Here is a 228646-nt window from a genome sequence, read left to right on the forward strand (position 1 = left end):
TCATCTTTGTTGTTTCTGATTGATGAGATTAGAGAGTTTACTCTTTTTTTCCTGATTAGGTTGGCCAAAGGTTTATCTATTTTATTGACCTTTTCGAAAAACCAACTTTTTGATTTATTGATCTGTTGTATTATTCTTTTGTTTTCAATTTCATTTAATTCTGCTCTAATTTTGGTTATTTCTTTTCTTCTACTGGGTTTGGGGTTGGAATGTTCTTCCTTTTCCAGTTGCTTGAGATGTCCCATTAAGTTGTTAACTTCCTCTCTTTCTGTTCTCTTCAGGAAGGCTTGTAGTGCTATAAATTTCCCTCTTAGAACTGCCTTTGCGGTGTCCCGGAAGTTCTGATTGTTCGTGTCTTCATTGTTGTTTTGTTCCAAAAAATTGGCGATTTCTTTCTTAATCTCATCTCTGACCCAGCTATCATTCAGCATAAGGTTATTTAACTTCCATGTTTTTGTATGAGTATGAGGATTCCTGTTGTTACTCAGCTCAAGTTTTATTCCATGGTGGTCCGAGAAGATGCATGGAATAATTTCTATTCCTTTAAATTTACTAAGGTTAGACTTGTGACCTAGGATATGATCAATTTTGGAGTAAGTTCCATGGGCTGATGAGAAGTATGTGTATTCAGTTTTGTTGGGATGAAATGTTCTGTAGATGTCCGCTAAATCCAAATGTTGGATGGTTAGGTTTAAATCTAAGATTTCTTTGCTTAGCTACTTGTTGGAGGATCTATCCAACACTGCCAAAGGAGTGTTGAAATCTCCGACTATTATGGAGCTGGAGGAAATCAAGTTGCTCATGTCTGTTAGAGTTTCTCTTATAAATTGAGGTGCATTCTGGTTGGGTGCATAGATATTAATAATTGAGATCTCATCATATTGAGTAGTACCCTTAACAAATATGAAGTGACCATTCTTGTCCTTCCTTACTTTTGTTGGTTTAAAGCCTATTGTATCTGCAAATAAAATTGCAACACCTCCTTTTTTCTGATTACCATTTGCCTGAAATATGGATGACCATCCTTTCACCCTGAGTCTGTATTTGTCTTTTAAGTTAAGATGTGACTCTTTTATGCAACAAATATCTGGCCTGAGTTTTTGTATCCAATCAGCTAACCTATGCCTCTTTAGAGGACAGTTTAAGCCGTTCACATTAATGGAGAATATCGATAAGTCTGGTGAAGTTTTGGGTATTGAGTTTTTCAAAAGTCCAGTGGGCATTTTTAATCCTTTCGTCAGTGTGGAAATTGGAGCTTGATCTGAAGTTTCTGAGTGAGTTTACTTTTGTGGTATAGGATTGGGTTGGTCATTATGGAGGATAGGTCTGAGAATATCCTGAAGATCTGATTTTGTTATGGCAAATTTCTTCAACATATGAATGCCATTAAAGTATTTAATTTCTCCATCATAAATGAAACTCAGTTTAGCTGGATACAAGATCCGGGGTTGAAAGTTATTTTGCTTTAGGAGATTAAAAGTCGATGACCACCCTCTTCTGGCTTGAAAAGTTTCAGCAGAGAGATCTGCAGTCATTCTAATATTCTTCCTTTTGAAGGTAATGGTTTTCTTTCTCCTGGCAGCTTTGAGGATTTTCTCCTTCATATTAACTTTAGTGAAGTTAATTATGATATGCCTTGGGGATGTCTTATTGGGGTTGAGTCGTGCTGGGGTTCTGAAGCTGTCCGCTATCTGCATTTCAGAATCTCTAGGCATGTCTGGAAAATTCTCTTTCATAATTTCATGCAGAAGGGCCTCTGTGCCCAGCGAGGCCACTTCATCTGTTTCTGGAACCCCTATGATTCGGACATTTGCCTTCTTCGAATTATCCCAGAGCTCTCATAGAGAATGATCCGTTTTTGCTCTCTGTTTCTCTTCCTCTTTGAGAGTTTGGGAGTGTTCAAAGGCTTTATCTTCGATGTCAGAAATCCTTTCTTCTGCTTGCTCCATTCTGTTGCTGAGGGATTCTAGTGTATTTTTCATATCTTTGAGGGTTGCAAATTCTTGCTTCAGTGTGTCTAAGTCTTTGGTGGTTTTGTCTTTAAATTCGTTAAATTCTTGAGACAACTTTTGAATTTCTCCTCGAATTCCTAATTCCACTTTGTTAATCTTGTCTGCAATCCAAATTCTGAATTTGATTCCTGACATCTCAGCCAGTCGTTTATGAATGGGATCTTCAATTGCATCTGCCATATCTTTCCTTGGGGGGGTTGATCTATTCTGGTTATTCATGTTACCACAGTTTTTCTGCTGATTCCACCCCATGGTTGTTTTACTCCCTCTCATTTTTTCCCCTGGGGCTTTGTCGAGGGCCTTTACAGTGTTTTGGCCTGAGAAACTGGGGCCCTGTCTGGTGTGGTGGGGCTAAGTGGTTCTGTCTTGTTTTCAGCTGGTTTCTGTTCCACCCTAGTGAAACAGATACTTTGGATTGAAGTCTCAGCTGTGGAGAAATATCAATAATTAAGTCACCCCGCCCCCCACCGGCAAACAATTGGAGAAGAAAAATCAAACCTTCCTACCACCGTGCACCCAGGGCACCACCTGATTTGTCCTCAGGCGATTGGTTCAGTTCAAAAAGGTCCAAATCAATTGTCTCAGTCTGCACCTGTCTCGGGTGAGAGAGTTTAAGAGGTCTCTGGGAACTGGATCACAGGTGTCTGGTGACTACTCTGGTGTGGCTTGCTCCAGTGCTGCGTGGAGTCAGGAGAAGCCACCCAGCCAATAAATCAGTCTGGGAAGGTTGCTGCCTCCTTCCCCACCTTGCACCACTTCACTTCCAGTCACTGATAGCCCTGCAGTTGGCTGACCCAGTTGCCTGTAGTGAATCGGTACTCCAAGAGTTTGTACCTGCCTGATTCACAAGGAAGTCTGCCAGGCCGCTATGCTCTGCCTCTCTCCAGCAGGAGGAGGTGAGGCCTGACAACCTCGGGTGCTTGAAGAAGGTTGAGGGGTTTTCACTCAGGTCCAGTCTCACCCCTGATTAATGTTACTGACAGAACAGAACAGAACAACTCTGCAGTTCCCCTGCAGAAGAGAAGCTGAATTGAGCTCCAAATCAGCTGGTCTTTGCTCCTGTATTGTCTATAGGCTGACGATCCCCTGAGGGCCAGGTGCATCTTAGGTTTAGTAAAGCAGACCTCTGGGTCAGCCCCACCCTGGGAGTTTCCCTGTTTGCAAGTTGGAGTTGCCTCAGGCAAACTCAGAGTCTCTGGTTGCCCAGGGAGACAGGGGGTGTGGCTTCAGAATATTCGGTAGTGAGCCATATTGCTAGCAAAAGAGGGCCGCTGCTTTATGGCTCAGGCAACGGCCGCTCTGGTGTAGCTCCCCTCTGGCCAACCGTCCTCTCTCCACTTCCATACCTCAGAGTCTGCACCAACAGGCTGCAGCCCAGCACTGTCTACACCCCTTGAGCAATCGCCCAAGAGTCTGGACCCCTGGGGGACAGGCCTCCAGACCTTGGAGTGACAGCAGAGGGGAGCGCGAGGAGCACTGGGAGCCTGGGGCTGTGGGCAGAGAACACACAGAGCTCTACACAGTTTTATGCCTGGCCATATTGTCACCAAAAGGCAGTTGTCGCTCTGTGCCTCAGGGAACTGCCACTCCGGTGCAGTCCCCTCTCTGCTGACCAAGCGGGACTGGCCTCCAGACCCCAATGTGAGCAAAGGGGAGCGCTGGGAGCTCAGAATTCCAGGTAGAGACTATATACAGTTTATACAGTTTTATGCCTGGCAGGAAGACGCCGTGGCACCCTAGTAGGGGAGGTATGTCCAGTTTTTAGGGGGTCTCTCCCGTGGAGTGTAGTGGGAGGACCTTTGAACTCTGCCCGGTTGTTTGTGGGGCACTCTGAGCCATTCTCATGGGGGAGGGGACTCCCATCCGCTTGGTGATGGATTTTGTACCTTTTGTTTGTATCCTTGTGGTCGTAGCTCGCCTCAGCGGGGTTAACGTGCGTTCTACAACCTTCTCTCCTAGTGCAGCTCAAATCCACCAGGTTACTTGCTGAATTTTTGTCCTTTAACTCTCCTTCTGGACGGGAGCCTCTGTGGAAAGCTGGCTTCAGTCAGCCATCTTGTCTCCTCCAGGAAACTGAACTTTTATAATGAGCAGTAAGCAACCTGCCTCACCTCTCCTCTGGAGGGAATTACAATCTCTGTCTTGCAAAGCTCTTTGCTATACAAATATCCTTGAAAATATGACATAGAACAAAAGAACAGTAGCATTTCTGCTTGCAGGATGTGCAGAAACATAAAAGATCTGTGGAAGAGAATCTCCTAACGTGTTCAAAGAATGTTAAAGACATGTCCGGCTTTGCATTTTTATATTTACCTGGGTGGATTTAGAGAACATTCTCCTAAGTTAAGTATCACAAGAATAGAAAAACAAGCATTCCATGTACTCAGTGCTAATCTGAAACTAGTAGATGAACACCAAAAGGCCCACATGAAAGAAAAACACAATGAAGTTCAAGAAGAGGAGAAGGGTTGAGGGAGCTTGATAAGTTTCCACCTGTGGGGTTATAATGTAGGTGTACAATCCTTCCTGGGTGAAGGATTCAACTACAACTCAGACTCTGGACCTTACATTACAAACACAAATAATGTAACCTACTCATATGTACCCTGGTATTAACATGAAATAAAAAAATAATTACACCTAAATACAACTATATGACCTTGAATACCAAGCTCTTAATTTCTTTCTTTCTTTCTTTTTTTTTTTTTTTTGGTAGAGACAGAGTCTCACTTTATCACCCTCGATAGAGTGCCATGGCGTCACACAGCTCACAGCAACTTCCAACTCCTAGACTTAGGCAATTCTCTTGCCTCAGCCTCCAGAGTAGCTGGGACTACAGATGCCTGCCACAACGCCCAGCTATTTTTTTGTTACAATTTGGCTGGGGTCAGGTTTGAACCCACCACCCTCAGTATATGAGGCTGGCGTCCTACCCACTGAGCCACAAGCGCCGCCCCAAGCTCTTAATTTCTTAACCTCTAAAAATGGGAATAAAATTTCTTTGCTCCTGGGATTATTATACTCATTAAATGATTTAATTAATAGTGTTTACCACATCATAGGTGCTTAACAAATATTACCTGATTGTTATTTCAATTAAAATATATAGACATTTCCTTCACCTCTATATTTTATAGAGATATAAATATTGAGATATTAGGTAGATAATTGTAAAGTAAATTGAGTTGTTCTATTTTTCCCTCAAATAATATAAAATTAATATGCATTTATTAAAATATTTTACTAGAAAAAATATCAGAATATATCAAACTGTTTCACAAGTTGCCTACCTGGTTTTGTCTAGGTCCAAGGCTTTCTTACTGTAAAAGTAATATATGGTTATTATAAGAAATAAAGAAAATATAGATAATAATAAAGGAGATAATGATCACTAAATCTTCTCTCTCTCCCTTCCTTCCTCTCTCTCTTGCTTTCTCTTTCTACACACACAGACATACATCCCAGAATGTTAAATTGGAAATTGCAACTAAGATCCAAGATACTAAAGATATTAGATATATAACTGAGTTTTCAAATAGACACCAAGATGCAAATTTCACGGGAACAATTCAAGAATTACATATTCAACACTCAGTCCTCTTCCTGGAGAAAAGTATAGTGTGAGAGAAATTTGGGAGGAAGATTTCTTTGCTGAGAGCTTCTTGGCCAAGAGGTCAGAGTGAGTCCCCCGTGAAGGTCCAGGTCCTGCATCACTCACTCAAGGCGCACAAGTAATTAGGATGCACAATTAAATCCCTAATGCCAAATCCCTGGATTTAGTGCCTTGTTTAATTGAATAGCATATCTGGGCCAGACTTAAAAAGGGGCACAGCCCACAGTGACAGCTACACAGACACCCATTTCATCAGTTCAGCCTCTGTGACCTTTAATCCCCATGGAAGTGTATCACAAATTGTCTGTCATGGGATTTGGTTTTTGCTCATTTTGTTTTACTTGTTTTTGTTTTTGTCATGGTGGTGGGGAAGAGAAGGAACTGTTACCTGTCCAGGTCCCTTCCCGATGGCCACCTGTCAGGGTGCGGGACTGGCCAGGTCCCGAACAGCTATGTTCCAGACAGGACTGCTATGCTGTTATCTTGCGCAGGAACAACTGCTCTAGGTGCCTGAGGGCTATTTGCTTCAGCAGAAGGGAGAGAGAGACATAGTCTTTGAGGGAGTAAAGCAGTCTTAGAAGAATAGATCTTTAGCAGAGCTTGGTGATCTTCAGCAGAGAGGTGCCATGCTGGCGTCCTGCAGGCAGGAGAAGCGACAGAGTCAGAGTAAGTGCGTCTGTGATAGAAAGTGCATGCCCCCGACTGCCTTCTCCCACAGCCTAACACAGAGCTGATCGCCTGACTCTTAACACCACAGGTGTGAGACTGCCAATTCACTAATGCTCTCCTCTCCCCAGCTCTCACGCTTGTTAAGAGAGCTAAATCCTCCCCATACCCTTTTCACCAAGGTGTTTCATTACTGAGCTATACAGGTGTTTCTTATAACTCTCACTCCTCCCAGGCACAGGCTATACGACCTGCTACAGTTACCCCCAAATTTTCCTTCCTTGCTTTAGCAGGGCTTACAGATCACTGGCAAAAGTCAGAATTCCACATCAGGGCAGTTGGAATCAGCAGGTAAATGTGAGTGATAGTTTGTGCTGCAAAAAATGCAGCTGTCACTCTGACCACCCAGGTCTGCTCCTGCACTATTTTTTTCCATTTGGTAATAACGAAATTGACATAGTCTCCTGTAAGAAGCAAGGAAAGAGGGCAGAGTCTTTATTCAAATTGTCTCCCAGAAGGTTCAGCTTCTAATTCACTCCCGGGTATAAATTCCTGGCATACATTTGCAGTACTTTTAACAGCCTAAAACCAGGCTCATTACGTGCCTTGCTTTTCTTTGACTATTGATTATTTTTTCTTTCTAGTTTGAAAGCATAGTTCAAAGTGTCCTTGAAAAAGAGTGTCAGTCAACATCCAACCTCAGACTTATCAGAGCGAGACAATTAGGCAGACGTGGCCAAAGGCCTTCCAAGATTAGATGCACATTATCATTATTGGATAACTAATTTGCCCCTGTGACCCTGAAGACTCTTGCCTTATTACCAGTTCCTTAGAAAGTAAGTCATTTTGTCAAGGCAGAAATCTTGCTACACCCAAAGACTCTGGTCCTCAAGGCAGAACTCTCATCTCACACGGGTCTGTCGAATCCTTGTCCTGCAGCTCTCAGCTTATTATGAAATTTCTAATGGAGAGAATTTTTTATCAACCACTTTGGGCTTCCTCCTGAACCCCGCTAAATGGCTCCTGGTTTGCCTTGAACATACAGTACCACGGTTTCTATTTTAAGTGTGTATCTTCCTCTAACCCCTCAATTTTTAGGCCTCCTCTTATATCCATGCCCAAAGTACAATAAAAAATAAAATCCTATTTTCCCTTACATAAAGAAAAATTAAATAATCCAAAGCTGAGCATTTGTTTCATGACTAATCACTGTGGTACTGCCACCAATGTGTGTATTTTATTAAGAAGAACATTCCCCCTCTTTTACCCCCCAGCCCCTCACACACACAATTTGGAGATGGAAATATTTTTTTTAATTTCAAATTAATATGAGGGTACAAATGTTTAGGTTACATTGTTTTCAATTCTAAGGTAAAGCTCAAGTTGTAGTTGAGCCCTTCCCCGGGGACGTGGTGAGCACCCTCACACTGTGCATATTAGGTGAGTTCCCGCCGTCACCCTCCCTCCTTCCTCTTCCCTCCTTCAGCCTCTCCCCTCCTCCACTATATTTGTGTTTTATCCTTCGTGTGAGCATGCAGTTGTTTATTTATTGATTTCATATCAGTGTTGAGTACACTGGATTTTTTTTTCCATTCTTGAGATACTTTACTAAGAAGAATGTGTTTCAACTCCATCTAGGTAAACATAAAAGATATAAAGTCTCCATCTTTTCTTATGGTTGAATAGTATTCCATGGTGAACACATACCACAATTTGTTAATCCATTCATGAGCTGATGGGCATTCAGGGGGCTTGCATGACTTGGCAATTGTGAATTGAGCTGCAATAAACATTCTAGTGCAAATGTCCTTGTGGTAAAATGATTCAGGGTAAAAAAAAAAAAAAAATGATTCAGGGTAGATATCTAGTAATGAGATTGTGGGATCAAATGGAAGGTCAACTTTTAGGTCTTCAAAATTCTGCATACTTCCTTCCATTAAGGCTGTATTATTTTGCAATCCCACAAGCAGTGTAGACGTGTTCCCTTCTGGAGATAGAAATAATTTTGATATGAAAAAATTATCAAAATTTTTTATCAAAAAGGGCAGTCTTTTGGCACTTGAGATAAAGGGCAAAGGCACTAACATTTCGTAAATTTCTACTATGTACTAGCATTACAAATGTCATGCTTACTCCTAAATCCCCGTGATAGCACCGTGAGACAAGGCAGTGTTATCAGCCCTTGTGGTGCAGGAGAATAAGAAATGGCCATCGGGTTCACAGGCCAGGTTGAATCCTGGCTTAGCCACTCTCTTGTTAGGAGTTCAGGTGTATTGTTTACCCTCTTTGTATATCATTTCCTCACCTATTAAATGAGGAAATAGTTTGTAGTTTCTAATGTTGTTTTGAAGACTAAAAACAATGAATGTGAAACACCTAGCAGGGACCCACTAAGACATCATTATTATTGTCTCCTCTCAGGGAAGGAAGCGGAAGAGTAAAAGAATGTAAACCAAGGACATATAATTACTCAATCTGTAATACAGTTGTTTAATATTTAGTCACCTTTTAATTGGCACACACGTGTTTGTGTTTTTTCAAGCAAGATATTTCAAGTAAGATGTTTCACAGGGAGGCGGAGCAAGATGGCAGCCGAGTAACAGCTTCCTTGCATCTGGGTACCGTGAGTCTGGGGAGATAGGACTCCAGGCATCTCTGGTTGGTGGGATCTGCCTATCATCACCCCTGCGAGGATACAGGGAGTCAGCGAGAGACTTCTGGACCCCAAGAGGAGGACTAAAACAGTGAAAAAACGGCAAGTGGTCGCATGTGTTCAATCCATCTAAACCCGCCCACAACTTCCACAGGCACAAGAACTTAAAGAGCAAGAGGGAGTGAAAGGAAAATTAGGGCAAGGAAACAGATAAAAGAAATCACTCATGAGGAAGAATCAGCAGAAAACTCCAGGCAACATGAAGAACCAGTCCAGAACAACCCCGCCAAGGGACCATGAGGTAGCTATTGCAGAGGATTCCACTTATACAGAAATGTTAGGAATGACAGAAAGGGAATTTAGAATACACATGTTGAAAACAATGAAAGAAATGATGGAAACAATTAAGGAAACTGCTAATAAAGTGGAAAATAAACAAAAGGAAATCCAAAAACAGAATCAAATAAGAGATGAACGATATGAAGAATATAAAAAGGATATAGCAGACCTGAAGGAACTGAAACAGTCAATCAGGGAACTTAAAGATGCAATGGAAAGTATCAGCAACAGGTTAGACCATGCAGAAGAAAGAATTTCAGAGGTAGAAGACAAAGTTCTTGGAGATAACTCAGATAGTAAAACAGGCAGAAAAGAAGAGAGAGAAAGCAGAACGTTCACTGTCAGAATTATGGGACTTTATGAAGCGTTCCAACATATGAGTTATAGCAATTCCAGAAGGGGAAGAAGAATGCCCCAGAGAAATGGAAGCCATACTAGAGAATATTATAAAAGAAAATTTCCCAAATATCACCAAAGATTCTGACACACTGCTTTCAGAGGGATATCGGACCCCAGGTTGCCTCAACTCTAACCGAGCTTCTTCAAGACACATTGTGATGAACCTGTCCAAAGTCAAGACAAAAGAAAAGATTCTGCAAGCTGCCAGGAGTAAGCGCCAGTTGACCTACAGGGGCAAATCCATCAGAGTGACCGCACACTTCTCTAATGAAACTTTCCAAGCAAGAAGACAATGGTCATCTACCTTTAATCTACTTAAAAAGAACAATTTCCAGCCCAGAATTCTGTACCCTGCTAAGGTAAGCTTAAAAATTGACGGAGAAATCAAATCATTTACGGATATACAAACATTGAGGAAATTTGCCACAACAAGACCAGCTCTACAGGAAATCCTTCAACCTGTTCTGCACACTGACCACCACAATGGATCAGCAGCAAAGTAAGAACTCAGAAATTAAAGGACAGAACCTAACCTCCACACTGATGCAAAAGATAAAACTAAGCAATGGACTTTCACCAAATAAGACGAATAGAATACTATCACATTTATCAATTATCTCAATAAATGTTAATGGCTTGAATTCCCCCCTGAAGAGACATAGATTGGTTGACTGGATTAAAAAACACAAGCCATCCATTTGCTGTCTGCAAGAAACACACCTGGCTTCAAAAGACAAATTAAAGCTCCGAGTCAAGGGTTGGAAGACAATTTTTCAGGCAAATGGAATTCAGAAGAAAAGAGGAGTTGCAATCTTTTTTCAGATACATGTGGATTTAAAGCAACTAAAGTCAAAAAAGACAAAGATGGTCACTTTATATTGATGAAGGGAAAAATACAATAAGAAGATGTTTCAATTCTAAATATTTATGCTCCCAATTTAAATGCTCCCAGATTCTTGAAACAGACCTTACTCAGTCTGAGCAATATGATATCTGATAATACCATAATAACAGGGGACCCTAACACTCCTCTTACAGAGCTGGACAGATCCTCTAAACAGAAATTAAACAAAGATATAAGAGATTTAAATGAGACACTAGAACAACTGTGCTTGATAGACGCATATGGAACACTCCATCCCAAAAATAAAGAATATACATTCTTCTCATCACCCCATGGAACATTCTCCAAAATTGATCATATCCTGGGGCACAAAACAAATATCAACAGAATCAAAAGAATTGAAATTTTACCTTGTATCTTCTCAGACCATAAGGCACTAAAGGTGGAACTCAACTCTAACAAAAACGCTCGACCCCACCCTAAGGCATGGAAATTAAACAATCTTCTGTTGAATAACAGATGGGTGCAGGAAGAAATAAAACAGGAAATCATTAACTTCCTTGAGCATAACAACAATGAAGACACAAGCCACCAAAATCTGTGGGATACTGCAAAAGCACTTTTGAGAGGAAAATTCATCGCTCTAGATGCCTACATTCGAAAAACAGAAAGAGAGCACATCAACAATCTCACAAGAGATCTTATGGAATTGGAAAAAGAAGAACAATCTAAGCCTAAACTCAGTAGAAGAAAAGAAATATCCAAAATCAAATCAGAGATCAATGAAATTGAAAACAAAAGAATCATTCAGAAAATTAATGAAACAAGGAGTTGGTTTTTTGAAAAAATAAATAAAATAGATAAACCACTGGCCACACTAACAAGGAATAGAAAAGTAAAATCTCTAGTAACCTCAATCAGAAATGATAAAGGGGAAATAACAACTGATCCCACAGAGATACAAGAGATCATCTCTGAATACTACCAGAAACTCTATGCCCAGAAATTTGACAATGTGAAAGAAATGGATCAATATTTGGAATCACACCCTCTCCCTAGACTCAGCCAGGAAGAAATAGAGCTCCTGAACAGACCAATTTGAAGCACTGAGGTCAAAAAAACAATAAAAAAGCTTCCAACCAAAAAATGCCCTGGTCCAGATGGCTTCACTCCAGAATTCTATCAAACCTTCAAGGAAGAGCTTATTCCTGTACTGCAGAAATTATTCCAAAAAATTGAGGAAGAAGGAATCTTCCCCAACACATTCTATGAAGCAAACATCAACCTGATACCAAAACCCGGAAAAGACCCAAATTAAAAGGAGAATTTCAGACCAATCTCACTCATGAATATAGATGCAAAAATTCTCAACAAAATTCTAGCCAATAGATTACAGCTTATCATCAAAAAAGTCGTTCATCATGATCAAGTAGGCTTCATCCCAGGGATGCAAGGCTGGTTTAACATACCCAAGTCTATAAACGTTATCCACCATATTAACAGAGGCAAAAATAAAGATCACATGATCCTCTCAATAGATGCAGAAAAAGCATTTGATAAAATCCAGCATCCTTTTCTAATTAGAACACTGAAGAGTATAGGCACAGGTGGCACATTTCTAAAACTGATTGAAGCTATCTATGACAAACCCATAGCCAATATTTTACTGAATGGAGTAAAACTCAAAGCTTTTCCTCTTAGAACTGGAACCAGACAAGGTTGTCCTCTGTCCCTTTTACTATTCAACATAGTGCTGGAAGTTCTAGCCAATACAATTAGGCAAGACAAGGAAATAAAGGGAATCCAAATGGGAGCAGAGGAGGTCAAACTCTCCCTCTTTGCTGACGACATGATCTTATACTTAGAGAACCCCAAAGATTCAACCACAAGACTCCTAGAAGTCATCAAAAAATACAGTAATGTTTCAGGATATAAAATCAATGTCCACAAGTCAGTAGCCTTTGTATACACCAATAACAGTTAAGATGAGAAGCTAATTAAGGACACAACTCCCTTCACCATAGTTTCAAAGAAAATGAAATGCCTAGGAATATACCTAACGAAGGAGGTGAAGGACCTCTATAAAGAAAACTATGAAATCCTCAGAAAGGAAATAGCAGAGGATATTAACAAATGGAAGAACATACCATGCTCATGGACGGGAAGAATCAACATTGTTAAAATGTCTATACTTCCCAATGCAATCTACCTATTCAATGCCATTCCTATCAAAATACCAACATCGTACTTTCAAGATTTGGAAAAAATGATTCTGTGTTTTGTATGGAACCGGAAAAAACCCCGTATAGCTAAGGCAGTTCTCTGTAACAAAAATAAAGCTGGGGGCATCAGCATACCAGATTTTAGTCTGTACTACAAAGCCATAGTGCTCAAGACAGCATGGTACTGGCACAAAAACAGAGACATAGACACTTGGAATCGAATTGAACACCAAGAAATGAAACTAACATCTTACAACCACCTAATCTTTGATAAACCAAACAAGAACATACCTTGGGGGAAAGACTCCCTATTCAATAAATGGTGTTGGGAGAACTGGATGTCTACATGTAAAAGACTGAAACTGGACCCACACCTTTCCCCACTCACAAAAATTGATTCAAGATGGATAAAGGACTTAAATTTAAGGCATGAAACAATAAAAATGCTCCAAGAGAGCATAGGAAAAACACTGGAAGATACTGGCCTGGGGAAAGACTTCATGAAGAAGACTGCCATGGCAATTGCAACAACAACAAAAATAAACAAATGGGACTTCATTAAACTGAAAAGCTTCTGTACAGCTAAGGAGACAATAACCAAAGCAAAGAGACAACCTACACAATGGGAAAGGATATTTGCATATTTTCAATCAGACAAAAGCTTGATAACTAGGATCTATAGAGAACTCAAATTAATCCACATGAAAAAAGCCAACAATCCCATATATCAATGGGCAAGAGACATGAATACAACTTTCTCTAAAGATGACAGACGAATGGCTAACAAACACATGAAAAAATGTTCATCATCTCTATATATTAGAGAAATGCAAATCAAAACAACCCTGAGATATCATCTAACCCCAGTGAGAATGGCCCACATCACAAAAATCTCAAAACTGCAGATGCTGGCGTGGATGTGGAGAGAAGGGAACACTTTTACATTGCTGGTGGGACTGCAAACTAGTACAACCTTTCTGGAAGGAAGTATGGAGAAACCTCAAAGCACTCAAGCTAGACCTCCCATTTGATCCTGCAATCCCATTACTGGGCATCTACCTAGAAGGAAAAAAATCCTTTTATCATAAGGACACTTGTACTAGACTGTTTATTGCAGCTCAATTTACAATCGCCAAAATGTGGAAACAGCCTAAATGCCCACCAACCCAGGAATGGATTAACAAGCTGTGGTATATGTATACCATGGAATACTATTCAGCCATTAAAAAAAACGGAGACTTTACATCCTTCGTATTAACCTGGATGGACGTGGAAGACATTATTCTTAGTAAAGCATCACAAGAATGGAGAAGCATGAATCCTATGTACTCAATTTTGATATGAGGACAATTAATGACAATTAAGGTTATGGGGGGGGAAGCAGAAAGAGGGAAGGAGGGAGGGGGGTGGGGCCTTGGTGTGTGTCACACTTTATGGGTCAAGACATGATTGCAAGAGGGACTTTACCTAACAATTGCAATCAGTGTAACCTGGCTTATTGTACCCTCAATGAATCCCCAACAATAAAAAAAAAAAAAGGAAAAAAAGAAAAAGATGTTTCACAGGACAGAACAAGCCACAGACTGGGGAAAACTCTGCATGCCTCCCACTTCTCAGCATTTTCCTTCATTCTCTGCTCTCCTGGTGCCAAAATACCCTCCTGGATACAAATTTTATAAGCCACCCATTCTTCCAAGGCTTTGCTCTTAGCTACCTGTCAATTGATTTCCCTGAAGTCTCTCAAATCTCTTTAAATCATTTATTTTAAATCTGCCAGTGGATGTCCACAGAAAAAAAGTCACTCAAATAAAAGAACAAGTCTACACCTAATGGGGCGGTAGCAGCTACATCACTATTAAGCATTTCAGACCATCTTTAAGCAAAACAGCATTTACTGAAAATCTTTTGGAAGAAACTTTTTCTATCCCTTCACAAATTGGTTCTTTCTTGTTAGGTGTTTCCTTTTTTTTTTTTTCTTTTAGTCATCCCAGTATTGAGAAATTTATTAGATGTTTACTGAAAAGGACTGGAACTTATTCAAAACTTATGCAAACTTCAAAATTTCTTAGTTTATTCAGTACATGGAACTTCCACTATTACGTAATTGCTACACCCTTTTAAAGTTCCTTAGAGATCTATAAATATGAAACAAATCAGAGATAGTTAATTTGTTTTATTCAGTCCCAACTGCTAAAGAAAATTTATTTTTTCCTTCATGGAAAATCCAAGCTTTCCCAAGGTGTCATACATAGACTTGCATTTCACTCCTTGCATACCCTTTTTTAGGTCAGCTAAAAAGGGTATGCTTATTCAAGCCAGCCAACTTTATTGAATGCTTTCTCTGCAGTAGGCCCTGGAGACACATAGATGAATAAACCCAATTTCTGCTCTTACACTGCTGGTGGGACTGCATACTGATGAAACCTTTTTGGAAGGAAGTATGGAGAATCCTCAAAGAACTCAAATTAGACCTCACATTTGATCCTGCAATCCCATTAGTAGGTATCTACTCAAAAGGGAAAAAAAAATTATTTTATCATCATAAGGACATTTGCACTAGACTATTTATCGCAGCTCAATTTACAATCGCCAAAATGTGGAAACAGCCTAAATGCCCCCCAACCCAGGAATGGATTAACAAGCTGTCGCATATGAACAACACTATTCAGCCATAAGAAAAGGTGGAGACTTTACATCTTTTGTATTAACTTGGATGGAGTTGAAACACATCCTTCTTAGTAAAGTATCACAAGAATGGAGAAGCAAGAGTCCAATGTACTCAACACCAATATGAAGCCAGTAGAGGATCTAATACACTCTTACATAAGAGAAAAACTCAAATCGATTCAAGGTGGAGGGTGGGTGAATGAGCACAGAAAGAGGAGAGGAGGGAGGGGATAGGCGAGCTCCTACTTGGTGGGAGTGGAACATAATCATAAGAGGGGTTCCATCTAACCAATTCAAACACTGTAACCTAATTCTTCCTACCCTCAAATCAGCCTGAAACAATAAAAGTAAATAAAAATAAACTTATTGTATACATTGTATACAAAAGGTTAAAAAAAAGAATGTTAAAGTCTGTTAAAGGAAACACATTCAAAGACAAACAAATATGGACAGTGGGAAATCAGAAAAGATTTCTGCAAGCACAAAGGAAAAGATTAAGTCTATTTGGTTTTGTGTGGCAGAGCGAGGCAGGCGGCAAGGAACTAGAGACAGTTTGAAGAGAGAACACCGCATGGCACAGAATGAATGAAACTGTGGTCCATCCACGCGATAGTATACCTCTCAGAGTGAGAAAGACCTGTTGATACAGGCACCGCCAAGGGTGACTCTCAAAGCATTATGCCGAGTAAAAGACACTGGGTGTGGAAGACTGATGAAGATTCCATTATATGAGTTTCTTTTTTAAAAACACAACTACAGTAACAGAAAATAAATCAGTAACTGTCAGGGGCCAGGAGTAGAAGGAAGGGATAGAGTGGAAGGTGATACAGAAGAATTTTTGCAGCGAGTTTTCTAGAGCACAATTGTGGTGATGCTTACGTGATTGTATATATCTGGCAGAAGTCATTGAATTTATACAGATACTTAAAATTGGTAAAAAACCTATTGTGTATAAATTATACTTCAATAAAGCTGACTTTTAAAAAACGAATGAATAGAACTTTGCTATACTCACATGGGCATAGAAAGGAAAGGAGAAAATTACAAGTGGAGACAACCAAAGGCAGAGAAGTGTAACACAGCACTGGGCAGAGGAAAGGGTTAGAAGAGCTTCATTACTTCTGGAGTGGAAGGAAAGGGTGGGGAGGGCCGAGGCTAGAATCAGATCATGGAAGACTTTATGACCATGCTGTCTTCCTATACAAAGTGAGGATTTAACCTCCAAACAAAAGGAAAGAAAAACCACACTTGCCTAATCTAAGACAACAGCAAGATGCCATTGAGGTATATGGAGTCAGCTATTTACTTGGACTAAGTTAACTATTTACATTGTGAAATCTGAAACACAAGCAACATTATTTCTTAGCAACATGTTGCCTTCCGAGAGCACTCTGTGAAATTCTCTACTTCAAATTAGGAACAAATTTGAAGCCAAAGTGGGTAATTTTCCAAGTAAAGAGCTTGCCTCAACCACAGCTTTTGTCTAAAGGCTTTCCTCTATTAAACTGCCTCTGAGGCTACCTGTCTGGAGAGCTGCTGACTCTTGATCCTTGTATTATAAGAGCTGACTCAGGGCTTTTCCTACTTCCTGGATTAAGTCAACACAATAACCAATTCCACACACACACACACTCTGGTCCACCCACCTGCTACATCAAATACGCCTCCTTCTTCCTCTTCTAGCTCCAGAAAGTCTGTATATAAGCTCTGACATCTGCCTCCTCCCCACCCCACCCCCCAAAAAACAAAGACACCACTGGTAGTAGCCTGATTTACTATTTTTTAAATTTTGGATTCATATAAGGTACATATAATTAGGTTATATTGTTTGCATTTATAAGGTCAAGTCCAAGTCCTAGTTGAGTACTTCACTCAGGAGGTATGCCATACACCCTACACTGTGCCCATTAGCTGGGAACTTATCGAGCCCCTTGCCCACTACTCCCCTACCCACTTCTTGAATTTAATTTTGCCTTTCTTTCATGTGGGCCTATAAGTGTTCGTCTACTAGTTTCACATTAGTACTGAGTACATGAGATGCTTGCTTTTTCATTCTTGAGATACTAAGGAGAATGTTCTCCAACTCCATCCAGGTAAATACAAAAAATGCAAAGCCTCCATCTTTTGATGGCTGAATTCCACGGTATATGTATAGCACAGTTAATTAATCCATTCATGGGTTGGTAGGCACTTGGATTGTTTCCACATCTTTGTAATTGTGAATTGAGCTGCTATAAGGAAGTGGAGCCTGGATTCCCAAGTGATTCTTACATGCAGTCATGGATGAGAACTACTCTCCTCACTGGGCTACCGGAACCTTCAGGGAAAAGACTATGTATGGTTCATCCCTAAACCCTTCACAATGCCTGACACATATACATACTCAAATGGTCAATAAATGAATGCATGGATGGAAGGATGGAGGGATGAAAAGCTAACATTTCCCATCCTCAAGGTGCTTTTTAATCAATTAAGAAAAATACAACTTGTACACAGATAGTTGGGAAGATACAAACCAGTGGATGTTGCCAGATTGCCCCTGTATCTCACAAGGGAGATTATGATCTGAAAGAAAGCCTAGTTACAGCTTAGAATGGGGCACTTTCATTTGCAAGCCAAACAGGAAAGGCTTCCATTGCACTGCTGATTAACACTTAATTTTAAAAGAGAAGGAAAGAGTCATCACAAAGATCTCATCACTTAGAAAAAATAAAATTAAAAATGCTTTTAATTGGGCAGTGCCTGGGGCTCAAAAGAGTAGGGCACCAGCCCCATATACCAGAGATGGCGGGTTCAAACCCAGCCCTGGCCAAAAACTGAAAATAAATAAATATATAAAAATGCTTTTAACAATGAGGGAGTCCAGCCTAAATCTTGGAAGTGAATTTCAGAGATACTGAACTTTAGCGATACTCTGTCTCCAGTATCACCTTCTCTAACCAGACTATTTGGTTTGGTTGGATTGGGTTTTATTTGACTTGGTTTTATGGTGACTTTTCTTCTTTGCTATCATTATTTCCAGGTCACCTGACTGCTGTACTCCCTTCTAATTTAACAATCGATGCTTTCATCCCTGGACATTAATTCTTCCAGGGCATTCAGCCAGCATCATTCTACCTAACTTCACACACCCTAGTAGGTATCCCTTAGCATCTGCAGGTCACAGGAGCTATGCAAGCTGAACAACCACTCTTAAACAGAGGGGACATTTACAATTACTATACCTGCCAATATACTAAAGGAATAAATATGCTATGGGGAAAAAATGACATTTGGACAAAAATTTTCTACTCTTCAAGTCAGCTTGTATATTTATATCTGATGAGGAAAGAGGACATTTTTACAGCTTTCATGGGGAGGAAGTTGCTAGAAAAGTTCAGGGTTTTCTAGCACAAAATTATGTAACGTGTCTCCTCAAAAACATTTCTAAGAAGATAGAGCTTATCAGGAAAAAAAAAAGTGATATTGAACCAAACTTGGGTAAATGAAATTCAGGCACACAGAGTTATTGAAAATCTGACTCAGAGTTGAAGCTGAAGTGTAAACTCCCAAGATGCAAAGATTAAGTCTCATGTGTTTTTTAACTTTGATAAGTGGTGTACTAAGGTTCTAGAATCTTCCCAGTTTCAGGAGTAAGACCAATCTGGGGACTGTTCTAACTCCATTCTGACATCTGACTGACAAGAACCAAAGGGGAGGGCCAGGGGCCACACAAGACCTCACCTTTGCTGCAAACATCAATGGCAACTTCCCGAGCAGCAGGGCTAACAACTAAGTTGTCAGATGTGCCAGCATTGGACACAGGCACTCATGGAACCTTGGTTGACAACGAAGTCATCTCCCTAAGTACAGGTATTTGGCCTTTCCTCCCTTTCAGGAGGCTACTATTTGCTGGTTCTTCTCCTGTTAGCTGATTCTGCATCTTTGTTGATCTTTTCCTCCTCAGTTTTCAAGTATTTGCTTCACATTCTGTCCATTTTTCCTTTAAGTTCTCAAAAAAAACGAGCCTCCTGCCATCTTCTTTCCCTTTTTATTTATTTATTTTTTTTGTAGAGACAGAGTCTCACTTCACCGCCCTCAGTAGAGTGCCGTGATGTCACAGGACTCACAGCAACCTCTAGCTCTTGGGCTTCCGCGATTCTCCTGCCTCAGCCTCCTGAGCAGTTCTTTCCCTTTTTAGGTTCAGATTGATGCCTCCAACTGCCAGCTGCTGATCTTCATTCTGTTGGCCAAGGAGCCAAAGCAAACCCTGGTAGCATCTTATTCTCAGAATTAGCCTCTTCCCCGACCCCTCCATCAAGCTCTTTGCTCAGGCTCTCATTAGCCCTACTCCAGACTGACACAGAGTCTCCTGACTGATCTTCCTTACACTTGTCTTTTCCTCACTCCCACCATCATCCTCCTGGGTTTTCCTCTTAAAGAACAGCAAACGTAATTTTGCTGTTTTATATATTTCTGGCTCTCTCTTGCCTGCAGGAGTAAGTCCAAACTTAATAAGAAGGATTATACAAGGCCCTTCCCAACAGGACCCGGCCCACTTCTCTAGTTTTCCGTTCTGATATGCTTCCCCGCATTCTTAAGGGAATTTTTCTGCATCCCCCTAAACTGGCTGCACCTTTCCTGCGCTTTGCATGTGTTGTACCCTCTGCAGAAAATATCTGATCTTTCCCACTCCACTTGCAGCTCAACCTGAAAAACTTCTATTTCTTCATTAAAAAAAAAACTCAAGTGTTCCCTGGTTGGAAATCCTCTCCTGGTTTCCTTCCAGGTTTAAACCCCCCACATTTGAGGAGGAGGGCACAAGAGCCTCAGAGGCATCCAGCTAGGAAGTGTCTTGAAACAGACAGGAACCGTATCTAACCAGCTCACCTCTGTATCCCCAACATCCAACATTTTTCCTGACACATAATTCTTGTTGGGTTTATATATTTTTCATGAATTAATCTCTTGCTCCCAGACATTAAAATACAGAGAAAAAAAACCAAGTTTGAGGCAGGATGTTGGTATGAGGGGTAATGTTAGTAAAGAAGAGAAAACATCCAAGTCAATAAACTAAAAATTATTCAAATAGAAAGAAAAGCTGGATTGAAGTCTATTAAAAGGAGACCTCCTAGAAGGTCAGATGGGAAATAAGGTTCAAATACTCAGGAGTGGAGAGATAGGAAGTAGTTAAAGGCTAATCTAGCTTGAAGCCCAGGCGGCTTGGTCTCCCTTTGAGATCCTGTGGGTCTTTTAGGAGTAATGAGTTGTGTGGCAATTTATCTGCTCACATTCTGAAGCAACCATCGGACTGTGAGTTCTTGGAAGGCAGCCCCTACCTTATCGTGAGTACCTGGTACCATCTCACCACATAGCCAAGGTTTTACTGTAAATGCCTTGTTGAAAAACTTTACATATAATAAATGACCATGCAGGGGCTGCGTTTCAGTGTTGGAACCACTAACGAAGGCAGACTTGCAGACAGAGAATCCACCCTATCAAGGTATTGAGGATATCAGGTCAAATCACATGTGACTCTTGGGAAGCTTGAGCTTGCTTTTCTCAGGTTTATTTTTAGGACGATGGCCCTGAACTTGGTGACCTATAACTATTTCTACCATAGTCCAGTAAGTTCTCACCTTTAGAAGAGTTTATTAACAGCTCAAGCTGAATAAAGTACCTAATAAAAAAATATTGCCATGATTTAGTTAAGGTATTCTCAGATGTTGGCAGTTTGCTGACTCTTATAATCACCAAGAGAATGATGTCTAACGCCTTGTTAGACTCAGATAGTCAGCCCCGTCTTTAAAAGAACAACTCTTACAGAGAGTTATTGGCTCCCTAGCTTTTTGGTATTCTTCTTTGAAGAATGCAAGAATGAGCTTCTTGGATACTTCACATGAGGACCCTTATGGAGTAGCCACAAACTCTTAAATCTTCCTCCTTTCAAGAGATGAAGCCCATGTGCCTGTTCCCTGAATCTGGGTAGGCCTATGAGTCCTCTGACCAACAGTGTATAGAGGAGTCAATACTACGTGGTTTCTAATCTTAGTAAAGTCTTTTTAAAAACCTGCAGTTTCAGCCTTATTCACTCTTGGAACCACTTGAGCCATGCTGGAGGGGTCACAGAGTCCATCAACATCCCCGGCTGAACTGGTTCTTCAGCCATCTCAACCCAGGAGGGATGTGTGCACGAAGAAACTCTAGCTCCAGTCATTCAAGTCACCCCAACCATTTGAGCCATTCCAGCTGAGGTCCCAGATCCATTTGGCTGTGTTCCTTCCAAGTCCTTTACCACATCTCATTTCAAGGCTCTTACTGGTCATGGTAACTACTTGGTATCCAGAAGAGAAAAGGAGAGTCCAACTGCAGCTCCACTGAGAGAGTGGGGGAGCTGACTCCAAGACCCATAGGATGTGACCTGAACTTCCTGGGTCTCAGGGAAACTAAAACAGACAAACTTGGCACAAAGGTGTGCTTCTGGAGTCCCTTTCTCTGAGCATTCTGATACACTAATTTTAACTCCAGTTTCCCTTTATTCTTACTTTCTTTTTCCTTTCCACTTTCTGCATCATATTATATAAATGAATTTTCCTAAACCATGTTAAATCTTTTTGAGGATCAAAGCGAGGTATAAATGCACAAATTTATGTTAAAAATATGTTGAAGAAAACAGTACTTCAATCATTCTTTGTTGAATTAATTAATTCATTAAAAGGTAGAAGCAACAGTAAAGTCCTACCTTTCCCTCTCTTCCTGGGATAGATGCTTTCTTACCTTCTTTACTAATAAGATGCTGCAGACTGAATGTTTGCATACCCCTCAAAATTCATACATACGTATGTTAAAATCCTATCTCCCCACATAATGGTATGGGGAGTGCCTTTGGTAGGTGATTAGGTCCTGGGAGCTCCACTGATTTATTTATGCACAATTTATAAGGACACGATGGTATCTGTATTATAAGGAAGATTCCTGAGAGTTCCCTCACTCCTGGCCAACTGAGAAGATGGCCAACTATGGTCCAGGAAGTGAGCCCTCACCAGACACCAAATCTGCTGAAGGCTTGATATTGGACTTCCCAGTCTCTATAAATAGGAGAAATAAATTTCTTTTGTTTATAATGAATGTGATAGTACATTATAGCAGCCCAAGCAATATTAGACATTAGAAAAATCATAACAACAATATACAAATTTGTTTTATTTTTCACATTGATGAAAACAACCTGGAAGTTGGTAGAAGATGTTCACAAATTAACCGTGATACCCTCACAGTATGAAATATTAAGCAACTCAATAGACAACATGTAATGGATCTAACAGATGTTTTAAATCTATAGGAATAGAAAAAGTAAACTATAGCCTTGTGCTTACAGTGAGACACCATTTTAATAAAAATAACCAAACAACCAAAAAACATCTATGTATGTACATGAACATGTATAAATGTGTGGAAGGACACTCACCAGATTGTTAGCATCTGTCACTTGTGGAAACCCAAGAGATAAGAAATGAGAGGGTGCTAAAGTGAAAAAAGCTATTATTAGCTTATTTTTTATTTTTCCTTACATTATTTCACTTATTGCACTAAGTTCACATTACTTTTGCAAGTTTTAAAGAGAAATTAGTGTGAAGCGTGCTATTTTAATTTTGTTTAAGTGTTAGAACATGCACCCTCTCATGGCGATGTCTATTGATCTACTCGTGGCATTCTATGTGCTAGCAGGAGTCAGGATTGGAAATTTTAGCAAGTGAGCATGAGGTCATGGGTAGAAGAGAAGAGACGTTTTGTCACAGATCCAGGCACAACTCATTATACTCAAGTTTTTTAGTTACCAAGACCTCCTCTAACACAATGTTTGCGTATACCTTGTAAGTGGAAACTTGGCCCCTGAGTACTTATTTTAATTACCTACATTTCTTGAATAGTTGTGTGAGAAAGTCTAACGTTTAGAGTTTGTCAATAACTCAAACAAACATGCAATTAGCAGCAATCTCACTGAGACTATCAGAGGCTGAAAGAAACCAGTCTCAACTTTATGACTCAAGTATAAACCCCTTTGCCAAAACGAAAAAAAAGAAAAACAAATTAAAAAGAGAAATATTCTGTAATAGTGCCAGACTCCATATATAATTCTGCTATTATGGAACCAACCAGAAAGAGTTTTCTGAAGGTCAATTATCTCTAAACACAAATTCATATTTTTGGCAGATATCTTCCAAGATCTAATTGCTTTATAGCCAACCACTCCCCATAGTGTGTCAATCATTTTTTATTAGTAAGGGGTACATTTGACAAGTAAATTTCTCCAGAGTTTTCACTAAGAAGATCTCAAACTCAGACACTTCATGAACGAATTTCTGAGATTTGTCTCTGGGTAGTTCTGCTTTGGAAATTTCCAAGCTAAAATTGTCAAAGGCATAGTCTACTGTGTAGACCTTTGGAATCTTCACAATTGATTTGCCCTTATCCTGGAGGAGACCCAGAATTGTTTTCTGAGAAAAATCTATAAACTGTCTCTGGTGCTCCAAGACCTCCCCCATGCACGGGTAGGCCAATGTCTACTCAAGACAAAGTCTAGCTTGGTCACTTTCATTTTCATAAAGAGACACTAACTTTTTCTCTTTGCCCAGTTGATTTTTAAAATAAATACTTTTTAAAGCATATTAGTTTTGAAAATATATATACTCCAATTATAAAACCAAATAACTGCTCCAAGGCATCTGTCAGATAATAAAATACCTAACAGTCACTACCTAACTTTTATCAAAAGTCAAGGTATAAGGAATAATATTCATGGGGGACGAATTAAAGGTCAGACCAATACATAGTTTAGATTTGTATTCCTGGATCAATTGAGCCTACAGTGTTGTTGAAAGGTAACCTATGGGAAGGCGAGGACTGAGAAGGTTGCAGGAGGTTGGCGCGGTTGGACTCATGGAAGGCCTTGTAGCCTTGTATCTAGTCACCACAATGTATATCACAAAGGATTTTAGATCAGTGGGACACCGTCACACAAAGCCAAGTGAAAGGGTACTAGTGTCTGAACTAAAATAGTAATAATTTAGATTTTAATTTAATAGGATTGAAAAATGATTGAATGTGGTAGAGGAAAGGAAACCATCAAGTAACTCCCACAGCATGGGCTGTGAATGAAAAACAAAGAAGAAACAGGTTGAGAGAAAATTTAATGAGCTCCATGGTAGGAATGTTGAGTTTCACAACCCTTGGAACATCCATGAAGATGACTTAGCCATGAATCTGAAGTTTATGAGATATAGGTCGGGGACATGGATTTGAGACTCATCAACCAGTATCAAAGAGTTAAAGCTATAACCCGCATTCACTAATAACAAAGAGTTAAAACTATAACCCACATTCACTAATAACAAAGAGTTAAAACTATAACCCCCTTATTAACTATGACTTCTTCACTTATTCACTTACTTTCTATTTAATAAAGTGAAGATTATCATACCGACCTGAGGACTACTTGAGAAAATGATATACTTTTGCTTTGTAAGCACTTGATATATGTTAGTTGTTTACAAAACTAAATTAATTACTAAGATCACCTTGAAAGGCCACATAGAATGGAAGCTATTAATCTTTTGGAGAGAAGTGAATGCCTTCTAAATCGCTGTAAATTATGAACTTCCTTATTAGAAAATTTCATATAACCATGCATCCCAAGTTCTGCATACAATTTCAGGAGGTCTGTGGATCCCTAAGTGTTTAAAACCCTTGGTGTGCAGTGAGAAGAGGGGAAATCTGAGAATCAAACAGGGAATAAATCAACATTTAAAACCTGAGCAGAGTATAAGAAGACCAAAAAGGGATGACGAGAAAACTGCATGACAGCATAGGACAGTTTCAAAAAAGAGGTTGTCAGCAATTCTCTCAAATTTGACAAGTCCAGGAAGATAAAATGGTCATTGGCAACTTTTACAAATTGGAGATAAAACTAGAATTTGGTAAGTTAATGAATGAAATGCAGGTGAGAAAGTGCAGACTACTCGTGGACAAAAGGAAGGGGAAAAGATAGAATGAACAACACAAACAAATTTGGGGGGAAAGGGCTGATTTTATGTTTGGTGTGTCTGTTTTTTGGTCATGAGCCTTTCTTTTTTGTTGTTCCAGGGTATTTTTGTTGTTGTTCATTTGTTTTTTAAGGACGAGAGAGACTTTGGGTTTGTGGACCCAGAATCAGAGACACCAGAGAGATAAAGGTGGAAGACACAGAATAGAGTGAGGATGACTAATGAAGCAACTTCCCGGCAGGGAGAGGGAGGGAAGGAATGCGGTCAAGGGCTCCAGGACAGGGTTTGGCCTTGAAGAGGGAGAAGAATACATCATCCTCCAACTATGAGGAAAGCAAACAGGGAAATGCCTACACAGTACATTCGTAACTGTGGGGTAGGGCTGCCCATTGACAACTGACAAATGACTGTGACTTTCCCAGGTAAGAAACAAGGTGCTCTACTGAGAACACCAGGAGATAAATCTTGAGAATGATAGAATGATAAAGACCTGGAATAGAAGCCACAGAGAATGATAAAGAAATCTACTCCAAACAAGTAAAACTTTCATTGCTCTGTAATATACTATGAGACCTCATTTCTCACAAGCCTTTAAAATTTTAACAACCACTGATGACAGAATACACCCAAGAAGTACTTTGGCAATTTGTCTTCCTATTTCACTAACAACTATATTTAGATGAGATCATTATAATTACGTCTTCCTCAAAAGTGTATTAGACTCATAAAACAGCAAAAACTACAATGACATCGTCCATATGATGGATAGACATGGAGAACACATATTATTTAGTACTAACTACCAAAATTTCATTTGATGTTTTCGGGTGTTTAGTGTACTATGATTTATTTTAATCAGCTGTGTTTTCAAACATTGATTTATCTTATTCTTTTCTTCCTGGAAGAATAATTGGGAAAGTCAACTTATTCTAGAAGTTTCTTCAAGAATCTGCTTATTAGAATAAATGGAATGAATTTCATTTCCTGATGTATTCCTACCAAATCTGATGGTTACCAAAAGCAAAACGAAACCAGGTTGTCCAAAATTGTCAAGGGATTGCCACACACACACAAAAAAGCCGGGGAATAAATTTCATTTTCTACTGTAACCACTACCAAATTTGATGGTACCGATAGCAAAATGAAACTTGTAGCATGTCCACATAATAAATTATAAAAATTTCCATAACTAACACTCTGTATTTTCTGGACCCAAGCTGTGTGTCCCTTTGTAATGAATCATCATCTCAGGCAAATGTTCTTGTGAGGAGGTAAATTTTTCCCTCTAGATTTAGTGCTTAAAACAGAAGTTATCCCCACCACCAACACACTTTCTAAAATACAAAGAGCCCCTGTTATAAAACAGCTTCTTTGGAGTTGCTTTTCTTTCTTCTTTTGGATTATGTGAGAAATGTGTTACATATCAGCACTTGGCATTTGTGCAAGTGTTGTAAGCCTTTTTCCACATCTAAATTGGTTTGGGTTACAGTTAGATGGATAAGGGGTGGGAGAAGAGGTGAAAGGACAATCTAGTCTCAAGTATTTAAAGCCTTAAAACTTCAAAAGTCAATAATTAGGCTGGGCACAGTGGCTCATGCTGTAATCTCAGCCCTTTGGGAGGCCAAGGCAGGAGGATCACTTGAGGCCAGGAGTTTGAAAGCCTGTACAGAACAGGGAAACCACATCTCTACAGAAATTTAAAAAAAAAAAAAAATCAGCTGGATTTGGAGGTAGATGCCTATAGTTCCAGATGCTTGGGAAACTGAGGCAGGAGGATTGATTAAGCCCAGGAATTAGAGGCTGGAGCAAGCTATGATCATGCCACTGCACTCCAGCCTAGGTGAGAGAGTGAAACTCTGTCTCAAAAAAAAAAAAAAAGTGAGGAATTAAATCTTAATGTTCAATTTTTTATGATTTAGGGTTTAAACAGCAGCTAAAAAACTATATTAGGTTTTCTTAGAAAATACAACATATTAAACTGAAAAGGGAAACCATGCATTTGCCACATTCCACAAACTCTTATAAATCTAAATAAAACAAGTAGTCCATAAATTTGGAGAATTTATGCCTTTAATGGAAGTGTCCACAGTGCCACCAAGTGGTACTATCAGTTTAATAAATATTTCTGGACATAGTAATTCAGCTATTCCTGAATACAGACACCAGAGGGCAGTAGATTTCCTTTTAAGAGGACTAAGCGCTTTGATAGCGTTTCAAAGGCATTAAAAAATAAATAAAAATTGCTATGACCTACCTTGTTCAAAAATAAAGAAAATTAACCACAGGTTTGTTTTTTTACAATGTGCTTTACAAAAATGACCCAATTCTCATACTTATGATCATCATTTAGTTCCCAAATAGAAGCAAAATATTAAAATAACTACTATTTTATTAGCAGTCCCAGCCTAGGCAATAGAATCTCATCAATTTTCTCTGCTTCTATGAAATTCCTGTGATTATAGCAATAAAATTAAGCTGTATTGACCATATAGTAGTAATCAGCAAAATTTTAGTTAAGTAAAAAAATGGAGGAAGAAAAATCAATAAGAAATGTATATAAATAATGACTAAAATTACTAACAATGACTAAAAATTGGATTGGAGGAACCTAAGACTATTATTCCATCTCCCTTCTATCTTGCTTCTGAGACTAGGATTTCTTTCCAATTTATCCTGTCAATCAGAAAGAAACACTCTGTGCTTCAGAAACACTGAAATACAAATCCAAGTTTCACTGTTTAGGTGGTTTTCCTAATTAACTGTCATATAATGCACAAGAGTCCAAGACAGCCATGGCTTTTTGCATAGAAAGTTGTCTCCTCCTTAATATAAATAAAATCCAGATGGTCCAAAATTGTCAAAGGATCAAAACACACAAAAAAAAGTTAGCAGGGACATTAAGTGCTATCTTTAGTTAACAGGTTAATTTTGCCTTAGGAAATCTCACTTCTCACACCTGCCACTACTAGTTTAGTTCGAGATCTGGAGTAGGGCATACCCATTCAGCTTTAACATCCTTCCCATTTTTGGACACAGACCCTTCCTTTGACACCAACAAACAAAGCTACGACAGGACTTGCTTATTAAATAAAACTTCACTATATAAAAAGGAATAAGTATAGAGAGCCTGATGGACACAAAATTACACTAGCTTCATCAGTGTGAACATGTAAAAAATATGAACTATTCCCTTAGTTTATGAATACTCACCATGTCCTTCACCCACATTGATTCTAACAACCTCCCCACAAGGTAAGACTACACCTTGGTTATCTTGAGTCCTGATCAAATCTTAATTCCTTTGGAGACAGCACTCTCCTTGGGAGTTGGAGGGCAGCAAGGAACTAGTATTTTTGTGCTTAGGAATTAAATGTGCAAGTGATCCTCACTAATATCCCTCTCTTCCCTCCTGCCCAAATCAAGCCTTTGGGAAGGTATAGGTTAAATTCTCCAAAAAGAGGGCTTGGGGGGCGGAGCATGATGGCAGACAGGAAGGACGTGTAGCCCACCTCTCCCAAGCCACCACGTGAGAGGAAAGGCGGTCTGGACCTTCCCTGTGTGTGGATTATTGGAGTGGACAGACAGCTGGAGATGCCCAGCGAACTGGTGGTTTGCTATACATGAGGGGTAATTTAAAATCACAGACTCTGTTGTAGAGATTCTTCCCTGCTCGGCTGTGCTGGCCAGCAGGCCCCTCCCCTACGGAGGTCAGCAGCTTGTAAATGCTGACAAAATCCAACTGACAAGTAATTAATCCTGAACTGAAGGAGGCATCCGAAAGGAGAGCCACTCAAAACCACAGGGAGCTGAGCAAACTGTTGGACAATTGAAGGGAAAGGATCCTGCCCGGGAAACAGACATTTTGAACTACCCAAAAGAGCGGGCACCTTTCCCCCAGGTGTTGGAGGGGGCTGGTGGTTCAGGCTGCGCAGCGAACTGGCGGACGCCCATCCAAAACTCTGAACCATAAAACTCAGAATAAATCCCCCAAGTGCTCCAACCATGGGAACCGGCTTGAAGCCAAGGACCCGGCTTTGGCTTCTGGAGCCGTGAAGCTACTGAAGCCACGGACCGGCTTTGGCTGCTGAAGCCCCAGGAACCAGCTACAGGAGATACCACGCGAACTCAATACCACTCCCCTTATGGCCGATTGCAGTCGCCAGTTTGCGGGGGAACCTGGGAACAGAGTGGAGGGACTTAGGAAGCGTGGACACCTGCACTGAGTGTGAAGGTCGGTCGCAAGTGCTGTCTGGAAAAGAACAGCCGAGGTTGCACAATTCTTAGGCGACAAACTTTTACGGAAACTCCAAAATGGCGATGGGCCATGGAAGGTGGTTACCATGGTAACAGTATAAACTGTAAACCAGGTATAAGTCTCGAAACCACTCACAGCGCCACCTGGTGTCCAGAAAGTATATTGCAGTATGAATATATTCCTATGAAAGTTGATCCCTACAGCAGACATATAGATATTTATAGGTATATTTCTACCACAAGAACATTTTTGTAGTTGGTGCCTTTTTTTGTTTTGTTTTGTTGGTTTTCGTGGGGTTTTTTTTTTTTTGCTGTTTTCTTTTTGTCTGATTTTTCCTCACCATTTTCTTAGAGATTTCGATAATTTTTTATTATTACATTTTATATACATATTTTTTTTATTTCTATGTCTTCTAATTTTAATTTCTTCTTTCTTCTCACTTAACATTCCTTCTAACACCACTTTTTTCTCTCTTTTTTTCCCTTCTTTCAATTATTTTACGATTATCACTATTTCTATTGCAGTTGTTCTTATATTGCTGTTGTCGTAGCTATTGCTTGTATGTTTATGTGTTTCCGTCTGTCTCTGTATCTATGGGCCCATGTGCCTGGTCACCTTTGTATGTGTTTATTTGTTCATTTGGTCTCAATGAGCTTGGTGTTACGACCTGCAACCCTGAGCTCCCAGCAGCCCCCTCCACTCTCACTCTGTGATCTGGAGACCTGCCCCCTCAGGAGTCCAGATTCTTGGGTGAACTCTCAAGAGGTGTAGACAGGACCTGGACTGCAGCTGGCCAGTGCTGACTCTGTAGCAAAGGACCGAGAAGACAACGGTCAGCTGAGAGGGAATTACACTGGAGCGGTGGTGCCCCAAGGTGCAGAGCAACAACCGTCTTCAACAATAACAAGGCCCAACCCCAGATATCCCATAGCCTCTCCTCCTGTCTTCCTGGGCAACCAGATGAGGCCGAGCATCTTCTCAGATGGCAACCACCATGGAACAGACCTGGGACTGAAACACAGGCCCCGTGAGTAAAGGGTTTTCCTGAGACAGTACCGACCTGGGTGGAAGACGGGGACTAGAAAACACACCCACAGAGCTGGGAAACTCCCAGGGTGGGGCTGATCCAGAGGACTGCTCTACTGAGCCTAAGACGTACCTGGCCCTTAGGGGATCACCAGCCTATAGACAAAGGAGGCCAAGAGGCTACAGCCAACAACTGATCGTGCTGCGAATACAAACCCATAGCACTAAAGACAGGGCCTGAGGCACAGGTTCTGGGAACTCAAATCAGCCTCTCCTCTGCAGAGGAATCTGGCAAAGTCAGAAACAAACTCCCACAGGGTTGTTCCCTTCACCCAGTAACATAAACTAAGGGTGGGGCTGGAACTGAGTGAACACCTCCAGCCTCCATCAAGTGCCCGAGGTTGACAGGCCACACCACTCCCTGCTGGATAAAGACAGAGAATAGCGGCCTAGTCGAGCAGACACAGACTACCCTGTGACTTAGGCAGGTGCAAACCCCTGGAGTATCTGCTTACTGCAGACAACTGACTGGGTCACGGCCCTGTGGGGCTAGCAGCAACTGGGTGTGACAGAGCTGCAAGGTGGGGAAGGAGGCATCAATCTTCCCAGACTGATCTATTTACCGGTGGCTCTTCCTGACTCCACGCAGCACTGGAGCAAGCCATTTTAGAGCAGTCACCAGACCCCTGTGATCCAGTTCCCAGGGACCTCTTGAACTCTCCAACCCAAGGCAGCTGCTGACTGAGACAATTGACTTGGACCTTTTGAACTGAGTCACTCACCTGGGGACTATCAAGGTGGTGCCCTGGGTGTGTGGTTGTAGGAAGGTTTGATTTTCCTTTTCCATTTGTTGCCTGTGGTGGGTGGGGTGACTTAATTGCTGGTATTTCTCCACAGCTGAGACTGTGGAGAAATACCAGCAGAGTAACTGTTTCACTAGGGTCACATAGAAACCAGCTGAGACTGTGGAGAAATACCACCAGAGTAACTGTTTCACTAGGGTCACATAGAAACCAGCTGAAAACAAGTCAGAACCACTTAGCCCCTCTACATCAAACAGGGCCCCAGTTTCTCAGGCCACAGCACTGTACGGGTCCTTGACAAAACACCAGAGGAAAATCAAAGGGAGTAAAACAATCATCGGGCGGAATCAGCGGAAAAACTCTGGTAACATGAATAACCAGAATACATCAACCCCCCCAAGGAAAGATGCGGCAGATGTAATTGAAGATCCCATTCACAAACAACTGGCTGAGATGTCAGGAATCGAATTCAGAATTTGGATGGCAAACAAGATTAACAAAATGGAATTAGGAATTCGTGGAGAAATTCAAAAGCTGTCTCAAGAACTTAACGAATTTAAAGACAAAACCACCAAAGACTTAGACACACTGAAACAAGAATTTGCAGCCCTCAAAGATATGAAAAATACAGTAGAATCCCTTAGCAACAGAATGGACCAAGCAGAAAAAAGGATCTCTGACATCGAAGATAAAGCCTTTGAATGCTCCCAAACTCTCAAAGAGGAAGAGAAATGGAGAGCAAAAATGGATCACTCACTCAGAGAGCTCTGGGATAACTCGAAGAAGGCAAATATCCGTCTCATAGGAATTCCTGAAACAGATGAAGTGGCCTCACTGGGCGCAGAGGCCCTTCTGCATGAAATTATGAAAGAGAATTTTCCAGACATGCCTAGAAAACCTGAAATTCAGATAGCAGATAGCTTCAGAACCCAAGCACGACTCAGCCCCAATAAGACATCCCCAAGGCATATCATAATTAACTTCACTAAAGTTAATATGAAGGAGAAAATTCTCAAAGCGGCCAGGCAAAAGAAATCTATTACCTTCAAAGGGAAGAACATTAGAATGACTGCAGATCTCTCTGCTGAAACTTTTCAAGCCAGAAGAGGGTGGTCATCAACCTTTAATCTCCTCAAGCAAAATAACTTTCAACCCCGGATCTTGCACCCAGCTAAACTGAGTTTCATTTACGACGGAGAAATTAAATACTTTAATGACATACATATGCTAAACAAATTTGCCATAACCAAACCAGCTCTTCAGGATATCCTCAGACCTATCCTCCATAATAACCAACCCAATCCTCTACTACAAAAGTAAACTCACTCAGAAACTTCTGATCAAACTCCAACTTCCACAATGGCAAAAGGAATAAAAATGCCCACTGGACATTCAAAAAACTCAATACCCCAAATTTCACCAAACTTATCAATACTCTCCATTAATGTGAATGCTTTAAACTGCCCTCTAAAGAGACATAGGTTAGCTGACTGCATACAAAAACTCAGGCCAGACATTCGTTGCATACAAGAGTCACATCTTAACTTAAAAGACAAATACAGACTCAGGGTGAAAGGATGGTCATCCATATTTCAGGCAAATGGTAACCAGAAAAAAGCAGGAGTTGCGATTTTATTTGCGGACACAATAGGCTTTAAACCAACAAAAGTAAGGAAGGACAAAAATGGTCACTTCATATTTGTTAAGGGTAAGACTCAATATGATGAGATTTCAATTATTAATATCTATGCACCCCACCAGAATGCACCTCAATTTATAAGAGAAACTCTAACAGACATGAGCAACTTGATTTCCTCCAACTCTATAATAGTCGGAGATTTTAACACTCCTTTGGCAGTGATGGATCGATCCTCCAACAAAAAGCTGAGTAAAGAAATTCTAGATTTAAATCTAACCATCCAGCATTTAGATTTAGCAGACATCTACAGAACATTTCATCCCAACAAAACTGAATACACATACTTCTCATCAGCCCACATAACTTACTCCAGAATCGATCACATCTTAGGTCACAAGTCTAACCTCAGCAAATTTAAAGGAATAGAAATTATTCCATGCATCTTCTCGGACCATCATGGAATAAAACTTGAATTGAGTAACAACAGGAATCTGCACACCCATACAAAAACATGGAAGTTAAATAACCTTATGCTGAATGATAGCTGGGTCAGAGATGAGATCAAGAAGGAAATTGCCAAATTTCTAGAACAAAACGACAATGAAGACACGAACTATCAGAACCTCTGGGACACTGCAAAGGCAGTTCTAAGAGGGAAATTTATAGCACTGCAAGCCTTCCTCAGGAGAACGGAAAGAGAGGAAGTAAGCAACTTAATGGGACATCTCAAGAGACTGGAAATGGAAGAACACACAAACCCCAAATCCAGTAAAAGAAAAGAAATAACCAAAATCAGAGCAGAACTAAATGAAATTGAAAACAAAAGAATAATACAACAGATCAATAAATCAAAAAGCTGGTTTTTTGAAAAGGTCAACAAAATAGATAAAACTTTGGCCAACCTAATCAGGAAAAAAAAGAGTAAAATCTCTAATCTGATCAATCAGAAATAACAAAGACGAAATAACAACAGACTCCGCAGAACTCAAAAAAATCCTTAATGAATATTACAAGAAACTTTACTCTCAGAAATACGAAAATCAGAAGGAAATCGACCATTACTTGGAAGCACGTCACCTCCCAAGACTTAATCAAAAACAAGTGGAAATGTTGAACAGGCCCATATCAAGTTCAGAAATATCATCAACCATACAAAATCTCCCCAAAAAGAAAAGCCCAGGACCAGATGGTTTCACATCAGAATACTACCAAACCTTTAAAGAGGAATTAGTACCTATACTACTCAACCTGTTTCAAAAGAAAGAAAAAGAAGGAAGACTACCCAACACATTCTATGAAGCAAACATCACCCTGATCCCCAAACCAGGAAAAGACCCAACAAGAAAAGAAAATTAGAGACCAATGTCACTAATGAATATAGATGCAAAAATATTCAACAAGATTCTAACAAACAGAATCCAGCAACATATAAAACAAATCATACATCATGACCAAGTCGGTTTTATCCCAAGGTCTCAAGGCTGGTTCAATATACATAAATCTATAAATGTAATCCAGCACATAAACAAATTAAAAAACAAAGACCATATGATTCTCTCAATCGATGCAGAAAAAGCTTTTGATAACATCCAACATCCATTCATGATCAGAAGACTTAAGAAAATTGGTATAGAAGGGACATTTCTTAAACTGATAGAGACCATCTACAGCAAACCCACAGCCAATATCATATTAAATGGAGTTAAATTGGAATCATTTCCACTCAGATCTGGAACCAGACAAGGCTGCCCATTGTCTCCATTGCTCTTTAACATTGTAATGGAAGTTTTAGCCACCGCAATTAGGGAAGAAAAGGCGATCAAGGGTATCCACATAGGGTCAGAAGAGATCAAACTTTCGCTCTTCGCAGATGATATGATTGTATATCTGGAAAATACTAGGGACTCTACTACAAAACTCTTAGAAGTGATCAAGGAATACAGCAGTGTCTCGGGTTACAAAATCAACATTCATAAATCGGTAGCCTTTATATATACCAACAATAGTCAAGTTGAGAAAACAATTAAGGACTCTATCCCATTCACAGTAGTGCCAAAGATGAAATACTTGGGAGTTTATCTAACAAAGGACATGAAAGATCTATATAAAGAAAACTATGAAAGTCTAAGAAAAGAGATAGCTGAGAATGTTAACAAATGGAAAAATATACCATGCTCATGGTTGGGAAGAATCAACATTGTTAAAATGTCCATACTACCCAAAGCAATATATAATTTCAACGCAATCCCCATTAAAGCTCCACTGTCATACTTTAAAGATCTTGAAAAAATAATACTTCGTTTTATATGGAATCAGAAAAAACCTCGAATAGCCAAGACATTACTCAAAAATAAAAACAAAGCAGGAGGAATCACCCTACCAGACCTCAGACTATACTACAAATCGATAGTGATCAAAACAGCATGGTACTGGCACAAAAACAGAGACGTAGATGTCTGGAACAGAATAGAGAACCAAGAGATGAATCCAGCTACTTACCGTTATTTAATCTTTGACAAGCCAATTAAAAACATTCAGTGGGGAAAAGATTCCCTATTTAACAAATGGTGCTGGGTGAACTGGCTGGCAACCTGTAGAAGACTGAAACTGGACCCACACCTCTCACCATTAACCAAGATAGACTCTCACTGGATTAAAGATTTAAACCTAAGACATGAAACTATAAAAATACTAGAAGAGAGTGCAGGGAAAACCCTTGAAGAAATTGGGTTGGGCGAGTTTTTTATGAGAAAGACCCCCCGGGCAATTGAAGCTGCTTCAAAAATACACTACTGGGACTTGATCAAACTAAAAAGTTTCTGCACAGCCAAGAACACAGTAAGTAAAGCAAGCAAACAGCCCTCAGAATGGGAGAAGATATTTGTAGGTTATGTCTCCGATAAAGGTTTAATAACCAGAATCCACAGGGAACTCAAACGCATTAGCAAGAAAAGAACAAGGGATCCCATCGCAGGCTGGGCAAGGGGCGTGAAGAGAAACTTCTCTGAAGAAGACAGGCGCATGGCCTTCAGACATATGAAAAAATGCTCATCATCTTTAATCATCAGAGAAATGCAAATCAAAACTACTTTGAGATATCATCTAACTCCAGTGAGACTAGGCTATATCACAAAATCCCAAGACCAGAGATGTTGGTGTGGATGTGGAGAAAAGGGAACACTTTTGCACTGCTGGTGGGAATGCAAATTAATACATTCCTTTTGGAAAGAGATAGGGAGAACACTTAGAGATCTAAAAATAGATCTGCCATTCAATCCTGTAATCCCCCTACTGGGCATATACCCAGAAGACCAAAAATAACACCATAACAAAGATATTTGTATCAGAATATTTATTGCAGCCCTATTCATAATTGCTAAGTCATGGAAAAAGCCCAAGTGCCCATTGATCCACGAATGGAATAATAAATTGTGGTATATGTACACCATGGAATATTATGCAGCCTTAAAGAAAGATGGAGACTTTACCTCTTTCATGTTTACATGGATGGAGCTGGAACATATTCTTCTTAGTAAAGTGTCTCAAGAATGGAAGAAAAAGTACCCAATGTACTCACCCTTATTATGAAACTAATGTAGGACCTTCGCATGAAAGCTATATCCCAGTTATAACCTAAGAATAGGGAGAAAGGGGAAAGGAAGGGGAGGGAGGGGGGCAGGAGGGAGAAGAAGGGGGATTAATGGGATTACACCTGCGGTGCATCTTACAAGGGTATATGTGAATCCTAGTAAATGTGGAATGTAAAAGTCTTAGCAAAATAACTAAGAAAATGCTACAAAAGCTATGTTAACTAATGTGATGAAAATGTGTCAAACAATCTACGAACCAAGTGCATGGTGCCCCACAATCATACTAATGTACACAGCTATGGTTTAATAAAAATAAATAAATAAATAAATAAACAAAAACAAAAAGGGGGCTTACATATTTTATAGAGTGGTGAATGACTGAGCCAAGCTAGGTAACCCCTCCTCCTGCCAAGAGGAAAAAGGAAAACAAGGCTGCATGTCCCCACAGGCTCCTACACAAATGGACACCAAGACCATCCCTAGAAATTAAACAACACACTTCTAAACAAAGAGTAAAAAAAAAAGTTCCTTGAGGCAAAGGAGAATTGAAACACAACATATCAAAACTTATCAGATGCAACAAAAGTAGTTCTAACAGGGAAGTTTAGAGTGATAAAAGCCTACATTAAGAAAAAAGATGTAACAAAATTGATACATCTTTACCTAGATCAACCAATAAAAAAATAAAGGACTCAAATAAATAAAATTATAAAAGAAAAAGGAGACATTACAATTAATACCATAGAAACAGTGCCAGAAGAGACTACTGTGAACAATTATACACCAACAAATTAGATAACCTGGAAGAAATGGATCAATTCCTAGACACATACAACCTACCAAGACTGAATTGGGAAGGTATAGAAAATCTGAAGAGAGGAGTGATCTGTTCCATGCTACTCTTGCCTCCTCCACGCAGTGTCTTCCGACTCAAAAAATAGACAACTAGGGGGGCGGAGAAAACATGGCTGACTGAAGCCAGCTTTCCACAGAGGCTCCCATCCAGAAGAAGACTTAAAGGACAGAAATTTAGCAAGTAACCTGGCAGATCAGAGCTGCGCCAAGAGAGAAGGTTGAAGAATGCACATCAACCCTGCTGAGGCAAGCTGCGACCCCAAGGATACAAACAAAAGATACAAAATCCATCACCAAGCAGACGGGAGTGCCCTCCCCCACGAGAACGGCTCGGAGTACCCCATAAACAAACGAGCAGAGTTCAAAAGTCCTCCCATTACACTCCACGGGACAGACCCTCTAAAAACTGGACCTACTTCCCCTACTAGGGTGCCCTGACGCTCTCCTGCCAGGCATAAAACTGTGTAAAACTGTATATATTCTCTACCTGCAATTCTGAGCTCCCAGCACTCCCCTCCACTCTCACTCTGAGGTCTGGAGGCCTGTCCCCCAGGAGTCCAGATTCTTGGGTGATTTCTTGAGAGGTGTTGACAGGGCCTGGGCTGCTGGTGGTCAGTGCTGATTCTGCGGCACGGGAGTGAGGAGAGGACGGTCAGCTGAGAGGGAACTGTGCCAGAGCTGCAGTGCCCTGAGGCACAGAGCAGCAGCCATTTTTGGCAACAATACGGCTCACCCCTGGATATACTGGAGTCACGCCCCCTGTCTCCCTGGGTAACCAGAGGAGGCCAGGCATCTTCTCACTGGTGGAACAGATCTGGTATGGAAACGCAAGCCCTATGAGTAAAGGGTTTGCCTGAGGCAGTACAGGCCTGGGTGAAGCCCAGGGACTAGAAAATGCACGCACAGTGCTACAGAATCCCAAGGTAGGGCTGACCCAGAGAACTGCTTTACTAGGCCTAAGACACACCCGGCCCCCAGGAGATCATCAGCCTAGACAAAGGAGGGCAGGAGGCTAGAACTGACAGCTAACAGTGCTGCAAATACAAACTACCAGGCAGCAGCAAAGACAGGGCCTGAGGCACAGGTTCTGTGAACTCAACACAGCTTCTCTTCTGCAGGGGAATTTAGCCGGGACAGAAACAAATTCCACAGAGTTGTTCTGTTCTGTCAGTAACATCAATCAGGGGCTGGGCTGGAACTGAGTGAACATCCCCAGCCTCCATCAAGCATCCAAGGTTGTCAGGTCTCACCTCCACTGGCCGGATACAGGCAGAGAGCAGCAGCCTGGCTGAGAAGACATAGATTTTCTTGTGATTGAGGTAGGTACAAACCCCTGGAGAATCTGCTCATTGAAGGAACCCTCGGGCAATTGAAGCAGCTTCAAAAATACACTACTGGGACCTGATCAAACCAAAAAGCTTCTGCACAGCCAAGAACACAGTAAGTAAAGCAAGCAGACAGACCCGAGAATGGGAGAAGATATTTGCAGGTTATGTCTCCAACAAAGATTTAATAACCAGAATCCACAGAGAACTCAAACCTATAGCCAAGAAAAGAACAAGTGATCCCATTGCAGGCTGGGCAAGGGACTTGAAGAGAAACTTCTCTGAAGAAGACAGACGCACGGCCTACAGACATATGAAAAAATGCTCATCCTTAATCATCAGAGAAATGCAAATCAAAACTACTCTGAGATATCATCTAACTCCAGTAAGATTAGCCCATATCACAAAATCCCAAGACCTGAGATGTTGGCGTGGATGTGGAGAAAAGGGAACACTTCTGAACTGCTGGTGGGAATGCAAATTAATACATTCCTTTTGGAAAGATGTTTGGAGAACACTTAGAGATCTAAAAATAGATCTGCCATTCAATCCTATAATTCCTCTACTAGGTATATACCCAGAAGATCAAAAATCGTATCATAACAAAGATATTTGTACCAGAATGTTTATTGCAGCCCAATTCATAATTGCTAAGTCATGGAAAAAGCCCAAGTGCCCATCGATCCACGAATGGATTAATAAATTGTGGTATATGACACCATGGAATATTATGCAGCCTTAAAGAAAGATGGAGACTTTACCTCTTTCATGTTTACGTGGATGGAACTGAAACATATTCTTCTAAGTAAAGTATCTCAAGAATGGAAGAAAAAGTATCTAATGTACTCAGCCCTACTATGAAACTAATTTATGGCTTTTATATGAAAGCTATAACCCAGTTATAACCTAAGAATCGGGGGAAGCGGGGAGAGAGAGGGGAAGGAGGGGGAGAGGATGGGTGGAGGGAGAGTGATTGGTGGGATTACACCTACGGCGCATCTTACAAGGGTACATGTGAAACTTAGTAAATGTAGCGTATAAATGTAACACAATAACTAAGAAAATGCCATGAAGGCTATGTTAACCAATATGATGAAAATATGTCAAATGGTCTATAAAACCAGTGTATGGTGCCCCATGATCACATTAATGTACACAGCTATGATTTAATAAAAATAAAAAAATAATAATAAAATAAAATAGACAACTAATATTTATAAATAAAAATGAAAGATAATTTCAAAAAAAAAAAAAAAAAAGGAAAATCTGAACAGAGCAATAATGAGCAAAGAGATTCAATTTTAAAAATTTCCCACCAAAGAAAAACCCAGAACCTGGGTTTGGCTTCACTGGTAAATTCTACTGAAGACAGAAAGATTTGATATCAATTCTTCTCAAATGCTTTCAAAAATTGAAGAGGAACAAGTACTTCCAAAATAATTGTATGTGCCCAGCACCACCCTGACAACGAAGCCAGACAAAGATAACACAAGAAAAAAAAAATAATTATAGGCCAATATTGCTAATGAACATAGATGCAAAAATCCCAATGAAATAGCAAATTGAACTCAACAGCACATTAAAAAAGTCATATATGACAATCAAGTGGGATTTATCCCTGGGATGCAAGGATGGTTCAACATATACAAATCAATAAATGTAATAGATCACATTACCAGAATGAAGGATAAAAATCATGTGATCATCTCAATAGATGCAGAAAAAGCATTTGAAAAAATTCAACATTCTTTCATGATAAAAACTGTCTAAATTAGGCATGGAAGAAATGTATTTCAACACAATAAAGGCCATGGATGGCAAGCCTACAAATAACATTATAGTCAATGATGAAAGCTGAAAGATTTTCCTCAAAGATCAGAAGCAAGACATGGATGCCCACTTGTACCACATATATTCAACATTGTATTGAAGCTCCCAAACAGATCACATGGTCAAGAAAAGAAATAAAAGGCATCCACATCCAAAAAAGAAGAAGTAAAAGTGTTTCTGTTTGCAGATGACATGATCTTATATGTAGAAAATCCTAAAGACTCCACAAAAAATTACTAGAACAAATAAACTAATTCAGTAAAGTTCTAGAATACAAAGTCGACACACAAAAATCGGTTGCATTTCTATACCCGAAAAATGAACTATCCATTTACAGTAGCATCAAAAAGAATAAAATGCCTGGGGGAAAAATTAACCAAAGAGATGAAAAACGTATACACTGAAAACTATAAAACACTGACGAATGAGGGTGGTGCCTGTGGCTCAAGGAGTAGGGCGCCGGCTTCATGTACTGAGGTGGTGGGTTCAAACCCGACCCCAGACAAAAACTGCCAAAATAAATAAATAAATAAACATCAACGAATGAAATTCAAGAAAAAACAAATATGTAGAATGATATCCCATGTTTGTGGATTGGAAAAATTAATACTGTTAAAATGTTCATGCTGCTCAAAGCAATCTACAGATTCAATGCAGTCTCTGTCAAAATTCCAATGGCATTTTTAACACAAATAGAAAAATCAACCATAAAATTCATACGGAATCACAAAAGACTCCAAATAACCAAGCAATCTTTAGCAATAAGAAAAAAGTTATAAGTATCACACTTCCTGATTTCAAAATACATTATAAAGCTACAATAATCAAACCAGTATAGAACTTGTATAAAACAGACATACAAACTGATGGAAGAAAATAGAGAGCCTAGAAATAAACATATACAATTATGGTCAACTGATCTCCTACTAAGGTAGCAAGCATAAACCATGGGAAAAGATAGTCTCATCAATAAATGGTGTCAGGGAAACTGGATATCTACATGCAGAAGAATAAAATTGTACCCCATAGCTGAGTGCAGTGGCTCATACCTCAGTACTTCCTCAGTACTTGAGGAAGCCAAGACAGAAGAATTGCTTGAGACCAGGAGTTTGAGACCAGCCTGAGCGATATAGCAAGACCTTGTCTCTACAAAAAATTTTCTAAATTAGCTGGGCATAGTGGCATGTAGTAGCCTGTAGTCCCAGGTGTCTGGGAGGCTGTGGTGGAAGGATTGCATGAACCTAGGTGTTTGAGGTTTCAGTAAGCTACAATCACACCACTGCACTCCAGCCTGGTAACAAATCAAGACCCTATCTCTTAAAAAAAAAAAATTGTAACCTTGTCTCAGACTATGTACAAAAACCAACTCAAAATAGGTTAAAGACTTAACATAAGACCTGAAACTAGAAAATTACTAGAAGTAAACATAGGGAAAAATCTTCCAAATAAATATTTCTCAAAAGAAGACATACAAATAGCCAACAAATGTAGTATATGAAAAAAATGCTCAGTTATCAGTAATCATCAGAGAAATACAAACCAAAACCACAATGAGATAACACCTCATACTCACTATAATGGCTACCATCAAAAAGTCTAAGGACAAGCAATATTGGTGAATGCAGAGAAAATGAAACTCTCCCATACTTTTGGTAGGAATCAAAACTGTAATAGCCATTATGGAATATAACACAGAGAGTCCTCAAAAAACTAAAAACAGAACTACCATAAGATCCAGCAATCCTACTTCTGAATATACCACAATATGCAAAGGAAATGAAATCAGCATCTCAAGGAGACATCTGCACACACATGTTCACTGCTGCATTATTCAGAATAGCTAGTATATAGAAACAACCTACCTGTCAACAGATAAATGGATAAAGAAAATGCAGTATCCATACATGGTGTCCACAAAGTTCATGTGCAATTTACTATGTTAAACTATTTTAAAATTGCACATGAACTTTATGTCCACCCTGTATATACAATGAAATGCTATTCGGCCTTTAAAGAGAAAGAAATCCTGCCGTTTGCAACAAGGGTGAACCTGGAGGACATTATGCAAAGCGAAGTCATCCAGACACAGAAAGACAAATACTACATAATTTCACTTAAATGTGCAATCCATAAAAGCAGAGAGGAGAATGGTGGTCATGGGATGAGAGATGGGAAAAATGGAGAGATATCGGTCAAAGGGCATACCATTTCAGTTGTGGAGGACAAATACGCTCTGGAAATACAATGTACAGCATGGTGACTACGGAAAATACCATATTGTATACTTGAAATTTTCTGAGAGAGTAGATCTTAAGCATTCTTAGCACGCGCGCACACACACACGAAAATAGTCACTGTGAGAGATGAAGGCATCAGATAGCTCGATCGTGGTAACCATTTCACATTGTATGAGTGTATCAAAACATCGTGCTGTATACCCTAAGTCTGTGTGGTTTTTTTCTGCCAGTTATACCTCAATAAAACTGGAGGGAAAAAAAATCATCCAAACACATCCCCCCTCAAATGCATTGTGTACGGAACACACAACGGGAGCCTGAGCCCTAGGTGTGGGCCTGGGACCTCAGCAGAGGTCTTTCACAGAGTTTAGCACAAAAGGAAATCGCAAGCAGGGTCTCCCTACTCGAGCGGACTGCAGACCCATCCTGGACAGTGAAGAGTGACAGTGACACTGCAGATGGTATGGGAGCATGCCCCGTTTCCTAGATGAGTAAGGGCCAGGAGTCTTATGCCATACAAACAGAGGAGGGCGTCCTGATAATTTATTAATATCCAACTTCTCATCCACACTAAGGACTGGAGGGGTGAACCAGATGAAAAGTAGGGAAATATGGCATTTTTAAGATACTAAGTACAGGCTGGGCAAGGTTACCTGGCTCACTACAAAAGTTTTGAGACAGATGTGTTATTTTCCATTATTTCGCTTCCAAGAAACATAGTTGACAGCATCCTTTCTGACTCACCCCTCAAGTTTCAACTTGCTGTGCTTAGCGGTGTTGTTAACAGGGTTTCATTTGTTTCTGCCCACACGGATATTACATTTCTGTATTTTTGAGTCTCTCAAAACTTTTGTAATGACCCACATATTCTTCACATGGATATTAACAGCTTACAAATCAAGATGTGCACTTCTTAAAGTCTTGCTCAAAGAAGGTTCTGGCTGTCTTAGAACCCACATCCCACTAGCACAGACCAGTGCCTCCAAATTTGTTTACATTAAGAGATTAAGACCCAGAAGAGGAAGAGAATCCCTTCCTCCAATTAACAGTCCAGGTCCCAGCTGAGAATCTCCTCTGCCCAGAGTGGCTGACCTCAGGGATTATTACTTTCTTGACAGATCACATCCACCTGAAGAGGTGTGGCCTTCCAGCCTCCGCAAGCCTCACAATAAAACTGACTAACCACCTTTATTCACACAGAAGGCATACAAAAACATTACACAAATGTGCTTTGTTATAGCCCAAATCTCATCATTCATGTGTGACACAGCATAATGATTGTAAAACATATTCCTTTTCAGATGAACACTACTTGTTTTATTCTTTAGTTCGTCCAGCAACGATGTTGGAGAATAACTGAAGAAAGAAAGCTTCTATTTCCCACTCCACACCTATTCAAAACACTTTGTTTTCAGGTTTGTAAATTTCTGAATGTGTGCTCTCAATACAATTTCAAAAAGTGATTTTTTCTTTAAGGTCATGAAGATCTTGAAATTAATACTTCTTTAATTTAACATGCAAACCTACGCAAGTATCCTGGAAATGGAATAGACCCCAGACGGCTGACTAAACCCTTAAAGATTTATGAGAAAGCTCTTTGAACTCTCCTGACATGCCAGGGCTTCTCAGAGCATTTCGTGCCCTTGCCACAATTGTATAGTGGAGCTAACATTCCCTTTGGGTAACCTGAACACTTCAGTCTCCTCAGGAGACTCCTCAGGAGACTGAAGACGACTTATACACAAAGGAAATTACATCAGCATCTCAAGGAGATATCTACACACACATGTTCACTACAGCATTATTCAGAATAGCTAGTATATAGAAAAGAGCCAGAAGAGGTCCTGAAGCTTTATGTATACATAGAGAATGGCATATTACTTCTTTGCACTCTGGCTTATTAATTTTAGCAATGAATTTGTTCAGCTATGTAAAATACCATAATGTCATCTATCTACTAAATCAGCTTATCAGAAAATTTAAATCCAATGCCTATACAAGAAACAATGAACTGATGAAGTATCTTCGAGGCGCTCCTCAGTACTAGTTAAAACAATAGCATTGTCACATGGTGTGGCCATTTTCTAGAAAACAGCTGACATGTACACACTATACTTGGCACAATCCCTGGCCAATTTCGCAAGAATGTTTATTCCAAACTGAGATCATCTTTATAAAAAGAGAGAAAGAAAGAAAAAGAAAAGAGACAGCTAATTAACTAGGGGAAGGAAGGAAGGAGGAAAAAGAGGAAAGACAGACTCTTTATAAATAATGAAAGAATTTTAGATGTTAAAGTTGCCTTTCCTCCATCTAACCAGATACCTACCTAATCTTGTAACAAAATTGTGTTAATTACAGAAAAGGTGAAATAGTTCATTTTACCAGATTAATTCAAAATGTTCTAACTTCAGAAGACCAAAAATCACATTATAACAAAGATAGAGGTACCAGAATGTTCAATGCAGCCCAACCCAATTCATAATTGCTAAGTCATGGAAGAAGCCCAAGTGCCCTTCGACCCATGAATGGATTAATAAATTGTGGTATATGTACACCATGGAATATTATGCAGCCTTAAAGAAAGATGGAGACTTTACTCTTACGTTTACATGGATGGAGCTGGAACATATTCTTCTTAGTAAAGTATCTCAACAATGGAAGAAAATGTATCCAATGTACTCAGCCCTACTATGAAACCAATTTGTAGCTTTCTTATAAAAGCTATAACCCAATTATAGCCCAAGAGGAAGGGGGAAGGGGGAAGGGAGGGGAGGGGGGAGGATGGGTGGAGGGATGGGTGGAGGGAGAGTAATTGATGGGACCACACCTACTGTGGATCTTACAAGGGTACGTGTGAAATTTACTAGGTGTAGAATATAAATGTCTTAACACAATAACTAAGAAAATGCTGTGAAGGCTATGTTAACCAGTGTGATGAAAACAGTTCAAATTGTATATAAAACCAGCACATTGTACCCCATGATTGCATTAATGTACATAGCTATGATTTAATTAATAAAAAAGTTCTAACTTCAAATTCACATTGAAAAATTACAGAATTATTTTTTCAACTTAAGAATTTCCTCTATTAACATAAATGATTGTAAGGAAGATTAAGATGAAACTTTATGTTCAGGAAAGTTCATGGAAGGGAAAATATACAGTAAACATTTAGAAATAAAGACAAACATTGCAGAAATGCAGAGTCATGATTTACTCATCCCAATTTTATGGGTGTCTGGAATACATCTGTGCATCAACTGTTGAGCAGTTGGAAGGGACTGTAACACACACAAACAAGGCTACTTAGAGGCCCAGAGAATGCTGGGCCTTGTCAACCCTGTAGGAAGTCAACACCGACGTGCTCATCCCCTGTCTGGTAAGAAAAGATCTCAAAGTGCTCTATCACACTTAATTTGCTTCTGACTTCTGGAGCCTAAGAATAGGACAAAGAAGATAATTTTTTTTCTTTTGGTTCAGAGTCTGGAATTAGGACTACAAAGAAAAATTTTTTTTATTCTTGCCATTAGTCAAAAGGAGAGATTTATTTAGGGGTTGAAATTTATTACCTGTTAATGTTTTGACTTTGTGAAAATCTCAGGATTTGGAGTTCTAAAGGGAAAGAGAGTTTGTAGCTTGCTTTAAACTTACTGTGGTCCCCGAAATAGTATTAAGACTTTAAATTGCATTATTATTATTGATATTATTTTTAATCTACATTTTGTTGTCTTAGATGTGGGTTCTAAATAAATATATTTGAATAACGCTTAAGAATTGGCACCAGTTTCTTGCCAATAGTAAAATTATACAGTGCGCATCCTGGATGATGGCTTCACAACAAGAAATTATACACAGTTGCAAGATTTCACATAAAGTTTGTGTTAAGTGCTCCTTCAACATGCGACGTGCAAGAAATGCAGAGAACGGTGAACAGACAGACTAAACCGTGGACTTTCTGAATTTCCCATTTTATAGATGCTCTTTCGTGAAGTATTTCAACTAACAGGCAAGAAGAGTCATAATAGAAAGGGATGAAGTGAGTTATGGATAAGCTCTTCTTCTGTGAGTTTCTAATCAATAGGATCATAATTGTTCATAGTAACTCTTTTAGCAAGGTAAAATATTATTAAGTCATGTCTTTTTCTCTTTGCCATATTTTCATTTTACGTAGATATTCTGCCCTTAGGAATTAAGAAAAGCGGAAAAATAAATTTCCATTTATCAAGCACAGTTTATTTTTTTAAACATTTTTCAATGTTTTGATTGATTGTCATTGTTGTTTTAGCTGGCCCAGGCTGGGTTCAAACCTGCCAACCTCGGTGTACGTGGCTGGTGTACTACCCATGGGTGCCACCCTATCAGGCACAGTTTAAATCAACAAATTAAACCTATGCCTTTATTAAGCTTTTAGCTCTATTATAACCATAAAGAGAAAAAATAGTCTAAGGACATGTATTAAATGTAGCTTGCTTTAAACTTACTGTGCCTTTATTAGCTTTTAGCCCTATTATAACCATAAAGAGAAAAAACAGTCTAAGGAGATATATTAAATAATGTTAATTATTTCATGAACCCATCCTCTTCTTTCTCCTCAGTTTACTAGCATACCACTGCCTCCCTTCCCTGTGTAGGAGTCTAAAACTCAACTGGAGAACCACTCATAAGGATCCAATTACAGAACAAAATGCAGACCCAGAAATACACGTAAGACAAAACTAAATAATCCCAGAACAAAGAGCTTTGGTAATTTGGGGAAATAAAGCTTTTGCCTGAGGCCTCCTCTGAAAGGAAGACCTCCACTAAAACAAATTCCTCTTCTAAAATAAACTTCCCTGGGCCCACAGAGCAGACCCACGTGGTCTACTAACCCATTATCAGGAGACAAAGGACAAGTGGCAACATAAGTCCACAAATTAACAAGAGACAAGAGAGACACGGGGTTGTGCTACCCACATTCTGAAGCAATGACCTCACGGCTGCTCAACAAAGCTCAGTGTATACCAGTCATTGTTCAATGTCAACAGTTAGATAAAACCGTCATCCTCCTACCAGGAGGAACATGCCACAGGAACAGGAAGAAGGATACAATTGTGTCCTCTGTTGAGGTTCAGGAAACAATACTCTAAAATATGGCTCTTGGACAGGCTAAACTGAAGACGAAGCCTCAAGCTTTCCCTGGCCATCATGCCTCCTACCCCGTCTTTCAATCCTTTGTCTCTCCCAAAGCAAAGGGACAAGTTATTCTCTGAAGTTCCCTTATCTGCCTAAACTTTGGACCTGCCAAAGAAGAAAAGAATTATCTCTAATCCCTTCTCTAAGTTTTCATTAACCGAACTCATATGGCAGGAAGAAAGACAAGACTGAAGTCTGTCAACACCCCTGGACAGAGTTTTATCACAAATCATTGTCTACTCTGTGGGCCCAACAGACTGTGTCCAGGCCATCATATGTCCTACAACCCCATTGAATTTCCCTGAAGATCATTTACTATCCCTCTAAAATCATCCATACTTCCCCATCTCCCTTTCCTCAAAGAAGGTATTCTAATTGCCCATTGGGATCTTAGGTAATCACTCTGTGATTCTCCCCATGCACACTGATAAATGCTTATGTCATTTCTTCTATTTTTTTTTATTAAGTCATATATATAGAGATCATGAATACATTTATGCCTTTGTGGGATTCAACATGTTGATTATTTGTACAAATTGGAGTGCTTACATCCTACTACTTAACATAGCTTTCACCTCATTTATTTAATCACAGTGTTAAGATATTTGTGTTCAATACTTGATAGATTTGACTTGTACCCTTGCAATATGCTCCATAGTGTGGTCCCACCATTAACCCTCCCTCTATCGAACCACACTCTCCCTTCCCATCTCACTCCTCTTCCCTCCTTCATCCTGGGCTATAGTTGTGATCCACCTTTCATATCAAAGTGTGAATGATTATAAATGGTTTTATAGTAGTACTGTGTATACTGTATTTTTTTTCCCATTCCTGAGATACTTTACTAAGAATAACATTTTCCAGCTCCATCCATGTAAACATAAAAGAGGTAAAGTCTCCATCTTTTTTAATGCTGCATAGTATTCCATGGTATACATACACCATAATTTATTAATCCATTCATGGGTCAGTGGGCACTTGGGCTTCTTCCAAGACTTGGTAATTATGAATTGAGCTGCAGTGAACAATCTGGTGCAAATATCTTTGTTGCCAAGCGATTTTTGGTCTTTTCGATATAAACCTACTAGAGGAATTGCAGGATCAAACAGCAGGTCTACATTTGGATCCCTGAGTGTTCTCCAGACTTCTTTCCAAAAGGAATGTACTAGCTTGCATTCCCTCCAACAGTGCAGAAGTGTTCTTTTTTCTCCACATCCACAGCAACATCTGTAGTTTTGGGATTTTTGTGATGTGGGCTACTCTTACTAGAGTTAGATGATATCTCAAAGTGGCTTTGGTTTGCACTTCTCTGATGATTAAAGATGATGAGCATTTTTTCATGTGTCTGTAGACCGTACGCCTGTCTTCTTCAGAGAAGCTTCTGTTCATGTCTCTTGCCCACAATGAAATGGGATCACTTATTCTTTTCTTATTAATAAGTTTGAGTTCTCTGTGGATTCTGGTTATTAGACCTTTGTTGGAAATATAACCTGCAAAAATCCTCTCCCATTCCGAGGGCTATCTACTTGCTTTACTTATCTGCCTTTGTCAAAGGGGAAGTTTTCCCTTAGCCAGGAAGGCTCCAGTGTTACAGCTCTGATAATGCTCTCTTCTAGAGAGAAAAGGAGAAGAGTCCACCCCTTAGTAACAATGTGAACAGCTGTAGATGTTATATGCCAGGTCTGAGGAAGAGAGGAATCCCCTGCCGAAGAGAAGAATAAAGCAAATGACATGAGATAAGGAGCACTGCTGATTCAGGCTCCTTGAGACTTTCAGTTCCTTCTGAGACCCAGCACCCAAAGCACTCAGTGCAGAGTAGATGATGGTTCTCTATGAATGTGGACCACTATTAATGCCAACATGCTCTTTCAAACATCATTTTTAATTCATTTAGTAAACCTGTACTATTAAATACTTAGATTGCTTTTAGTCTCTCTCTCTCTCTCTAAATATATAATTAAATAGTGTATAATTATATAAATATGTGTATATAATATTTTTATACATTTATAAATATTTTATAAATATTTTATAAATATTTATAAATGTATACTATTTAAATATATGTAAAGGGAAGGAGAGATGAAAATTTGTTCTGACACTCATTAAATCAGAAAGGAAGATTTTATTCAAGACTATTGTAGTAGAGCGTTCACAAGAGGGGAGGAAGATGAGTCTTCATTCAAAATACTGCAAAAACAAGTGGCATTTACAGCTAAGGAACCAATGGAAGGGGTGAAAAATTACAATCAGGGATAGAGAAATTGTTGCTAAAGGTGGGCCAATGACTTGTACATCAAATGTGGGGGATAAAGAACTTGATTAGACCCCAAAGGTGACCCAATATCAATCTGGGGGAGCAGGAATTCATGCTAAACTGGGCTGTACGAGGATGGGACAGAATAGACATACAGAAGGCCCAGGTTGAACTTATTAAGAGATAAGAAGAGGACTCAGAAAAACATGACTGAAGTTTGGTCGAGAAGATGGTCTTTGCTGGGCAGGGGGAGAGCATTAGTTGATGAAAATAAATGAAATTCAGTGAAAATGCATCAGGCTTTTTTATGCTTCTTATTACACAGTATCAATGGCTCTTAGAAAGAATGATACACATACATGTATGTGTAAGTTTCTTTAATTTCTAACAGTTTATTTTGATCAATTCTTAGTATACGTAAATATCTAAAACTCTTTAGTCATTCTGGGGGAAAAAAGTCTAATCGCAATCATTCAATTTTTTTGTTTCAGCAACAAAATGGAATGTTTCCTTCATTAAACTTACAGTGCTTTTAAAGTGTTTTTGGAGTTGTAGCTTCTATAACAGAGGTCAGACATTCTCATTGTCTTCGTTGTTTGAAGTACACAGTGAAATTTATTTGAGTTGAAAGTGCTACATAGTTCATTGGGTGATATCACTACAATCCCCTTTGAAATCCTCCCCTCGGAAGCTATGCACTGACCCTAGCACCTTGTCCACCTTGCAAACCAATTTTGGAACTCTTTTTCTAGAATGGTCATCAGAGCTGTCATTGTATTATGCTTGATTTCCTGAATGTCATCAAAATGTCTTTGTTTCAATATTTCCTTTCTCTCTGGGTAAAGAAAAAGTCATTGGGGGCCAGATCAGGTGAGTAGGGAAGGCGTGTCAATAATTTTGGCTACTGGCTAAAAACTCCCTCACAGATAGTGCCACGTAAGCTGGTGCATTGTCATGATGCAAAAACCATGAGTTGTTGGCCAAGATTTTCAGTTAAAATTTTCTTAACTGTTCCTCTATTGATGTTTACTTCATCTGCTATGCTTATCACAGTCCGCTAATGATTTTGACACCCAATTCAAAAAATTTTTGAAATATTTTCATTATTTTCAATATTTCATTATTTCATTATTGCCGACCACCCTGACCTCTCTTCCTCAGTGACGCTTTCTGTCCCCTCAGGAAAACATGTAATGCCTTTGTGCACTGTCATTTTCTTCATGGCATCATCCCCATAAGCATGGACTAACATGTCCCTGATTTCAGTTCCACTCTTGCCAACTTTAACAAGAAATTTACAAATGTTTGCTTGCTGCTCTAATTCACGCTCTAACATTCTCACCATGGCACACAAAAACACACAACAATAACGAGCTCCACTCAGGAAGACATCACCACATGTCAACGCAAACGCAGCTGTGAGACACTGATATACCAAGGTTATGAAACCTTGCCGAGTTGTTTGTACAGTGCTGACAACATAAGCATGTGGTGACAAGTTTGCAAACTTAACTGTCAGACTTCATATATTCGCCCCAATTGATCAGGAAACTTCCATTTAGTTTACAATTCAACACATAAAACTTTTCATTCATCCTAAATCCTAAAATCTCAAGCTCTTTAAACTGCAATGGTACTCTGGAATTCTTTTAAAAGTCATACACTTTGTAATTCCTGTGATACAAACTCACTGGCAGTGCCTAGGTTGCAGCACACCCATTTGCTAACATATATTCACACAGCAACTCTGCCATCCCTTTCCCCAGTAATTGCTGGACTTTCCCCCAAAATCTTTACATATCGTTCCTACCTTATGTTGACCAGAACCACAAAGAATATTGCTGGTTTGTACATAAAAGGCTTTGTTGATGTGCAGGAGAGTTTTATTTTGTTTTCACTATGCCTCTGATGATGAATTTTCTTGACCTTTGCAGCAATGGAGACACACATTGTCCCTTCTTGGAAATTTCTGTCCCAGGATCATAATGAAATGTCTAGAACTGTGGTATCATGGAAAAAAAAAAACCTAGTCTGCAGATGGTCTAGCTCAGGTCTAATTTCCTGTTTTACCAATTTACAAAAGTATGATTATGGGAAATGTACTTAAATCTTGACTTCCTCACCCACAAAGAGAAAATCAATGAACAACTCTATAGGTGGTGGTTAAGAACCTGGATATTGGGGCGGCGTCTGTGGCTCAGTTAGTGGGGTGCGTGCGGTGCCAGCCCCATATACCAAGGGTGGCGGGTTCGAACCTGGCCCTGGCCAAACTGCAACAAAAAATAGCCAGGCATTGTGGTGGGCACCTGTAGTCCCAGCTGCTCGGGAGGCTGAGACAAGAGAATCACCTAAGCCCAAGAACTGGAGGTTGCTGTGAGCTGTGACACCACGCTACTCTACTGAGAGTGACAGAGTAATGTCTGTAATTGAAAAAAAAAAAAAAAAACCTGGATATTGGAGCTAAATCATCTGGTTCAAAATCTACCTTGATTTTCTGCAGGTGTTACTGTGGGTAACCTACTTCACTATTTTGTGCTTCAGTTTCTTCATTTGCATTTAAAATTCGTAACAGCAACACCTACTTTCAAGCATCAAATGGTTGTACAAGCATCAGATGAGTTAATAAACGTAAAACACTTAGAACCTACAACATCGTAGGGTTAGTTATTTGTACACCACAAGGGTGCTGTGAGAATTAAGTGACATGACAGCGAGGCACTATTCCCTGAGAACTTACTACACGCAAGGGGACATGCTCAGCCAGTGAAAATGACAAGTCTCCTGCCGTTACTAATCATGTTCTCATGAGAAAAGAAAACAATGAATGAACCAGTAAATAAATATACCACAAGTTGATAACACATTTCTTGGGCACTTACTGTGGGTTCTTAATCTAGGAAAGCACAGCTGAGTCTTCCTATTGAACCACAGCTCAAAACTATCACTATCCAAAAAAAAACAAAAAAAAAGAGTGATTTGGAATTCTGAGGTGATCTCTGATGTCACAGGACCTGGATCTGTCTGACTCCAAAATCAAAGGCTTTCCAGGACCCTTTACAACCTTTCAGTAAACAGGCAATTTCTACAGAGTGTTAAGGACCAGGATCAAGACCTGCATATTATATGTGTCAGTAATTTAATTTTGCCCAAGTGCACTTTCCTTCTCTTGCCACTACCCCAAAGACTTGTACATGGACCTCTCCTTCAGCAGAGAATGGGCTTGCCTCAGTCATATCTGCAGCTGTCCCTCAGCTGGCATATGCTTTGGCACAAGCTGCTTTGTATACTGGTGGTGACTTATTGAGGATGAGCATCTTGTTAAGTTGAAAAGTAGAATAATTAATAACCATTGTAAGTGCATTTCTGTATCAAAAATCTTAATAATTTTAGGCAAGTTAAAGACAGCTAAAATATTCCTTTTAACAAAAAGTAGGCTGTGAGTTAATAATTAAATGAAAGCAAATAAAAATTAAATTAACAAATAAGTAATCCAGTCCCCTCTGTAAATTTGCACAAGTGATTTTAGTAAAATGATTTTTGTTTTATTTTGTTCTGTTAAAGACCTAACTGACTTGTGGTAGTTGCTTTCTCTCTAGGGAGCTGTTACATATATTCTGTGGCAGGAAGTCTTTCCTTAAGGGTAGTGCTGAGTCTACACCTGACAATCATTGTTATAGAGAAGAAAACTGTATAAGCAGCCATGTCTTAAAAGTCAACCTCTAATCATTTAAACAAATTTTAATCAAAAGGCTCTAGAAGGGAGTTTCCCTTATAAAAAGCCCCCTGATTCACAATTCAGGAGTAGGAATTCGCAAAGTTTCTAAGCCTAAGCAACTTTTAGAAAAGAAAGAAGGAAACAAATCTGTGAAAAACTTAATTTTGCATAGCTCAATCAGAGGTAGTGGAAAGTCTGGTCATAAAATAATTTTATGTAGGAAAACAGAAATCTATGAGACAATGGATCCAAAATTACATGGAAACAGTAACAGCAGCTAGGGTGCTTTAAAACTGTGCTTTGCAGACTCCATAAGGGCACGTGAATCACTGGAGCTCTTGGTAAAATGCAGACTCTGATTCGGTAGGTCTGGGGTAGACCCTGAAATTCAGTATTTCTTACAAGCTCGTGAATGATGCCAATGCTGGCGATCCCTGAACCACGTTTTGACCAGCAATGTGTACAGAGGACACATTTGATTATTGTAATGGACAAACCCACTTTTAGGTTCAAACATCATTTTATAAATTAATTTGAAGACTCAGGCATTTTAAAAAATAAAAGTGCTGGGAATCATTTGACTCCCTCAACATTGTTGAGTTTACTATATGCTAGCCCTTACGGTAGGTACTAGGTGTTCAACAACAACTAACGCAAAACATACCCTTGAAAAATCTGCTTTTGCCTGTTCTCCAAGAGAGCATGAGGATTAAGGACATTGTCATTCATGATTCATAATGAATCGATCATTTTTCTGATGTTCAATTTTTCTTGAAGTAACATTTTTAAGAATGCCTCAATTCAGATTACTTGAGTGTTAAAAATACAGGCAGTTCCTGGGTATGAATGAGCTAGGTTCTGCAGGTTTGTTCTTACATTGAATTTGTATGTAAGTTGGAACAGATTCATTTACCTATTACCTGTAATAGCCTCCATTAGTAAGTGATACTTGCACATAAGTCAGATGCTTGTAACTCAGAGACTCCCTGGAATTGGCAATTTAATCCAATTAACTAACATCATTCTATTTTATATGAACTACCAATAGAATTTAAAGCTCTTTATATGCATGACATCATTCTATACTTGAAACACTTGCAACTACATTATTGCAAGTGTTGATGGATCATTTCAATTAAAATTAAAACAAAGGCTGGGCACAGTCGCTCACACCTGTAATCCTAGCACTCCTGGAGGCAGTGGTGGGTGAATTGCCCGAGCTCAGGAGTTCGAGACTAGTGTGAGCAAAAGCGAAACCTTGTCTCTACTAAAAAATAGAAAAACTAGCTGGGAATTGTAGCCAGCACCTGTAGTCCCAGCTACTTGGGAGGCTGAGGCAAGGAATTCCTTAAACCCAGGAGTTTGAGGTTGCTGTGAGCTATGCTGTGCAACTATGATGATGCCATGGCACTCTACCCAGGGCCACAGAGTAAGACTCAGTCTAAAAAATAATAATAATAAATTAATTAATTAAACTAAATTAAAGCAAATATATATAATAATGTGGCAAGAAACTTTTCACCTGCCAGGCACGGTGGCTCATGCCTGTAATCCCAGCACTCCGGGAGGCCGAGGCAGATGGATTGCCCTGAGCTCACAGGTTTGAGATCAGTGTGAGGCAGGGCGGGACCTCGTCTTTACGAACAGCCGGGCGCTGGCGGAGACCTGTAGTGCCAGCTACTCGCGAGACTGAGACAAGAGAATCACTTGAGCCTGGGAGTTACTGTGAGCTATGATGCCATAGCACTCTACCAAGGGCAACAAAGTGAGGCTCTTTCTCAAAAAAGAAAAAAAAAGAATTTTTTCACCTAATTGTGACTTATTATGGCCAAATGCCCCACATAAATGTCATGGTTCCTGCCTGAAATGTGTACACATAGTGTAAACGGGAGGAAGGCTCACACTCAGAGACGTCACCTTGTTTTCACACGAGCATCAGCTACTGCCCTGCCGCATGGGAACGCCGCATACACGATCACCTGACAGTTTCAAATTGTGTCAGGTTAGATACGCTAGGAAAACAAAAGACCTACCCAAGATTTTTATTTATTATTTTTGTTTGTTTCCTCCAAACCGGATGTCTCAGAAAACAAGGGAGAACGCCCCTTGAAAGGTGCCAGCAGGTGGCAGCATCCGTCGCAGCATTGGCGCTAGTGCGCGCTGCAGCCCAGGCGCTGGGTGGGAAGGGGCTGGCAGGCTCGGAGGGCAGAGCGTGAGCACAAGGGTAAGGCGGCAGGTGCCTGTGTAAACTGAAAAGGCCTTAGACCAAGATGATAATATAATTTTATATTTGAAAGCAAAACAAATCTGGTGTCATTAATGTTCTTTTAAATTTAAAATCTTGGCTAGTGGGAATATATGGAAGTTACTGCTTTTTTCAAAGAACAGACAGAGGGACACGAGGGGGAGCCTAGATTCTAACTGAGATCCACGTGACTAACGTGTACTTCCAGAACCGTCTCAGTGGACAATCCACTTCATAAACTATAGTTGCAAAGGGTTTAAGCATGGTGCCAAGTACCAAGCAGGACAACTCAGTAAACATTTGTCTGGAGGCAAATGGTATTTCACCATCCCCTAGCAGATCTATTTTTGCTTCTCATACTTTCCTCATTGGAAAGTCATTAAAAATACAATAGCCATAAGTGTCTGGGAAATAGCAGATAAACCTGGCAGACGGATAATCAGGAATAAAGTACTTCTTTCTGAGCAAGATTTCAGACTAACAGTAAGTCTATAGATTAAGCATGATAAGTACAATAATTCTTGTGACAGCTTCTGCTCTATGTTCAGTTTTCAGGCCTTCCATACTATCATTAACTGGTCTCTTTCTGCTGCTACTCAGAAAGATATTCACCCACAGGTATCATTTGTTAAAATTATAAAGTAGGATTCTCAGGGAAAAAAAAAAAAAGAGTGTCACTTTGTCACCCAGTACTGTGACTTATAGCTCACAGCAATCTCAAACTCTTGAGCTCAAGTGATCCTCAAGCCTCAGCCTCCCAATTACCTGAAGCTATAGGCACCAGCCACAATACCCAGCTATTTTTTAGAGATGGGGTTTAGCTCTGGCTCAGGTTGGTCTCCACCTCCTGAACTCAGGCAATCTAGCCGCCTCAGTCCCTGAGTGCTAGAATTACAGGTTTGAACCACCATACCTGGCTGAAACTCATCCTGAAAAGTTACCTGAATTTATCCTTTAAAATACACCCTTAACACTTGAGACCATATAGATTAAAAGCACTACTATTCTTTTCCTATAATATCCTACCTTATTATCAGCATATATTTTTTATTAGAAAGAGACATAAAAACTTTACTCACTAAAACTTATTCTTGAGTAATGTCTTGCTTTTTTATACCTTATGAATTATTCATCTGGAGTAAACTAGAAATGAACAGTGAATCATGGGTACTTTGAGATGACTCAAAATTCTAAAGAATAGACATGTTAATTGTTATAAATTATTTTCCCAGAAAAGAATATGTGTAAGTTTGTAAGACCAGATTCTACTAAGCCTCCAGTTTCAAAAGGGAAATGTAAAGCTAGAAAAGGTATGCAGAGTTAATACGACTTTTTTTGTGATGGATGAGAACATTTAAAGAACATTTGTTTTCAAATTTTAAAAAAGTAATTTTGAAATATTCATAGTTACAACTGTATATATGATTACTCTATATCTCATATATGGGGATTTTTTAGCATTTCTTTTTGATGTTCTGCTGGGAGAATGGGGACTGAAGACCCCATTCTTGGCAAGGAAAGCACCCCCAGAAAAAGGAAAATTAAAAAGTAAGGTGAGTGAGTCAGAACAAAGTAAAGCCAGCTAGTTTACATTTAAGCTAGCCATTGCTAGCAAGCTTCCTGCCTTTTCTGAAATTCTAGCCTGTTGGGGATACAACTTACAAACACCCCCCGCTGGGTCTGTGAGCATTCTGAGGGAAAATGACCATAGAAGAGGCTATGGCAAAGACCTAGAAAGATACATTAACTGGGTCATTTCCTGCCTAGTAAATAAGTAAAGCACATACCCATTGTGGAGGGTTGCATTTGCCTGGGGCAGTAGCTGGAGGGAGCCCTGACACAGGGGCAGAAGAGCTTATATCCCTTATCACAGAGGAAGATCCTCTGTGGTGGTGATGGGAGGAAAATTCCTCCCTCCCACCAACTCCTCAGAGGAGATTAATGCCAGTGGTGTTTTACTCCACAGAGAACTAGTGGAGTTCAACACCCCCCTAGAAATCTGTGTGTGTGATCTTAAGTGGGAAGCTCTCCCAATACAAGGCTCTGATTTCAGATTTCTTAAGGCCACTCAAACCCTTAAATAATAACAACAGGAGCTGATATGCTCCATTAACTCTCCGATCCATTAATCCATTGGTAGATTAATCCATTCCTGAGGACCCAGGCTCCATGATCTAACTATTGTTAAAACCATAGAGGTGAGTGGCACCTGTGGCTCAAAGGAGGAGGGTGCCGACCCCATATACCAAAGGTGGTGGGTTGGAACCCAGCCCAGGTCAAAAACTGCAAACAAACAAACAAAACTGCAAAAAACAAACCCACAGAGGTGTTTTGACCTAGGTCTAGTTGCTTGTCACACAAAGGTCCAATTATTGAAATAAAAAGGATTGCCAAGGGAGAAAGGAGTTTTTTAATATGACAGATTATCTTTTTCAGGAGAATGGAAGAAGGTGCCTCAAATGTGTCTTCCTGGCTAACAGAGGTTATGGGCTTTTGAAGGAGGGGCCACATGCCTTAGGACAAGTCAAATGTAACAAAAAAGGGGCTATGTGCACTGGGACAGGTTGTGTGGGAGGGTGAGTCTTGGGATTGGGAAATCTGCCTATGGGCCTTTGGAATCCCAGATTGCAGAAAACCCACACCATTTCTAGGAAACAATTCAAATTTAACTAACTAGTTAAATAAGAGGTTTATAAAAAAACATATAGGGATCATTGAAATATGTTCATAGGGCCAGTTGCACAACCACCTCTGAAAGGTGAAAATCACCTCTTAACATTGTACACTGGAAACAGTGTTCATTATTTCCAACAAGGGAAATTCAGGAAACACATTCAAACCATGGTACAGCAGAAATATAGCCTTGTTTACTTGTTTACAAATCAATATTTATTTCGAATCCCATTCCACCAGGAGCCATCAAATTTGGGGGCCCCTTCTTCTCCTCTTCAATTAATGTGGTTTAGATGGTACCAAGATGAAAAGCAAGGTATCTGCCTATCAATGTTGGCTGCACACACAGGCTCCTGCTGAGACATTCATCATCCACTCAGTCATCAGGGCTTGAACATCATCAATCCCAACAAGCTGACACAGAGGTTGTTGCACTACTCAAAGGCACAGGCACTCAGGGGCACTTTCCATGATCCCTGGGAACCTCGATTCATTAGTCAATCTTTCTTCTCTAAGTAGATGCCATTTCCTAGAAGTTTGTTTATGCGACAGGATCTGAAGGCTCTATACAGAACTCCGCTGATGGCGTCCTTTCCATTTGCCCACAATCTTTCCAACGTGGGAAATATTTTTCTATTCCCTAAGTTGGGTAGGGGAAAGTATCTCTCCTTCTCAAACCATTAGTGGCCAGATATTTTCTCTATACCTCAGTATTTCCTTAAAGACAATAAGCTTTTCAATGTCAAATTTAAAAATTATTTTAAATTATAAGAAATGAATTTTTCTTTTACCCACCCCCATCCCTTAGTCCTGAGTCAGCACATGAATTGGCCTAGATATTTGAATGTTGACATACTGAATGGGAATGAAAGGAAAAATGGGTTAGGTGGAAGAACTCTCTAAAATGGTGTCAACATTTTCACTTTTTTAAATTCTTTTTTTTTAACCCTATAGTTACTATAGAAAGACTTCTAATTTCCATATGTATTTCTTTAGCCACCGTAAATTAATTTCTAGGATGGTTACATTTTACAGAATGCGTTCTTTAAAAGTCATGCTTTTTTTTGTTTTTTGTTTTTTATTAAATCATAGCTGTGTACATTGATATGATCATGGGGCATCATACACTAGCTTCACAGACCGTTTGACACACTTTCATCACACTGGTTAACATAGCCTTCCTGGCATTCTCTCAGTTACTGTGCCAAGACACTTATATTCCACATTTACCAAGTTTCACATATACCCTTGTAAGATGCACCACAGGTGTAATCCCACCAATCCCCTTCCCTCTACCCCTCTCCCCCTCCCTCCCTTCCCTTTCCCCTTTCCCCCTATTCTTAGGTTGTAACTGGGTTATAGCTTTCATGTGAAAGCCCTAAATTAGTTTCATAGTAGGCCTGAGTACATTGGGTACTTTTTCTTCCATTCTTGAGATACTTTACTAAGAAGAATATGTTCCAGCTCCATCCATGTAAACATGAAAGAGGTAAAGTCTCCTATTCATAATTGCTAAGTCATGGAAAAAGCCCAAGTGCCCATCGATCCACGCATGGATTAATAAATTGTGGTATATGTACACCATGGAATATTATGCAGCCTTAAAAAAGTCATGTTTTGGAAAATAAAGTGAGTTTGTTTTTGTAGCTAGTATGCTACTTTTTTTTTTTTTAATATGATACTTACTTTTAAAAGAAGTATCAGGCCATCTTACATCCAAAGATTAGGAACTATTAATTCATTGTTAATTATATTACTCAAATTTCCTGAAAACATATTTATTCTTTTCCTTCTTGAATTGCTACATTGTAAGCAAATAGCATAAACCAATTCAAACTAGCATAATTCATTAAAAGAGTTAATACAACTCGGATTTCCAAAATCTAAATGTCAGTAAAGGCTAGATGTAGGGATTCAACAATGCAATTGGTATTCTTAGCTTTGCTTTTGTCTGTCTTTTTTCTCAAAAAGGCTCTATGTGCAAAAGGTTATCTCCTAAACCTAGATTTCTAGACATATATGTTCCTAGCATATTGTAATCACAGAAATAGACACGTCTTTCTTCCTCCCAGCACACACATCAAGTTAAGAAGTACTCTGTCCCAGTTACCACAACTTGCCCACCGCCAGCCAATCCTTCAGTCAGAAAGATCAGCAATCTGATTGGTCAGCTCAGGTCAGGTGCTATCTCAGGTCAAGTTTCCCAGACTCAGATCTTAAGTCAAGGATTCCATTAAGAGTGATTTATTAAGCACATGTCTCTAGGAGAAAACAGTAATTGAGTGGGAAGAGCTGGAGAAGGGAGGAAAAGCCTAACAATTCTCAAACAGCCTAATCCAAGAGCCCCAGGTGTGGAGAGACCAGAGGGATCTTAGGCTCCAGGCACTTTGATCTCTGGTACTAGGAGAGAATCAGCAAGAGTATGTGCCTTGGAACCTTCTCAAGGCAGAGCTAGTGCCCAAGGGCCAGCCTCTGAAGAGCTCAGGTGCAAGGCCTTATGGCAAAGCTGGATGAGCTTACAGAACAGGTAAAAGGAGATTCCGTGGAGTCTGAGTGGACTCAGTCCTGGGCTGGGGAAGATGCAGCTTCTTGACCAACACCACCAAAATACTCCAAGTGTGAGAGGAAGGACACTTCCCAAAGAAAAGGATGTGGGGCCAAAAGAAAATAAGTGACCTCTCTCTCTTTTAAGGCCTGAGATAAGGCTATTATTATATTTTCCTTCAATTGTAGTATTTCTGTACACCCTTTTCCCAAATAATTTTTGACTCTAGGTGTAAACGCTAGTCAATGCGTAAAGATTTTCAATTGTTATAATTTGTGAAGTGCAGGGTTCATAATAAAAATAGCCTTTATAGTTTAAAAAAAAACATTTAATGTTCTGACCCTTCTTGTCTGAAATCATTAATTTCATCTCCTTTTAAAATTTGACTTGTAAATTTTTGTTGATCTTCACATTTTTAAAATTGTGTTTTGTTTTAGATGTGCTCCTTGAAGGAAGCACCTTCTTTGGAACCTTCTTTGGAAAAACCTTCTTTGGAAAAACTTTATTTTAATTGGGGAATATGACTCGTTTAAATTTATTATCAGAAGTGATATATTTCATCTTATTGTGCTATCTTGAATTATGCTGGCTTGCTTCCTTTCTTCCTTCCTTTTTTTTTTTTTTTTTTAGTTTTCTGTTCTGCTTCCTTTGTTTTCTGTCATTTGCTGTTTTGGTTGATTTTATCTCATGGAGATTTGGAAGATAACCATGTTTTAAGTTCTATTCATACTACGTGTTTAAAAAAATCATTCTTTTTCATTCTTCACTAAGTTTCATATAAGACTTTTTAAAATTTTTTAAATTGTTATCTTTTTACTTTCTCTCAGTGCACATATGCTCACTGATTCATTCTGATGGTATTTACTCACATTATCTGAACATTCAGACCCACATTAATGTGATTTGGTTTTATGTAGACTTCTCACATTATTTTCTTATAAGAATAATTTCTGATGTTTGCATTCATTTCATAACTAAACTTATAAATATTTAAAGCTAGTGTGATTGTTAATTTTATGTGCCAACTTGAGTGGGTCGTGGGGGACCAGTGGTAGGTTAAACATTATTCTGGGTGTGTCTGTAAGAGTGTTTCTAGATGAAATTAACATTTGAGTCTGCAGACTGAGTAAAGCAGGTTGCCATCCCCAATATGGGTAGGCCTCACCCAATCCACCACAGATCTAAATAAAACAAAAAGATAGAATAAGGGAGAGCTTGTTCTGTCTGCCTATCTTGGAGCTGGACTTCTCCTGCCTTAGGATTCAGACTTGGACCAGAACATATTAATACCATTGCTCTCCTGGGTCTCCAGCCTGCCAGTTGAAGATCCTGGGACTTCTCACCCTTCATAATCACACAAGCCAATTCCTTATAATGAATCTCTTTAATATATACATATGTATAATACATAGAAAGACGGTGTGTGTGTGTCTCCTGTTAGTTTTGTTTCTCTGTCGCATGTGGCTAGTACACCTAGTTCTGTGTTTGTTCTATAGAATTTTAATGAAGTTTTATAAATCCTTTTATAGCTTAACTTCCCCATTTTAAAATTTGGATTAACTTCATAGTCATCTCAAATATGTCTTCACATAAATTTATGAACAAAAAGCACATGGATAATGTGTTTTCTAAGCCATTATATATTTTTGAAATGTCTTTAAGTTACTTCTGTCTAAAGGCAAAAAATTGAGTGGGTATAAAATCTTGCAACACAGTTCTATCCATTTGAAATTCTGTAGAAAATATTTCTTTGTGAACTGATATTTGCCACTTGAGAATAGAAGTCTGTCTGATTTTTGTTTCATAATTACCATGGTTTTTGAAAGATTCTTTTAAAATTATTTTACTTTTTTTGAAGATTCTTTCAAATTTCTTTTTCTTATAGAATTTTCCTTTCTTAAAAGAAAATCCTTAAAATTGAAAAATTTTGCCAAGATCTGATTCACTCTGAACTAATTTTGTTTCGACATTGTAAGTCTTTTAAATCAATATACTTAATATTAGGCTTTCTTTTTTCTACTCAGAAAAGTGTTTGTTTACCAGTTTATATCTGTGATTCTTGCTTCTGATTTCTACTCTGAGCACCTCTAATGCTCAATGAGGATCCTATCCTTTATACCTACCATCTTCTCCACCATATTTTTTCTTGTGCCCTTACATTCAGCAAAACCTCTTCATGTAAATCTGCCATATTATTGATTAAATTTTATGTTATACCAAGTCTGTGCTTACCAACTCTACTGTTGACTTTAATTCTATTGCATTTTCATTTTCCTGACAATTTCCTCATCTCAAACAGCTGATTTTATCTCCAGCACATTTCATACCACTATCTCTCTAGGTTGATTTATATTCTTCTCCTGGATCCTTGTTCTAATTTCATAGAGATTACCTTTGCTGGTATTTTAAAGATTCTACCAAGAAGTTTTTCAAAACCTTCTCCTGGTTCTAGTTATAAATCATTTTCAAAATATGTAATCCCTCTGCATATTCAGAGAAAAAAATATCAACTTCTTGTCTTCATTTTCTCATTAAAAGCACACATGATAGAAGCTTTTTTTTGGTTTGTTTTCTATTTCCAATTCCATTGAAGAAAGAGAAATTTTTTTCTCGATCTATATAACTGCCAAGAGTCAGAGTCTGTAACTTATCCATTGTCTTACCTCACCCTCTTCTTTGGGGATAATAGAATTCCCTTTTTTGTGCTATTCCTGGAAGACAACTAGGATTTTAAGTACACTAGTTAAATCTTCATACTTCTAGGCTTAAGTTGGGGTCTTCTCAAATCCAGCCGGCCTATTACTTTGAACCTCTCAAAATCAACAGCCTGAAGTTCCCCTAGTATCTACCTAATTCGCTTCTCTGTACATAATGAACCACTATTGCTCTCACTGCCCCTCTGTGTAACACAATCACCAAAATGCCATATATCCTGTTGCTATGGTTTAAACATTGGTGATCCCAGAAATTCATATGTTGGAACGCATTACCCAATGTGATATTTAATACTACTAAGAGGTGGAGCCTTTGAGGAAGTGATAAATTAATGAGGAGGGATCCACCCTCATTAATGAGATTAATTCCTCTTATAAAAGAGGTTGAAGGGAGATGTTCTACCACATGAGGACTCAGTGAGAAGGCACCATCTTTGAAACGGGCACAGATCAAATTTGTTGGCATCTTGATCTTGGACTTCCCAACCTCCCAAATTGAACACTAAATTTCTGTTAATAAATTACCCACTATAAGGTATTTTATAGCAGCAGGACTAGGCTAAGATAGAAATTGGTACCAAGAAGTGAGGTGCTGCGGTAACCAATACCTAAGAACATGGATGCAGCTTTGGAACTGGGTAATGGGCAGAGACTAGAACCGTTTAGAGAGGAAAACTGTGAATGGGTAGTAAAGGGTGATTTGGGTAAGGGCTCAAAAGAAGGGAGCAATAGAGAAAGCTTCAGTCTTCTTAGTATTACCTAAGAGTTGTGACCAGAATGTTGGTAGAAGTACAGATGAAGCCATTCTGATGAGGTTTCAGATGGAAGTGAGTAACATGTTACTGGAAACTGGAGGAAAGACCAGCAGAGAACTTGGCTGAATTGTGTTAATATCCTAGTGCTTTGTGGAAGGAAGAACTTGCCAATGATGAAATGGGATATTTGGCAGAAGAAACTTGTTAGCGAAATGTTCAGAATGTGGTGAAACTTCTCTTGACTGCTTATACTAAAATGTATGAAAAGAAAAACAAATTAAAGAAGGAATTTGTCATCAAAAAGGAAGTAGACCTTAAAGATTTGCAAAATTCTCAGCCCAGCCATGTTGTAAACAATAAAAAAGCAAGTTCAGGAGAGAATACTAAGGGTATGACCAAGTGATTATTCGATAAGGATATTATTAATAGTATGGATGGGTGGAAGAATGCAGCCATTCTTCAAGGCAATGGAAGAATGACCTCAAAAATATTTCAGAGATCTTCAGGGGCTCCTCCCCCCATCACTGGCCCAGAGTGCCAGGGCCTGGAAACAGAATGATTTCAAGCCTCTGTTCCCCACATCCTGGTGCAGCACTGCTTGGCTTCCCCTGGCTGAGGCTCAAATGAGCCCAGGCACAGCTCAGGCTGCCCCTCTGGAAGGCATAGGCAGTAAACCTTCGTGGTGTCTGCCCAGTGGCATCTCCACCAGGGTGCAGAGAGCATTAGCTGTGACTGTGTGGATACCTCCACCTAGATTTCAAAGGATGCTGCGGAGGGCCTCAGGCCCACTACAAGTAGTCCCCACTAAGGCAGGATCTTGTGGAGCCATAGAAGTAGGACCACCCCTCAGACCCCAGAAAAACAAAACCACCAGCAAGCAATTTCAGCCTGGGAGAGCCATCGCCATGCAACTCCAACCCATGAGAGCTACAGCATGGATTGCATCCAGCAAAGCTATTGGGACTGGGCTGCCTGGAACCTTGGAGGCCAAAGCTCTACCATCTGTATTGGAAGATGGGACACCAAGTCAAAGGAGATTAATCTAGAATCTTAAGATTTAATGTGTGCCCTGTTAGGTTTGGGATTTGGTGGAACATTATTACTTTCTTCTTTCCTACCCTCCCTTTGGGAATGGAAATGTCTGACACATTCTGTCCCACCATTATATTTTAGAAGCACATAACATGCTTGATTTCATAGCTGGAGAGTAATTTGACCCAGGAAGAATTGTGTCTTGAATCTCACTCATATCCGATTTAGATGGTATTTAGATAAGATGCTGGGCTTTAGATGTTTGAGTTGAGGCTGGAATAAGTTAAGATTTGGGGAGTTACTGGGATGTAATTAATATATTTTGTATGTGAAAAGGACCAGAATAGTGTAGTCTGAATGTTGGTGTCCCCTCAAAATTCATATGTTGGAACCTAATACCTAATATGATAATATTAAGAGGTGGGGCCTTTCAGGAAATGATTAACTCATAAGGGCTCTGCCCTCACGTATGGGATTAGTGCCCTTATAAAAGAGGTTGGAGAGGGTTGCCTTGTCTTCTTCTGCCACATGAGAACACTGCAACATGGCACCATCTATGGGGTAGAAAGCAAGACCTCACCAGACACTGTATCTTTTGGCACCTTGATCTTGGACTCCCCAGACTCTGGAACCATCAGCAATAAATTTCTATTGTTTATCAATTACCCAGGCTATTTTGTTATGGCAGTATAAATGGACTAAGAAAACTGCCTTTTTTTTCATTTTTTAATTTCAAATTAATGCAAGGGTACAAACAATTAGGTTACAATGTTTGTGTTTGTTAGGTAGAGTCCAAGTTGTAGTTGTGCCCCTCCCCAGGAGATGTGCCATATACCCTTACATTGTGCCCATTGAGTAGGCGCGCACCCATCGCCCTCTCTCTTCCCCCTTTCTTTCTCTCCCTCCCCCCAACTTGAATTGAATGGAGTTTTTCTCTTCTGTGGGTATGTATTAGATCCTCTGCTGGCTTCGTAGTAGTATTGAGTATATTGGATAATTATTATTCCATTCTTTTTTTTTTTTTACTTTTCTGATCCTTACTAAAAAGAATGGGTTTCAACTCCATCCAGGTTAATATAAAAGATGAAAAGTCTCCACCTTTTTATGGTTGAATCATACTCCATGGTATACATATACCACAGTTTGTTAATCCATTATGGGTTGATGGACATTTAGGTTGTTTCCACATCTTGACGATCATAAATTAAGCTTCAGTAAATGATCTAGTGTACATGTAGAACTGTCTTATTTTTTATAAATGAATATATAAAGGTGACAGTTTCAAATGGATATATAAAGACAGGAACAAGTAGGACATGACACAGTAGGGACAATCCTCTGAATGTCTCAAAAATAAATCCTGAGTTGTAAAGAAACAGCTCCCCTCACTTTTCATCCATTGATACAAAGCCTAATTTTTTTTTTTTTTTTTTTGTAGTTTTTGGCTGGGGCTGGGTTTGAACCCACCACCTCCGGCATATGGGGCCAGCACCCTACTCCTCTGAGCCACAGGTGTTGCCCCCCAGAGGCTAAATTTTTTTGAGTTGGGAGGTTTTGCTACCTACTTTCAAGATAGTAGGTGTTTTCCATTTCAAGAGGAAAAAGAATGAAAAAAACCCACCTGCACTGGCCATGTGAATTGTAAGTTGTGATTATTCTTTGAATAACTTTAAAAAATTGTCAGTCTTAGATTTCACCATTAGAGTTTTCATCCTTTTCTGTGTCTTCACAAATATTTTTGTGAGGAATTGAGAGAATTACTGAAACAATACCTAATAGCCAGGTGACGTTTACATTTACAATTCTCAGTATTTAAAGTAACATTGATAAATTTATTCCTTTTTCTTCTTTCTTCTTCTTCTTATCGTCATTATTATTATTGCTATTATTTTTGTTATTGTTGTTACAGAACAATAATAATAGTTACCATTTGCTGAGTGTTTAGGCAGGCACAGTGGTAGGTGTATTACATAAAATTCCTAATTCTCTTAATACTATATTTACTACTAATCTCACTTTCATAAAGAAATTGAAGTTCAGTGAGTTTAAGTAACTTGCCCATCACACTGCTAATAAGTTATAGCACAACTGGTAAGGCTCGTAATTAAATGGCTTTGACTCCAAGCACCATATTCTGTCTGACATGATGATACCTCACCCAGCAAAGCATTCTACAATTATGAGAACACAGATGCCACCACCCTAAGTGAGCTTTTTCCTGCATGTAAACTTTTAGCATTGTAGCAGGTGCCTGTAGTCCCAGCTGCTCAGGAGGCTAAGGCAAGAGAAGTTTGAGTTTGCTGTAAGCTATAAAACCGTGGCACTCTAGCCTGGGGCAACACAGTGAGACTCTCTTTCCACAAAAAAAAATAATAATAAATAAATAAAACAAAAATTTTCAAGGTGGAGCCTGCACAAACTGCCAACAAATATCACTAGTAATATATATGAGAGAGGAGACAGCAATGAATAATCCAACTAATTCAGGTAAATCAAAATGAAATTCTTGATCTAAAATGAATGACTGCACAGAGGTATATTTGATCTGTGATGCTGGTTTTGGTGGTAAGGAGATAGTATTTTCCTTTAATGTACTACGTCACTAAATGAGTTGTTTCCTACAACCAACTTCCTTCCATCAGCAGGATTTAAGCTTGTTGATAAAAAGATGCTAACTGTTTGAGGAGTTCACTATCCACATCCTTTCAGTTAAAACCCAGATTTAGAATGAGAACAAATGATTGAGTCATCTCCATAAACTATCAATTAGATTATTCTATAAAAGAATTTATTTTAAAAAAACTAGCTCTTTAACTCTTTACCACTTTGCTGTTACTCATTTTTTAAAAATGTAAACTTTAAACGATACTTAAAGTATTGTTGTGAGAATTTGAATTTCCACCTCAAACATGCCGTGAAATTTTTTTACAAACGGGAGGCGGTAAATAAATATTCCACTTAAAATGAGCATAAGTATGTATTGTTCTGAATCACAGTTGTTTACAAATCTCTCCTTTTAACCACAACAAAACTATAATCTAGATGGATTGAACAGGTGTATCTGGAATAAAACAGGGGCTATCAGTACAGACCCTGCAGACAACAGAAAGTAATAAGGGAGTACTATCAACAATTCTACTCACAAATTTGGCAACTTAGATAAGATGGATCAATTCCTTGAAAAATTAACATCACCAAAACTCAGTATGAAATAGTTTGAATAGTGCCGTAACTATTAAAAATTAAATTCATAATTTAGTGACTTCCAAAAATGAAATCTCCAAGTCCAGAGGCTTTCACTGGAGAATACTATCAAAGATAGAAAAATTCACACCAATTCTACACAATTTCTTTCAGAAAAAAAGAAGAGGAATAAATGATTCTTAATTTATTATATGAAGCTGGTATTACTCTGATACCAAAACCAGGCAAAGGTGGAACAAAAGAAGAAAAATTTAGAACAATTATATTTCATGAATATAGACATGGAAATTTTAGGATAGAATCAGTGTCAAAGAAGAATTAGGCACCATTGCCAAGTGGGATTTATTTCTGGAGTGCCAGGCTGCTTTAATATTTAAAAATGAATGCAATCCACCACATAAAATACTAAAGAAGAAAAATTACATGATCGTATCAACTGATGAAGCAAAGGTATTTGGCAAAATTCAACACCCATTCATAAAAAAGAAAAAAAACTTTCAGAAAAACAGGAATAGAGGGAAATTTTCTCAACTTGATACGAAGCATCTATAAGAAAACCTGCAATTACTTTATACATAATGGTGAAAGACCAAAGGCTGTCCCACCTAAGAGTGAATGCAAGGCAAAGATCCTACTCTCACCATTTTCACTGAATATAAATTCTAGCCAGTGCTACAGATTCTAGCCAGTGCAATAAGGCTAGGAAACAAAATATAAGGCATACAAATTTTAAAATGTGGAAGAAATAAAACTGTCTCTATTTGCAGATAACAAAATTGTTGACATAAAAAATCCCAAGGACTCTACAAACAGGACTCCTAGAACTAATGTGAGTTCAGAAATGTCGCAGGATACAAAATAATACATTCAAAAACCAATTGTAGTAGAGCACAGAGAATTTGGGGGCAGTGAAAATAGAGGATCCCACAAGTCACCCTGCATAGGGACAATGAGAAATTGTAGCTAAATGTAACTTTATTTATAAAACATTCACTACAAAATTTTACAAAATATTTATAAAATATTCTCTATATGTTGGCCACCTCTTTCTACACACACACAAAGTCTTCTTTCTCACTCATCTGCTGTTATGTGAGTGTGTTAATTTTCTCCTACGTATGGATACTGTGCAGACACCCTGTACTCTATATGAAACTGTCATGGTAGACACATGTCTTATACATTTCTCAAAACCCATGGAATGTGCAACATAAATGAACTAGAATATAAACTTTGAACTTTGAATGATAATGATGTATCAATATAGGTTCATCAACTGTAACAAATATGCCGTTCTGCTGGGGGATGTTGATGATGAGGGAGGCTGTGCCTGTGTGGGTACAGGATGCATATGAGAAATCTCTGTACTTTCCTCTCAATTTTTCTGTGAACCTAAATCTGCTTTTAAAATATCGCCTTTTAAAAAATCTATTATATTTCTATATACGAGCAATGAACATTAGACACTTAAATATATAATACATTTTATATAATATCACTCAAAAAAGAAATACTTAGGTATAAATCTAATGAAACATATATAGGATTTGTATACTGAAATCTATAAAATGCTGATGAAAGAAATCAAAAAAGATCTAAATAAATGGACAGACACTGTGTTAATGAATTAAAAGACTCACATAATAAATATTAAATTCTCTCCAAATTGATATGGGTTTAATGAAATGCCTGTCAAAATCCCAGCAAGACTTTTAGTAGATAGAGATAAAATTTTATCTTGAAATATAATAGAAAGACAGGGGAACTAGAATAACCAAAAAATGACAAAAATTCTTCTAAAAGACATCTACAGAAAAGTAAAGAAATTACAATAGTTAAAACAACTTTGAAAAATAAGAAAAGATTGGGAGGAAACCATCTTCCCAATCTGAGATTCTTTATAGCTAGAGCAATAAAGACTGTAAATTATCATATTAGCACTGATACAGGCATACAAATCAATGGAACAGAACAGAGAGCCTGGAAATAAACCCATAGAAATATGCCCTGCTGATTTTTGACAAAGGTGCAAAGCAATTCACTAGAGGACAGATAGCCTTTTCAATAAATGGTGCCGGAACCATTTAGATAAAAAGGCCAATAAAAATTGGACCTTGACTGCAGTTTAAAATTAACTCAAAATGGAAATGAATTTTAATATAAAATTTATTTTTAAAATATAGGAGAAAATCTTTGAGCTCTAGGCTTAGGCACAGAGTTCTTAGACTTGACACCAAAAGCATCATCCATAAAAAGAAAAATGATACATTGGACTTCCCCAAAATATAAAACTTTTACTCTGTAAAAGACTCAGTTAAGAGGATCAAAAATCAAGGTATAGAATAGGAGAATGTATTTATAAACCACATAACCAATAAAGAACTAGCACCTGGTATGTATCAAGAACTCTCAAGACACAATGTAAACAAACAACCCTATTAGAAAATGAACCAATCTTATGTTTTGCACCAAGATCTGTTGAGGGTGTAGAGTGATACTCCTCTAACTTCATCTTCCTTTGAAGTCTCAAGCAGGTTTTTTGGGGGGAGGGGGTGCATGTGTCTGCATTTTCTGATAAGAAAGTTCATAACTTTCATAAGCTATTCAAAGCCATGGCCTTCAAACATCTTTTTGATGACTTTCACTATGTTTGTTGTAAGATCTATTCTTTCCCCTTTCAAAACAACTTTCGATATTATTTAACTCGTTACATTTTTCCTTTACAAAATTAAGAAAAAGAAAACGAACCAAAAGTCCTGAAACGAAACTTCACTAGAGAAGATAAGTAGTTGGCAAGAAAGTTCATGAAAATAGGAGCAGCTTCATTAGCCCTTACAAATGTACAAACTAAAACCACCATAAAATATCACTACACGCCTATGAGAATGGCTAGTGACAATGTCAAATGCTAGTGAGGATACCAAGAAACTCAGTTATCACTGGTTAAAATGGTACAGCCACTCTGTAGAGCAGTTTAATAGTTTCTTTAAAAATAAAACATGTGAGTGCCATATAACTTGGCAATTACACTCATGGGCATTTATTCTAAAGAAGTGAAATTTTATGTTCATGCTAATATCATGCTAATACCTGTACAAGAATGTTTATAGAAGCTCTATTTTCAATAGCCAAAAAGTAGAAATGACCTAGATGACCTTCAATTTATGAACGGGTAAACAAACTGTGGAACATCCATACTGTAGAATTCTACTCAGTAAGAAAAAGCAATGACCCACAGAGACTCAAACCACCTGGAGGATTTCCAGGGGATTCATGCTGAGTGAAAAAAAATCAATTCTAAAAGGTTCCATACTGTATATTTCAATTTATGGAAACCTCCTCGATGTAACAAAGTTATAGAAACGAAGAACAGAGTAGTAGCTGCTTGAGATTAAGATGAGATGAAGGGGGAGAAAACTGAGTGTAGCTGTTAAAGAACAACATGAGAGATCCTCGCAGTGATGTTCTGTATCTTAACTGTATCAATACTATCAACTGTATCAATAATATTGTGCCAAGTTTTGCAATATATTACATTGGGGGAAACTGGGTAAAAGGTACTCGGGGTCTCTCCATATTCTTTCTCACAACTGTATGTAAACTGGGTAAAAGGTACACAGGGTCTCTCCATATTCTTTCTCACAACTGTATGTGAATCTACACTTATTTCAAAATAAAGTGTAATTTTTAAATAGATAAATAAGACAACTTTATGGATCATAAATTCAACAAGTTAGGTGAAATGGCAAATTCTTTGAAAGACATCAACTACCAAAATTCACTCAAGATAAATAGATAAGCTAGAGACATCTATTAAAGAAACCTTAAAATTAACAAAGAAAACTCTAGATATAGAGGACTTTACTGAAAAAATATGTTAAGACTTTATTTTAAAAATACTCATTTCTATACAAACACACATAAAAAAGGGGAGAGAACCCTCTTTAACACATTCTAGAATGCTAACATTATCCTGAGGCCAAAACCAGATAAAGACATTATAAGAAAAGAAAACTAGGGTGGCACCTGTGACTCAGGGAGTAGGGTGCTGGTCCCATATACCGAGGGTGGCAGGTTCAAACCCAACCCTGGTCAAAACTGCAAAATAAATAAATAAATAAATAAAAATAAAAATAAAAAGAAAAGAAAAGAAAACTACAGACCAGGTCAGCACCTGTGGCTCAAAGGAGTAAGGCACCAGCCCCATATACTGAAGGTGGTGGGTTCAAACTCAGCCCCAGGCAAAAAAAAAAAAAAAAGTAAACTACAGACCAATATTCTTCATAAACTTAGATGTAAGAATTCTATACAAAAGCTTAGCAAACTGAATTCAACAATATATGTTAATAAAGAGGATAATATACAACAGCAAGCAAAATGTATCCTAAGAATACAAGTTCATTCAAAAGACTGTATAGTCTCACCACTTCCATTTAACGTTCTATCAATGATTCTAACCATTGCAGTCAATCAAGAAAAGTAAATAAAAAGTATTCAGGTAAAAAAAAAAATGAAGTAAAACTATTTTTAATCACAGATCTATCATCATTATGTAGAAAACCCAATAGGACCTATTGGGAAAAAAATCAACTAGAATTAATAAACGAATTTATCAAAATAGCAAGATACAAAATCATTAAATAAACATCATTGTATTTTTATATACTCATGATGAAAATTTGAATTTAAACATTAACATTTTAAAATGCATTAAAATGGCATTAAAAATATAAATAATTGGGAATCAATCTGATTGAAATCAATCTGGTGTGAAAGTCTTAACCCCTGAAAACTATAAAACACTGCTAAGAAAAATTAAAGGATGTTTTAATTAATGGAGACATATACCTTATTGATGGGACAAAAGATTTGTTATTATGATCCCAATTCTTCACAAATTGACCTAGAGATTTATTGTAATCCAAATCAAAACTCTTAACATACTTATTGGAAAAGTATGATGATGAGCTGGTTCTAAAATACATTCAGAAATGCAAAGGACCTGGAATAGCCAACACAACTTTGAAAAAGCTGGAGAGCTAACACTACCTGTTTTCAAACTATATTGTAAAGCTACAGTAATCAAAAAGTGTGGTATTATCATATAGAAAGAAAAAAATCAATGTAACAAAATAGAGTTCAGATATGCAGACACAACTGATTTTTAACAACTTGCACAGGCAATGTAGTGGAAATAATTTAGTCTTTCCAAGAAATAAGGCTGAAAGAAAAAAAAAACTTAAACCCACCACTAAATGCAAAGCTTAACTCAAAATATATCATAGATTTGAATTTAAGTCCTCAAACTATAAAAATTCTAAAATAAAACATAGGAGAAAATCTCTGCGACTGTGAGTTAGACAAAAAGTTGTTGGCTACAACACCGAAACCACAATGCAGTAAAAAGCTAATAAGTGACACTTTATCAAAATCAAAACCTCTTCAAAAGAGAATGAAAAAACAAGCCACAGCAGGCAATCCCTGAGTTGCAGCTGACCCGACTTACAGCATCCCATAACTTACCAACAGACTTCCAAGCCTCCCCGTAAGGATAATTTATATCTAAATAATTAAAATAATAATTTGGTAACTTATTTCTTCTGCACATGTGAACAAACCCACATGGCGAAAGTGGTTCATAGGCGCAGCATCTTCGCACTAGCAGCTAATCTCATAGACAGATGAGAAGCAGCTGATAAAAACACAAGAATACAAAGAATCACAAGATCCATAGCCAAGAAAGTTTACAACAAAAGAACTCATGGGAGCTTTTCATCTGATGAAAGCAGGATTTGCTAAGCTTGAGGACCAAGATCCTAACATCGAGTGGTTTGCAAGGATTTGAGTGAGAACACCAGCTGCTACAAGGCTGTGATGAAAAAAGGTAAAAAAAAGGCTGTGTAAATAGCCCCGATATCTTTTTCAAGAAAACAACTTCAGTGTTAATCAGAATCAAAGTCTTATTCTTCACCACCCACTCTATCCTTCCAGCACCATCTCCATCATCATCTTCTGATTAACATCAACCTACCTTCTTGCCTCAAAAATGCCCCTGCCAGTAGGCAAGGCACGGATGCAGCACCAGGTGAGGGTTAACTTTTAATATTCTTTTTCTAAATTTCTCCTGTCTAAACTTTTTGAATGAGTTTGTTTTTATGTTTTGTTTGTTTGAATTTTAAAAAGAGTACAATAATTTCTGTAACTTGTTATTATAGCATGGGAGTATTATTATTATAGTATTTTACTGCATTATTATTACCACATATGTTCCATTATAGTTTTATTATTATTATTCCCACATGTTGGCTATTTATCAGGGATCTGAGTTGCATACAAATCCAACCTAAAGACAATTGTTAGGAACATATTTCTTCTGAAACCGGAGGACTGCTTATATTTTCCAATCAGGTGTTTGATAAAAGACTTATCCAAAATATGAAATGAGCTCTTAAAATCAACAATAAGAAAACAACCCCCTAAAAATGAACAAAATGTTTGAACGTGCATTTCACCAAATGGCAAATAAGTGTATAAAAAGATGCTCCTCATCATTAGACATTAGGGAAAGCAAAATAAATCACAATGAGAAACCGTTACACATACCAATGAGAATGATTACATTAAAACATTGACCATAACAAGTGTTGCACACATATGGTGGAGCTAGAGTGCTCATATGCTGCTAGGAATATAAAATAATATCCTTTTAGAAGAACGGTTTGCAATTTTTTTAAAGTTATACATATGCCAACTATATGCTCCACCCATTTCACTCCTAGGTATTTGTCATGAGAAAAGAAAACACCATATATGTGTATACAGTTGTACACCCCTGTTTTAGTTGCTTTATTCATATAACAGCACACCGGACACAACTCAAATGTCTATCAACAGAGGAATGGATAAACAAATTTTGGCATACCCATACAATGAAACCCTACTCAACTGTAAAAATGAATAAACTATTGATACACACAACACAAGTGTGTAAGTCTTAAGATAACCCAGACAAATGTAAGAAGCCAGATAAAAAAGAGCACATGCTATAGGATGCATTTCTGTGAAACTCTAGTGACAGAAAGCTTAGCAGTGGTTGCTTAGGGATGAGGGGGATCAGGAATGAGACACCCCAGTAGGCCATGAGAAAACTTTTCTGGTGATATATATGGTCAATCCATTGTGGTGATGGTTTTGTGGATGTACACATATGGCAAAAGCAATTCTCTCTCTCTCTCTCTCTCTTTCTCTTTCTCTCTCTCCTCTCAATCATTCCACCCCTTGTCCCTTCTGTCTCTATGTGAAGAAGAAAGTATGTTGTCCACAGTATAACTGGAAACCATATTATGAACAAAGGGAAAGTCAGCGTGAACAACAACAACAAAAAAAAAAAAAAAAAGAAGACAGAGAGAAATATTTCTGAGGGGAAAAGAATCAAAGTCTTGACTGCACTGAATTTGAAGTTCACCTTAGCTATGGATTTTCAAGTACATGTTCTAATGATGTGTCATAACAGTTATATCATTTTGAGTCAGGAGTCTACGTCTTGCAGTGGAAAGCATCATAACTAATTCTCATTTGAGAATCATACTAACAATGTGTAATATGCCATCAGAATAAAACTCAATGCCTGGAATTTAATTCCAAAGAATTAAAGATCTGTCCACCTACTGCTATGTATATCTGTAAAACTGAGTGGCATGTCTACCTATATCTATGGCATATAAGTCTTACAGATGTTACAATAGAAGGGATAGCTGCTGCTTACCTTCTTTTGACACCAGTGCCCCAATTTTCCCTTAGTAAACCATCAATGTGGCACTCTTAATACATGCCTTTCAGATGAGACAGACCTTCCTTGTCACTGAGAGTAGCTGCACCATTCAAAGGGTATTGTGAAGACATGGGCAATGGAGTTCATGTCCCCAAACTTCTCACCTCGATCACCTTTTAATTACCTTTCCAAACAAGAAAAAAAGTGCAAATAGGTAAGCAGGGGCATTTTAAAGGTGCACTTGAGGAAAGGAAAATGATACTCTCACTTTTCTTTGTTTTGAGTAGACTGTAAGGCCCTGTTATAAAGAGGCCCAAAACAAAGATCTGAACTTCATGGCTCCAGTGAAAGTTAGCCCAAGGAAACTATGAATCCCTGAGGAAAAAGCAAAGCATGCTTATTTACATGTGTCTGGTGAAAGTTGGCTTAGTCCAGCTGGTGACAAGTAATATGGAAGAGCGCTGCTCTTGTGAGGTGAGTTGCATTTAAATGTTTTAAATGAGGCAAGAGTCCTTATTTGCACCCAGGGTGATGCAGAAGAGAGACTTCCCTCCATAGCTTGAGCTGAATGTTGACAGATTGCCAGTTGGTTCACTGCCAGCCCATAAGAGCAAAAACTTTCCCACTGGTAGGCTTGCCGCTGCATAACAGACCCTAACTACTTGGCCTGTGATTATAGGTCAGTACATGCAGAGCCTGAGGTCTGAGCAGGAAATGGAAAATAACAACGTGCCCTGGTAGAATAGCAAGCCAGAGAGGAAAACCAAGATAAACGCTTCAAACAGGTGTTTCGCCAAAATAGAGTTGTTGGAAGAATCAGATGAAAACCTTTTTAAAAAGTAATACATTCACTCACGAAGATATAATTAAAGATTAAGAGGTTGACAGTTAAATATACGAAAGACACTAGAACAACAACAACAAAAATCATTTAAAGAAAGTAGTAACTCTATGTGTTTCTGACTCTCCTGTCTGAAATAACCAAACTGAAATGACTGATGGAAAAACCGAGGAGTTCAAATCAACACAGATTCCTCAGATTATAGCTAACATTTATTGGGCTTTTACTTCTAAGTACATTCCATGGATTTAATCTTTAATCTTCATGCAGCAGCCAGCCCCATTTTTAAGGAAAGTGAGGCTTAAAGAGTTTAGTCACACAGCCAGGAAGTCAAGGAGCAGGTTTCAAACTCATGCAGGCTGACTTCAGAGCTCAAGGACTTAGTCACCACCTCTCTATTCATTAAGGGCCTGAACTGGGCCTCAGATGATTCTCCCAGGTACATACTAAGCCTAAGACTGGTAGACGGGCATGGTGGCTCACACATCTAATCCTAGCACTCTGAGAGGCTGAGGCAGGTGGATCGCCTGAGCTCAGGAGTTCGAGCCCAGCCTGAGCAAAAGTGAGACCCTGTCTCTACCAAAAATAGAAAAACTAGCCGGCATTGTGACATGTGCCTATAGTCCCAGCTACATGGGAGGCTGAGGCAAAAGAATCTTTTGAGCCCAGGAGTTTAAGGTTGCAGCGAGTTGTGACGGCAAAGCACTCTACCAAGGGTGACAGAGTGAGAATCCATCTCAAAAAAGAAAAACAAAAAAGAAGATCAACAGTGACTTTTTATCTTCTTACCACCTCTCACCCCAGCTATGGAGGAAAGTTTCTTACTTCTGCTTTAATCAGACAACCTGAATTTTATTTCCACTCTGTTACTTGGGACTTTGGGAAAACTACTTAGCTTCAGGGGGTCTCAGTTTCCTCATCTGTGAGACGAAAATAACAGGATTATTGTGAAGACTTAAAAGACGTAACATTGTAAAATTCCCAGTACTCATTTGGTGACAGTGAGAGTTAGTTAAAATGCTGAGCTTGGAAAATTAGAGAGGCATTAATATGTTTCTTTAAATGTTTAAAAGACTATTTTGAAAATAAGGGAGTAAAACCATCTTTGTTACTCTACAGGAGGAAAATGGAAATAATAACACAAGTTACAAAGAAAAAGATTTGGCCTCCATATGAGAATGGCCTTTCCCAGTGACCCCTTCAATAATGGAAGAGGTCATCTTATGACACGGTAAACGTTGATTCCGTCACTGGAATTAGTCACAGATTTTTGAATACCATATAAGAACTATTGCTCTGAGTAAAAAATTAGATTTTAAAGTCTTTAAATTTCCTCCTACCTCTACTAAAGTTTCTATAATTCTAAAAATTGTCTTCTGGCAGATAAGGTAATGATTTAAGAGAAAAATATCTCCTTCCAAAAGAAAATATTGGTTTTATGAAAAAATTTTCAAGAAAGATTATATAGACATTTTAACAATGTTGATTATTCCTAGCCATGAGCATGGTATAGGAATAAAGAACAAATGGTTCTTCCATTTGTTAACATCTTCTGCTATTTCTTTTCTTTTCTTTTTTTTTGAGACAAAGCGTCTCACTATGTCACCCTCAGTAGAGTGCTGTGGCACCACAGCTCACAGCAACCTCAAACTCTTGGGCTTAAGAGATTGTCTTGCCTCAGCCTCCCAAGTAGCTGGGACTACAGGCACCTGCGACAACATCCGGCTATTTTTTTGTTGTAATTGTCATTGTTGTTTGCTAGGCCCGGGTTTGCGTTCAAACCCATCAGCTCCAGTGCATGTGGCTGGTGCCCTACCCCCTGAGCTACAGGTGCCAAGCCACTGCTATTTATTTTCTCAGGAGTTCATAGTTCTCTCTGTAAAGATCCTTCACATGCTTTGTGAGGTATATTCACAGGTATTTCATTTTCTTTGAAGCCACTGTGAAAGGTAATGTGTCTTTGATTTGATCCTCAGCTTGACTTCATATACTCATTAGAGTATAGGAAGGCTACTGATTTGTGGGCATTGATTTTGTATCCCGTGATGTTACTGTATTTCTTGATCACTTCCAGGAGCCTTGTGGTTGAATTTTCTAAGTATAAGATCATATCATCAGCAAAGAGAGAGAGTTTGACCTTCTCAATCCCTGTTTGAATACCCTTAATCTTCTCTTGTCTGATTGCATTGGCTAGAACTTCCAGCATGATGCTGAATAGCAGTGATGATAGCGGCTCTCCTTGTCTGGTTCCAGTTCTGAGTGGAAATGCTTTCAGTTGTACTTCATTCAGTATGACATTGGCTATGGGTTTGCTGTGGATGGCCTCTATCAGAAATGTCCCATGTATTTCTATTTTCTTAAATAGTCTCGTCAGAAAAGGATGCTGAATTTTGTCAAATGCTTTTTCTGCATTTATAGAGCAGTTCATACGGTCCTTGTTTTTGCTTCTATTTATGTGTGAATTACATTTATGAATTTAAATATGTTGAACCAACTTTGCATCCCTAGGATAAAGCCCACCTGATCATGATGTGTAATTTTTTTTTAAATGTGTCACTGCCTTCTGTTTGCTAGGATTTATTGAATATTTTTACATTGATATTCATTTAACATACTGGTTTGTTTTTTGTTTGTTTGTTTGTTTTTTATCTTTTCCTGGTTTTGGTATCAGGGGGATGTTCACTTCATAGAACATTTTGGGTAAGTTTCCTTCCTTCTCTATGTTTTGGAATAGGTTCTACAATATAAGTATAAACTCCTCTTTGAAAGCTTGGTAGAATTCTTGTGTGAAACCATCTAGTCCAGGACTTGTCTTTTTTGGAAGATTTTATATTGTTGGAATTTCTTTTTTTTTATTTATTTTTTATTTTTTATTGTTGGGGATTCATTGAGGGTACAATAAGCCAGGTTACACTGATTGCAATTGTTAGGTAAAGTCCCTCTTGCAATCATGTCTTGCCCCCATAAAGTGTGACACACACCAAGGCCCCACCCCCCTCCCTCCTTCCCTCTTTCTGTTTCCCCCACCATAACCATAATTGTCATTAATTGTCCTCATATCAAAATTGAGTACATAGGATTCATGCTTCTCCATTCTTGTGATGCTTTACTAAGAATAATGTCTTCCACGTCCATCCAGGTTAATATGAAGGATGTAAAGTCTCTATATTGTTGGAATTTCACTGCTTGGTATCAGTCTGTTCAAAATTTCTAATTATTTCTGGTTGAGTTTAGGGAAGTGGTATGATTCCAAGTATTGGTCTATTTTCTCCATGTTTTCAAATTTCTGTGCATAGAGTTTTTTGTAGTAATCAAGGATGATCTTTTGTATCTCAGTGGTGTCTGTTACTGTTTCCCCCTTTTCACTTCTGATTGAGGCCATTCGAGATCTTACTCTTCTGTTTCTAGTTAATCTGGCCAAGAGTTTATCAATTTTATTAATCTTTTCAAAGAACCAACTCTTCTAAATGGTTCTTAAGTTTTCAATTTTATTTATTTTTTATTTTTTAATTTAATTTTTAATTAAAATCATAACTATATACATTTATGGGGTACAGTGTTCTCAATTTCATTTAATCCTGATTTAATTTTGGTTATTTCTTTCCTTCTGCTTGGTTTGGGGTTGGATTGCTCTTCCACTGTTAAAATGTCCATACTACCCAAAGTGATCTACAGATTTAATTCACGCCTCATCAAAGTATCAACATTATACTTTCAAGAACTTGAAAAAATAGTACTTCATGGGTGGCGCCTGTGGCTCAGTGAGTAGGGCGCCGGCCCCATATGCCGAGGGTGGCGGGTTCAAACCCAGCCCCGGCCAAACTGCAACCAAAAAATAGCCGGGCGTTGTGGCGGGCGCCTGTAGTCCCAGCTGCTCGGGAGGCTGAGGCAAGAGAATCGCGTAAGCCCAAGAGTTAGAGGTTGCTGTGAGCCGTGTGACGCCACGGCACTCTACCCGAGGGCGGTACAGTGACACTCTGTCTCTACAAAAAAAAAAAAAAAAAAAATAGTACTTCATTTCATATGGAAACAGAAAAAAACCCTGACTAGCCAATGCAATTCTAATAAATAAAAACAAATCTGGAGGCACCACATTACCAAACTTCAGGTTATACTACAAGTCTACAGTGACCAAAATAGCATGGTTCTGGCACAAAAATAGAGACATAGATATATAGAATGGAATAGAGAACCTAGAGATAAACCCAGCCATGTATCATCATCTGACTTTCAATAAATCAAACAAAACCATACACAAGGGAGAAGAATCCCTATTATTTATTTATTTATTTATTTATTTTTAGAGACAGAGTCTCACTTTGCCACCCACAGTAGAGTACTGTGGTGTCACAGCTCACAGCAACCTCCAGCTCTTGGGCTTAGGTGATACTCTTGCCTCAGCCTCCCAAGTATCTGGAACTACAGGCTGGCTGTTTTTTGTTGCAGTTTGGCCAGAGCAGGGTTCAAACCCTCCACCCTCGGTATATGGGGCCGGTGCCCTACTCACTGAGCCACAGGCACCACCCAAGAATCCCTATTTAATATACGGTGCTAGAAGAACTAGTTAGCCAAAGGTAGAAGACTGAAACTGGACCTGCACCTCTCACCACTTACAAAAAATGACTCTCACTGGATAAAAGATTTAAATTTAAGATGTGAAATAGTAAAAGTTCTAGAAAAACGTGTAGGAAAAACTCTCGACAACGTTGACCTGGGAAAAGATTTTATGAAGAAGATCCCCTTGGCAATTGCAGAAACACAAAAAATAAATGAATAAGACATGAATTAAAAAGCTTCTGCACAGCTAAGGGAACAACAACTAAAGAATACAGACAACCTTCAGAATGGGAGAGATATTTGCATGCTACAAATCTGACAAAGGGCTGATAACTAGAAACTACAGAGAACTCAAACTAATCAAGAAAAGAGCAAAAAATCCCATTTATAAGTGGGCAAGAGACTTGAACAAAACCTTCTCTGAATTAGACAGATGAATGGTTAACAAACAGATAAAACAATGCTCATTGTCTCTAACCATCAGAGAAATGCAAATCAAAACCATCCTGAGATATCACCCAACTCTAGTAAGAACAGCCCACATCACAAAGTCCCAAAGCTTCAGATGCTGGTTCGGATGTGGAGAGAAGGGAACACTTTTACACTGCTGATGGGATTGAAAACTAATACAAACTTTTTGAAGAGAAGTATGGAGAATCCTCAAAGAGCTAAAATAAACCTTCCATTTGATTCTGCAATCCCATTACTAGGTATCTACCCAAAAGAAAAAAATAATTTTATCAATAAGGATATTTGCACTAGAATGCGTATGGCAGCTCAATTCACAATTGCCCAGATGTGGAAACAACCCAAGTGCCCATCAACTCATGAATAAATTAATAAACTGTGGTATATGTATGTCATGGAATACTATTTAGCCATTAAAAGATGAAGACTTTACATCTTTTGAATTAACCTGGATGGAGATGAAGAACATTTTTCTTAGTAAAGTATTGCAAGAATGGAAAAGCAAGTATCCCATGTACTCAATACTAACATAAAACCAATAGATTAACCCCCCATGAGGGAAAAACACAATTAAATTCAAGTGGGGGAGGGAGTGGGAAGGAGAGAAGGGAGAAAGGAGGGGAGTGGTAAACTCTAACTTAATAGGCACAAAATACAGATATATAGCACACCCCCTAAGTAAAGAGTCAAATACAATTTGAACTACACCTAACAAATGCAAACCATGTAAGCTAATCATTTGTGCCCTCATGTTAATCTGAAGTAAAAAATGATAAAAAGAATTTATTGAACTATATAATTTACTCTAAGAGAAGCGTGTAATTTTTCTCTATTCTAAAAAATTAAGCATTTCTTTCATGTTTCTAATTGCTATCTAAGTAAGAAGAATTATATTAGTGTAAAAATACTTTCTCATGCATGCACACACATGCACGTTTGGAAAAGTTTATCTGTTACCATGTAAGTGCTGATAAAATGAATTTTCCACATGCTGTAAGTGTTAGATTAAAGAAAACTGAATCTGAAGTTTTTTTTTAATTGTTAAAACAGATAAGCAGCATTGCTTGAATTTGCGCTTCAACAAGTCCTGACAATGTTCTTAGAAATCTTGCTGCCAATGTATATATATGAAGAACTGATTACAACAGATATTATTATTACAATATATAATTTCAAATCCCTTTCAGATTTCTATGACACTTATCAGGAGATATATGTACGCAAAGGCATATTTATCCTATTAAAATATATTTATAAGCATCAGACCTCAGTAATGATTAGATTTGTCTGCTGGATATAGAATCTTATGGAAAACAGAAGGCCCCTCCATAAAAACAAGTAACTGGCACCTGTCACAATGGGATGCCCATCAGCTAGTCTTATTTAACTCAGAAAAATTTTGTTGGAGTCATTCACCTTTGTTTTCTAGGGACTGAAAGTATCCTGGGTGAGGGACTTTCTGTGCTAAAAGCAAGATAGTACCAGGCAAACTTGGATGAGATAGCCTTCTGGTTCCCTGCAAACCAGTAAAAGATATCTCTCTATTATAGGCTGAATTGTGTTGCCCGAAAATTCATGTGTTATGTGTTGTACTTTAGCATATAACTATATTTAAAGATAGGGTCTTTACAGAGGTAAGTTAAAATGAAGTTATTGGGGGTGGTGTCCTTACAAGAAGAGGAGATTTGGACACAAAGACACACAGAGAGACAATCATGAGAAGACACAGGAGAAGGCACCCGGCTGCAGGTTAAGCAGAGAGGGCTCAGAAGAAACCAGCCTGCTGTCACCTACTTCTTAGACTTCCAGCCTCCAGAACTGTGAGAAAATGAATTTCAGTTGTTTCATCTACTCAGTCTGAAGCATTTATAATGGTAGCCTGAGAACACTAACACCTTCTTTAATAGTTATTGCCGTCTTTGGTGTCGTGCATTTCAAATGATGATTAGAGCCCCATCGTCCCCTTCTCTTCAGGACTTTTCTTCTCTGCACTCTCCCTCTCTGTGACTCGAAAGGAAGACTTGCCCCTTCCTTTCACCTAGATTATGAACTTGAACTCCTCACATCCTGCTTCTGTGTTCTGACACCTTGCTCCTTCATTAACCTTTCTATTTTTTTTAATATTTTAAGCTATTTATTTTTTTAATTTTACATAAGCAATCGCTGAATTTATGCCCGTTGTAAAAATATTAAAGCAACACATATACACACATACTCATATAAAAGTTATGGTCTTAATATGTAAATTCAGGCATGATAAATCTATTTTTTATTTATTTTTTGTTTTTTTCCCCACCCCCTCCCTCCTTCTCTCTCTCTGCTCTTCCTTTCCCCCACCTCCTCCTTTCTCTCTCTGCTCTCCCATTCCCCCACCCCCACCAAGTCATTAATTGTCATTAATTGTCCTTATATCAAAATTGAATACATAGGATTCATGCTTCTCCATTCTTGTGATGCTTTACTAGCCTTTCTCTTATTAACTATTAAACTCTCTCTCCACCTTTCCAAACTTCCTTGAACCTGGCCACTCCATAATGTTAATCAAATAAATGAGGAGTCACAGTAACTTCTCTTTCCTCCCACGTCCCTCCGAACGCGGGTGAGTTCTTTTGCATTTATTGCCCTGCCTTCTCAATTTCCCACTGGCCTGTCATCCTCCCACAGTGTGGTTCTTGGCTTTCATTATATTGAAATGACTCTGAAAGAGAAAGGTGAGATCAGGACAACTTCTGTCAATGCCTTTGGAAAATTAACAAAGTTCTCTTTTCTTCCAATAGAGTGATCAAGATGAGCAGAGGATGGACACAGCCATCGCCTGAGGCATGCTTGGCATTTGCTCATTCCCAAAGTTGACTGTTTCTTCTCATCCTCACCCTTTAGTAACTGTCTGCAGCATCTGACACTGTTATCGCACTCTCTCACTCTTCAAACTCCCTCTTTTCTAGTTTTCCAAGCCTTTCTCCTACTGTTGATGGCCTCACAAGTTTCTAAGCATCTGTTCCTTTTTCTCTCTCCCAACCCCTTAAAATAGTTTCTCATCCCATTTCTGTCCTTGGCCCTCTTTACACCTAACTCTATTATCACTAATGTTTTAGAAACACTCTCATAACAACTACTATATCTTTGCAGCTCTGGATTTAGATCTCCAACCCTATGTCTCTCTGAGCAATAGGCTTGAGTTCCCACTTGCCTATTACTCATTCCCATGTGGACATCTCACTGAGTCTATCATACTTAACTGAATGCATCATAATTCCCGCAGATTTTCTTTCTCAGTTATAGTGTTGCCATTCTAATCATTCAGACCAGAAAACTCAGAACTGAGTTGTCTTCTCATTTAAATTGCATATATCATATATGAGTAGATCCTGTTGACGCTAGTTTTATAATCTTTTACATTCTCCTTTTCATATCATTGGATAATAATTTAGTATAGTGGTTAATAGCATGGACACCATAGCCAAATCAACCAAGTTCAAATCCTGACTCTCCTAATTCTAGCTATGAAACTGAAAATTATTCAACTGCTCATCTGTAAAAATGGGGACTGTAATGATGACCTACCTACTTTATATGATTATTTGAGAACCAAATAAATTAATCCATGTAGTTAGATATTAACCCTATGCTCATTCAACCTATTTTTTTCCTTCTAAACAACTAACAAACTGTTAGTTCCTGGCTCCCTTGCATCTAAGTAGGGCCATAGAATGTGAGCGGAAGTGTTGTGTCACCTTCAGTCAAAGGCAATTGAAAGAAGACATATTATACTTTTCCTATGCTCCTCCTCCTTTTTTGAGGCAACTTTGGAAGTAGCACACCACAATAGTTAGACGTGGAAAGGATTCTGAATCCCTGAGTCACTATGTTGGGAAGAGAGCTGCCCAAGGGAGCCCTGCAGCTGGGAGCTTCTTCAGTGAATTTCATGTGATAGAGGAGGGAACTTTTATTGTGTTCAGTTACTGAAATTCAAGGTTTGAGGGGTTTGGGGTTTTTTTTTTTTGTTTGTTTGTTTGTTTGTTTTGATAATTGCTACTAGTGTTATTTACCCCAACATCATATAAATATGCTAGGAACATGTTCATAAACACCAATCTCTAATAAAGGGCAGAGATTACTTTTTCTACTGCAATTATTTTAGTTTGAATTCAAATCATCTTTTACTTAGATTATAAGAGGATCACATAAACCATCAACTCTTTTTTGTCCGAGTAGTTCATTATTGACATAGGACATAGTTTGCTATCAAAGTCTTTGTTCTGCCCAGTTATGCTGTTGGTAAGTGCCAGGGTGATTATCGTTCAGAGACAGCAAAAGAACATATTTGGTGGGTGGCGCCTGTGGCTGAAAGGAGTAAGGCCCTGACCCCATATACTGGAGGTGGCAGGTTCAAACCCAGCCCCGGCGCCAAAACACGCAAAAAAAAAAAAAAAGAACGTATTTTATGATTCCAATAAGAGGAAAACAATAAATAACCCATTCCTTCTTTACTGCCTTAAAGAAGCAGAGTAAATGTAGAGACTTCTACGCCTTTGTAAATTGCAGCTTGTCTCCCCTCTCCTGCATCTTAGACCCCAATACAGCTGTCACATTGGCTTAAATTCAAATCCTGGCTCTCATACCCTCTTCTTCCTGAGCCTCTTCATGTAAGGAATATACTTTTATCGGATAATTCTTTGGTAAAACAATATGTATTTCCCCTGTTTACTTCGGGCCCTTGGTTTACATTTTTAAAGAAAAGAATAGCATCTTTTTGAATCTTTCTTTATTATTTATGGAATACATTTTAAGTGCTATAAATGTGTTTGAGAGAGATAATATTAGACCCAAAATGTTGACTACTGGGCATCTGGGAACAGATCGCTTTTTTTCACTTTAATTATTATAGAATTCCGCTTCCTAAGCCTTTTTGCTGTAAACCGTGTTTTAACTCAAACTTCATGTCTTTAAGTCTCACTCCTGCTCATCTACTTGTTTTCTTTGTCCTGTTCATTTTGCCTCCACATCTTGTATACCATTCTAACATCCACTAAATCTCCTTTATCAAGTTTTTCCTGCTACAGTACAATAACAAATAACAAAGAGGGTTTCCTGAGTATCTGTCATCCAGATAAATGCTTCACATACATTATCTCATTTGACTCTTCCAATACTACTATGAAGTGAGCATCAATATTAATACTATACCAGTTTACAGATGAGGAGAAGGAGGGTTGGAATGGCTCCATACTTATTCAGAGTCACATAGCTCCTTGGGACAGAACAGGAGTGAATTTTTTTTCTCTGGAGGGTACAATTAGGCCCTGGTTTCAAGTGTGAAGGTAGCACCAGACTGAATCCACAGCCTGAAAACTTCACCACTAGGAAGTATTACCAACACTGTGGTACCACTCCCTGCTTATGCCTCAGTGTGTGATGCTACGCCATGAAAGCAGTCACTATACTCTGCCTAGTACCATAATTACACATGTTTTGTGAAATCCTTACAGGTGGTGATGGTGGCTCATTAAGTATTCATTTGAACTGACAGAAAGATGCTATTATCTGTAGGACCAGTGACATTCTGTTTTCAAATTTACTGATATCCTCATTTCAACATGTTTTCATTGCTAAGAGAATAAACTTCTGAATTCTCTGTATGAGGAAGATGACTTCTTTTCCCTCTTTTGGTAGGTCCACACTCAGGGCTATAATTTGTTGTATAAATCACTTTGTCCTGGCTTTTTTATAAGGGATGATTCTTTCTGACTTTATGCTAGAAATAGAGTTTTATCTTCTTTTTCTTTTTTAACCACTTAGAGATGGTTAAAAACAGAGTGCTACCTCTTGTACCTGTTAACTGTATAAGCACAAAATGTGGCGAGTGTTTCAATGGGATGAAAGGAAATACTCCATTATCAATAGGAAGAGACACAACAGTGATGACTGTGTGTCCTCACGGTCACAGTGCAAGCATTTATGTCTCTTACGCCTATGAGGAATTTATTTTCAAATCCTTTTTGTATAATTTTATAATCCTTCTATACAATTCTATAGACCGTTTTCATTCTTTATATAATAGCTTCTTTTAGTACCTAGAACTATGAGGTAAGGGTGTTATAACGTAACATATCTGTTGTTATGTGCATAACACTACACATACGTTGTAACACATACACAAAATGCAACATATATGTCTAACATATCTACACACAATATATGCATAACATCATATAAAGCTTTTGCATAGGTTATAATATGAGCTATCATGGCATGTTTATTGCACACGTAAAGAAATTGAAGCTCAGACAAACTATTACTTGGTGAAATTTACACAGATAATTTAAGGCAAAGCCAGGACTCCAACACAAGTCTGATTTTGAGTCATGAGGTCTTTCCATTTCATCTCGGCCTCCACAGGTAAGAGATATGACCTATATGCTCCTAAGTATGTTACAATGTCTTCATGCCCCCAAACAAGCGGTACCCTTTACAGAATAATCCCCTCCTGCTCTAGTCACAACATAGCTCTTAGAGTTTACAAGGCTCAGTTGTGTATGAGTATTTGTGAGTATCTTTTACATATCATAATCTCTTACTATTCATGTCACACTATACAGATCTCAACCTCCAAATTCTCTGCACACCATTTCCAACACTCAACTTCATGACAGGGAAATCTGTGTGATTTCAAAGGTTTAGTGATGTTATGGTTGGTATATCTGTCTCCTCCAAACCTCAAGTTGAAACTTGATCCTTAATGATGCAGGTGGGACCTAATGGGACATGTTTGAGTCATGGAGGCTGTTCCCTCAGGAACAGATTAATGCTGTCCCTGGGAGGAAGTATGCATGAATTCTCATTGTTTTAGTTCCTGTGACAGCTGGTTGTTAAAAAGAGCCTGGCACCGTCTCTCTCTCTCTCTCTCTCTTCCTCTCTGGCCTTGTGATCACTGCACATGCCAACTCTCCTTCACCTTTGATCAAGAGTAGAAGCAACCTAAGGCTTTCACCAGATGCAGACGTAGGTGCCATTCTTCTTGTACAGTCTGCAGAACCATAGGCTTAATAAATTTCTTTTCTTTATAAATCACCCAGTCTCAAGCATTCTGTTATAGCAACATTAAACAGACTGAGATGAGTGAAAAATACAACAGAGCCTGCCCTTTCCACGATATTGATGTCTGAAATTCCACATTTAAATAATTTTTTTCTCTATTTTTTATTTTTCTTTGTAACCTAGTAATGGCAAATACCTTCTAACATCTTAGGGCAGGTGAATTTGTAAAAAATATTTTTGGAAGCTGGTTTGCGTAGCGTATAGAGAAAATGTCGGGCAACAAAGCAAGAAGGCAGGAAGGTTAACTAGAGAGCCAAAAAAGGGGAAACTAATTTTGTCTACAGTACTGCACTGAACTGCACCCCTCAGAAAGACCTGTTCAAGTCTTAACCCGGGCTCCTGTGAATATGACCTGGTGTGGAAATGGGGTCTTTGTAAATGTAATCAAGTTTAGATGAGGTCATACTGGATGAGGATGGGCTCGAAATCCAACGATCGCTATCTCAGAAAGAAAAAGGGGAGGTTTCAATTCTAACCTCCAGGACTGTGACAGAATAAAATTCCTATTGTCTTAAGTCACCCAGTTTAAATTTGTCACAGAAGCCCTAAGTAACTAACACCCTACCCTTAATTTTAAGTTCATTTGGGTTAATCCCTTCCAATAATTAACACTGGTCAACTGTCATTCCCAAAATATGTCCCACTGGCTCTACTCTTGTAACCATCCTATATATCCATCTTTTGGTGGTGGGCTGCCACCCCTGCAAGTGAAGACTTGCTGTGTATACTCACATCCGTTCCCAAAGGGGGACCCCGCTCCCCTTGAAGACATGTGTATACTCACAGCTGTTCCCAAAGGTAGACCCCGCTCCCCTTACACTCTGTTAATAGGAGCTTGCAAACCTTATACTTCCATACATGACAGTAATCATTTTACATAAACTATGTATTAACCTATCAATACATAACACAGTATTAGAAAATATGTAATACTGTCCCATAAACAATAACCCAGAATTTCTAAAAGGTCATTGTCCAGTCTTTATGAATCTTTGGAATTCCAACTGCTCAAACAGCCTCTGGAAGCTAAGGAAATAGCTTGCAAATAGATTGTTAGCTGGTCCCAAGGTCACCTAGGAAATTCCCCTAATCCCCGTCTAATGGACCTCTGTTTCGTGTTAAACATTTCACCCAGAAGGTGCTAATAACCTCATGGGGAGGAGGGTGGGCTTCCAAGTACTAGGGCAAACATGGGACCCGGACTCGGCCTGGTGATACCTATGTCTTACAGATAAGCTTAAAGTTGTTACAGGACTCAGAAGTGAAGCGCTAAAATAACAACAAGCTCTAAAATAACCGTTTCAGCTCCAGATTTTTTATTTGGGGAGCTAATCTACCCCCAGGTATCCACAGCCTGTGCCTGGTACAGTACCCAGCAGGTAAATGGTGGTCTCGGGGAGGGCTGCGTGTGGGTGCTAGCAGCCAACATCTCTCCAGAAAGAAAAAGACAACTCCCCTCTGCCAGATAAATATTTCTTCATCATCACCACCATCATCACTATAACTCTATCCACAGTAATTATCATAAAGGCCTGAAGATGCCCTGTGGATGAAAGTTCTGAATACCTGTCATGTAACCAAGAGATACAAGACTTCACAAACCCAGGGGACGTCCATACGTCATTTGACAGAAGTCAGTTATGATACTGAGATTCTACTTTGTGAAGAGATTTGAGTGTAATCGAGACACAGCAGAATGGAATATACCGATGAGATTTATTTTTGTATCTGGCATGCCTGGACCCATGCTCACCCCTGGTCGGTCCAGCTGCTCCAGCCTGCCCTTAGCGGCTCGGGACGCCTCACAGCCACCGCCCGCGGCCTCCTCAGCGCCGCCCGCTTCCCGGGACGACGCGGCCCCGCAGGCGCTTTCCAGGGGCGTCCCCAGCTGTGCCGGCCCGCGGGGCTGCGGGAGCCCCACGGGGACGGGGCGTCCAGGCCGCCCGGCGCGCACCCCTAGCCCAGCGCCCGAAGCGGCCCCGAGGGGCGGGCAGGCGGGCGGCCGGCGGGCCGGGCGGGGTGGGGGGCGCAGGGCGCCCCAGCCGCGCGGGCTTCCCCCACCCCCGTCGCGACCCCACCTCCCGCCCCCGCGGCGTGCGCGCTTATGTCTGTCTGTCTGTCTGCTCTCTCGACGTCAGTGGGAATTTCCAGCCAGGAAGTGAGAGAGTGAGCGAGAGAGAAAGAGAGAGAAGTGCACCAGCGCGCCGGGGCAGGAAGAGGAGGTTTCGCCACCGGCGCTCCCGGCGACGCGCTGACAGCTTCCCCTGCCCTTCCCGTCGGTCGGGCCTCCCGCGGCCGCCGCTGCCCTCGGCCTGCAGCCGCCGCCGGCCTCGCTGGGAGCCCAGCGCCGCCGAGGCCGGAGCCGCCGCGCCCTGGCCCCGCGCCCCGCGCTTCCCTCCGCCCGCGCCGCGGACATGGCGCGCCACTGACTCTCGGCCCGGCCGGACCGCGTCCCGCTCGCCCCTGCCCGACCCGCTGCGGGCCCGCCCGGGCCCCGGCCGGCGCCGCCTCTGCCTCTTCGGCCCGCGGGCCGCGCCGCCCGGAGGGACTGCAGGCGCGCGGAGGCCGATCGCGCGCTCGCCACCACGGTAAGCCGCCCGGGGCGAGTGGGGGCCGCGCCGGGACGTGGGGCCCGAGTCCGCCGCTGGCCGCCGCGTCCAGCCCGGCTCGGACTTCCTCCTTCCCGCGCCGACCGCTGGGCTCGCCCGCGGGCGGAGGTTGACAGTGGCCGGCGGCACATGGAATTGGCCGCGAGGCGAACGCTTACATCCGGACTCCGCAGAGGCTGGTCGGCCAAAGGCCGCGGCCGCCGGGCCGGCATTCCTCTCCGGTCCCTCCCGGCAGGAACGCGAGTCCCGGGGCAACTCCTGCAAACTTTTGTTATCCCCACTCACAGCTCCCGCTGTGGGGTGGCGAGCGGGTGAGGTGCGCTGCGTTGCGGAGGAGAGAGGGAAGGTGGTTGGTGCAGTGCAGAACCAGATTTCACCTAAGGGCGTTCCATGAAATGAAAGCAGACGTGCTTGTCAGTCCTCCGGGCTGGGGAAGCCCTCCCCGGCTCCCCAGAATTGAACAGGAGAGCCTGTTCCTCCCTCTCCTGCTTCTAAAAGAATCCCCCCGCTTCTCCTTCACCGCCCCCCGAGACATAATACATTCACCTGCTGTAGGACTTATATATTAATTTTAAAAACATAACGAGGGCTTGTTATTTATCCTCCAGGGCCTGGCATTTGAGACAGTAAAGAAATTACCTATTTAGAGCACTTTTTAGACACTTTATGACGAAAACGCATGGACAGTGGCACCACGCATTGTACACGACCTCTAAAACAGAGAGGGTGATAAACACAACAACTGTCTTAAATGCAAGTTTTCAAATGGTTGTTTAAAATGGACACCAGTGGAGATGATTGCCCCGATTTATTAGTCTATCCTAAAAAAATTAAATAGAACTTGGTAAGGATTTGATTATTGAGATTTAAGAAATTTTCACGAACTTAAGTACAGGTTTTCAGCATTGCAGATTATGAAATAATCATATTTAACTCAGAGACTTTGTTATAAAGCTCAATCTGAGAAAATAGTTGTGATATTACTAAAACGTTTAATAATTCTGACATCAAAATATCCCACAAAGTGATCATCTTTGGTAAATATTAAAGATTCTATGCTGAAGGTCAGTAAGTAGCATTTTTCTGGCAGAATTTCTCAACTGAATGAATATTCTTGAGTAGTACAAACTGCATTCGTGTTTGTTAAAACTTTAAAAGCAAAATTTAACTAAAATAAAGCTCTTAGCAGAAGTATGTTGTGTTCCTGATTTTAATAGCATGCTTTCTAGACATGAATCCTTTTACTGTTTGATGGCACTATAGAAATTATGTAAACAATTTAAAGCAAAGTGCTTTTTTGAGCTTATGAACTTGGGAAGACAAGAAATGAAAAGGTATTTGCTTCCTGTAGCATTTAACATTTATCATGTAAATGAAATGCTAAAATGAAAAGAATATATATGATGAATGGACAGATGAAGTCTGAAAACTATTTATCCATGTCGATATAGTGGGGAAGTCTTAATGCATGGTGGGGACGCCTAAATGCCCTCCCTTACTTGTTTAGATAAAGTGTCTTCCTGGGCTTGGCCTACTGGACAAACTTGAGTACAAAGGAAGATTTATAGATTCAATGCTGGGACCAAAATAACTGCTTGCTTTGAAGAGTAAACTGTTTGAAAGACTAAAGGAAATAGTATAATCCTATTAGGTATTGGTGGCAATTTGAAAATCTATTCTTTGTTTTGAAATTTTGATTTTATCATATGTTCTGCAGTTGGCATTCACTTGAGCTGAGTACCCCCCTCTTTTTCAAACCCAGTTAGTAAATACTGGAGTATACATACAAAAATAGCTGTTCCTCTTTGTAAGTTGGGCTTTGATCTTTGCACTTCCTTTTTACTTCTACCTCTTAAACAAGATCATCTGTGATGCTTGAGTTGCAGTTGGTTAAAGCTCAATTAGCCTGAAATAGGCAGAATTTTAGATTTAGTGATCATATTCCTTACGTTCCTTGTCATTATTCCTTGAAAGAAATTGAAGCTAATTTCAGAAACGAACATTTATGCAGATTGCTTTACTACACTTTTAGACTCCAGATAATTGATGAAGTAGGCTACTGCCTTGGCTTTCGGGGATTGCTCATTGTGGTAGATATGAGGTCTGGATAAGGGATGGGCAGCTACATGGATCTTGGACTATCATTAAATCAGTAAGTCCTATTTTTACCTAATTTATGAGAGGTATTCCCCTGTTCAGAAGAGGTGAAAGTTCTGGCTTTGGGGGGAAGTGGTTACTTCATAACCTTCATTTGGTTTGAACTTGAGAGAAGCAAGAAAAGTAGTTGACATTTTAAAACAATAAGTTAAAATAATTCTACATGCCTATCTGTGTTGCCATATAGGTTTTTCATAAAGTATGAATTTTGCCGTCCGGACTTAGTAGATGTGCTGTTCTGAGCATGGAGTGGACTGCAGTAGGAAGTGTGTCTGGAAATGCACTGTACTGTCATGTAACCACAGGAGAAAATATGCAGATATGGTCTTCTAGTCTACAGAGTCAACAGAAGTCCCATTAGCAGGAAGGGATATGTATGAATCCATCAATGGCCATGCAGAATTTCTCTGTAGTGTGTCATACTTTTAGCAGGACGTTTGTTTTATTTGGATGGTTTTGGTTTTCTGTGAATTATATAAAGTAATGGGATTATTGTAGTAGAAGAAAAGAAGGAGAAGGAAGAATAGATCTTTAGTGCTAGAGACATTCTCCGTGCTCTGCCTCTGCCTTTCCATTTGTGTCTGATCGGCATCAGTTGATAACTGCTTCTTGGTGACAGGAAGCCTCACAAGAGTAATTAACTCTGCTTTGTGGGAATTCTCATTTGTTCTCTTGTACCTGTCAAAAATGCGGAACTCACCTATAGTGTTCTTGGAGGTGAGCAGGTAAGTCATCAGGAAAATGTAGTGTATGACCCTTTGAACTGATTCTGTCACTGTTCAGGAGACCCTGAGGGTTTCAGGGGACTAGAGATACTCAGTGTTAGGAAGGAATGATAGGGCGTTTTGTCATAGTCAGGCAAGTCACTTGGACTTCTTGTCTGATTTTTTTAATTAAAAAAGATTAATATTTGAAACAGTATGATTTGGTACCGTTAATAGTTACGGTAACATAACCAAGTCTCTTACCTCTGTAATATTTTGTTAATGAGTGCCTTGAGCTGTTAGAAGAAAAAACCAAGTGGGTAGCATTCTTTTTATGATGATGAAATTTCTTCATATCTTTGGTCAGTACTGTATTAGAGGGTTTCCTGGGTGCAAATTAATATGCTGTCTTTAAGATTTTCGCATGAGGTTGGTAGAGCTGGCTTTGAAGATGAGATAATAGTTTAGAAAAATAAGTTATATAAATTACATTGCCACATTACCACAAATAATTTAAAGCCTGACAGTTTTATACAAATAATAATTTAAAGCCTGACAGTTTAATGCAAATAAAAGTAATATAAGTTTTGATTTGTTAAATATTATGGAAACCTCAGGAGTATAGATTATGTATGAAATATTTGTTTAATGTAGAGTATTAATCATATACATATGTCAAATTTGGGAAAAATCAATTCTTAGTCTTTCCTTATATTTTCTGTAGTAATTAACACAGATTTAATTGCCAGTAATACAAACTTCATCTTTTAATTTGTTGCCTGTTTTTGAAATTGAATAATGAAATGTATGGTTTAATTAGCCATTACAAATTGGCTTATAACATTTCATTTACTTTTTACCATTAGGCCAAAAACCTTATAACCAGTTTTTGTTCTGACTCATGCTTTGAACAGGTGTTTATAGATTCAAACTATCTATAGATCTTATCTGCTTAAGCTGTGAAAAAAAATTGACTCACAGAGATTTAAAGAAGAATGTAAATATTCTACATGGTTTACTCCTTAAAAGAGCCAAAATTACAAAAAATGAAATAGAAAGAAAGGAAAAACAATTCGAAAGATTCAAATCTTACAGCTCTAGCTACACAGGAATAATATATAATCTACAGTGACTAAAAAAAAAAAATGTTAGCATTATGTTTGTTGTTGAATGAATGAATGATATTAAATTGGTTTGTTTCTTTTTTTAAATGAGCTGCCTTCTTCTATAGGGAGCAAAGATTATATGGTTTTGCCTTACCTTCTGGAAGAAAGAAGCCAAAAAGTTCTTGCTTCCTAGATGTTATTTTCTAATCTAAAGAGCACTTGAAGTTTACTAGCAAGTAATGTATTAAAAAGTGCCTCCTGCCTGGGGCAGTGCCTGTGGCTCAGTCGGTGGGCCCCATATACCGAGGGTGGCGGGTTCAAACCCGGCCCTGGCCAAACTGCAACCAAAAAATAGCTGGGCGTTGTGGCAGGCACCTGTAGTCCCAGCTACTCGGGAGGCTGAGGCAAGAGAATCGCTTAAGCCCAGGAGTTGGAGGTTGCTGTGAGCTGAGTGATGCCATGGCACTCTACCGAGGGCCATAAAGTGAGACTCTGTCTCTATGTCTCTACAAAAAAAAAAAAAAAAAAGTGCCTCCTGCCTTCTAAAAGGGAAGCATTTCATTCTGAAAAAGGAGTTTATGAACTAGAAAAAAAGTGCTTTTAAGTTTCAAAGTTTTAGAGGCACTTGTAAAAAAAGTAATTGAAATAATAAAAGATGCTGTACAAGTGAAAAGGGTAACTTTTTGGCTAAATTGGAATTTCTCTACACTCCATTGAAATGGTAATTTCAACACTAGTATATCCATAAAAGGAAGCAGTGCTACCAGCACTACTTGTAATCTAAGGATTGTTAATGCCTATCTAATCAACCAAAAAGTAAAAACAAAATATGGTATGGCCTCTAGAATTAAATACTAATCAGCCATAAATCTGTAACTATTCAAAGTTACTGCATGGCAAACCTCAGGAACAAGCAGGCAGTCAGCAGGGTTTACTGTACTTTCCACTTTCATATTTTAATGATTTTGTAACACTATAAAACCTGGGACCTCATCCTGGCAAGGTTTGTTCATTATTTCTCAATTGTAGCATTTTCAGAAATTTGACCTTGAAACTCTGAACCTAACCATTCATTCTTTGTAGACAAAGTTTATGAAATAAAAAATACTATCCAGACTAGAAAAGTGGGAAATGCCAACATTCTCATCCCAGTGCCATTGCCTGCCCAGGAAATCACTAGCACAGTTGTTGTGGGAAGACAAAGCCTTTTTATTGGATGCTGCTCACTTGGGTCCACTCTGCTTTGCTGCTCACTTAATTCTGGTTGTCACCCTGACTTCTCTTCACCTTCCTTTCAAACATACATTCAAGTTTTAAAAATTAGTTACAAAAATATATGTGTATCATCTTTTTTGTCCTTGCAACAAACTGAGGAAGAAATGAAATGTTTACATATGTAACAAGTGTGTTGTAAAGCTATCATTGTTAATAAGCACTCTGAAGGTGAATAGCAGCAGGGTCTATTAATCAAACTAATAAAATAAGCCAAGCACTCTGCCTGGGGGTTCCCTATGAGATGGTTACCAGAGAAAGACAAATTTTGCTATGTTCCTACCTGATCAATGTGTAGCTTCTGGGCATGAAGAGAAACATACCAGAACAAACAAAGCTGTAACTTTGTCCCAATTCTTACTGTACTAGGCAAAAATGTATATAGACAATTCATGGATTTCATATTGGGAAATAAAGCTATTGGATATTTTTAAGATGAGCCTTTTTGATAAATGAGGCTCAGTAGAGTTTCTAGAATAGACTTATTTCTTCTTTGTTTGAACTAAAGAAAGTAGAAGCCCTGCATAAAGTTAAGCACACATCTATAGAAAGAGTTTAATTAATATTTTTAAAATAATTTGATTGTTTCAATGAATTTTATTTGTTAAAATAGCAGTTATTTTTAAAATTATTATTTATGTGATTTATTATTATTTATCATGTGATTTGAACTAGACATATTATTATAGCATATTTCAGTATGAAGGCATATCTAGTCTTTGTTTATCCCAGATATCAATTCTACTATGTATCAAGTGTGCAAAGAGGAAAAATTAGAAGTGATGACAGACCCCATAATCAGCCCATTTATTGGTTCCATCCTCAATCCTTCAATTCTTTTAAGTAATGAAAGTAAATTACTCAGGAATAATTGTCTTAGGAAAATATGCCTTCCAAGACAAGAATTTTAGGAATGAGAAAGTGATTATTTTTGCATGTTTTAACGCAAATTTCTGACTCATGTATAATTGATATTTGATGAACTTCGTCTTTCAGTTCTTAATTTAGATACAGATTTATTTTGTAGTGTTTAAGCATTTGTAGATGTTTGCCCATTAATACTTGATTTGTAAATTTTAATACCTTTTCTGGTACTGAAAAGAATGTGGACTTGGCAGTGAGGCCAAAGAAGAAGAAGAATCCTTTAAAATTTATGGCATCCAGTCCAATGCTGTACATGATATAAGCACCATTACAACTTGCGAATTAAATGATGATGATATGGAAGAAGTACGGGTGGCTGTTCATATAGGGGAAATTCGAAGCAGAAGGGAAGAAATGTGAAGTTGAGAATAAAAATTAAGTTAAATTTAAGGTTTTTTTTGCTCTGTTAGATATTCAGGAAAGTACTTAAGGCAACTGATTTATATAAAATAAAAACTGAAAACTGAATATAAAATGAAGGAAGTAGGAAAGTTTTTTTGTTTTTTTTTAATGAGCGCTCACTGCTAATTTCGAACCAACCAGAAAGACCAGGAAAATAATTTTTAGAGAAGATTGATGAAAATGATCCAGAAATATAGACAGTTCCATACTCTATTAATTTAATTCATTCATTTGTTGTGCTGATAATACATAAGAAGGCATATGTGTCAAGTACTGCACCTACGTATTTGTGTGTATTTTAAAAAATACATAGTGTAGAGAAAGGTTTAGGAAGAGAGTTCTCTGTAAGATTACTTCTCAAACTTTATTATTGACATGAATGAGAAAATAAGGGAAATAATCTGGAAAGTGAATCAGAATTCCAGAGAAAAAGATTCTGTATCTCATAGTTGAGAAAGGGTGGGGTCATTATGAAAGGCCAGAGAGGTTGCCCTTAGCATATTTGCAGTTGGATTATTATATTTTTGATAAATTAAAAGCAGTGTACATTTTTCCACATTCTGAAAATATGTTAGAAGTCAATTGTAATTAAGCAAATATGAAGTCACCTGGGAAATTAAAATTTGACATATGACAATAATTAGATGTATTTTCTATTTTCTTTCTCTCATGCTATATAATAGCATTTATTTGACATAATGTCTTTATAGTTTCTCTCCATGCATTTACCCAGTTTCACTTGTAAGACATTAAACTAAATGTACCAAGCACACCTTGGAAACTTTGAAATATTTCCTAACTCTTTTAAAACATGACATTACCAGTCATTTACCCTGCAGTTACACTTCTTTTTTATGATGGCTTCTATTCGAAAGTCTATTTCTAATAGCCAAACAGGAGTTAGTCTGAGTTGTTCAGAGAGGTAATTCAGTCCTGTGTTGAAACAAATGGATGGGGTTTTTTTTGGAGTATTTGTGCTCTATTTACTAACCATCTGTTAAACTAAAGAAATCCAGTCATTCAAAGCAAGCCACAGAAAGCAATAATTTTGTTGCTGAAGCTCTTAAATATCTTCACATAGATGTCCCCAGCAGAGGCCAATATTAATTCACCTCTGTCCCTCCTCCACCAGCCTACCATGGCCAGCACATTAGGGAATGCTGCTGTGGGTCCCACATGTGGTCCTGTCAGAGGTTTCCCACGCCAGAAACCTAGGCGCCCTTCCTTCTTAAAACACTTTCTCCTTTGCTGAATTACCAAGTTCTGTCAAGTCGGCCTCCTCATCTCCAGAATCTGTCCCTTCCTCCCTGAATTGCTAGCTTTTATTTTTGCATCATCTTATGGTGGATTGTCTCTTGCTTCTGTTCAGTCCTTCCTGCAGCATAATGCTCAGCCTTCTAAAGAGCAAGCCTGATCACGTCATTCACTTTTTTTATATTTCTGAAGTCAATCCCAGTTGTCTGCCCAAGCCAATTCCCGTACAGCTCACCTTCGACCCTTGTTCCTCCCCCATCCCCTGATCTCAAATCCTCCGCATCAACTTTCAGTTCCTTATCCAGAGTTTTCTCACTTTGAATGCCTTTGCATATGTTCTCCCTGTGTGAGAAGTGCCTTTTCCTTCCTAGCCTTCCTGCGAGGGACCCAGCCTTCAGGTCTGCTCCAGGCATCACCATGTCTCCTGCCCTCCTTTCTCCCCCAACCCTGGCCTCTCCCTAAAGCATATGTGCCCCCATTCTGTATTCCTTTGACTTGCCTGAGTTCTGAAAAAGAAGCAACTTGAGGGCAGGAGTTTTGTCGTATTTGCTTTTTATTTGCAAGGCACCTAGTACATTTGCTGAATTAATAAGTAAATAATTAAACAAGGTTTCAGGGGATGGTGCTGCTAATTCAGCTGTGTGGCTCTGGGCAAGTTAATTAACTTCTCTAAGTCTTATTTTCTTTCTATAAAGAAATGAGAGGTTTGGACGAAAGGAGCATCTACCTCTAAAATTACAGTATTTGTTTCTTTGGGATAGTTGTATTATTAGTTGGAAGACTTTGGATTTTTTTTTGCCATATTGAAATAGGGCAACTTAAGGAAAATGCATGTAGGTACAAAAGCCAGTTCTTGGCCATCAATGTGGTAATGCGAAGTACTGCACATTTTGCGAGTAGTGAGTTATGATTTCTGGTCCTAATGTAGTTTCTCCCTATTCCTGCTGTCCAGGTGTTTCCAGGGTTGCCTCTTTTCTTTGTTAGTCTTTCACATTCATGTATCTCCAAGGAAATTAACGGAAAACTTGAAAGAGAAATTGAATATAAAATTCAATATTTGAGTTCTAAATTGATCCAAGATCTCATAATTATAACAATGGTTGGGGGAGGGAGAGTGGAAAGTGGTGGTGTGAGCTGGATCCGCTTTGTCCTAAATCAAGAAAAAAGATAGAAGCACATCACTGGAGATATGAAGAAAACCAATAGGTAAACCAAAAAGAGAGATTAAAATACTAAAAAGCAAGGCTCTCTGAAAAGCAGGATTGAGGGCTGTGCCTGTGGCTCAAGGAGTAGGGCGCCGGCCCCATGTACTGGAGGTGGTGGGTTCGGACCCGGCGCTGGCCGAAAACTGCAAAAAAAAAAAAAAAAAAAGAAAGAAAGAAAAGAAAAGCAGGATTGAAGGCACAGAGGGTAATAGGGGAACAGTTGCTTATTTATGTAATCTCTTCCATCTTTGCCCTCAGCTTTAATTATGGGACAATTGAAAACCCAAAATTTTATACGTTAACGGTGTGCAACGTGATGTTCTGATAATACGTATACATTGTGAAATGATTAAATCAAACTAACATTAGTAGGATTTTTCTAACGGTAATTCATTTGAATATATGTTGAGTCCTTTCTGTGTGCCAGACAAAATTCTAATTGCTGGGAGTACAATGCTGAACAAGATACAAATTTAGAACTCCGTGGAGCCTAACTCATGTAATCGTTTCAATTTTAAACATTTTCTTACATTAGATTTTTTTTTTTAAGTTGAAAAATCTCATAACTAAAAAGAGCTCACAAAGCACAAGCGTGCAGTTTGAATGGTTTATCTCAAAGTGAACACCCTTAAGCGAGGTGGTGATCAAGAAATGGAACGTTACCACCACCACGGAAGCGCCCTTTCTGCCCCTTCTTAGTAGGGACCCTTCCCTGCACTAATGACTTTGGGTTACTGTGCATGTACCTTTGTGACTCATGGTCATCCACAAATACAACTGGGGTGTGGGGGGGGGGGTGACTGAGTGAATTCATTACTCCAAGAAGGTGCTAATAACAAACTTCATACCAGTAGGGACTCTGCTATGGTTCAAGGCCCTGCGGTTAGTTCATTTCAGATCTTCCCTCAGTGAACAGAATATTTTTTTCTTAAGACATTAGCAAAACTATAAAACAAATTGCATTCTCACATTAGTTTATCATTTATGACTTTAAGAGTAAATATTTTGTTTACTGCCAGGTAGTTGGGTTCACTAAGCAAGGGGCACGGGAGAGAGATGTATTCGCGTCCGACTTTACCCAACAGAGCAGAAAGCACAGTTCACCCTTCTTCCCACGCCCTTTGTACCCTGGCATCTGCATGCATTAAAGGGTTGGTCTCTGTGAGTGATCAGTGGGGAAAGGGCTCATGGAGCCTGATTTTAATGCTTACAAATCACATTTATGTGTGTGTAATTAGATCTTCCCTATGATTGTTTCTTTAAGGGAATTCTTTCCTCCCTAATGTTGTTGGTTCACATGATGAATCCTTTTCTTCTGAAATGTAAGAGACATATTTTTAGGGATTTTTGATGATTAATGAAAATCTAAGTCAAGTCATATTCAGATTCAAGAGAACTAAATCAGTTTCTCTGTATTTCAGCAAAAAAAAAAAAAAATTAATGTCTAAAACATAGTCCATGGGGTCTACTTCTTCCTGAATTTGCAAATACTCCAAAATGGTACTCAAAGCAAAGTCCAGACATCAAAATTAAAATTCTGTCGTGCTATATTTTTAGGGAAGGAGAAATCTGTAGCATTACAAATGTAGAAGCGAAAAATCAGAACAAAGTTCAGTAAGTCAAATCTCCCTCTCTCTTTTTTCCCTTAGAGACATGGAGTCTCACTCTGTATCCTGGGCTAGAATACAGGAGCATCATTATAGCTCGCTGCAGTCTAAAACTCCTGATCTCAAGCGATTCTTCTGCCTCAGATTCCCAAGTAGCAGGAACTACAGGCATACGCCACCTCACCTGCCCATTTTTTCTATTTTTTATAGAGGGTTTCTCACTATTGCTCAGACTGGCTGTGAACTTCTGGCCTCAAGCAAACCTCTTCCCGCCCCTGGCCTCTTAGAGTGCTAAAATTGCATGTGCGAGCCACTTCACCCATCCCGAATCTTTTTTTAATCCCACCTGAACTGAAAGACCTCAAACCATGAACAGATGTATTAAATCAGTTTTTATGTGGAAATGGAAAGCAGCAATATCTCAGGAGTTGACTTTAACTGTAACATGTAAAATGTTACATGTAACTGTAACATGTAATTTTATCTAATTTACTATAATCTTTGGATTAATTCAATAGTAAATTCTATAGCTGTACAAGTTTATTGTCATCCGATTTTTTCCTACTAGAGTATTGATAAAAATAAATTTTACTTAGAATGGAATCTGCCATTTGATATAAATGACACTTAATTACAACATGATTAAAAAGTGTTGACAACATACGGTGGCTCACTCTTGTAATTCTAGCACTCTGCAAGGACGAGATGGGAAGATCACTTGAGCCCCCATCTTTACAGAAAAGCAGAAAATGAGCCAGGCATAGTGGTGTGTGTCTGTAGCCTCAGCTACTCAAGAGGTGATGGAGGAAGATTGCTTGAGCCCAGAGTTCGAGGTTGCAGTGAGCTATGATGATGCTGTTGCACTCTAGCAGGCCTACAAAGCAAAACTCTGTCTCAAAACTAACAAACAAACCTAGTCCCCATGATTATAGTGAACGTGAATTACAGCAAGAATTTAGATGCTTCTTTGAAACAGGGAGATGAGGTTATGTTTACTAGGTTTTATTCATTCTAAGAGGCACTATTTTCTTTTTTTTTGAGACAGTCTCACTTTATTGCCCTTGGTAGAGTGCTGTGATGTCACAGCTCACAGCAACCTCCAACTCCTGGGCTTAGGCAATTCTCTTGCCTCAGCCTCCCGAGTAGGTGGATCTATAGGTACCCACCACAACGCCCGGCTATTTTTTTGTTGCAGTTTGGCTTGGGCCAAGTTTGAACCCGCCACCCTCGGTAGCCCTAGTCACGGAGCCACAGGCGCTGCCCAAGAGACCCTATTTTCTCCCACAATTTAGCAGCGTGGCTTACTTACATATATTTGAGGATTTTCTTGATTTTTCTTTTTCTTACTGGTTTCTGGTTTAATTGTGTTTAGGTAAAATACTTTGCATGCTTTCACTTCTTCAAAATTTATTGAGAATTGTTTTGTGGCCCAGCTCATGGTCTGTCATGGTGAAGGTCTCATGTGCACTTGAAAAGAATATGGGATCTGTCACTGGGTGGAATGTTCCACAAATACCCTTAAGATTCATTTGATCAATGCTCTTTTTCCTAAATCTTCTACCCTGTTTCCCCGAAAATAAGACATCCTCCGAAAATAAGACCTACTTACAGGAAAGATAAGACATCCCCTGAAAATAAGACCTAGCGCATCTTTGGGAGCACACCTTAAAATAAGACACTGTCTTATTTTCGGGGAAACAGGGTATATCCTTACTGCTGTGGTGTGAATATGTCCTCTTCAAAATGCAGGCATTGAATCTTAGTTGCCATTGTGGTGGTATTAAGTGGTAGGGTCTTTAATATGTGATTACATCATAAAGACTTCTCTCCTTTGGTCTCTCCTTGGCACCAAAGTACATTACTTAAACATTAATTTTTAACTGAACTTGTTAATAAATTGTTTGGGATATTGCATCCTCATTTATAAGTGAAATATGTTTGTAATTTCCCCTTTATAATTATATATTCTCTCCAATTTTAATATCAGGTGTACCCAGATCAAGTACAATGATTTTGAAGTATTTCTTCTTTTTCTATTGTCTATAAGGTTTGGCATGATCTGTTTTTTGACTTTTATTTATAAATATTAGTTGTCTATTTTTTGAGACTTAAAAAAATAATAAGTTAACTGATGACTCCATACTGAATTTCAGAGTCAAAGCATTCTATAATAGACATACTCTTATTTGACAACGTGAATGTTACTTTCTTTGCATTACTATTATTATTATTATTGCTTAATATTTCGATGCAGCAATTCTCTGATTCCTTTTCTGAATGTATTTATGTTCGTTCATTCTTTACGAGGTTTTTGTTTCTAGTCCTTATCTTCAACATTGTTATTGTTATTAAATTTTAAGCCTCTTCAATTTTGTGACGGCAAAAAAATGGAAACCTAATAAACACATATATATGTAAAAATAAATAAAAATATATATATCATGACAAAAAAAAAAAGACTTCTCTCCTTGTGCATCGGATTAGATACCCTTGTGAAAGGTCTTTCTAAGGGGGATTTTTTTTCCTCTTGCCCTTTGGCTGTTTGCCATGAAAGGACACAGTGTTCCTCCCCTCTGGAGGACACAGCCCTCACCAGACAACAAATGCTAGTTCCTTCCAGCCTCTAGAACTGTGAGAAATAAATTTCTGTTCTTTATAAATTACTCAGTGTCTGGTATTCTGTTATAGCAGCATAAACAGACTAAGATACTTCTTGATGTTGTTGATTTGCTTTCCTCAGTCTGTGAGAAAAGAGTATGTTAAAAACCTTAACTGTAATTATGAATTTGTCATTTTTTTAATTCTGCCACTTTTTGCTTCATGCACTTGGAAGCTCTGTTAGTAGGTAAAAGCACATTAAAATTATTATTTCTCCTTGATGAGTTGACCCTTTTATTAGTATGCAGTGCCTCTCTTTCTCCCTGGCAATATTTCTTCTCCTGAAGTCTGTTTTATCTGTTATTTTGCTATTGTTTGCTTTCTTGTATTTGGTATTTGTGTGACATAACCATCACAACTTTCTATCATTATGTCTTTAAACTGACTTTAATATTCTTATGAAAAGCATACACTTGGATCTTGCTTTTGTTTAATCCAAATAGACCATCTCTACTTTCTATAAATGAATTTAATTCATTTGCATTTAACATATTTATTGATTTGTTAGGTTTAAGTCTCACATCTTGATAATTGTTTATTTGTTCTATCTCATCTATTCTTTATTCATTTTTCCTCCTTTTCTGCCATCCTTTGAATACATCAAATATCAAATTTTGTTTTTAAAATTACCTTTTATCTCCTATATTGGTTATTTTCTAAAGTGGTTACTTTACTATTTTAAAATTATTGTTTATTACAATATTTATCCTTCCATCTATAATGAATTGATATCATCACATTTATATATGATTTAAGAACTTAACAGTGGCATACTTGTTTTGTCTTTCTGTGCTCATTTTTTTTTTTTTTTTCTGAGGCAGAGTCTCATTCAATCACCCTGGGGTTGAGTGCCTCCGGAGCAGCTGGGACTGCAGGCGTCCAACACAATGCCCGACTATTTTTTTCTAGAGACAACATCTTGCTCTTGCTCAGGCTAATCTTGAACTCCTGAGCTCAAGCAATTCACCTCTGTCCCTTCTGTGCTATTATTGTTATATATTTTACTTCTGCATATATTATAAACCCAAAAATATATCAAATTGGTTTGCTTTGAACAATCTATTGTCTAAGAAATTAAGAAACAAGGAATCAAAGTGTCATGCTTACCTGCATACTTAGCATTTTTGGTGCTTTTCAGTCTTTCATTTCCCTTCAGCAGGAAGGACTTTCTTTAACAGGTCTTTTAGTAAGTCTGCTGGTGATGAATACTCTCAGCTCTTATTAACATGAAAATGTCAGTTTCATCCTTATTCTTAAAGGATATATTTGCTTAATATAGACTTCTAGACTGATTATTTTAAGGAAAAAAGTGAAAGATGATCACTTTAAAGGTACTTTTACATTGCCTTCTGGCTTATATTGTTTCTGACAAGAAGTCACACATCATGCCAATAGATATGCCCCCATATATAATATGTCCTCTCTTTTCCCTTGCTGCTTTTAGGAATTTTTTGGTTAGCATTAGTTTTTAACAGTTTGGTTGTAATATGCCTATGCATGGTTTTGTCTTTATCCAACGTGGGAATCTTTAAGATTCTTGGACGTATGGGTTAATATTTTTAAAAATAAAATTTGGAAAATTCTTTGAATATTATGTCTTCAAATAATACCTTCTTTTCTTTCTTTTTCTTTTTTTTTTTTTTTGAGACAGAGTCTCAAGCTGTTGCCCTGGGTAGAGTGCTATGGCATCACAGCTCACAGCAACGTCAAATTCTTGGGCTCAAGCAATTCTCTTGCCTCAGCCTCCCAAGTAGCTGGAACTACTGTCACCTGCCACAACTCCCAGCTACTTTTTTGTTGCAATTGTCGTTGTTGTTTTAGCTGGCCTGGGCCAGGTTTGAACCCGCTAGCCTCAGTGTATGTGGCCAGTGCCCTACCCACTGAACTACAGCTGCCCCTTTTCTTTATTTCTGAAACTCTAAATTACAGATATGTAAGACTGCTTGACAATGTCCCCTAGGTCACTGAAGTTGTCTTCACTTCTTTTTCTCTTCACCTGAGAAGTATTCCATGGTGTGTGTGTGTGTGTTTATGTATCACATTTTGTTTATCCTTTCATTCATTGATGGCTGCTTAGGTTGGTTCTATACTGAAGCTATCTTTTTTAATAAAATGACTTCCTTTTCCTTTGAGTAAAGCCCCAATAATGGAATTCCTGGATTAATGATAGATCCACATTTAATTCCTTGGGAAATCTCCATACACCTTTCCATAGAGGTTATACTAATTTGCATTCCTGCCAACAGTGTATAAGCATTCTCTTTTCACTGCGTCTGTATGAACATCTCTTATACATTGACTTTTTTAACAGTGGCTATTCTGACTGGGGTAAAGTGGTACTTCCTTGTGTTTTTGATTTGAATTTCTGATTGATTAGTGATGTTGAGCATTTTTTTCATATGTTTCTTGGCCACTCAGTTTTCTTCGTTTGAAAATTGCCTGTTTTAAGTTTTTTGTACACTTATTAATGGAGTTATTTGTTTTTTTCTTGCTAATTTGGTTGAATTCCTTTTATAGTGCGGATAATAATCCTTTGTCAGATGGACTTGCAAATATTTTCTTCTATTCTATAGGTTGTCTGTTTGTTCTACTGATTATTTCTTTTGCTGTGTAGAAGCTTGTGAGGTTAATTAAACTCCATTTATTTATTTTAGCTCTTTGTTGTATTTACTTTGGGAGTCTTAATTATAAGTTCTTTACATAGGCCAATGTTGAGGATAATTTTTCTCAAGTTTTCTTCTAGTATTTTTTTAAGTGTTTTGTATAGTTTCACAGTTGAGTATGGCAAGAAGGGAAGTTCACATAACTGTGAATTTATCAGGACCAAAACCAGAAGTCTACATTTTGGCAAACTTGAAATTGCAATGCTTCTTTCATAATAAATTATTGTTATAATCAAAAAAATACTTACGTGTTTACCAAATTGGCAATACAAAAAAGTAAAACTCCTGGCTTTACTTTTTGAACACTTATATCCATTTAAGAAGATGATAGATATATAGTTAAAGTTAAATTAGAGTAGAACAGTATGCTGTCCAGTGTAAAATCACCAGTGCATGTAAGTGTTACAAACCTTATGTGGACTATAGAGCTGCAAGTTACAGGGAAAATGCAGGGTTTTGTGGCAGAGGCGATCTAACCAGAGCCTTGAAGAGTGTGTAGTATTTAGGTAGGAAAGGTGGCATTGCAGGATGCAGGGCATACTGTGAAGAGATGAACAAGACAGTAATGAGCAAGGCATTTTTTTTTTATTAAATCATAACTGTGTACATTAATGCAATCATGGGGCACCATACACTGGTTTTATAGACCGTTTGACACATTTTCATCACTCTGGTTAACGTAGCCTTTCTGGCATTTTCTTAGTTATTGTGTTAAGACATTTACATTCTACATTTACTAAGTTTCACATATACCCTTGTAAGATGCACTGTAGGTATAATCCCATCAGCCTCCCTTCGCCCACCTCCCCCCTCCCTCCCCTCCCTTTCCTCCTTCCCCCTATTCTTAGGTTGTAACTGGGTTATAGCTTTCATGTGAAAACCCTAAATTAGTCTCATAGTAGGGCTGAGTACATTGGGTACTTTTTCTTCCATTCTTGAGATACTTTACTAAGAAGAATATGTTCCCTCTCCATCCATGTAAACATGAAAGAGGTAAAGTCTCCATCTTTCTTTAAGGCTGCATGGTATTCCGTGGTGTACATATACCACAATTTATTAATCCATTCGTGGATTGATGGGCACTTGGGCTTCTTCCATGACTTAGCAATTATGAATTGGGCTGCAATAAACATTCTGGTACAAATATCTTTCTTATAATGTGATTTTTGGTCTTCTGGGTATATACCTGGTAGAGGAATTATATGATTGAATGGCAAATCTATTTTCAGATCTCTAAGTGTTCTCCAAACATCTTTCCAAAAGGAATGTATTAATTTGCATTCCCACCAGCAGTGTAGAAGTGTTCCCTTTTCTCCACATCCACACCAACATCTCTGGTCTTGGGATTTTGTGATATGGGCTAATCTTACTGGAGTTAGATGATATCTCAAAGTAGTTTTGATTTGCATTTCTCTGATGATTAAAGATGATGAGCATTTTTTCCTATGTCTGTAGGGCAAGGCATTTTGAGTAATCAGTCTGCCTATCATAGTGGTTTTGGGTTACAACGTGGTAATAGGTGATGCTTATAATATGATTAAATAAAATAGTACAGTATGCTGAGTAGTTGAAGTGGTTGAATTTTATCTTGTAAGTTATATGACAACAATGTCAGAGATACTGAAGGAAGAAGCAACACTGCAGTAAGGGGGACTAGCATGGAGACTGCTGTCATTCAGGGGTGAGGCAATAAAGGTCTCAGTTGGGGTGTGACAGCGGAAGTGAAAGGAAAGGGCCCATACAAGAAACAACACAAGGAAAAGAACAGCAGAAATTGATTATTGACTGGACGTGTGTGAGCATCATATAGTGGCAGAAATTGGAAAGTCAAGAACAAGGCCCACTGTAATGGGAATGATGAAGTTGGTTTTAGATATTGGAGAGTTGAAGGGATTTAAAACATTATTCACTTGTTTTATAATTGTCAACAAAAGTTCTCTGAAAAGGAATTTGGAGGAAACAGACTTCATTCCAGTGAACAGTTTGCAAACTGGAAAGATAACAGCCTTTGATGTAAAACGAAGATGCATTCCATAGGAGAGAGGAGAGGAGGAAGGGGAGGAAGGGAGAGGGTGATGGAGATAGTTCAGGTTTTATAGCTAAAGTTCCTGTCCAGACTCCCAATCAGGGCTGTTTATGCAAATGAAGGATTAGGACTTGCTTAGCTCTGATTGGCCAATGAAGCTGAGTTCTGATGTATGATACAGCTGAGCCCTGATTGGCTGAGCTCTTATTGATTGGTTCAGGTGAGCTCTGAATGTCCCAAAGTCAAAAAAGTGTGTGTATTCAAGAAACTCAGAGTACATGTGTGACCGCTAGCCAGCAAATGGCCACTCAGCTTTTTTTTTTTTTTTTTAAGGCAAGTGTGAAACAAAGTTTATTGAGGAAGAGGAAGATAGGCTTACAGAGTAAGACCAAGATGAAGGTTTACAGAGCAAGATACATTTGTGCAGACAATGAACAGGCTCCATTGTAGTGACAGGAAAGGCCCACTTGGTTCTATTTTAAATTTAGGCACAGTTAGGCAGTTGGCATCCATCTTGAAGGACTGGCTCTCTCGGGTTCACATTTGTTCACGTAATGATATCACTTCCTAAAGCTAACAGCAGTTTATTAATATTTGCACTTTGAAAGTTATAACCATTCTCATTTTCATTCACAGAACAGTGTTTTTGGCTAATGTTCTTGCTGCTTTTGTTCAGTTTGGAACCGAATAAGTAGTAGAGAGTAAAAACTGAGTACAAAGAGGGGCTCTGACTAGGACTCTAACAAAGAAAGTGTAATTACTAAATTATTGCAATAACTAACCCATGCCTCTCATACCCTCTGTATCCCATGACACTTACTATGTTGCATAGTTTTTGCCTGTCTTCCTACTGCCTAAATTGTTCCTAAATTGTAGTTAGCTTTTGTTGCATAACAAAACAGATCACCACAAAACAAATTAAAATAAACATTCGTTGTTTCTTCCAAGTCTGAGGCCTGTCTAGGGTGGCTTGTCTGGGCTGGCTTCACTAATATCTGAAGACTTTTGGCTATCCAGCTAGTCCTGATTGCAGCTGCTTAGCTGGTGCTGTAGTGCTGTTTGAAGTCTTTTGACTGCTGAGCTGGTGCTAGGGGTCTGGCCCTCTCTACTTCACGTGGTCTTCCATCTTTCAGAGGATAGCAGGGTTGTTCACATGGCAACAGTGTTCTAAGATAGCACAAATTGCCATTGCAAGACTTCTTGAACCTGGGTTCAGAATTTGAATTTCTACCTCATTCTGTTGGTCAGAGCAAGACAAAGGCCTGTCAAGACTCAAGGCATGGAGAAATAAATTTCTCCTTTATTTGGATAGAGTAGCAAAAGTTTGTGGCCATTGTTTCAGTCTAGCACAACTATAAGCTCCATAAATACAGAAACTGTGTCATTCTTGTGTACTTTGGCACATTTGCTACTTAACATAGTAGGCATAAATTAGTAAAGAAGGAAAGCATCCAGGTGGCATTTCAATATACTGCAGTTTTAAATATGTGTGTGTGAGTGTTTGTGTGTAAGTATGTATCATACCATCAGTGAGTGTGGCATTTTCAATGGACGTGTTCAGGTACAATCTCTTTACTCTCCTTCTGACTCCTGAAATTGACCTAAGAAAAAATTTTCTTTAAAAAAACAAATATCATTTGAGTTAATATTGTTTGGTTTTTTTGTGTGTGTGTGTGTGTTTTTATTGTTGGGGATTCATTGAGGGTACAAAGAACCAGGTTACATTGATTGCATTTGTTAGGTAAAGTCCCTCTTATAATTGTCCCATGCCCAAGAGATGTGTCACGCACCATAACCCCCCACCCCCACCTCCTTCCCTCTCTCTGCTCCTCCCTTCCCCAACCTGCCACTGTGTACTAGGTCATTAATTGTCCTCATATTAGAATTGAGTACATAGGATTCTTGCTTCTCCTTTCTTGTGATGCTTTACTAAGAAGAATGTGTTCCACTTCCATCCAGGTTAATATAAAAGATATAAAGTTTTCATCTTTTTAAATAGCTTATATCCATTATATATATATATTATACTATATAATATTAATATAATATAGTATACTATATAATATTATAGTTATAATGGATTATATATATATATATCTCACAGCTTGTTAATCAGTTCCTGGGTTGACGGGCATTTAGGCTGTTTCCACATTTTGGCGATTGTAAATTGAGCTGCAGTAAACGGTCTAGTGTAAGTCTCCTTATGATAAAAGGATGCCCAGTAATGGGATTGCAGGATAAATGGGAGGTCTAGTTGTTTGGTATTTTTATCTTCACATCCGATTGCCTTGTGAAGAATTCCCCTGAGTCGTGTGCATTGTCAGAATCCTATTCTGCTCTTCAGGCTGTGCTATGGGTAGACTAGCTCCAGCCAGAATATTTGGAAGACCTGGAGTAAAGATGCTATATTAAAATGAATACTGTCGTAAGTCAGGGAGGAAAATAACTTTTGCCTCTAAAACAATTGAAAGAAGCATAGGCTGTGGTGTCAGTTGAGCCAGCATTATACCATCAACCTGAGTAAATTACTTATTCTCTAAACCCGTCTAAGCCACCTTAGGACAGTATTTCTCAGAATTGATGTGAGAACTGTATGAAATACAGAGGGTGCCAAAAAGGGATATACACATTTTAAGAAAGGAAAAAACTTCATTAATACTGTTAAAACTGTTAATACTATAATACAATATATACCAATAACAGGTCATACATGACTTGAGTATTACAAATTTAATACAGTCCTTTCCTCTCTTAAAATGTGTATACACTTTTGGGGTACCCTCTGTATGTGAAGCTCTAGGTATAGTTCCTTACTCACGGGAGGTAGTCAGCATAGTTTTTTCTCCATTACAAAGCACTGTCATGGTGCGATGACATTTATTAGGATTTCTCATCCTTAGCATTACTGACGTTTAGGGTTGGGTGTTTGTTTACCATGAGGGGCTGTCCTGTGCGTTACAGGATGTTTAGCAGCATCTCTAGGTGCCAGTGTGGCCACCCACCCAGCTCTAACAGCCTGTTGTCCACAGACACTGCCAAGTGTCCCCTAGGGGCAAAATGCAAACGTTTCTATCCAGCAGTGACAAATAGCCACCTTAGAGAGCCAATGGGGCAGCGTACCCATAAATGTAGAAAGGGAAAGAAATCGCATGTGAGTTCTTCTTAGAATGCCAGAACTTTTGCTGTGTTGTATGTTACTCCTCCCATAGTTTATCATAACCACATTGTTCGTTATGCTATCTAATAAAATGACATTTGCTCTGTATCACTCACTGTGCTAATGAACATTGCACGGATCAGCTAGCTAACTGTTGTAGAGGTGTCTGCCATCCCTGCTAGGTCGACACTGTGAACAGGGACCTTCCCTTCATCAGCTCCACACATGGTGTATTTGTATTTACTGGGTAGCTATTCTACATGGTAAACGCTCACATTGCACCCAAATGAAACAATATGAACATGAAAATGGAAGGAGAAATATTAAAACATGGAATATTCATTTATGTAAATCTAAATGTGGTAGAACATACATATTGATTCCTTTTAAAAAAAACTTTGAGAAATCAGCTCTTCTAAAATAACTAATCCCACTGTCAATTTTTCTTTCATCTTCACTAAGCTAATATATTATCAGAAAGACATAACTCAATAGCCCTTTTAGAGTTCAATATTTTCTATTGTATTTCTTATGAAGAGGATTCCAGTAGTGCTTAGAACTTTTTGACTCATTTATATTTCATGTTTTATTTACTGTAGGTAATTAAAGATGTCAGAGTTAAGCTTTAAATTTGGAACAGTTTTAAATCTCTCCTTTTCTCCTATGAAAAATATATTTTAATTGGATAATTGAGTTAGAAAATTAAAATTTACAAATGTATAACTTAGTAAAAGTTTCCATTTACTAAATGTAGGTCTGGATTACTTTTAACAGTTGCATAATATTTAACTTACGAATGGGATAATTATGATTAAACAATCTGCTATCAAAGGACATTTATATTGTTTCCAGTTCTTTTGCTGTGGGGATTCTTATCTTTTACACACTTGCTTAGATAATTTTTTAGTATAAATTTCTGAAAGTAGAATTGCAGAATCAAAAGATACTCTCGTTTGAGTGTTTCACTTTTATGTGTAGTGCAAGTGTACAAATATCTTACTATATCATGCTTCTTCAAAAAAATTCCTCTATGGAAAGAGGCTTTAGCACATTCTTTCTCTTAATCAACTTATTATCTGACAGAGAAATGATGAAAAGTCACCCTTTTTCTTGTAGTATCATCCTCATTGCTATCTAAGATGAGGCATTAGAATTATATCCAAATGGTATCCGGTGTGAGTGAATATAATCTTGAAAATAGAGACACTTCTCTCTGATTGTGGCCTCTGTACCCTCTGGATGGGACCTAAAATTCTGTTTTTCAAACTGTAAAGTATTATTCTTAGTGGGCCATTAATGATTTTAATGAGTTTGAAAAGTTCTTTTTTAGGGAAGTCTCATAGAATAGAGATAATTTATTTTCTTATAAGGGGCCATGGTCAAAAAGTGTGAATGTCTCTGATCCTAGAAAGTGTCCCCATTTACAAGGCATCAGGGCCTCCAACTTTGTCCTAATGGTTCAAAGTTTTAAAGTAAATCCACCCAGTCTTGACTGCCTTTACCAAGAAGACCAGGTGCTAGACTTTGGGGTTAGTGAGGGGATTGTCACAGACGTGCAGAAAATAACCCATTAGTATTTCATAGAATTCTTCACATATTCAGATCAAAGCTAGTTGTAACATAATGCTTTTCATAAGACAAACACAAACAATCCACTGGGCATTTTGTTGCTGTCTAGCTACCTTATCTTTTTCTCTTTCCACGGTGTGAAAATATTCCTGAAAACCTCAGTGTTGGGGGACAGAGCTGCAGAACCCTCCCCAGTCTGCTCAGTATCTCCCTTTCTGTTTCAAGGTCCTTCCTCAAAAGCACAGAACTGAGCAAAGGAAAGTGAGGGGAAGGGCTGGGGGAACAGGGAGGTGAAAGGGGTTTTCCCTGGTCTTTTCTAGCCCTTTTATTCCAGAGACTTAGTTAGTACTCAACATTTTGGAAATAAAAAACTGCTTTTACAATTTATGCAAATATTACTCAGTGATTCATCCTTTCCAAATGATTCTTGGTTTCTTTTGACATTTTATTTTTATATGATGAATTAACATTGACATCCCCACAGGGTTACTGTTACCTCAGCTCTTCATGGTAAACTCAACTGTCTGGACACGGCCATGAAAGTTCTTATTTTAACTTCATCCAGGTGTCCTTTGGGGTACTGTTGGGCTTTCACAACTTTGATCTTTTGGCACATCCATCATGGAGAAGATATTGGAGAGAATTTTGTGGTGAATTTGTGGGTTAGTCTGTTGTCTACAATTTAGAGATATTCATTAAGATTTTAGCCACAGCAGTGATCATGATAAGAATCATAACCCTGCAGCAGCTCTAATAAAGCAGGTTTGGTTTGAGTTTTAAAAATTAGAGTGGGAGCTGCTTTATACATTTATACGTTTAAAGATCTGGGAAATCATCCACAGGTTTAAATGTATATAATCAGTGTAATAGAGGGACTGAATGGATTCTATCAGTTTAATGTGTCAACAGTCTCACCTCTCCTTTTTTTTTTTTAAGAGACTTTAGGGACAAGGTCTATCTCTGTTGTCCAAGTTGGACAACTCCACTACTGGAGTGCAGTAGTGTGATCATAGCCCACTGCAGCCTTGAACCCCTGACACCCAGCAATCCTCCCACCTCAAATTACTGGCATGTGACACCACACCCAGCTAATTTAGAGATAGGGTTTTGCCCAGACTGGTCTGAAACACCTAGCCTAACACTCTCCTTAGCCTCCCAAGGTGCCGGGATTACAGGCGTGAGCCTCTGCACCCAGCCTTCACCCCTGCTTTTGAAGACCTTGGGTTAACATTATTTGAGAAGATTCAAGAGACAGCATAGATTAATGAAATGCCTAAAGGCAAAAAGATGGTTTTAATATTTTTCTCAGAAGTTTGGGCGCCGATGCTATTCTAAGGATAGGAATTTTCACATAGACTATTGTAACTGATACCAGCACTGTATTTCAGTGTTAAATTTTTCTCTAGTATTTTTCATACAACTGAAAATTATACTCATGATTCTTTAATGGGATATGTTCTTGGAGTAGGCATTTATTAGCTAACTAACATATTCCAAGCTCAGCAAAGTTCTACCCTTTCCTAAAGTCTACCCCATAAAGGTCACAGTGAGTTTAGTTCATCTCCAAGGGCACACACCCAGCAGTGGCAGAGCTCTTGAATTTTGAATGAATTTGATTCCTCTTTGCTGTGACAGGTCAGTTTTCCCTTTTTAAACTGCTTATCTTAATTGAGATTTGTTCAACGGTGGCTGTTGTGTACCTTCAATCAATAGTTTCTTGTCTTAGGCGAATATTTCCCTGCAGTTCTACCTGAAGGTCATGTTCTATACAATTCAGAGCTGCCCATTTCCCTTTTGTTGAAAGTACACACTGCTCTGTCTCCGCTTAGGAATGCTGTGAGCTTTCTCACTCTTCGCCGATCATGCAGCACTCCAGCAGGAGAGGAGTTCATCTCTTTGGAGACTTCTGTGCTTATTGGCTTGCCAGGCTATGTGTTCATTCGAGTGAGAGCTAAACGTTTTAACAAAGAGACCTGATAGTACACTGGGTTAAAGAACAAAGTTTATTTCTTCTTCTCATCACCACCAGCATGAGCTGCCTGGATGGTCAGAGCAGCTCCTCACATGGTATTGTTCAGCGATCCTCCTGTTCAAGTTATCTGCCATCCTTTGGCCCAGTGGTCCTCAATCTTTTTGCATCAGGGACCTGTTTCATGGAAGACAGTTTTTTTTCCCAGGCGGCAGGGGGCTAGGGAGCAGGGCTCAGGTGGTGCTGCTGTGTGGGCCGGTTCCTAGCAGGCCATGGACTAGTACTGGACCTCAGCCAGAGGCTGGTCATCATCTGTGTGGTAAAAGCCAAGGTCTTCTCCAAGTCTGGGTTTTCCAGCAGGAAAGAGAAAAATAAAACCTGGAGAAAGCTTGACAAGGGCCTTAAGCCCAGACCTGGACCTGTCACACATAGTCTGACACTGCGCTGGTGAGCGTGTGGCAGATGGCCATCTCCAACGCCAGGGACAGGCAGTGGGCACACCAGCAGGGCAGTCGCCTTTCCAGCCACTGCACTATTGCTATGGAAAAAGGGAGAACACATTTCTGTGGACAGCTCCCATTCTCATCTGCAGTCGGAGTATCCTTGAAAAGAATTGAGACATTTGCCTCTGCAATTATATTTGCTTTCAGCCTTGTTTTTTTTTTTTTTGTCTTCTCATTTTCATGTCACATACCTAAAATTTGAACTAAATACATTTAAAAAAAAAATAACCCATGTTTAGTATAAGGAGGATATATCATAATAAAATAAATCCCAAATGGTATGTGATTTTAGATACTAGCTTTATCTAACCATATGATTCTTCACTTTTATTGCAGCCTCTAGGTAATAGATTGCTGGGCCTGCAGTGTGTTAATGTCTGCCTGAGATCTATAGCCTTGATAATAAGGGCTCTTAATTTTTGTATTTTTCTTTCACTTTTAACATTACAGAATTTGTAATGTTAAACATTACCACTTTGAGAGCAGCAGGAAAATGGCTTGCTTCCCTGGAAATACACTGGGGGACATCATGGGACAGAGTAGCAGTCCTATCCTGTGCTATGCAAAGCACTGACCAGGCCTTTCTGAGCTCCTTAGCCTTGTAGAAAACTAGAAAACAGTTCTAGGAATCACAGAATTCATGAAAGGGTGGAAAATAATATACTTAGGGAGCTAAGACTATTAATCCTTGATGTTTAGATAGTGATATAAAGAAATGACCTTTAAGATTCCCAGTATGCGAAATATTTTTAGGCAGAAGGTAAAGACCAGTTGTACCAAACTTACACCGTTGTAAGCTTAGCGTGAGGGTTTAGGATCATACGTAATAAGTGGTAATTCCTTGATTATGCAATCTCCCTGCTGTTAGATTTAGATACCAAAGAGGAACTACACCATATCCTCCTGCGGGCTTTAAAAAAGGATTGTGTTTGGTCTTACTGAAATACTAGTTTACTCCTGCATGAATTCCTTGGTGATAGAATTTTTAAGGTTCATATTCTAGTGCCACAGTTTTATTTTATTGTTTTGTTTTAATATATAGCTCCAAGATGGCAGAAGAGGATCCATATTTGGGAGGGCATGAACAAGTAAGTGTTAAAATCTCACTGATAATTTTATTTAAATGTATTTGCATTTCAAAATATACAGAGGCAGTATCAGTATGTTCAAACTCTAAAATTAGGAACAATTCAAAAATATTTTCTCCAGTTTCTTGGTCCCTCCAAGTGAGGTTGGAGAGGACATAATGTGAAATAAGCACTTCAACCCTACTAAGCCATATGTTTTTGTATAAGAATTGTGTATTTTACAGGTCAAATTTCAGACACTGTATTACTGTCCTTAGGCTGCCGTAGCAAACTACCACAAACTTGGTGATAGGAAGCAACACCATATATTCTCTCACAGTTCTAGAGACTGGAAGTCTGAAATCAAGCGTGGACGGGTTGGGGCTTGCTGGAGGCTCCAAGGCAGACTCTGTTCTGCGTCTCTCTCCGAGCCTCTGGTGGTGGCTGGCAAGGTCTTTGGCATTCCCTGGCTTGTCTCTGCATCACTCTAGTCTCGGCCACTGTTGTCACAGGCCTTCTTCTCTTGTGTCTTTACTGTGTTTCTGTACCCAAGTCTCTTTTTTTTCATACAATGAAATCATCAGTCGTTGAATTTAGAGCCTGCCCTTATCCAATACAACTTCATCTAAACTTGCTTAGGTCCGCAAAGACCCTACTTCCAAATAAGGTCATATCCATAGATACGAGGGATTAGGGCTTAAATATATCTTTTGGTGAGGAAACACAGTTCAACCCACTACAGCCCCTTAAAAGATTTACTTAAAACTTATCTTGCCTGACAAGGAGCAGACATAATAACAAAGCAAAACAAAAAAAAACCCAAAGTCATCTAATAAGGAGGCAGACATGTATAGTGAAAAGAACTTCGGACTTACAATTTAAAGATCTTTATACACTTGTAAGTGCGGACTGTTGACTGATCAGCTCTTCAGAACTGAGGAATCACTTAGCCCCTCTCATCTTCACTTTTCTCATTTACAAAATAGAAAGGCTAACATCATGCTCAGAGAGGTGTTGAAAATACTCTCTTGGTAATGAATGTGCTTTGGGAGCTTAAAACTATTTGTTGTCATTATATTAGGAGTTATGAAAGGATACCACTGGACATTTTTTTCCTTCTTCTCCTAGTTATTTAATTTTGAAAAATTTCAAACCTATAGAAATGTCAAATAGTCCAGGAAATCCATGCTGGTTGTTAACACCACCACCACCACCCCCATGCTCACACACCTGTGTAGAACCATTTGAAAACAAATTTCAGATTCAGGAGTAACTGCAATGGCAATATTAAATTAAAAAAAACATTTTAATTGTCCTTAAAGATATGTTAGTATTTTTTTAAAGAGCATAAGTAATGATGCTAAGAAGTATTTAAAACACTGAGATTTATTTATTTGTAAACTATTTATTGAGGCATTACTTATATTAGAGCATTTGGCTTAGCAGGGATACAAAAATAAGTGATACAGAGACTCTAATTTCAGGAAGCTGCCACTCTGTTAGGAAAGGCAGAGATATTGATTCCATACAGGGATGACTGCGTTATGGAGGACGTTTCAAAGGGAGGCTCTGTGAGCTGAGATGTGAAAGGGGTCGTTCCCTAGGCTGGACAGAGAGGGAACGCTAGGTATCACAACACTCTGGGCCAGGATTCATTAACATTTCACATTTAAATTTTAGTGACAATCATCTGAAACAACAGATTTCTCAAATTTACATATACAAAGAATCAGCCAAAAATATAAATAAATAAAGCCAAAAGTGATAGATGTTTTAAGGGATCTACTGTTGAATAAAATAGGCTTACACACCATTCATTACTATTGGTAATACTATGATTGATCAGTTTAGAAAGAATGGATATGCATTGCTTTCCACCCAAAGATGCTCCTTTCTCATTGAAAAAATAGTGATATAGGACAAATCTAGGAACATTTTCTTTGATAGCGTGAAAAACATTTGGCTCCTCACGTCATCACCCTTTATTTTGCCTTTCGCTTTTAATATGCTGTCTCTAACAATTAAAGGCAAACTAACCAGTGTGAGGTTTGTTTCTGCTTGATTTTAAACCATGTTTTCCTGTCTATATGCAGGAAATCTGATCAACAAGAAATGGTTCTTCATGCCACACGAGAGTAAAACCTGCTGAAAACATTCATTTTGAAAGTTTTTGTCATATGGGCATTTTTGTGATCAGCCACAGCACTTGGGTGTGTTCTGATATTTCCATTTCTGAAGGGAGAGGTCCTCGAAGTCTTTTTCTCTTGTCTGGAGCTTAATGGTTCATATTTCCTAAAGTGTCCATGTCCTCACTGAGATATCCTTAGTTTTTAGTGTATTCAGGAATCTGTTCTCCACCCCGACCTAATAAACAGTGCGAGCTGCAGCGCAACACAGCTTCTGTTCTTTTTTGTCTAAAGTGGGATGTGTCTCTCTGTCCCAAGATTGGTGCTTTTGCCCATATCCAGGCCTTTTAGCCACCTGCAGGACCACAGGAAAGGAGATTTTTCCTGCTAGATTGTCTTTTTTTGCTCTGAGACTGGTAAATACCCTATGTAAGGTGGGGCTCATTTGTGCCAAACATGTTTTCTCATTCCTGTATTTCCTTTTCACAAACAATAAATAGCATCCATGAGCTTTACCCTGGAGCACTGAAGGGGCATTTTTTGTTCCTCAGTTGAAACTTACATCCTTCATAACTGGATCTAAATTGTTCTTTATTTGAATGCTGTTTTTATTATTCTTGAATTAAGCAGGCATACAGGATTCTAGGTACCCATGAACTTCTAGTAATTTACTGTCAAATGACAAAAGACATGTTATAATACTAGCTATTTAAAAAAAAAAATACTAGTTCCAGCACTCTTACTAACTAGCCTGTCATAAAAAGTAAAATATTGTTATTTCTGTGCTGACCACTTCAGAAATCTAAAGTGATTTCTTCAGGCCAAAAACAATTAGCAAACTCAGAAATAAGAATTTAAAGTTCTAAATGAATGATGTGGGGGGAAAAAGTTATTTTCTCGAGATAAGTAATTAAAAGGATTTTATCAGGATAAAATTTAATCCCAGCAAAATATATTACATGCCCACTGTATTAGTCTTCTGTTCCTGCGGTAACAAATTATCACAAACTTATGGCTTAAAACAGCACTAATTTATCCTCCTCGGTCTAGAGATTAGAAGTCTAAATCAGGGTGTTGGCAGAGCTGTGTTCTATCTACAGGTCCCAGAAGCTCGCAATTCTGTGCCTTTTTGAAGTTTTAGAGCAGCGTCTTTCAACCTTGTTTTATCTCACGGCACATTTGAACCTATAGTTAAACTTTTGTGGCACATGTAAATTATGTCGATCAAAAAAAAAGAATGAAAAGAATGTACTTACTGTGCTTTGAACTTCTTCTGAAAATAATGTAATCAATGATCTTTAAAACTTTTTGTGGCACACCTAAGATCCTCTCATGGCACACCATGTGCCGTGGCTCAGCAGTTGAAAATCACTGTCTATATTCCTTGGTTTATGTACCCTCCTGTCCATCGCTCCAGCCTTTGCTTCCATTGTCACACTTGCTACATGCTTTGATTTTCTGAGTCCCTCTTCTCGGGCCCAATGAGACCGACCATTCAGGGCAATCTCCACACCTTAATAGCCTTGCCTTATTGACATATGCAAAATCCCTTTGGGGAGTATAAACTAGTATTCACAGGTTCTGAGGATTAGGACATGGTCATCTTTGAAGGGGTCATTATTCAGCCTAACACACCCACTAAATTGAAGTATTTGCATTATGCTAAAAAAAATAAAGGTTAAAAAAAATGAGTGTGCTCATTGCTTAGTTATCTGCCCTTTGGACTGTAAGTTAATTTTCAATTACTCTGTAAATAGTTCCAGAGCTGCTGTCTGTAATTCTTTCAGACCTTAAAATTGGGTAGCAAAATTAGGGATGTATTTACCATTATAATAGAAATACAGATTGCCAGGATTATAATTCTCATATTTGTAAAAGAGTACAAGCTTCAAATCGTTTATTCAACAAATATTTATTAAGTATCTACTCTGTGATAACATACACTTAGCCCTGAAAATATACTAATAAGAATGCCATACCAGGTCCTCGGGGACCTTATTAGATTCTTCTTCTCAAATCTTTCGTTACCTGAATATAGTCCAATACTTGTAAAGTTTTGTATATGTGAGAACTTAACTAGGTCTCATGAAGATATTTTAAAGTCCTGGTAGAATCTATGTTCAGCCTTTTGTTTTTGGCTTTACTTTTCATTCCTCTTATTAAGTTTTAGGTACCCCCAACTTCAAATATTAACATAATGTTGGAAAAATAATAATTGAATTATTTAAATTTTCCTCTTTACAGATGTTTCCATTGAATCCTTTGAATCATACAATATTTAATCCAGAATTATTTCAACCAGAGATGGCGCTGCCAACAGGTAAGGAAACTCATTGTCTATCGTTATGATTTCACTGTTTAAAAAAATGCATGATTTGCGTGGGGTGCCGGCCCCATATACCAGAGGTGGTGGGTTCAAATCCAGCCCCAGCCAAAAACTGCAAAAAAAAAGAAAAATTTCATGATTTGCTAATAGTCTCTTTTAGAAATTCAGTGATATACCTGGAAAGGAGATGTTGATTTATATTTTAAAAACCAATCTTTCTATATACTTCCATGAAATATATTTATATTTGCACAAAAATGTTTCACCTGAATTACCTTTTGTATGGCTCATTGAGGTTATTAATATCTATCAGGAATACTCAGAAGGAATTTCTTTACTCAATCAATTATTTTTCTTTTCACTCAATGATATTGTGTCTGGGTCCTTCTGAAGTCCTCTCTGCTTTACCCCAGACTCACACGAGGCAGTCTGACTCCTCAGCTTTGTTCCAAAGCATTTTATCTGACCATCTGTAGTGTGCAGCCAGTGTGCTGGGCACTGGGGAAACAGTGTAGAGAAATCATAAGAAATCATCTCAACAGAAAAATCATCTTTATAAAAACCTTTAGCTTTCCATTCTGACCAGCTGGATGAAACAACAATAATCTGTCCTTCTGACATAACAGTATTAATTATTCCCCATCAATAATTATTTAATCTCATATGAATAATGAGATTCATTTGAATCAACTCATTTAGCATCTTTTTTTAGATTGATTGATTTGTACGTAAGCTCAGATTGATGAGTTTTTATGTTCTAGTTTAATATGTACAAACCAGGGTGAGTGAATTATGGAGGATCTATACAAAACCGAGCTTGGTAATCACTGAAGTGGGCATCAGCGATTTTATTTACCATAGAGTTGCTTGTCTTTCTTTCTTTCTTTTTTTTTTTTTTTTTGCAGTTTTTGGTCGGAGCTGGGTTTGAACCTACCACCTCCGGTATATGGGGCCAGCGCCCTACTCCTTTGAGCCACAGGCACCACCCTTTCCTTTTCTGCATTCTTATCTTTAATATTTCTAGGAGTTCATGGGAGGGAAAAAAAAGATGCGCCACACTTCACTAGCAAAGTTGTGTTACAGAGCCCTTTCTCTCTTTACTTAATAAAACATATTTTTTAGGCTTCTGTGTCTGAGATCTTGTAAACTGCTGTCCAATTTGAGCTCTCGATCAGCTTCCTGTGAACAAGTAAATGTCTTGATAGCGTCTGTGTTTCCTGTGAACTTTTTTGTTCTGAGGTTCAAAGTATTTTTCTTAGTTTAATGTATTATTGGAAATGTAAGGACTTCATTGCATCCTCAGGAAGTATACACATTGCCATTGACTGCCTGGAAGTACCAAACCATATCCTGAGGCAGATGTTTTCTTGATGTTTTTTGTGTTTCTTCAGGTTTCTTCAGGACATAAAAATAGGATCACAGAAGAACCATCTTGATAAATATTCTGTGGCCAGAGATTATTTTGCCATAATATTAGAAAAACTTCTACAATTAGACCTAACAATATTGTTTTCCAGTTATGGACCCTTCATTTTTATCCATATATTTTTCCTCTTTGTTGCAGTTGGCATAGTCCAATTTTTATAGTCCAAGATGTGTGCCATGTTTTACTCAGACTTTAGAGGTGGGTTATCTGAACCAATATTAACTTGTAGATCTAAGCTAACTTGTCGTTTCCATATGGATTTTTTAATCTAGATTTCTTGAAATCTAAAACCATCAGTGGACAGTTGCTGACAACTATGGATAGAGTATAACATATAAGTTACCTATAAGTTAGGTCTATGATATTATGCTATAATTTAAATTTCTCTGCACAATAGGGTGTCACTTTTCATGGCACATAAATGTTGCTAAAAGAAAGCTGGCTTTAAAACAAATCATATGCATGTGCATATAAAATCAATTTTTCTAGTTCATTTAACTTTCTAATGTTCCCTGAAAAAGAAAAATGGTTCCATTAATATGAAATTTCACATACTTAAAGGAAATTAAATCCTATAGGAAAAATAATGGCAAAACTACAAGTATTTTTGGAAGAGTTAATAAAAGAAAGAGATTTTGCAGTTTAATGTAAATGTGCTCCCAACTCTTCTATATTTTTCATGACTTCTCCAAATGTTGTTTCCAAGAGGCCTATCTTCTTGTTATGTTCTTTTAGCATTTTGGAGGTAATGTTTTTATATTTGTTACACTGTCATACAGACTGTCTATAATTAGTGTGAAAATATTTCTATTGCTAATCAATTTTACTTCTTTATCCAAAATTCAATTCTAGCCAATTGCAATGACTGTTCTAAAAGTAGTTTGAAATTTCAAGGGATGAATTTTATACAGAAAAAAGAAGATAATTTATTACATTACTACATTGGCCAGTGTCTTCCCATTTTCCTTTCTTTTGTATTTTTCATTTCAAATGCAGTCATTTTCAACTAGCTTCCTTATAAATTTCTCAAATAATAACAGGAAACAACTATACCTTTGTTTTCTGCAGTTCTTTATCCTTATCCTGATTCATAAGAATACTGAAAAGCTAAAAATAAATTCTCTTTTGAGATATGGTTTATTTTTAATTTCAACCTGAAATTTTATCTCTTCTTCACAAATTTGTGTATCCAAAATAATAAATCCTGAGCTTCTAGCTGAGAGACAGTGACGATTTAAATGGACACAGAAGCATTCTTAGAATATTTTTATTACCAAACATAATTTATATTCACACTGCTGAGAAACACCATATTCCATTGTTTGTTGCAGGGCTATGGGTTACTGTACTGTTAACATAAAAACCAGCTGGGGAGCTTAGGGACTTTTTCCTATTCAACACATTTGCATTTATGCTGTCAGAGATTCTGATTTTCCTTTGAATGTTTGTCAGATAAGATACAGTTGTATTAAGCCTCTGTTTTTCTATATGTTTTTACTAATGACTTTGCATGCACCTATCTTCAATTAACTTATTTTCAGGATTTTATAAAATGCCTGAATTATTTTAGAACCAAGTTTATATGATAGCAAAATATTTAAAATTTTTGTATAAGCATCAAATCTGCGTCTTAATAAGAATAATTCACCATGTCTGATAGACCAAATTAAATTGGGAGGTGAGAAGGAGAAGGGAAACAAGACAACCAGTTGGGAAATGAAAGTAGTACCCAGGGATTCAGGTAAGGAAAGGAAGAGAAAGCTTAGTGTAAGGAAAACCTGTCTGAGATCAATATCTGTGTCTTTTACACATGTAGGTTGCTAGTTCAATCTCTTTTAATTTCACGTGAAGCACATTATCTTTGAAGAATGATAGTCAGTATCTAATAATGTGAAAGCAAAAGAAAATAGCGCCCAGGAAGTGGTTGCTGGTTTTAATTGGTATTTGTCATTTTAAAATGCTTTGTTAGGAGAGTTAAGATTATGAAGGCTGTTGACAATTTTTGCCAGCCCTCATGCCTTTTGTTGGGTTGGGCGGTGTGCCATCAACATTCAACAAACATTTATTTATTGTGGTTTCTTAAAACGAAAAAGCCATTGTTAAAATAGGAGTACATTTAATATTTCAGATAAGGAAGAAAAATTATATCCTCATGAAATTTTGGCTAAGAAATTGATTTGAAACCTCTGTATAAAATCCTAGTTTCTATTTTTGAATTTCTTTGCATTTTATACCATATTTGAAGCCTCACAGTTTCTTTTGGTTTCTGTTTGTTGTTTTTGTTTTTAGCAGACGGCCCATATCTTCAAATATTAGAGCAACCTAAACAGGTAAGAAGATTAAAAGGGTAGTACTTTTTCTTTAAACGTTAGATTCCTGTGTCTAATATTGAGATCTCAAGTACTAAATAATAGTCAACAAATTTTATGAAGGAAGTAGCTTATCTGAAGGATCAACTGCCTATCAGATTATGTAACAACTTCATGGTTCACTTTTCAGTTCTCTTCGTCATTCTCCAAACGGGTCTTAAGCTTTATTACGTAGTTCTGCAAAACTCCATTTAATTACAGATTCTCTGCTCTCTCTTAGCTTACCAGCCACTCCCAGGACGGGCACAGGGTATTTCTACTCATTTTCACTTATAAAGAAATACACACATGTGCATTTCACATACACTGAATTACATCCATCAAGCACGTCCACGCACGTGTAGTACTTCTTAGCCTTCCCCTTCCTTTAATAGCACCAGACTTTCCTGGTCTGTCTTTGGAACATGTAACCTAAGCTACTAAAAGTACCAGTGGGAGGTAAAGTATTCGAATGGACTATTGAGTTTTATTCCCTCTGCTGTCAGCTTTAAGAGACTCGGTCTCTTTGGAATCAGGAGAGGAGCATTTTATCTTATCATGCTCTTCCACTATATTTGATAGAGGATTGAAGTGAAAAGGCCTCTTCTCCGTGTCCCAACTCTGTAAATAAATTTTTGTTGGAAATTGAATAGGACCAGGGCTGTGGAAGAGGACCTTTAATGTCTGCCTATAGGAGATTTAATTATTAAAGGATAGAAGTAATAGCATAGTCCCTCACAGAATAAGGACAGTCGGTAAACGTCGAAATGGATGTGCTTATTACATTTGTGTGAGACCCAGGATACATACACCTACCCTCTTACAGTTGTGTTACCCAATACCCGTCCTAAGTCTTCTTTTTATTAGCTCAGAGAGGGTAACACTTTTGCCTTGCATAACATTTAGCAAATGCTAACCAGATAAAGAGCTTAAATAAAGCATCCACTGCCTTGTGGCATCCAAAATATATGTATATGTATTAGATTCAGTCAGCATTTAAAGGATATAAATATCTTAATAATTACCAAACATATGCTCAATAATTACCCTCTTATGCTCAAAATTAAGTGAGAGTTTTTGTGTAGGGACGGGAATGCCACATGAGACTTTGGGGCATTGTTCTAGCTGCTCGTGGGTGGCACATCCTGGCCCCACAGGCTGCCAGTAAAACTTTGCTTTACCTCCATGTCCAACTCTGTAGCACTGATATCTCACAAGAGGTCACCAATTCTTTCAAAGACCCACTTGGCAGAATTTTATCCCTTGAAACTTTGCACAGTGATCTGGCATCCTGGAAGATTTCCCAGCTTGCAAGATCTGTGTAATTGATGAAACTGAGAACCCAACCAAAATGTATTTTGTCTGCATACGGGATAAGATTTTTTCAGATATCCATTTTCATAAGCATTGCCCTATATTAAGAATTTTAAAATGTAGTTTCTTAACAATCGTAAGGAAAAAAATGACAGTAGTGGTGTACATGAAGAGTTAACGTAGTTCCAGAATTCAGAATTTAATTCATTACATGTGGGTGCATAAAAGCTTATGAAGTTGGAGATCTACGCTTACAAACTCATCTTAGAAAAAGTGCACCATACCTCATTGTTGAATATCACGATGGTCACCTTCAAGGTCCTCCCCTTGGAAAGCTATACACTGATGCCAGAGCCTCGTCCACCCTTCAAAGCAAACTTGGAACTCTTTTTCTGGATGGACATAAGAGCTATTGTCTTATGAAGTCTGACAATTTAATTCACGAACTCATCCTAGAAAATAAGTGCTACATACCTCTTGCTGAATATCACTATCATTACCAGATGGCCAAGCGGAGTACTTCGAAGGTGACGGTAGTGATGATACTCAGCAATGAGGTATGTGGCACTTTTTCTAGAATAAGTGTCTGACCTTCTATATGAGTTAAACGATGCGTTTGTTTACCTAACTAATGTTATTTTGATGTCTGAATTCAGTGAAAGTAAGAAGGTTGTATTAAGTCAGACTTTCTGATTGGTAGGATGTAGCCTTGTCTTTGAGGTTGATGACTCATTTTTAACAAATGGAGTTACTGAGATGAATGGCTGTGGATTGGCAAACCTTTAATCTTAGAAATTTAGAATCAGAAATGAGTCCAAACAATGCTGAAGATATCTTGTCTTCCTGAAAAAAACTTTGACATTTTCATCCTCAGGGTAAAAATGTCTTTGTATAAAATTTTAGATATTCTTATGCAACCATGAATAATCTATGAAGTATTTTTCAAACTATAAGAAAGCTATTAACACATGCTATTTACTTATAATCCATTTGACATCACTCCTAATAAGATATAAATGTATTTATGTATATATTTTTCTATTGTCCCAAAGGAATTTTGTGATTAAAGGTAATGAATTGCTTTAATTTTTTTAAGACAGAAAAACAGTTCTTTTCTTTAGGGCCGCTTGGCCATAGGTTTTCCCCCACTCTGACAAAGATGAGTCATAGCATAGATTACTAATTTTTAAACTAGCTAGTTCTGTTGCGTATTATTCAGGGTTAATTATCTAATACTGTGTTAAAAACTGAAGTTGTGTTTAAATTGATTGGCAGTCAAACAAATTTCTATCTTTATGTTTAGCTAATCCTGTAAGCTAATTGTTACATATGTGTTGCTTTTTTCATGCTTTTAGAAATTTCATTTAGTTATTTAAAATAAACCAATAGGTGTTGCTTACAGAAGGTGTGGGGCTGAATTTGTAACTAACTTTTTAATTTGAATCTTGTGAGAAGTAAAACATGGGAATTGGCTCCTAAAACCTCACCTCAGAAGCTTCACTGGTATTTAAGTTTGGAATCTCCTAAGGAACCATATTCCAGTTATTTTAGGTCTCACTTTGATGAGTTGATTACACACTAAAGATACCTGTGTGCCTTGAGGAACTTTCCCAGACTGGGGAATTTGCTTCAGGCCTTAGTCATCTGAACATACACGTTGCAAGAGTGATCTTTGGAAATCAAGAACTCCTCAGAGAATGTAGGGACAGTTCTAGAGGTTCCCAAAGGATGAAATGAGTTTAAGGTATCTGGACCGCTCAGACTGCAAGGCCTTACTCGGAGTAATGGAATGCAATACAGTCGAAGGAGGGCAAAAGTTTTGCATTGGTCCTTGAGCTCAAAGCTATGAAAACCTCCATGTTACCAGGGTTCCAAAATGTTATGAGTAAGGTGGAGAGCCCCCACCAGCAGTTAGTGGGTGTGGGGAACTCCCAGTAGCCTAATGATCTAGTCCTGTTTATATGAAGTCAGCCCCACCCACAATAAAAATAAATGAAAGGTGAGGATTTTCCTTAAAGCGTACTAACATATTGTTCTTTTCACCAAAGAATGAATTTGAAAAAAGAAAACCATCAGCTTACAAACAGTTTTAAACCACTAATACTGCCACAAATTGATTGACATCATTATAAAGTCAAATCTTTCAGGAAATTCAGTGAAACTCCCTTAATATGATGGTGAGGTCCATTTGCATAATTATCCTTGTTTTATTTTGTATGTACATATATGTGTACTTATAATTAAGCTAGCTTTATAAATCATAAAATGTTAGAACTGGAATAAACCTTAGAGATGATCTGGTATAATCTTATTTATACAGATGAAAAAACATGGTGTTTATCAGCTCTTAGTAGTTTACATAGTAAAGGCTTCCAGCTAACTCTTCATTGATCAAGTCTATAAAACTCCTGGGTTCGATCATAGTTAGGGGAACCATCTGGTTTTGGATTCATTCAGCTCAGTTATTGTTCAGGCTTGAGATGGATCCTATCAATAATTACAAAGTCGAAAATCTTATCGTCTGAACTGTTGAGAGAAGCTCACCAGAGGCAGAGTCTAGCATGGGGCGCGTTCCACAACATCGATTTGGTATATCTACAGAAATATTGCTGTAGTTTCTCCCGAATCAACTGTAATCAGAGCTGATAAAGGAGTTCCTTTAAGTAAGAGTCAAAGAAGCGTAACTTTTAGTAATATGGCAAAGTTCAGAGCTTGGCAGCCAGCCGTTGAAGATGGGGAAGCTCTGATTCCAACAAGCCACAGCATGCTGAGTCAGAAAGCTTAAGCTCTCCAGCAGTGTACTCTGCGCAGACGCACAGCAGGAGAGGTCCCTCAGCTCAGGTATCAGGCTTTTCAGACACATTTCTGTGGATGAACATTAATTAATAACATTTTCATAAAAAGGTTATGGGAGAAATGATTCTCATTCACAGAGTCCTCTTTCAGAATTTCTCTCCTTTGGTACACATAGGATTTCAAAATTAAAAATTTGTCAGGATAATTTTTAATAAGTATGTCTCAAACTTACTGGCTTAACGTTCACCTTTGCAGAGAGGATTTCGTTTCCGTTACGTATGTGAAGGCCCATCCCATGGTGGACTACCTGGTGCATCTAGTGAAAAGAACAAGAAGTCCTATCCTCAGGTCAAAGTAAGTTCCTTGTACCCTTCTGTGTGAATTCTGGAAATTTTTATTTCCTAGGATTTCCAAGGGATTGCTTTAAATAAATACAATTTGCTTTTGGTCGAAGTGTTCACACGATTACTACTTTTAGCAATAGAAGGGACAGATATTAAAACTTTGCTAACAAACAGATAACTGAGTGAGTGGATTATGTAGTATATTAAATATTTAAGATCGTGAATTCAGATCCAGTATCTATTATTAGCAGTGTGGTTGTGAGCAGTTTTATCAACACTTCTAAACCTTAGTATCCTAATGTTTAAAATGTATGAAATGCAGAATTATGAATAGCATATACTTGGTAAGGTCTTTTAGAGATTAAGTGAGAAAATGTATGTAAATGCTCCAGAGACAACTGGAAGCATCTCACGGCCTCATCTTAGGGTTTGTTTGTTCGTTTGTTGGCTTTATTGAGAAGATTGTTCTCTAAGTTAATTTGAGCTTTTTATTTTCATAACATTGTACCATGTTTCATAGGCTGATGTAGTTTTGCAGATAAGCCAGTCAACAATTGTAGGTTAGTCATCTATAAAAGTTTTTATGTGCTCAGTCATTCAAAGCTGGGATAAAACAATCCCCACTCTCTACGGTATGTGCCCCCGAGGCTATAACATACCTTTGGCCTCAGTCTTTTCGCTGGTTTGTGTCTGTGAATACATGAAGGTTGATAGAACAGGCCTTCAGGAAAACTGTGATGTGAGGAATTTGGTTTTGCCAGCATTGAATTTTGTTTCTTCTCTTTCCTCCTATCTCAGTTGTAGGCCAGGCCTTTCTAATTTCCTATCCTCATTCCAAAACAAAAGGCAAAATACTGTAATGTCACCCTTTACTTTTCAAATAAAACTCACCCGTATTATGTAGTATGGATCTCATTGGTCATATTTGTGTTTTAAATCTTGTAGCTCTAATGGTGGAATGACAGGTGTTTTTCTGATTAAAGGTAACTAGGCAGGTAAATAGAATGACTTTAGTCCATAGAAGCAGAACTCAGTCTTACCGGCATCAAGTCGTTTAGAACGTGAACCAGGAATGAGGAGCAGCCGTAAATAAGCTAATTAGCATCTATAAACACCAAATAATGTTTGCCAAGTGCTTTCTGCACATTAGCTCTTTTAATCCCCATTAACAACTTCAGACACTATAAAGTGTAATGCCTGTGAGGAAACTGAGGCTCAGAGAGTGAGAAATCAACTGGCCTTTCTCACAAGACTAGACTAGACTTGATCCAACAGCAGACTGTTGTTCATTTGAGTTCTCAGGTAGAATGTGTGTACTTGGGTGGGGAGGGAGATAAGGGGACGGGACACTGGGGGACGATGGTGAAATAAGGCACCAAGAATGGTAACTCTGGAGAACAAGGAGAGCGAGAAAGGCAGAGAGGCCCCCGCTACCCGGGTAGTGGTGAGTCAGATCCAGCACTGGTCTGTGAACGCGTGTGCCCGCCTGTCACATGTGCAGATATGTGTTTCTGTGTGTGTGTATCTGTGAGGAGACTTAAAAGACAGGTACATGTTATCGTCACTGACACTGATTATACCAACTGAAGAATTAATTTTGAATGAAAAACTGAAAGTTTTTTATGGACAAAACATATAAAGTATGGTAATTTTCATGAACCATTTACTTCTCTCGCTCTAGTATTTTGAGGCTAAGTAACGGATTTTCAATACTAACCAATACAAGGTATTAACTTCGTTGTAAATGTATCAGCTAATGCAAAACTTTACATGTTCATTCAGGTCCAGTCTTCATACACCCTTCTCATGTAGAGATTCCATTGGCGTAAAAACATATTGCTGCCTCATAGTCACTAAATAATTTAGAAATGGAACAAATTAGTGGACATTGGATGTTCTTGTGGGACGACAGCTTCTATATCAATGAGTTAAACAGGAATTACAGCTATGGAAACAATAATAAAGCACGTTAAAATATAAATGTGGGAGATTGGGGAATATTGGTCATTATTGAACTTCATCTGCAACCACATTATTTCACTCAATCACTTGTTTTATATTCACTAATTCAGTACGTATTTAAAAAGCATTTAATAAATGTAATCAAGTTGTAAGAAAAGGAGGAACTTGGAGTTTAGGGAATCTATCACAAGCTCTCATTGTTCCCTAAGCCTATTACTGTCCATTGAGAGTTTGAATGGCTCTGCTGTTCCTAACAGTTAAAGGAAGTACTTTTGTTTATTCTAGAAACTCTTAATCAGAAGGATGGAGACGAGGGAAAGAGAGAGCAAGAGACAACAGCAGGTGTTTTTTCTTCAGAGCTCTTCTCTCAATGTCCCTCCTAATGGTCTTTTTCCATAAAGGAGAGCTGAGGGTGACTTTTAAGTTTGTAAAGGGACTTTAAACCCCTTTTCCCTATAATATTTGGATAGAGGAAAGGATTGCTCTTTATGAATCTCTTTTATCAGGAAGACTTGACAATGGTATGTGACATCTAAAAGATGTAAACAGTAAGATGACTACATTTAAAGTTTTTCAAACTTGGCACTATTGACATTTTGAGCCAGAAATCTCTTTGTTTTGAGAGGCTTTCCAGTGCATTTACAGAACATTTAGCAGCACCCCTGGCCTCTATTCATTAGGTTCCCAGCAATGGTAACAACCAAAAATGTCTGCAGACATTGCCAGGTGAACCCAGGGGGCAGAATCACCCCTGTGGGAGAACTGCTAATCTAAATGAAGCATAGAATCAATCCCATCCTTACTCTTTTGCATACTTTTCTTTTGCATACCTTACTCTTTTGCATACACAGTTATATCCCATCAATCATATAGAATTGCCTAAGTATGTTATTTTTATAAGAAAGTGCTTTTCCTGATTATTAATAGATATTTCTTGTTTTTAAAATGATGATCATGGTGTGTTTATCTCTCTTAAAATCTCTGAATTAGTGTCCCTGGATATTGAATAGAAAGGAAAAAAGAGAGAAAATATACCTTAGACATTCTATGTTCTATGATATGCCTAAAAATTATGCATGCCTAAAAATTAATGTAGACGTTCTGTTGACTGACTGCTGTAATTGCAGAAGAGAAAGTGAAAGTGGAGACAGGGCTTCCATGCACAGAGTGTGAACAACGGTAGCATTTATGGAATGATGCTTTCAGGCTGGCGGAGGTATCCTGGGCAGTGCCCCGCACTCAGCCTAGAATCCATTCCAGCAGGAAGTGCAGGGGGCAGGCATCTACATTGACTGGAAAGAAATGGCACTGCTGAACCTTACATTGGTTACGTCTTATTGTGTATGGTCAGGCTAAAGAGTAAAATGTTGCAGGCTCCTCCTTTTCCTCTCCGACAGCCCTTTCCCCTCCTGTCTCCTTCCCTGTCTCCTTGTTATACCTTTGTCAGAGCCTCATCACTCTGCCATCCTCAAGAGGCGCCCCGAAAGGCTGGTGTGCACTCACTGTGCGCTCAGTCATATGGAGACAGAGCACAGGGCCAGGTGCCAGCCTGAAAGCTCGGGGCTGGCTGTGGTTTGGTGGCTGCAGACTATACTTTAGAAAAATGTAAACATGTAACTTGCCTGGGTTACTGTCCTATTGACTGAATGTGCTGCCTCAAGTTAAATCATTTTGAAATCAACTCTAGGCATCCACTCAAATCCTGTGTTTCCTACTGGAATTATGTTCCATTCATAAAAACCTATTTTCAGACAGGTGTGGGGCTAGGCTTACACACCCCTCACCATGCTGTTATCTCCAGGATTTGGGCCACTGAACCACTGGTGCTCTGCATGCTTCCTTCACATAGCTGAGAAGAAAGATTTCCAGTTAGCTTTCTAAGATTTTGCTGTGCAAGTCTTCATATCCTTTTTAAATTAAATTATAAAATAGTTCAAGCATACAGGAAGTTTAAACATTGATATAACAGGTACCATGTACTACAAGATAAATTTAATAGATCTTAAAATTTTACTGTTTGCTTCTGATCTCTCTTTCTTGTCTCAAATAAAACATGATAACAGCTAACAGTCTCATTCCAGTGGAGGAGGGTGGTCAAGGACTGACCCCCACCATGGTTTGTTTTCACGTTTTATTGTCCCCCTTAAACAGATGTACCAAAAAAACCCTTTGATGGGGTCAGTGCCTCACCCTCCATTGGAATGCGGCTGTGAAGCCCCACCCATCCCTCACTTTGTCCTCCTGCCTTCTTAGGTAAACCGCTGCTGCTAACATTCATTCTCTGAGATGCTTTATATTTTTACTATGTAAGTGTGCACTTATAAATATTGGAATTTTTAAGAAAATTCATTTTGATTACTAGCTTCACCCCAAATTCAGGGCATATGAGAGTTAGAACTAGGCTCCACTGAAGATTAAAGGGTGTTTTCAGAGAGGTGCCTGTGGCTCAAGGAGTAGGGCACGGCCCCATATACCAGGGGTGGCTGGTTCAAGTCCTGCCCCAGCCAAAACTGCAAATAATAATAATAATAATAGGTGCTTTCTTTGATCTTTTTGATTCCTCTTTGTTATCTGGATAAAAATGCATTCATTCACAATGCAGAGTTTATACTGACTCTTACAGCAAAAAATGCGGAGTTTATACTGACTCTTATACAGAAAAAAATCTAGGGAAAGTGAATATGTAGACTGATTCTTACGTCTGTTCTTTTTTTTTTTTTTAAAGTCTTCCTGTTGTTAAACATTTAATAATCTATTATACTGCCCTATAAAATGCCCCTTTAAAGGTTTCTCAGTTCTCATTTCATCGTGGAGCTCCTAATGGGAGAGGTTGGCAGAAAAGCGCAAGAACCTTCCTCCAGGCCAAGCTTGTCCCTGCCTGTTTTTGACTCAGCAAGGAGTGCCAGGGAAGACTCACTTCCCTCTTTTTCCCGAAAGTCATGCATAATTTTTTTTTAATCATACACCTTCCTCTATAAAGAGATGCATGCCAAGCGCTAGCTCTGTGGGGCTTCAGAAACCCTCACTGATTTTTCTCTGTAGTGGCCTGAAAGCACCCCTCTCCCTTCCTCAGCTGATGTGACATTCTGTGTGGCCCACTCTATGCAAAACGAAGTCAGTAAGACTAATTTCGACTCTAGCTTTCAGACAGTATTCTTATTTTCTCTTTCATTATAAATCAAATGTAAGGGACTTGAAACACAGCTGATGTCAGTGTGACTATCACTAATCAAAATGTGAGTATAAAAGCAGTGTAATTGTCTTCTAGAAGCTAGTTCTCACATATGTTTTCTTTCCTGAGTGTGTAAGCTGAGCAGAAGACATGGGTTGAAGTGCTTAACTCTTTTGTTGTCCCCTTCCCTCTACTGATTTAAAACAAAACAAAACAAAAAGTCTTCATTCTGGGCCCCTTTCACTGAAATGTAAAGTTTCTGTTAAGGTCAAAGAAAGCCTGGCTGAGCTGCTGTGGTGTTTGAGGATATCACATATCCTTGCATAACCTCCCTTTCCTTTGTGTAGACTTGTCTATTCAGAAGTTTTGCTATTCTTTTTTTTTTTTTTTTTTTTTTGTAGAGACAGAGTCTCACTGTACCGCCCTTGGGTAGAGTGCCGTGGCCTCACACGGCTCACAGCAACCTCTAACTCTTGGGCTTACGTGATTCTCTTGCCTCAGCCTCCCGAGTAGCTGGGACTACAGGCGCCCACCACAACGCCCGGCTATTTTTTTGTTGCAGTTTGGCCGGGGCTGGGTTTGAACCCACCACCCTCGGCATATGGGGCCGGCGCCCTACTCATTGAGCCACAGGCGCCGCCCAGAAGTTTTGCTATTCTAAGGATCTAGTTGGAATACTAATTTTGAATAATTTAATCTGACTCAATTACTTAAAGCAACAGGAGAGAACATCAGCAATGACTATGTAGGCGTCCATATAGAACCTGGTTTATTTATTAGAATTTCCATGGACATCCCTAACTTATTCACTGTGCACTTATGTAATTAAGAGAAAGTAGCCATTTCCTCTATGTACGTTATACCCTATGCTCTGTGCCTGTGAGAAAAGCTGCTTTGTGAAGGGCTTGTAAACTGGGGGTCCATGGGTCCCTTTAACAGGTTGGGAGTGTATTTATATGCAAATTTTATATGCAAAATTGTATTTTTTATTTACTGTATGAAATGTATTTTATATGCAAAATTTTATGTGTATATTTGTGCATTTTTCTGGGGAAATGAATATAACTTTTTATCAGATTTTCAAAGGGAAAGACTCAAACATGGTTAAGAATCATGCTGTAGCTTTCGTAACCTTAGCTTTTCGATAGCAGCTAATTTTTGAAAAACAACAAACTGGTATATATAATGTCTTTTCAAACTTTTTTCCCTTTATACCTTTGCATTTTAAATTTTTTACATTTATAAAAATAAATAAATAAAATAAAATTTTTCACATTTAACTTTTTGTGTTTGTTAATCCATCTTAAGTGAAGTGAAATGCTTTCAGTCACTCAACACTTTGCCCAGAAAGCCTCCCTGCACTTTTCCCTTAAGTGGAAAAGAGATGAGATGTTGTATCAACAGCCAAAAGAACTGAATAGGCTTCACAGCCTTTTCTCACTTGTTCTTCCATACACTTGCTGATTAAGCGTGAATCTAATCATTAGAGGTGGAAGCCAAAGAGAGGAGACAATTTATTTCATAAATATTCATTGAGCACTGTGCGTCAGGTATTATCCTAGGTGAGGAGACAAAACTCTCTCCTCGTGTTGACTATCCTCCCATTGTGGTTACAATCTAGACTTCTTGCAGGTAGTTTGGAAGTCTTGTATATGATCCTAGAACAAAATATTGCCTGTGGAATTTTTTTTAAATAGCCCTCTACATCCACTGTATATATATTCAAAGATTTGAAAAAGTGACTTATAAGAAGAAGCTTCTAGCACAGAGAACAGCTGTGACACTTAACCCTTGGAAGTTGTCAGGAAAGCCATACGCTTCTTGAATTTACATATTGTCGATGTTAGGCTTTGTTTTATCAGTTCTGTCTTGGTGACCTTCCTGTGTTGGCCATTCCCATTTTTCTTCCCTCTATTCTTCCCTAAATACATGATCATTCCTGAGAATACTGTTCAATCTGAAGCAAGTCTCTGACGGTTTCTTCTAGCCCCAGTGATTCTCAGTGATTCATAGTTCTCCACCTTCATTCAGGAATCCTCTCCTCTTCAAGTCACTCACTGGTAATTCTTGATAAGACAAAGTGAATGTACTGAATCGCTGTGGCCCCACATGTGCACCCACCCAACTGCTGCCTCCTCCACAGACAAGATATTTGTTTTTCAACCTGTCTGCAACTCTGCAGGTGGAGCTGTAAGCTCCCCTGCAATCTCAGTTTCTTTTCTTATCCTCCAGGTAGATTCCAAATCAGAATCCTCCAGTCTGCTTTCACCTCTCTGAAGTATCATGGAGGTGGACTGGAAAGGCATGTAGATGTTCACAAACAATTCCTTTCACCTTCGGGTCCCCCTCTGCCCAAAAGAATGATTGTAAGAATGGCTTGCTGTGTTTTATTACATCATCTCATTTAATCGTCACAATAATCCACTGAGGTAGGTGCTATGATCTTCATTTTATAAATAAGGAGATTCAACTCAGAGAAATTAAGAGGCTTACCCTGACTCTCACAGCCTTTTAGAGATGGAGCCCAAGATTTCAATTCAAGCTGTATGACTTAGGAGTCCACACTCTTAACCATCTTTGGCTACTATTAATTACAATAATTAAATCTATGGTTCTTAATCATTGGTTGGCATCAGAATCACTCCAAAATGTTCTAAAACAGAGATGCTTTGGGATCCACTCCATACTCGTTAAATCACAGTGTATCCTTTAGCCAATCTGAGATTCTATAGAAATTCTAGGATAATTTCTAAGGATACGCATTATTATATAATGACAACATGTAACACATTATTGAGTATGCACATCATGGAATATTTGTGGAATAGAATATTATGCCTCTGTGTTTAAAAAAATGATAGTTACGAGGACTGTACAACATGAAAAACTGCTTATAATCTAATATTCAGAAAAAAGTTTCCAAATTATTCCTACTGGTTACAAATATTAGCCTCTTTTTATAAATCTCAGGCAGAAGCATGTGGGTGAATCTTAGGTTTATTTGTTCATGACTTACGCTATATTAGCTGACACCTGACTTCACCTAAGTAGCAGAACGTTTTAATTGAAGGTAAGAGATGATAAAAACACAGAGCTTTATTAATAGATTTTTCTCAGGAGATCTATGGGAGAGAGTGCAATATGGTTTTTAGACTTTACTATGGATAAAATCTCCTTGAAAATTTATATTAAATTTCAATTTTGTTCTGTTTCCAAAGCCTGGTAGAGTAGATAATCCTGCCACTACAAAATACTTAAAAGTGCTAGAACAGAAATATAAAAACATTTCCTCGATTGGGTAGTTTCTCTAATGTATATTACAAAGTGTATTTCTCTGATTTGTATTAGAAAGTTTCTTTAGTATATTGTTTCTCTACTGTATATTAGAAAGTATGAAAAGTATTCAGAGGAATTTGGGGAAATACCATAGGATGTGGATAGACTCTGGGGCCATCAGTTGCCATAGAAGTAGTTGCTGACCTGGACAGTTGGTTGGTTTTTAGCAGCTTCCCAAAGACTAAATAAAAACAAGGCCTTGGGCCTTTCCAGTCTAAGGAATTAGAACCTTGACCTCCCTCTTAAGTCAGGACTCCCATAGGGGTATAGTTTCTGTTGATAGGTACTGTTCAGGCACAAAAGTGTTAAGGAATTTTCCTGTCTCTGCCTAGACTCCAGGAAATCGGGAGATATAATGCCTTTCTTACAAGTCAGTAACTATAGGCCCAACTTGATTTACAGATTTGGAGTTCAAGCTTACACTCTCTGCATAGACTAGGAAACCTCAAGTCTAGAAATTAATATAAAGTGATTCCAGATTGGTGACACCCTTGGAGCTTGGCAGAAACAACCAAAAAGTATGGCTCAAACAAACATGAGCTCCTGATCAAAACTTAGAAAACATGAAACCAAAAAAGCCACTATGATTAAGAAACAGCAGAACCATGAAAAGCAGAATTTAATCCCCAGAATCTTAGATAATCGAGTTATCAATTGTTTGATGTATAAATATAAAATAAATTTGTTTATATTAAAGAAATAAAATGTGGAACCAAAACCAGACCAACAGAATGAAAAGACAACCAAGTAAAAATTTTAACATTAAATACTATATAATCCTTGAAATGACTTAACAGTCTGAATGAATTAAAAGCAAAGTTAGATGCAGTGGAAAAAAAAATTATCAAGTGGAAAAATAGATTTAAAGGAATTTCCCAGAATGTAGCACACCGAGACATGAAGAACCTAAGGAAAGGATGAGCTGGAGAGTACAAAAAAGGAGTAACTGGTATTTAGTTGAAGTCTTGGAAGGAAGTAATACAAAATGCACATTTCTATACTGAGGTTTAAATGATTGTGGACCGTACTTTTAGGGTTTAAAGCATTGGCTCAAAGTCAGTTTGATGGTTCAGGGATGGGCGTAATGCTGATTCCTAGTTTTGCCACTTACTGGCAGTGTTATTTAACTGAGCCTCATCTGTAGAACAGAAAAAATAATACCTACTTCATAGAATACATGTGTAAATTTAGTTGTTCAGTGCATTGCCCACAGTGCACTTAAAAATGATATTTGCTTCTGTTTTTATATAACTAAATACACACATGTAAATATTGAATGGCACCTTTACCAATTTATGGAGCTACATGAAAGTTTTGCCAGTCTGTTGATTTATTTGTAGTACAACCTTGCCAATCAGTCTTCTGTCCACTGTATTTCTACCATACCCTTTCTTCTATCTGGGAATATTAAGGTAGGAAATTGAAATGAGAGGATGTGTGAAAGCATATTTTAGATGTAACATATGATTTCTTATGCAAATATCATAGGTAAGAAGCAAAAAAGGAATTTATTAAATTCTTGTTAGCTCTCCTTAACTGTGTTTTCTTAGGCATTGTGCACATACTAATTTGTATGAGTATTAGTTTCCTAGGACTGTGTGTTAATTTAGGATATTTAAGATAGAGCACTCCTTCAATAATTAAGACAGACACAAGAGGGAATTAAAGATTTTATTACTTAAAGGTCCTGGAGGCTACTCAGCCACACACAGGGACATCAAGGAGCAAATGGAGAAAGAAAGAAAGGGTTCCATGGGCCAGTCCCTTTATTGGGCCCAGGGAATTATGCAAACAGGTTTCCCAGGAGAAGTTTTCATTGGTAAATGTAAAACAAGTAGGCACAAATTCCAAGAGGTCACACAGTGACTGTGAGAAGTCACCGTGCCTATCTACATAGTCCATGTGGGCTGTGAGGCTCAGTGGGGCCAGTTCAGTAGACTACATCTATAAAAACCAATCATTAAATTCACAAACTTTTCACTGTGCACTTACATTTGGCAGCACTGTGCAAACAACTCTGTAAGGTTTCAGAATCTTGGTATATCAGTGTCTCACAGTTGTGTTTGTGTCAATGTGTGGTGTCTTATTGAGTGATGTTCATAATTGTTGTGTGTTTTTGTGTGCCTTCATGATAATGTAAGAGCTTAAATTAGAATAAAGAACAAACATTCGTAAATTTCTTGTTAAACTTGGCAAGAGTGGAAGTGAAATCTGGGATCTATGAATACAAGTTTATGAGATAATGCTATGAAGAAAACAACAGTGTACAAGTGGATTAAACATTTTTCTGAAGGGAGAGAAAGCATCACTGATGAAGAGCATTCAGGGCGGCCAGTAACTAGTATAACTGCTGAAAACATTGCAGAAATTAGTCAAATTTTCTGTCAGAATTATAAGCTGACTATGAGAAGCATAGCTGACCAAATAAACATCAATAGATAAACAGGAAAATCTTAACTGAAAATGTTGGCAACAACTCATGGGTCTTGCATCATGACAGTATACCAGCTCACACAGCACTGTCTATAAGGGAGATTTCAGCCAGTATACAAATAACTGTATTGGAACACCCTCCCTGTTCATCTGATCTGACCCCTAGTAACCAATTTCTTTACTCAAAGATGAAGGAAATACTGAAAGGAAGACATTTTGCTGACATTCAGAACATACGACAACAGCTTTGATGGCCATTCCAGAAAAAGAGTTCCAAAATTAGTTTGATGGGTGGACTAGGCACTGGCATAAGTGCACAGCTTCCCCAGGGAAGTAATTCAAAGGTGACCATAGTAATATTCAACAATGAGAATGTAGCACTTTTTCTAGGATGAGTTCATGAACTTACTTTAGTTCAGAGCTCTAGCTGTCCCATAGGGAGGTGGTCAACACGAGGCAGTTTATGAGGCTGATGTCTGTCTGGATCTGCCACACAGAGAAACAGGAAGGAGGTGGAGAACAAGGTGGAGGGTGAGCCTTGCTTTGGCATGGGAAAGTCCAGCTTATGTTAAAAATAAACGCAACGACAGCATAAAATTGTAAGCATTCACTATAGGCTGCCATAACAAATTAGCATAGAAATTTATTCTTTCACAGTTCTGGAAGCTAGCAGTCCAGTAGCAAGTTGTCAGAGAGGCTATACTTCCTCTGAAGGCTCTCAGGAAGAATCTTTCCTTGCCTCCTTCTAGCTTCTTGTAGGTGCTGACTTTTTACAGCAGCATCTTTGCTTTGTAGCTGCATCACACCAATTTCTGTCTTCCCTCTGTGTCTCTATATCCAAATCCTCCTCTCCTTTCTCTTACAAGATACACAGTCATTGTTTAGGGCCCCCCACAATCCAGTAGAAATTCATCTTAACTACATCTGCAAAGACACCATTTCCAGGTAAGGTCATGTTCTGAGGTTCTAAGTGGACATGAATTTTGCGGGGGGCAAACCATTCAGCCCACAACAAATCTGACATTGAGTATCGGATGATGCCCATTTCAACCTGATGATACACCCAGAAAGTAATTTACATACATTCATGGTGTTCCCTTCCATATCATTTTTATATATTTAGGGAACAGTACAAAATCTTTCAAGTTGGAGAAATTTGTCAGTGTTTTGAATATATTATTTAAGAAAGAGAAATTCCTGTGATAATTCTCCACTGAGTAGATGAGTGCTAATAAATGTTTAACAACCACTGTTCTGGATAAAACAAAGCAAAACACCCTGATTGTCGTATTTGCTGATTTCCTTGGTGTAAATATTCACCATGGTTGATTTCAAGCTACTAATGTGAAATTGGCTGATTGCAAAACTTCTGAAAACTTAATTATTGTGAGCTGGTCAAGCCAGCTCCAGCATACCATTGCAAGATTTCACAAAGGAAACAGATATGAGATCATATCCTAGATATTAACCCAGTGAGCAATAGTCACATCAAGAGAAGATAATAAATTGCTTTGTATGAGGTTTACTCATGGGTTACATAATAGAATTACCAGGACTTTGCAGGGTCTAAGTAAACCCATTCACTTGCTAAAAGGGAGAGATCTACCGTATAGAAATTAAATAGAGATGTGGTTTATGTGCAAAACAACCATACTTGAAAGCAAAAGCTAGATTTTACATCAGATTGTGCCACTTATAGATGGCATGATCTTCAACAAGTTGCTAAATCCCTTCAAACTTTATTTTTCTCATTATTAATCTATCATGCAGGAATAGTATAAGGGTAAATGAAGTAACTGACATAAGAGCACTTAGTGAAGTCCCGAGCATATCTGTAGCATTAAATACTGATTTAGGACATGCTGATATTTTTAATACAAAATTGTGAAAAATACCGGTAACAAGATTGTTAGTTCCACGAGGGCAGGGATTTTTGTCTCTTTTGTTCACTGCTATGTCTCTAGCACCTGGCTAGCACCTAGTATATAGCCGGTGGCCAGTCATTATTTGTATAATGAACAAATCTGCTAAAATCATCTTCTCAAAGGAAACATTAGTACTTCCGTGATGCAGCAAAGAAGAAACAGGTAACACGATATTACAATAGTTTGTTAGTGGGAACAGCAAGGATCTTCAGCCAGTCCTCGGGGTCCCTCCACCTGCTGCTCCGTCTCTTTCTTCTCATCTCACCAGCCTTCTTTCCTTTTTGCTTCCAACCTGACTGTAGGAGACCCATATTCTAGTCCCGATTCGGACACCGTAACTTAGATCTTCAGCATGTCACACAACTTTAATGGTTGAGATTTTCTGCCTCAGTTTCTCTATCCATGAGGCTCTTCCCAATGGCAAATGAGAGGAAAAACCTAGTAAAACACCCTTAAGCAAAAGTAGAGACTTGTTGTTTAACAAACTGAAAATGCCAAGGGGAGAGCTAGCTGGCGTCAAACTGACTTCAGAGCTGAAGTTGTATGTACCCTTTGTCTTCTGTCTCCCAGCCCTGACTTCTGTCATGTAGGCTCCCAGCTCCAGCTCCAGAAGGTGACCCTAGCTGTAGCTCCAGGCTCTCTCTGTTAGGGAACCCAGCCCTGCAGCAAAGATAAGCTTCCTAGAACCTAAACCAGAGGTTTAGGAGGCCCCATATTAGACGCTTCTAGTCCAAGTCAGTCTGAGCAACTTCATGGCCCACCCCTGAAGACAATTCTGGGGACTAGGGTATGGGACAGACTAATTGTGTTGATGTTCTTCCCAAGCTCCACCCTGGATGTGGATGTGGAGTTAGCTGCCCTACAAACTGAATTGGGATCCCCAAGCAAAAGATGGGAGCGAAAATCACAAACACGAATACATTTCACTCCTACAATCAGCCAAAGACTTACAAACTCCCTTCACTGCTGAAATTGCCTGTTGCTGGCTACTCCCTCTCCAGAGAACATCTGGGTCATTCCCAGTGTGTTACTTTTATTTTTAAAATAATAAAAACTATTTTTAGAGTAATGTTTTTTATTTATTTTGGCTTCGTTAAATCAAGTTAGGGTCATAAGTTACAGGCAAATATTCCCAAGATGTGGGGACAGTATAAAAACTATTTTTTATATATTTAAAAAGTATCACATGCATTTAATAAAAATTCAAGTAATGCAAAGACTTGTGTAGTGAAAAATTAGTTTTCCTTCTGTCCAAAATCCCTCTCCTCCTCAGAGAGAAGCATTGTTATAAATTTCTTGGGTAGGCTTCCAAAAAATTCCGTGCATATGTAAGCTCACATGTATATGTTTATGCCTGTAAGCACATGTACATTAATACATCAAATTGTATAAACATAAACTATAAAGCATGTGTATTAGTCTGTAAAATACTTTATATCTTGCGTTTTTCACTTCGTGAGTTTTGGGCATTCTTTAGCAGCTCGTAGACTGTCAGGGGGGTGAGATAACAAAGTGTGAACAGCAGATTCCAGAGCAGGCTACCCTGGGATCAAATCCCACTCTGCCCCTTATTAGCTCTGTGTGCAAGTTGGTTAACCTCTCTGTGCTTCTGTAAAACTGGGACAAAATAGCGCCCACCTCAGCATTGTTGGGAAGGCTAAATGAATTGGTGTCCGTGAAGAGCAATGCCAGCCGCGTGGAAAGGGCCCGTCAGGCGTGAATTTCTGCCTCCTCCTCTGTGCAGACTGCCCCGTATTTCAGTGTTCATACACAGCTTCTCATTGCAGCCTTTGTATACACTACCTTTTCTAGCTTCAAAATCTAATTTCCTTTCTTCTTTTCAAAGAAATCCAGATCCAACAGGCTTAGCCAGGTAGGTCTTCAAACTCAAAAGACCCACCTGGCTAAGCCTGTCGGAGCTGGATTTCTTTCTCCCTTACTCTGAGTTCTTTATATTTTTAGGATATATTTTGTCCTTGAGTTACCTTTTAATGTCCATGAAGTTTCCTTTTATAAATGTTCTTTATTTCTTATGAATTGCAGGGTTTTTGTCCTGACTTTATTTTCAGCTCTTTGTTACAGGATTCATTTCCTATGTATTTTTCTGACATTTTTCAGTGTAACAACTCCATCATCAAGTCTGCCCTGAGTTATCCCCGTTCACTGGGCTGGGTTGGGTGACCTCTTTTTATCCCTCATTCATAGGCCCATGATGTCCGCTCATGTCTTTATTTCTTGAGTACAAAGACCATATCTTAATCGTCATGATGTGCTCATCTTAGGGTAGATGTGCAATAAGAATCTGCTGAATTAAACTGAATTGCCTTTTATTCTTTGATTAATTATTGCCGCAGTTATTCATAGAAATATACAACCAGTGTGGAAATAACAAGAAGTGTTATGTTATTCTCTTTTGTCATTTATTGAGTTCTTACTATGTATCAATGATTGTGTCTGTGCAAGAGAAAAGATATCATCTCAATTTTTAGTTAAAAAAACTGAGACTTGCTAAGTAACTTGACCGAGAACAGCTTCTCTTTCTCATTTCCTTGCTCTCGTGGCTTTAAATGTATCTATGCACAAGTTGCTGGCTCCTGTATTCTTTTCTGCAGCCTAGACTTCTTCTCTGAAGGCCAGGCTCAGCTGGTGGGTTGACACTGTCATTTGGAAGTCTGGTAGACTTAACAAGTCCAAAACCGAATCCCAGATCTTCCCCACCAATCTAGTCCTCCTAAGAGCTTTCCCTGCTCAGAAAATGGTGCTCTATCCTTCCTGTTGTTCAGGCTGAAAAATCTTGGCATCCTCCCTGACACCTTCCTTCCTCTTGAACCCCATGTGTAATCTGTCAAGTAGTCCTATTGACTGTGCCGTCAAAATTTTTGCAGAAGCTAGTCGCATGTCACCACCTTCATTGCTGCCACCCTGGTACGAGCCACCATCCTCAGTGTCTTTCTGTGAATAGTTTTAGCCTATAGGGATAGTTCTTTCCTAAATCAACTGATACTAGTAATTGATTATTATAAATTTGAGATTTTCTATTTCACGTTTGTTTGGGTTTTTTGTTTGTTTCAGATTAATATGAGGATACAAATAATTAGGTTACAATGTTTGCATTTGTTAGGTAAAATCCCTGGTGTAGTTGTATCCCACGCCCAGGAGGTGTGCCACATACCCTTACGTTGTGCCCATTAGGTGGAAATACACCAATTCCCCCGCCCTTTTCCTTCCTCCCCCCAACTTGAATTGAATTGAGTTTTTCTCTTGCGTGGGCATGTATTGGTTCATCTACGGGTTTCATCTTAGTACTGAGTACGTGGGGTACTTGCTTTTCCAGTCTTGTGATACTTTACTAAGGTGTTTCAACTCCATCCAGGTTAATACAAAAAAATGGCCTCCATCTTCACATTTTCTCTTTCTGTCATTCCCTTACTTCGTATTAGTTGGTATTTTCTGTTTGTTTTTTAAATTTTTTGTTTGTCTCTATTCCTTTGAAAAAAATTGTAGCATTAGGAAGCACGCATGGATCCTCTTGTTATTCAGTGTTCTATAAACTATTCCTGTCATTACTCATTATGATACTTAAATTTTCCTAGTCTTTGCCAGTAGAGTCTTTCATCCTAGTTTCCATGTCCTTTCGACATGTCCCCAGACATTTTTTAATACTTCCTTATTTCTGAAATTCTAAGATGTTCTAAGTTTACCCTACACCGTCCCTCCCCTGGTCCTGGAATTGTCTCTCTCTCCAAGAAGCCCTAGTTTCTTTTAGCAGGAAAATTTTTTTCTAGACTCAATAGACAGAGTTAGAAAAGTTTTTTTTTTAATCTTTAATTCGCATTCTAATTCAGACCTCTAATTCCAACCCAACACCAAAGGCTTCTTCCTTCCCTGCCTTCATCCCCTACTTGTATCTCCTTTCTCCAATAACGAAAATCCTTATTGCCAATGGCATCTGTATATGTACTTACTTTGCTCAGTCCTGTAATGCACATGCACATTTGTAGAGAAATACAATAGTTTTAGAATTGCTATCTCATACCAATACTAGCTACAAACTTAATAAGTACAGCTCAAAATTTCTCTGCAGTTCTTTTTACCAAATATATTCAAGAGAAGGTATTTAGAGTAATGTGTTCAAAAGTTACTTAAATTAATTTTTTTCCTGCTGTGTAATTATGTAACCATTGGACTATAGAGTTAGGCTAATTTTTTTGTTTGTTTATATTCAACTTTAGGGGTTTCCACATCCCTATTGATTTATCAGTATTTATCAATCTCATATAATCTTTCATTCATGAGGTTAAATAGACCCTTTAGAAATCATTAGGAAATCATATTGCTTATTACTTTTTAAAATAAGGCTAAAAAAATCAAAGGATGGGTAAGATCCTTGATTTAAAGTGTGTTTTGAATTATTTCAGAAACCTGAATCCATCTAAACTCAGAACATTCCATTTGTAGGTTTCAGAGCCTTCTTGGCCTTGCTCCCTTCCTTACATTCACCTAACATGTGTTTATCCAGGGCGAACCACCTGCCAGGCACAGTGTGGGCTCTGTGGTCACACACATGAATGTGGTCATCATTCACTGAAGTGGTCATAAGGATGGTACCCAGGATCTGCTGGAGGAATGTCTCTTCAACAGATGTTCTGCAGTGTTCTGTGGGGTTGGGGGTGAGCACATTATACTTGAGATCACCTCCTGGCTAGATGGTCCCTCCTTCCTCTGTTTGTGATGGAATGCTGATGGAATTTGACAGGCGTACTTCTCAAACAAGACACTGGAGAGCTGGGTAGCATCTCAGACACTTAGTGAGAACAAATCATACCAAACCTCCCTCATTGCCTTCTTTGACAGGCTTTCTAAAATGGTAAAGATAGTGAGATGCCGTAGATCCCTGTTTGGGTAGTTCAGGAATTAATAGCATTTCCCATACTGATGATGTCAACCTGGAGGGATATTCTCAGTGATAAACACCAGGGATCTTTCCCCTAGCCACATTAATATTGGTGTCTTGAGTGGAGCCCTAAAAGGTTCTTATCAAATTTGCAGGTGACACGAAGTTATAGGTAAGAAATAATTTGAATTCAAATTAATTTTGAAAGCTGTGATGAAGGACCAAATTCTTAAGCAGCGGTGTTTAATGAGAAAAAGGCATCCCCAGAATACAGATTACTACAAGTACAGAGTAAGGGAGAGATGATTTAGTATGGGTGTGTGCAAAGAGATCTAGGAATTTTAGGTAATAACAGACTCAGCATGAGACAGCAATGGCATGTGACTGCCAAACAAGTAACTCTCCACTAGGCTGCATTAACAGAAACCAAGGGAAGGGGGTCTCATTCCCACTTGTGTTCAAAGACCATACTGTGCACGCTGTAGAGAAGTAGAAACCAAATTGAGTGCGCTCAGAGCAAAATGGTGACAGGCCTCAAACTTTTTTCAGATGGAGAGTAGTGACTGAGCTTGAGAATAGTTATGCCTTAGAGGATTTGGTTGTCTTCAGGTATTTGTATGGCTGTCATGGAAAAGAAGGATGAAATATGTCCTGTCTGTCACAAGAGGATGAAATAAGGATTATTGACTGGAAGCCCTAGGAGAGAGAATTTATATTTACTGCTAAGAGTCACAGTTGCCCAAGGGTGGAATGTATCACCTTAGGACAAAGTGAGTTTGTTGTCTCTAGACTGGTTCAAAAATAAACTGAAGACCACAGGGCAGGGAAGCTCACTTATGTTAGACCCTTTATCAGTAAATTTGTTGTGTGCCTTTAGAAAGATATCTATCTAACTTAATAAATCATGACTCCATAACGAGGGCTAATCAAGATTTGATTATAGGGCAATTATTATTTTCTGACAGATCCCCTAAACTTCAGAAACTAAGAGTTTGCAGAAACATTTTTATCCAAGCTGCAGAGTGTATGACTCACATCATATACTTCGTGTTTTAGTCTGTTAATACAAGTTGAATAATATAAAGTTATGATATTAAATTGGGGGGAGGTTTCAATTACTACTATTTTTCCTAATAACTGGCTAATGCTATCCTAGAACTCATGAGAAATTTGGGTGTTTCCCCTTTCCTCCTTTTCTTTACATCATGGTGCATAGAGGGTATGATATTTTGGTTAACCTCAGTCTGACACTTAGATTGTGTTTTTTCTTTTGCCACAGTAATGTCTGGAGTGTACAGTGACCCATAAGGTGGCACCAAAAATCAGACAAAGAAAATTTCCCAGTTCTACTTACTTGTAATTCTCCTAATTTAGTAGGGGTTTTCCACAGGAAATCACAGTAGAATAGTTGAAATGCTCTTTATCTTATGTACTTTCCTTCTGAAGAAAGAAACAGTTAATTATCTTCTTTCCCAAAGTGATCCAAATTCTTGTATAGAGCATCTGTATTTATTGTAGTACAAATAAAATTCTGCACAGAATGATGTCTCTAAGTACTTTGAATCATTAAGAGCCTAATTACTTCTTTAACGGTAGGTTTCAGTGAAGGCAATGGAATAGATTTTCTAAGCAAGGAAAATATAACCTGAAGGTGATTGACTCTATGCCTTTAAGAACAAAGAAATCAGTGATATTTAATCTTAAGTCAATTTGGCTATCACCAAGTCAGAGATACTCTTAATTATCTCAATTTAGGTTTGAGTAAAAAAATATGTTTAGAAACTTTAAAATCATATAAAGGGAATATTAAAAAATTGACATTAATAATTTCCATTTTCAAAGAATAAATAAATCAGCAACCTAAAATTTTTTATTTTGGGCATCCTTCAATCATACCTAATAGGTGTCCTAATCCCTCAAATGATTTATATGTTATATGTGTGCATAAGAATTTGAAAAAAAAAATTTAGATTAAAATTTATCAATATGTCTTTGTTTGCTTGTCTGTTTTTTTTTTTTTTTCTCTCCCCTCTTGTGTAATTGAAACGTTTCCGACATCTCCCCGGAATAGACGTTTCTTCGTTATTAGGACTTAACTGCCCAAGCCAGGGCCCTCCTTGGATTTACTAAAATTAAACACTTTGGGTACTCAATCTCAGTTTTAATGACACAAGTTGAAATCTTTGCCTAACATCAAGGTTTTTCTTTGTCTCTAAATTTTGATTTTCCATGCTACCAGAGGCCCCATTGCAACAGGTAATTTGAGTGTTGATTGTATGTTTTCTCAGTCTGTAATTGTGGTGAAATGCATTTAAAATGTTCACAATTTTGGGTGGCGCCTGTGGCTCAAGGAGTAGGGCACTGGTCCCATATGCCAGAGGTGGCGGGTTCAAACCCAGCCCTGGCCAAAAAAAACAAAAAAAAAAGTTCACCATTTTAGAATTAAATTTATCTGTAAGATTCCTTCCAACTCAGAAATTCTATGATGTTAAACTTTTCTGTAATATAAAAATGGGATCTTTGGATGTTGTCTGTGTGTCCTGTGCATTTGTGACTAAGAATCATAGAATCTGAGAGCTGGAAGGCATGGTGAACACTGTGTAGGGATGTTGCAAATGAAGAATGAAGAGGCCCATTGTGGTTGGGTAACTCACAAAAGATTGCAGCAGTAACTGATGACTAGAACTCTGGCCACCTGCCGGAGCACTAACAATTAGCCCAAAATTTGCAGACTTCAGGCCAGGCCTATAAACAAACAAACAAGTAAGGAAGTGAAGAAGTTTTGAGAAAGATAAGCTTAATATGCCACGTTCAGGAAAAGATACGCTTAACCAAGATGAGTTTGGTGTAATGGAGAACATTCTCCCATTAAACCAAAATGGGAAGTTTGAACATTCTCACACTTTGAGAATTTTGACGCATTTATATTAAGCACAGATTTATTCACTACACTATCGTATCTGTTGTTTTCTCCAAACCCAGAATCATACTTAGAAATAAATTATAATTTGGGGTAGGTTAATATTTCCCTTTTGCGCACTCCTGGGCTATTTTTCAGTGACTTGGAAGCATGAACTGACACTGTGGAGTAAAGCCTGTGTTCCACTAGGGGAATGACAGCATGTCTCTGGGACGCTGGTTGGGAAAGCCGGCCGTGCACAGCTGTCTTGCAGAGTCCTGCCTGGCTGGCAGTGAATGTGACATCAGTTGTCCAGCCACACCGGGCCAGCAGCCAGGGCAGGGCTCCCCCCTTCCCCAGAATCCACCCTTGCTGATTGTTCTCCACATTCTACTGCCTTGGGCAAGCGCCAGCACAACTGTATCTTAAGTCTGTCTTCTACCTGAGAGTTGAATTTACAAAAATCAAAGATGTTTTAGCATCTCTGCAACCAGTCTGTCTGTAATTGAAAATTATTTTTCTAAGTAGAAAAGCCTAGGGAGTACAAAGGCTTCAAAAAATAATCCTTTTAGAAATAAGAATGGTCCCAGGGTTAGGTGTTCCTAAACTATGATGTTAGTAAAATTGTGCAAGTTCATTGGCCTCACTTATTTTTGCTAGGAATTTTCAGAAACTCCTCAGGAATCCCACAGCGTTGGCTAGACAAACCCTGTCATGTGACAGTAACCCTTCAACAGACCTTAGCGTAGGGTAACCTAGTGGCTCCACTGTCAGCAGCCTTTCCTGTGCTGCCCAGGAGCTGACCACCTCTACTCCATGATTTATTTATTCATTAGTTACTTTCAATAAATACTGATTAAGTAGGCACTAGTTCTGCTCTGGAGGTTGGGGAAATATGAGAAATAGAATTAGATAGTGTTTCTCTCCTAAAAAATCATAGTCAATTTAATAGAGGAACTAAGCTACGTCCTGAATATCTGAGATGTGGTAACAGTGGTAATATCGTGTTTGCTTTATTCACCTTGCATGACCAGCACCCACGGCTGCCATATACAAATTGCTGAGACTTTTTTGAATGAAAGAATAAATGACCTGATTATTCTAAGGTGAAGATAAACTTTTAACAACCAGCTAGTGGGGGTGATTACAGAAGGATTCGAGGGATAGATTGCCTTTGGGCTGGACCTTGAGGGAAGGATAGACATTTGAAAGAATAGATCTAACTAGAGAAAATAGCACAGACAGAAGAATCAGCAGCAAAGTCTCAAAAGTAGAAATCTCTGGGATTGAGCGGGGAATAGTGACTGATTCTGCTGGAACGATGAACTCGTAAAAGGGAAAGGAGGCAATAAAGCTGGAGAGGTAGCATCGGGCCACATCATGCAAGAATTTAGACGGTTTTTTAAGAAACTGAGTATGCAATAGCAATTTTAATATAGGATTGATATATGCTTCAGGAGTTGTGCTTTAGAAATATAAACCTGGTAACAGTCTGCCAAAGGGTGTCTGAAGGGAGAGGCCCAGGGAAACTGTTAGAAGAATTGCAGTGATTCTTTATGAAAGAAGTAAAAGTAAAAGAAGTAAAGTAAAAGTTCAAGCTAAAATGGATAAACTGAGGTAAAGAACATTGAGGAAAGGGATAAATGCTGTGCCCCTTGGCTGAAATTTGGCAACTGATTGAATATAGAAGACCAGAAAGAGAAGAATCCAAGATGATGGGAGGGTTTCAGGGCAATCATTGAGAAGGTGGTAGGTAGGTAGTTTTATTTAACAGAAGGTGGAGTAACTTTGGGAAGGAAGGTGATTAGTTCGGTCTTGGCACATTGAATTTTAAAAGTGTTAGGAAGATGTCCTGTAAGAAGCTGGAAATGTTGCATATGCTTAAAAGGAAGGTGAGAATATGAGATTTAAATTCAGAAGTCATCTTCATGGAGTAGACAGTTAAGTTCAGGAGACTGGATATGGGTGTCAGAGGAGCAATCATGGTAAAGATTAGAACTGGGCCACAGACCAGTCTCTGCCGAAACATTGCTTTGGGGAGGAAAAAGAGTGTCTTTGCAAAAGCAGCTGGAGAGGTGGGAGGGGAGAATGGTCACACATCTTGTGTTCCAGAGAGGTCAGATGGGCTGAAGGGGAGTCAGTCATGACCTTTAAGCACTTTTTAATTTGAAGGATAGGGGAATTAGTTTCATTTGCAGAGGGCTACAGATTAAGTATGTGGTTCAGCATTAGTGATCAGAGCTGTTCTTGCCTACTTGCTAGGGAGGCCGAGGAGGACATTCAAGCAGGTATTAGTTCCTCTGAAGGACCTTTCTCACTGGAGTGTAAAGAAGATCAAACGAAAGAATGGTTCTCTATTTCTTGGCGTAATGCCCTAGCCCATAGGTTTAAAAAAAAATGCTAACTTTTATACTTGTCCTCATTATTATCAGGAAAGGGCTCTTTTTAGAATAAGGATGAAAAGTGCACATCTGTAGACTAAGGGGAAAAATCCTTTAAAGAGGGAGGGGAAGGTAACTCAAGGAGGCCTCGAATAAACAGTGAGGGTAGACAGAGCGGTTAGCCCTGGAAAGGGGAACAAACCTGTGTTTCTCTGAATTAGGAGAGGATTTGTGAAGTAACAGGGATATTTTTGAGCCTCGATGACAGTAAGGAGAAGAGATGCCGAGGGAACTTGCACGCAATAGCTTCCACGTTCTCGTTACAGTCAGAGGAAATCTCAACTGCAGTATCTACTTAAGGCAGGAAGAGATAATAAGAAATGCTGTCATTTATTTTGTGCCTGCTATATATCAAGAACAGTACTAAATTTCCTCCTTTCATCCTCATAGAAATTCAGAGGTTATGTATTTGCATTCACTTTTTACAAATGAAAAAAAAATATCAAAAGGGTTAAGTAGCCTCCCAGATCACCCAGCTAGTAATGGGAGACAGAATTCAGAGCCAGGCATGTCTGACTCCACAGCCCATGCTTTTTTTTTTTTTTGATTTTGTAATTTTTCTTTTTTTTTTTTAATTTTTATTTATTTATTTATTTTTTATTAAATCATAACTGTATACATTGATATGATCATGGGGCATCATACACTCGCTTCATAGACCATTTGACACATTTTTATCACAGTGGTTAACATAGCCTTTCCGGCATTATCTCAGTTACTGTGCCAAAACATTTACATTCTACATTTACCAAGTTTCGCAAATACCCCTGTAAGATGCACCATAGGTGTGATCCCACCGATCCCCCTCCCTCTACCTACCCCCCCTTTCCCACTTCCCCCTATTGTTAAGTTGTAACTGGGTTATAGCTTTCATGTGAGAGCCCCAAATTAGTTTCATAGTAGGGCTGAGTACATTGGGTACTTTTTCTTCCATTCTTGAGATACTTTACTAAGAAGAATATGTTCCAGCTCCATCCATGTAAACATGAAAGAGGTAAAGTCTCCATCTTTCTTTAAGGCTGCATAGTATTCCATGGTATACATATACCACAATTTATTAATCCATTCGTGGATTGATGGGTACTTGGGCTTTTTCCATGACTTAGCTATTATGAATTGGGCTGCAATAAAGATTCTGGTACAAATATCTTTGTTATGTTGTGATTTTTGGTCTTCTGGGTATATGCCCAGCAGAGGAATTACAGGATTGAATGGCAGATCTATTTTTAGATCTCTGAGTGTTCTCCATATATCTTTCCGAAAGGAATGTATTAATTTGCATTCCCACCAGCAGTGCAGAAGTGTTCCCTGTGCTTTTATTGAAAAGAGAGTCCACTCATTTGAGATCTCGGCAATATAGCCCTGCCCTACATCGTCATAAGATTCTGGTTCTGCCAGAGTGAACAGCACAGAAGGGCACTCTCATGTGAGGAGTAAGGGACTGTGAAATTGGGGTGGACCAGAAATGTGAATCCTGGATCCCAGAGGGAAATGAGGCAAGGTATAGTGGAAATATTTCAGTGGGTGGTAAGACTTGTCAGTATGAGAGGGAGAATGGGCAACCGCAGTGAGGGTGGGAAGAGAAAAGTTGATATAAGGGCATCTTGTAGGTTTAAGAGGAGAGCTACTGTCTTGGTTTTCCAAGAGTGGTAATTCAAGAGTTGCCCTTCCCTTCACTTTCCCACACCACTGGAATTCCTCTCTCTTAGAGGTTAGATTCCTCTCACCATACCACAGGTCCAGTGCAGCAACCAGAGCCCCAACAAGAAACTCTTGTCCCGGCTTAGGCTAATATTCCTCTCGAGTGTTTAATGATCACATTCTAATTTACATGTCCCCCGGAGATGTTACACTTGGATCTAGCTATATTTTTAGAAGACAAAAATAACAAAACAGTCACCTTAATCCCCCCAACTAACATAACTCTTTGTATTTTAGTAAATAGCCTTTCATCACTAATATTTCAGTTATGTTTTAATTATTTAATAATGCATTCATTAGTGTACTAATTATCAAATGCCCACAAGATGACAAGCAGTATTCCAAGCACTGAGGATATAGCAGAGAAGAAATTAAGTCCCCATTCTTATAGAGCCTCACTTTTAATGGAGAAGATGGGCAATAATCACAACACGCAAGATGTAGTAGTTAATTTATGGAGAAAAATAAAGCAGGGAGAGGAGCAAGGAATGTGGGGGTTTGAGTGATAAAAGTTTAGGCAGGTCACTGAAAGCCCCCTTGAACAATGGCAATTAGGCAAAGCCTGAAGCAGGAAAGAACTATGCAGAGATCAAGATATCCCTGGAAAGAGGGATCCAGGCAAAGCACATAGCAAGTGCAACTGCTCTCAGGTTGGGGGCTCATCTGGCAAGTTCCAGAACAGCAAGAGCCTGATGAGACTGCACAGGAGTAATAAGAAAAAAGTCAGGGAGGAAATGAGGTGGCCAGACCACCTAGGGCCTTGTAAGCTGTTGTAACATCTTTGGCATCAAAGATGGAGAGACGTTGAAGGTTTTATTTGTTTGTTAACTTCTTAATGTGGACGTTTTTAATCCTATATTCACAGAATAGTATCACAGGCCCCTTGTGCTGATCACTCAGCTTCACCTACTTTCACTTTTGGAGAGTTTTGAGCAGAGGAGTGACATGACTTGGCATGACCCAACTGAGCAGGATCGCTCAAGAGAACAGGTTGTGGGCAGGTGGTACAGCCACAGGAAACACAGTTAGGAGCAAAAGCTCAAGAGACAGAGGATGAAATGATGAAACCAAGGAATAGAGTAAAGGTGGTGAGAAGTGGTCAGATGCAGGATATGTTTTGAGGATCTGACTTAATATTATATATATATATTATACTGTGTTTGAAAGAAGAATTTGAGAATGCATATAGTATAGTAAGAAGAGGAAGGAATATAGAAAAAACAGCACTAGAACACCACTGTTTGAAACTGTATTTTCTGTTTAAGAGTGCACCCAACTGGCAAAAAAAATGACTTACACATGAACATTTGTAAGACAGATCCTCTGTAAATCACAAACCATCTACTCCCATATTCTTTTGCAATCATGGGTGATTAGGGTATGCAAAAGTAAAGATGTATTTGAATTTTTTAATGAGATAAGGACACCTCCTGAGGAACAAGTCCCCAGCAACTCCTGGAGTTAGTAGTAGTTACTTGATTTTCTGAAAGAAACATGATTCATAAGCAGCTGTATCTCATGTGATAAAAATGAAAATTAAAATGAAACAAAAAAGGAAATCCTGGATCATATATGATAAAAGAAACTTGCAAAGCAGAGTTATATGTAGACATATTTTACTCATCTTTTCTGGGTAGTTGAAGAGACTTTTATTAAATGGAAGTTTGCTCTTCTGATCTCAGCTCAGCATCGTAAGCCATATGTTCTATTGGTGATTCAAGAAGGCACTAAACAAGGTGAAAGAATGTCAGTGAATCAGTGGAAATCCATGAGCAATGCTGGAAAACAATCATCAACTACGAGTGGGTCAAAGAGGATATTTCCATGTCATTCTGTCCCTTACTGTAACACCACACTGATATTCTGAAGAGTCAGGAAGAATTCGAAGGCCCTCTGTGTCTTGGCTGATGTTGGGTTATGTTGCTTGTTACTCAACCTGTCTGACCTTCTGTTTTCTGCAAAATGGGAATAATAGTGCCAACCCTTCCTACCTCATAGGGACTTTAGAAGAGCCAGAGGGTCTTTACAAATAAAAGAGAAAGAAAGAGACCAGGGCCAGTGGCTTAGGCCTATAATGCCAGGACTCTGAGAGGCTGGGGCAGGAGGATTCCTTGAGCTCAGGATTTCAAGACCAACCTAAGCAAGAGTGAGACCTCATCTCTACAAAATAGAAAAATAAATAGCCAGGAATGTTGGCCTGTACCTGTTACTCCAGTGATTTGGGAGGCTGAGGCAGGAGGATCGCTTGAACCCAAGAGTTTGAGATTGCAGTGAGCTAGGATGATGCCACTGTACTTTAGCTGTTTTGACTGAGTGAAACCCTGCCTCCAAAAAAATCCCAAATAAACAAATAAAAAAGAAGGAAAGAAATTGGGATTTTCATACTACCTACCGTGTGCCAGGCACAGCACACTCCTTACAGCAGCCCTCTAACTTCACATTATTCACCCATTTTGCAGATGTGGAACTTGAGGCTCAGAGCAGTTACCTAACTTGGTTAAGGCCACAGAGGTGGGAGGGTAAAAAGCTAGTTGATCCCAGATTGGATCAACTTGAAATCCCTTGCTTTAGAGAGAAGGAAGAGACTAACTTTACTGAGCATGTTTCTGTCCCAGAAACAGTATCAGACGCGGCTCTCTGTACTATCTCGTTTAGTAAAGGTCATTCTGTCCTCCCTGGCTGCTTAACAGATCATGAACAATAAAATTGGACTATTTTCCATCTCTGAGAAGAGATACATTATTAAAATAATATTCCTCTCTTTCCTGCCTTTTTTCCCCCTTATAATCTAAATTGTAACCTAGAAGAGAATGAATGCCTGGTTTAATAATGTCCATGGAATGATTTTTTTTTTTTTATTAAGGAAAAGGGGACAAGTGCACTCTACCACCTCTCAATCATCTCTGAAACCTCTTTTCTCACCATACATACCAGCAAAGCCAAACAGGTTTGTCAGGAATGGCTGTCATTGCCCCACATGCAGTAGGCAAAGCAGAGCTATGAAACACTGGGGCTGCTGGAAACATACCAAAGAAAACATGATCGGGCCAAGTGCAATGGAAAAAGTGAATGGGCTCTGGAGGTGGACAGATTCAGGTTTAAAGAATTCCCCCATCACTACAGTTGTAAGAACTATAGCAATGTACTTTATCTTACTGAGTGTTGGTTCCTTCAGCTGCGGAATGGGGCACCGTCCATGACCCCACCAGGCTGTTGTGGGGACTGGCTTGGTTAGCACATCCCCTTTCCTTCCAGTAAATTGGTAAATATAGATTCTTGGGTTCTGGGGATTTAGTGAGGAAGAGAAGTATGGTAGCAACCCTTTATTTGCCAGCTGGGTTTGCCGTCCTCTTACTGCAGTGGATTGCATGCGGTTTTCCTACCTCGTCCCCTCCAGTCACATTGCAGAAGGAAAGGACAGTAGTGGAGCTCTGTGGGTTAAAGTGGTGAGGAGAGCGTCATGGCAGATTCAGCTTTGGGGCCTCTCCTGGCTGGGAAGAGAGAGACAGCCCGGGGGTGGGAGGAGGCCGAGAGGGAAAACCACTGGAAGGAGATCCTGAGGGGGGAGGAGGGGCAATCCGTGGGCTTGCACGGGCTGGGCCGTTCTCCCTGCCAGGCGCACCCCCCAAGCCGGTCCCTGCCTGTGTCTTCTCTGCTCTTCCTTCACATCTTGGCTCTCATTACTCCTTCGGGGAGCTTTCCCTGCCTTCCTGAGCAGGTCAAATCCCTGTTATGTATCTTTTTGCTAAGCTCTTCCCAGTTGTTGTTCTACATTTATTTGTGAGATGATTTGATTAGTAAAGGACCCACTTTTTAATTCCCATAAGAACAAGGATTGTGTCTCTTCTACACTCCCTGCCTTCCTGTAGTACATGGGACATAGAAGGAGTTTCATAAATACTCATTGGGTGAATGAATAGATTTTGATTTTCAGTGACATAACCGTCTCAGTGGGAGAGAAGATTTGTATTGGAGATTGCCAGTCCCATTGAGTGCCAAGCACTGTATTAACTCACTTAATCCTATAAACAACCCTATGAAATCAAGTGTTTTATTCCTTTAATTTTAAAGACGGAGAACCCGAACTCCAGAGATGTTAACCATCCTTTCCTGTTGATACAGCTAAGTGACAAGAGCGGTTCTTGAGCCTGGCAGCCTGGCTTCAGGGCTCCCAGTCGGAACCACATTGTCCTGCTATTTTATGCTGTGTGGGACTAAGTCAGGTACATGAGTCAAGTCCAGATAGATTTCTCCTTGAAAATTGTGGACCTTTTCCTTCCTCCTTTTCTTTATTACCACCATCATTGTCATCACTTCTCAAGAAAAGGTGAGCAGAAAAGAATGACTTCCTGTGTCACATCTTACATTGAGGTTGACTCTACATTCTGCCAAAATGATTTGGCCAAATTTACCCAGAGAGCAAACTGGACATTTCAAACGCTGACTCCCAGAAGAGCTTAGACTGCTTCTTTTGACCACCTTTGAAGAACTAGCATATATTTGGCCAAAGTATGGCAGAGTTGTTTTAAATAAAGGAAGGTGATTGGACTACGTTTGGCAATATTTGAAACCGTTGGCTTCCACGCCTTATTCAGAAAACAGGCCTAGCCTTTGATCATCAGTACTTGTTGAGTCAGAAAGTTCTTGGAAGAAAGTCTTAAATTTCATCAAGGAAGCCAGGAAATCCTGAGTATCCCCAAGAATAATAGCAGTTACTCTAATAACATAAAAATTACCAGAAAATTAACAAAGACTGGTAAAATATGGCACTGTGGAAAAAAAAAAAAAGACCCTACTAATAGAAGGCCTGACTTATTCTAGCCACCTGCTTTTAAAAAATAATCTCAGAGCAGTGGTATTACTTCTAGATCGCTAGGTAGAAGAGTGTGTTACAGTAATAAAGAAGATACTAGCTAATGCTTATATACTGATATTATTTGCCAGGCACTGTTCTACTGACTGTGTGGGTCACTATGAAAGTTTTGAGACAGACCATGTTATGGTCAATTATTTCACTTCCAAGAAACACAGTTGACAGCATCCTTTCTGATTCACCCACGCAGGCTTCAGCTTGCTCAGCTTACTGCTGTTGCCAGTGGGTCTTCACATGTTTCCACCTGAATGTTATGTTTCTTGATTTTCATTTATCTTAAAACGTTCATAGTGGCCCATGTGTGCATAATATGTTTAGTCTGGATGGTAACCCTTTGAGACACTATTTTTATCCCCATTTTACAGATGAGGAAAATGAGCATGCCAAAGACACATGGCTAGTAAATAAATGGAACCGTCTTCAGCCCCTAGCTGGGTTTGTTTATACAGTGTCCCTGGGTAGCCAGTTACCCAGTTTTGTCACCTTTGTCTTGGTGCTAATTGAAAGCTTAACTTGTGTTTTAAGCCATTAATGTTTATTAAGAGCCTGTCATGGTCAGCTTGTCTGAGAAAAACTGTATCTAATAGATACTGGTGCACTCTATAAACTTAATTTTCAAAAGAACCACTATTCAAAGAACTAAAAGGGAGGGTGAATAAAAAGAATTAAACTCTCCCTGAGACAAATGAATTTTTCTGAATTAATTGCAAATAGTCCTCAGTCATCATGGAATTTGACGAAGTATGGTCTCCTCCAGGCCAGCGTCTTCATGTGCAAATTGTACCACTTTTTTCACTTCCCACACTTCAACTTTCTTCTTTCAGTGTTTTGGAAAGTCCACAAAACCCGGGGGCCTCCCGGTCTGTTGCCCTGTGGTCTGTGTAAAAACCAGATGATGCCACGCTGACTTGGACTCTTTCAAATGGATCAAACAGCATGTTAGTCACTGGCACATTTTTCAGCTCCTTTGCCTCAGATAAACCCAGTTCCTCATTCTCGCCACTCTTCCATCATGAAATAATCAAATGAAAACTATGTGTGTACTTTTTGAGGGCACCTCCCACCTTTCTCCTTCAGTGCCAGTGACTAATTCCCTCATAGGGGTAACACTGCAGGGTAGAAATAGCTGAAGAGATTGGGCGTCAGTCACAGAATTCCTTCTGCTGTGCTGTTGAAGTGGAACGTTTACCTGATCTCACCAAGTGCAGGATCACCTCACGCCTCACCTGCCACGTTCCTGTGCTTATAGTCTCTTAACAGAGTATAATTACATGGCTTATTTCATGCTCTGTCACCATTGATTTACTGCTAAGAAAGCCCCAGTGGGATATGTGATCATAACAAAGACTGATTTCAGATGTCAACACCAAGACACAGAGTTGGCATCTGCCATCCAGGCTGTATCTGGGGACAGCATCCAGCCGACATTGGAGCAGGTATTGAACTTTTCATTCCCTGTCCTACACTTAAGGAAAGAGGCTTTCTGCCTGTTACAAAAGTACTACATTCATGATTAACTTTATACCCAAAGAAGTATTTTTTAAGTGTTGTACCCATTTAAGTAATTCCTTATTTGTGATTTCAGGTGGTCAAAAGTTGAATTTAATCCTAATCCCTCTTTGAGATTATTTTACTGTGCAAGGACTGGAGGCCACTCCTGCTGGTGGTCCTGCTCCTGCCTGCTGCTTGGAAGGGAAAGGGGGCTACAGGGTGCAGGAGCAGCCCTCGGCAGCAGTCCTGAGCCTCGGTTTAGGCATCAAGGCCCTAAGGTTCCCAGCTGAGCTACCCAGGTGATTAGAGGGGAGTCAGTTCTTCGTTCAGGGGTGAAGCTTTGGTCTCCTCAGACCCTCTGGGAATAATCCTAGGTCTGATAAGCTTCTCAACTCTTACAGCAAAATATTGTACTGATAAAAATTCCATACTAAGAAAATCCTATCAAAACCTTGCTTAGGCAATGATGTTTTATAGTAAAAGAAGGCTGGTTTAAAGGGATTATGTCTTTTTCCAAGAAGTATTGTTGGCAGATTTCGGGTCCTGCTCAAGTTTTATCAAAAAGACGCCATCAGAGTCCTCCCTACATGTGATTCCCATCTATTTGGGCCAATTTGTGTGTTTCTAATTGTATATCGGGGAGATCCTGGATTTAGGTCATGCATTCCTTCAAAAAGTACAATATGAGCTGAAGAGACAGGGTGACCAACTCATCTAGGTTTGGCTTTCAAATTCCTGTGTTTGAAAAACCCCTTAGTTCCAGGCAAACGAGGATGGTTGGTTAACTTTTGAGGAGATACAGGGCATTGCTAGCTGTGTGGCTGAATTTATCATAGCGTTCTCACTTAGTAGGATACAGGATAGTTAAAATAAGGCCATTGGTCTTTTCCGTTGGTGTGATTTTAGTCTTAGGGATTTCTCAAGTAAGAAATTTGATTGACCACAGGGGCCGGGTAATCAACTAGCAAAGAAAGAGTATCCAAGTTCTGCTTAAAATGTCATTATCTCCATGGTATTTCCTTTTTATTGCTGTTGTCATCATTCTAAAGATATACCAAAAAAAAAAGATAAATTACCTTAAATCGAAAAATCTGATTTTATAAAACAAGAGTGAAATGGGTGAAATCTAAAGATTTTCACTTTTTTGAATTTAAGAAACTTCCTATGATCCGAGCATATACAATTCAGTTGTCAGAACACATGACAGAGAGGGCCACTGAAGGATCACATGTCCCACAGGTAATGTCAGTGTCCATAGCCAAACTTCAGAGCCAGGTCCCTGGAAAAGACATGGCAGCGAGTCAGTGTGAGCTGTTTCTGTTGGCCTCCCTCTTCCCTTGATTTCCATCAATCACCAGTTCCCTTCTCACCAATCATTTGCCCAGCTTTTGTGACCAGAAAAGGTGCAAAGGAAAATATGTTCTTGATTAATAGAAAGGGGAGGTTTCATGGCAACAGTCCTCCACGATGTGCTGTTCCAGCCTAGACAACATGTACTGTATTTTAAATAGCCTGCTTCCTGGAGTGCATCTTCCCGTGACACAAAAGAACCACCATTAACTTTTTAATTTATTTCCATCCTGTCATTGGTTCATCACATACTTTTAAAAACAGGGCTGTGATCGCATATAGTATATATAGGGGTGGATAATTTTATATCATACTTTTTATATTTACTGATTCATCATAAACATTTTTCAGTGTTGTTCTATGGTCAGATGTGCTAACTTTTGAAATGTGCTTCTTATATAGATCTGCAACTATGTGGGACCAGCAAAGGTTATTGTTCAGTTGGTCACAAATGGAAAAAATACCCACCTGCACGCCCACAGCCTGGTGGGAAAACACTGTGAGGATGGGATCTGCACGGTAACTGCTGGACCCAAGGACATGGTGGTTGGGTAAGTGAGGGTATGTGGAAGGAAGGGATAGACAGAACATGGGGTGTAGGGACTTGGGATGAATGAGGCCTTTTCATTAGGGACCTTTCTGAAACCCTTATCTGGCCTCCAAGAAAGACATGAAAACTTGTGTTCTCACTTGGACTCTAGGCAGTAAAGGACTGCATGTCTGGATTTGTCTGAGACAACGCAATGTGCAGCTGGCCTATTTATTTATAGCACCCTTTGCTCCTCTCAAAGGTGGCCCAATTTGGATGATCACTCACACACGGTCACTTGACCTAGGAGTCGTGTGTGCCACTTTCAATAATATTGTACTTCTCCTGGTAACAAAGATAAGGACACATTAGAAGAAACCTAACTCTAGCAGAAATCAACACTTTATAGATGGATTTAAATTTGTAATGATTCCTGTAATGGATTTCTAGTGTGAACATTTGAAGCATGAAGTGCGTAAATAAATATTGCTTCAGCTCTGAGCTGCTTAGAAAGTGTGCCCAGATAAGAAGTCAAGGAACACAAATTTATTTTGGCATTCATTAGACTTGAAATGTAAATACACCATGACATATTCATTTAAGGGCCGGTCAGATAAAACAAGCAATTTTTAATGAATGAAGTTTTATAGAAATAATTTCTATCCAAAAAATGAAAATTTTTTCTCAATAGACAGGTAAGCTAAAGAACATGTTTTATTTATGTTGCCAAAACACTAAAATAGCACACAGCATAGTGATTTAACATCCCGTGTAAACTGATACATGCAATTGATAATCCTGGAAATGGTTGCTCTAAGTGTTACTTTGGAACTCCCTAAAAACAGAAGAAGTAAAATTTTTTAAATTAATTTTGTTTGATTTTTAAAAATATTTTTCAGGGTATTCTAATCCTACTTTAAATAGTTATGCTAAATCCCAGTTAATCTGGGCTTTTCACTCAAAAGAAGGAATTGTAACTATCCATCAACCATCATGAAGCTGATGGTTGCATTTCAAGCTTTGAATCCTGGTCAAGTTTCAAGTTGGTTGTTATTGGGGAGATTGAGCTTTCATCTTCTTAGGTATTTCTTTGTTTGACTGTAAAAATATTTAAGTGTGAAAAACCTAGACAGAAAACTTTAAGTTTCTAAAATCTGATTCTTTTGATGTTAGAAAAAAATGTCTAGATGGAAGGAAGAAACTTAAATTGATTTGAAAAATTCGATTGTGCTTTATATGAAGTTGTTTCAACATCCTCTTGAAAGGTTGGCCTGTTTCCTGTTGAATGTCACAGTTGGTTTATTGTGCATTTTGGAATATCCTTCCAGTTCCTAGCTGGCCCATGAGAGCTTTGAGATGCAGGGCGGTTCTCACAGGTTTAGAGTAATTGATCACGTAGTGTTTCTGCAGATTTGCTCCAATGGGCTCCTGTCAGTTTGAGTGTTTATTTCCTTTGGTCTTATTTAATCTGTATGATAATCATATACTTTATAGAAAATTGTAGATGACGTTTTCTACTAATAATATTTGTTTTAATAAAACCCTCAGTATGTTTCTGTAATTTGGGTTTAGTTTAGTAGTCATTCAGGATTTTAGAAAGAACTAATGGTTATTTGTTTTAGGACCTGCAGCAGGAATAGAAGTAAATCCCCTATCTCCCCTTACTTTATCTCATGTGGTGCGGTGGGCTGTGGGGCTTAGTCATTGGCAGAACTCATCATTCATTCATTTAACAAACATTTTGAGCATATCAACTCCTAAGTTTGATAATTATGATGTCTATTTGGTTGTAGCACTGTGAGATTTTCTATCTTTATACAATTTCACTGGGAATTTTGATCAAGAAGATGCCACTTGACAGTTACAATTGACTCAGTGATCTTTCCTGTTCAGAGCATTCTCTGAATCATTGGTACTCCCCTTCTGATTTTTAGCTGAGAAATTTTGCTTGCACAATTTTCTTCATAATTTGTTTGGCTCTTTGTACATATTCTTTTTAAGTTTCCAAGGTCAGAAACCTATTGCATTTTTTTTTTAGAAAGAACATCATGCTAGCAGTCTGGAAACCAGAACTCTATTTTTAATTCTGTCACTCTCAATAGAGTAGTTCTGGGGCAAGTTATATGACTTCTTGAGGACTATAATTTCTTTCCTTATAAATAAAACAAGAGGGTTGAACTACAGAATCTATCTTCAGCCCCTTTACATCTGAAAAATTGTAGACTGAACTAACATTAGCTAATATTATGAAATGACATGAACAAACTTGCAGTGTACGTATTTATGGTATGACATTGATTATTATTTAGTTCTGACTTGTAGGCAAGAATATCACATACAGAGATTTAGGAAGATAGCCAAAGTTATTCCTTAGACTTGTCAATACTAGAAATGGAACCAAGATAACTTGTTTTCAATAATACAGATTAGGCTAAGAATATAGATTCACAAGTAGGGCGCCAATCCAACATATCAAAAAAGACATGTAAAAAATGTCACCAAGGAGATAAATAACTTTTAAATGATCAAAACGATTCCCTTTCTTTGTAGTGTTTCCCTGTCAGCAGGAATTCTCAATAAACTTAGTTCCCATTTTCAAATGTAGTGATCTCTGTTACAAATATTCATGTTTTAAATAGCCAAGTCCTAATGATAGGTTTGATTACTTTCATTTGGGGGATTTGTCTTTTTAATGTTTTTTTTAATTAGCTTTAATTTTGTCTTTGTATTTCTTACTCATTTATGTAGTTAGTGTTTACTGCCTTTCTTGATAAAAAAGAATCTTAGTTTGTTGTTTTATTTAAGATGAAAATATCAATAATTCGTTTCAGCAACATTTGGGTCTTTCACATTTTCATTGAATGGAAAATGCCTATATTATTTGACTTTGCTTTAGGCCACTTTCCCTGCCAATAATCACCATACCCTCCGTTCGCTTCCTGGCAACCCTGATGTAGAGAGATATATGCAGTCGTTTTTTCTTTCTCTATAATATATATAGTATATACCAACTGGTAAACACTAGGAATAGATACAGAAGTATAAAAATTCAAAGGAGAAACAAAGACTTCCTTGAAGAGCTAGTGTAGACCATGTTAAATTACTGTTTTTAGAAGTCCAAAACCAATTAATTATTGGTGATTTCATGAGTGAACCTTAGTACACAGGAAAGGAGCTGAAGGAGAATATTGATGAAGTGTGGTCTGAGGTTGGAAAGATCCAGCTTCTGTGAGTCAGAGGTTGCTTTTGACTCCTGTGAAGTCAGTGTTTGGGTCCTGAGAGGAAGAAAGGCCAGAAAGAGGGGCTATTTTTGAATCCCAAGCCAATGATGGGGAGATTCAAACACAGCAACAGGTCCCAGATGAGTGTGATGATGGAAACATCTGGCATAGTGCAGAGAGTTTCAAACCTGGCCACTAGTACCCTGAGTCACTTTATAAAAATACTGATACTGGGCTCTAGGCTCTGCTCCCAGAAATTCTGATCTCCTTGAACAGAGTCAAGTGGTGCAGTGGTTCTCGAACTTCAGGGTCCATCAGAATTACCTGGAAGGTTTCTTAAAACGGATTGCTGAGCTCCACCTCCAGAGTTTCTGATTCATTACCTTGGGGTGGGGGAGATTATGTTATGAATTTTAAGATAATGCTGGTGCTGCTGGTTTTGAAAAACACTTGTGCAGAAGAATATGGCACTTTGAGATAGTCCCAGTCCCTCAAGAATGGAAGAAAAAGTACCCAATGTACTCAGCCCTACTATGAAACTAATTTAGGATTTTCACATGAAAGCTATAACCCAGTTATAACCTAAGAATAGGGGGAAAGGGGAAAGGGAGGGGAGGGAGGGGAGAGGTGGGTAGAGGGAAGGGGATTGGTGGGATTACACCAGCGGTGCATCTTACAAGGGTATATGTGAAACTTGGTGAACGGTCTGTGAAGCTAGTGAATGATGCCCCATGATTATATCAATGTACACAGCTATGATTTAATAAAAAAAAAGATAGTCCCAGTCCCATTTTTAGCTAGGGGTAACCTATTAAAAAAAAGTCTGTCAAGTTTATTCAAGTATAATTTAAATACTTATACTATTAAATACTAGCCCTTTTAAAGTATACAGCTCTGTGAGTTTTGACAAATACTCATACAGGGCGGCACCTGTGGCTCAAAGGAGTAGGGCACTGGCCCCATATGCCGGAGGTGGCGGTTCAAACCCAACCAGGCCAAAACTGCAAAAAAAAAAAAAAAAAAAAAAAACAAGTAGTACTCATACAGCCACCACAATCAAGATACAGAGTAGCTCCTTCACCTCTAAAATCCATTTGTGCCCTTTCGTAATGAACTCTCCCCTGGATCTTCTGGGGCCCATTCTCTGTCCCTAGAGTTTTGCCTTTTTCAGAATGACATGTAAGTGGAGTTCCACGATGCGTAGCCTTTTGGGGTTTGTCTTGCTTCCTGCAGCATGGTGCATTTAAGGTCCCTCTGTGCTGTCACGTGCCTCAGCAGTCACCCTTTCAGTTACTGGGCAGTGTTCCCTTCTATCGGTGAACTAGTTTGTTTATCATTGAAGGACATTTGGTTTCTCTCCAGTTTTTGATGATAAAGCCACTTTTTGTTATAAGCATAAATTTTCATTTTTCTTCAGTAAATATTGAAGAGTGGAATTTCAGGAATATATGCTAACTATGTGTTTATCTTGGAAAGAAATTGCCAAACTGTTTTACAAAGGGGCTGTACCATTTTGCATTCTCACGTATGAACATTTGTGATCCTAAATTTTTTCCTTTCCTTGTGCTAATAATAATAGTGTACTCTCGTTTTCTTTTATATTTTATTACAGACTTTTCAAACATATACAAAAGTAGAAAGAATAGCAGGTTGAGCCCCTGTTGCACTCATCAACCAGCATCAACAATTAATTATTTCGTGGTCAAATCTTGGTTTAAATAGACTCCCACCTTCGTATCTTTTGGCTGTTGATATCTGATTTACTGGTAATTCCATTATAAGAGAATACTTGGTATAACTTGAGGCCTTTTAAGATTCCTTCTTTGGATCAAAATACGTTATATTATGTCTTGGAAAATATTCCTTGTGTACTTAAAAAGATTTTTTATCCTTTTCTTCTGGAGTGGATTTTCTATAAATGTCAGTCAAGTCATTTGATAGTATTCAAATTTTCTATTTCCTTACTTATCTTCTGTCTACTGGCCCTTTAAAGTATACAGCTCTGTGAGTTTTGACAAATATTCATACAGCCGTGACCGCTCAATTAATTATTGAGAGACAGGTGTTGAAATCTCTGACCATACTTATAGATATGTCTGTTTCTTCTTTCCATTCTATAAGGTTTTGCTTTTTGCATTGTGAAGCTCTTTTATTAGATGCATAAACATTCGGGATTGTTATCTCCTCCAGAGGGATTGAACCCTTTATCACTATGAATACTAATATTGCTACGAAAGCTTTCTTTTGTTGATTTTATCATGGAACATTTTCCCCATCCTCTTAACCTATTTATATCTTTATATTCAAAGTAAATATAGACTGCATATAGTTGGGTCTTGCTCTCTGACTTAATCAGGATGTTTAGGCCATTTGTATTTCATGAGATTATTATTGTGGCTGAGGGTCAGTCTGCCATCTTGCCATTTTTTTCTACTTGTCATATCTGTTCTTTGTTCTTTTCTCTTTTTCCTCCTTCTATGGATTAATTATTTGTTAGGATTTCCTTTTATCTTTCTTTTTGGGTTTATACCTCTTTGTCTATTTTACCAGTTGTTTTAGGGTATACACTGTACCTCTTTAACTTATCACTGTCTCTCTTTAAATAACATGCCTATTCATATGTAGTATAGGAGCCTTAGAACAATGTGCTTTCATTTCTCCCTCTGCACCATTGTGCTGTTATGTCATATATTTTCCACCCATATATGTTATAAAAGCCAATATGTTATTTTTTATTTTGGCTTTAAACAACTATCTTTTAAAGAACTTTTCAAATTAGTAAAGAAATACTCACGTATTTATCATTTGCACTCCTCTTCGTTTTTCATAGGTCATCCTTTCTAGCTGATGTCATTTTCTTCTGCCTGGAGCACTTCCTTTAACTGTTTTCATACTGCTGATCTAATGCTGATGAATTATTTCAGATACTATATGTTTTGAAAGTCTTCATTTTATCTTTGTTTTTCAAAGATAATTTTGAAGAGTATAGAACTATAAGTTGACAGTGTTATTCTTTCATGTCCTTAAAATACGTTGCTCTACTGTCTTCTGGCTCCCTTTGTTTCCAAGAATAAGCCTACTTTAATCGTATCTTTGTTTCTTTGTACATAATGTGTCATTTTTTTTCTCCTACAGCTTTTCATATTTTCTTTTTGTCACTAGTTTTAAGCAATTTGATTATGATAGACTTTGAATATAGTTTTCTTCATGTTTCCTGTGGCTGGAGATTCTTGGATATCTAGGTTTATATTTTCAGCTGTTAATTTTTCAAATACTTTTTTCAATCCACTCCTAATTTTTTCTTCTTCTGGAATCCAATTATACATATATTTGGCCATTTGAAATTGTCCCACAGCTCACTGATGATCTGTTCTTTATTCATCTTTTTTCTCTGCTTCATTTTAGGTGGTTATTACTACAGCAAGTTCACTACTCTTTATCTCTAGTGTCTAATGTTCTTAATTTCATCTGTGGATTTTCTCAGACATTGGGGTTTTCATTTATGCAGGTTTGTTTGGGGTCCTTTTTTATACCTCCCCTGTACCTTCTTATCCTTCTAATGCTATCTTTTTGATCATACGGAATATATCTAAAATACCTATTTCAATGTACTTGTCTACAAATTCTGTCTTCTGGTTCATTTCTGGACTTGCTTCTTTTAATTTTTTTAATCCTAATTATGAATTATATTTTTCTACTTCTTCCCATGATTGGTAACTTCTTATTGTATGATAGACATTTTGAATTTGTTTTGCTGAGTGCTAGAATTTTTTTGTATGCCTGTAAATATAGGTTTGAGATAAAACTAAATCTGGGAACAGTTTGATCCTTTCTAGATTTGCTTCAAAATTTTGTTAGGGAGACCAGAGAAGCCTTCACTCCAGGGGTGATTTGACAACATTACTGAGGCAGTACCTTTCTGAATATCTAACCGAATGCTGCAGGTATTGTAAGGTTTCTTGAACCGTCCAGCCATGTGGGTGCTGCGGGAATTGTTCTGCTTGTTTCTTTATGGCAGTTCTTTTCCCGGCTTTGGGTAGTTTTTTCACATACATGCTCTGATCATTCAGCTAAAGAGTTGCGTGGATTGCTAAGTACCTCTCGGCGTGCAGTTACTTCTCTCTGATTCTCTGCCTGTGACTTCCAGCCTCCTTCGCCTCCTTAACCTCGGGGAGATTGCCAGGCTCTGTGGGGGTTCCTCCTTCCTATGCTATAGCCTTGAACCCTCTATAGGCATTAAGCCAGAGTAATTGTAGGATTCTTATTTATTTCCCCTTTCTTAAGGATCACTGTTCTGTGCTGCCTGTTGTCTTGTGTCTGAGAACTGTTTTTCACGTTTGTTTTATTTATTTAAGGTTCAATCCACTCTCTCTTATCCATCATTACCTGACACAGAAAACTGACTTCTGTCTTGTTTCATTTGTTACTGAAATAAATCCTTCATTATTCTTTCTCAAGAGGACTAAATGAGATAATATACATGAAAAATATGTTATAGATGATAAAGTGCAAAGTACTACACAGGTGTTCATCTCTGCCACTGCCTAGGAGATAGCCCCGTTTTCCTATAGTTGCAGACGTTCTGTATAGAACTAAGACCTAACTGGCTAAAGGATGGAGGTGTTATTTCTGAAAAACTGCCTATGCCCCATGCATATCAGTGTGTCATGATTCGTATTTTTCTGTGTTGCATTCATTCATTAATTTGTTTACTCACCGGACATGTATTGAACGCTCACATGCTGGGCACCGTTTCAAGCACTCAAAGCGTTTGTGTTCTAGTGGTGTAGTCTCTCTGTGTGTCTCAGCTGTCCATATTTTAAAAAGTCTCTGTAGACGTGACAGTTCTACCTTCCCATTCTGTCTCTGGGCCTCTCTGCGAGAGCTTATTTCATTCGGCCTTTGCCTCATTTTCTTTCCCTGGTTTATCTGACCTTCCCACATTAACCTGTTCTTTATTTCATTCAGTCTTCTTGTTATAATGCTGCTTTCTTATCTCTACTGATCATTTTTTTTCTTTCTAAGTAAAAGCCAGAGTAAAAGAGAAGTCCTTAGAAAGGCTTGCAAGGTTTTAAAAGATCTGGGCTCCCCTCTCACCTCCTTGGCCCCTGCTTGTTACTGATCCCCTGCCCATTTCACTCCAGCCACACTGACTACCTTGCCACTGTGTCTCTGAAACTACCAGCACGGTCCTGCCTCGGAGTCTTTCACTCCAGCCACCCTGACCTCCTGCCTCGGAGACTTTCACTCCAGCCACCCTGACCTCCTGCCTCGGAGTCTTTCACTCCAGCCACCCTGACCTCCTGCCTCGGAGTCTTTCACCCTAGCCACCCTGACCTCCTGCCTCGGAGACTTTCACTCCAGCCACCCTGACCTCCTGCCTCGGAGTCTTTCACTCCAGCCACCCTGACCTCCTGCCTCGGAGTCTTTCACTCCAGCCACCCTGACCTCCTGCCTCGGAGTCTTTCACTCCAGCCACCCTGACCTCCTGCCTCGGAGTCTTTCACTCCAGCCACCCTGACCTCCTGCCTCGGAGTCTTTCACTCCAGCCACCCTGACCTCCTGCCTCGGAGTCTTTCACTCCAGCCACCCTGACCTCCTGCCTCGGAGTCTTTCACTCCAGCCACCCTGACCTCCTGCCTCGGAGTCTTTCACTCCAGCCACCCTGACCAGGTCCTGCCTCGGAGTCTTTCACTCCAGCCACCCTGACCTCCTGGCCGCTGTGTCTTCTGAAAATACCAGCATGGTCCTACCTCAGAGTCTTCCCACTTGCAGCTCCTCTGCCATGAATTTTCTTCATTTGCGCGTTCATGTCTCCCCCTTGCTCCTTCCGAGTCTTAGCCCAGCAGTCATCTTTCCACTGAGGGTCCTTCCTGCCTCTCCCTGTTTTAAAGTGCTATGCCTTTTCCTTCGGCTGCCCCTGATCCCCATTTCTACCTTACCGTTATTGATAACACTTACTGCCTTCTAAATTATATTGTTTAATTTACTGCCTTCCTTTTTCCTCTTTGTTTTCATAGTAGCATGTAAGTTCTATGAAGGCAAAGATTCTTCTACTGCTAACAAAAGTACCTAGGATCCTGCCTGGGCACTGAAAGGAATCCGCATAAATATTTGCTAAATGAATGAGTCTCCTTGGTAAAGTCCTTTTTTTGTTTGTTGTATTATATTTACTGAATACAGGTCTTTGTTCCATGCACTTTATTTCAAAAGTGAATGGCTGGAGCATTTTATACATTTTCTTAAAACCCCTTCAATTGCCTTATTTACTTTATGAATATATTTTATTCTATAGGTATGTAGCCTTCAAGATAAAAGGTTCTCCATTCCTGATTGTACGTGTATACTTAGATGATATGTCTACTGATCATAAATAATCCCTACAACCTTATAGATAATTCAGGAGGAGGTGGAATTCCAAGTAGACTTTAAATCCCATTCAGAAACCCAAGCATTATTCAAAAGAAAATAAAAATCCTCCCAAATACAATATTTCTCTTATTCTTTAAAAAAAAAAAAAAAGATTAATGCTATATTTGGAATTCAACATTTTCATACAAATTTCACAGAAAATACTTTAAAATGAGTCCGGGGGAAACTTCCTTATTAAGAAGGGGAGATATATATGTCCCTCGTCCCTTAATCACAATTTGGAAGTCTAATGAGCTCTGAAAACCTGAAGTTTCTCTCAAGCTCATTACAGACTCATTTGGGAGCAGAATCCAGTCTGACTGGGCATGCAGCTGTTTGCTGTTCACTGTTCTTAGTCTTTATTTTTTCATTTGGTAAGTCTACTTATGTTTCACTACAGAAATACTAGTGTATTTGATTACACTGTGTGCCCTAGACCTGCCAAGCATATTATTCAATTTGCAGTATTTGCCTGTATTGCCTTCCTAACACCAAAAACTCCCTGCATTCTGAAATGCATCCAGCCCTAGCGATTGGCTGAGACACTGAGGACCTTTGTATTATTTAAAATCCACTTTACCCACATGAAGCCAGAATCTCTAGTTGTTCATTCACTGCCTAACTTTTGGTGGTCAGTGTTGCTGCTGTTACTTTTTCTCCAGTTTTGCAAACCTGGGTATACTTCACGTGACAAAGAAAAAAGTATTTGAAACTTTGGAAGCACGAATGACAGAAGCGTGTATAAGGGGCTACAATCCTGGACTCCTGGTGCACCCTGACCTTGCCTACCTGCAAGCAGAAGGTGGAGGGGACCGCCAGCTCACAGGTGAGCATCACTCGCCCAGGCTTGCTCCCCTGCGGGGCCCAGGCTCGGTTTCCTCGTGTGCAGACCGTGTTCATCTGTGCACCTCCTAGTCTGTACCCCACGCCACTCCCATCCTTTTCCTGCTCAGAAGCCTTTGATGGCTTCCTGCCACTCCCCCAGTAGCACCTCCACCTCACGGCCTGGTATACAAAGCCCTCTGCAGTCAGCGCCTGCACCTTCCCAGCCTCCTCCAGCCCACCCTGCACCCACCTGTCCCCACCCTGGCTCTGTGAACACCTGATGCAGATTTGTGCCTTTGTGAGGGACTTCCTCTACCTAAAACACCCCCCACCTTCCCCTTTTCAACCTGGTGAAACCAATGCAGAATCCAAGACTTAGTCTAAAGACCACCTCCTCTCTTTTACCTTCCCGGCTCACCTTGTTATAAGGAAGCTTCTTTCCCTGGGCTCTTCAGGCACATGAGGAACTGCAGTCTTTATTGTGACTATGCCCTGATTTCCTGTCTTCCTGCCTTCTTCACTCAGTGTTTTTCTTTCAACTCCATTCCTGTCCTACTCCATGGCCCACTTTTGCTTTTACATTTTGTGCTTTCCTCCGGCCATCCTGTCATCATCTCATACTCAGGGGATTGAAAACCCAGGATCACTTTTCCACTATGCTTATACCAGAATCAGAGTTGTGACATGACCCTGACTTCCTCTCACCCGTGCAGCACCTCCCGTCTGTGGTCCGCAACTCCGCCCTCCCTGGCATTCCGCTCTTGGCTCCACTTTGTTACTCCAGTATTCTCCCTAGTCTTTGTCCCTCCCTCCTTTTTTTCTTTCTTTTTCATTTATTTATTTTGTATTTGAGACAGGTGCTCACCACAATGCCTGGTTACTTTTTCTATTTTTAGAGATGGGGTCTCACTCTTGCTCAGGCTAGTCTTGAACTCCAGAGCTCAAGAGAGCCTCCCACCTCAGCCACCAGAGTGCTAGGATCACAGCATGAGCCACGGCATCCAGCCTCTATTTTTTGTAGCGATATTGAGTCTCATTCTTGCTCAGGGTGGATCTTGAACTCCTAACCTCAAGTGATTCTCCTGCTTTGCCCCTCAGAGTGCTCCAGAGTGCTCCAGAGTGCAGGATTATAGGCATGAGCCCTCCCCACTTCTAATCCAGTTTACACCCTGTGGCCAGAAAAATCTCAATAAAATCTGAATCTTACCCCTACTTGGTGTCTCCCTGTTGCCTATAAAATCCAGATTCTGTAAGCTGCGTTTTAGATCTCCCCAGACCTGGCCTAGTGTGCATCTCCAACTCTGTTTCCCACTGTGCCCCTTCATGTCAAAGTGACCCACTCTGCAGGAGCACCGTGGTCTCTCACTTCCCTGCCAGGGCACATTCTTTCTCTTCTTGCTGTCTCCTCTTCCTAGAACGCCCATATCCACTCTCTTACATGAGTATGCTCAGATTCTACTGTCCCTTCAAGATGCAGCCCAAACGCCTCTTCTGCTGCACACTCTCCCTGACATTGCACATGGCTCATCTATAGCTCTCTTGAAGCATTTACCACTTGGCTTATTCCCTCCATGTTATTGTAAATTAAATATTACAGTTTAAAAGTGCTTTTTGAACACCTACTATGTGCCGGGCTCTGCACTTGGCACTGTGAAATGAGCACAGTCCCTGTGCGCTTTGAGCTTTCAGAACAGTTAATGTTTACATTTCTCAAGACAGCTGGTGCTTATTAGGCTTATTACATCCTTTGTGCCTTTAATTCTTACTGTAGGGAGAAAAAGGAGAGGTGGGGGGCGGACAGGAGAGGAGAGAGGAGGTGTGATACGTGCAAGACACTTTTTGCCGTAATCCAGAGAAAATGCAGGTCTTCTCTGACATAAATGAGATTATTTTTTGACATTTTTCTAGTAATGTGAAGACTCTCAAAAGAGAAGGATTTTTATTGTACGTTTTTATACTTATAAAAGTATGCTATTTTAAATGTTCACATTTTCCGCTTTCCCTGGGCATGAACGGAACGTGCTGTACGGCCCTAGATCGGGAAAAGGAGCTCATCCGCCAGGCGGCTCTTCTGCAGACAAAGGAGATGGACCTGAGTGTGGTGCGGCTCATGTTTACAGCTTTCCTTCCGGATAGCACTGGCAGCTTCACAAGGCGCCTGGAACCCGTGGTGTCTGACGCCATCTATGATAGCAGTGAGTACTTGACTTCTAACAGGGTGCAGCTGGGTATACCATCAAGCCTAGACTTCCTCGCCGGGGGTGGCTCACACCTTTGATCCCAGCACTCTGAGAGGCCTACGTGGGTGGATTGCTTGAGCTCAGGAGTTCAAGACCAGCCTGACCAAGAGTGAAAACCCATCTCTACTAACAAAAGAAAAACTAGCCAGGCATTGTGATGGGTAACTGTAATCCCAGCTACTTGGGAGGCTGAGGCAGAAGGATCTCTTAAAACCAAGAGTTTGAAGTTGCTGTGAACTACAATGAGGCCATGGCGCTCTACCAGGGCAACAGAGGGAGACTCTGTCTCAAAAAGAATAGATTTCCGGGTGGCGCCTGTGACTCAAAGGAGTAGGGCACCAGCCCCATAAGCCAGAAGTGGCAGGTTCAAACCCAGCCCCAGCCAGAAACTGCAAAAAAAAAAAAAGAAAGAGAGAGAGAGAGAGAGAGAAAAGAATAGATTTCCAACCCTGCCCTACCATTTACTTACTAGCTTTGAGTCCGGGGGAAGTAACTTAGTCACTTTGAGCCTCAGTGTCTCACCTCCCAGATACGAATACTAAAACCTAGCTTAAGAGGCTGATATCTAGATTAAATGAGATATTTTAAGAGAAGCTCAATAAATGTAATCAATCCTCTTTCTACGGACATATATTTTCTAGTCTTTTACATGAAATATCAAATCTCCTATTGAACCGTTGCTATTAAGATACATTATTGGTACTCTTAAAAGGGAAAAGTATCTCAATATTTTTCTTTGGGACTCTGAAGAAAAAAAAAGACTTTATTCATCCTCATTCCTATATGTTACCAGCTTTATCAAGATACGACCTTCAGGTTAACTGAATGAGTGGTATAGATAACATATGACTTCAAAATTCTATTTCAGTCCATAGTTTCCAAAAGTTTTTACAAATGTTACAGTGATCTTCAGCATTTACTGGTACTTAGGCTTTTTGAAAATTTACACTATTTGATTTAAGTAGAAAAATCCATGCTGTAAGTAAAATAATTATTTCCCTAATTTAAACAAATTTGAAGGGAAGTGAAAATATTATAAAATGATACATACTCATCTACTACAGATCACCTTAAAATGCAGCTGGCTGGAACAAAAAAAAAAAAAAGTTTTTTAGAAAAGGAAACTTTATACTATTACCGCATGAAACTTTTGCTTCTTCCCCACACAGAATCCTAATTATAGTTGGGAAAAAGAAATACATCTCCATATTTCTTCTCTTTAGAATAAAAATTAATGACTAGTGAAAAGGATGGAGTGTCCCCAGTGGGCCCCGGGCGGACAGTTTTTTCTCCAGGGGCCACACCAGAAAAATTAATGACTAGTATAAGAAAATCATTATTTTCTTAAATTTTGTAGGACTCCCGTAAATGATACAGCTGTATCCTGTAAACAGATTTGGAGTTAAAGTCTTGACCTAATTGAAATCCCAGAAATGCATTGACTTGGTGCTGTAAGACATTGGAAAAACTTTCTCAGTGACAGTGTGGTGGCACATGCCGGTAATCCTAGCACTCTGGGAGGCCAAGGGGGTGGATATCTTGAGTTCAGAAGTTTGAGACCAGCCTGAGCAAGGACAAGACCCCATCTCTAAAAAAATACAGCCAGGAATTGTGGCAGGCACCTGTAGTCCCAGCTACTCAGGAGGCTGAGCCAAGAGGGTCGCTTGAGCCCAAGAGTTTGAGGTTGCTGTGAGATATGATGCCACAGCACTCTACCTAGGGCGACAAAGCAAGACTCAGTGTCAAAATGATAAAAGAAAAACTCTTTCTCTTTCTGTACTATGCATCAGCCTCTCTTCCTGTGTTGGGAGCCAAACAAATACCTGTTCCTTTCTACCTCGATTGTTTTGCTGACCGTGAATGACTCATGCCCAAGGAGTGCTCTGAGGACTTTGCAAGCTATTCTTATTTTATCTGTCTCTTCATATCTCGTTTTATTTGTTTCATCCTGCAATATGAGTGGAAGCATCTCTTCGCTTTGGTAATGTGTGTGACGGGCAGGGCCCTTCATAGGGATTGGCTTGTGGAACTGAGGTTTAAACCATGATCTTTGTTGTTTTTCCCCTGTGAACAGAAGCTCCCAATGCATCCAACTTGAAAATTGTAAGAATGGACAGGACAGCTGGATGTGTGACTGGAGGGGAAGAAATTTATCTTCTCTGCGACAAAGTTCAGAAAGGTAAATACATGCCGTGATTTTGAGATGTGGAATATAATTCTGAATGTGTCTGTGAGTCACATTTTTGGCATAGTCCCCGTTTTGCCACAAAATGTCTTAAAAACACTTAGGTTTTGCCTCTTCCAAATCTTAAGTGGTCTGTGTTTTTATTTTAAACCCAACCAATTCATTTCTAAATTTCCAACAAAAGGAAAAGAAAAAAAGAAAGAAAGAAAGAAAATAATAATAATTACAATCCATGCTTTTCAATATTTTTATACATTAAACATTACTATCTCTACTCAGTTAAACTAATATAAATGAGTACTAGCCCAAGCTTGACACACAAATACACAGAGAATAAATAATAAGTTTTACATAGTATGAAATTGTTGATTTTATCTTGCAATGCTTTGTTCTATCATTGGAGAGCTTCTTCAAACACTTGGACTTGACACTATGATATAAGCTAAGAAAAGGAAAGAGAAAAAGGAACATGAGGAAATTCCCAGAGCACATTTCTCTCTGGGAAAAGTAAAAGCTGTAGGAAGTGACCTGTTATTTTCTCAAACCACTGATTTTTTAAAATAAAATGATGAAAACTTATTATAATAAAGATCTAGGTACTGCAAAGTGAGCATTTTCAAAGTAAGCAGATACCCAACTGGAAATAGAAATAAAATAAGAGAAATAAATAAATAAAAGAAGTATGGCTGTTAAAATAAAATTTCATTTGAGGTTATGCTCTAAAGTCAGAAAAAAAAAGGATCAGATTTTAAAGTAAAGATATATGTTTTTCCTCCAAAAAAGTGTACACTTCCTCTTTTACACTGGTGTCACCCTTCTTCTAACCCACTCTATCCAGGTAATACTCATTTCCAGATTCCTAGGTGTGCATAGTGTGAGTAAACATAATCTGGGTTCCATTCATTATAAATGCAGTTCTTAGTCATCATTACAGTGGAATGACATAAGAAGAAAAGCCTTGCGTTTGGCTTAAAGAATCTGAATAACTGGTGGAGGGCAGTCCTATCTAAAGGCAAAGGAATGTGCCGGAAGATAATGAGATTGTTTTACCCATCCCTAATTCTATTTAAATAGAAATATAAACTTTATTTTCTCAGTCATAAAGACCAAAGTATGGTCTTTCCTATGAAATGGAAAGTGAAGCCAGGGATATGTCAAACTGAGTTCAGTGGTAACATTTTTGCAGAAGTACAGTCCATGACCAGAGTATAAAACGTATACATGTGCATTCTAATTTAAAGCAACCTGATCGTCACAGCATTCTGACCAGTTACTCATTATGGATCAATACAGTATCCTAAGGAGGCAATATGGTAGAGTGTTTAAGAGCGTGGACTCTGAAATTATACTGTTTGTGTTGAAATCCGGGTTCCTCTGTTTACTAGCAGTTCAGCTTTGGATAAGTTATGTAACTGTTTTGGTCCCTAGTTTTCCATCACAGGGGTGCTGTGAGAATTAAATCAGTCAATATATACAAACAAAACACTTAGAATGGCATCTGCTATGTAGTAAACCTTTCACGATTAATTGTTGCAATACATATCTATCTACATCTGTATGCTGAGTTGAACTACTTTGGGGGACTTTAATATTCGTCCACCATCCTTCCTGTTTCTCATGATTGAATTTTTTTGTTAAGGATGAAGAAGTGGTAAAGTCAAAGACTGATTAAGAGAAAATTCAGATGGATTAGGAAAACCTAGTATTCTGCCATTGTAAATTAAGCTTGGGTCTCATTCCTATGGCAAGTAACAAAAAGCACCAGTGATGGCTCAGAGACCATACTCAGTGATTAGGGTGCTGGCCACATACACTGGGGCTGGCGGGTTCAAACCTGGGCCTGCTAAACAACAACAACAAAAATAGTCAGGCCTTGTGACAGATGCCTGTAGTCCCAGCTACTTGGGAGGCTGCGGCAAGAGAATCACTTAAGCCCAAGAGTTGGAGGTTGCTGTGAGCTGTGACACCACAGCACTCTACCAAGGATGACATAGTAAGGGGAAAAAAAAAAAAATCAGTGATTGTGAAAATTTTAAGTGACTCTAAAATCTATTTCTTTTTTTTTTTAGTTTAAGTAAATAATAGGTAGAATCTTGGACCAACTTTATTTTTGAGCATATTTTTAAATATTGTTATACTATTTGAAATGTGGCTGTTTGCAGATGACATCCAGATTCGCTTTTATGAAGAAGAGGAAAATGGTGGAGTCTGGGAAGGATTTGGAGATTTTTCCCCCACAGACGTTCATAGACAAGTAAGTGGATTATTATCATTTTACATTTTCTGCCTTGTTGAAATTCAGTATTTAGTTTCCATATGTGAAAAATTTTAAAAATCATCAATATTTATTTAACGTCCATTAATCAGTACTATTTTTAAGACTCTAGCAGGTCATCCAGAAAAGTTACCCACTGTGAAATTGTGAACAAGGTTCCCTTAAACTGCTGGCTCTGAGATACTGACAAAACATTTCATTCGGTGTCTGATCCCCTTACGCTCAGGGCAGTGGCCCTAACTGAGGCCCTTTAGTGAAAACGTTTTAAATGTTCTACCAAATTAATTCTGGTGAGACCTGTTAGAAAGGTATTCTAAGTGTTGAAAGGAGTCTTCTAATTGAAACTGATGGCATCTTCATAAATGAAGATTTCCCAGTGTCAGTTGATTATATGACTAAGAAATGGCAATGCTGAACCCCTACTTTAGTGGTTACTCCCCTGTTCATGAGTGATTGAGGCACACTATTTTCACACAGAAAAAAAAAATGGAAGCAATTCAAATGTTCCTTGATAAGGGGCAAGTTAAATAAATTATGGTATATCTGATGGAATAGTGTACAGTTATTAAAAAGAATGAGTACTCTGCAAACTAATATAGGAAGACCTCAAAGATGCAATATTAAAATATCTTAAAAGATAAGAGTAGAGCAAAGTGTATTTGAAAATGATTCTGTGTTCATATTTGCACATGCGTAAAGAAACTCTGGAAGGATACATAAGCAATTACGTGTGATAACAGGGTTTACCTCTGGAGAATTGGCACGCTGTAGGAATTGCATGGACGGGGGTCAGGGATGGCAAGGAGAATCATTAATGTACACCATCATGTATCTTTTAATACTTCACAAAACCTTCATCACTGTGAATATGTTAGTCAAAAGATCCATCTAAAAATGTTAAAATGGCTAACTGTTATAGCACCACCAAGAATTAATGGGGTATAATCCCTCCCTTAGCAGGGTTTAATTTCCTTTTTGCATCCCTGGCATTTAGCCATCTCTCTTTCTATACCCCATCTTTTCTGATGCTACTATAAATAATTTGGAGGCTTTTAAGGCTTTATTTGGAAGAGAAAAATGAAATGTAAGCAGTGCATCTTATATGTGTGACATTGACAATTAGAAGACATTTGAAATAGTAGACAGATGAAATAATAACTATTTGCAATACTTACCAAAGTACTGCAATTTTACAGTGACAACTTAATAAAAACGTATGGGTACAGATTTCTGAGTTTGGAACTTTCTCCAGCATGCTGTTTTTTAGTACACTGGATATAAAGAAAAGCTTAAGAAATGTGTTTAATGAGTAGCATTGCCACAAAACAAAAATGTAGCCCGACATCAACATTTGGATGTTTGTATCCTGCAGTTTGCCATTGTCTTCAAAACTCCAAAGTATAAAGATGTCAACATTACAAAGCCAGCCTCTGTGTTCGTCCAACTTCGAAGGAAATCTGATTTGGAAACTAGTGAACCAAAACCTTTTCTCTATTACCCAGAAATCAAAGGTAACTTGGTTGTTTAGACTCTTTGCTTGTTCTTTTATTTATTTATTTATTTACAAAATATCAAGTGGCTTCAAATGTACATGAATCACTTTTATAATTTTTGAGTCGTGGCTATATGTGTGCGCATCCCCCATCTGATAAGAGGACAAGCTGGGTAGAAAATATAATTTGGTTATCTTTTTTGAACAACTTCCTAGTAATTGGTCCCTGAATCCCTGTTATTCATTTTGTCGCCCTTGGTAGAGTGCTATGGCGTCACAGCTCACAGCAACCTCCAGCTCTTGGGCTTAGGTGATTCTCTTGCCTCAGCCTCCCCAGCAGCGGGGACCACAGGCGCCCTGGTATTTATTTTTTAGAGAATAGATAGGTAATATACGATCTTGAGGTCATAAAACTAGTCCAGCCTTTTAAAATAATGTTATTTCCACCAAGCTTGTATGAGATTTAGACATTTGATGATTTGTCTCTGAATTTGAGAATCTAACCTCTATTGAGTAACTTAGGGTTCAGGTCGTTGAGATGAAAAGGTCAGGCTTGCTGTTTAAATCAGCCACTCAGTCAGCCAGCCTCAGGCTCTTCAACAGAAAACTGAGCCACCTTCCGTGCAGAACTATCAAAATGAATAAGACATCATCATTCTTTCCTTCACAACACACGCTTTAAGAAAGGGAGTAATAATCTCCTTAAATATTCATCATGCCGATTATAATTTTTGTAAGTACCAAAAGTGAAGCATATGTGAGAATGTTGAGGCGAGAGCCCCTGATCCCTTGACTCTGAGCCAGGCTCCAGAAAGAAGGCTTCTTCAATGAGATCTCATTTGGCCCTTAAACTTAGGATATTAAACAGACAGGCTCAGGTCACGTGAGGCGCTCTGGGACAGAGGTAAGCACAATTCATGTGTATTCAGAGAGAAATGAGCATTGTGAGGACAAAGCCAGACACAGGTAAGGGAGGCCAGGGCAAGGCTGCAGCAAGCTGTGAGGGGCAGCTGAACAATTTCATACTGATTCTGGAGAGGGATGGGCAGGCCTGTCTGGGATGGGAATGATGGTGCTGACTTCTCTGTGTTGAGAGGCAGACAGGGAGTCAGAAGAGCAATGCACGAATCCAGGTGAGAAACGGCAAGGTTAGGAAGGGTGTTAGTACAAGGAATGACAGGAGACAGGGCAGGGATGGTGTCAGGAGGCCCTGGCTGCTGGCTGAGGTGGGAGGTGTGGGAGAGATGAGGAGTCAAGATTCCCAGACTTGGGAAGCTCGTGATGCGGTTACCTTGATGAAGGGAACAAGAGAACAGAAGTAGGTTGAGTAAGAAAGAGGGAGCTGGTGTAAAACATGCTGCATTTTAGGTTCCTAAACTCAAGTGCAAATTCCTAGTAAGCCAATCACAAGACAGGACAGAACTTAAGAGAGGGCAGGGTAGGAAATTCAGCATGAAAATCACCTTAGAATGAGACGAGCCAGGCCCCCAATTGCATAATCATTTGAAGTTGTTTCCTAACCTGGAGTCCACCAACCCCCAAGGAGTACAGGGATAGAAATGTTACTTCAATATAATGCCCTTCTTTTGTAATCCTATTTTGTATTTTACGTATTGAAAACCATGATTCTGAGAAGAGATCCATGGGGTTCGCCAGACTGCCTGTGGGGCTGTGGCACCAACAAAATTAGAAACCCCTCAGTCGGAAGGAAGTGAGACTAGAGAGGGGGCCAGGAAAGTGACTGCCCTGGGCCCCAGGTCCTGACTGAGGTTGGAAACCACAAAGGTGCAGCAGTGAACAGCCATGGGTGTTGGTGCTGGGTCGTGTGAGGGCAACATGTGCAATGGGTGGTCTTTGAAGATGTCTTTCCTTTCCTAGAATTCATGCTGTGGCAGGAGTGTCTGGAAAATGGTGTCTGTGATGGTTTCTTTTCTGAGGTTGTGATCCCTCCACTTCTGGATCAGATGTGTAGTGCATTCTGAATCCTGGACGTTTGAAACATGGTCCGCACGAGAAACTCCTTTTCCTCCACATGAGATGTGGTGCAGAATCCTGGAGCCCGGCCAAGCTGGGCTCTGGTGTAGTGCAGAATCCCGGGGCCTGGCCAAGCTGGCCTCTGGTGGAGGCCCTGCCCACGCGGCCTTCCCTGACCCTGGCCCACCTCTTCTCAATTCCTTACCCAGGAGCTGCCTGAGGTCTTCTAGATGCTTCTGCCTGCACAATACAGTGTGAAAATCAGTGCTTTGGCTTAAACATCCCTTTTTTAAAGTAGACATAGAAGAGAAATGTGGCTAATTTGGGGGAACTTTTTGAGGAAAAAAAAGGTAGATTTTTTTATCTCCTGAAGTACATCTTCAAAATAATGTCAATTCTTGCTAACACAGAGAATGATGAAAAAAAGAAAACTCACGTTACCTACACATGAATGAACCTGAAGCATTCAAAGCTGAGCTTGGTTTCTAGGGCTGCTGGCAGACCTTTCCCAGTAGGATCATGCATCAAAACATGTGCTATAGCAGGGCCAAGTTCAGATGATTACTGTCATTACTAAGCTATCATAGGAGGAGATATCTCATGCTGGGATTAGAGAATGGGGTTTCCTGGAAGTTCAAAACCATACCTATATACTTCAACCATATACCTTCTAGGCCATTAAAAGCTTCATACAATACAAATAGTACAAGAACTATCTCCAAAAATAGCAGGGTTAGCCACTGAGCCCCAGAGGAAAGAATGACCCACATGTATATACTGTGATTGAATCATTATGAGAATAGAACTGTTCTATTGAGGATAACAAATTACCTTACTCTCTGAAGCCTTCTGGATCATAAAAACTCAAGATAATAGGCCCAAGGAAAAACAGACATGTGGTAGATCAGAAAAGTAGCAGGCCATTTAGCATTAGAGAAAATATATGAAAATGAATCCAAACTACACAAGCTAGGGAATCATTGTGTACCTTTCTCAGAAGTCATTAAACACACCTTCCACCACCCCTTGTCTCTGCAGTCACTCCCTGTCTCATGGCCTATTTTTTATTCGTCACTATTTTTAACACTATGTAAACTTACCTATTTGTTTATCTATTTATCTTCCTCTTACCCAGTAGGAAGAATCCTCTTTAGGTCACAGACTTCAGCATCTGGAGCAGTGTACGTCACTAGCAGATGCTCGCTGAATATCTGTGGTCTGACTTACTGGTTGTCCAACCGAGTTGCCATCTTCATTCATAAAGCTAGTATTAGCAGTGTGTCGAGTGCCATCAAGTGAGACCTTAGACGTGGGTATAAAGTATCCTCCTCTCGTTATACAGAATCATTCATCCCTGAGCTCTGTGTCATCAAGGGACATTGGCATTGTACCTCTACAAAAACTTCATGGAGGTGGTTGGGTCCAGAGGGACTGTTAAAATAATTAACACACTTAGCCGGGCGTTGTGGTGGGCGCCTGTAGTCCCAGCTACTCGGGAGGCTGAGGCAAGAGAATCGCTTAAGCCTGGGAGTTGGAGGTTGCTGTGAGCTGTGTGAGGCCACGGCACTCTACCCGAGGGCCCTAAAGTGAGACTCTGTCTCTACAAAAAAAAAAAAAAAAATCAACACACTGAGTATTGGCAATGAAAGCAGATAGTTGAGGAGCTGCTATATGAAAGCAGACAAAGACCATAATGACTTTTCAGTCTAAAAAGATGGAGATTAAGAAGAAACACAATCATAATCTTTAAGTTATGAAAGGTATGGTCAGGGTAAACGTCATCGTTACTGGTGACTAGAACTGGGAAAGTGGGAATGAGGTACTTTTAAGATACATGCTCAGGAAAACATGGTAGAAGCTAAAAGTTTATCTACATTTGTGAATTAAATAATTATCTAAAGTCATCGATTATTAAAGTTATTGATTACTATTGTACGAAGTTATTTGGGAATGTTTCCTAAAGAATGACGGCCTCACGTCATGGAAAAATCACTAGACGTTGGAGTCTGCTCCTTCACTCTGCCCTGTCCTCACAACTCACCTAACCATCCTAGCTTCAGTTTCCTCTTGTGTCAAAGAACTTGTAGTGAGAGGCCACTTAGGTCCCTTCTAAAACAGGTTGATGTTTCATTGTACATCCCACAATGCCACTTGTCAGAGGAAGACCACAAGGATAAATGATCCCGGGGTGAAAATCTCTGTGTTCAGTTATATGGAGATTCAGGCTGATGGTTCTTTGGAAGGCACTCACCAGTATACCTCCAACACACCTTCTGACTGCACATTCTTTTTTATAGAACATGTGGAATTTTCCGTGTCAGTTTCTTGTCATCAAAATTTTACTAGCCATATTATATAATTAATATTTTTGAAAATTTACCCTTAAGAATTCCCATTTTACAGTGAAACATAACCAGTAAACATCTCTCTGCTTTAAAACACAAAAAGAGTGTATAGAAAATACCGATTGGTCTCTCTGCTAGAAACTCTGTAATTAGATAACATTTTCTGAAGATAAGTAATTTCTCTGCCTCTCTCTTGTGTTTCTTACTTCTGCAGAGAAATGTGTGAGATCAACAGTTTATGGGATGAGTAATGAGTATGGCTATTAATTAGTTATGATATAACTGATGCAGAAATTTCATAGATCCGTCCAAAAATATTTACTAAGGAAATATTTGCTGACGTTTCTCCACTTCAAGATCATCCCCTTCTAAGTGGAAGCATATTTTTCTCACCATTTTACCACCTTGGCTTTTTTCTTCCTAAGAACCCCAGACATGCTCAGTTTTCAAATGATTATTTGAGTTATCCTACTTTCCCTTGTTTGATCTTTCAACTGCGATTACATGAGGATGAGATAATCAGTGGACAGTGGCCTTCTTTCTCACCCTAAGATGACAGGAACAACCCCACAATTAGGAATAAGGGAGACTTTCTGGGCTTTAAACCATGATGAAAAGTGACCCTGAAGAACCAGAAATAGGACAGGTGTTAAGTGTCGAGGGAGCGTAGTCGAAGTAGCCCCTAGACCTGGACAATCAGGACTCAGAGGGCGTCCTTGTATTTTAGCCAAGTCGTGGTCTTAGAACGTTAGTTCTCCATGACCCGTCCGTCGCCAGAGGCCACAGATGCCTCCTTCACTGTGTTGCAGGACCCACCCCATTTTTATTATCACAGTGACCACTGAGGAACAGGCCTTCATCGCCTTATGTCTGCTCTGTGTTTTCCTCTCGTGTCCTACACCTGGGACACCACCCCGTACACATTCCTCTCCTGTTGAAAACATGTCCATGGGTTTCTAGTCTGTAAATTAAATTCCTTAGGTTTATATTTCAGGTGCAGCACAGGGTGGTCTCAGTCATCCCTTTCTCAAGGTTCCCCACGCAGGCAAACCCTGCCTTTGTTACCGATTGGATGTTGTTTCAGCACTGCGTGCAGCAAGTCTGTCTGTGTCATTTGTCAACAGTGTGTGCTCACTTCGTGTTTCCCTGTCATGTTTTGGTAATTTTCTCAATTATTTCAGACTTTTTCATGATTATTATGTCTGTTACAGTGCTCTGTGATCAGTGATCTTTGATGTCACTATTGTCATTGTTTGGGGGCACTGTGAACTGCACTAAGATGACAACTGTATCAATAGATGGTGTGTGTTCTGACTGCTCCCCTAACCGCCGTCCCTTCTCTCCATGTCCTCAGGCCTCCCTATTCCCTGAAACACAACAATGTTGAAATTAGGCCAGTGAATAATCCTACAATTGCCTTTAACTGTTCAAGTGAAAAGAAGAGTCTTGTCTCTCACTTTAACCCAAAAGCCAGGAACTTTAACTCAAAAGCCAGGAGCAATTAAGCTTAGTGAGGAAGGCGTGTCAAAAGCCGAGACAGGCTCAAGGCTGGGCTTCTTGCACCAAACAGCCAAGAATACAAAGGAAAACTTTTTTTTTTATTTTTTTTATTTTTATTAAATCATAGCTGTGTACATTAGTATGATCGTGGGGCACCATACACTTGGTTCATAGATCGTTTGACACATTTTCATCACATTAGTTAAAATAGCTTTTTTAGCATTTTCTTAGTTATTTTGCTAAGACCTTTACATTCCACATTTACTAGGATTCACATATACCCTTGTAAGATGCACGGCAGGTGTAATCCCATTAATCCCCCTCCTTCCCCCTCCCTCCCCCCTCCCTCCCCTCCCTTTCCCCTTTCTCCCTATTCTTAGGTTGTAACTGGGTTATAGCTTTCATGTGAAGGTCCTACATTAGTTTCATAATAAGGGTGAGTACATTGGGTACTTTTTCTTCCATTCTTGAGACACTTTACTAAGAAGAATATGTTCCAGCTCCATCCATGTACACCATGGAATATTATGCAGCCTTAAAGAAAGATGGAGACTTTACCTCTTTCATGTTTACATGGAAGGAAAACTTCTTGAAGGAAATTAAAAATGCTACTGCAATGAACACAAATGGGAAGAAAATGAAACATTCTCACTGCTGCTGTAAAGGAAGTTTTAGTGATTTGGACAGAAGATGAAACCAGCACCATATTCCCTTAAGCCAATGCCTGATCCAGAGCAAGGACCTAACTGTCTTCAGATCAGTGGTGGCTGAAAGAGGCGAGGAAGCTGCAGAGGAACAGGTGGAAGTTGCAGAGGGTGGTTCATGAGGTTTAAGGAAAGAAGCCTTCTTCATAACATAAAAGAGCAGGGGGCAGCAGCAAGGGCTCAGGTAGAAGCTGCAGCAAGTTATCCAGAGGACACAGCTAAGAGAATTGATGAAGGTGGCTACACCAAACGACAGATCTTCAGTGTAAATGGAACAACCTTCTATTGCAAGAAGAAGTCGCACAGGGCTTTTATAACTAGAGAGAAGTCAGCACCTGGCTTCAAAGCTTCAAAAGACAGGCTGACTCTAATGTTAGAGGCTAATGCAGATAGTGACTTTTAAGTTGAAGCCAGTGATCATTTACCATTCCAAAAATCCTAGGGCCCTTAAGAATTATGTTTAATCTACTCTTCCTGTTTTCTATAAATGGAACAACAAAACCTAGATGACAGCCTATCTGTTTATAGCATGCTTTACTGACTATTTTAAACCCACTGTTGAAACCTACTACTCAAAAAAAATTTTTTTCTTTCAAAATATAACTGCTTCCTGACTATGCACCTGTTCACCCACGAGCTCCGATTGAGATGTACAAGATCAATGTTGCTTTTGTGCCACCAATACAATATCCATTCTGCATGAGTCAAGTAGTAGTTTTGACTTTGACTTTGTTATTATTTAAGAAGTACGTTTCACACGCTACAGCTGCCATAAATAGTAATTCTTCTGGTGGATCTGGGCAAAGTAAGTTGAAACCTTGTGAAAAGGATTCACCATTCTAGATGTCATTAAAACCATTCATGCTTCATGAGAGGAGGTCAGAATATCCACATTAACAGGAGTTTGGAGGAAGCTGATTCCAACCCTCAGGTTGACTTTAAGGAATTCAAGACTTCAGTGGAGAAAGTACCTGGACAAGTGAAGGGTACAGAATGAGAACAAGAAATAGAGCCTGAAGATGTGAATGAATTGCTGCAGCGTCACGATAAACTTTAATGACGAGGAGTTGCTTTTTATGAATTAGCAAAAAAATGTGGTTTCTTGGGATGGAATCTACTCCTGAAGAAATTGTTTAACATTATGGAAATGACAGCAAATTTCGCTGATAAAGGAACAGCAGGGTTTGAGAGGGTCAACTCCAGTTCTGAAATTTTGACTGTGGGTAAAACTCTTCAAACAGCCTTGCGTGCTACAAAGAAATCTCTCATGAAGGAAGACTCCATGGGTGTAGCACACTTCATTGTTATCTTATTTTAAGAAATTCCCACAATGATTCAAATCATCCAGGAACATCAAGGCAAGATCCTCCACCAGCAAAAAAAATTATGACTTGCTGAAAGCTCAGATGATCATTATAATTATAATTTTTTACCGATAAAGTATTTTTAATGAAGGCGTCTACATTGTTTTTTAGATATGCTATTGCACACTTAATAGACGACTACATTTATGCAGGGTAGACTTGAACTTTCTGTCCACCCTGTATAAACATAACTTACAGATGTGCTGAGAAACCAAAAGCATTTTATGTGACTCGCTTTACGGCAGCGGTCTTCCAGCCGCAGCGTCTCTGAGGTACGCCTGTGCTCGACTTTGACGTTGCCCAGACTGATGTACTGCCGTTCTCCTAGGCACCCCATGAGCATCTTCCCTTCATTGTTGCGCTCTCTCCACAGCCCTGTCCCAGAACACCCACCTTCTCCCTCTTATATAAAATTGATTCTGAGAAGTCTTTTCTGAATTTCCCAGCCTTCAGGAACCTCCTAGAAGTCCTTCCCTGGTCTTCTAGAACACTGGTCTACACCATGAATTTCACATAGATAGTGGTACAGTGCTGTCTTGCTAAGTCCTTCCCCTGCTACCTTGAATGATGTTGGACAAGGCCAGGCAAGAGGAAGACCCCATCTCTAAAAATAGCTGAGCGTTGTGATGGGCACCTGTAGTCCCAGGTACTTGTGAGGCTGAGGCAAGAGGATTGCTTGAGCCCAAGAATTTGAGAATGCTGTGAGCTATGACACCACAGCACTCTACCCAGGGCACTATGTATATGTGTGTGTGTGCGCGTGTGTGTGTGTTGGAGGGTCCTTGACAGCAAAGACATTATGTCCTGCTTCTCTTTGTTTCTAGCACTTAGCTCATCATAAATGCATAAGAAATATTAGCTGATCAGAATATGTCATTGTTTTGTGTGACCAAGGAAAAGGGTTTGAAAAAAATTTTTTATTTACTATCTTCATTTTTGATGGGCAGTCTAATCTTTCACTAATTTTGACAATATTTGGGACTTCAAAAACTGCTGCAGAGTAGATTGGGGTGTGTACTGCTCTGTGGTCTCCCTGGGGCTAGTTTTTGGTCTTGGTACCCAATGGAATAAATATAATGCTTCTTGAAATTTGGCATCTCTTCCTCCTTCAGTGCTTTCTGTTTCCCTTTAAAATGTTTAAAAATACCATCAGAATCAATAGTTCTATCTGGGGCTGGTGGTGGAACTGAATCAATCTTTTCTCCTCTGGTTTCTCTTCCTTTAAATACAGATAAAGAGGAAGTGCAAAGGAAACGGCAGAAGCTCATGCCCAATTTCTCAGATAGTTTCGGTGGCGGCAGTGGTGCGGGAGCTGGCGGCGGAGGCATGTTCGGAAGTGGCGGTGCAGGAGGGGGTGCTGGAAGTGCAGGTCCAGGTACAAACACAGCTATTCCTTCTAAACCTCTTTCGCATTGGAAAGGGTAGAATGTTCTTTTTCCTACGTTTCAGAGCATGTCTGAAGGGCAAGTCCCTGGGTTGAGTGGCTGTGACTCAACCAAGTCCCATGGGTTGAGTGGCTGTGACACTTTTTAGCATATTAAGTAAAATCTCCTAACAAATTTAAATTTATTTTTTGAAGAAATGAACATTCATTTTACAGTATGTAGATAATCCTGAAAACTGTAAGAACTAAAAAAAGAGTCACCCAAGGCCACTTAACCCAAAGAAGACCTCGCTAACCATGTTGGTGTGTGTTCCTCTACTTCTTTCTTTCCTTTCCTTTTTTTTTTTTTTTACATAGTTGTCTTGTTCTTTGGAAACATGGAAAAGATTTTAAATTATAAAATGTTACAGCACTGTATCTACTACTACACCGTCGAAGATTTGAAACTACATAAAATTCTGCCATCAATGGTTAACCTCTTCTGATTTTTTTTGTGTATTCATTATAGAAGCTATTATGATTTCCTCTGAATGTAATTGTGATCACCATTATGTATATTATTATAATCCATTTATTTGTATTAGTTTTTACTATCATTTCTGCATGCCTGTGTGTATAGAGTCCTAGGCCCTGTTTTTACCTAATGTGTTAACATAAGCATTTCTCCATGATAATATAAACGTTATATGAGCATTATTTGTAAGCATCATTTTAATGACTCAGACTATTTTATCAAGTGAACAAACCATATTATAACTTACTTGAATGTTGTTTCTTGCTTTCGGCATGAAATGCTGTGCTGAAGTCCTATCCACTTTACTTTTATTCTAGATTATTTTTGTAAATTTGATTCTTTGAAGTAAAATGGCTGTGTTAGAGGGCATGAATTCTAATGCCAGCTACTTCCCCAAAGAGTTTTAACCAATACATCCTTCCACCAAAAATGCGTAAGAATGAAAAATGGTGACTATTTTCCACTGAGGAGTCAGTATATTTCTCAGTGATTTGTTTGACGTAGGTTTTCCCTCCGGAGATTATTTTCATGTCTTCTGTGTAGGCAAGTCAGCATGGTGACCACTCCTGGTTGGCCTCTTCCCTTCACGTGAGAGTGGAGCCTTCCTCTGTCACCACTCCTCTCCACGTTGGGGGCCCAGTCTGAGTTACTGAGATGTAAACTTTGCAGAGTGGAATTACGTTTGTCCCACAGTCCCCATAGGTGTCTCACTGACTCTCGACAGAGGCACTGTGAGTGGCCACACCACCCACCTCCCACCAGACTCTGTGCCCACCTGAGGGACGGAAGCTAAGGTTTGCTGAGTCTTTGTGAACGTCCTCGTGATACCTCATCTGTCGCACCTGCTATTTCAGGGTACAGCTTCCCCAACTATGGATTTCCTACATACGGAGGGATCGCCTTCCATCCTGGAGCTACTAAATCTAACGCTGGGATGAAGCATGGTGAGTAAGGAAGGGGAAAACCAATCACTGCCAAAAAAGATGTTTTAATCATTACTTATCACCACATTTTCATCTTGAAAAAACTGATAAATGCAAATAAACTAAGAAGATACTTTTCCAAAATATATTATTTCCTATGAATAGTATAAACTCTATTTCTGACACATGTTTTATATGTCTTTAATTTGTAAGTGGCATGAACAGGGGAAAAGAAAAGAGCCTTAAAAAGAGAAAAGAAGAGTAGAGACCCGACTACTCAGACATTAAAAAAATCACCAAACATAGCCATGCTCTCTCATTTTTCTTCAGACACTACACTTTGAAATCACTTTGAGTTGTCTGAGGTTGGTCTTTTCCCATTAAATGCACCCCTGAAGAGCAGTTGTTACACTCCATGTCCGTGGTTCCTACGGCACGTCCCCTTTTAGGGTTCCCATTAGAGAAATGATACCAATGCCTGCCAGTTTACTGAATGCCTGTTTTATGCCTGGTGCTCCTACATGTTTTAACCATACTCTTCATGGCTGCTCTAGAAGGAAAGTGTTAGTATCTCTATTTTATAAGCAGAAACCCTGAGATTCAGCGATGTCCATTCACTCACTGAAGGCACATAGCAGTTACAGGCAGAATCAGAATTTAAGGCAGGTCTGCACACACAGCGTAGGTGCCCGCGTGGTACCTGTCCCATAGCAAACATAGCTGGGCCGAAAGGCGCATGCTCAGAAAAGATACAGTGGCCAGCCCCCACGCTGCAGAACGTGACTTGAGAGCGTATCTTTATGACTCGCTGTGTAATCAGTAATAGGAAAAAATACCTGCTGTGCTTTCAAGAATTTAAAAACTTCCACTTCCTGCAGTTCATAGAAGCACTTTACTTCACTTACCTCCTTTACAAATAAGGACAAAGAGATCTCAGTTTTTAAGAAGCATATTAGAAGAATGTTTTCCAGAAATGAGAGATTAAAATAGCTCCAAAACATGTTATTTATGATATTGGGGTGTGGCCATTTAAAAAATAATTTTAAATGATTAGTTTTCTTTTTCCTTTGCAATAAACTTGCCCCTTACATTTATCTGACCTACACTGGAAGGGTGATTTATAACTTAATAGATGTTACTGAGAAAAAGATGATGTTTCTGCATTTATCTTAGGAACTTTAGACACCAAATCAAAAAATGACCCTGAAGGTTGTGACAAGAGTGATGACAGAGACGCTGTAAATTTCTCTGGGGAAGTCACTGGAGGCACACAACAAGATAAGGAGTCCAGTAAGCCCAACAATAGGAATGATGAGGTTGCTCTAAGGTATACAGTGGGAGTGAAGGATGAACACGCTAGGTGTCAAGGTAAGTGAGTACACGGATAATTACACTCTGTTGGTTGGACGGGTCAGCTGTAGGTGCAGAAAGCTACTTCAATGTCTAGTTCAACATGCTCTTCAAAGTTCTATATGCCTTTGGAAAAGCATGTGCCAGGTCATTTTATTCACACTGGGGTTTCCATTTTCCCCGTTATCTTAGAATATAAAGGACAGAAATTTACATGTACATTTTCCAATCATAAGCATGCAGTTTTAGGGTATCCTGAGAGATAATCAACTCATTTTTCTTGGCACAGATAATAAAGAATAGTTTCCATAACCTTAATAGTCATTCCTTTCTAGAATCTAGCTTAACTGTCACACTGCAGTGGAAATTTGCCTGAAAATAGGAACTTTTCTTTTCATCCTCTTGCCCTCTTTGAAGAAGTAAGATTAGGAGAATATGTACTTTTGTCTTCACTTTGAACCAATACTCATAAGTCTATGTGTCATGATTCTAGGTCACCCTCGATTATACTTGGAAAACTTCTTCTGTAAAAGGAAAGGCAGTAAATAATTAAATGTGCTAGCCACATATGGTCTCTATCATGTATTCTTTTTTTTTATATGTACTTTTTTAAAAAATATGCAAACCATGCTTAGCTAGGGCGGCATATAAAAACAGATCATGCAAGGATTTGGGCCTGAAGGTCACAATTTGCAATCACCTGACCTTAAAGGAAGAAACCTTAAAAAAACATCAGCGGAAAAAAAATAAAAAAAAAAAAAACATCAGCGGCTCATTGAAAATCTGTATCTGTGGCAGAGATGCGTGCTTTTAGACACATTGCCTAATAAGATAGTTATTAACGTTTCCAGAGAAGGATTATTTCACCAGGAGATTAGTTGTTTAAACTTTATGGCACAGTCTAACATTGCTTGGACGTGGATTTTTCCCCTTAAAGTAACAGACATTTCTGAACTTTTTCCCCCTACAAGCCACAGATTGTTTTAGATCAGTCTCTAACTGTATTTTTCATAGAGCCAGTGTCCAGTTGTGCTTCGTCTAGTGAACATAATTCAGAAGCACCAAAAGAAGCATTTTCAACTAAAATACTGTGTCTTGATACGTCAGAACATTGATGCTGGGGGTTTGGGCCCCGAGCATGTCAGGCCCATAGAGTAAGCGGGAAACCCAACTGTAGTTGTGCTTATTACCTTGCAGATAACCTCTTTCTAGAGAAGGCGATGCAGCTGGCCAAGAGACATGCCAATGCCTTGTTCGACTATGCAGTGACAGGAGATGTGAAGATGCTGCTGGCTGTCCAACGCCACCTCACTACTGTGCAGGATGAGAACGGGGACAGGTGAGTCAAGACTTTGGAGTGACATGGGTTGTTTTAGGGTAGAGACGAGAGAAAAGCATTTGTATAAAGCATACCAGCCAGGGATTAAAAAGTACTGTTCAAAGTTACTGGGTTTGTAACTAGAACACTCTCTTAAGGAAAATAGCACGTCAGCGAGGTTGAGGAGCATGATTCACTTCTCCTGTCCTGCTGTGATCACCCTTGGGAGCTGAAGCGCTCATCCAAAAGTACATCTCTCTACAACAGGGACCTTACCTGACAAACACAGACATTGTAACTTAATCATCTGTGCCCTCGTAATAATCTGAAATAAATCAACAAAAATGGAAACAATTAAAAATTTAAGTGCATCTCTTTGGGCAAGAAAATTAATGTGTGTGTAAGTAATGGTACCTTTTTCAATATCCTTGCCTTCTTTATTAAAATAATATTTAGAGAAGTATTAAGAGTCCTTCCAAATCCTGAAGCATTGTTATCCCAACTGCGTATTTATAATGGCAGTGTGCTCGAGGAAGAGCCCAACAAAGGCAGAAACAAAATGACTGAGGGGATGGTCATTCTTCCCCGGTTACTGGTCACCAGTCTTGCATGGCTCAGGCTCATGTGACTGCTCAGCCCGTGTTGAGAGGGAGTCTGACATTCCAAACTCCATGCCTTCCATTCCTGCTATTGCTGAGATTATATTTGCAAGGCCACCTGGCTTCTTTCTAAAACAGTTCTCTTAGTCCTTTCATTGAGACTTCTAAAATGATCTCAAAAGCCTATAAAAATAAAAAGAGCCAGCAGCCTTCAGATTCAAATCAAGTGCCTCATCTAAAACCTTCCTAAAATAGCATCAACACTGAGAAATCCTTTTCTGTGCAAGAGCTCTTGAGTGCTGTGTTTTAAACCTCACTTTGAAAACTGAACCAAACACTTTTAGGAAAGTGCCAACCTCAGGGTTTCAAGTGGAGACCTTTGTTCTTGTTCCTTGCAGTGTAACCAAGGATGTGGTATAACCACCGGCCTTGTTATACAGTACCAGGTGAGCCGGTACGAGCTTCTCGGTGTAAAGCCCATGACCAGCAGAATGTTTTTTCAGGGTTAAACCATCGGAATTAGCATTCACTAGCACATCACCACAAGAAAAAGCAGGTAACCGAGATAGGGCAGCCGTGTTTCAAGCGAGTGTTTGAAATAAGGATGACTACTTCCAAGTATTTTTCAAGTGTTTTTGAGAGACCGGCTGCATTGTTGAGTCTCAGAGGTAGAAAGGGAATGCTGATGCCTAAAGGGAGGCTGGAGGAAGGGACGCAGGACGTGTGCATTCTGTGTGCATGTGGAGGGGAGAGAGGGACACGTGAGGCCCTGGACATACACGGGCAGGCTGGGATGTGGTCTTCCTTACCAATGAGGACATGAACACAGAATCCCTTCCTAGAACCCAAACAAACTCACACAAGCTGGCCCAGAGAAACCAGAGGGGTGGGACTCGGAGAGACCGCAGAGGAGTCCTTGGAAGAGTGCAGGCAATGGGCAGCATTGGCCATCTGGTCTCAGACCTCTTGTTTTCATTGAGCTTTTCATACTTGGCTAATAGTCTGAATCCTGTGGCCATGAGTCATCACAGAAAATACAATAATGAAAAAAAAGCAAAAACCTCCTGGTACTGGGGAAATTCCCAGAAGGGTGTGAGGATTAAAGGGGCAGGGGAAATGTACTTCAGCTGTGAAATGCTGATCTGCACCTGGAAATTTTCAGGCAGTTTTTGAAGTGTGACCTTTTTCTTGGTATATGTGTATCATGCCTGTGTCAGACTTGAGTCCCTTGTCAGAAGGCTTCTGCCAGTGTCGCATTTCAATAGCAAAACCCTGAAATCATCATTTAAAAATATCTCCCAAGTAGTAAAATCACGATTTAGGTTTTTAGGCCCTCCTGTGCCTAAAATAATCCCATATAAAATATACTTGCTGTTGCTAAGAAAGAGCCCTGAATAAAGTGGTACCTAGTATCTTTTGAGAAAATTCAGCTTGTCCCTCAAGTCCCAACCATAGTGCTTGCATCTGAATTTGTCCACACTTGGAAGTAATCATCCTCTTGGGTGATTGTCTGCAGCTCCACAGAGGAATGCACTTATATCCCTGACTCGGGGTAGGTTAGGGAATTTAGAGATGGCTTTGGAGTAAGACAGGCCTGGTCCTGAATCCCGGCTTCACCACTTACTAACCGTGTGACCTTGATTGAGTCATATTACACCTGTAAGTCTCAGTTTCATCATCCAAAGAGTGAGACTAATACTGCCTGCCTTCTAGGATTGTTGTCATCATAAATAAGATAATTCATGCCAAGCGCTTAGCACAGTGCGGTAAAGAGATGCTCTCAACAAATAGCAGCTACTTGCACATCGTAGTATTATTGTTATTGCTGAATTGTTTCAAATAAATTTTAATGTCGGCTCAGTGCCCATAGCACAGTGGTTACAGTGCCAGCCACATACCCAGGTCAGCTAAAACAACGATGACAACTGCAACAAAAAAATAGCGGGGTGCTGTGGCAGGCACCTGTAGTCCCAGCTACTTGGGAGGCTGAGGCAAGAGAATCCCTTAAGCCTAAGGTTGCTGTGAGCTGTGACGCCACAGCACTCTACCAAGGGTGACATAGTAAGACTCTATCTCAAAAAAAATGATTAATTTAAAAAATTTTTGGAATAATTAAAAGCATTATCCTCCTACGCATGACGATGTTGCTCTAGGTTTCTTATTTTCCCACCCATTGTGCATGCGACAGCTGTAAAGCTGATTCGGAGAACTTGCCCCAGACATGATCACAGGCCAGAGAAAGAGAAAGATGTATAGAAAACTGCAATTGCATAACCACAGTTTGAGGGATGACTTGCTCTGCTTAGGCAGTTGGGAAGGTATTCTCTGAGGCTGTAAGGATGAAGTTGGAGTAGAGAGGATGACAGTACAGAGGCAGAGAACAAATAGAACACACTACTACAGACGCCAGAGGGTTGCCAGTTTGCAGGCGTGATGGAGAATATGATTACTTTGTTTCTTCAGAAGTTTGCTGCACAAATTTTCTTCCAATAGTTAAAAGCCTGTCTCATTCTTCCCTCTTGGGATCTCCAAAGGTTTTTTTTTTTAAAGCCACCACATTGTATTTTGGAAGCAGGTGGCACCTTTAGGTGAGGTCACTAAATTTTTCTGGACAAGTTCTAATGCCAGACATTTATTGTACACAAAGCATCTATTTTTCAGGGGAAAGGTAAAGGAAAAAGTGCAACGGTAATATGGAGGTAGGTAGAATTGGGATTTGAACTTAGGTCCCTCTGGTCTGGAAGCTGGGTACCTTCACATTTCAAAGGGTCAGACATGAATGCCTGGAGGTCAGGCAGACACCAAAAATAAGTAGAGCAGCCTCGGGTGGACAATTGGAAGGAACAGGTCCTCTGGAGGTAGCATCCCACCTCAAATTCAAGATGTTTTATAAGTTCAAACATTTTAGGGCCAAATAAAATTCGGTCTAAGTGCCAGATTCAATCACATCTTAAGAATCTTTCATTAAGATTTTAGTTGATTGTTTCCATATTTTCATTCCAGTGTCTTACACTTAGCAATCATCCACCTTCACGCTCAACTTGTGAGGGATCTGCTAGAAGTCACATCTGGTTTGATTTCTGATGAAATTATCAACATGAGAAATGACCTGTACCAGGTAAGCAGAAATCTCAAGGAGACCAGTGAAGAAAAATCCTTAGTCCTTTTTTTTGTATGTGTGGTGAATGTTATTTTAGTAACATTAACAGTAGCAAAAATTTAAAAAAAAGCACTTTGTAGGTAATACCCTAAAAGCTCATTAGTTGCAAATGTTATTTGATGAATTAGGATCCTTTGATCTGTGAGTATAATGGCAGTCAAGCCACAGTGAAACTCATCATCCTGCTGGGAGAAAGCAAATTTTAAACGTTAGAAATCAAAGAGTTGATATCTTAGAGTAAGAACTTTAGAGGGGCGGCGCCTGTGGCTCAATGAGTGGAGCACCGGCTGCATATACCGAGGGTGGTGGGTTCAAACCTGGCCCCAGCCAAACTGCAACCAAAAAATAGCCGGGCATTGTGGTGGGCGCCTGTAGTCCCAGCTACCTGGGAGGCTGAGGCAAGAGAATTGCCTAAGCCCAGGAGTTGGAGGTTGCTATGAGCTGTGATGTCACAGCACTCTACTGAGGGTGATAAAGTGAGACTTTGTCTCTCTACAAAAAAAAAAAAAAAGAAAAGAAAAGAACTTTAGAGTAGAAATGTTACTTCTGTCAAGAAAAGTGAAGTTGAAAAAATTAAGTTTGAAAAGCCAATAATTTATAAGAACTTTAAAGTCTATGGAAATATACTTTGACAATATCCAGATGAAATGCATATCAAATGAAAGTGCTGAAGTCAACACAGAAAGGTAAAAAGGTTGCTTGAGGAGGAAAAAGTGTCTTTCAGAAACACAAATATAGCTCAAAGTGAGGAAAACTGGAACACCAGAGTCCTGCCCAAATCGGGTTCACATAGGAATTAGAGGGGCAGCAAAGCAATCTGAGGGGCTCTTCAGACATTGCAAAGAGAGAAGTTAGCTGGAGATTCAGTGAGGCCAGCTGATGGGCACGCACAGATTTCAGGGCCGGGAAGAAGGACAGAGACTGCTTGGACAGGAGTGAAGCCTGACCTATTGGGAAACTGGTGACCTCAGCCCACTTCTCTGGCTAGGGGACTGCATTCCCACAAGGCCAAGGTGGGCTCAGCTATCAAGGGCTCCTTCCTCTTCCCTCCCTGCCGTCCCACCCCCCAGTCTTCTGTGTGAGTCTCCTGCTTTTGCCCCTTCTTAGCCTTCCACCTCTCTCCTTCCCTCCACTTGACCCAGGATGTCCTCCCAGTCCTCACTGGCCTAGATGGTGTGTTCAGACCTCTGATTCAAGTCTATCTCTCACTCCAAAAATGGGGCCAAGATTGTCTATAATTATTTACCTAGTAGGCACCTGTTCCAGTGAAGTTGTCAATTTTTAAAGCAGATGACATGAATCATTTTTATTTCTTCACTTTAAAGGAAGTAAAAAATTAATTAAAATTAAAAATTATTTTAAAGGAAATCAATTTTTAATTTCCTTTAATAATAAAAATTAATTTCCATTCATTTTTAAAGGAAATTACTGAATTTTTCATTGGCTTATTTTTATTTCCAACACTTTAAAATGTGCTTTCCAGTACATTTAAAGCAAAAGTACCTCCCAGTAGCTTTTTACTTGTGAACAGGGAAAAAGTAGTAAGCTTTCTGATAGAGGGAAATAATTGCTTCCCATTCAGTATAAGCCATTAGCCTTTTCTGTGGCTCTTGTGCTTAATGTCAAAGGAAAAATGAACTTAGAGGCTCTTCACTGCATTGTGTACAAATAACTAAGATGGGCTCGGCACCTGTAGCTCAGAGGCTAGGACGCTGGCCACATACACTGGGGCTGGCAGGTTCAAACCCAGCCCGGGTCTGCCAAACAACAATGACAACTAAAAAAAAATTAGCCAGGCATTGTGCGGGTGCCTGTAGTCCCAGCTACTTGGGAGGCTGAGGCAAGAGAATCCCTTAAGCCCAAGAGTTGGAGGTTACCGTGAGCTGTGATACAACAGCACTGTCACTGAGGGTGACATAGTAATATTCTGTCTCAAAAAAAAAAAAAAAAGAAAAGAAACTAAGATGAAGTATGTTTTAGATTTATATCTAGAATGTATCTTCTTCAAACTTCCATATCATTTTGGGGGGTTGTGGGTAGTTGGAAAGTCATTTGGCCCATAAAGCTTGATCATCTCAGACCTCTGGACTGATCCTTTGTAACCATCACAAGTGTAAGAATCAAACTAGAAACAGGACATTGTAGCTTCTCGGTCCTCCTTTCAAAGACTGTTTAACTCCACTGCATGTACATCCAGTTCAAGGAGTTACTTGTTTATAAATAGGATCTGCGAAGGACACAGCACAGTGGGGTTAGCCACTGCGGTTTTTATGTACTAAACTCTTTATTATTTGATGGCATATACTGAGACGCTCCAACATGCTACAGACAAAGATCCTGAAGCCACCACCACGGACACTTCTGATTTGGGGGCTCTCAGAACAAATCAGGTCCATTTTTCCCTGTCACCCTGCCACTCTTGTTTTTGGGCAAGCATGCGCTGGTGTGCCCTCTGGGTCTCAAACACACAGCCAGTGGCAACTTTGAGAACCAGAAACTGTTTAAGATTTTGAACTCTCAATTATCTGCTGTAAAGGTTCGCTGATAACTGTTCTTAAGGGAAAATGACACAATTCTTTCAGTAATTTGGATTATTTGGAAATTATCTTAAACATTCTCCCCAAATACCTTTCACTAATCTTAGTGCACTTCTGTGACCATCTGTCATGATCAAATGCCTCTCCCCGCCCACCCTCTAGAAACACACTCAAAATAGTCCAAGTGCTCAGACTTAGGAGTTTTCTGAAAATATTCTCTTTAAACCTTTTCCTCTTTTCCCAACATAGACGATCATTCCAGTGCATTTAGTATGAATTTTTTTATTTGCATATGTTCCTGTAGAACATTATTGGGGAGTGTGGATGGTTTGTTAATCTTCTTAAGTATTATGAATATATGGTCATAATGTTTTAAATGGTACAGAGGATGTGCATTGGACAGTTGCTTTCCCGAGTTGCACAAGCTCCCTAGCCCACACGTAATTACTGCATTCATAGGTATTTTTCCAGACATTGGCTAAATATACACACGCACTTAAAATGCATAGATATTTTAGTATGCTCTAACATGCAATCTATATCATATTATACATACTTCTCCTGCCTAACATTAACTTTTTTCTGTAATTTTTAATTTGATATAATGATAGATTCATGGGAGTTGCAAAAGCATACCAGGATGTCCCAGGATGTTTACTCAAGGGAACTGGGATTCCATCACCAGTTTCTCCAGATGATAATATCTTGCATAATTGTAGTACAATATATCAAAACCAGGATGTTTTTTGGGAGGGGGGGACAGAGTCTCACTCTGTCACCCTGGGTAGAGTGTCATGGTGTCAGAGCTCACAGTAACTTCAAACTCCTGGACTCAAGCAATCCTCTTGCTTCAGCCTCCCAGTAGCTGGGACTATAGATGTGCACCACTACGCCTGGCTGGTTTTTCTACTTTTGGTAGAGATGGAGTCTCACTCTTGCTCAGCCTGGTCTCAAACTCCTGAGCTCAACCAATCCACCCGCCTCGGCCTCCCAGAGTGCTAGAATTACAGGCATAAGCCACCACACCCAACCTCAAAACCGGAATCTTGACATTGGCATCATCCATAGATCTTAGTCAGATTTCACCAGTTTTATATGCACTCATTTGTGTGTATCTGTATAGCTGTCTATGCATGCAGTTTTTTTTTTTATTTGAGACAGAGTCTTACTCTGTCAGCTTGGTTAGAGTGCAATGGTGCCATTGCTCACAGCAACCTCAAACTCTTGGGCTCAGGAGATTCTCCTGACTCAGCCTCCTGAATAGCTGGGACTACAGTTACCGGCCACAACACTGGCTAGTTTTTCTATCGTTAGTAGGGACGAGGGTCTGCTCTTGCTCAGACTGTTCTCCAGCTCCTGAGCTCAGTCCACCTGCCTTGGCCTCACAGAGTGCTGGGATCATAGGCGTGATTCACCACGCCCAGACTATGCGTGTAATTTTTAAATGCTTTAGTGCCACAGTGCTGTTTGTCATTCTCTTTCCGCCTGTGCTACTTATGGGATCTGTTCCTGCAGTTGTGTGTACTGCTAGTTTGTTTTTTCTACTGAAGAAGAGAGTGCAATAGTGTGCAACGGCTGCCTGCAGTGCACTTGTTTCCCATCAGTAGCCCTTCACCAGCTCCGGAGGCCCCGCTTCACTGCGCACTACTGCAGTGAGGACCCCTGTCCATGGGGATTGCTGTCACAGCTGCCCTCAAATATATTTGCAGGAGCTGGTTTACTGGGGCATTATGGGGGGGTTCCTACATCCTCACATTGTGTAACTGTTAAGATATAATCGTGGGATTCAAGATCTAGAAGCCTACAATATCCCAGAAAACTTTTCATTGGACTGAAGGAGAAAACTTAAAAAAAAAAAAAAAAACAACCTTTCTTGGGCATGATAAAAGATTTTATATGGTATGAAAAAAATTAAATTAAAACTACTGATAATTCCTAATTCCTGAATGGTATAATATCTTATCATTTCAGGTCTTCTTTTTTATAATCCCATTCTCTATCCTTTTCCCATCTCCCCAAACAGTATTTCAGAAAACACAGATTAGTAAGCAATAGCCTTTTTTGACTTATTTTTTTGAGAGGAAGGCTCCTGGCCATAGTAAAGATCTGAGGACATCATTTAAGCCAGAGTGATAGTCTTAGAAAATGAAAGAAATAAAGGAGAGTGATAATTTGGGGTAAAAAAATCCTATCTTGTTTCTGCTGTATTAAATAACCACAAGGATTGAGCTGTAAACAGCCTCCTGTCAGGCGTCCTGCTCATTCTCATGTGCTGTTGTCACCTACACCAGGTAGGATGTTGGTGGCCCACATGTTGCTGCTGCTTGAAGCCAGTCATGGCTCACTGAAGGGGAAAGTATAGCCAGATAGTCACTAGACAGGCTGGATATCATGGTTAGACTTTGGTGAAATAGATTTGTGTAAAGATAGATTGCTGTTGTCTGTCACCACCCTCAGTTCTTTGAAAGTTACTTTGGTGGCTGAATTCATTTTGCTCATCTTTGAAAACACACAGTTTTCAAAATCTCTGACTTGTATTTGCTAAAGGACTGTTCTGTGGGCAGGGGAGTCAAATGAACTACTTAAGTGTCTATCAGGTATCAGCAAGTCAGCGTTTTTGTTCATCTGAGCGCCTTGAGATAGTTGTATTCTCCTGGTATGTCATTTAAAATCCTTTCATGAAGTGAGGGCAGGAGAGTGTATTCCATTTTGCCATGTATAATGCACTGCTCTGTATAATGCACATCAGTGTTTTTGGCTCAAACTTACCAGGAAAACACCCCTCAAGAAAGTAGCTGGCTCTGGCCAGGAGAGACACATGTGGGGAGGTCTAACGCTCCCCTGGTAAACGTGCAGAACTTACTACCATCTGGCAGCCACCTGCTCTGTAAAGGCTGCCCCTTTCCTCTCTACCACCAACCTTTCCCTCCCTGCCATTTCGGGCGTGGCTGAGATGGCCACGTGTGGCTGTGGGGTGGGAGTTTCTTAGGCCCCTCCATCCACAGACAGCTAGGCAGGTCCTTGGGGCCTGCACAGGGCTCCCCATTCCCTCCATGCAGCCCACCTCTCCAGCCCTCCACCACCTCTTCCCCCGATCATGGTGCTTGGTGGAGACCACTCCAGCTTGCTCCTACCAGATCCCAGATACCCTCAGACTGGAACCCTATGTAACTGCAATAGGCCTTCCTGCTCCCAAGCCATACTCCCCATGTGTAATGCACATCCTTATCTTTTCCTTAAAAATTTGGGCAAAAAAGTGACATTAATTGTTCTCATGGAGCCAGTCCATTGTACAGTATGTTTTAATCTCTTAAATTTGTTTTCTGCCTCAAGATAGAGCCACAGCACCTCGTCAATTGGGTTCTGTCGAGTAATTCGTTTAAACTTCTGCAGTTAAACCATAGCCTTCCTTGATTTTTTGACATATGGAATTATCAGCTGAAGATAGATCCCTATTAGAAATTTAAGAAAAATAAGTTGACTACTGAATGAATTTAAAAAGCTAGTGAGAGCCGTGAAAATAAAAACAACCCACCACACACAAAATGATAAGTATGTAGGCGATAGATTTGTTAATTAGCCTGACATAATCATTCCACATTGTAAACATATATTAGAACAGCACATTGTACTGTATAAATGTGTACAATTATTAATTGTCAGCTAAAAATAAATTAAGTAATAAAAACAAATCCAGATTATTGCATAGCTAAATGTTAGTTCGGTATACACAGTTTATTAGCATATGGTGCGGGACGGGAGTAACTCATGTGCAAAGGTCAGGGGTTAATCTGGGATTGAGAAATAGCCCTGCAGTATGACTCCGGCTGTTGCAGTTACAGCTACCAAGCCCTGGGTTATAAGTGTTCACTGCTGACCACTAAATCTTCTGCCCCTTGTCCACTTCCCAGACACCCTTGCACCTGGCAGTGATCACCAAGCAGGAAGAAGTGGTAGAGGATTTGCTGCAGGCCGGGGCTGACCTGAGCCTTCTTGACCGCTTGGGTAACTCTGTTTTGCACCTGGCTGCCAAAGAGGGAAACGATAAAATTCTCAGTATCTTGCTCAAGCACAAAAAGGCAGCACTACTCATCGACCACCCCAATGGGGAAGGTAAGAAGTGAGCACGCGTCCTTGGTGTGACCTTCTCTATCCACTTTCTGAACCACGACTAGGTGTTTGATAGTGTGTGTTATTGAAATGCATGGTACTTGATTTACACCCAAAAGTACTTTCCTCAGTCTGCTGGAGTTCATCGTCTATTGTGGGAATTTCTGTTGTTCACCATAGCTAATTTCTTTAAAATGATTTGCAATAGTTTGTCAGTAGGAAGACAAAGCAGAGGCCTGAGCAAACACTCGTCTTGACGAGTATAAAGCACCATTTATTCGGAGAATGTTTATTCACCCTCATTGTCTCCCAAGAACATAACAGGAGACTGTGGTTTTTAAGGCAGAACAATAGGCTTATAGTGTTTTTAAAAAACATCTTGAGTAGAGACTCAGCTAGAAGTGCTGAATCCCGACAGCTTCCCTCCCTATGATCCATGTTCCTTTTACCATTTCCTTCAGCTTCACCAGCCTTCCCACCCTGTGACTGTCCCTGTGTTTGAGCCGTAGGTCTGAATGCCATTCACCTAGCCATGAAGAGCAACAGTCTGCCATGTCTGCTGCTGCTGCTGGCTGCGGGGGCCGACGTCAACGCCCAGGAGCAGAAGTCTGGGCGCACAGCGCTGCACCTGGCTGTGGAGCACGACAACATCTCCTTGGCCGGCTGCCTGCTGCTGGAGGTGAAGGATGGGCTTATTTGTCTTTGCGCTTAAATTCCCAATGGGGATTTAGGGAAATCTTTTCAAAGAATGAAGTCAGTAACAGCTCTTCTGCCTAGTCAGCTCTGTTTATTTAACATGTGTGCAAGACTTCAGGTAGCATCTGAAGGCATTCCCCCCACCCCCTTAGCCCAGCATCCCTAATTGGAGATTTCTCCATGACAGAGCCAGCCCAAAGTAACAGTAATAGTAATATGACCAGAGGGGCCATTCAGGCAGGAGGATGCGGGGACAGAAGGGCAAGAGAACCTTCCACTAACCCTTTCCTGTGTGGCCTGGAATTTTTAGGGGGATGCCCATGTGGACAGCACCACCTATGATGGAACGACACCCCTACATATAGCAGCTGGGAGAGGGTCCACCAGGCTGGCAGCTCTTCTCAAAGCAGCAGGTAAGGTGGTCTGGTGGTGAATGATGGAAAACATTATCAGGAATTCAAACTCAACTTTAGTAGAGCAGACCTGTTGCCTGCTTTAAGCAGCAGATCCACCGCTGGAAAGCATGGATAAATCAAAATTATATGGCAAATCACATTTTACCTGCTGTGAAAGCACTATTTGGTCTAGTAATCCTGGGCTGCACTCTGATAGTCATGTTAGTTTTTGCTCTCTGATTCATCTGTTTATTTTGGATTTTTGACTGTTTAGATTGACTCCCATGACAAGGGATTGCCTTAGAGTATAATTCCTTACAGAATTCAGAGAAGTACCAGTCTCAGATCACACTGGAAGTCTGAAAAAAAAAAAAAGGTTATTGATTTATTTTTCTTTTTGTAGGGACAGGGCTCACGCTTTTGCCCAGGCTGGAGTGTAGTTGGCCGAATCATAGCTCACTGCAGCCTCCAACTCCTGTGCTCAAGTGATCCTCCTGCCTCAGCCTCCCAAGTAACTGAGACTACTTAGTTAATTTTTTTGTTATTTTTTATAGAGACAGAGTTTCATTGTGTTGCCCAGGCTGGTCTTAAACTCCTAACATCAAGAAATCCTCCTGCCTTGGCCTAAGAAAGATATCATTAGTATAAGAAATAATTTAAAGACTTTATTTTGAAAGAAAGGTCTCTTGGACATTGAAGTAGCAGGAAAAAGACGACCTGGTCATACTCCGTGTCCCAGTACATGGCAGAGCTCTGAATTGCACCTTTGGCAGTCTAAACTTCCAGATCTTGATCTCTCTACCATGTTTCTCTTCTCTCCTTTGTTCATAGGTTTACAGATTTTAATCCATTTAATCGTCTAGTCCTGTGAAGTACGAAAAATTATTCCTGTTTAAGCTTTGAATTTCCAGTGCCTTACATGTTTAGGACCTCAAAAATGCTTAATGAAATTGGTATCTCATGCCCTGACATATCTTATTTACTTTGGAGTTTTTGTTTTTTTTTTTAATTGAGAAGGTAAATGCTTTATAAATTCAAAAAAACAGAGCAAATGTCATCTTAAAAATCCAGGAACTTTTTCTTTTGGGGCACTACATTTTTCTGGCAAGTAAAATCATATCCCAAACAAGCAACAGCCTTTTCTCCTTTGTCAAATTGAATTTTTTCTTAAACAAGAGACTCTGATTAAAGTGTGAATAAATAGTTTTGGAATTCACTGGTTGTAGTTAAGAAATGCCTTCAGACAAGAAGTTGTAACCCTTAGAGAAATGCTTTCTCTTGAATTCTCAGAATTCCATGGAAAGAGTAGCAATTAACAATTAATGAAGAAACTCAGATGTAAAACCTGTTCTGAGCTCAAGGTCATGAAAAAAGTCATTTGAAGAACAGATATAGCTAGGCCCCTCCAGTCTTCAATCCTGTAATTTTTTTCATCTTAATTTCTCCACTGTTTTCAAGGTTAGGTTACATTTATTGCCTCATAGATCAGGCCAGGACTGGGTTAGTAAAAATCAATAAATAGCACAGGATTCTTCATTGGCTGTCTTTAAGCACTCTCTTATTATCAAAGTTGGCCCAAATCTAATGTTCTCCCAGCAAGATAAAAATAGCTTCCTCCTCCCAAAAAGGTGAGCTTACTAGTGTTCATCAGACATCAACCTAAACACTCATAAAAAAATCTCCAAGCCTTGGGAAGTAATTCTAGCTCTAATCTTAGAGTCAGAGCTAGAGTTTGGCTTTTCCCCTGATCTAAAAAAACAGATAGATCTCCCCAGATTCATTAGCCCCAAATTTTTCAATAACTGCACATGCTAGGAGAGGGTTTTTTGTTGTTTTTTTTTTTTTTGATGTTTTGTATTTAAGGATTAGGGCCTTGGCATTGCTGTACCCAGGAATAAAACTGACCTCACTGTTATGAAACATCAAGCATCTTTGCTGTTTGAAGCATGCAAGAAAAGTGGCTGAGAAATATGCATTGGCAGGCATAACTTTAACCATTTAGGGCTTTAATCCTGAGGGTACCCCTCATCTCTGTGAACTCCTGTCCATTAATCCTCAGATGAAAGATGCATCATTCACTTGAGAAATATCCCATAGAGTTGAATGTGAAAGTCAGTTTTCAGAGTCTGTTTTCAGTCATATCTTTTGCTCCGGAGGGTTTCATAAAACACCTTTACAATCAAAGTAAATAAAAACTTAAAAATGAGTTACCTAGATATTTCAGTAGAAACATGGTTTATGCATTAAAAATTATCCAGGTGAATGCCTCTAGCAGCTACTGTGCTTTGCCTTTGGAAACCTGTCCCCTGCGTGCAGTTGGAAGTTGACCAGCTCTGGGTTTACCTAATCCTGTATAACCTGACTTCACAGGAGCAGATCCCCTGGTGGAGAACTTTGAGCCTCTCTATGACCTGGATGACTCTGGAGAGGATGAAGGAGTCGTGCCTGGAACCACACCCCTCGATATGGCAGCCAGCTGGCAGGTGAGGACTGCTCATTTTGTCCGGTGGCTGCTCCTGAGGGAGCTAAAGGTTCAGGGGCGTCAGAACAGATGGTCTTCCTGGTGCTTTATTCCCCCAAAACATACCTTTTATTTTTAAGAAAGTCTGCTTGTCAAGAGTCAAATTTATCTTGAAAACCCCTATCCGTGAAAGATCTAGGTCAGCTGAGTTCTGAGTGCAAAAGTGTATGCCTAATCAGATCAGAGTGGAGATGTAAGAGAGAGGGAAAAATCAGAAAATTCACATACGAGTCACTCATTCCAAATTCACACCAGAATTGTTACCATCCTGATTTCTGAAGCTAGAGTGATTGTTTGCTTAGAATTTAGATAAGTGATTTCTGAATGTAAAAATAAACTAGGAATTCTTCTAATAATTTCAATAAATATAAAGAGTAAATAGATTTAAAGCCTTCCTCAAACCTCCACTGAACTGAGATCTGTAGTGAAAAGCAGTTTACTCAGTCTTTTTGGTCCAGGGCGAGGAGCCAGAGGGAGGAGGTGGGCAGCATACGAGATCTCCAGCATGACAAAATGGATGTTTTTAGAGGCCAGAGCTGCTCTGCTTCTAAAAACTTCTTCTCTGCCTCCTTGTAGCCCATCTGTATTGAGCTGTGTGGCCCTGTCAGAGATTCTGTGGTTCCCCTTAACATTAGCACCTCACTTCCCCGGAAGGCCTCACCACAGAACAAGGAAAACCCACTCCAGTGACCCCCACGCTTCCTCACCCAGCTCATCCAGCATAGACTGGCTACAGAGAATGCCGGAAAGTCTTCCAAAGCTGTGGAAGTTTTTTCATTTTAACTTAAGATATCTCTGGAGTCTGAGTTAAAACTTAAATGGTGCCAGAAGGTTACCACCTTCTGAACATCTATACATCTCACTTTGAGCAGACTTTTGAGATTCATCCTCACAGCCTTTTACTAGGGAGGAGGGGACATCCCGGGACACAGCTTCACAGCCCCAAGTAAGCTCTCCCTGAGCCCTAGGTCTCTGACCGAGAGATGGCCGACTTGGTGGTCTGGACTGCCTTGTCCCACAAAACGGTCATGACTGTTACTCTATGTGGGTCCTCCTGCCAACCTCAGACAGTTTCTGCAGAGGGCAAGCTCCCAGCACCAGAGGCCCCACAGCTATTCCTGCCTCAAAGGGCGCCGTGTGCTTGGGGGATGGTCCTGAGTCCTCTTGCCCCTCCTCCACCTTTAAGGTACTCAGGCTTTCTGAGGAGGGCATGCTGAGTTCTTCATTATAAAGAGGTAGACTTCCCTACTGCTCCCTCCAATGTATAATAACATTTTCCCATGTTTTCTTCCCAACAGGTATTTGACATATTAAATGGGAAACCATATGAGCCAGAGTTTACATCTGAAGATTTGCTAGCACCAGGTGCGTTTTGGTAGAACCATGTCTTTTAACCATTATTATCTTCACACTGTGTGTTAAAGGAAGAAAGGGAGAACAAGCATTATCCAGGGTCTACTGGGAGTGTCATAGTTCTTATTTCAGAATCAGAAGATCCTGGAGGGATATAAAGGAGAATATCCAGGTTTGGTCTGCAGTAAATGCATGCTGTTGTTATTCAGCTGAGCTCCTGCTTTAAAGCAGAGTAGTCAGCTTCCCCTGGAAGTTGGAGGACAAGCAAGGTGGCCGTGACCGGTCCTCCAGAGTGTCTCTGGTAGATTAAGATGACCATGTTCTTTCTCCATTGCCTTCAGGAGACATGAAACAGCTGACTGAAGATGCAAAGTTGCAGCTCTACAAATTGCTAGAAATTCCTGATCCAGACAAAAACTGGGCTACTCTGGCACAGAAATTAGGACTGGGGATACTTAACAATGCCTTCCGGCTGAGCCCTGTACCTTCTAAAACACTTATGGACAACTATGAGGTAACACATCACCTTACACATTTATCCGTTTTCATTCCACTTCACTCTGTTAATATCACTGGCCCTAAACTCCCACCTAATGTGCATACATGTGAGCTCAGCCCCTGGGTGAAATGCAAACAATGTAGCCTAATCATTTATAGCTTCCTATTAATCTGAAATTTAAATAATTTAAAATCAACAAATTATAAATGTTCATGAATATGAAATTTAACAATTAATGGAGCTGACCTCATGTAGCATCTGTAAACATTCCATTAAGCATTTAACTAGGAAAGAAAAAAAAAACCACTGGCCAGAACATAATCTCCTCTGTTCCTTAACTCTGAGGAAGAAAACCAATTATTACCCCAAACCTGGGAGGGTTACCCAGGCCACGATGGACGCCAATTTTCCTGAGAACACTGTTTTCAAATACCTAGAGACTTCCTGTGAAAATGCTGCTTTTAGGGTCAGGGTTTTCACAGAACTTTAATCCCCCTGAACAAACATGATAGAGTGTCGTCAACATGCATCTCTCTCTGTCCCCAAGAACATGCCCTGGTCACGTGTCAGGGCACTGAATTTGTGTTCTGTGAGAGAACTGCACTCCCCATGGAGCCGTTACCTGGTGATGCTCTTCTGAAAACATCATGGTTGGCTGTTGTTTTTCAGGGGCTTTCAGAGCTTCATCGTACCCAGGGAAGCTGTGTAGCCTCCCCGGGCAGCGTTTCACTGCATCAGCACTCTTTCCTCTCCCTCCCCCTCTCTCCTCTCTTTGCCCACTTACTATAAGCTGCTTCTTTGTGAGTTCCTGACTGGCCTTTGAGGTGAAACAGGAAACGTGATTCTAAGACTGTGTTTTCTTTGTCAGGCCCTTCCCAGGACCACTCAAAGCTCTGTCAGGGGAGGAGGCCGTGTGGGAGAGGGGAGTGGGGTGCGGGTGTTCACAGCCTGCATGGGGACTCTGCCCCAGAACACACTCAGCCTTCATTTCCTCCTCACAGGTCTCTGGCGGGACGGTCAAAGAGCTGGTGGAGGCCCTGAGACAGATGGGCTACACGGAGGCCATCGAAGTGATCCAGGCGGCTTCCAACGCAGTGAAGACCACCTCCCAGGCCCCCCTGCTGCCTCTCTCACCTCCTTCCACAAGGCAGCAAATAGGTAAAGAAACAGAAAGATAGAAAAGCATCAGAGATACTTTCCTGCTTCCCCAGGCTGGTGTCTTCAGCTCTGTTGGGACAAGGTGTGGCAGTGCCCTTTCCCCATCATCTTTTGAATGTGTTTTCCTGTGTGCCTTAACTTCGTTCCTCCTGACACTGCCCTTCAGAAAAGGGGACCGTTCCCGTGGAAAAGCATGTTGACACATGAGTTACTTAAGGAATACTAAATAACGCAGTAAATGCTAGAAGCAACATGATGTGGATGGTTAAGGTAAATGTCATTTCTTTCATTTCTTCAATAGAGAGAGAGAGAGAGAAATGCCCAGCCTAAGGTTCGCAGCGTCAGAACGAGCACCAGCCTGGTGCTGTCACTTTCCCCCTGCGCTGCCCTCCGTTCCTACACCTCCTCCTTCCAGCAGTCTCTCCTTCCTTCGGCCTCCTCTCTCGTGCTCATGACACTGATCTTTTCTCCCACCAGTAGAGGTACCATGTGTCATCCAGAAAACGCATATCCATACGGAATGGCCTGTCGACACAGCCCAGTAATCCTGTGCTTGTATAATTTGATCTTCCCACTCGCTGAACAACCACTGCACACCTTCTTTCTTTCCAAGCCCCCAGCCCTGCTTCCCTCCCCTTACTCAAGCACGGCCCTTGCCTAACACTCCATGGAAAACACAGAAGCAACTTGAACTGCCCCATCTTTATGCCCTCCAGTCCACCAGCCCTCCTGCACCTGTGCCCACATTGGCGGCTTTCCATGTGAGCTCAGCTGGGTTCAGTGTCTGTGCCCATTAGGGCAGCAGCCTCTCCCGGAGTCTGGAGTCACACCCACTCACCTTCCTCAAGTTCTTGCTCCATCATCCTTGCGTAAGCAGTCCCCTGCCCCCCATCGCTCACCTAGCAAGTGTGCTGTAATTTCCTGGTCTTTCAAAACAAAACGAACAGAAACAGGGCTTGATCTCGCATCTCCTTTAGCTCTAGTCCAATTTCTCTGTTCCCCTGAACAGCAGGGCTTCTCAGAAGCATTTTTTAGAGCTGCTCTATCCACCTCTTCACCTTCTATCCTCGACTTGACCACCTGCATTTGAGTTCCATTCCCACTGCCCCACCCGGTCTGCTCTCGTTAGTGACCACCTTCCGTGTTGCCAGAACGGGTCACCCTCCTCCTCACCTTCTCAACCACTTACATCCTCTGCCACAGCTGACCCTCCCTCCTACTTCAGCCTGGCTCCCTCTCGGCCATTCTGCAGCGCGTGCTCCTGGCTGCCTCCTCCACACTCCCCTCATAGCCGCAGCCCTCTGGGTAGGGAGAGCCCTCCTGACTCCTCCATGCAGTCCCACCCAAATCCCATACTGGCCACACCAGTCCGAGCACAGCTCTCCTCCGGGAGGTAAAGTCACCGTGTAAAATTTACCTCTGAGTCCCTTCTGGTGCTCACATCGGATCCATCGAGTGTCCTCCCTGACGACCACCCAGGTTCAGTTCACTCCGCGCTCCCCACCTCCCCACCCCTCAGACCCGCAGGAGCTCCTAATCATCTCCTTGATTCCTTTTTGTCAGCCCTCCCTTCAGTCCCTTTTCTGCCCAACAGGCAGTTTGATTCTTCTTAAAAATTAATGAGGTTTTGTTCCTCCTGTGGCACACTCTCCAGTTCTTTTATTTAATCAACAATTCCTTACTGAGTATATGCTGCGTGCCTAGCCACATCCCTGCTTTACCCATTCTCTCTTTTAAATGTCACTTTTATACATGCTGTCGCCCATTGCCCTCCCTGTGCTCCCCCAGCACACTAGTCTGAGGGACCCTCGAGGCCTCTGAATCTTCTCATCCCCTTCCCTAGAGAGCTGTTCCCTGGCTGGTCTTTTCCTGCCATTCAGTTTCAGCCTGCCAGGGGCCTTCCTAGGGGAGCAAGCGTAGGTGTCAAAGCGCACACTTAGAAAGGACAAATGCAGACACCAGGAAAACCACCCAGCTCTCCGTCTCATGGTCCCATACTCCTTTCGCACAATACTCTAAGAAGAAAGTAAACACTTACATCTTAAAAAGTAAATGCCAAAGTACATACATAAGCATTAAGCCCTTAATTTGTAGTTACTTTTCTGATACAGCACTATTCCTAGCATATAATAGATACCAAATAAGAATGGGTTGATTAAGTCAAGCAATACAAAGATGATAGTCATGACACTGCCACTGACGTCTTAATATTCTAATATCAGAATCTGATACATAAGAAGGTAGCATTTAATTTCAAGGTTGAAGTTTATTAGACTTCTCCTGTTCTCTCTACATAGGAAGTAATTCACACTGGTCAGATCCCCTAAGGATACTTCTCAATAAGGAATATTCAGCCTAATTTTCCAGTATGAACTCACTTTCATCAAAATCACGTTATATTTTAGCTACCGAAAATGTTTTCAAGGCAATAAATACTGTTCAGCAGCATTTGAGGCCCAGAGAGAGATCTCATTTTGAGTTCCCCCTTCTGCTACCAATTTATTTTGCCTAGGTTCAGCAGTTTCCCCAGTTATAAAATAAGTAAGAGAGTGGTTGGAAAAATATACCTGATTTCTGTAGGGGGGAGGTACACTATGAGTCAAGAGAACTCAGACAGAATTGCAAGAGAAAAACACGAAAACATTCGGCTAATTCTGATGTGCTTGCAAGTGTGCGTGTTAGATGGTATCTCCTGCCCCTCACCCCCTTGCGAGCAGTCGTGATGAGGGGGCCATGTGGGGGAAACGCACTGACTGGTGGAAGCCAGTGGGCAGGAGCCGTCCACAGAGTGAGACCTCGCAGAGCTGAGGTTGGAGCCCAGCTGAAGCAAAAGATGCAGGAGAGCCTCCGTCCTTGCCATCTCCCCAGTGAAGTCGTGTTTTCTCCCCACAGATGAGCTTCGAGACAACGACAGCGTCTGTGACAGCGGCGTGGAGACATCCTTCCGCAAACTCAGCTTTACGGAGTCTCTGACCAGCGGCAGCCCATTGCTAACTCTTAACAAAATGCCCCATGATTACGGGCAGGAAGGACCTATAGAAGGCAAGATCTAGCCTGCTGGCAATTTCCCACCCTGTGTAAACCAAAGTCCTAAAATTCCACTGTGTTGTTCAAAGGAAGGAAGGTAAAGTGCATTCAGAGGTGCTCAGAAGAAAACCAGAATCATTCTTAATTCAAGGCCTTCTAAACTTGGCTTCCTTTCTTGGCTCATAAATGAATTTTAGCTGGGTTCACTTGCAGCTGGTACCTAGCCATCACAGTGCTCAGCTGAGTGCTGTATCTGGGGAGGGGGTGGCTTAAACGAGCTTTGCTGGCTGCTCCTAGATCACAGTCGCTTCTGTTGTGATTGCTGCTATCCCCTGCTGCCTCCTGCTATTATTAAAAGGTATCACTCTTCCCACTCTCCAGCCATCCAGAACCTTCGAATCAAGAATCAAGAAAAGGGTATTTTAAGATGAGAGTCACTTAGTGTGCAATAAAAAAAAAAAGCGTATTGCTTTTTCAAAGATTGCTGTCTCTGTGATTTAAAAAGAGAGAACACATACTTGTCAATATTTAAACATGATTACAATCTGTGCTGAAAATGCTATTTTCTTCCCCCTTTTCTGCATTTTGCTATTGTAAATATGTTTTTTAGATCAAAACTTTAAGGGAAAAGATATTGGACTTATAAATGCTATTTTTTATTTTACTTTTATAATAAAAGGAAAAGCAAATCGATGACCTCGCCTTGTTTGAGCTCTGCAAATACTTTTCTAAGATGATGCTTTGTGATCATGGGATCATTCCATAGCCTGGTTAATCACATTCACATTTTCATTAGAGTCAATTTTTTAATCTAGACATGAACCCAAAAAAATCACCGAAAATGAAAGCTTTTGGTTTGTTCAATTCTTGCCCAGCTCATCTCAGTTAAACAGCATCATCTCCCCTTCCTCTGTCTCATTCAACCCTGTACCTCTTCACTGTCTTGTCCGTATCTCTGACATTTCCACGTAGCTCAGGGCATTGGACAAGGAGCCTTTCAGCGTGAGGCTCTGCTGTGCTACTTTTCACTCAAAGAGTTGGAAAAGAGGAAGAAGTCCTCCAATGAGGTGCTGTGTGGTGTGCAACCGAGATCCCTCCTTGACAAAGGACTTGTAGGCTGGGAGTGCACGCTACCCATCTTCTCCTTCAGGGACTGCCTCCGCTGCAGAGAGCCACCTCCCCCAGGCCACGCCCATTTCCATGGTAGCCCCACGCAGCATCTTTCTAACCCAGGGCAACCCTGGAGGGCTGTGTTAGCATCCAGGCTCCAGTGAGGTCGGCTGAGGCTGCGCTGCACCCAGCGTCTCCCTCTGCCCTGCAGCCTCCCCTGCCCTTCCACAGTTATTCATCAGGAGGGTACTTCCTGAGAAACACCCTGCACACAGATCTCCATCTCAGAGTCGGCTTCCCAGAGAACCATCTTGAAAATAACCAGGTGTACAGAATTATCCTCAGTTTACAGAGAAGGAAATAGAGGCTTAAAGAGTTCAAATAGCTGCTTCGACATTTACTCCCAGCTCTGTCTAGCTCCAAACCTCATGAGTAGGGCATTATCTTGATAGGATAAAGTAGGTAAATGCAATTGAGTCTATCAGTAACCCCAAAATAAATAGAAATTTAATATATCGTAAAATTTCAAATCAATGAGTAAAAGATGATTATTCAATAAATGTTGCAGCCTGGAAAAAAAGCAATCTGAACCCAAGCCTTCCTCTTCATCAAAATAATTTCCAGATGTATCAAAAGTTAAACCTTAAAAATACTAGAACTCGGGCGGCGCCTGTGGCTCAAGGAGTAGGGTGCCGGTCCCATATGCCAGAGGTGGCAGGTTCAAACCTAGCCCTGGCCAAAATCAAAAAAATAAAAAAGAAAAAAAAAAAAAAAGAAAATCCATATCCCTTTTAAAAAAAAATACTAGAACTCAAAAATGAATATTCTTGATTTAGGGAAGGCCTTTCTAAGCAAGATTTCATCTTCTGGTGTAAAAAAAGGGAAGCTGAGGTAGGAGGATCACATGAGCCCAGGAGTTTGAAACCAGTCTGGGTAAAATGGTGAGACCCTGTCTTGAAAAGTTAAAATAAAATTAAATGAATAAATGGTTTGGGTTATGCATTTCACAGTAGGTCCCTAATCAATGGAATCTTTTCTTAAAATTCTACTTGTTGTCTACATTACCATTTTTCCACCCCTACCTACCTCCATTATTGCAGTTTTCAAAAACTATATAACATGAAAAAATACAGCTCTGACTTTCCTTAATTCTTAGTTGTCAGACAAGTAGCCCGTGCCTTCATTCCTCCACCAGTTCCACTTGTGGTGGATAGTTGTCCTATGACCACGACAAGGTCGCCGGTCTTACAACGTGAGGCTGGCTCCCCTCCCAGGAGGGAGAGGCCTTGCGCCTTCTCTGAGAATCTAAGGGTGGAAGAGATGCAAAGTGACCTGCAAGGTCGTAAAACGTAATACCCCTTCTGCCCAGTTGTCCTGGGTCACGCCATGGAGAGAAATCAAGCCCAGGAGTTTGGACAGCAACCTTCACGGAGGTCCCACCAGTGCCAGCATCAACTGCAAGATGTGTGAGGGAGCAAAGGCTTCGGAAGATTCTAGTGCTCAGCCGTTGAGTCACCCCATTTAGCTTCAGACTGTCTCAGCTGACGCTGCCCGGGATGGAAACCAATCGTCCTGCTGAGCTCTGCCTCAATTGCAGGTTCATGAGCAAACTCCATAGCGGTTCAAGTTCAAGCCCTAGTTGCGAAGTGGATCATCACCTTTCTCCAGGCTCATACCAGAGAGAGAAGCAGACTTGAGGAACAACAGCTAAGCGACTCATGGTAAGTTAGAAAATAACATCTCCCTTCTTTCCTAAGAAGCCCTGTTTCTCTTCTGTCCCAGAATCTTATGCTTCCTCCTCCCGGATCTCAGTGCCAGTCGGAACCTCTGCACGGTGCGAGAACACAAAGGCTCCTGGGCCGCTGTGAAAGGAGCATCTTCACACTGTACCAGCAGATGGGGATAAACCAACAGGAGCGCACAAGGCCAGGTGGAAAGCTGTAACGGGGCTGAAATAAACCTTTAGAAAGCCTGTGTCACAGCAGGGGGCCATTTAAAAATAGCTTCCTCAGAAATTTAGTCATCTTTTGAGGTTTCTGTACTCCGCAGGCATAACCCAGCCTTGTTCAGGACCAGCAGTCTTTCTTCACAGCATAAGGAGGCCCTGCGGCTGCTCATTTACCCACCTGCACCCCCTGCAGGGTTTGTATGTGGCATAGACCTTCCCAGTCACCGCCATGGAGGGCAGACCCACAACTGGACCTTAGGTATTTTAGCAGGAGAAAGAAAGAGGGGAAAGAGCCAGGCAGGCTGGAACATTTATCACATGCCCCCAGGATTACTGATTTCTAATGAAGCTCTCGAGACACCCCTGAAAGGCATGTATTGACCCCAGCACACAATAAGGAGACGTGACTGAAGTTTAAATAGCTCATCCCAGATTCAAAGTCTGGCCTACCTGATTCCAAAGACTATTCTTTAGTGATGTCTGTAGTTTTTGACAAAAAGATGCCTTATTTAAAAGAGAAAGAAAAAAATGCATACAGATCTGTGCAGAAAGGATGGGATCATTGTGGACCCAGCCAGAATGCAAAATGAACTGAAGGGATCAGAGAGGACGTATTGCTTGGTTAAAATGACTTTATTACCCTTCCGCCAGTGACAGGTGAAGATGCTTAAATATGAATTATTCATGGGCTGGAGGTGGTTGTAACTCTTTCTCCTTCCTGTTTGGTGCTTTTGGGACCAATTTTCTTTCTGATTTGTACTTCCCTAGGTAATGGACATGTTGAGGCCCAGCAGCCCAGAGAGGATGAATATAAAATTGTTTATTTTCCTAAATACCACAGAACTTAGGGTTGGATAAGCTCTTACAGCTCACTTACCTAGGCAGATCATCGGGATTTTTATCTTTGTGGAAACGCGCGCCCTGCGAGAGCGTCTCCTCTCTGCTGCCCTCCCTGTGGCGGCTGCTGCTTGTAAATACCAATTAAAGGCTACACGTTCCTTTCCCTCAGTTTCCTAGTCTGTTGTTTGGCTTTGAGACTGGGGGAAACACTGAAGAGGGGCTTGAAATTCAATAGTATGGGTTCCATTATGTCTGCAATAGCCTTCTGCTGTTACTCCGGACAGGTGAACAGTTTCATAAGCTGCTCGACCTTCTTAGCATGAGAGGGAGGAAGGGGCTCAGATAGCATCTTCTCACTTCCCTTAACTGGTTTCTCCATGTTAATGCCTCTTTCCAAAATGATGATTCCATTGAAATGTCACAAAACCCCTCAAAGAATGAAGATATATATTGAATCAAGATGTCCTGGGCATCTGTTGCATGCCAGGCAGGACAATGAGTGGTCATCATTGGGCATCTGTTAATATCCCGTATTTTGCCACTTAGAATGCAGACTTTTTGCCTGAATTTTTGAGGGGAAAATAAGGATGCACATTATACATGGATAGCATGGCTCAGGAGTGGGGAGCTCATAGCCTCCTGGGGCCTACACGACCTCTCACCTGGGGCCGCGATTGTGTTCCAGTCTGCTAGCATCCAGGATTTGGTGGGAGTAGGCTAGAGCAGCCTGCTCTAAGTGCCACAGTCTGGGGAGGGGGTGGTGGCAGGGCTGGCAAGGCAGGCTGCAGCCTTGTAGGGTGAGGACTGAGGGTCAAGGCCCAACGCCCAACTGCACAGAGACCAAGAGCCCTGCAGACCAAGTGGCCTCAGAAGCTCCTGCCATCTCAGGAGATGTGTGACCATCTCAGCCAAAGCCCCCTATGTGGCAGAAGGAAAGGAGCAGCCTTCACAGAGAGGGCAGCTGTGGGAGGGCAGTGCAATCTGCATTTTCACCAGGGGAGCCCTAGCCCTCCCACAGTCTCCTAGCTGAGAGGCAGCCACTTTCTCAAGGGTCATTTTCTTGAAAATTTGGGCCAAAAATGTGCGTGTGTATGATACATGAGGACATGGTTTACACAGAAAATATGGTACTTGCTAAAAAACCTGTGAGGTTTTTTTTTTTTTATTTCAGATTAATAATGGTACAAACAATTAGGTTTTTTTTTTTTTTGGCCAGGGCTGGGTTTGAACCTGCAACCTCTAGCATATGGGGCCGGCGCCCTACCCTCTGAGCCACAGGCACCACCCAACAATTAGGTTTCAATGTTGGCATTTGTTAAGTAAAGCCCCTCACCCAGAGGTGTGCCATTAGGTGAGAGCACACCAAGCCCCCTCCTTCCTTACCCCCCAACTTAAATTGTATTAGTTCATCTACTGGCTTCATATTAGTTTTGAATACATCGATTAGATACTTGCTTTTCCATTCTTATGATACTTTATTAAAGAGAATGTTCTCCAACTCTATCCAGGTTAATACAAAAGATGTAAAATGTCTATCATTTTATGGCTGAATTGTATGGTATACATATACCACAGTTTATTAATCCATTCCTAGGTTGATGAGCACCTAGGTTGTTTCCACATCCTGGCGATTGTGAATTGACCTGTGATAAACAATCTAGTGCAAATGTCTTTATAATAAAATGATGTTTTTTTCTTCGAGGAAGATATGAGGTAAGTATTTTGCCCCTGTTTTACAGGGGTGGAGGATTGCTCTGCTTGTGTTCCCAGTAGTAAGAGGGCTGTTGATCTGGTGAACCAGTGACAGTCTGACCCAGATCCTCCACCTTCCCCGAGGGAGGCTACACCTTAAGGTTTGTCTAGTTATAACTTGTCTGCAGACGTGCACTTTGGACTCACATGCAACTGTGGTAAGTGGCCGTCACCAAAGAGAAACTGTTTCTCAGGATAAAGAATAAAGGCTGCATTGTAAGGACAAAGTCACAGTTAATCTTAAGGAAATCCTTAGAGGTGACCAACAGTTTGAGGGAAGGTAGGATGGGGAGCAAAGTCTCACTGCCACTGCCCTGACTCACAGACACTCCTGCTGATCAACCTTTGTGTACCATAGTTCTTTAAACACTGCCCAAGGCCAGGTGTGGTAGCTGTAATCCTAGAATTCTGGGAAGCCAGGATGGGTGGATTGCTTGATCTCAGGAGTTGGAGATGGGCCTGAGTAAGAGTGAGACCCCTCTGTCTACTAAAAATAGAAAAACTGTCTGGACATGGTGACGGACACCTGTAGTCCCAGCTGCTCGGGAAGCTGAGGCAACAATCACTTGAGCCCAAGAGTTTGAGGTTGCTGTGGGCTATGATGCCACAGCACTGTGTTAACGGTGACAAAGTAAGACTGTCTCAAGAAGAAAACAAAAAGAAAAAAAGAAGAAAGAAACTGTCCCAAGGTGAACCGCCTTTGAGAGGCATTCCTTTGGTCCTTTGGCATTCCACCCAAAGGAAAGGGGCCGCCCAGTTTCTCTCTAGTGATCTTCAGAACATTGGAGGACCTTGTCTCTCATTTTCTCAGATGAGTGGGAAAGAAGCAGATGTTGGTTCTTAGGGAAGTTATATTCTCTTCAGGCCAGAAGCATAGCAGACAAAACCAAAGTCTAGAAACCCTTTCCTCCAGGATTCCTTCCTGGCATCCAGGAAACTGCGTCATTGTTGAAGACAGGCAGAATCACTGAGGAGCAGGATGCGCTCATGTCAGATCAGGGAAGGCTGGAAGCTAATGCCAGATACTGAACAACGAGGTCGTCTGTTCCCAGGCAAAAAAAAAAAAAAAAAAAGAAAGAAATTTTCTTCATTTCAAAACTGTTTTATAGTTCCCTTTCCTTTCCTAATGCAATAATGCATGACTTTATCATTTATTTTTCGCTTAAACAGTTTGAATGGAAAACCTCATGCCCCGGATTTTTTTTTCTGTTTGCAGCACCCCTACTTAGCACCTTATTCAAACTCAGGTCTTTCCTCATGCTCTTGAAATATATTATTTGTAATTTGAGGGGGGAAAAAACTTGTAAAATACCAGAAACTTTACATGTGAGTGCTTTCATTTACAAAATATTTTCCAGTATTGACACTGATAGCAAGCCAAGAAACAGCCAGGGGGTTTAATTCCTGCCATTTTCCACAGAGAGACAGAGATGCTGGTTTCCCAGAGGTCCCTGGTCTGGTGTAAAGGGAGAGGGCTGGGCTAGAACTCAATCTTCACTCCACACTGCACTCTTCAGCCTTGTTCTGCAGAGGGTCACAGGGCACACAGCTGTTCCAGGGGCAGGTCTCTCGGACATGCCCAGGAAAGGGAAGGAGACGCCTGCTCATCCACTTACTCCAACAGTTCAAGCCAAGGCCTCTAGAAAGCTCTCCATGGGCCAAGTTAATACAGAATCTTGCCTCACAGCTGAAACAGAGCCTGGCCCAGAGAGGCCAAAAAGAACCAGAAATGACATCCCAGTGAAGACACACTGCAGCTCCACCGGCAAGTCCTACCACCAGACCAGGGCCGCCCGAAAGAAACATTCTTGTTCTCTTCTTCTGGGTCCCACAGCCCTGAACCTCTGCATGACTGCCTGGGACCGCAGAAGCTGGGGTAACCACCTGCTCAAAAACTGGCTATGACCCTCTCAGCCTGAGGCAAAAGCAGTCTGGAGCATCCTTCTCCATCCTGGTTTTGATCTGGGAAGGTCAAAGCCACCATTTGGCCCTGCCTCCCTCACACCTAGCCAAATGCACATCTTGAATGATGAACATGTGCACACACCATGTGGGCCAGGGGCCGTTCTGCTCCTCTCCGTCAGCAAAATGCTATTCCTCTCCCCACACTGTACCCATAACTCAGTTTCAATCTGTTCCCGATTCCTTCGTTACTGTGCTTTTTAACAGCTCATCTGACTTCTCCCCCATCAATTATCTATTCAGGAGGTTTGGTGCCAAATTTTCATAAATCCATAGCAATTAAATGTGAAAGAAAAAGGATTCAGATGCCATTCTTGTGCCAAGGTAGCAAGGATGGATGGAAATGACGTATACATGCTTTTCAAGTGACAGTGAGGTTGCATCCTGATAAATCCATTTTAAGTCAAAAACACACTAAGTCAAAAATTCATTTGTACCCTGATAAACCCATTGTTAAGTTGAAAATTATAAAATCATAAGCCTGGGACTATCTGTAAGCCAGAAAGCAGAGAGCAGAATAAGTTCTCCTGTGCATCTGAACATGTGACCCAGCCGTCATCAGTCCTGGGGCCCCGAGGACCTCAGAGCTCAGCAGACCCAGCTGCGCCCTGGTTCTTCCTTTCCCTCCTCTCTCCTCCTATCCAGCCTCCTCCTCGTTCTTTCTCCTCCCCCTGCCTTCTCTCCTTTTCTCTTTCATTTGTCCTTTCTCTTTCAGTCTCGCTTGCTTTCTCTTTCTCTCTCGCTCTTTCTCCCTTTCTCTTCCTTTCTCCCCCTTTCTCTTTCTCTCTCTCCTTTGGCCCTTCTCTCTCTTTCCCTTCCCCCTATTTTCTACCTTCATCCCTTCCCTTTTCCCTCTTTCTTTCTTTAAAGTAGTTCATTCCAGAAGGTGAGAAGGTTGTGGGGAGCCCCCCCCCCCAGCTCTTCCTCAGCCTCCTTTCTCAGGGAAATCAGCTGCCGCTGACAGCCCCAGGAGTCCCCTCCAAGGCGCCAGCCTCATTCCCTGTGCATAAGAGGCCTCTGCTGGAAGCAGCAGAACTTTACATGATCACCCAACAGCTCAACAGCTGGTGCGCCTCTGCTCAGCAATTGGTTTTTTTGCTTCTATAAAATTGGAAAAACCCTTCCAAAAAAAGGAATTAGAAACTTCTTCAGCTTTGTCTGAGTTTTTCTCCTTCAACTTAGGTCTTGAAGCCTGTAATTATCTTCTCTTAGCAGAGAAGCCCTAAATTGCTCTTTCCCTTTGGTAAGGGGAGTGAGACCCCCTGGCCTGATCCCTCCAGCTGCCACCAACCTTAGCCTTCGAGGAATAATGGTCACAAGCCAGCCCTTTACTACCTGCTATCTTGTTCTAGGGGTTGTATCTCCTTCGTCATATTTAATCCTCATGATAATGTTAAGATATTTACTACTATTAACATCATCTGAAAGACAAGGAAACTGGGGCTTAAAGGTTAGGAGATTGGTTCAAGGCTAGCAAGTGTTTGGAGCCAAAATACTGGATGTTCAATATCAGAGTATGTAGCTGTGACCACGGCATGGTACACAGCCTCCACAGGCACACACACACACACACACACACACACACACAAATTTGGATGTCTGACAAGGCAAAATCTCATTTGCTATGTTTGTAAGCTGACTAGTTAAAAATCTTTTAGTTCATGGGCAATGCCAGTGGCTCAAAAGAGTGGGGTGCCAGCCCCATATACAGGTGGTGGGTTCAGGCCAGGCACTGGCCAAATACTGCAAAAAAAAAAAAAAAATCTTTTAGTTCAAATACCAAAACTGTGGTCCAGGAAGCATGCCAGCCGGCCACCTTTGGCTTGAAATCTCATTATAAAGGAGCATGGGCCCCTTCTTCACCCACCTCAGTGAACTGTGTCCCCACAGCCTTCCCCACTACAGATCACTGCCACTTCCATGTCAAAGTTTAGGGACATGGATGACCCTGTGTCCCCCAGCTGGGAGGAAACTCAGGTGCCCACTCTGCCCTCTAAGGCCTAGGTACATCTCCCCTCAAACCCCATGCTCTATCTGTGAGGATGCCTTCGACCATACAGTGAGAATACCTGACTATGATGTTTCAAACAAATAAGACTTTTTAAAAATACAAGAAGATCAGAGCTAGAGCTACAGTTTTCATGAAACCTTACCCTGTTTAAATGTTGGCATGCATTTCGACTTTTTAAAACATGTTTGGACCATGATTTGCTGGCCAAATATCACCTGCATATTGAGGATGCCCAGACAGAGTGGATCCAAGTCCCGGCCTGCACTTCCAGGCGCTCACTGCTGCCCCTCACTCCCCTGGCTCCCTGGCTGCTCATGGTACACCAAGGTCTGCCCATCTTGCTAGGGTTGCTTTGATGGCTAATAGAGGCAGTGATAATTACAATAGCTCACATTTGTTAGTTACTGTGTGCTGTCAATAATCTATACATCATCTCCTTTAGTCCTGACAATTAACCTATGAAGTAGGTACTGGGATTACCCCCCCCATGTTTTTAGTTTTGTTTAGTTTTGTTGTTTCCAAGACAGAGTTTCACTCTGTTGCCCAAGCTAGAGTGGCCTGGCGTAAGCTCAGCTCACAGCAACCTCAGGCTCCAGGGTTCAAGTGATCCTCCTGTCTCAGCCTCCTGAGTAGCTGGGATGACAGGTGACCTTCTGCTGACCTTCTGCTTCTCCTTCTGTATGTATTGGATACCAGGAAGGTCTTTAAAGACTCAGTTTTCAATTGAAGACTTTTTTTCATTTATTAACATAAACTTTCAACAAAACTCTCCTAAAGTGTTGAACATGGTGGCCTTATCTAATGTGGCTCCCAGTCACTGTCCCTTGAACCTGATAGGACTTTTCACCAGCTGAAATTACCTTATTTGTTCACTTGTTTATTATCTCTCTCCCCTACAATAGATGGCCCTTGAGAGCAAGGATTTGTCTGCCTTCTTGATTGCCATACCTCCAGTGACAAGAACAATACCTGCCCAGAGTGGTCCACAACAAATGCTTGATAAATGAATGAATCCTTAGGTTAGAATATAAATGTGTCCCCACACCTGTCTTATCTGTGATTTTAGGGTTTTGTACATCACTCTGGCTCATACTTCTGACAGAGTAATTAAAAAACAAGATTTCCCCCATTCACTTGGAAATATTACTGCCTTTTCTGACAAATGCTTTTAATTTCATGTGTTTATTGAATTGCTAAGATTGCATTTGGTCCAGGCAGACTCTGGGAATATTTTCAAAAGCCAAGAATTTCTCACACAGACAATGCCTACTTGTTTTTCTCCCTAAATCTTAGCAAGATGGGGACTGAGTTTCATATCTGAAAGCCAGAGGTAGCCCAATAGAATATTCTGTCTTCAGGACTTGGTCACTTTAGGAATGTTTGGGAAACATATCTTTATTTCTTTTGCACTCTAATTCACCTTCATTCCAACCGACAACAAAATCTGTTTTCCAAGTGACTTCCCCTAGCTTGAAAATGTCTCATGATGAAAAGTCAAGTAAGACAAAAGAAGAGAAAGGAGTAAAAAGAGTTATAGTGATGTGAATGAGAAAATTATCATTTTTATTGTTTTTTTGCTCTGAAATGGGAAGATACAATCCGATGAACTGCCCTCTCTCCAGGCCTCTCTCTGGAATGTGCTTTGCAAAAGCAGACCTGATCCTGGTCTTTTTATTCTATTGTTGGCACAACCACTAACAGAAAAACCTGCTCAGAAACCCAAAGCCAAGAGACTCTATTCCAGTAAATGTGCAAAATAAATCTATTAAAGTGGTAGAAATGACTAACGTCACTGCCACGCATGAACTGCGGAAGAACATTTTCACTCTTACTGTTCTCTTATAACAGAAAGAAATATTATGTATATAGCATATTTCTCTCCTTTCATAAGTTGGGGTCAGCATACATTTGCCCATTCATTTAATCCTCCTTTATAAATTCTTTTCCGTTATCTTTTTCAGAAAGAATTTGTCCATAAGAATTCATCATTTGCCTGTATTTACTTCATTTGTACTAGTGCTTCAGGTACTAATTCAATGATAATAATTATGATAAGAAGCTCAACTGTGAGCAGGTACTTAGGAACTGCTCTCCTGGTGCCGGAGGACAAGACCCAGCCCTCCATCTCAGTGACGCCCACCTTAACTTAGTCCCAAGTGATTACTCTCACCTGGGGAGGAAGGACCACCCTACCCATCTACCAGTCAGAACTTAGTAAATCAACTGCAAAAGGATGTGGAGGCCTCTCTAGCCTAGCAACAGGTACAACAGAGCCTTGAAGGTGACCTAGAACAGCCTTCAGACTGATCATAATGTGGTCCACACACCCCCAAATGGGCTCTCAGAGAGGCTCGTGGGAGG

At 39.7% G+C, this 228646-nt stretch overlaps 1 protein-coding gene across 2 annotated transcripts; it reads left to right on the plus strand.

Annotated features, from left to right (window-relative positions):
* Nucleotides 1–91800: 91800 nt before the first annotated feature.
* NFKB1 (nuclear factor kappa B subunit 1) lies at nt 91801–217355 on the plus strand. Of its 2 annotated transcripts, none has more exons than XM_053557743.1 (24): nt 91801–92632; nt 118872–118917; nt 123267–123342; nt 127064–127104; nt 131488–131586; nt 164456–164604; nt 174877–175040; nt 177076–177234; nt 179354–179458; nt 181627–181718; nt 183112–183250; nt 192350–192493; nt 193871–193960; nt 195113–195307; nt 196487–196628; nt 200210–200324; nt 206815–207016; nt 207523–207692; nt 208020–208122; nt 210475–210587; nt 211924–211990; nt 212320–212492; nt 213479–213635; nt 216528–217355. In XM_053557743.1, exons 2-24 carry the CDS (start codon nt 118879–118881, stop codon nt 216686–216688), a joined length of 2895 nt encoding a protein of 964 aa, XP_053413718.1. In that variant the 5' UTR covers nt 91801–92632; nt 118872–118878; the 3' UTR covers nt 216689–217355. The 2 variants fall into 2 exon arrangements, with proteins under 2 accessions (XP_053413718.1, XP_053413629.1); XM_053557654.1 differs by having other exon boundaries at nt 91838–92632; nt 127067–127104.
* Nucleotides 217356–228646: the final 11291 nt, after the last annotated feature.

Source organism: Nycticebus coucang, chromosome 1, assembly GCF_027406575.1.
Source record: "Nycticebus coucang isolate mNycCou1 chromosome 1, mNycCou1.pri, whole genome shotgun sequence".
Taxonomy (NCBI): domain Eukaryota; kingdom Metazoa; phylum Chordata; class Mammalia; order Primates; family Lorisidae; genus Nycticebus; species Nycticebus coucang.

Coding starts and splice junctions, on each gene's coding strand:
- NFKB1 (XM_053557743.1), top strand. CDS start 118,879: ATGGCAGAAGAGGATCCATATTTGGGAGGGCATGAACAA. Junction 175,041..177,075: donor AGGGGACCGCCAGCTCACAG/GTGAGCATCACT, acceptor GTACGGCCCTAG/ATCGGGAAAAGGAGCTCATC. Junction 193,961..195,112: donor TAACGCTGGGATGAAGCATG/GTGAGTAAGGAA, acceptor CATTTATCTTAG/GAACTTTAGACACCAAATCA.